Genomic DNA, 288,358 nt, shown 5'->3' with positions numbered 1-288,358 from the left:
AGTAAAAAACCCCTTTATTATTAGTTACTCTCAAAGCCACACCAGGTTCCCTTCTTTACAGACTGAAGGGAACCCACGCTCGCCAAGCGCCAGCAGCGCTGCGCGGGCAGCAGGAACCCGCCCCGCCGGCCCCGGGCACCCACCTCGCAGCCGCCAGGCCCCGGCGGCACCGGGGGTCACCGCACACCCAGGGCACACGCTTAACCAGCGGGGCTCGCAGCCCGGGCCGCACCCGGTCGCTGCCATCGGCCGTTCCGAGCCGCCGCTGAGCCCCCGGCGACCGTTGAGCCGCGACCGTTGGCCGCACGCGCAGCAGCCGCGCGTGCGGGCGGCGCGGGACGGGGCGCCCGCGCTGCTCCCCTGGCACCAGCACCTTCACGGCGGCCCCTTGAACACGGGGTCCCCAGCTGCAGCGCTGCCGGAGCCCGGGCTGGCTCTGCCCCTTGCAGCCCCAGCAGCCGCAGGGAACAGAGCTCGCTCCTCGGGGCCGGAGGGGAGCAGGAAGCAAAGAGAAGGTACCTTCAGCTCTTTCTCCCGCTCCCCCCGCTCTCCTCTTCATAGCGGCACGCGGCGGGAGCCGTCCTGCCCGCGCCGCACCGCACGCCGCTCCCGGGGCAACTACAACTCCCGGCGCGCCGCGCGGGGAGCGGGCGGCCGCGATCAGCCCGCGGTCCCGCTGCGCGCGGCGGGGGCGGCGCTGAGCCCCTCCCCGAACTACAACCCCCAGCAGGCAGCGCGGCGCCGCGCTCCCCGGAAGTGGAAGGGCCCGGTTAGCAACAGGGGCAGTTGCTAACGGAGCGCTGAAAGGAGACGTAGAGCAGGAGGGAACTGTGAGTATGGGGGGGAGCTGCTCCTCCTCTGGGAGGGCAGCGATGGAGCTGCTCAGTGGGACGTGCTGCCGTGGCCCGCGGCGGGGGTGTCGCTGAGGAGCGGGTCCGGCGGGGTTCGGGAGAGCTCGGCCCGGGGCTGCGCTCCCGGAGCGCTGCTGTCGGACCGCGGAGCTGCCGCGCTCTGTGCCCGTGGGACAGGGCAGGGTGCCCCGCCATGCTTTTAAAAGTAGCCCCAGAGCCCTCCTCAGCCTCCTCGGTGTGTGCAAAGTGGCTGCTGAGGGAAGCGGGAGTTGTGTCCCTGTGCCCGAGGGCGGGAAGAATTGGGGAATGGGGGCGTTCCCTGCGCCTCTGCCCCTCCAGAGCTGAGCAGAAATTCGGAAAGCCTTTCTAAAACACGTTGAAGGCAAGAAACGGTTGTTTTGATTTTTCTGTGTTGCGGTAGGACTTGCAGGTCCGAGAGGTGTTTCCTCCCTCAGACCACGGCAGGATGTGCTGCTCTTGTTTCCTAATATCTTCCATATTTTCTCGCTTTTTTTTTTCCTTTCAACCTCCTAAAAGTCGCAACACTGCAACAGATGGTGTTTGAAAGATGATATGTGTGTGTGCTCCTATCAAGTAATAAATGAGATTGTTTTATATGATAAGCCTAACAGAATGCAAACATTTATCTTTGAGGAATCAAAGAGGAAGAATGTAGGCTGGAAATACTTTGTGATAGGCTAAAATAGGGGGGTGGTCTATCCCTCCTTTTATATATATATATATTTACTTATATATATATATAAAAATATATATATATTTATATATATATATATATATGTTGGTTTTTTGGTTTTTTTTTTCCACTCTTCCATGTACAAGAGAAGCTGAGTCAGGTTTTATAAGAAAAGCATCATCATGGCCATGGCCAAGACTCATTAACTTCTAAATTCTTGTTAAAGCAATTAAGTCAGTGTTACAACTTTTAAGATTTCACTAGAAACCGCCCCTTCTAGACTCACTGGCTGAGAACTTTGGAATTTTGGGTAATCCCCCCTCAGTTTTGCTACATATAAATGGTGTTGGGAGAACGGTGTGCTTCTGGGAGTTATATAAGAATTTGAACATAAAGCATAAGCTTTGATACTTAGCTTTAAATATTTAATACTCGTTACTGTCTGGTCTTGCCAAACACTGCAAACTTGCATGCAGTTTTTTGTAGTGATAGCACCAGTTTCATAAGTAGTGTAGTATATAAGAAATTTGTGTTTTCTTTGGTTTCAATAGCTATATCTAAAATTCTTACTTATACCAAACTTGAAGTTTTTCCTCTCTTGGTACATGAAGTTATTTTTTCTCATTTTTTAAGGAACAAATGCTGAAGTGACTGTAGCATAACATTACTTGGAAATGAAAAGTGGTTTAAGTTGTTGAGGTTCAGCATGGCATATGTATCTGTCCAGATACAGCTACAAATTTATCTCTCTTTTGCTTTATTATGCTTTATTTTAGGCAATACTGGACTCTTAAGTGCAATCACTGTTGTAGCAGTGTTGCCTTACAATTTTGTCAGATTTAGTTGATTTGAAATTGCTTTCTAAAGACGTAATATGGAACTCTCCGGAGAAGTCTCATACTTGTAGAGGTAATGCTGGGACTGTTGACTGCAAGGAAAGTCATTTTGTTTAAGTGTTTGTGATTGACACTGAGGCAATGTTCAATAGTAACTAACATACGTAGCACATGATTTGCTGATTGAAGCATCCTCTCTGAGAAGCAGCATAAATTACGGTTGTGAGTGATTAGTAATGACATAGGTGGTTCTTATGTTACTAATGAGGCAAATAAATTGCCAGGCCAAATTCTAAAGCTGTAATTATATTTTGCCTCCTAAAACCAGGAGGCAGGTTTGTACTATTTCTATCTAAAAACACTCTTCTTCATAAAAACAGTTTATTTTTTACTTTTCCCGTGGCCCAATACAGAAAGCTGAATACTTAATTTTTGTCACTTTGTAATTAAAATGAAACAACTAATTCTTCCTTTTACTTTTGAAAATTTCAACTTTCTAAGTTTTGGGGGACTTTAATTTTATATCGGCTTTACTTTGTCCCTTTTCTGCAAGTCATGTCCTGTTACTGGTCAAAAGTGACTTTTGTGTACAGCCCTGCTATGTTTGTTTGATTCTAACTTAAATATTTCTGTGTTTATTTTGCTGCTACTGACAAGAGGATTTTTGTTTGTTTATTTGAGGGACAAGCATGTGTTGTTTTTTCTTTGTTTTATAAATGAATGGATTTCTTTCACACTGAAAATAACAAGGTGGTTTATCCATAGCAAAGTTTCTTTAGTAAGTGATAAATAGTGAAAAACAGTAACATTTGTCTGTCCTTGTTATTGTGCTGGAGTTTTGAAGATTGATTTTAATAGATCACAAACGTTGTGGAGTCGTGCTGATTAAAATATTTGTTTATTTCTTCACCTCTCTAAAATTTGCCAAAAACCCCTGACATTTTTGATTAGTGAAGACTAAGACAACTACATCCTAGAAGACATAATGGTAGCATCTTCTCCTTACTACCATCATGAACCAAATTAGGATTGATCATCTAGAGGTAAAGGTTTTTGTTTCACTTTAATCTCAGTTCCTGTAGTGATACTGATACAGTGGCATATAATAATGACCACAACAATGAACCTACAGCTGAGTGAAGTCAACGACTGCAGGTAGCGCTAATTTAACAAATTACAAAAATGCTTTGAGGGATTTGTATGAATAACACAAAAATAGCTGAGAACACTGAGGAGCTGGATTCCACTTCATACATATCTGTCATCAGAATTGTTCCATCTCTCACAAGGCCTGCATGCCATGGACCTCAACATCATGGAACAGTATTCTTTGGTTCAGTGCCTGACGGCATTGAAACTGTCGCCTTATTGCTAATCTGCAAGTGTAGATCAGTTCGGGCATTTCAACAGTCATGACACAGAAACATTTGTTCCACATGAAAGAAAAATGTGGTCAGGTTGTTGGAAACAGTGAAAGCTGGAAATAATACTTTATCCTAAATTTTAATGATTTAAAAAAAAAAAAAAAAAAGAAGATTGACTTGTTAGAAACTAAACTTCCATTAATCCTTTTCATTCCTTTTGGACAAAGCCATAAGGAGACTTGTTTGGTAAAAGTCTTTACTGGTAGAAGAAAGGCAGCTCTTTAGCAGCAGTTTTGGTTATGACAGACTTAACAGGTAGTTCAAGAAATGTCTGTGGGTTGTGCGGTGTCACTTTTGTCCTCTTAGTAACATCACTGTTAATTTCCCAATGCTTTCCTGGATGTTTTTAGATTCACAAAGGATTTGTACCACCTGAAGAGTGTAACAATAGAGGGAAAAAGACTGCACAAAGGACTTCATGTCTCTCTTTCCGTGCTGTTTCAGCCTTACTTGACTCTATGGCCGGCATGTAATTTTCTGCAATAGAAGAGAAGAAACAGTAGTTGTTAACAAGTATCTTCATATGTTACGCTGAAACAAATGGACTACTTTCTCACATTAATACTTTCCTAATCTCACTTTGTCATTTAGCTAAGCTTTCTATTGCCTCGAGAAAGAAATATGTTCAGATTTATGAGAATCATTCATAGGAGAGTGTCTGTCTTAGGAAGTAATTTCTCTTATGACAGTGATTGAAAGAAGACTAAGAGAATGGTAGGCAACACTGAAATGACTTTATAACCCCCAGCTCCTCTGTTCCAAAGAGTCCCATCCAAAATGTGGAAGATGGCATTACTCACAAGTTGATGCCTTAAGCTTTGACCTGTCTTAAAATGAACAAACAAACAATTAAAAACAAAACAAAAACAATAAGAACCCACAGGTCCCCCTCCCACATACACTTAGAAATATAGCCTTAGCCCGAAGATTGCTGAAGACAACCGAACTAGAGCTTAAAAAAGCTAGTTCCACATACATTGAATCGAATTGGAGCTATTGCGTAACAAAGAAGCCGTATTTTGTTAATAGGTTAAAACTGGTGTAACATTGAACTTGAAAGTTTAGATTGTCTTCTGAGCGATACAGTTGAGATAGGAGCATTCACAGTAATGTAGGACTCATTTCAGTGAATCTGTCATTACTTTTTTGCTTCATTTTAGATGATGTATTGTAGTTGATTTTAGTCTCACAGTTTACGTTCCAGATAGAGAAGAATTTCTTTTGAATTTTGTTATCCGTAGATAAGCCATGTCTGTTCCAGCTGATGAAACTGTGGGGGACCTGCCTGTGAGAGACGTGGGTCTAACTCTAGCTGGAATCGGAAGATTACAAGGTTTGTACCAGCTGCTATTTATTACAGTTACAGACTTTGATCAGTGGCTTCTTTAGTTTCTTTCTAAAAATGTTTCTGACATTCCCACTCACAAAATGAAGTTCAAATACCATTCAAAATCTGGGTTGAATTCTGAAAGATACTATGACCTGTTCTGTGCTCATGTTGCTTGTTAAAAGAGGCGAGTTGCTGTGAGATTCTAGAAACTGGAAATCTCATTGAGCTATAACCTTCATCCTTCGAGAAAAAAAGAGAACTTGCTTGGTGAATTGAGGACAAGTCCAGACCTGCTTAACAAAATGGGAGCCAAAAGTACCATGCAATTCTGATATGTTACTCAGCTGCTATTAGAATGGAACTGCTGGACTTGGTCTTGTATCTGAGTAAATTTACAGAATTGTGAGTTAATCTTTTCAAGCTTTGAGAGAGTATGTTAACTTTGAAACAGATTAGAAAGTATCTTTGTGGTAATGCTCGTCTTATTTCAGTATGTTTGACAGTACCTTGTTACTTGCTAAACTATTTTCTTTATGTTGTCTAGCAGGTAATCAGTTTGATGTATCATTTGAAATACTTTTTTTGTGTGAAAAGTAGGAAAAAGGCAGTGATTAATATGTCAATAAACCTGAAAAAAAATAATCAACAGACTCATACAAGTGTAAAATATCAAATTACTTTAAAACTTTCATTTTTTTTTTTTTTTTTCCGGTATTTCAAAATGAGTTAGACTTTGGTTACATGTTATTGAATGTATTGAAGGTAATTTAAAGTTGTCTTGGTTTGGGTAGAATCATCGAATACACAGAATGTAAAAGCTCGACAAGCTGTATCACAAATCAGTCGAAAGGAACTAGAAGACAAACTTCTTTGTTTACGTGATGAGAACATCTTACTCAAACAGCATGCAAATAAGCAAGAGGAGAAAATTAAAAGGTATGGATTTTAATGTTTTTATTTTAGCTCACAATAATGGTTTTGCCCTCTAAAGTATTATCAACAAATGAAAAATCATGCTGATTCCTCTCGGAGCACTTTTTAAAGCAGTAGCAAAAAATCATTCATTGGAATTCATTTTTTTATTGATTTCTGGTTGTCTTGATCATGTGTGGGGTATTTTTTTGCAGAGGACAGTATTACTTCTCCATGTAGAGATGCAGTACTTAGGAGTGGGTACCTTGGGTTCATAGCTGTGCTTAGTACAAATACAACAGCTATTTTGGGAACTGAAAAAGAGCCTATATAAGCCTCATTATTCATCAGGATTTTCATCCTAGAATCAAAATGGCCTATACAGACAGATTCTGCCCCTTTTTGTGTCCTTCTCTGTCCTCCAAGAAGTTGACTAGTATCTAGCCTTTTATTGTCTAGTTAAACCTAAAATATCTTTATAATTATGTTCAGCCCTCCTTTATTCACGGTAATAGGTAACTTCATTGAAGGAGTCCCAAGTATCCTGGGGAACACAGTACCCAGCGTACCCAAACATAGGCAAGCAACTTTAGGGTTATTACTAAACTTAGTGCTGTGCTGGCAAAACAATCTGGACCCAGCAGAATTGTTCATGGTGTTACTGTATTCCAGGAGGGCTAATTAATCTGAAAGCACCAGGGACTCTGTGTTCACATGGTGCTGTACTTAAGCTAATAAAATCATGCTGCATCTAAGCTAGCTTCTGGTCAGGAACTAACCAATTCATAAAAGGGCATCTGAAGATACTGCCTCTGTAATGGGGCTATTTAATACTTTTATAAAGTCCGAAACATTCTTTCTTTCTGACTCAGAACCCAGTGAGTCGGGTTCAAATGGACCAGTGTGGCATAACTTCCGTCTTTTGTCAGGCTACTGTCAAATACAAGATAGTGGAACAACTTAACTGTTTGCTTCTTCCAAATGGCACTTCTGTGTTGCTATTAGATAACTGATCAAATGTATTCATCATCCCCTTAGGGAAAATTACACAGAATGTCCAAATTGGAGTACCTATTTTGAGGCACAGAAAATAAAAAGTACCGTGTTTGTCTAGATTGCCAGAGAAAAATCTCAACTCCTCAAGCTAAGTTTCTTTCCCAGCATCCCTCCTGCTAAAACCCTTGTTACTGAAAGATCGGAATGAATTTGCGGTAGAAGTACATTGAAAAAAAAAAAGCAGCCAAACATAAAGCCTGCTTACAGGCAAGTAACATTCTGTGACATCCTAAAGCTATTATGGAGGTTTTTTTGTTTCACTTTTGTTCTTTTAAGTAGAAGCTTCTGTCCACAAGTATACAAAAATAAAACAAGCCCCTTTAAACAAATTGTGTCCTTATTTTCAATTTTCTTTCTGTGCCTGCAAAAATAGATTTCCTGTTAACTAGATACAGGTCTTGAAGATGTGCGACCGATTTTGTAAAGTCTTGAACTTGTCTCTCTCATCAAAGCCACCTTTTCTTTCTTTATATGCCAAGTTTTTTCCTTTCACTGCTGGGTATGTTTTCTGTTCTTGTATATTACATCACCCCCGTGTGCCCTCTCTGCCTTTTGTTCTAGCTTACCAATGTTTATCAAAACTAAAGGAAATCAGAGGTATAATTCTTGAGATGCCAAAAGCAAAATTTGTATCCTTTCAAAGACAGATGAAAACCATACCCTCTGTATCTAATTCTATTCTTCAGCTAACCGTTCCTGCTCCGAAGCACATTGTTAATATTTACCAAGTATAAAATTGAGTATGATAATGAGAACGATTAAGTCTTTCTTTTTCTGGAGTGCCTTCTTAAATATCTCCATCTCTAGATGTTAGACATTTTAGAACTGAAATATATATTCAAATCCTAAAATACTAGAAATTATACATCATTGGTACGTTGTGTATTATAGACATTCTTTCAATAGTTGAATGTTTTGTGGAATTTTAGCTTTTATAATTTGCCTCTCCACATCCCAAATCTGTAACTTTACTTAACAGCATGCAGAGGTTCCTTTATAAGGTCATGCGTTAAAAATTACATTTAAGCAGCATATGGAGTAAATATGTGTCCTCTCTTTACTAACCTTAAATGATAAGCCTTAGGAAACTGTTATTTGTCAGTGCTATAAAGCAGATTGCTGCACAGTGGTTTCAATTATCTTCAAAGAGTTCTTCACAGGCAGTAATAGTTATATCAAAACCTGAAATTTATTATTCAGGTTCGATGCTGAAGTCTTCACAGTGATTATGTTCCTTTCAACAGAATGCTTTTTATGCTGACTTTTCACATTCTTTTTCATCTTTTTTTATTATTTTCCCCAGAATGGCCACCAAGTTAATACGGCTGGTTAATGATAAAAAAAGGTCTGAACAGGTTGGTGGCGGCCCCAAGCGGCTGGGTCAGGCTGTGGAGCTGGAAGAAATGATTGAGCATTTGCAAGAGAGAGTTCGGGAGCTCGAGAAACAAAACGAGAGCCTCCGCAGCAAACTCATCTCCACTAAACAGCAGCTGCAGATCCAAGGCCACAGGCCTTGTCCATATAGCTACGTTCAACCACGTGTTAACACTGGTCTCAGAAAAGTGAGCGAGGCTGCCGGCATGCTGGAGCACGCAAAGAAAGGTATAATTCACCTTCATTTAAAAGAGTGGTTTGTATACATATCACTAATTATTGCTTCACTGTAGTAAGTACGTACCCTTTTCTGTTGGTCAGTGGGCAATGGTGCCTGGAGGCAGAACAATGGTTCTTCCTCATTTTTCTTGTATTTACTTATAGCAGTCATGATAACTCGTTTGCCTTTGAAGTCCTTATTTTGAGAGTCCGCAGTGGTAGAGGTAAAACAAACATACACATTTGAAAACAAAGTAGTTATCAAGCAAGCTATCTAACAGTTAAAATCACAGGACTTTCTTAGTATATAACTTCTCTACATGTTAAAGGCTTATAAAAGAAGTATATGAAAAAGTTTAGTGTTACCATGTTATAACAAAGTTTTACATCTGTAGTTTGTTTGCACATGTTTTTCCTTTTTTAATATCAAGGTTTGTTCTGGTCTTTGATACACGTGTGGACAACAGTGCAGACTTGAAAAATCTGTTACATGTGTGGACTTTTGAAAGCAAATACCACAATGCAGCCATCTTTAATGATGCCTTTTGCTGTTAAGACCTAGTGCTTAAGGCAGTCTCTGTCCTTTATTTATGGTAACTACATTTGGAAATTACACTTTTAAACCTTTCTATTTTCATGTGAACATTTGTAAAAGTAGTTGTACTCAGTTGACTTGTACACTGTACAGATGAAAAGTTGAAAAAAGGTGACTGTGTCGGCACTGATTCAAAACTGAGTCAGCAGAATTGTCTCCTTAACTTCTACAAGTTATGGATCAGGCTGGTAGGCAGTTCTGTCATGTTTTTTCTCCATCTCACCCTTCCACCAGTCTTTATTTTGGTTACATTGTTTTTTTCTGAAGTATGAAAGCAGAAACAATTCTCCTGTTTTCAGACAGGCAATAAAAAGCAATTGACTCTACCACTTTACTTCTTAAATTTGAATACAATGCAAGTTTTGACATTTTAAGTACACCTACATTTTCACACTTATGCCATGAATTGTTTTATTCCCAAATTGTGGTTTTTTCAGTTTTATTCCCAAAATCTTCTTTGTTGTTGTTGATTTTAACAATGCGAAAATAGGCTAGAAATATAATAAATGTATTCAGGCCCAGTGCTAGCAGAGGAGAAAAAAGCAATTTGGTTCAAGGATTAGAGAGCCATGTTGATATGGCATGTGGTGAGGACTGCTCTTGACATAAGAACAGATCCAGATCAAAGATGTCCTGTGCAGAACTGGGATTGGTACCATGTTGATTGACGCATTGGTTCTTAAACTGAAGAGAACATGAGGAAAGGAAGGAAAAAAGAGATCACAGAATGTCACGGGTTGGAAGGGACCTCAAAAGCTCATCCAGTGCAATCCCCCCATGGAGCAGGAACACCCAGATGAGGTTACACACGAAGGTGTCCAGGCGGGTTGGAATGTCTGCAGAGAAGGAGACTCCACAACCTCCCTGGGCAGCCTGGGCCAGTGTTCTGTTACCCTCACTGGGAACAAGTTTCTTCTCAAATTTAAGTGGAACCTCTTGAGTTCCAGTTTGAACCCATTACCCCTTGTCCTACCATTGGTTGTCACCGAGAAGAGCCTGGCTCCATCCTCCTGACACTCACCCTTTGTATATTTGTAAACATGAATGAGGTCACTCCTCAGTTTCCTCTTGTCCAGCTCCAGAGCCCCAGCTCCCTCAGCCTTTCCTCACATGGGAGATGCTCCACTCCCTTCAGCATCTTTGTTGCCCTGCGCTGGACTCTCTCCAGCAGTTCCCTGTCCTGGAACTGAGGGGCCAGAACAGGACACAAGATTCCAGGTGTGGTCTCCCCAGGGCAGAGCAGAGGGGCAGGAGAACCTCTCTGACCTACTGACCACCCCCTTCTAATCCACCCCGGGTACCATTGGCTTCCTGGCCAGAAGGGCCCGGTGCTGGCTCATTGTCATCCTGCTGCCCCCAGGACCCCCAGGTCCCTCAGGTCCCTTTCCCCTATGCTGTTCTCTAATAGGTCATTCCCCAACTTATACTGGAACCTGGAGTTGTTCCTGCCCAGATGCAAGACTCTGCACTTGCCTTTGTTATATTTCATTAAGTTTTTCCCCGCCCAACTCTCCAGCCTGTCCAGGTCTCTGATGGCAGCACAGCTTCCAGTGCCAGCCACTCCTCCCAGCTTGGTGCCGTCAGCAAACTTGCTGATAGTCACTCTGTTCCCTCATCCAAATTGTTGATGAATATATTGAGTAATTGTCCACAGGACATCCAGTTCAGATAATAACATTCAGAAATTTCATGGAAGTTCTAGTATGACTGTCTCAGTTCCTAGACTGTGTCCAAACTAGAAGGGATTCAGATCAGTTGAATGCTATGAATATGCAGTTTCTTGAACACACTTTCCAAAATCTAGTAACCTATATTCAGAACTTGGGCACAGTAGTGTTGTCTTCCAGATGGTCAGGTAATGTTTTCTATAGTATTCATTAGCACAGGATGATTCATGTTTTTCTCATGTATGCTTTCTCATCCTGTCCTTTTGATTAGTGATAATAAACCTTGCAGTCTACTGTCAGGTATGTGCCTCCTGTCTTTAAAGGCTACTGGGTTCTCAGATTGCTCTGTGGAACCATGAGACTGAATCTCAAAACATTTTTGGTGCAGATTAGAAGATATTTAGAGCAATTCTCCAAAAATAAAGTGAGTGCCTGGAAAAATTCAGTAGAGCTTACCTGTCTCCAGGGCATGAAGAGGCAAGAAGAAATCACAAATAATAAATACACCTTTCCGTATCTGCTTTGTGTTTGGCTGGTTTACAAATACTGTAGCAAGTAGATCCAAAAGATGTGGTCAAGTATGTATGTGCACTAAATACTCACTGGTTTCTACTTTCTTTATTGAGTACAACTCCCTAAGATACATCATGATTCGAATGAAAAATATATATACACTCTTCTGGTATTGTTGTACCTTGAACCCAAGTGACTCGTTTTGGGGGACTGAGGGATGGCAGCCTTAATGCTGTATTTGAAATTGAATGCATAGTTTGGTCCCTCCTCAAAACTGCATTAGTTTCTTCTTGCTGAAGAAAGATAAATATTTGGAGAAACTATTACTTTTGCTCCTAAACTAACAATTGTTCCTGAAGTAATTTCTCACTTTTCTTCTTCTCCAAGGACTTAGTATGCTCTAAAGAATGTAAGGAAATTATTTGTGCTGCTGCTAAAATGGTCCTGTCATTGCTTGTCTAGGTAAATGACACTTGTGACTTTGTGCTATCAGAGAAAAAGTGATTACAAGTTTGTGTTTAGTAATATTGATACTGTTTGAAGATACCATCTCTGTTCTCTGTCTTTAAAAGTAAAATCTTCTAAGGAAAACATTTCAAGACACCTTTTTAACACTTCTATTGAACAGTACATGCTGTATTGCCCATAGCTCAAATTTTACAGCAACGTTGCAGATACTCTGATTATCTCTTTTCATGCAAATTTTATATAAAAGTACTTTTTATGGCATCTATATGTGAGTTGCAAGTGTTTGTACTGGATAGAGTTTGTTTTGCTTTTTCATTCAGCGTGGCAAAAATTTATCTTTTCTTTGTTTTCAGGGATGAAATTTCCAGATTTAGAAGTGAGATCACCTAGTCTTATACTCCCCAGAGATGGGCAGGGGCTGCTGGAGGATTCAAGGGCTGAAATAAGAAATTTGTATGATTCTCATGTTTCCAACACTGGTAACAATGCAGAAGTGGTTTATGATAAGGAAGACATAGAATCAGGAATTTAGGCTGCAAAATGTAGGTACATAAGAATTTGGCTGGAAGTTAAAATGGATATTCAGTGGTGAGCCTCTCTTTTTGCCTGGACAGAACTGACAAAAGCAGAAGGAATCTTAGCTACCCAGTTACCACGAGCATAGCTTGTCAAGAAAAAAAGTTGTGGCCCACTGAAAGATATTCAGACTCTGATCCCTATAGCTTTCTACCTTTCTTTTTTAATTGCGTTTAGTGGATAAATTCCACTTTTACAGACACATCGTCTGATTTTATTGTGTAAAGTTACCTAATTCAGGATAAAATCTTAAAGATTTCTCTCATTTCTCCGTACATTGAAGATCTCCTATTGTTTTGATAGCTCGTAATGGTGTCTTCCTTTTCAGAAAACACTTGGTACTAATGGATTTGGGGGAGGGTATGTTTAATATAGAGTATAAGAAACCATAAATGATATTTTCAGCTAGGTTCTGCTAAACGTTGTTAAGTCCACATAAACATTTATTTTAAGAGTATTAACTTGCTTGTGATGTGTTGGATAATGTGGTTGCATTAGTTACCGATGGTACTATTCACAGCTTTTCCTGTGGTGACCTCTATTTTAATAGTAAGTTGCACTCTCTCATTAGAAATACAAATTTAGCTGAACACTTTTAATTTTGTTTTCTTTCCTGAGTATTCATTTAGTTGTTTTCTTTTATTAAATACTTACCTGGTTTTGAAACATAAGATGTTTGTACTTGCAGGGAGACAGTTATTGAATCACAAAAGGAGCACATTGAGAAATTGGAACGTTCCAGAGAGATACTTGTGAGTCAGCTGAGAAGGACAGAAAAGGAGATTGAAGAATCTGTTCTACGGCTGAAAGAGCAAGAAACCACAAGCCAAAGGTATTGTGAAACATAGAAATCTCCATGGTGGAAGCATTAACAGAGCTATGTCATAATGTTTATATATAACTGTGAAAATTACTTGTTCTGTTAAGAAATACGTGCTTTATTAATGTTTTTCCTTTGGTGAAACCAAGTCATAAAATGTTTTACCAAATAGCCATGGATAATTCTAAGCAAGGAGATTGTTATGATAATAGGTTATTATGGTTTTTCACAAATAAACAAAGAGGTTCATAATTACCATTTTAGATAATTCATTTCCAGCTGGTTCAGATTCAATTGAAGTTCAACTCATTAAATTTTAATCATTTCTTGTTTCCTCAACATAGTTCTTAGCAAATTCTAGATATAGGTTCATAGTGGATAATGTAATGTTCATTAATACTCACTGATAATTTGGAGTCTACAAATAGTAGAAAAATAATGGCCCTGCAAGGGTAGATTAGCAAATTTTTGAAGGAATATGGTATAGCTGTGCTGTGAAATAAAGCTGGGCAAACATGCCTGCAGAATGTGTTTCGCAGTAACTAAGTCTCTTAGTTTTAATCTTTTTTTCTTTCACTTCTGCAAAAATATATGCAAAATGATATAACTTTGCATACATTTTCCCCTCTTTTGACTTTTTCAATTGCAGTATGTTACTTTTAGTTGTATTGAGAGTCTAATATGGCGTGATCACGTGTTCCGTACTCATTTGATTTCAATGGACGTTCTGCTTGGATGAGAAATATGTGGTCAGTTCTTTGACTGCCTTTCAAGAGAGGGACCTCGTTATTATGGGACCATTCTTTTGTGCATCAGTGGTGCTGCATAAATAATACATCATAATGTTTGCTATTAAATAATTCACAAAGTCGTAAGTCTCCCCTATTCAGAATTTCCTTTATATAGTTTAAATATGTTAAAGAAGTTGCTATCATAAATAATTACTTAGTCTGTGCCTACAATGAATTCAGAAAGTATTTAGACCATTTTTTTCATTATTTGAAAATAATCCAATACAAATCTCAAAGAACAACTGTGCTTAATTTTTCCATAGATAAACACGGTTCTTTAAGTACAGCAGTCAGAAACTGAACATAACTTCTGAATTTGATGTCAGCTACCATGTTTCTGTGAAATTTTTTAGGAGTTTTCAAGTAAAGATCCACTTCAAATTCAGCTAAAAATCCTTCAATAAAGTCAGGCTATAAAGGTAGTGCAGATCCTTATTTATGTATGTTTATCAAATTACTTGTGTACAGTCCATAATACTGGACCTCAGCTGCAATCTGTGAATTCATGTTTGAAGTTCTGGAATTATTTCCATTTCTTTCTTGTTCGAAACCAGGTAAAATATACATTCTGTATGTAAGAATTAGTGGGTTTGGCTGAAGACAATAGGGAAGAAATGGAAAAATGTCCACTGGTGCATATCTCGAATAATGCAAGTTCTGTAATTTTGCCACTAGAACACTTTATGGAAGGCTTTTAATCCCCATGTTTTTCAAGCTATATTTTTTTGTATGCCGAATGAAACAGAACCAGAACTTGGAGAGATACTGTTCTCTCCAGGTTTAACTGTGACCATAGGTACCTATACATATTATCTTTAGGAGATTTTAATTAGCTTGCTTTCTTGGAAGCCTCATAGCTGCTATCTAGAACAGTCTATATTAGTTGTTTGCTGACACAAATAGATTTATAGGTTCTATTTAATTCTTATTTTTAATCTTCAGAGGAGAAACTGTCAATACTGCAATATTAAAGGAAATATTGGAAATCTGGGTGACTGATGTAATCTTATTTAATCTTTGCAACTCATGTCTTTGAATTCTGGTAAAATCAACAGCATTTTCGTATGTTTTGTAAGGGTACGCTTGGCTGCCGTCTAGTTACAGTACTACCCAAAGACAGTTAATCTGTTGAAATTCTTTAGGAAGTATATGGTACCAGAAGGATATAATAAATGTGCTTCTACCAGTCTTCATACTAGGATACCATTTGACCTCAGCCTGGTGTTAACAAAATTTAGGTTACTTTCAAACTTGAGGAAAACATCCTTTCTTCTGCTACATGATTAAGAAATTCTTATGATTGATATAACTATGGATTCCAGGTAGTGAAGCAGCCATGCTTGTTAATCATTGATCCCTCAGTGGTAATGGAAATAGTAATTATCCTGAGTCCTATACCCACAAGAAATCCAGTAATATTTTAAATCTGCCTTTGCAGCTTCACTACAGTTTCTGTCTAACAACACAAGAGCTATGTAACAGAGCTGAGTTCATGTGCAGTGTAGTCCTTGAGATGATTGTTGTAACATGGCTGAAATATTTTCAATATTTCATTAGAGATTGTTTCAGGAGTATATAATTCTGACTTAAGGGAAAAGCTTGGCCTGTGGGTTGTTAGACTAAACATGTTTTCTTATGTACAAAATTTAACTGCATTTAGCGTGGCTGTTTTTAATTTAAATATGGCCAAAACCATAATAACCTCATGGTTTGATGTCTATGATACGCAGTGCACAAGTTAAAATATTACATCTAAACAATCACGTTTTGCAAGCAGCTAGCTTGAAATAATTTAATTGCTCATTTTTAAAGCCACCCCAAAATGCATTTTTGAAATGGGTACTTGGTATTTGCATATTTGAGGGGACAGAGGGGAGCTCGTTCGATTGATTTTAATTAAAAAACTTATTTTCCAGTCAGTTTTGAATTCCTTTCGCTTTTTATGCTGCAGCATGACTTTGGAGCCAGACCATTAAATGTGTGGGTTTTTGGACAAAAGTATCATATTTGATGCACTCTGTGTTGTAGACCTGGATTAAAACGTAAAACATGTTAGTCACAATGCATTATGTAAAGGATTTGGAGAGACTAGACGAATTTGCTAAATCATCATTAATTTTAAACAGACCTTTGTATTTGCATTTCCATATCTGATTTTACATATTTAACCAGTTTGCATAAAGATCATGACTTTCATTTGTAGAAAGTTCTTTAGCCAGGCAAACAAACTTAGAATTTCATATTGGTATTTAAATAATCTTAATAACTTAGATGTGAAAGCGATTGATACAATCTGAATGCTTTGCTTATTGCAAATATAATATCGATTGCAACATAAAGGTATTACTAGAAGGTAAATATTGTTGTTTTCTTTCTCTTTTCCCCTTTATATTTGACTTCCTGTAAGGAATAAGAGGTAAGGGAAACAACATAATGTATAATCCTGTTAGTTTCTAAGCATTGTGAAATTAAGCATAGTACTGCACACTGATGTTCTGTTCTTTACTTCTCTGCTTGGGAGTCTATGTGTCTATCTTGGCCACTTGTGCTTGAGAACTATTAGCCTAGAAACCTTTTGCTTGTTTTACCAGCCAGAGGGTAAGTGATCCTGAGCCGTACAGTGGTGATATTTCTATACTTGCTTGTTTTTCGTGTTCTGAATGTGAATGGGGAAAGTTGGTGAGCTACTGGTCCAGTTGATACAATAGTCAGGCCTCTCTAAGACTGATCTCAGTTTTGTATCCATGTCCTGCTCATATGGAAGTAAAGACAAGATGCAAGGGATGTGGTTTAATTAGACCTCAATTTTATTAGCTTAGCCATCTGGGATTTACTGGCATAAATTTGTACAGTGCAGGTCAAGATCCTTTCTTTAATCATTTCCTTCTGGTGTAGGTTGCTATCAGTCCCCATTCCCACACAGCTGGTCCCCAGCCTGTTATGGGGACCCTACTCTAAACACTTTTAATCCAAATGATAAGAGGTCTGAGAAAGAGACTCTCCATGGTATATTCAGGCATTAACCCCAAACACAATGCTTAGCTTTTTAAAGAGTTACTTACTCCTAACTTTATTTCCAATTTCAGACATTTTAATCTGGCTTTAAGATGAGATTTAGAGTGGCAGGATAGTTTTCATGTTCCTGATTCCTGTGCTTGTGGCAGAAGGTGTGTGAGAGCTAAATCAGTCTGCCTGTTAATTCAGGTTACTGCCTCAAAAGGATATTGGCTCTTTCTGTTTCTAATTTCTGCTCCTGGTCTACCTTCAGGTTCTGTGGCAGAATTTTTAGCTTTTTTGGCAATAAGAGAAAATATTGAATGAGCTATCTTAGTACATCTTTATTCTTATATGTGATTTTGTTATTATTTGAACAAAGTATTATAAGTGGAAGGTAGCACTGACTTTGATATCGAATCTGTACATAACCCCTTTTTTTAAGTTCTATCAGAATACCTGGATGGGTATTCTTGGAGCAGAATACATCAATGATGTGGAAGGAAGAAAGCTGTGTAGATAATCAATTTCTGTTCTATTCTACTGGTTTGTGACCATTTATAGGAAAAATAATCCTCCCAGCAGAATCTTCGTCAATTAAGTTTGCCTTGCCCATGAAATCTGAAGTGATTTTGTTCTTCAAAAGCAAACTCCTTGTCATATACCTAGATGCTGGACATTTATTGAAATAAAAATGTCTAAGAAATATTGTAGAAGAGCTGTAGATAACTAATTTTGTTGCTGTAGCCTATAAGGAGAGCTGAGATTGTGATCAATGTAATGCACTAATAAGAAATCAGTGGCACATGCTTTCAGTAGCTAGTAACTTCATGAGAGAAATACTCTTATAAGAATTGAAATGATCCCATAAAAAGTAATTTTTCACTTCCAAATTTGAAGAATTTACTTAGTATCAGTACTCCAAACCTGTTTAAATCAAATGCTGTTTCATTCACTGTTGAAAAAATAGTTAATGTTGATTGTCAGGAGCCATGGGGTTTACATCTGTACATCATAAATTTCACTATCATCTGCTCCTTTTTCTACTTAAAGAGAAAAAAAAAAAGCTCCCTGCTTAAAAAAAAAAAATATTAAAAAGCCCCCTGCTTAAAAAAGGAGGAAAAAAAAAAGAACAAGAGCCTTTGAAGGCATCAGAGCCTTTTGTTTGATGTGTGGAACAAGATTAATAAAAACGTGCCACTACATTAGCTTTTAAATAGCTAGCATGAGACAGCGCTGCTGTCTATACTCACCACAACTTTAATTCATGTAGATAACATGTTTTAGACACATGAGAGTTTAAGCGTCGCGTTAGGGCTGTTTCTCGTGGAAGATCTCAGGTTTGTGAGTGTGTTTATCTTCTGTGTAAGGACAATTAACTGGGCAATGCCAAAACACAATAGGCTTTGATACTGTACAGAATAAAAGGAAAGTATTTCACATACTCAGCTGGTTTACAGATGTGTAAGCTTTCTAGTGCGTTTTCTTGCTCCAGCATGGCATTGTGACAATTCCCCCGATATGTCTAAAATAGATAAATATTGGAAGAGAAATTACCTTTTCAAATACTAAAGATTTAGTTTGATTTTATTATATTTTATATTAATGCTAATCAGAATTGTTTTCTCTTCCCGTACTTGAAGAAGCTGTGAAAATAATGAGGTTTAGTTTCACTCTTTGAAGTAAGGAAGAACATCAGGAATAAATTTTTGTTTTAATTTTGAATTATTTTAAACATCCTTTCTATTAAACAGTACATTCACAAATTAATCTTCGAACTGTAACAATCTGGAACATCTACATGGATATTAGGTGATTTTCCTGTAGTTAAGACACAACACACCTGCAGCTTGTTTGAATGCCAGCTTTAAGGTGTTATAGTCTAAATTACTAAGTCACTTTTTCTTAGCAGTTCAAACTCTAAGAGGAAACTCCATAAAATGGTAATCTACTGGCACCAAATACTTTGGGGGGTGGAAAAGAAGTGAATGGAAAACAAATAATCCCTTTATGTATAAGGATGGTTTTCTTTTCCTATAATATGTAGTTAGATACGATAAGCAGAAGTATGTATGTATTGATTGAAGCTGCTCTGTCTTCATTCGGTATTACTTTATTTACTTAAATTGTGTAATACGGATCATAGAAGAAGAAAATAATTTGCATATTACATGCTAAATCTTCTCCCAGATGTGTTGTAGAAAGCTGAGTTGCCAAGGATTTCAACTTTTCAAGACAAAAATAATAAGATAATTCATTTTTTATCTTTAAGCTCACCATGCATTTGTTTTTAATACTATTTTGAAGGCTAAACATTCGGGACAATGTGGAAATGATCAAGGTCCGTAAGCAGCTGGTTGAGAAAAGCAATGCTCTTACAGCAATGGAAGGAAAACTTCTCCAGCTTCAAGAGGTAATTGCAATTTGGTCAGTAACATTCCTTTACTCTTGTCACATAAGCATGCGTAAATGGAAAATAAATATACACGGTTCTTGATTCTGAGTCAACGCTGGGTACATGAAAATGAACCACATAATACGTTGCACCCAAACTACTCCAAATGTGCAGGGTTTTTTAGCCTTACAGTTTATTTGTTTTCTTTTGGAGGAGTCTAGTAGGTCGCAAAGATTGTATTTGCAAAGCCATCCAGAGCAGATTGTGGAGAATGAGCCGAGTTATCTGGCTATCTAAAAGAGATTCCTTATTATTTAAAAAGAGAGCTTTGACATAAATGTCCTGATTTATTAAAGAAGGGGTACCAGAGCCCCTCACTTTATTGGTCTTTGATCAAGTTGGGGAGGTTTGGCTGTTTAGAGTTCTGACGTTAGGACTTAACTCGTGTTCATAAGTTCATGGAAATTCTTTTAGAGGGCTACTGTAAATGATAGATTTTCTTTATAAAAAGACCAGCTTTATGAAAATATAACCACAATATGCATCTGCACGGTAGATTCCAAATAGATTTCAGTTATACAGCATTTTTCTGCTGCTTCCCATATGTATTTGGAGAACCACATGTGTATACAGACAGTGGTAGTGTGATAATAGCACAGAAACAAGAGAGTTCCTGTGAGTAGGAATCCTACATGCAATAGAACTTTATAAAATATCCTTATGAGGTGGAAGCACTAGATATCATTGTCAACTCTTCCTGCTGCCTGCTTCTTGTTATTTTAGCATGCTAAATAGCACTTGTGCATTAGATTTTTGTTCCGTTCCTTTTTTCCTCTGTTTTTCTGCTTCTATTTCTGCTTTGCTTCCCTCCCCCAGCTCAGTGTAATACTTGTATCTTCTCTGCCAAAGCAGCTCTTCTGTTAGTAGCTCAAATCTAATTTTTCACGGAGTAAACTATGTAGATTGTAAATTCCAGGGGAGACAGGTTTCACAAGGCTTTTTGTGTTCTTAAATAGAAAGCGATAAGTAAACTGTTCTATTTTAAATCATATGTGACTTTTTGGTAATTTACAGCAAACATCAAGTACTTATGCCTCTTCCTTGGCAGCAGCTGAATAGAAACACATGCCTGGGATTCAAACTGGTATTTGAAGACATTGTTTCTAATATTCACAGTGAAAGCTGCATTTTTTAAAAGGTTGAGTGTGTTTTGTCTTTTTTCTTTTTTTTTTCCAAGATAATGGATATAAATGTTTTTCCCATTTCCGTTTGAATGTTTAAAACATGTCTAATAAATGTGAATAACTGTAAACTCCAAAATTTCTTATTTAGAAAGCATGTACTTATCAACAGAACAGTTTTTAGTATTTTTTAGGTTTATCATGATAATTTTTATGACTATTGAGTTCATTACAATTTACTTTTAACTTCTACCAGTTAAAAGTTGTATCATTGCTCCATGTTCATCTTTGAACTTGAGTCAGGCCAAAGTGTGAAACCATGGAATTGTAAGAGCCTCTAGTCCTGCTCTGTCTGATGTTATTGAACCTGAGCTTGCTACGAAACATTTACAGGACAGGTTTTTTGATAAAGAATTCTAATACAACCAGTTAGAGAAAGGAATTGTGAAATCTGCTCAGAAGGACCCTGAAACTGTTTGGATTATATATTATCCCATTGGCATATTTATTTGCTTTAATTACAGACTTCACAACTGTAATTGAGAGCAGTTTATCATAGAATCATAGAATGGTTTGGGTTGGAAGGGACCTTAAAGCTCATCCAGTTCCACCACCCTGCCATGGGCAGGGACACCTTCCACTAGACCAGATTGCTCAAAGCCTCATACATGTTCATTCATGTCGTTTTTCTAGGAGGGTGTATATCCATTTTCTTTAAATGAGTAGAGTACCTCAGGGGTCAGTACTGGGGCCTATATTGTTCAATATATTCAACAGTGATTTGGATGAGTGAGCAGAGTGTACTGTCAGCAAGTTTGCTGATGACACCAGGCTGGGAGGAGTGGTGACACTGGAAGCTGTGCTGCCATCAGAGACCTGGACAGGCTGGTGAGTTGGGCGGGGAGAAATTTAATGAAATAGAACAAGGGCAAGTCTTGTATTTGGGCAGGAACAACCCCAGGTTCCAGTATAAGCTGGGAATGACCTATTAGAGAGCAGCATAGGGGAAAGGGACCTGGGTGTCCTGGGGACAGCAGGATGACCATGAGCCAGCACTGGGCCCTTGTGGCCAGGAAGCCAGTGGTACCTGGGGTGGATTAGAAGGGTGTGGTCAGTAGGTCAGAGGGGTTCTCCTGCCTCTCTACTCTGCCCTGGGGAGACCACACCTGGAATATTGTGTCCAGTTTTGGGCCCCTCAGTTCCAGCAGGACAGGGAACTGCTGGAGAGAGTCCAGCGCAGCCACCAAGATGCTGCAGGGAGTGGAGCATCTCCCGTGTGAGGAAAGGCTGAGGGAGCTGGGGCTCTGGAGCTGGACAAGAGGACACTGAGGGGTGAGCTTATTAATGTTTACAAATACATACAGGGTGAGTGTCAGGAGGATGGAGCCAGGCTCTTCTCGGTGACAGCCAATGGTAGGACAAGGAGTAATGGGTTCAAACTGGAACTCAAGAGGTTCCACTTAAATTTGAGAAGAACCTTCTCAGTGAGGGTGGCGGAGCCTGGCCCAGGCTGCCCAGGGAGGTTGTGGAGTCTCCTTCTGTGCAGACATTCCAACCCGCCTGGACACCTTCCTGTGTAACCTCATCTGGGTGTTCCTGCTCCATGGGGGGATTGCACTGGATGAGCTTTTGAGGTCCCTTCCAACCCCTGACATTCTGTGATTCTGTGAGTTATTTCTAATTGATGCCAATATCAAGGGATGTTTCCCAAAGAAATAAAATTCCAGACTAGAAATGTTGAACTAAAATAATCATCTCAATTGTTGCTGTGAACCGAGTCTTGGGGTGCTGCAGGGAGAGCAGGATAGAAAACAGGTTGGGCATAATGGAAAAAAAAAGTGCTGAGAGAACACTCAGATATGGGAGAATGTCCAGGTAAAGAACGCATTTTGGAAAAACAAAATAACAATGAGGGTGAAGTTACGGTCCCCTTAAAGTTAATGAGGAAAATTAATCGAAAATTATAATGACAGTAATGGAGACACTGAAGGATTAGAGTGAAGTTGAATCAAGGAGATTTTTCCGGAGGAAATTATTGTACTTTTAATTAGATGTGTCAGTAGAATAAATGTGGTGGAATTTGTTTTCAGCTGTTTTGGAAATTTGGGGAAGATAAGGGTGGAACGATCTATGAAAGGCAGCTTTGCCGAGGTGTGGGGCTGGTTTTGGTCCCATCTCGTGGGTTAGAGTGACACAAGCTATTGAAATGGAAAAGAACTTCAGGATAAAAAAATGGAACTGAGAGATGGGGGAAGAAAAGATGAGCTCACATGGACAGTTTGAAGGGTTAGAAACAGTAAGGATTCTGATTTTGAGGAGAAAGGAAGAATTTGTAGAGAAATTAGAAGAGTACAAAGGAATGATTTTTAAGGTGTAATTTTGAAGTTATTGAAATACAGTTCACAGATATAGAGCACTCAAAGACTCTGAAATAATGATTAGTAATATACTTCAGTTTCTCTCTGAAATAAGACTAATTGCTAATATTATTTATTCTCCGTGATATTTTTCTTGTGGAGAAATGAGATATGAGAGGCTGAGGATCAGATTTGGGATTGTTTTTTCTGTGGGATTTTTCTTTGTTTCTGGGATATTCAGGCCGCATGTGAACCTAAACAATTTGTACAGGATTCACATTCAGCTTCTCATTTAACTGCTTTTAGAAATATTGTGTGGAAAAAAATGAAGCTAACTTTTTTCTGTCTACAATCATTAAACATTATCTCTACTCACACATATATTTGACATAAATTTTCATATCATCATTTTATTAAACAGGAGATTGGTTTGGGGGCTGTTTTGTTTCAAGTCATACTTGGAGTGTAATTTACATTAAAGTTCTTAACGAATGAGGCTTTATTAAAGCCTTGTGGAATGTAGGCGGTATAATATTAACTAATATTCTGGAAATAGACATTCTATCAGCATTCTCCATTTGATATTAAAATTGGTTAAATGTTCCTTGATGTAATGCATTGAAATAAATTAAATTGTAAAAGAAATCGTAAGTCCCTTGTTAAATCTAGCACAGAAGTAGAACTGAGTGCATTAAGACTATGAAACAATTACATATCTACAATTAAGGGTTAACAGATCTGCGGCAAGTTTTGTGATTAGCATAACTGTGGTCAACATTCATTTTTGCCTGCTACTGCAGTGTTTCTGGTCAGCATGTCTAACCGCTGGAACCACAGCAAAATCTTTTAATTGCTTAACAGATGTATTTCTTGGTCATTTCCATCATGACTGAACTGAGGGTTTAATGTTCATGAGAGCAACAAGAATGCCACCTTCTCCTGGCCACGTGGAGGAAAGTTGCTTTCAGTTATGTAGTTCAAGAGTGTCTCCTGTTGACCACATTGAGAATATATATTAAATACTGCCAGGACAGACCACTGTTTGCATATGCGGAGTGTTGTAACATTTTACTAAATGTGATTTATTTTATGTTTATCTGGATTTTCCTTCCTTTTCATAGAACCAGGGGAACTTGAAGATGAACCATGATGCTTTAATAGCAAAAAGTGATGAACTGAATCTGCAGCTTAAAGAGGAACAGTTAAAGTGCCTCCGTCTGGAAAAAGAATTGCAGTCAGTGACTATTTCAAACCAAAGGACAGAGGAGGTGAGATGGTGTTCACAAGACCTAGAATCTGCTTTGGGTTGTACACATTGATAAGGGAAAAGTTAATGATGGAATATCTTTTAGTTCCAGAGATATGCATAGACCTTTCAAACATCACACTGCCCTGGTAATATGTATATATACTTTTCTCCTATTGAAAAGAAGGTCCTGTGGCTGCTGCTTGCATTTCAGAGAATCACAAACCATGCCTGGTCCCCACACCACGTAATCACTGCACCAGTGTTTGGACAATATTTGAGGGACAGGATTTCATGTCATTTCTGATACTAAACAAGCGATTTGTTAACCAGAAAAAAAAAAAAATCCTAATACTTGATTTCTTGATCACATATCACTAGATTTTTAGTATGAATTCAACCTGATTTAATGACAGTGCAGTGCAGTATTACATCTCACACAGCAGTTGAAAGCAGTCACTTCTATTTCTTTGTCTAGCAGCTCTCAGAGACAAGAATCATTGCTAACACTCACACAGATATAGAGCTAAAAATCTAGTGGTTTACTCCTCATTCTTTTCAACATATGAGGAGTAGGAATCTACAAACTTATTTGTTTTTTTTCTTACATTTTGTTGCACTTTAGTTTTACCACCTGGTTTACCTGTTTTGAATGTATTTTACCTTAACCAAGTTCACTAGAGTTACCTGATAGATACTTTAAACTACTGTAATGCATGTAGGGTCTGTCTTCTGAGTTAAAACATCATCATATCTTAAAAACCACATCCTGCTTCCATGAGTGTTTTGAAAGCAAGGACTTATTGTTTCTATAAGGTCAATTAAAAATATTTACTGAATAGGAGCCATTAAGTAACTAATACTCACCAAAATGGGAATACAAATTTGTAATACTATAGTTTGGTGTGAGGTGGTTTTTTTTTTTGCATAAGGCAAAATGTGATTAGATGGTGTTGTTCGACTGTGACATGTTAGTCTCAGCTTCATATAAACAACAGGAAAAAGGCTGGAAGTCCATGTGGTGAAAAAAAGTTTTATTTTGAAGCTTCTAAGACACTGTTGGGAAATAAGAACAAATAAAAGCCTGACAATGGCTACAGATTGGTAACTAATTGACTTTACACACTCATTGTCATTTCCTTTTGTGCTGTGCCTTGCTTGAAACTTCCTTCTTCATTTTAGTTACAGGAAAGAATAAATGATCTAGAAAAAGAGAAGGAGCTCCTGAAGGAAAACTATGATAAGCTGTATAGCAGGTAAGTTATAGCTTCTCTATATAGAAGACTTGATTCCTCTCCTGTTCAGTAGGTCTTCATATACTGTGTGCTTGCATGTGCATATGTGTACTATGTGTTTGTGCCCATGTGTAAATATATTCATGCTATAATTCATTATATGAGTAAGTATATAGGGAAACTTTGATGGTGTTCTGTCTGTATTTCATCTGTTCCGTTGAAACGGGGCAGCTTCCGTACCTGTTCAAATACTCTAATAGTAGATTACTTCTTTTAAAAAAATCTAATTAAAAAAACCCTCACTTTATTTTGAACATAAACACAAAACGTTCTCATTTGAATTTCTAATATTTTTTTAGGTTTATTGGTGAAAGAATAATACATCTAGGTGGACATATATTCTTTGGGGGTTTTTTTGTTGGTTTTTGTTTTGTTTCTTAATATATTATATTTGGGGAAAAAGGATGTTGGAAGTGTTCTGTAAGTTTTTCCAGCCCTTCTGAATGAACCTATAGAAAGTCTGATCCTGGACAGCCTCTCCAATGTTGATTTTTGAGGGGTGGATTGTTTGTTTTGATAACAGCTGCCATTTCACTCCTACTGGTTTGGCCTGAAGTTTTTGTATAGGCTTATGTAAGTTTTTACAAAGGTTTCCATACCTCAGAAGTTGTATCAATTCTATCAGCAGTGCTTACAATGCAAATGAAAATCCATTTCCAGATATGATTCAGAATTTCTCTGGTAGAGAAAAGAACTGATTATAGTCAATTGCCACAAGCAATTACCTCCAAATGAACTTTTCCTTTATTGTGAAGCCATGTGTAGCAAAAGAAATGGATTGTTTCATTAAAACTACTGTTTAATGGCCATCTTCTTCTGTTGCCTATTTGAAAAATGCAACTTTACTACAGTTTACCTGTTGCTAGCAGTGGATAGGCCACTGTCCACAGGGGCCAGGTGATTAGTAAATACTACTTTCTTTTTTTAATGGAGGAAAAGAGATGTAAACCCATTCTTTGCTAATGTTATATTTTCGGAAATTCATTTGAAGTTGACGGCAATTTGCCGAAGCCAAGAGTGCAGGACTGCATCTGAAAAGTTTACAGAGAACAAGTATGAATTTGTCAGTTGATTCTTATTATTTAATCAGTATCCAAGAAAACAATTCGTTTGGATAAAAGATTTGGAGGAATTGTTTTCATATGACCTTGTAATGCAAATCTAGCAATGCTTAAACTCCCTCCAAAGGAAACGATGCCAGATGTGGTTGACCATTTATAGTTACCCAGATGGCTCCAGCTCCAGTGAAATACAGTAAATGTGAAAGAAATTCCACATGAATTCAAGTAAAAGTAATCTTAAAATTCAAAGGAAGAAAGCAACAGAAGGGGAATCAATTCAGACTGACATAAACATTAGCATTATATAGGTTTGGATAAAACGTGTCTTCCATAATGCCCTTCATTTAAACATCTGAATTCTGAATTACTGTCGTAATAACTGTTAATGGTTTTTCTGCCAGCATAGTCTTTTGAAAAACTGAAATAATGTTTATCTACATCTTTGTGTGTGGCAATTGTGCCTAAGTATAAATAATGCACATGTAACCAGATAATCATGGTCGTTAAAAGTTGAAACATGTTTATAAGTGTGAAAACTAAGGGTATTTGATATCTTTTCTTGCAAAGATTTATTCTTTCTTTATGGGAGCTAATCAAACTTTGAAGTGTGTTAAGTCTAAGCAATTACAGAACACACTGTGTCTCTTCTGTACCTGTGCTGTGTTATGGAAATATTGTGAGCTCAGTGCATTATTTTCACTGCATATTATCTTCAAAATTATAGCAAAGTGAAGTATATATTACTGTAGGACTTAGAAACGTTGCTTAAGTTCTTTCTACTCCTCTGTGTATTTATGTCTGAGGCTTTTGTTATGTGTATCTTTGGGAAATACAGATAAATAGATAACAGATTTTTTTTTTTTATATACATTTATATATGTAAAAAATAACATTTTTAACTGGTGAGCTTCACAAAAGCGAAGAGTTGAGGAACTGGCTCTTGTTTAAAAAAATCCCACACAATACCAAAGTGGATAAACTGGTTTACGATTGGTTAAGATGAAAGTCATTTTTCTAGTCAATAAGAATGCAAGTATTGATTAATAATAATAATAATATGAAGACCATAGTACTCACTGCCTATCTGTATGAAAGCTCATTGCATTACCTTGTCTTTTTAGCTACTGGGAATTATACTGTAAATTATACAATGTACTTAATTTGGTTTCAATCTGAGTGGCACTTTCTGTTGTGGTTTCAGCAGTTGTGATTCTGTGTCCATGCAATCCTTACTGCACAGAGAGTGGTAGTTTGCGAGTAAATGATGTGTTACAGGCAAAACAGTTATTCTAATTCCGTTGTCCACCTCTGGTTTTTATTTCTTAAAGTGGAAGAAAGATTACTTTATATGTGCTTCTTAATCAGTATCAGAATTGTTGTTTTATAGTATGAGAAAACTGTTGTCACTTTGTGGTCAACATTTCTTTGAACGGGCAACTGACTTTAGGCTCTGCGTGTTTCACAGATTTAAAAGAAATCAGGTGGGTGATCCCAGTTCTCTCCATTAAGAGGTTTTGTATGCGGAAAGAATGGTTTTGTCAGTTGTCAGTTGCTGAGGTTTGGAGTTGTGGATTACTCTGGATATGCATCTGAATTCCTTTTCTAGGCCCACAAGTGTTGCAAGCTGCCAACTTCTCTGACTTTGGAGCTCTAAATTAAGGCCAGTTCCTGCGCTCATCCCACAACTCTTTCATGTTCTTTAACCGCAGCCTGAGAAAGGCGCCTTGGTTTCAACAGCAGCAGACCAGCATATGTTTACTTAATTCCTAAGACATGATGACAGTGGTCTCTGTGCCACTAAAGGCTTTTTCCTTTATTATTTTCTGTTGAAGCTGATTTTTTTCACATGCCACATGTTTTATTGCAGTGTCTTCAGTATGACCCATGAACAGCAATGGAAATTAAAGGAACAGCAACTGAAACTGCAAATTACTGAACTAGAGGCTGCTATCCAATCTGATTTAGCTGACAAAAATGAAATCCTTAACATGATCAAAGTAGAAAGAGGTATATTTCTGAAATAACTATTGTTTTCTCATGATGTGAGACTCTCTTTTGTTAGAGTTTCAGGTATATTGCCCAGACAAGTGTAGTTCCTGATGTTGGTGATTTCAGAGCTGCCTTTCAAGTGTACATTTCCACAATAGGCTTAAGTTATGACTAGCTATTACGTACAAAAATTGACCCAGTGCAGGTTATGCACTGAATGACGATGATATAACTCCAACTGCATTCATTCTTTATCTGTTGGCTTAATCTTTACTCTTTATTCTGTGTTTCTTCTCCATACTGAAAATTCTTATGGAAAAGAGGACCGTCTGACAGTCCCTCTCAAATTATAAACCACTATTCTAATTTTGTTTACTGTACGAAGTTACATGAAGCCTTTATAGGCCCCTGGTTAATTGTCTTTCAACTTTGTGAATTCAAAGTTTTTAAACATTTTCAGTATACACTTAATTTTCATTTACGGCTACGTTTATTTGCAATAATACAGTTTTCTGATCTACTGAACTGATTGATTCATATGTGGTTTGCCTAAGCTGTAGGGCAACTTCTCAGTGAATCTTTAAGACCTTACAGTATGTAATTTTTTTTTGTCTCAACATTGTGATATACTGTGGCGACACAAAGCTTACAAAGCAAGAGCACAGGCAGGAAGTAAACTAGATATTTTTAGAGTTAATTCTTCAAATGTATATTTTTAAAAGGTGTATTTCTGTGAGTCATTTGATGGAATGAAGTGCACCAACTTGTTGTGAATAATTCTCATGATTACAGCTCGAGTTCAGCATGTGCTTACCATTAAGATTGAGTGGCTCTACTGACTTCAAATACCGCATTAAATATTTAAGCATTTTATTTGACCACAGCGAGTGCTTGCAAAATTAGCCTTAAGTGATCCTAAAATAAATAAGATGCCTTAAGCTACAATGATATGAAGTTATGACAGATTGACAGTTAGAGACAGTTGTTAATGACAGCTCGCTTGTGCAATGCAAAATTTAAAGTGATGTTAAGAGCATGAAAATGATACAGACCATACTGTTATTTAGTTGAGTTGCATGTGGAAAATCAGGCAACACCTTCCATCATCTGTCCTTCCTATGGGCATCATGCAGAATGGCAACGCTTTACCGCCTCTTCCCTAGCCCAGCACTGAACAGCTTGTTGGGCTCTTCAGCTGGATGGCCAGGTTACTACACTTGTTGTTTCCATTGAATTGAGCTCCCTGCAGCTTGAGTAGCTGTTGTAGTAACCTTTCCAGGTCTGTGTATCTAGGATCTGATTACACCTACTTGTCTTTGACAAAACTGGGGCAGTATCAATTGCTCCAGTTACATACTTGAGAGCGTCTGCCTTTGCTGCATATCCCTCTTTAAGTTCAGCAGGAGAAGTGAAATACTGTTTGTCTTAACCTACTGCCTGGAGCTAGTGTAGAAGGAGCATCTTGTCTAACTTCTGTAGTTTGGCACATTAATTTTTTTTTTAAAACAACTTTTCCAGGACTAAGACAGATCTTTAAATGAAGTATGGAAAATTCTTAACGCTACAGCAGACTAACATCATCTTGCTTTTTTCAACATCCTCTTCCAGTGTTTCTCTTTAGACTGATGGTGTAATTTGGATCTGGATCTTTTTAGTAGGATTTTTCTGTCTGTAACTTCATAATGTCCTTTGCAATACTTTAAAGAAATACATTTAGAAAACAGAATAACTCATTTCACACTGGAACTGCGTTTGCCCTTTTTTCTTTTTCTGAATATGATATTTGCAGACACTTTATCACCCTTCTCCTTGCCTTAGTCATTTATTCTTGTGTTTCTTGTCTTTTTGATATCTCCCAGATTCTCAGCCATAAATTGCAGTAACTGTCTGGATCATGTTCAGCTGAGGAGAGTATTGCCCAGTCCCTTAGGTGCCTGCGAGACCCCTATCGACACAGAGGGCTCTCTGCACCTCTGCGTTCTGTTTCCACTCCTGGCTCTGTGGCCTTTCACACAAGCTGCTGGGACAGTGTTTACCAAAGCCTCTGGGACAGTGTTTTTCCCTTTTACTGTCATAACCTTGCTGCTGAAAACCCTGATATTGTGATGCTGTGTTCTTGCGGGCCATGGTCACCAATGGTGTGAGAATCACCTGTTCTCTCTCCTCTTCCCTTCAGCTGCAGCTTTTGGGTTAAATTAGGGCAAGCAAGCTTAAGCAGCAGCCAGCATGCAGCACCAGCTCTAATCCAAACAAGCTCAGATCAGTGCTGATAGTATTATAAGTGGAAGCAACCAACAGAGTTTGAGCAGCTCCTGATGAAAAATGGCATCATTATATGGGAAAACTAAATGGCAGGACCTTCCTGTCACTTTGGTACCCTACAGGCTACTGCAGAAGTGTTCCTTTTCCTCCTGCCTCTTATCCTGCACGCCTTGCATTTTGTTTTAGGCTGGGATCACAGAAGCGCAGCCTGTAAAGAGTCTTGAGATGCAACACAGGCTGTACTAAGGTAGACTGAGCCGTGCTGTCAACAGATTGGCCCATTTTGGTTCAACAAGCTGTTGAAATTCTGCAATTTGAACAACAGCTAGTTTCCTTTCTACATGCCATTTAGAGTTTTGAAGTTAACTTTTTAAGCAGCAAGTGTGTATCGATATTACAAATGTGTGCAAAAGCTTCTCTGAGGTTTCATGTTGAAAAAGAGTGGACTGAGCTTGCTGCTCGCGTCAGAAAATTCATGACAATGAGACAGAAGTACTTGAGGAGGGATATCTTTTCTCCTTATCCCTGGAAAAAAGTTCCAGTTCAGACCTCAGTTTGTATCATAGAGAAAAAAACATCAGCACAAGGTGCCCTTTTTCTCTGTGGGAGACGTTCTAACAGATACACATCTTTTGGAGACTCAATTTCTGATGAGCATTTCACCATCTTTTCGGAAGGCCTGCCTTCTCCGCCCATTCACAAGCCTTAGTTTGTTTTCTTATTTGCTTTCTAATTTTTAGCCGCTAGTGTTTCTAATTATATTTTCTTCTCAGTTGAACAAATGCATTACATTTTCCTTATAACTGCAGAGAATTAAAACCTTACTGGTGATTGTGTTTGAATTGGAAGTGACTCTTGTGGAGTTCTAATGTGTGAATAAGGCTACTGTATGTAGGAGCAGTGGCTTTACAAATGATTCATTTTTAGTGAAGGTGTTGTTTGATCTATAAACTCTGTAAAATTACAACTAACCTGGTGTTAATCTCAGAAACATTTCAAAACCCTTGGGACTTGCATGTCAGCCACCTGTTGTGTGTGGTGTTCAAGCCTCTAAACTGAGAAGCTGTTGTGTAGAAATAACTGAGTTGCACAACATGCCCTGGGGGTCAACAGGAAAGATTCTGACATTAAGAAGATGCTGTGGACTTTTTTGTTGAAAGCAGTAGAATATATTCTAAATTAAGTATGTAATGTTTTACCAATAAACTCCAATGAGTGCAGATAGGAATTAGAAAGGCTGATACTTGCATGTCAGGTTGACAGTTAACATCTATAACATTCTGACCTAAAGTATGAATTGGTGTTATTGAAGTACATGGTATGAGGATATAACTTTGGAACTTAAAAAGAAAACAACACAGGAAAAAATAGGGGAAAAACTATTGTTATCAGGAGAATAAGGAGTTTGGCCAGGGGAAGAGAGTGCGAGTACTTTTGTTCCTTAGAAGCCTCAGTGATTTTTGAGGAAAGCCTGCTTTTAAAACTTTTCCACGTGAAAGAAGGTATGTTGTTAGAGCTAAATTATTTTGTCTGATCCTTAAGGTTTTCCTCACATCTTATTAAGAAGTCATTGTGGATGTAGCTATGAATTAGTGGGTATTTGTGTCAAATTGATGTAACTTTCTGCTGATGAATTTAATGGTGTTTAGTAATTCAGACTGAGTTTTATATCTTCTCTATTCCCCTCTTCCCTTCCTCCCCCAAAACAGAAGCTGTACTTGATTGGGCATATCTTTCTATTTAGAAATACAAAAAGTGTAGATTTTTAATGCCGTAGGTTCCCTTTTAATGAAAGTAAGACTGTTCTGCTTAATTTCATCCATACACCTATATCAGATTAAAGAGGAGTTTTCTATTCCTCTCTGTTTTCTCATAGCAAAGATTTCCCTATACAAAATAAATTCTGCATTTTACAATTAACTTTCCATGCATAAGTTAATATGAAAAAACGAGTTTATAGTTTTTATAATTATGTTCAATTAAGCAGACTATTTTGTTCTTTTTCTGTTAAGAGCAAAAGGAAAAGCTGATGCAAGAGAACAAAGAGCTGCAGTTACGCCATCTGCAACATCAGCAACAACTAGATGAACTGAAAAATCATATGAAGTTTTTGACCAAGGTGAACCCAATTTCTGGCTAGACTACAAGCCCCATTCTATTTTTTATGCATAGTGCAAATACTTCTTGAAAGTAGAAGAATACAGAAATATAACAGTGTTTATTTATTCATGATATTAAGCAAAATGTCATGTCTGGTGAGAATGCATCTTGTTATTCTGAATGTATTTCTTCGAATATTCGTTCACGTCTGATAACACCTTTTCATTAAGTATTTCTGTTTCAGGAAAGTGATATTGATGTGGCAGAACTCAGTGAAGCCGTCTTGCTTATAAAGGTAATTTGCAAAGAAAGAGCATATGGAGGGTTGGAACTGGATGACCTTTAAGGTCGCTTCCAACCCAAACCATTCTATAATTCCATGTATTTTGCATTTATTCTTTTATTTCTTTATTTCTAAAAAAAACAACAACCTTGGTTGACCATTAGATGTTTTCTACACAGTGCCTGGGATTTTCAAGGGCTGAATTATTTGTGCATTTTTGAGTAGTTAATGCTTCAAGCTAATATGCGTGCTTTTGTTGTTTTTTCAGTTACACTGAAGCAGAAGGGAAGATGAAAAAATAGCCAGGATGAAGCCTGGAGTTATGTAGATAATTCATTATAACATCAAAAGTGAATTAAACCAGATTCACAGACATTTTTTTTTTAAAGAAAAACTTACTTTTTCTCAGTTAAATGAGTTCTCATGCCATCTTGTTGTTCCTATAATCTTTATTTTAGAAAATTTTGTTTGTTCTGTAATTTATGGGAGTGTCGTATAAGCATGGAAGTTCTAAAATGCGATACAGTAGTGCTTAGCAACTTCTTTGTCCATTAAACAGAAAACCAGAAATATCTATAAAATGTTTGGGTTTTTATGTTTTCCCCTCTGGCACAGAAGTTATTTTATTGTTTACAGCAAAATGAAGTGGGCATGGGAGGAAGAAACCAGTGAAAAGAATAAGCTTCCACTGTTTTGGTGACTTAGTGTTTTCTGTTCTTGAGGAAGCATTTGCTGTAAATAGAATCTTTTTCTGCTACCAAAATGCAAATGATAATTCTGTAATGATAATGAAAAAAGCCAGATGAAAATTAAAACCCCCCAGTATTAATATCAGAAGCAATGTAGACTTGAGAATAATAACTCAGGTCTTGTGCAGTCACTGAAGCAGGATAATTAATTATATAAAGGGCTGATATATTAAGGGTTTTGTATTTCATTGGCTAGACAAGAGTGATCACTTCTATATCTCATTCATTTTAATTGGTTCCTGATAATCATGAGGTGACATAACTGAATACAATCCTGACACTTACTGGCCTCTACCTCATTCGTATTTTTTGTGTCACCACATGCTCAAAATTTACAAAGTTATGCCGACTGTCTTATTGCTGTTCCAGAGTTATATCCCAGTGTTACATTTAACCAGACACAAGTACATGAAAATATTTTGCTAGTAATTTTTCTAGTAATTTTTCAAATTTCCTCCAGGGTCGAAAGCAGCAGAAGAACGGGGACCTGACGTTTTTGGAAAAAGTAGATGATGATACCCATAAAGATTTAAAACACTCCATGCGGGAGCTGCAATTAATGCATGCGGAAACAGTGCAAGAACTTGAAAAGACAAGGAATATGCTAATTGTGCAGCACAAAATTAACAAAGATTACCAGGTACTATACTTTGCTCACAGTGGAAAATAACCTGATAAAAACACTTTGTGTCTCTAGAACTTGCTGTAATTCTGACTTGCAAATTCAGCAACAAAGCCAGTCTGTCTACATAAGATTATCTGTTGTTTAAAGTATGCTTTAAAACGCATGAGGTCCAAATGACTATAACTTGAGTCTTTTAACTCACGCTGATCAGAGCCCTCAGAACATCCCACCTTGGCATTATCTCTGAGCTCTTATCAGGTGCTCGCAGGAAAAAGTAGTGAGTGTACTTATCAAGTAAGTCTCCTTTTCCACAACATTCCACTTTTAGTCTCATGTGCTAGGTTGTTGCAGATAATATTTTGACTTTTCATTCAATCTGTGTTTAAGTAACAAAATCATTAAAGAAACTATTAGGAACATTGGTCTGAAAGAACTAATCTGTGTTGCTTAATAATGTTTTTAGATTTTGCTGAAATTCAAACTGATCGCTGTATTGCTGAATTAAAAATCGCTGCTATTTTTGTGTACTCTAAATGTTCTTTCCTTAAAAAACCTGTATTTTAATTTGTAGCCGAAAGCATGTGCAGAACCAGTGCAGACAAGCCCCAAAACTCCTTTTTACATGCTTTTTTCTTTTTAGACTGAAGTAGAAGCAGTGACACAAAAGATGGAAAGTCTACAGAAAGACTATGACTTAAAACTGCAACAGTATGTCCATCTTCTTGATATTAGAGCTGCGCGCATCAGAAAACTAGAAGGTATATTTAAAGTATAGTCTTCTCTAATATATTTTTTTATATTTTATCTTGCAAATTACTGTTGTAAATTCGTTCTTCAGTTGAAATATTTTTCCATTCCTAACGCTAGTAAAAAAGTCAGTTCTTTCATGGAAAAGCATCTGTGTGCTATTTTATTGACTTAAATGATAAAGGTATTAACCAGGCAAAATTCAACAAAGCAGTTTGTGCTGCAGCATGTGTTTGGATTTGTTCACTATTTACAACCTGTGAGGCCGGGCAACATGTAAAGAAAGGTCTTTGCTGTTAGTTCTGTCCACTCAAGATATTACAGAGGTTAAAAGTCAGATCTTTCCCTGGCAAATGTTGTCCAAGCCCACAAAGATGTGTCTAAGTCTCTGCCACATTTGTATAGTGATACTTATTTTGATCATTGAATAATTTCCTTGGTAATTCCCTTGTAATGTGTTATTAATTGTTAGGGGCCCATGTCTATTTTTGTATATATTGGAGCAGCTCTGTTGTGGTGTCTTGGTTTTTGTCAGTGTGCTAAATGAGCAGTAGATCTATGATTTTACATATGTGAGTTCTTTTTTAGTAATGCATTTAAGAAAGTAACATTGTTAATATAACCGAATTATGCTTTTTCCTCTCTACTGAGTCGTTAATTATATTTGAGTTTTAAACAAGACTGTCATGTTGTAGCTCTATTTTACCTCTATTTTATTTTCTTGTTGCAGCCCAACTAAGAGATGTTGCCTATGGTACAAAATCACATAAATCCAGACCAGAAATATTACCAGGGGATATAGTGGATGAATTTGCTGAAACTTTGCATTTAGAAAGAGGAGAGAACCTTTTTGAAATTCATATCAGCAGAGTGATCTTCTCTTCTGGAGCTATGCACGCTTTTGGTGACCATGAACCTGCAACGTTTTGTACTTACGCATTCTATGACTTTGAACTTCAGATCACGCCGGTGGTTTATGGGCTCAGCCCCTCGTATGACTTCACCTCTCAGCACCTCGTGCAGGCCGACGACTGCTTCTTGCACTACATACAGCACAGCAGCGTCATGCTCGAGGTTCATCAGGCGTATGGCACAGAATATGAAACGGTTGCTACATGTCAGCTCAAGTTCCATGAAGTCTTGGAAAACAATGGGAAGATCTACAGCAAAGCCAATGTAGTTGGTAATTAACACATTAAAATATATTCTGTTTAAGTGAGGTGTATCTGGCCAACAATGAGTTAGTGTGTTACTATTTCAAAAACATAAGAAAGGACTTTACACAACATGGTATTTCTTATTGGATGTGTGGTGTGTTTTCGGGATTCTACCGAGAGCTGTGGGAAAGCTCTGACAGGTGCAATTTTGCCCATAATGGCTGAGCACAAAGATGGTGTTAATATAGTGATCCCGAAGTGCGTGACATTAGAAGTATGATATGCTGGAACTGGCATTAGAGAATCTTATCTGAAAATAACATGTGGTTTTTTGCCTTACATAAAGGTTACTTGCGAAGTGTTACTGCTATACATGTATACTTTGAATTACTAATGAAAGATAATATCACCTTACCCAACATAATTACACAAAAACATGGAGAAAAGTAGTTAGTAGAGTGGTGTACTTGATTGCATTGTAGCACTGTGTGTATGTCAGAATTTCTTTAACTTTAGAGAAAGACTTTAAAATAAGATAGATACTCTTCTTCATTTTGATTTACTGGTTTATATACAAATTGATGTTTTAGTTATTTAATGCAAGTTTCTGTCATACTCTAAGACTGTTACTGATACAGAGGGTTCCTACGTACTTTGGTTTTGGATTGTACATGTAGAGCCAGAGGAGTTGTTTCTGTTTCTATAATAACGTCGACTCCTCATGTCACGCACACTGTCATAATGCGTAGTCACAAGATTACTAATCTTTAATTTGTTTCCTAGCTTTTGGCATAAGTACTTTAATGTTGAGAAGAAAATTAATGCAATCCCGTGCTTATTTATTCCTTAGGAATCAAAAAAACCATTCAAAATTACGGTACTCTAGAATACTGGATCAGGTTACGAGTTCCTATGGATCAAGCTATTATTCTGTACAAAGAGAGGTCAAAGGCTCTTGGGTATATAACGTCCAGTTTTAAGGAATGTGAACAACCATCCCAGGTATGTGCGAGTTTTTACTTCATAGTTTTGTTAGAATAAACTGTGCAAAATTACTTTTCCAGTTCAAATAGTTTATTTCAAGTCTCAATATGTTCAAGGTTAACAAAGTTAAAGGTTCTTGAACTGGAAAATATCTTTAGCAGTTGAATGACATGCTTTTCATATAAAGAGATAAAGAATCAGATGAATTGCAGCTTTCCTGAAGAGACCAATTCTTAAACTTCAGTCACTTATTTTTACTGAAATTGTCATAAGAATATTTGAAATTATTATATTTAGTTTTCCAAACCTGTAATACCAGGTTTTGTTAACATTTTGTTTTAGTACAATAGTCAGGAATGTTAAACCAACTGGTTGTCAGAGCAGTAGAACAGGCAAAGCAGCTCTTCAGAAGCGTCTCGAAGAACTTAATGCTTGAATATTATGAGATAGTGATTTCACTTTTTTTTTCTGGATAATGAAGAGCATTCTGATAATATAATGCACTGGATAATCATATCTAAATAATGGTCACAGGAAAAGAAGGGACTTCCAGGCATCTTTAACAATTGCTTAAGAAATAAAATCAATCAGGTTGAAATATATAAATTAAAACTTTTTGGAGTTTCTAACAGGCATTTTTTATCGATAGCTGTGTAAATTACTGTAAGTCTGAAGTAACTTTAATGTTTTATATTATACCATAATGTAAAATCATATTATACTAGAATCTCAATGGATACCATGTTGTAATCTGAGAAGTATGTTTAGTGTATGAATTCTATTACAGGTCAGTGCAGGCATTTGCAGAATAACTTCATGTTTGATAACATTGTAACATTTGCTTTAAATCAAACTATTTTAAACTAACTCACAAAATCTGTCCATTGATAAATGCCAAAATCTGTTACTTAGTTTCCCCTATTCTCGATTATGTTATTTCTAGCTGGGTTAGCAATCCAAACATAGTGGAAAGGTAAAGCATGTGGAACAGAGCATGTTGGTGTAATTGTACAGTTGCAAATTCAAACATGGCAGCTGAAATATTCTGATTGTACAGGAGAAAATAGGAAAAATGGCAGAAATGAAGAACAGCTTCTACAGAGCTGTTAGAAGCAATGCAGTTTTCAGAAATGTCTTATGGCAGAAACTAAAAGTCATATAGATATAGCAGATGGTTACATTATGTTAAGGGTTCTGTCAATCTGCAGCTGCAAAAGTAGCTGCAGTTGTGCGTTCCAAAATTTAAGCTTGCACTAGTTAAACATACATATAAAATTTTCTGTCCTGTATAGCAGCAGAAATGATGGAAACATGAACTGTACATAAACTGCTATAAATTTCCAGTTCTGATGTAGCCAGAAGTAGTCATCTTAAGTCTGCATATTAAGGACTTAAACTGTCACGTTTGGTTTTCTCATTAACTATCAACGTGGATTATTTAATGAAAATATTTAACATTTTATCACACTAAATCAAATTGTTACATGTTTCTCCATATACCACAAGAAAGAACTCTGGCTCCCACAAGCAAGATAATTATGTACAATTAATGAAAATGGCTGTGACATGTTACAGTAACAAGGGAAAGCCTTTTGAGATCAATGTAGATGAAGATTACTTATTTTTGATAGTCATGTTATTTGTTTTCTTTTTATTCTTTAATTCCATTGAAATGAATTTCCCAGTTTTCCAACTGCCATTTCCATAGAACATACAAGCCATGCTGATAGGTGATTAAAAAAACTTGTGATATCATGGAGTTTACTTCAGACATTTATTATTACTCTTCACATGCTGATTTCTAATTTTTGTAAATTATTTATGTGGACAAGGGCTTTGGAGGAAGAAAAAAAAAACAACAGAGGAATCTGCAGCCCACTTTTAATTATTGAAAAGTACATATATAAAAGGGACTAGGGTTAGAAAAATTTCTTGACACAGAATAGCTGTCAAGATCAGAATCCTTAACTTGAAACTAGCACTAGATATGAATCACTCTTAAAACTGTGATCTTCACTGCTTTGTAGATAATCAAATGACAAGCAGATCATAAAACTTTAGAACAATAAAGCAAACAACCACAGACCTGAAAGGATTAACCTCTTATTTCCTTATACTAACAACACAAGAGAGATGTCGTTGAATTTACAGAACAAGTAATATTTTGACAAATAAGATTAAACAGTAGTTAGTGTCATTGAAATAATTGGTTATTTGTTCTATTTATGTAGTTCTTAGAGTTCACCAACATTCTAATGTTTTTAATTTAACTTCTTTTTCATTTAAAGCAGCAGATACACAGAACTGCCCAAGTCAGCACTTCAACAGATGGCAATTTAAATGAACTCCACATTACAATAAAATGTTGTAACAATCTACAATCCCGAAAAAAACATCTTCAGCCAAATCCTTATGTTGTCTACAAGTTCTTTGATTTTGCAGACTATGATACTCCCATCATTCCTAGCAGCAACAACCCACAAATAGATGACCATATGTGTTTCCAAGTGCCAATGAATGCAGATTTAGACCGATACCTAAAATCAGAATCCTTAACCTTTTATGTATTTGATGATGGTGAAACGGAAGAAGGTGCTTATGTAGGGAAAGCCAATGTGCCTCTTATTTCTTTAGCACATGACAGATCTATCTCAGGTAAGAATTAGACCTCTTTGAACTTTACAAAATCTTCACTTCCTGTATTATATATCTTTAAATCTCTTTAAGAACCAACCAGAGTAAAGTGTCTTCAGAGAGATCTGGTCCAGCTGGATTGTTGGGCTGAGGCCAGTAGTCTGTGGTCCAGCAAGGCCAAGTGCCGGGTCCTACATGTGGATCACAACAACCCTGGGCAGCGCTACAGGCTCAGAGAAGAGCGGCTGGAAAGTGCCCTGGGGGAAAAGGCCTTGGGGGTGTTGGTGACACCAGCTGAACATGAGCCAGCGTGTGCCCAGGTAGCCAAGAGGCCACCAGCATCCTGGCTGGTATCAGCAGTGGTGTGGCCAGCAGGACCAGGGCAGTGACCGTCCCTGTGCTGGGACCTGGGAAAGCCAAACTGCAAATCCCAAGGTCAGTTTTGGGCCCCTCACACCAGCCTTGAGGTGCTGGAGTGAGTGGAGAGAAGGGAACAGAGCTGGGGAAGGGGCTGGAGCACAAGTGTGATGGAGCGGCTGAGGGACCTGGGGGTTTCAGCTGGAGAACAGGAGCTGAGGGGAGACCTTCTGATCTCTGAACTGCCTGAAAGGAGCTTGGAGCCAGGGGAGTCGGGCTCTGCTCCCCAGGAACAAGTGCCAGGAGCAGAGGAAACGGCCTCAAGTTGCACTAGAGGAAGTTCCGATTGGCTATTAGGGAAAATTCTTCACAGAAGGGGCTGTGGGGCATTGGAACAGGCTGCCCAGGGCAGTGGTGGAGTCACCGTCCCTGGAGGGTTTGAATGATGTGTAGATGAGGTTCTTAGGGACAGGGGTTAGTGCTAGAGTTAGGTTGGATCATGGTTGGACTCAAAGGTCTGGACACAGCATTCCAGATGCTGTCTCAGAGGTTTCAAACAGAGAAAGCACGAAACTTCCCTGGGCCTGCTTGAGTCCATTCTTGCTCGTACAGGCCAGGGTACAGTTGCCATTCTTTGCTGCAAAGACACAGCTTGGCTGGCTTCAATTATTTTTGTCAAGCAGGACCAGCTCTTGTTGTGCAAGGCTGCTTGTGGCCAGTCAGCCCCCGCCTGGGCCATTGCCTCGGGCTGTTCCTGGGCTGATGTGGGACTTTGCGTTTGCTCTTGTGGAACTTCATGAGGTTTCCATCAGCCCATTTTTCTACTGTGTGAACAGCAGCGCTGTCTTCAGTGCATCAGCTGCTCCCCACAAGCTGATATCAGTTACAAATTTACTTTGGTGGCTATAATATAAAAGCTGCTTAATGATTATTTCATTGTTAACTGTAAGGCATTAATGAAACTTTACAATATGATTCTATAGTTATCCCATATAGATGGATAATAGGAGAAAATTTGCAAGTGAATTTAGAGTGTTTCTTTTATAAAGATTTAGCAGCTCAGAGATTTTTTTTTTGTTAGTAAAACATGGAAATATTGTAGTTGGATCTTTTGAAAGATGTCTGTAAGAAATAGTTATCTGGTAGTGGATTATCTGAGAAATCTACAAGACTATGAACACAGTAATCCAGTCCCTTCTATATCCTATAGTTTTGAATACCCACAGTGTTATATGGGATATTTTTTGATCTAAAAAATAGAATATTTTGACACTATTTAGCTTATTGCATTTTATTGTATATGTATGGAATAAGATAACTGAAGACAAGATTTGCATTTTGCTTTCAGGTACTTTTGAACTAACAGATTCTGAAAGACGTGCTACTGGTACCATCACAGTTGAATTAAAATGGAAGTTCGTCTACTTACCACCAAGTGGATCAACAATGGCTGCAGACTTAGTGAATTACATTCAAAATGAGAAATCAATAGCAACTAAATTACCAGCAGAGGAAAAAACGCAGACTCCAGCCCTGCCTCTTCCTTTTACTCCATCAGTGACAGTAAGTAATTTAACAAACTCACAGAAGTTAAGAGATATAAAAGACCTATTACAGCAGTTCATTTACTTCTTCCCTGATGACCAGGTTTGTCCTTACTGTGAAATAATGCATAGTACAAATACTCTGTATAACCACCATCTTCAACATCCTTTGGGAAGTGAAATCTTTCCTGTGTCCAAAACTTTTTAAAGTCTTTTATAATGGTAGATAACTGGTTAGCAAAAGACCGGGGAGAAGAGGGAGGAGAAATAACAAACAATAAATGTTTTCCCTATAAACTTGATGCTTATCAATTCTCTTTCCAACGTATGTGTCCCACATAATATGTAGTCATAACTTGTGCCACTTTAGGGCTGCTGTTGAAACTTGTGACAGTCATTAAATCAGCAATTATTTCTGTGGTCTCTTAGAAATTGAGACAGAACTTGATCAGTTGGGGTAGCTTTGAGCCAAAAGGATTCTCAAGCAGCCAGACCCAAGCCATATGTACATAGCTGTAGGGGTGTCTGCACCACACTCTTTAATATTCTGGTCCCTGGAACTTGGTGCTGAGATACACAATAGCTTCTTAAAAATAATTCATAAGTTAAAGGTAGTGCAAGGATCTTTTGTGTATAAAAATCAGTGGAAATGGAGGGTAATTTCTACCTTCATCAAGAGAGCAAAGCATGCAAAGTAAAAACCACTTTTTCTCTATTGTTTTTTGTCTTTTGTATTATAACAGCATGACAGAAATATTTCTTCATCATTTAGTTAATTTTGCTACCATTACCCGTCTCTTCTCTGTGTTGTTATAAAATTCTCCAGAGCGAGTGAGGTGAGGAAAGGTGTCAAAGATATGGTACACCTACAGAACAAGAAAAGGATTCAAGTGCTCCGTAAATGATGATAATAAATCATTATGCCACATATATGATACCACTGACTCCAGTCCTACACTTGTGTCTCACCTGGAACTCACGCTGCATTCCGTAGATGTTCTGTACAGTTTTATACCACTTTGTGGCTGAATTTGGAAAGGATTTTCAATTTGCAACAGGTTGTTTGTTCAAACAACATCTCCATCGTCTTGCCTGTTAAGAATTTAGTTTAGTGCAGTTAGGTTTGGCTTTGAGAAAAATCAGCATCCCTCAAAATTTACTGTAAAATAAGACGGTTACAAAATGGCAATAAGTTGTCTTTAACTCTGTTTTATTACAGAAACCAACACCCAAACCAAGGCAGCGTGCCGCTCAAGCAGACAAGAAAGTATCTTTCCAGGATCTTAGTGCAAAACAGATGGCAGTAAGTTTTAAGTGTTTTGCTCGTGCATGTTGAAGCAAGAAAGAGTACTTATGTCCCAGTGTGGTCAATTTGTAGAGCTAATAATGAAGAACACTCAATTATTTTAGCAACGGCTGTGGAAAACTGAACTGTTAGCTAACCGTTTACTAACACTAGTAACTGATGCTTCTGTGGTGTCTAAATCTTGTGGTGAAATGGCAAGAGGGTGTCCATGCAAGGCAAGTAGAAGCTCAACAGATTAGAACTGAACAAGAACAGTCTGTTTCATTTTTCTGATCATTTTTGGAATAGCAGAATCTAGTTCTTGGATAACAGTGTGATACAGAGCAAAGCAAATAGTTGTTTTGGGAAAAGAAAACTCACTAAAAGGTGGGAGGAATAGTTTGAGTCACCCAAAGCATTTGTGAGAATTGTCCAGCCTTATAGGCAGAAGCTTTAGCAGAGGACAGAAGCAGTAATGCCAATGCACGGAAGCAAAGGACATGGCAATTTCCTGTCCAAATGCTTCTCCACCACTGAATTCATACTTATTTACATTGTGTTTTACACACATACATACATACCTACTTTGTGTGTTATTTTTCTACTATGTATTAAAGGCTTCCTCTTATTTTTCCCATCATTTAGGACTCTGTTTTTGAAAATGACATGGAACTTGCACAGAAGATGAAGGCTTCGAGAGTTCCAGGTGTTTCAGAGGTATGAGATTGTTCAGGTTTTGCATTTGAATTCCGTGTGTATGTTATTTCTTCAGAGTCATGCATCAGAAGTAAAACTACAATGAATTAAGATCTCAAAAAAATCACTAAAACATGAAATAAATGATTGTGATAACAATCTTTTTTGCTCATTGGAAAGTGAGGAATATCTCTACTGATTGTCTCCAACGTTTGGATGAAGTTTGTTTTGTCTTCCCTCTAAAAGTTACCATTATATAGCAGGGGGAAATGAAGGGAAGTGGTGGAGTAACTGGAATATTGCTAAATACATAGCGTTCCAAGGAGCAGAAAGGAATTAAATATTATAAAGGTCCAATTGATTGTGAAAGTAAATGGTGGCAGATTGGCAAACTGTAGTTTTTAGTGATGTAACACATTTAATCACTGGCTCTTATCTTCATTTTTCTGCTTTAAAGCTCTTCTGGGGCTTTGCTTGAGAAGTTAAGTCTCTTTTCCACCACATCAGTGGTCAAGTAGAATATAATCACTTCAGAGTAAATGATGCACTATTTTATCTAAGATAACATTTGTATTTTGTAGTAAAGCTGATTCTTTTTTATATTATTTTAGCTTGCTTTTGAAACAGAAAATATCGTCTAATGGGAGTTATAAGGTTGTGAACTGGATAATGTAGTGGTGGGTTGATTGGTTTTTTTAATAAAACTGAGTCTTGTAGAACTGAAACAGGTGAAATATAAATGAATCTGGAAATCTAACAGGCTGTATCTATCTTGACAGGTACCAAATGATTATAATAGTTATGTTTTCACAAATACACATCGTTAGAGAATCGTCTTTCTACTGTATCAATTGTTTGTTACCACAGTTGACAACTTATTGTTTCTTGCACTGCATGAGTAATATAATTGTTTAAAAGCTGCGTGTAACGAATGTGAGCCATAATTCTTCAAGTTTTGAACTTCAGTAACTTTTACTATTCGAGGACTGTTATAAAGACTGTAAGTTTATCTATTTTTATCCAGCACGTGGTACACGAGGTTGAAGAAGAAAAGCTAGCAGATGATAAGGCGAAGGAGGTGGCCGAAGAGATTCAACAAGACAAGACTGACCTGTCAGCGCTGTCAGAGGGGCAGCTGGCTGAGCAAAGCTCTGCTACCTCTGCAGATGAGACAGAAATCAGCGAAGAATTGGAACCAGAAGGTAGAATTCATTTTTATGAATAAGAAACAGTATTTTCTTAATAAATCTGTCTCTTTCCATTTTCTTAAGCGTTTTTTCCTAGCAGTGGGAGCTGCCTCATTATGAGAAGCTTCATGACAGAAATTATATTCTGGTGCACTGTATCGCTGAAGCTGGGTGGTGGATATGGTGGTGTTATTTTCTTCCCAAATGGAAACAGTATTGTAATTGAATGCAAAAATCTGGTATCTGACCTAGATTCATAAAATATTAAAGGAAACCTGGCTTCTATTTTAAGTGCCTTTATATTGTCCTGTAGAACTATGACTGTTATAATGAATATACTCCTTTTGTCTGCAGATAACAGCCAATGCTGATATTGGAAATACTTTCAGACAGTGAGAGGGGTAGTATGTCTTATCACATCTGTGACATAAAGTTGTTAGAGACAGATATAGTTAAAGTTTATAAAAGCTGGGTCATTCTGTTTCACCTCTGAGCTTCAACTGTGTATCATTGAAATAAACCAGGTCTGTGACACCAAGTTGAAGTAAAAGCACAAGCAGGATGCTAAAAATTTATGTGCAATTTTTTGCAGCTTCTGTATAAGAATTCATTAGAAAAAATGAAAAATCATTATATTGAATCCTTGTGTTTCTAAGTACTTTACTCCAGAGGAAAAAGACCTGAATGCTTTAGGAAATATCTCCCTGCAAACAGAACTACGTTGCAGAAAAGAAAAATAACGTATACTCTTCTTTATATGTGCACGGTGTTAAATATGGTCTGAGGCAATCCGCAAATTCAGACCACATTCTTATAGAATGTTACAGAATTCTTATAGAATGTTCATACTTCAGTTAATGACAGGAATTAGATTGTTCCACTCATCAACTTTAATCTGGGAAACATTACTATTTGTTTTTAGCAAATCAGACAAAAAATACAGTTTAAACACCTTTACAGGTCATTGGTTTGCCAGTGTTAATCTGTGAGGAAGAGAAGATTTACCTGGCACCAGTACTTTATTTATTAGAAAAGAAAATATATCACACTCAGGTTTGTCAGCAAGTCTCAGATGGTCAACAAATACAGAGCTTTTAACTACACTGGTGGGTTTTTACTTTTTTCCTTTTTAGATCAAGATGATAGACAAGAAAATGATGCAATTGAATCAATAATAACTGACAGTGATGACTGTATAGTTTCAAGTCCACTATCCAAGACTATTAAACAGGTGAGTCACAGTATTTATGGCAATTATTTGGTAAGTCTAAGAAAAATATTTAGGCAAAAGTATTTAAGCCTAATATCTAAGAGTAGCTTTATTATATCAAAGGTCAGATTCTAAGACATTTTCAACAACTGTGTGTTTTCCTGTTTCCAGTTCAAATAGACACTTTTTCATAGAAAAAAGAGAAAAGAAAAATTAACCTGATCATATTGTTGTAATCTTTTCCATTATTGTTTTGCGCACTTAGAAGCACACATTTCCAGTTAGTTTCGATATGAATTCAAATTTCATTCCTTTCCATAATCTCTCTGAAGAAAGGTAACTATTGTAACGCAAATGTCTAAAGAAATTAGTCTTGTTATTCAGTGTTACCTGTTGCCTTTATATGGCAAATGTGCTTTTCTGCTGCTTCCAGTGATTTCTGAGGAAGGGGGGCATAATTTTAAGGCCTGTAGTAGATCTACAATGCTTAGCTACCTACTGTGTCCCATCCCAGTATGTTGATCTGACTGAATGTTGTTGAAATGGCAATTGCATAAGCTTGAGGCTGTTAAGAACATGCAAACCTTGCATATATTTTTCTAGTTTATCCACACAGATTTATTTTTTTCCTGACTTCCCAACAGTTTTAGAACTGAAGATCAGTTTGCCGTGAAGTTTGTACATGTACAGTGTCTCATCAGTTCGATGTATTTCTATTATCATTTGTGGGCATGTACAGTAGTGATACCCTCTTAACTTGTTCTTAAAACCAGCAATTAATGGGCATATGTACAAAATGACACAGCATAATACAAATCTGCAAGATTGACTTTGAGCACTATTTCAGTAGTTTACTTCTCTAAAAAAATAAACATATTTCATAGTTTTACATCTAACATTGACTGCACAATCTTAAAATAAAACTAGCACTTAAAATTGATAATAGTACTTCTAACAATTAATGTTTTTCTGGTCTGTGTTAGCCTTTTTTTAAGGGCATGGGGTATCCTGTTATATTGTACCAGTGGAAGAGTTTTAGAAATGCCAGCACTTACATATGTTGCAGAAATATACAGAAGGTACTTTTGAAGATGAAATTGCATTGTTTACATGTAAAATGCTAAAAAATGGTTTCACTTGTAATTTTGAGAACTGCAATGGCTGCTACTCATCACCTTCAAGTCAAACTATAATACAGTTCACCTATATACCTCTAGTCATCCTGTATTTTATCAAAATTAAGAACACTTCTGAGAGGATTTTTACTGTAGTTTCATTTCGGGTTCATTAATTTCTACCTGTCTCCATTGATCTGTTCCTGTGGTAACAAAGTGCATGTTCAAGAAGGGTAGATAAGGCAACAAAAGCTATAAACTACTAAGGCAACATGTTTGATACAAATTGGATTTTAAAAGTAGGCATTGGTATATGTGAAATCTGGGGTTAATTGTAGAATACAGCATGTGAAAATTGTGATTGGATTTGTATTTTTTTATGATTAAAAATCAGCGCCTTTTATCTTTTGAGATAAATATCCTGCTGGTAATCAAACACTGTAAATAAGACTTGTGATTTTTAGAGATCGTTATGCTAATTATCCTATAAATCTGAGTTGTATGCCAAACTGTTTCAGCCATTTAAGATCATACTGTTTCTTTTTTGCATGTTGCAAATTAGAGAGTTCATGGTTATTTCTTAGATATGTTGATCATAAAGGGTATCTAAAAGATTTTCCAGTACTTAGCTGTACCACTTGCTTCTTTCTCTTTTTCTTCTTGGCTATGATGTATAATTAATCATAGATTACTTCATTTTGTTTCATTTCATTTACAACATTTATGAGCTTCACTTTGTCGGTATGAAATGCTTGTCCCCTTCTTTCCTTTCCAAAGTGGCGTAATTAGTGTTAGCATCTTTTTTAACAGGCTACATAAAGTTTAGTGGCTGGATTAAATCAAGTCATTAACATAATGTGCTATACAATTTGCCCCTATCTCTTTGCGTTTCCAGTACATCAAAGTGCCACAGAGTGCCAGTGTAATTGGGCCTTGCTAGCTTGTCAGGTTCAGTCAGGCTGATGGCTGCTGCTTTTACTAAAAAGCTTCCAGGCATGATAATTAATAGAGAAAAGAAGTCTGAGAAATGTAAAAGTTTGGACAGTTCTCTATGAATATTTCATACATTTGAATAATCAGAAGTTAACATTATCAATTTGATGTATAATACATTGATTAAAAGCCTTGTTTCAGATCCTCAAAATAGACATCAAAACTGGGAATTTGCATTTTCTTTGGCATGGTCTTTATATTAAAAAAAAAAAAAAATCATCTTTTCTATTCCCTCCTCCCTTTCAGCCCATGTCTACATTTATCCTTATAGGAGGCAATATAGCATTCGACTACCACAATAAAATTTACTGCTGTCCGCTGCCAAGTTGTGCTAAAATGCACCCACAAGGCAATTACTGGCCAAACCAGTTTATTTGGTGGTGGTCTCATTTTTTTTCTATACATGTGTTTACATCTGTCTTTTTTTTGCTGCAGAAACCGTGAATGCATCATCTTGCACTAATAGCAGTTTATAGGACAGTTTGCAATAAACTAAGATCTCAGAGTCTAATTAATTTTGACATGAAAATCTCTCTTTAACACCATTAAAAAGCAATACGAGTTGCTTATGGTTCTGCGGGGCAATGAAACAGGTTTGTGCAAAGGTGGGAGTATGTAAAGCATAAAGCTTATGCACAGCAAAGCAAGAAATACTTTTCCTTTGATTATACATTTTTTGGTACAATTACTTGAATGGTGCTTTTCCTCCTATGAGATCTGCATTTGAGGAAGCAAAAGTGCTGCACCAGCATAATTAATAAAACAAGAAATAATATACATGAGTAAGATAAAAGTAACTTATTAAAGCTTTATAATCAATATTTTCAAAGACTACCGATGGGTCTACGGTTAAAAAAAAAACATTTGCCGTTCTCCATCTGTAAGGTGATTGTTTGCTATTGTGGTCACTATTAGACAGAAACTGAAGTAAAAGAATAATCCAGGTAAAACCTAAATTGTCTTTTGCCACTGGTAAGGTTTGAGGTGATGGCAACTTCAACAGACATTGCACTGAAATTATGGATTTACAACTTCTAGCACTTGTCAAATATGCTTTAATGTAATAATTAGGAGCATGTCCTACAAGTCATTCTTCTTGAGGGAAGAACTGAAAAAAGAGGGAGAAATAATTCCAAAAAAAAACCCAAACACCAGTTTTTCAAATTATTCCAAACAACAGAATCTAAGTCATTAGGTAACCTATTGCTCTTTAGGTAACAAATAAAACTAATTAGACAGAATATGAAGTAGAAAGATTTAAGGCTGAGTGCATAAGCCCACAGGAATATCAACAGGAGCCATTTTTAACGACGTTGGTTATGAATATGAACGTTCCTCGTTTGCGTACGGGAGAGGCTGCATTTGTCACAGCACATTGACACGGGAGTCACTTGTGGTGACTTCATAAGTAGAGCGGACTGTTTTTCTAATAGGAGGTCTGAAAAACAAAGGATGGCACTTGAGACTAAATCTGAGTTTAGATTAGCTACAGTATGTATCATCGAGCAGAATCTTTTTTTCACACTGTGGGTAATAGGAGAAAGAATTAAATTCCATTATTTTGAACGTCTGTATTGCCCACAATATTATAATAGCATGATGGAGCAGAGGGGGGAACGGTGACAAATATTAAGCATTAAAGCTATAAATAAAAAGAACAGCTGTATTAAATATGTGCGATTCTATATTTTTTTTCACTACAGATGAACTCTTAGCAAATGCAAATGCTATACTGATATTTCTGCTTTCTTCCCATACTAAGGGTTTGGGTTTTGTTTTCTAATAGGATTAATTTTCAAATAGAGATTTTAAGAATTTGATTTATTTTTTAAATCAAATCAGAAGTCTGTGATCTACATATAGAAGAATACATGCATAGATACATAGGCAGAAATCCGATTATGTTTGGGTTTGTTTAGTTTTTTTGCATATTATTGCTACTTATTTCATCTCATTTCTGTAGCCTAAATGTTGACATATATTAGCATGCCAAAAATGTATGGACTTAAGACCTGTTTTTATTGAGAAATGTTCTGTCTTTCATTCTTATTTACCTAAGGATCATGCTTTCTTTTGAAATGAAATGTAATTGTAAGTTTATAGACCATTTGAATTACTTAATTCTGTGAGTAGTTGGCACTGATGTAGCGAACTGGCTTTGAGATTTGATAGAGTTGTATTTGTTTTTTATTTGGTGGTATAATCAGTGGTATTTAAACACTAAAAAAAAATGAAGTCTTCTCTTTGAAATAACCTGCAGTAGGGATGGATGTAACAGTTTTGCTTATTTAGCCTTTCCCGCTTCTTGGGGGGAAAATAAAACTAGTTAGTATAGTTCGTACAATGTCTCACCAGTCAAACAGCTCCAAATATCTCTGGGGTTTTTGTATCTCTTCACCACTAGAAACCATTTATGCCAGAAGCAAGTTGCAAAACCAAATCTTTAAAAATCTTTAAAAACAATTCAACTTCAGGAGAAACGTAGAACAGTTTTAGGTTTATTCTTCAGAAAGGCTGGAGGAGGCAAGCCGTTTGAAGGGAAGAAAGTGTATTCTTCAGGTGATCAAAAGTTGTATCATGAGCAAAGTGCAAATGTGACTTTAATTTCAGATGCATAGTTGTCACAGTCGTGGTGGGAAGGCTTCAGATCCTTCAAGAACTAAATATTTTCTAAAATGTTTGGTGTTTTATACTGAATTAGAAATTGGCTTTTCTGAAAACATCAGTGCATTGATGGGTGTGTTTCAGATTTGGATAGAAGAGGTAATATTGAATTTTCTCAAGCCGTAGCAAGGAATTCATGACTTTGAACATATTAAATATGAATTCATGCTCTGAAAAGGATGAAATTGGACTCTGCGCTAGGTACAATGGCAGCAACCAGAGATGTACTTGCTGTCACAAATAGGTTTTTTTGTTTAGAGTGTTCTTAATTCCTGGCAGAACTGAAGGGGTTGCATCGAACCGTATCATGGTGCTCACCTTGCGCCAGCATGTACTCCTCCTAGCACGCATGGAGAACAGTGTTGCTGGGGGGGATCACCCATGCCTTGCCCTCCTTCCCAGGCAATCCACCTCCCAAAGAGCCCTTGGACAAGGGGACATCTCTTTGCCCTGGGTCTTAGGCTGAGTCTAAAGCGCATGCACTTCTGGAAGTGCCATCTCTTTGGAGAAGGAACAGGGAGCATTGCTGTATCCCTCTTTCTGTTCTCACATCTACACCATTAGGGCAAAAATAGAAAAACAGGTGTTTTTCCTAACATGCGAAGTCACTGCATACAGTTAAGGACTAGAGTAATTCTTTTGTAATATGTATTTTTATGTGTATATGTAAGACGCTGCCGTATTAATCACAATTACTTAACAAGTAACGTTTGTCTCTGACCAGTTAAATTAGATTGCCGTTGGTGTGATCGCATTTCTTTGCAGCTTTTCCTGACCTCGTTCATAGAATGGTCACAGGGATTCAGCACTTTTTAGAGGAAGAGGATAATTTCTCATACGATCAAGACATTGGGTCATACTGATAGTGATTGAAGTCTTGATAGCAAATGGATGATTACCTGTGATTACTGGACAATAGCTTATATTTTATCTGATGTGCTCTCTACTTGAAATAGCAGGAAACAAGTGAATAAGTAGACTGTGGAAATAAATACATAAAATATTAAGGAGGAAGGCATAAACATTTTTGAGCATTGGTCAAGGTAGGATTCCAGTGGATGTTACAAGTAAGATGTTTCCTTAATTTTGAGTTTTTCAAGGGTGGTATATTAGTTAAAACTGTAGATGTAAAAAGTAAGAACACTGTGTACATTGTTTCTGCAAGCAAGGCACCATCAATGCTGCTGTTCTCTGTAGAAAGCACAAACTTTGTTTGTAAAGCACTTAATTCTGTGTGATACTATTGTGGACCATGGGATGCACCCATGGGTGCTGAGGGAGCTGGCTGAGGTCACTGCTGGACTGCTCTCCATCATCTTTGCCAAGTCTTGGGAAACGGGAGAGGTGCCTGAGGACTGGAGGAAAGCAAATGTCACTCCAGTCTTCAAAAAGGGCAAGAAGGAGGACCCAAGTAACTATAGACTGGTCAGCCTCACCTCCATCCCTGGGAAACTGATGGAACAACTTATCCTTGGTGCCATCTCAAGGCATATCAGGGATAAGAGGGTCATTAGGGGCAGTCAACATGGCTTCACCAAGGGGAAGTCATGCTTGACCAACCTCATTGACTTTTATGAGGACATAACAAGATGGATGGATGATGGCAGAGCAGTGGACGTGATCTACCTTGACTTGAGTAAGGCATTTGACACTGTCTCCCACAGCATCCTCACAGCTGAACTGAGGGAGTGTGGTCTGGATGACCGAGTAGTGAGGTGACTGTGAACTGGCTGAAGGGAAGAAGCCAGAAAGTCGTGGTCAATGGGGCAGAGTCCAGTTGAGGCCTGGATCTAGTGCAGTGCCTCAGGGGGCAGTGCTGGGACCAGCATTATTCAATATATTCATCAATGTTTTGGACGAGGGAATAGAGTGACTGTCAGCAGGTTTGCTGACGGCACCAAGCTGGGAGGAGTGGCTGACACTGGAAGCTCTGCTGCCATCAGAGACCTGGACAGGCTGGAGAGCTGGGTGGGGAAAAATTTAATGAAATATAACAAGGAAAAGTGTAGAGTCTTGAATCTGGGCAGGAACAACCCCAGGTTCCAGTATAAGTTGGGGAATGACCTATTAGAGAGCAGTGTAGGGGAAAGGGACCTGGGGGTCCTGGTGGACACCAGGACAACCATGAGCCAGCACTGGGCCCTTCTGGCCAAGAAGGCCAATGGTACCTGGGGTGTATTACAAGGGGAAAGGCTGAAGGAGCTGGGACTCTGGAGCTTGGAGAAGAGGAGACTGAGGGGTGACCTTATTAATGTTTACAAATATATAAAGGGTGAGTGTCAGGAGGATGGAGCCAGGCTCTTCTCAGTGACAACCAATGGTAGGACAAGGGGTAATGGGTTCAAACTGGAACACAAGACGTTACACTTAAATTCTTCTCAGTGAGGGTGGCAGAGCCTGGCCCAGGCTGCCCAGGGAGGGTGTGGAGTCTCCTCCTGTGCAGACATTCCAACCCGCCTGGACACCTTCCTGTGTAACCTCATCTGGGTGTTCCTGCTCCATGGGGGGATTGCACTGGATGAGCTTTCCAGGGCCCTTCAACCCCTGATATTCTGGGATTCTGTGATTTGAGTCAATTGGAATTTCATTATCCACATCGTAGTCTTAGCATTTTATTGTGGCCAAAAAGGAAATAAAAACATGGAATATGCAACTTCTTGAAGATGGCAGTCAAGATTTTGAAAACATTTAGTACTCTTTAATACGTGTGTCCAGTCTCTCTGGTAGAGGAAATTTCATATTATATTTTGTTTAAAATATAAAATTTAAAGACTAATTTTATTTGCATCGAAGTAGGATGATTTGTGGGAAGTAATTGCTCATGACAAACTCTCCATTTTTCACTCGAATAGTACCTAATAAATGAAACTAAGGCTTAAAAAAAAAATCACTCCGCATCGTAGAAATATGAATGGTTGTTTAAAAATTAATTCCTATCGTATATTGGATGCTACGTATATTTTCAGCATGGCTACATAGTATGAGCGTTCTTGTATTAACAGTGAAATATGTCATGCTGGCTACCCTGTTCTTAACCAGTTCTATTTTTATTTGTATTTTTTTTTTAGGAGCTTGTGTTCTCTTTTGTATATGCTCTATTCATGTTTAATATTAATAAAAGCCGGCCTTGAGGTATTATTGACTGTTAAGCTCAAAATTAATTTAGTTTTTCTTACAATTTTCAGATAGTATGACTCGTTAGCTTCCTTATGAGTTAGAAAGCAGAATACCTGGATTTACCCTACTATCCTTGAAAAACTGTGAGATTCTTTGCCTACAGTATGCAATTACAAGTGTTAAATATGTCAAACAAATTTTAAGAGGTGTAAAAGGAATACTTTATAGTACAGGATATTGTATTTGGACTTAATTCGTAAACTACTGCCTGTTTACAAACTAGTTTGACGTGGCTGCTAAATACTTTGGGGCAAACAAACCCACTCAGCATATCACTTTAAATACAGATGCTAATACATCTGTTCAGTGCCAGAAGAAAAGAGTCGTTTCTGAAGTAAAATTAGACAATAGAGCCAATTTCATTTTTTATGCATGTGAATGTAGAGTGCTTGAGGTTATTAGTTGAAACTGAGTAACCTTTCCAGGCTTTCATCTCTCTCTTTTCAAATTTGAATATGAAAAGCATATTCAAGTCAAAGACCATCACTTTAATGACATTTGGCAGTCATTTGATTTATTAGATTTTAGAAAAAAAAAAATTCCTTTAAATATTTCATCATTCTATGCTAATCCCAGTAATATTGCCAGCTGAAGCCATGTACCTGTATTAGTGGAGACAGAATGGTGTGGAATTTTCTGTCATCCTAGTAAAATTTCCATGAATCTACTGAATAATAAAACAGCCTTATTGAAATATTCAGATTTGGGTTTTTAGTTAAAGTGTCTTAGGATACATAATAAAAGGAAATGTCTTTTGAAAGGAGGGGGTAAAATTACTTCATCAAATATTGAAAGGGCTTGACAGCAATGGAAATTGTTCTATATGATGGATATTTTTACAATAGGATACACCTGCTTTTCAGTTTGATTAATTATATCATTTACTTGGAAAAATATAAGCTATCTCCATAATAAATTACAATATCGACTTAGAGTTCTAACGCTGAATCTAGAAAGCTAATCTTTTGAATATAATTTATTGCATCAAATGATTTAAGTTTACAATCAAAATTTGTCATGATATTTCCATGTAGGGGAATATTTTTAATAAAGTTCTGAACTTGGATAGAAGTAAAAAAATATGTTTTGACATTTCTGAACTCCAGCGTGTTCTGTTTGCTCTTTGAAGAATCTCAGCCTTGAATGCTCGCCTATGTACGCCAGTTTGGAAACCATAGTGGCTTTTCTTGCTTTGAATTACAGAGTTACCGAGGAAAAGATTCGTGACTCTATCTCTCGAGTCTGACATTCTCCCTTAAATACATAAATCTTATTAGAATTTATCTGTATGCAAATAATATAGACTTTGCCGAACCATATGAAACAATTTCATATAAGCAACAGGAAAAAGTCATTTTAGTTAAAGATAATAAGAAAAAGCTTTTGTGAAGAGCAATTACTTTTACTATGATTATTGTTAATTTTAACTTTTAAATGTATATTTGTTTTAACTAGAAAGTTTGGGAGACAAAGTTGAATTCCATATAAATGAAGTGTTATTTTACATGCCTAACTAACTACTTTGTGATCGGATGAGTTTTTATTGAACTATTTGTAGTGTAGGTTGCAGCAGGCACTGCATCTAACAATCCGCTTTCCATTGGAAGACTTCGGTACCTGGTATAACTGAGTCTATTTCAAGCAGTTACATGAGCAAGATACAAATCACTTTGCTGCGTAGCTAAAAATAATGGCATCTGAAATTTGTGATTAAGATAACCTGAACATCATCTTTTCCAGCAGAGTATGACTATTTCAAAAATATTTTCAATGCCAAATGTGAATCAGTATCTGTTGCAACAATATTCTTGACTACAAACCCTGGGGCTTTAGGATCTCATTCTGTCCTTGTCAAAATGGATCAGTGTTGATGATACAAAATAGCCAATGATTTACATGTACATGTGCTTTGTGTCAACCCTTCTAGAAACACAAAATAATTTGTATTATGTTTGTGCTTTGTTTTTTAAATAGGCAACTGAAAAAATCCGGATTGAAATCATATCACTCAGTCTTACTGACTCAGGAATTATATCAGATGAGACGATACAGCAGCTGTTTGTAGAATGCAGATTATGCAATTTCCTCGCAGAGGAGACCCCGCTGTCCCTTCCAAAACCAACGAGTGGGCAGAGGATTCACTACAACTATAGCAGTGGTAAGTACAATGTGTTCCTGAGCAGCCTGGTGTTTTCTCTTAAATTCTGCCTTAGGAAAATGCCTCCCAATAAAGCCTCCTTGCTCCTCATATTGTATTTGCATTTGTCTGTGTACTGATTCTATTTGTATATTTCCCAAATATTTTGGGAAATACTTAAGGGTGCTTTTTGGCAATGGGGTAAGGATGTGACTATCAAGTATAACATGAATTATTGCAGTAGGCTTGTGTATGAAATGCTAACGTTACAATATTTTTAAATATGCTGCTAGCACATAAACTTTAAAATTTGGCTACACATAACTGAAACTCATATAATCTTTTTAAAAGAACATGAAGAACTGATTTCTCTATTGGTACAACAAAAGAAAAACATTCCATGTAACCATGTACAACTGAAAAACAGCTGAGAAGAGAAAATATGTAATTGGACTTGATTATCACTTGGGAATACTTGGTGTTCCTTTAATAAGAACTTTTTGAAACAGGAAATTATTCAGCCATATTTAATACTAATACATTGCTATTTACTTCATAATACTTAATCCTGCATGTTCCATATTCTATTCTCTAATAAATGAACGTTTGAAAATACTTTAAGACCCAATGTAAGTTACACTAATAGCACACGCAGAACTATTGTAATAATTGATAATTCTCTTGTTAATTATTTTCCCAGCTATTTCATTATATTTCAATTATTCATTAATTTTTTTTTTTCCTGTTGAAGTCTATTTCATTTAAGGTTTGATCTGAGTGCTTCATGTTGTCTTGGGCTTTAAGTATTGAATATTTAGCTGAGAGAGTATCCTGGAGCATGCAAATCAGTCTGCTATTTGTGAGACACCTCTAGTACAGCCATTCAAATTAAACGTTCTTTTAAAAATAGTTTTGTAGAAGTGGCTTTGCAGAAGTGATGTCACAGTCAGATCTTTAAAGCTGCTGCCATCTAGAAACCATCTGATTTTAGCAGGAGACTTGCCCAAGAATTTACTCCTTTATATCCCCCTAGTACTCATTAACCCCATAGCTGAAGCCTGAAGTCTCTCGTAGATGTCACATCAACCATCACTGTAGTGGGACTGCCCATTTGAGAGAGAATATAGAAGACAGGGCACAACGTGTTGACTTCTATGAGCGTGGTCTTTGTAAGGCTTTAGCAAAAACCCCCAAACCACAGAACCTAATAGCACTGCAACCTCTGTTGCATTCATTCAGGCTTACTTCCATTCACACAAATGGGATTTCTGGCATTATATCCTAAATGAGACATCAGATAAGTAATAAATCTTTTTATGAGCTGAACAATATTCATCTTGCTAGCTGCTGTAAACACTTTTCCAAATGTTCTAGATAGGCAGACGTAATTGAAATCATTTTTTAAAACCTCATAGAAATAACACCATAAGCCAATAAAAGCTATTTAACACTTTTAATTTCTCTTGCTTCTTGAAATTGTCATTGAATTTAAGAAGCATTCAGAAGGCATAAAAATTCTTACACAATATTCTGATTCCTGTGTATATAGGACATGGCCTAAGCATAATATTAGTTTTTTAAGTATTGACTCGGAAAAGTTAAAGTAAGAAAACACGGCAAAATTATGATGGATACAGAATAACATTTTAGACTCTTAAGACAATTGTGAAACTTTAATATATTTCAAGCTGTGATACTTGAAAATAGTATCGTGCTTTGTAGAGACTGTAATTCATCAGACTTTCCAGTCTGGTAGTCCTGTATCATATTACTTCTGCTAGTCAAAACCTGGCCTCAAAACTTTGATTTTTGTATTTGCTGCTTAAGTTTCAAATATAGAACTGTTTAAACTTTAGCATACCCTAGTGAAACAATATCAAAAGGTGGGTTTGGTCTTAATTGCTTCAGGATTGTATTCTGCAGCATAATACTAATATGGTTATTATTTGCAGAGTTTTGCTTAGATAATTGGTCATCTAATTTCTACTCAAGATTAGCTTTGCATAAAGAAGAAAAAATCTAATGAGTCTGCTGTTTGATTAATGTCAGTTGGAAAGCCAGTAAGATAATAGTAATGAAATCTGCATGTGTGTTTACTATAGCTTTACTGCATCTCGTATTCATGTCTAATTAGATTGGAGTGTCTTGAATATTTGAGGTTAATTGAATATTTTCTTTAATAAAAATGAGATTTGCATGGATAGAAAGAAATTTACTTTGAGCTTAGAAGGAAACTAATAGTCTTCCAGATTTTTGCATGGAGAAAATCAGGGAAAGTCCATAAGAAATCTAAAAAATCATAATTCTGATAAATAAAACGTTTTATATTATTTATAACTGGAATAGCTTGACTGTTTTAAAAGCATCTTAACTGATACAGGAGGCTTCATAATAATCCTTTGCTTAAAAAAATGTTTTAAGTTTTTCCATACCTTTTCACATCATTTGCTGTCGTTGCTTGGGATATCAGAAGATTAATGGAATCTTGTTGGAAAACTGTACAGTAGAACTCCATGGATCTGGACATACAAGATCCTAAGAATTTCCCTTTTCACAAATGGTTAGAGCATGTAAGTCGACATTAATTGTTTATGTTGACTGTGACTTTTTGACTAGGAATGGTTAGAAGATCATCTTCTTTCTTCCAGGGTCTTGGAACTGAATCTTGACTGGGAGGTTTATAGACGCCAGGGCTGTACTGCATAACTGGGGATTTGATTTCCCATGGCATCAATTGCTCTGTCTCCTGATAGCTGTACTGACTGAGGAGAGGAGCTGTTGTGCTCGTTAGTGGTGGAAAACAGTATTAGAATACCCAAGAATACTTCCAAACACCACAATCCCATCAATTCAAAGAAAAGTGCATTTGCCAGTTTGTGCTCACACCGCGACTCTGTCCTGTAATTTGGTAAAAAGGAAGGATTCTGGTTTTTTGATGGGGTTTGTTTTGGCGTGGTTTGGTTTTGGTGTTAGGGTGTGGTACAGATCATAACAGGCAACTAATTCATATTTTAACTAATGCAGTTTAAAGCTGTGTGCCAGAAATGGTTTCTTTCCAGTCATGTCACAATATGTACTTTTAAGTCAATGTGATGGCAGTTTCACTGTGAGGAAAACATGGGGAACATGTTGCTCTGAGCAAACGAAACCCAGTCTCCCTCACATATAAATGCATGTGTTGATATTTGACTCTTAATTACAGTTAAATAAACATTTTTCTTGTCAAGGCCACAATTACAGACATTACAAAGATAAGGTTAGTTCATAAATGTTGTTAGCAAAAAGCATTCATGTTCTATTAGATATGAAAACTGAACTATGAAAATGCTCAGATGGCAGCAAAGTTACTAGAAAGTAAGAATGATAGATGGTCTGAAGTGTGTCCTTAATGCTGCATGCAGTGGTTCCAGAGAACAGGCAGCAGGAGAAGACTTAGGAAATTGTGCAAAGATTTTATATGGTATCTAATTGGGAAGCTCTTTCTCTTGAGTGAACAGGTGCTTACTTGAACAACTTGAAGTACCAAACCAAAAACAGACTGAGAGAAGAGAAGGTGGGGGAAAAATGATGGGGTTTATTTTTAGTAAAAATAAACTGAAGATCCATATCCTAACAGGTGGATCCCTCAGGATAACTGAAGCAAAAACATTAAGGCCCTGCATCGGAAAACACTGTTACACTTCTTTACATTTATTCCTTTTCTCCATTAAGGCTCAATGCTGTATGAGGCATTTTTTGATTCATCATTGTGGTGAAGCTGCTTCATTCCATAATCATTGCATTTTCACAGAATCCCAGAATATGAGGGGTTGGAAGGGCCCTGGGAAGCTCATCCAGTGCAATCCCCCCATGGAGCAGGAACACCCAGATGAGGTTACACAGGAAGGTGTCCAGGCGGGTTGGAATATCTGCAGAGAAGGAGACTCCACAACCTCCCTGGGCAGCCTGGGCCAGGCTCTGCCACCCTCACTGAGAAGAAGTTTCTTCTCAAATTCAAGTGGAACCTTTTGTGTTCCAGTTTGCACCCATTGCCCCTTGTCCTATCATTGGTTGTCACCAAGAAGAGCCTGGCTCCATCCTCCTGACATTCACCCTTTATATATCTGTAAACATTAATGAGGTCACCCCTCAGTCTCCTCTTGTCCAGCTCCAGAGCCCCAGCTCCCTCAGCCTTTCCCCATAAGGGAGATGCTCCACTCCATTTTGTTAGAAAGTGAACTGTGAAAAAAATATGCTTTGACAGAACCAACTATGTTAATGCTCGGAACTGCAGTGATTTTTAACGAGGTTCCAGGGTCATTGTAATCTCCACATTTTAGTGCTTCTTTAGGACTGACTTTAAAATTAGAATTTTAGATGCAAATTGTCAAAGGTTAATTTTGAATGATTTTTGCAATTAATTGGATAGAAATATGAGATCTTCCATGCCTTAGAGCAATGTTAGAATTGTAAGTCCAAGCAGTACTAAGGGGTTATATGAAAGTATGTTGTTCATCAGGATCTAAAAATACTTTTTGCTCTGGTTAATCATTTTCCCCTGACTCGAATGGAGTTCTTATGCCGAATGTTCTACTTTCTAGTCAAAATTTTTCCATTGAGTGAAATGAATTTGAACTCTTTAGGTTTGTCAAAAATTTCCATTTAAAATTGTTTTAGATACAGAATTAGGAAAGGTAGGAAATTCCATTTGGGATGCTCATGGGGAAGGGAGGAATCTGTTGATGTGGCAGCTCCTTTGAAGTTGTCTGACTGTCCATCTGTGTCCCTGCTGCCTCCTCGGCGCTTCCTGCAGTGGCCCCGGGAACACTTGGCCATGAGAGCAGCACATGTGCAAAGTCGTCCATGTGCCCAAAAGAAGAGCAGCCGACAGGAACAGCTTCTTGTAACCTGGCTGGGAAAGGAGGGGTGTCGGGGATGGAAACTAAGGATTCCAAGACAGAGCACCCACGCTTTGCTTTCTGTTAGAAGAGATAAAAGGTGGTAAATTGCAGATTCCTTTGGCTGAATGGTTCAGATACCAAATGTGCTGGCCGATTTCTCCAAGTCAGAAATTTCTAATAGTGATTCTGCTGGCCGGGTGAGAGCGGAGCAGCAGCTTTGGAGAAAACCAGAGAACCAGTAGCTCTGGAAAAGTTGGCTTTCTATAAGGGCTTTTATAGAGAGGTGCCCTTCAATAAATGCCTCTGCGAGGAATTAATTTGAGCCTTCTTATCACTCTTGTGTGCTCCTATATTCCAATACTCTCTGCTCCTTGGTAGAATTAATAATTCCTGTTTATACAAATAAGTTTATTTGGGGTAGTAGAAAAGATTACAAAATACGTGAAATATTCTGGTCGGTACGTAGGAAAACTTAATGTGTGGAGAGTGGAAAAGAGCGTTTTTGAGTACAGAGGTGGAGTAACCAGAAGGGAGTGAGGCACGGGAATATTGAAGATGGTGGAATTTAAAGACAGACAAATTTCTAGCTCCTCCTCCTTCCCTCAAAAACAAATGAAAAATGTTCCCTAGAGCTATGTTTGTTTCTCAGAGGGTAATACTCGTTCTAATACTGTCCTAGCAAATTTTTTTCAGGTGCATTTCTTGCTTCTTTTTTTTTTTTAAAAAAAAGGTGATTCCTTTAATACTATTTTTCAGCATTTACATCCTGAATTTTTATAGTATTTCACAGTAGTTTACTGATACTTGTAGGCTCATGCCATGTGCAAGAAAGAAGCTTCTTTCTTAATATAAGATGCCCAAAAACTTCTGAAAGAACTTCTTAAACTCTGTTTCTCCTTCTTCTATTGTTTATTTCCAAACTGAGGTTCTTTTTCACTGTGGGTCATATTAAGAGTACAAAAAATTAAAAGCTGGTCCTTATGTTTGTATTTGAAATTAAAGGGCTTTTAGAGCACTCTCACGTGCTCCCCAGGCCGTGGATTTTCCCCAGTCTATTGGTCTAGATGTTTCTCTGACTGTAATATTATGGCAGGAGAGGAGGATTAAATTACTGAGGCTGTCAAAAAGGATGAGCACTCTGCCATACATTATCATTATCACTGGCTGCCTCAGTGGAAGAAAATGCAGTAAATCACTTTAAATACAAAGCAATAAAGACCACTGGCTTTTAAAATCCTGAGTGCTCTTGCCGCCAACAGCAGGTGACAGCTGTGTGGCCGCATAGGTGCTGCTCAAGTGTCTTGTAACAGTGTGCACGTCAACCTGCCGGTGACACCAGCGGATCAGGTGCCCTTTCCAATTGGATTCTAACATGGTTGCTTTTCCCTAGGAAGACAAGGGGAAGAAATGGTTCGTTTTCTTGGTTCCTCATACACTTTCTTCTCAAACAATGGATAACTAATGATGCTAATTCCTATTTGCTTTGCAGTGATACATGTGGATAAGGCAAATAATCGTGCAAGAAGAGAGTATCTCAAGTCTATGCTTCTAAAGCCGGATCTACATAGTGGCAGGTACGTATTAGTGCTGAAAAACTCTATAAAAGGTCTTTGTAAGTAATATTTATGGTTTGTCTTGTTGTTTGAGTTTATTGAGAAGGTATCCCTGAGAAGTTAATACATGACTAATTCATTAGAGAAAATCTTGCTTTAGCTAGGAATGATACCTACATTGTGATGTGGCGATTGATCCGCATTTGTTCCCTGGGTAGGTTTGTGCAGCATGGAATATTGCAGCCTCTCTTAATGTTGTTTTAGTGCTGTGTATTGGGTTAATTTTTTTTTTTTTTAACAAACTCATTTTGCAAAAGAAAGATTCTGCTATCAGCATTCTATCAATAATGAATTTGAAAAGCACATATGTACCTGATGGTAGAGTAATACATCTGTTGCTTTCTGAATTCAGAGTACTAAAAGGAGTGTAAAAGCTTCAGAAAGTGTTCCTTGGTCCTAGAATTCCAAAAACTTTATATATATATATACATAGCAGGCAAATCTTATATGTATACATGTGAGAAAGAGTAGAAATTATGGCTGTCCAAGCTCATGATAATGAATTTGTTCTTATTCAATTTTTTTTTGATTGAGATAGCATGTGCATTGCTTTGAGAGAATGAATGACATCCTTTGATTCTGTTTCCTCTTGAAGGTCAACCTTCATTAAAATGGAACAACTGTTAATGTAAACATTAATTTAATTTGCAGAAGCATAGAATAGCTGCTGATTGTATTTGAAGTGTAGGAGTTACTTTTAAATCTTTTAAATACATAATTGTTCACAAATCACAGATTCACCCTGCAATAAGAGAGTCATCTCCATTCTGTTTCCCTTCTAAAGCTGAGTTTCGCGTCTTGGCCAGAAAACAGGTTTTACTGGAATGGAGCAAGGAACACCATGAAATGATTACTTGTTGGGATGGGAATATCATACCGAAACATTCTTAGGTTTGGAGATTTAATTAAAAAAAAAAAAATCTTAATAAGCAAGCAGAAAGACTTATTTTACCATATAGTTGGGAAAGCAGGTCACATGTTCTAGTAAAAATGTAATAATACTGAGGAAAAAAGGAAAATAGCTAATGTCTGGACTGCTATTTCACCCATAAATACTTAGATATCTGTACTAGATATTTGACAAACCTAAGATTTGAGCTTTTTCCTCGCCACAGAAGCATTATTCATCTTTTACATATGCCACCATGGTACTGTCCTCTGTGTTACCAGGTAGGTTTTCTGCAAGTATCAGTATGTCTGTTTGGTCTGTGGGGAGATTTCACTTATGCATTGACTAAATACCAAGGCAGGGAGTTCATCGCTAGTCCAGTTCCCCACTTTATCTTAGCAAGAGGACCACCAAGAAACAAAATTTATGGAAAGATTCTACCTCTACACCAAATGTTTTCAGCTCTTTGCATTTTAAACCTGGCCTAGTTATATCTTCAACACATGTTTTCTATCACCAGCCTTACAAACTAATATCAGAGCTTTTTCAGCTGAAACAGGAACTGAACTAAACTAATGCTTTAAAGCTCAGGAAACCAAATTATCAAGGATATAAATATCATTGAAAATTGCCTGCACATGGTTTAGCCTGATACTTTATTGGTGTTTGTGCTATGCCAGGTTATAGGATGGATAGTGTATTATGTATATTAAGTGATGTATTAAGTTCTTAGGTGAACTTTCTCCCTGTCACAATGAATGCTATTAGAAATGATACTTGTAATGATTTGGTTCGTATTGGAACATAAATAAATAGATGCATCATGTGCTATTTTTTTCTTCCTAAAGGAGAGCCACTTGAATGAATGTACCTTAAAAAAGATAAACATTCTCAGGTGTTAAAAGAGATATTAATATAATACATAAAATTACTGCTAAGCCAAAGTTGCAACTGTAGCTTAATCCTATAGTTGACACAGGAGCAAACTTTGCCCTGAAAATAATGCATTTCACAGCTTTATACTCTACTTACAAAGAAATAAATGTAGATTGACGTGGCATTTATATGGGAAAGTGTGTTTATTTCATAGAATCGTGTAGGTTGGAAAAGACCTTTAAGGTCATGAAGTCCAACCATTAAGGTCACACAGCCAAGTCCACCACTACCCGTGTCCCTGAGAACCTCATCTTCACATCTGTTCAACCCCTCCAGGGATGGTGATGCCACCACTGCCCTGGGCAGCCTGTTCTCGTGGTTGACAACCTTTTCTGGGAACACATTTTTCCTAATATCCAATCTAAAATTTATTGGGAGTGGGGTTTACTGTTCATTAAAAGATAAGATTTCAAAACAAAGTTGATCTTTCTCTTCTTTCCATTTCATTTCTTTATATGGAATCACTGTGTTTATTAGAAATGTTGATTTTGCTTCCACACAAGCGTGAGGTAGTAGGAGACCAGAAGACTGTTTGAAATCCTGTGTAGCTTAGTAGTTGTTGCACACCCCAAGGATAGTTCTTCTCTTTTGAGAAGCATCTTTGTCTTTATGTTTTCAGACAATGTCTCTGTCATTAATATGGAAATTTTGTCAGAACACTTGCTGCTTCCTAGAGCTGTATTGTGTTACATGGGTAGCCTTTTTGGTTTGTTTCTTTTTCTGTGTAATAGGGATTCAAATTACATTCCTTATTTACGGTAGGAAGCTATGCTTACTAACATTTGTAGAACTTTGGAGAAAAAATATACAAAATAATTATTTTATTATCTGAACCCCAGAGTTATTCACCTATATGTTCAAGTCTTTAAATCAGTTAATAACAGGTGGCATTTCTGTCAGCCCATTTAACTTACTGTCACTTCGTCACAGTTGGCTTTTATTTTTCAAAGTGTTTGTGTTCCCCTGTTGCCTTTCAGAATTTTAAGAGTGTAGAAATTTGGGTTATATAGAGAAATGTACCTGATTTCTCAAGCCAGGTTGTACCTGCAGTGCTTGCAGACCTGGGGTAGAGTATATGCTCTTCTGACAAGTGTCAAAAGCGACATATGTGATGAATGGAGGAATCCATTCTTCTAACAGTCACCCCGCTGGGATAACAAGGATGAACAGGTTTATGCAGGAGGTTCCTGACAGGTGCATCATTTCATGGTAGGAAATGATTGTTACTCTGAGAAATTGACTGTATGAAGTCGTCGTTCTCCAAAGTAACAAAATCTATGCATCCATGTCATGGGAATATAGAGCACGTGTATGGTGTTAGCTTCACATTAATATGCTCAATTACCACACAAAGTTTTCTCCTTGTTGCTTAAGAATTACTGATCTCTGGAATAAAGAGTTAGAATCAAATCTGCCTACATGACAGCTTTGTCCACGCACTCTAAATTCGCTGCTGGTGATAACACCTTTAAATCTTATCATAACAATGATAAATATTTGTCCGGGTTCTTCTGCTTCATTTTAAAGCACATTTTCAGCTTAAGGCAATTGTTATTTTTGTCTTTCCTTTTGGCCCTTGATTACCAGGCAAGTTTCATTTAGTTTTCTAGTCTTTCTTGCAGTGGCTAGCAAATATCTTCCCATATAGTACTTTTAAGAGGATGTCAGGATTTCTTCTTATTCTGTCATGGCATTCCTGCAAGGGCTGAGCTCTGATACCTGGTGTTACAGAAAGGTGGAAGTGAGCTAGAGACAAAGTCTAGGATCCTACAGAGATATATGGGAGAGGAACGCTATAGATAGCTTGATGTAAGAGATCCTAGCAGGAATTTGATATTCCAACTTCCATCAAAGTTTCTTACAGCAACGTTAAGGTAAGATGGGACAGCAGCCGCACATTGTGCACTCTGTGCCGAAGCAGCGTGAGGAGTCTGTTCAGGTGCACTATGTTCCAAGGTGAGGTAAACCGTGTCTTTTTAGCCAGTTCAACCTGAAAACAAAACTCTTGCCATTTTTGGCAAATGAAGAAGACAAGTTAAAGCATATGTAAAGTACAAGTAAAGCACTTGTAATATTTTAATAAATAGAGAAGTCCCAGTGATTGTGGTACCATTCTTGCAGTCTCCTGGTTGGAGTATTCTCATGGGATCCAGAGTTCAAAGCTCCTCCTTCCTGATTAGCAGCAAAGATTTAATCCAATGTTATGATCCTTTAGGCATATTGGAACTGTGAGGAGTTAGAGGTGCTGTTCTGTTGTTCTGAGCAGCCTGCTGTATTCATGTGAAATACTTGCATGTGATTTGAACCACAAGGAGGACCAGTAAGAGCAACTCTCTGTTTTGGCTGTAAGGAACTGGTCAAGTGTTACTAGACCTGCTTTTAGTTCATGCTTTAGTGAAAATTTTAGTAGTAGTTGGTACCTTTAGGTGATAAAAATTAATGCAGCACTAGTCTTCTCCTCTTTTGTCAGTGTCTTAACTGCTAAGCTTGTTTCTCCAGTTGATTTTGTTAAACATTGACGCTGAATCACAACAAAACAGATCTGCTCCCAATGCCCAGCAGTTTTATAAGTTATTTATCTCGCACATCCAAGTATTTATTTCTTTTTGTTTGAGTTTGGCAGTTGTGTTGCTGCTTAACTCTGTGCCACAATCTGAAGTTAGATCCGTTACACTCCATCAAGCCACCTGCTCTTGGAAATAGCTGTGATAGTTTTCCTTTTCTGCTTCCGGAGAGTATTTTTTTAACGGCATATTTTCAATAGGTGTCTGGTTTTAATTACAAACAAATGTTTGTGTATATATTTTCTACCCTAAATATTAGTAAGGGTCAAGCACAAAAATAACTTAGCAACAACTGCAGTATGTTTTTATACACTTAACATCTTTTAGAAAGATTTTATGTGTTGTCTAAGATACCCTTTCATGTAGACTTGGATTTTACACAGCCTGATTCTTACTTATTTGGAATTACGCTTATTGTAACATTTTAGGCTGTAAAGCTCGTGAGTATTCACAGTTTAAACAACATAGCGAAGTCATACCGAAGAGCAGTTAGCTCTGAATTCCTGTCATTTTGTCGTCTCGATGTTTTTGGCCGCAGCACAAGCCACTAACTTGAGTCAGCTCCAGCACAATACTGGAATTATGTGCTTAAAAGAAAAGCCATACTTGGATCCAATGACTAATTTAAGTTCACAGAAGAAATGCAAATATTTTGTATAGTTGTTGTGCTTAGATGTCTGGGATGGACAAACAGTCTGTGATTAGGCAGCACAGTAAACACCCAAAGGCCTTTGTATCCAGGCTGTACTCACAGGTAGTTTTCTTATGTGTAAACTAGATACAGATTAATGAAGGTAAGAGACAAGATGTATTGGTCTGAGAGAACAAGCACAGGACAAGTTTCTGTGTAAGGTCCAACTTTAAATAATGAGTACACAAGACAACATTAGAAAGATACTGTTTAGAGAGCTGCCTTGAAGTTCCTGTTCTTTCTGTGGAATGTGTTCTTGGCTAGAATATGCTCTTCAATTATCTAAATGAGCTGTAAAAATTCTCAGTAACTTCCAGCTAAATATTTTACAGTTGGTGTTTGAAAATACTTGCTTCTTTGAATATGGCTAGTATTTCTGATATCAGGAAAAGGTTTGATATGGTTTGTCTTGCTCAATTATTTATCTCACATCTCCCATACCACCCAGTGTGAAGCCAAGAAAATACATGGCTTAAAATTTACTAAGGCTAGAACTAAATTATCAAGTGGTGCAGAACAGAGAATCTCTACTGCAAAGTAGTTGTTGCTAATGGTCTGGTATTCACTGTACATAGATTTTTAGGATGATTTTGAGAATTCAGAGTAGTAGTTGATCCTGCTGACTTAATGTCTGTTGCAGTGGGGGGTGCATTAGGGACAAGTTCTCCTGGGGCACGTCTTCAGTTTAGTTTAGCCCGGACAGACAGGGATCGAGTTCACGTGTTCCAAGACTACTATGCAAATAAAGCACCAGAACTGGGGACAACTGAGAAGTTTTATTTCATAAGTATGTTCCACACCAAAGCTGAAATAATCATACATGGATCTTATGTGGCCTGTCTAAATTAAAGTGATTGAACTTTTAAAAAAGAAGCTTATGGTATTAAAGGGTTTTAAACAACAAAATATTACTATATTTAATCTAAACCTTCCCTGCATGGATGAGGTTCTTGGGAACATGGTTTAGAGGTGGACTTGGCAGTGCTAGGTTAATGGTTGGTCTTGATGATATTAAAGGTCCTTTCCGACCAAAACGGTTCAGCCATTTTATTGCTTGTGATATTATTGCTTAGGAATTGTTTTTCCTTCACATCAAACAATTAATATAGTATAGTCAAGAAAGTAAAAAAAATAAAATAAAAATACCCCAGCTATGTTTTGAGATATTTTATACAAATGAGTTTTCATGTAAAAGCTTCAAAGTACATAGATACAATCTTGATTTTTACCTATGGAAGGTAAATCTAAAGAAATTAAGTGATTTTAACAGATCATTCAGCAGCTGAACTAAACAAACTTACAATTTTCAAATGTGAACAAGTCTTTAATCCTTAGACTATGTTGCCTGTCACTGGCATATGAACAAGAATTGAGCCCCAGGGTGGTGGGGAAAGGGGGATAAATGAAAAAATCTGCAAGTCTCAAGAACTGTGGTTACAACCTTTCTGTCCTTCATGATTTAGAAGAAAGGTAAGAGTCTCAGGCTATTCTTGTTATGGAAAATGTTGAATGTGATTGATAAAGAGTTTTGGTTTATGCTTAACTGGTAAAACAGAGCATGGTTTTTGCTTTATTTTCTGTTTAAGTTAATTTTCCACCCTTTTAGAAGGTAAAATATCTATCTTTTTTTTTTTTTTTTTTTAATGCTCAGCCTACGATTTACAGTGGTCAGTGATCCCCCAGAAGATGAACAGGATCTTGAATGTGAAGATATTGGTTTTGCTTATGTCAGTTTGAGGGACATATTCCAGAAGCAAAGAGATGTCATTGAGCAAGATATTGATGGTAAGTTTCAGAGATAACTGTCTTGTAACCTTTTGTAACCTAAAAATTATTTGTTGAATTTCTGCTTTGTTCTGCAAGCTTTACTCTGCAAATAATTGTTTGACACTGTTTCAGTAATAAATTCTTTAATATTAATTAATGGCAAAAGCCTTTAAGATCCGTGTACTATTGTTGACCCTTCAAATCTGTTTAAAAACAATCCAAACCAAACAGCATTGCCCACTTAAAGTAATTAGTTTATAAAACCTAAGAACTTTCAGGACGTGTACGTTTGTTAGTTTGTACAACATGCTTCATTCTAGTAAGACTATAAATATATGTTTTGTTATTAAAATTTATGTCTGTAATGTTGTATTGCTCATGTCCATGTCTTGTTTGAAGTTATGTTATATCCCCAAGAGCACCCCAAGCTTGTGTCCTCCATATGAAACCTGTATGTGAGACAATAGGAGAGACTGCTGGCTTTGTTAGGTACCAGTTGAGTGAGCATCCTTCTGTCACAGCCCGTGACCGGGTTCACGTGGGAAGGTGGGGTGAGCAGGAGCGGTGGAAACTTCCCTTTCCTGGCTCTTACAGCAGTGTTTTTATGACACCAATAAGACTCAAGAACCTTCTCGGTCCTTTCATAGACGCTGAAGGAAAACATTCTCCTTGTGTAGACTTTCCCGTTCCCCATGGTTGTTAGCAGTGGTGCTTTTTTGTCCTTACTTGTTCCTCGCCATCCTCCTTCCCAATTGTGGTAAAGAATCATGTCCCCTGACTTCTGCCCTTTAAGTTGACAGTTCACCGAGTGCTTTGCCCAAGGATGTACAAAGTGGTTGGATCTCTGAGAACAGTGTCCAATCTGCCCCAGAACAGCTCTAGCAAGGAAGGAAATTATGGAAGGTTTATCCCATGTTGTTCCTTATCCAAACCCCTTCTGAGCTGTCCCAGCAGCCCAGAAATTGTAGCGTTACAGTATCACTGCATGTCCCAGAGTGCTTGTCCCGATTTATAGAGTAAATACATAACCTTGCCTTTTGTCTGCTATATAATTTGCTTTGAAAAGAAGTTCTGTCAAGATTAGTTGTTTTTATTCAAATTCTTTGTAGAGTCATGTTAGGCAGGCTTGTTGCTTTTACTGCAGGATGGGGAAAGAGCCTCATTTTTGGCTGTTAGCAGCATGGTTTGAATCACAGCAGCAGAGATTGTGGCCCTCTGGGCTTGCTTAGGTACTGTAAAACAGAGCACTTTTAAATCACGTTAGCTAATTTCTCTAAAACATAAGTTTTAAATACTATTTTAAAACCCACATACACAAAGATGAAGGTAGTTAAATAGTTCAGTCCAGGGGAAATATCATCTTTGCCTGCGCTTTGCTATTTTACAACATATAGAAGCCGAAAATTGAAATAATTTTGCATTGCAACAACTGGAAAAAGCTATTTGCTGTTTAAATACTAATAACTTTCCAGGCTGATTTGGACCATTCAGACATGCAGTGTAGAAAGTGCATTAATCAGTATATTATTTACTTTAAAGTATTAATAAGTATGTGTGTATGTCTTTTAACAGAGTTTGGAACATCTATATTTATGTGTTGTGAAAAATAGTTTATATAGGCAATTATCCTGCAGATAGTTTCTTTTGAAGTCAACTCTGACAGTGGTAATTTTATTGATGTACTTTCCAGTTCTTATAGCGCTCAGTTTCCAGTAGGCTCAGTGCCTGAACTGGAAGACTTCTTGTTGATTTATTTACCTGTCTCTTTTGTTCACATGTGCTAGGTGCCTTTTAATCTATCCAAACACTAAGGAAAATTATCAGAACAAAACCCAAACCTTAATGAAATTGCTAACGCTGTTTTTCTGCTGTTTCCTTTCTAGTTTTCAACGCTCAGGATGCTGGTGCGGTAATTGGGAAGCTCCAAGTCACAGTGGAAGCTCTCCATGCGCTGCGCTCCATCAACGAGGAGCGGGAGGACGACGCGGAGGCATGAAAGGGAAGTTCGCCCCCAGAAGTTCCTTCTCGCACTGTAAATACACACTTGATAGCACTTCAAGATGAGATCTGTGTAATTCTTACAGTATATTTAATGTATAATTTATAGGAAAAGGATGCTTGATTTGTAGTTGTAAAGTTTTGTATACTTTTCAGTCTGTTTGTTTTGATATTTTCCCCCTAAGGCTAAGAATCTCTCCACAATGGACAACGTCTTCTAAATAATTAATACCTACATGATTGAATGATGTGCTTTATTTGCATTTTCAAGATTTTTTCCTACATAAAACAGTAATAAAAATGCAAGTCAAATTTTTAATTTTTAATAAAAAAACCATACGCCTTAGAAAACTGATTAAAAATACTTTTATGTTATCCCTAATCACCCCACTAAATGGAATGCCTGTGATTAGCCTCATTAAGAATTTTATACTGTGAAGATTTTATTAAAAGCAATATATGAAAATTACTTGGATTAATGTGTTAATCTGCCTCTTTAAAATGCTAATATCCATTTTATGCACATTAAATCTCAGTATGTGTTTTCTTTGATGCATGCAGTTCCTATCAATTAAATATAAAAAATGAGGCTAGTCGCAGGACTTATTAAATTACTGCAACCTTTTTTTAAATAAGTTTAACCCTTCTCCTAACATTCTAATCAGCTGTTTATGATTATCATGATTTGAGATAGGAGGAGGGCAGGCACAGTACAGTAGAAGGTTTACTTTCAGCCGACATCTGTCAAAACACAAAAAGGAGCCCTACGGTATCAGATTTTGCTTCACCTCGTGTGCGCTCTGGGGACAGGCAAGTGTGTTTTCATTTGCTTTTTGTCACTTTCAGAACTTACATCAAACATATACAGCGAATTGCTGTATCTGAACAACCAGCGTCTAGCTCGGAAAGTTAATTTTCCAGCTTTTAACCAATCTCAGTGAAGGATTTAATTGATATTTTTAATGGAGCTGTGAATCAATGCTGCAAAAGGATTGTCTCTTGAGAAGAAGGATATAATACATTTCATTTTTTAATTTGCTTTTTTATTTGTCGTTTTCTTCAAAGGATTTTATAGGCTGTGGATTTCCACTGTTTGCAAACAGGCTATGTTTCTTCATAAGCATATGTAAAGTATTCAGAGAGATAAGTAATTTATTAAAATCTACCTAATTTGCCGTGATATATTAAATCTCTGCTTCAGTGATCACAGACCATTTCATTTAGAGAATTAGGCATTCCCTCTTTGTGTGATTAAAGCTCTGGAAAATGAGTTCTTTGCTCCTATTTGTGAACATTCAAAGCCTGCTAATGGCAAGAAGATGGAATAGATTATGAGACAATTCATTACAGTTCAACAGAAAAAAAAAACACAGCTATAATGCAAAAATGCAAGTATGAATATCTGCATATAGTTTGAACCATCTGTGCTCTAATGGCTTCAATAATGGCTCTTCGTCTTCAGTAGGCTTTGAAATGACATCCATACAATATTAATTTGTTGATGTACATTATGAGGCCAATAGAATGAATATATTCTGACCACAGAAATCTCTGAATTCCAGCATGAACCGAGGGCTAACTCCATTTTAGGACACACCGTCTCCAGTAGTTGTTCTCCTCCAGACTTTGCCGGTCCTCGCAGCGTTTCATTCCTCTGGAACTCTGTGCCGACCACAGCCAGCTGCCTTCCTAAACCCCTCCATTCTTCACTTAATGGCCAGATGGCTGTTGTCCTTTGGGCTGGTGCTTAGTTCATCGTTTTGGCCCCCATTTCTAGCTTTTTTTGGCTCTGTGCATCTATATTGTCAGTAAGACTGTTATTATACATTACAATAATTCGAAACAGCTAGATTCAACACTGAGATTAACTGAGTGGCTTTTCAGAAATTTAGTTGCGGTATTCTGGCAGGAGGTTCTTATTATTCTACTAATACTTTGCAAACCAAACTAAATATCCTGCGCATAAACAAAGAAGCAAATTGCATTGAGTTATTTTTGTGTGACTGTTTACTGACTTGCAGGAGAGCTATGTAACTGGTGCTTGTTTTCTTCTGAAATAAACCATGTGGTAAAATTAGAAAATCAGTGATGTTCATCTCACTTAAACGTTTACAGTAACACCCTTAGCACTTAATCTTCGCCATCTGAAGTTGAAAACTTAGAAACCAAGCATTCATCTATTCATTAAACACAGACCTCTTCGGTAAGTTACTGCAAAGTATTCCAGTTGACATTTGGTTACATCGTGTTAACTGTTCTCAGTGACTCCAACATTAACATGTCTAATTTGCCCCAGGTTCCTAAAGCCATTTGTTTGTAAGGCTGTTACTCAGGGTTGGATTAAAAACAAACAAACAAAAAACCAAACAGCATAACCAAACCAAAACAAAAACCCACACCTTGATTTCTCTTTGTATTTATTACTAAGATATAATATTCAGTGAGGGTTTTTCCAACAGATGGATTGTCTAAGTACTGACTGTGCAGGGAAAGTGGAAGATGTAATCTAGCACTATTTTGTCCTGATTTTAGCTCTGAATAGCTCAAAGAAAACCTAAAGCAAAAAGTATTCTCTTTTATGTGTGCAATATGTTATTAAGCACATTCCTTTTTGTATCTAATAAAAAAAAAAAAGAGCTTTATCAATGCTTGGTACTACCATGTTTTGAAATGTTACTTTTGTTTAAATTAATTTTCGTGAATAGATAATTTTTGTCTATGGTGTAAATTGGGTGCAATAATAGTCCTGCACAAGGTGAATTGTGTGGGGTCAGATGGTCAGTTTTGTTATTTTAAATCTTTTCCCTTTAATTGTTACATCTTATAGCTTTGTTGTGATATCATCTTATGTAACATAATAGCTGATATCCTCCAGGTGTCCCAGGTATGTTTGTCAAGATGGAAACTTAAGTTCAGCTCAGAAAAGAATTATTTATTAAATGTTGCTTTTGACCTGTTATAACAGCCTAGGGATTGAAGATCATCGTGAACCAAGGTAATATCCATGTGAACTTGCTCATTTTGTTACACACTGTCTCAGCTTATCTCATTATAGGCTTATAAGAGTAGATATAATATGACCAAAAAATTATAATAACTTGTCTCATAGAACATCTACAATTGAGGATCAGTATTTATGTCAATAGTAATATTGGTTTAAAATGCTTTTTGTTATTTAAAGGCATAATAAGACATTATGATAACTGAAGGAGTCACCAAAGATATCAAGACTTGATATTAGCTCTTAAATTTTGTTTTCTTGTTTTGTATTAGAACTGAGAAATAAATTCAAATACAGACTTAAAATGGTACAACAAACTTTTTTGCATGCTTGGGAGCCAGAGAAGCATTTTCTATTGCAGTTAGGTTGACAGGTCTTCTTGCAGGTGGTGACAATGATTTATCCATCAGCTTTTCCAGATACTCCACAAGTGACTTCCTTAGCATGACTGCTTGATACGGGTCTTGGTAATTGAACTAGATCCTGCAACTAATAATGAATTGAATGCATTATGTTGCCTGTATGAAAATAATTGCAGAACGTAAGTTCAAGTTGATACTTTTGTATGCATGTGATAAAAATGTGCTTTTGGCACAGTATGCTACAGGTGTACTGCTGTGTGCTGGTTGTTAGTTCCTTTCTGCTATTGATGGCAAATTTTAATTCTCTTTGCATCTTTTAAAATGGGTTGAGGTAGCTTTTGAAGAACTTGATTTCCTCAGAATAATTTATCAAGGGAAGAGTTTGACCTCTGTTTTATTTTTTGTTATAATATAATCTTAGCATTCACAGGATGTGACCTTGAAAGTCACATTAACATAGAGACTTCAGACTTCATTCATAAGCACCAAACTCCTTCTAAATGTGTGCGTCTGTGGGCTTTAGAGGTATTTAAAAGCTTTTCTTATGCTGAAGTCCTTGCCGAATCAGTCCAATTTCCATCCAGTTTTGTGAAGCAATTGACAAAAAATAGCTATGTTATTGTTAACAGTGCGACTTGCTCAGATAATTTTTCTATATATTTCAGTAGTAAAATGTTTTCCAATTTGCTGTGGTTTATTCCCGGTTTTGTTATATTAGGCTTAGATTACTTTAAGAGTAAGGAAAGCAGATAAATCAAACAAGACCAGGTTCCCATTGAAACTATATTCTTCATGACTTTCATTCATGAATACTTAACACATTTTAGATTTACAAAGAAACTGTATTCCCTGAGCTGTGAAAAACAAGGATGTAAAACCTGGCACCTCTGTCCACACCCATTCTCTGTATCAAAATATTCCTTACTTGGGTAGTCCAACATTAATAGCTGCAACAGTGCAAGACACGTCTTGCACATGACTGAAGATTTTGGGGATTTGGAAAATAATATATTTCCTATTTAGACAAACTGTCATTCTTGTTGAATGCAAAATTATTTCCACGTGCATTAAAGCTGCAAGAGCTGAACTTGCCCTGAAGAACTATTGGAAAAATGCGGTCCTTCTACTACCAAAAAATTAAAATCAATAAAGTGAAGTTTCTTTTGCTTGAAGAACTATCATGCAATGAGTGACTCTTCTGACTACCTGCTTGTAAGTATAAATAACTACAGTTGCTGATAGCATTTGACTTCAATGATAATGAAAAATTGAAAGTGTGTTACCATATACAGGGCAATTTTCCCAGAGAAATGAAAGAAGGAAACTCCAAACAGCACCTGACTCCAAACACACAGTACACTGATAGTAATAAAACACAGCAAACTTAAGAAGAGAACATACAGAAAGTCTTTCTACATTTAGGAAACATTCTTTGAGCTTCTTTCCTCTGTAATCAGCATTTATTGCTGTATACCCAAACCACACCTATTTGGAAACTTTCCAATAGGTTGGTAATATCAATGGTATAATTTACATCTTAGATGAAATACACAAAAATGGAACTGTTTATAAAGCAATACTGGTTGTGTATCAGCATGCAGTAAATATAACCTGAGCAAGAATGCATGTGGGATTTCCGTAGCCTATCTATATTTAAGTCAAACAAGTTAGTGTAACTTGTAATTTATTTTGGAATGGAATTTACAGTTATCTGCTCAGAGTAACAGAGCTTTTTGCCAAAGTTTTTGAGAATAATAAGGGATTACATTTCCACCCACAAATCAGAGAGATAGGACAGGGGCCTGTAGCACAGCCCCTGTGCAGCCATCACTGGATCCAACAGCAGCAAACGTGTTGTGGGAAGCGCTGTTACTGTAGCTGTGTTAAATGTCTCTTGTTGAGTTGGCCTGTTCAGGGAGAGCACAGAAGTTGACTATTAGCAAGTCTGTAGGGTGCAACACTTGCTATTTCTCCATTTTTGTCATTCCCTGGGGAACAGTCTTTCTACAGCAGGTAAGTGGAAGGAAGACTTTTCTACTAAAGGTGAGGGTTGTTTTTAAATCAATGTGTAGAAAAGCTTTGGGAAAAATTGACAAGAACTCCTTAGATGCTCTAAATCAAAACACTTTTTGTGTTTGACTTGCACTTCACTAAGTGGGAAGTCCCCATCATATCAGGTCCATGGCCTTAATTCTTGCACCTGGTTGGTTGTAAACTTTAATGATCTTCGGGCAAGTTGCAATGGTGACACAAAAAAAACAGCACAGAAGGGTGTAGAACAAAGAGATTAAGCTCTTGGGATATAGAGTTCATTTATAGTTAAGAGGGCAGTGATCTGGATATTTCCATATGTGGATACTGTCTCTTAAAATTTCTTTCCTGTTGGAAGTTCCTTAGTGAACTTCAGGTATCTCCTTTGTAACCAGAGAGCTCTGCCTCCAAAATCCTGGGACCACAGAAGGGTTGAGGCTGGAGAGGACCTCTGGAGGTCACCTCGTCCAGCCCCACCATGTCCCCAAAGGTTTCCTCCCAGCAGAAGGAATCCTTGGAAAGGTGCCAGATAAGAGCATTTGGGATATTGGTGAAATAGAGGCTTTTATTGGAACAAGACATGAAATTGAACATGAGAGGGAAATCTTTCACAATGAGAACAAGCAGCCATTGGAATAATCTCCCCAGGGAAATGGTGGATTCCCCAACATTGGACACTTTTAAGATTCAGCTGGACCAAGTACTGGGACAGCTTGTCTAGACTGGGCTTTTGCCAAGAAAGGTTGGACCAGAGGATCCTTGTGGTCCTTTCCAGCCTGATATTCTATGAATTAATTAGCCTTTTCTAGAAGCTTCCCTGCTATCTTTATGCATGCCACATGAGGAAATGAGGCTTTAGAATTGAGAAGAAACATAACTACTTGTGGCTGTTCTGTTGTATTTAAACTGATTGTACACATCAGTGCCCATCACCTGGGGTGTTTCGGAAACCGCCCAGCTTCCCCTCAGGCTGTGAGAGAAGCCCTGGAAGCACAGCGCAGCCCCTGGGGCTGAGGCAAGGCCGCCGTTGCCCGGCGCTGCCCTCACCCTCTCAGCTCAGGAGACAGCGGGAGCGGGTCTGGCTGCTGGTGTAGCAGGTAGCAAAGACAAAAGTGTAAGTAGGACCTGTAAGATTTAAGAGTTATGTCTACTTAGAGTAAGTTAAGCGGCCGTGAAGGATGTGGTAATTTTTTAATATGCCTGAGGAATACGGGCTCCTTGGGTTCGCTGTGAGGAAATGGAGGGAAAAGGTGGGTCTGAGGTAGTCACACAGGAAAGATCCTTGGAGACAAGCAAGGAGGAAAAATAAGATGAGAAAATGAAAAAGAAAATGGAAAAAGAAGCAAACATAGTAAAGCAGTCTGTGTCTTGTACAATGTGAGTTTCTTAGTGAATTTCTCCGCAGCAGGTGTGTGCAGGGCTGGTGGCAGAGCCGCGCAGAGGGACAGGGGATGGTGTGACTCTGCTTTTCTCTTTGTTCATTTGCCTTTTTTAGTATTGAGCCTGTTCTCTTGAAGCTTTTTATTAGGATAAAGGAGGTTTTCATAAATCTCTGTGGGTTTTTTTTGCCTTTGGGGCACACTTAACCAGGGTTTTGACAGAAACAAGTCTGTCACGTGTAGGTTATTTTATACCATGGGAAGACAAAGGACACAACTAAACTTCACAGTCCATTTGGCTGTCCCTCCAGGATGACCCTCCTCAGCATGAGGAACCATATTTCCTACTGTCCATTTGCAGTCAAACCCTGGATACAAGTGAGGATGCAAATGGACTGGAAGCTCAGTCCTGGCGCATCAACTCAGAGGGAAAATCACCAGGGAGCAGGTATCGACTGCTGGGTTTCACCTGGAGTTCAGTCCTGTCAGAACACAGCAATAAGACAGCAAGATGCTTCTCAGCCATAGGTTAAAAGACCAAAAAAAACCACCAAACATAAAAAAAAATGCACCCAGTAATTTGTAAAACAGCACAAATTACAGGATCAAGAGGTAATCTCAAGTAATCTCTTGTGGTAAAATGTCCGCTCTGCTCTTTTTCTATCCTTTTTATGATTAGTTTTGTTTGTAAAGCAGTACTGTTGATAGCAGTTACACATGTGCATTAACATGAAAGTGTAAGTTCATTCCAGGAACTGCTGGAGGGTGGATGTTTTTCACATCTTAAAGTCCTTGTTTATGTTATGCTCTGTCTATTAAGTAAAACACAGTTTGAGTGCACTAACTGAAACTGGAGATTTGTATTTTAAGGTGGGTTTATGTTTAGAGAAATAATTGTTAGCTACATCACTGGGAAACAAATACATCGTGCATTTTCTTTTGGGTTTAAAGCCAGACAAGACATTAATAATTACTTATTGTGACCCCCTAATAAAGAGGTTGCGTTAAGTTACCTACCTGAGTTACTGAAGGATCTCAGGACACTTTAGAAGACACATCTGCAGCCAGTTTCTCGCTTTTTTACTTCAGTTTGACATCCAGTGTATTTTACTCTTAAGTTTGAAGCTTAAATATACCATGAAGTTTTGTATGATTTGATTCCCAGTAGTTGACATCCTTCACTTGAAGTCATGGTTCTGCTTAAATCTGCTGAAAACCCACCATAAGCCTGACCACTTTATTCTATGGATGTAAGAGCAGCCCTGATTTTATGGGTTTATTACAAGTATCATTATTCTACTTGACTAGATTTGGTGTGAAAATACTTTTGGTGCTACCCTACTTCTTTACTTTCAACAATCTGATAACTTTTACAATGAAATACGGATTTCAAAGAGAAATCGGTTAGTTGCATATTAAATTCCATAAGTAATATAATTTTTTAACCCACCAATCATAGTTCTACAGTATGGTTAAGTACACTTGGAAAAAATACTACTTTGTTTGACTGATTTTATTCTTCAATGCTATGCCTGTTTTTAGCATTTGCTGTCAGGGGAAATCCATGGCAAAACTTTCATTTTTCAAGTGATACAAAATTTGACACACAATAGAGAACACCAATTTATTCTTAAATATGGATTTATTGTTAAACATAGTCTAACTATGCCTGTAAATATCATTTAATTAATATTTTGCTATTTACATCAACTTTTCTATTCATCCTTGCTCTGGTTTTTAGGGTGTTAAATAACTGCTTATATAAATTGCTTATTCAAGGAAGAATTATTTATCAAAAAGTGCAGAAAAATAATCTTTTTGAGATTGGTTTCTCACAAATCGTGTGACAGTAGACTAAAGGAATATAACTGTCCTCCTCTTGAGTTTTTCAACAGCTTTGAGATCATAGTTTGTTATTTTAGCTTGCAGCATTTTTCTAGTATATGAACAAGATGTTTCCTCAGCACACTGCCTCAAATACAAAATGGGAGTTTAAAAGCGAAACATTCCATTTTACAAAATTGATACAGACCACAAAATAAAGTTAGGTAAGTATTGAAGGTACCCCCTTCATGTCACTGGATAGGACATCAGAATGCGTAAAGTGTGACTTGTGGGGGAAAGTTGCCCCCTACTGTCTGATGTGACTTTTACTCACAGAACAGTAATCACGAAATTTGAGATTAGTTTCTCTACTGTTTCTTTAAAGAACATATTTTAATTTTAAATTTTTGAATTTCATATGGGTGTACGGTACATAAAAGGTCAGTTGTTGCAGGAAGAAAATGAGCTCAAAGAGTACACCAGTGAAAGTCAACAGGTAGCACTGAACAGATTAAATACTCAAATCAAGTGATCTGTTTACTTTTATTTAGACCTGTACATGAGTGTGAAGCAGTTTTGGCACTTAATATACATAAAATATTGGAGTAATTAAATTGAAATGACCATATTGTTTTTCCTATTTGTTTATTGCAATAGAAATTTATTTGGTTTCTATGCAGTGTGACTCTACCGTTTAATGAAAGGTGAAAAGCCAATTTAGGAGGAGAAAACAGAGACTGCAGATACAAGGAGATAAATGCATAACTAAAAAAAAAATGTTAGTGAGATATTGATCAATGTTTCACTCCATATATAAGACTTTGAGTTTAAAAAAAAAAAAAAATAATGTGATTTTGAGGAAATTTGTATCCATGCTGGATGTTACAAACCTTTAAAGGAATTTAGTTTAAAATGTTCTATTTCAGTGCCTAGTTAGTTGCTGCAGACTACCCCTTTCTGACTTCTTATTTCGATTATACAATAATCACAGAGTATCCTCCTATGATATACCAACCACACATGGTTGAGTCATTTTTTTGGTTGTTCACATTTTTGTGGGCATTTAAATATATGCAAGCTTTTAAAATACACCTTTTCAGAATCCTGTAAATTAACTTTTTGTTTAACCCTTAAATAGTAGTTCAGCTTAACTTCCTATGGCGGGTGCTTACTGAGAATTTGTTGACAATGCAAGTTAGCATTTCAAAATCATTACATGCATAAATAATGTAAAAGCTGAGGAGAAATTAATCACAAATGCCAGACCTCTGGGAAGCTTGTAAAGCATTGTCCTACTCACAATGTGAGTGTGTGTTCTCATTTATACTGCACAAACAGAACTTGAAAACAGCTACAGTGGTAACAAAGCAATTGCCAATGTTTATGCTTTCAAATTATGTCTGGCAAAACAATTTGCATGTAAAGACCTTAAATGATTCCATAATAAATTCCAAACATCACATTTTAGCAGATGACAACTGATATCACATTGATATTGTTAAGATTCATTGCGTTCTTATTATTAAGATTTAGATACCATTTTGGTGGATTTTTTAATGAAATAATAGCTTTTTCAAATCCGGTCTTTGATTTGCACCTTCCAGGAAGGAATGCTTAAAGCATTTCAGATAGAATCTGTGTAGCAACATGTAAACTATTTTGAAAAGAGAAAACCTAGGGGGGGAAGAACACTTGGAGGCAGTTGGTGCAAGTTGAGGATATGTCAGTGGGGGAGTGGCAACACAACTGTGCAAGAACTGAGACTGCAGGGATAATGGCGTGGGTTTGAAGGCAACACATTCTTGTCCTCTCAGTCCTAGTACCTGTTGCTCTTGTCTCTATTGCTTAGTTCTGTGAAAGTCCTATTTTTCTTTTTGAGGGCTCACTGGCACTCTTAGTGGGGATATCAACTGGGAGTGGAAAGAAGGTATAGGGTGAGAGAATGTAAGGAGGAATTGTTACATAGTCTTCCCCTGCTTTTATTATTTAGGCACTCTAAACATTGCAGCAATCAGGGTAATCAGCTAGATGAACCTTTGATCTGACTCCACAATATAAATGTTAAGTCATTTCTATAGGAACATGAAATTAAACCTTATATGTTAGCCTCTTGGTTTTTAGGCTTTCTACTTTGTTGCTCACAGAGCTCTTCAGCAGTGTACTGCATTCAGCGTAGACCCACTTGGGACAACAATATAGCACATGCTTTTAAACTGGAAAAAAGGACAAAGCAATTGGGCACTGATATTATGAAAGCTGAAGCACAAGATAGGTCTTGTATTCTAATTGTTCAGGTTATTTTTTCTTGAATTCCTTGCATGCCAGAGGCTGTGAGCTGTACACAGTTTTAAGTTTGGGGTCACAGTGGAACTTAACTATTCTGTAACCCAGTAATCAAATTATCACTCTGTGGTTTGCTGACTTGCCACTGTCTCTGTTCTTTCAGCCACTATTATTGTTTCAAGAATTTGGAGTTTAGTACATATACTTTGAAGTCATTAGTATATGTGAAAATACATACTTAAACAAGCAACCACTGTGTTGCACAAGTTTGAACTTCCTCTCATCTGAACTGTGATGTGGTCCTAAAATGCTCAGTTCAACAAGGTTTCACTGTAACCCAAGCGTATACTGTAAATTTATCTGCATCAAATTAAAAACAAAAAGAACAGCATAGCAATTGTATTTGTAAGCATTCAGACAGGGTCAGACCAACTAAGAGATCTGATTCAGTATTTCTGAAAGCATGTATAATGATAAACTTAAAAAGCAGGCATCTGGCAATATTACAGATATCTTTCTCAGAAGAAGAAGAAAAAAAATGAGTCAAGTATTTTAATCCTAGAAATTTACAGGAAGGTTGACCAGATATTGGAGAAGAGACTTTTTCCAAAGTTTTGGGGTTTTGCTTTTTGACGTTTACTATTGTAGTTCGGATTTTATCATATGTTTGAATGTTCAGTCACTCCTTAATTTCACTTTTGTATTGTCACCTTTACATCAAATGTTATTGAGTTAGTTGCTCTTCTTGTGGCACAAGCATCATTACCAGCATGTTTTGTCTTGTCCTTATCTACCATCTTCCTGCTGATCAGTGGCCAGAAGTGAAACCCTATCATTACCTGTGTATATAGTGGTGTATATGTGAGAGTATATGCTCTATAAATTTAAAAGCATGTACTGGTATTTAGTATAAATTCAAATGTGATACAGAATATTGACTTTTTTGTATTTTGCTCTGTATTTTCACCCTATAGATTATTGATTATATTCCTTAGCTGGTATAGCACAGAAGGTCCCTAAATTCTTCTGCTGATTGTGCCTTAGATCAGCATAAAAGCAGCAACAGAGAGAGATACTGCACTGGGCAAGCCGAAGTAGGACAAAGCTCAGTTTTCGCTTTGTTTTCAAATGGATAGCAAGCCAAAAATCCGTCTGTCAAATTAATAGCAAGGTCCTTTTTAAAGAAACAAATTTCTACTTGTGTCAATACATTTACTGTAGTTTCCCATTAAACTTTCTTGCAATTTATTTCCTCCTAAATGCAACATATTTGACTGAAAAGTGGTTGCAATAATGTGAAGTTTTCTGGAAAGTCATGAATACCTTATGTGAGTGGAAATGTGTTCAGTTGCCTGTTGCTGCACAGCCATTAATCTGTTGAATAGAGTTTGCACATGAGTTCACTCAGAGAGTTAACATCTGATTTTACATGGAAATATTTGAAAGAAAAAGTACAGCACAGCCTGAAGCCTGTTAGAAAGATTTTGAGAGATTTATTTAATGCAGTTTCTTGCCTTGGTTCCCATTGTCTGCTTAGAAAAGTATGTTGTTTTGAAATGTAAAATGAAATAAGGAGAAACAATTCAAACAATGTTTCTCCTGGATAAAAAGAAAATATCCCTCACCTCGAACACATACAAAACCTGTCGGTTTTCATTACTCATCTGTTGTTCTACTATTTCATTATCATCTACATTAAATCAGATGATTCCCCACCTCTACACTGGTGCTTTGAAGATAAAATAAAGGGGCAGGAACTACCTTCATTTATCAACATGAAATAACATCAGAATTTGTACTGGGATATTATTTATGTCAACAATACATTTCCAGAACAAAGAATGAAAGAAATTAGTAGTTATTGTTTCTCTCTGTGGAGACAAATGTTTGATGCGGGAGCTACTAGTCAGCTGAACATCTCAGGTCAGAGGGCAGAACAGAATCTCAGCTGCATCTCAACAGGGATTCTGGTTTCCTCCTGAACTCAGGCAATGTCCAAATGTAAGTTGTGTCCCTGTTTGCATTTCTTGACTCTGAAACATTGTCACTTAGAGTTGGAGAGGATTTGAAATAGGTGGGCCTTCTGTATTAATTACCTGAATATATTGAATGAGCTATTATTAGTAAGATTGTAAATACTCAGCCTCTGACAGTTACTTCACTGTTTCCTTATTACAGTGCGCTGGATGTGGATGACTGGAATAATATCTGATTGGAATTTCCCTTGTTTCTTCCTATAATGTTTTTTAATGACACTGTAGAGACCTAAACTTGAAGCTAACTCGCATGCAATTAGCAATTGCATTGCTTTGACAAAGAATATTATTATGTTGAGTTCATATTGTGTACTTGGCTTTAACAGCAAGACTGTTATAGATGCACCACTATTATAGATGCATTGCTATTTAAGAATGCTCTTTGCCTCACATTTTTTAAAATCTAATTTTAGAATCTTTTCTAACCTGAATGGGTAAATTAAACAAGCTCATTTTGATACACAAGAACGCATGAAATAATCTGTTCTATCTCTACTATCTTTGGCCTAAAATCAGATGCTTGCTTATCTCTGAGTGAATTCAGTTCCTTAGTATGGTTGTTCATACAAAGTTTTGGGTTGAGTGGTGTGTTTTTTTAGAGTTATATCTGCAGACTTCTCCAGATTTTCTAATTACAAGGAGCTGTGAACTATACTCAAATGGCAGTGTAGTCTCCTTAGGTATTTATCTAATATATATCATATTGTGACCTGAGTCCCATTGCATGTGTGGTGTTGCCCATAGAGACCGGCTGGCCGAGGTGCCTGCAGGATAAGCCGGGGCTGTTCAAATAGTTCATGACCAAATGTGGAGAGCCCAAGGCAGGGAAATGGAAGCTCATTCCTTCACTTTCAGCTGTAGATTGCAAACATTGACTATGCACAAAACTCTCTGATCCTTCAGATACCACTTGGAATGTTTGACTGTGACTTGTCTTCTAAGTGGCTTGTTTAAGAGCCGGCTTTGCCTTCATTTAGCTTGGTTATTAATTCTGGAAGATTATAAAAAGATACAGATACAAACTGTGCAAGAAAGAGGCTTTGTTGGCCTGCTGAAGGGTGAAAAAAAAAACAAAACCACAGATTGAATAAGACTGGAGAGTAAAATAATTCTGTGAAACGAAATGTTAGTGGGGGAAAGGTGTTTAACGCTGAGCTGCAGACCTGTGTTGTAGTGTTATAAGGTGATGTCTCCAAAAGTGTGTTATACCAAATGGGCTGTCATTGAATTGAGATGAAATTATGCCCATTATTTTTCTCTGCCTGGTGTCTGAGAGATACAACAATAGGTACTTATACTTAGGGTATGTTTTTTAAATGGGATACTGACACCTATCAGCTGCTTGTGAAAACTTACATCTGGGCTCCCTTGATTGATAAGAAAATGTGCTGTTCGCAGATCATATCCTGTTGTTCTATTATGAAACTGAATTTACTTAAACTTGGCTTTCCAGAAGAAGTCAAATGCTCTTGAATGGATAAAAACACTGTATTTTGAGTCAGTAAGTTCTCGTACATCTTAATGTATATTGTCCAGAACAAGAGAGGCACGTATGCCCCAGAGTTAATACATGGGTGTGTGTGGCAGATGCAAGGCCTGCATATGGATTTTCAAATCCACATCAAGGCTTGTATCAGCTCAGCGTGAGACAGCAGTTGAGAATGGCTGTTTGTAGAGCTCTGGCCAGCATTAGCAAAAAAGAATAAAAAGGAGGAAAAAAAAAACAGGGTTTGCATTCCACAGCGGTGTTGTAAGTCAGGCTCTGTAAAGCTTCCTTCATGTGGGTGCACATCATTCTTGAGGCACATCCTTGCTTTAGACTATGACTCACATGGATAATGTGTTAATCTGACAGCTAATCTTGCTAAAAAATGGATTAACTACTATGTACACATGACAGCAAATATCTAGCAAAAGGCATGATTTTGCTTTTCAAATACTCTGTTCCAGTGGATTCTGTCTCCTTTTGTTCAGGGGGACCATCTGCTCATCCAAAACGGTTTATACATGTTTCTACTTCTTGAAGAAAGATGGCTCTTTATTGCCATTTAACCTCAGAAAACTTTTTGAGTTTTTTCTCCCTGATAATTCTTCTTGACATTTTCATATCATCAAAGTTAACTGTCTTGCCCATAAAGCTATTGAGGATGCAAAAACATCTGTGAACCGTGCCCTGCAGTTAAATACTTCCCAAATTGGGATTAGTGGTCACTGTTTTGTTGGGTTTCTTTCCCAAATTAAAACAAAACACTTGAGTCTTTTAACAGAAGATGGATTTCTGATTAACTGAAGTGACACTTTTTAATTATTAGCTTAGTCTGTAATAAAATGTGAAAAATAATTAAATCTTTAAGAAGACACTAATTTCTGCGGTGTATTGTTTCTAATGGGCTCTGAAATAACTTGGCAGGAGTTTCACAAAACACCTTGTAAAATAAGAATGAGGTAAAGGTCATTCCACCTGCTGTGGTGACAGTAAAACTGGCCTTGTTGGCTGAACTTACATTTGAAAAAATACTGAGGGCGAGTATTCATCTTTTTATTCTTGGAAGCAACAGTACGGATAACTGCAAATTGTGACCCAAAGAATGAATGGAATTAAAAATATCTAACCGATAACCAAAGATTCACCTTCATGACTAACATTCAAACTTGCCATCTTCTAGAGTTATTAAAAATAAGAAAACGTTCCAGGGTGTTGTTATGTAGATAAATTATAAAAAGCCAATCCTATTATACAAGGTGTCGGAGATAGATACTGCAATATTTTGATTTGATTTGATTGCAGTTGTTTCAGTTGCAGTGTTTTCTGAAGTGAAAATTTATCCCGTTTTAATTTTTCCATTATCTTTTCCCAGCAAATGCTGCAGTGTGTTGGTTTGTATTTTGACGATCAGAGGCTTTCTTGCACAAGGCTGCAAATGTCCACGTGTTTGGAAATTTGCTTATGTATTCACTGCCAAGCAGGGGTTTGCTTCTTCAATAGTGATCAGATATTAGTTTGACTGTGTGTGGAAATGTGCAGTAAATCAGTGATGAATTTTTCCATATGTCTTGCATAAAATCCAAAAATGGTTATCTAATGCAAGCCAGAACACCAGAAAACAAAACCTACTGTCATATTAAAAAAGGCCTTAGCATAGTTATAAAATAAATAACGTAACATGTTGATCTTAATAAAATGAATTGCTATAACTGTTTTAGTTAAAGGATTCTGTTATTCGGGTAATGAATTTCTAGAAATGTGAGATTATCTTCCTACACCTAATTACGTGACATAATTGCTGCAGGGTTTAGAAGCTGCAGATCCACGAGTCAGTCTGTGGGTCAACAGGTACCCAAAGACGCTGCAGGTAAATCCAGTTCCCTGGCTTTTCAGATGTGATCCAAGTCACGAAGGAGAAGCTTGGTTAAGTGCTTTCAAACACTGGAGCTCTAAGAGAAGTTCTCTGAACTATGTTGTGCTGGTTTAAATACATTGATTCTGTCACCAGAGGACAGAACTGACCTATTTTCTTCTTTTTCTCTTTTCTCGTTTCTTTATAAAGAGAGAGAGTTAAAGAGATCTCTTGATGTTAAACATTATCTACCTCTCTCAGACAGTATTGTATAAGTGATTACAGATTAAAACAATAAATATCACACACAGGAATTTATTTGGCGTCTTTTGGGCAGTTTAGCTTTTAAAAGCAACTTAATTTTATTTTAATTTGGTAGAATCCGAAAAATTGTATTTAAATAGAACATCTATGATATTTCATACAATATAAGTTGGAGCACATTTCAGCATCTGGACAGACTAAATTTAATGTCCTTCATCTGTACAGACTGTCTTTCCTTGAGTTAAAAAAATGGTGTGTAAAAGTTACCAGATATATCTGGCTTATAACTGAATAAATTAGTTAAAGTACCTGAAGAGGATTATTATCAGTCATTTAGGGAAATTTTCTGAGTGATGAGAAGATAATTGTTGCCTCATTAGTTTAAAAAAAATCTTCTCCCTATAGACAATTTTGTATTTTATAAATGACTACAAAGTAATTAATTCAAAAATGAGGTAAATTAATGAAATCAAGCTGCAAATCAGTACAGTATATTCTTAACCTTAAGTACCTTTATAGTCCAGCTGAAAGAAATAATTTATAATAAATAGAATACATCATATTTCTCTTCTGAGAATCCATTACCTTGCAATAAACCTAGATATTCCCAAGTGCTTTTATTATTAACATAACATGTTAATTGAATCAGCAAATAATTATCAATCTGAAAATCATCTTCATGGCAATTACTGATATTAAATATACAGTTTATACGAAATGCATAGGGTGTGTAATTGACCCAACTAAACGGCAGTTTAACTTCTAGTTTATATTCAACTTCTGTGCCCATGTTCAGCGTAAATGCATTGAAGTACCGGGCAGCTCAAATTGAGATGCCTGTCCCGTCATTAAGTAATGTAATGTGAACTGATAATTGTACAACTTCACTGTACAATCAGAAATTCACTTGCATGAACACGCACTAAAAAAAAGAAATACTATTTTTCCACTATTAGTGCATATTAAACTGTGAGTTTCACAGATTTGTACCAGAAGTTAACCTCAGTCTCAAAATAAACTCTAGTACCTGTTCATTTCACATAAATTAAGGGATATAAAGCATTTGCAATCGATTGCTATCTTTTAGATCACCTGTGGTTCACATGTACCTGAGTGTTGGTCAAGAAGCTTTGTCGTGTGAATATAGAAGGCAATATATGGCTTCTATATATGTTAAACTGCAGACTTTGAGAGGGAGCGAAGTGACCCACACAGGGGCCCAGTTGCTGCTTTGTGCATGTGAGCCGTGCGTGTCCTTCCTTCCATCCCTATCTCTTGAGGGTCAGCTTTGGCCAGCTGGACTTCTGGGAATGCAGCTTTTAGAACCAGAGCGATTGGTCAACTATGATATAAAATCAGAGTATTATCTGATATTATTACTATTCAAGTGTTCTTGGGTGTTGCGGCTCTCCATGTTCAGGCCCTGGTTCCAAATACCAACCCTTTACCAACAGTCCTTGCACGTATTTTTTGACTTAGTGACATTAGTTGTTTCTTAGAGTTCAAAACATGCAAAGTATTTTGAGAAGAATGAAACAATGTATTCTTTTGATATTTCTGCTTGTTTGTTTTGTGGATATTTGTGTTCGTTTTGCTACAAGGTTCAGTAAATTCGTTGGGTTTTGAACTAGTGAGCTATAGGAAGGAAAGGACTAATTTTACTGATGAACCCTATATTCTTAGCCAGTGATAACTGTAGACATATTCTGTTCCTATAAATAGCTCCTCTTTTATCTAACATCTTTCAGTCAGACGGTGCTGAGATCCTTCCTTCTTCACTAAGATTCCTACAATCCATTTTTCAGCAGTATGTTTTATATTTAATACAATAAAATCCACAAAAGGTGCAGTTGCCTTGCCTTTTACTACAGTAGCTGAAAATTATGAAAGGAGTAATGGGTGTAGGGGAGGAATAAGAATAGTGAGGTTTGGATTTAATTTTCTAACTGAATTCAGCTGGACTGACAGCCCTAGAGGTGCCCTTAAGCAGAGAAATTGTTAGAGAAGGTTCGATTAGGTGATAATTGCAGGACAGAAGTTGAACAGCAGTTTTTCTTTCTTTCTGGATTTTTGAGGAGAACTGGATCAGTTCAGCATATTGAAAAACCAAGAAAACAGTGGCTTTCTCACGTTGTTTGTCCTGAAAATCAAAACCTCAATAATGTAAACCTGCTGAAAAGCCTCCAAATAGATTCTACAAAATTCCGAACTTGCATTGCCAAGAGGGTATTTACTTATGTTAGGGCTCCATCTACAGTCACCAGGAAGAAAATCTTACCATTGATGGCATCTATGCTGCTGTGGCTTCACGGGTTCACCATGTCTAACATAATAAACTCTCTCTTTCTATTTTGGTCAGCATGCTTCAAGCTGATTTCCAGCCACAGTTAAGTGTCTGATCTCTAATTATTTCCATTTAAGCAGCAAATAAGTTTATATTGACCATGTATTTATATGCCAGTATTCTGGTAAGGTTGGCTTAAATTTCAAGTAGTTTTACTATTCAAAGACTAACAAGCAGAGCGAATCTGATCATGTAATCTCACACATTAATCAAGTTCCATTTTTAAAATTTTTAGGGTTTTTGCCCCCTCATTATTTCAGTTTGAGAGGCTCTTCAAGAACATCGTTCCTCAGACGATGAGCACCATTCCAGTACACTCAATCTGAATGTATTAATGAGGTTCTCCTAGCCTCTTGATTTTAAGCCACTATGGACCTTGAGTTATGGTAGATTAGATGTTATCCTCGCTCTCAGTTTAAGATAACATTTAGAAACAGCTATAGTACTTGACATAACTAAATAACTGAAATAGGGCTCTTTTATTTGGTACTTTTTGCCATAGACATATGAATTGGAATTTGACTTAGGTCTCCATTTCTCTGGAACAGCCAACCAGAAGAGAAAACAGCTGCTTGTGAAGAGAATTGGAAGCTGAGCAATACGTAAGTGTGAGTGTCTTTATTTCTCTACTACTGTCTGTATTCTAATCTATTGGATAATTAATCCTATATAAGTAAAAACATGCAAACAAAAAATAGCCAAATCTTGTCCTTCCCTTATAAAGTGGGGACAGGCTACCATCAGAGAATGCACACCTGATTGCTGGGGGGCAAACAATAGTGGTACCCTCTGGTAACATGCATGTCAGAATTATTATTTGCTCTTATTCTTGTGGATCTGAAACTGGAATGGGTGTTTGTCTGTTTCCTGAATGTTTGTGAAGAGTAAGGAAAGAAATGAGAGTTGGAAAATGAGAACAGGCAGCTCTAGAAGACGCTGAGGTAGGAAAGTAAAAGCGAGTTGGATGTGGGCACAAAAAGTCTCTCTCTACACTAGTTTCATTGTAGTGCTCTCCACTTAACTGAGGAACAGCAAAATTATGAGAGAAACTATCTGGTTGAAAATCAGGAATAGTTCTCCAAAGCAACAAGACTGAGCTAATGCAAGTGTGCAAATATGGGAGGAACAGTTGTTAGTGCCGTTATCTCACTGTTTGCCAGCAGGGGGAAGGGAAATTTCTTTACTATTCTTAGAGACACAAAAAGCGCTTGCAGCACTTGTAGAAAAAGCTGGCAGGATTTAGATATTGGGTGACCTATAGGAAATCCAGTAAAATAATTTAGAAGGAGTTGGGTGTTGAGTTTTGTTTTGTGGCTTGTTTGGTTTGGGTTTGGTGTTTATTTGTTTTAAATCACAAATAGATAATAACCTTAACACCATGGCAGGTTTCTGCTGTTCTTCAAGGATTTTTTTAAAATATATGAGCAAATAGAAGAAAATGCAAAAGACAAGAAAGAGCTCGCTTACAGAGAAGGACAAGGTGTGTGGTCATTTTAAGTGACAGCTTTTTGTCTTGTGGTGTTGTGTCACCAAGCTTTATGGGCTTACAGAACATTGTCGCACTTTTTGTTCAGCCTACCTAAATTGTGTTTGGATGCATACAAGATTTTGGTGAGCAGGAACCAACACATTGATAAATACAGTAACCTTACAGTATGAATTTACAATTTAATCCAAATACATGTTAAAACAAGTAAATTATACAGTCAGTGAGGAGAAATGTTCACAATGAAAACTGAGGCTGTCCAAAACTTGCCACCTCCATGGATATTCACATATCTGCAGAGGTTTTAGGCCTCTTATTACAAAAAGTTCATTTGTAGGTTGGTCAGGAGAGCAAAACCACTACATAAGTTGGGTAAAGAAAGGAAACCATTTCAGTGATCAGCAGTGTGTGATTTAGCATTTTGAGAGTCAAAGAGGCTCTTGTGATTGCTCCTGTTTTAGTCTCCCTGCGTTTCAAACCCCCTTTCATATTGAGCACAGCTGCGAACACTTAGAGGTTGGGGGTAGTGTTGACACAGGAACACAAAGGGGTTGAGATATTGCCAGCTTATTGCCAGGGTGGGAGGTCAGGGGGAGGACGTGTGGGGGTAGGAGTTTTCCAAAGACAAACTATTGCAAAAGTAACTCGTGATTCTGGTTAAAGGCTATTTTCTTAGTTGGAAATTTATGAACAGGATAGACCATGCATCTCGTTCAAAGATTCTGTAGAGTCAGGTATTCTGAGGGAAACATGCTGAGTAGTTACAGATCTACCACACCGTGCTGCAGACTTGAACACAGCCATGGAAATGCTGCTATTGCGTTCACTCAGTATTTTGATTGCTAGTATAGTTGCAGGTATGTCCATAAACAGGAAGGAATGAACTTGGTAAAAAATTTAAAAAGGCGTTTCTATTCTAGACCTGTGACTTGCTGGAACTTGAAACTAGAATCTTAAGATTCGTGCTATATATGAATGAGCAGTTGATAAACTGCTTCCTTGAGAAAGTACCTTTTTGAGCTATCACAATAAAAGCTTGTTGTTCACAATGTGAACTATGAACTATTCTACAGGAGATGAAAAGGAGTTGATGATGGCAAGGATGGGGCATTAGTGTGCACATATCCATGTGGTGGGTATATCAGATCTCAGGAGACAGAGAAAGATGAACAGAATCTGGCCCCTCTGCCTCATTTTAATGGTCAGGCCATTCTAGCGATGGGTACCTGTAATATCAGACTGCACTTGATTTTTTGAGAAAAAGGAGATAACATTGTGATTTTTAAACTGCTGGACTGCAGGAACCATGGCATTTTGCACGTTATGCTTGGACCTGAGTGAGGTTCTCGCAGTCTAGCAACTCTAGACATTTTCACAAAGTGTCTTATAAGAAACCATAGAGAATCTGGTTAAACATTTAAATTGTTTTAGTGCATTTGTCAAGCTCTCTAGTCTGTAGAGAAGGACAAGTTGTTTGCAAAGTGTCTCAGAACAGCAATTTAACCAAACCCTGATAGACCACCTTTTGGGAGGAAGCATTTCTTGCCAGAGAGAAGAAATCAAGAGAGCTTAGACCACTAGGTTAAGCATAACTTTTGTAAAAACCCTCAAGGGATTTCATACAGGGTTTGGTAGTGAACTGAAAAAAATACTGTTCTCATGGATGAGGTTCCCAAAGAGAAAAAAAATGTAGAAAACATAGAAAACCTGTAGATAAAATCATGTTTTTTTCTGCAAAATTTAAAACATTCTAGCAGGTAAGGACACTTAGTTGTACTTTTTATAATGTCTCCAAGCATGTTTTTACAATCCTAGGAGAAAGAAAAGCAGGGCTCCTTTTTGGGGTCCAATAAAATACTGATATATATATAAGAAGTAATGAATAGGATATGTTGGATCCCAAGACTTTATTCAGAGTTGTTCATAAGGAATAGATGATGTGATAACAAGGATTTCAGTAAAATTGCCTCAATATAATGACTGTATGATGTGCTGACTAACAAAGACTTTGAAGCAAGAAGCAAAGAAACAATTTCCATCTGTTCAAATTGTTGTGCATTCTTTATAAATACACAGGATTAAAGGAAAAAAACACCTGATTTCAGCATCTGGTTCTTTTCAAATGGAAACAAATGAAGGTTACTAAGCTTATGGCTGTTGGAGTGGGTTTGGTGGGGTTTTTTTGTTTGTTTTTTCAAAACTCAGGTGAAAAAGAATGGGGTAATAGGATGTCCAGTAACAACAACTTGGTGTTGCGTTCATAGAGAAAGAATTTGGATTCCGATCCAAAACATATGTTTTTCTGTACAAGGCAGAAGGGGTGAAGAAAAGCCTCAAAACTTTGAAGCTGAAGCAATTTTGTACAAAATGACCGTGTCAGGATGCTTCAGCTGGCAGTGAGTTCCCTGTCCCCTCCAGGCTGCTCTCACACTGCGTGACAATCACTGCACAGAGCTGCAGTTTCACCTGGTCACTGTGACACAGGTGAGATCTTTACAATTCCTTTCTCCTCCAGCTTTATGACTGTGAAAATTCTACACGCCCTAAACTGTTGTCAGTATTCTACTTGTGTTTACTTGGATTTTAATGCTAGGCTGTGCCACCAGATTAGTTAATTTTAAGGCTTGCTGAAAATAGAGGGGTTGGAGCTGAAAAAGTAGGAAAACTTCTATTCCTTGAGGTATCTTGCTGAATTTCATCACCATCAAAATTCACACTTTAACCAGCGTGATTCAAATCAGTCTACCTTGTCACCATCAGAGTGCAAAGCGTCCATCTGAAGAGAATGCATAAAGCCCTGAGCGGTCAGGTGTTTGACTGGACCTTCGCTCCACAAAGCATCCAGTGAACTCCTGCTGTACGAGGAGATTGAGAAATGTCTCAGGAGCAAGGTCAGTCCTCGACTTTGTCTCTTCTTTCCTCTGCTCTCATGTCCTGTTGCCTAAAAGTGCTGACATGTCAAGCTCAATTAGTTGTTTGCATCTTTCTAGATGTTTACTAGGTAAGATGTATGTGCCCTTACTGGCTTTGGTCCTCTGAAAGGAAATAAAACACTCAAAAGACAAAGATGGGGAAAACGTTTATAACTTTAAAATGTTACGTTATGATATACAGACTTCAATAAGAATTAAAGTAGTTGCATGCTTGGGCTTGGTATTTTTACTTTGAATTTCTATTGATACCATAATGGAAGGATTATTTTAGTATTGCATATGTGCTTATCACTCTTTTCCAGTCAAATGTATTACAGACAGAAGTCCTATTGTCACTTTTCTGGTTAAATACATATACAAAAGATTAAGAGAACAAAACGCAGGTTTATTATGGTTGAGACAATGGGACATTAGTACCTGCAGCAGGCAGACATTCCATGTAAAATCTGAACATTTTCAACCTTGCTTATCAGGAATCAGAAGAAAGTTCTGCTTCTAAACAAAACCAGATAGAACACATATTGTTATGGCTGGTTTGAATGTATTAGCCAGCACAACTTGCATAATGATATGGCTGTATGTGGTAGAGTAGAAAGAAGCTAATATCTTAATTATGTAAACATCAAAGTTGATGTTTATTTACATTGCTATGAAGTGATGAGACTGACAGAAAGTAGATCACAATTACAAAAGACAATGAACTTTATAATGGTGAGATTTGTGAAGCTGTAGCTTAACTTCACAAATGGAGTTAGGGAAACCACACTGCTTGAGTTTTCAAAACTATTCCAAATATGATGCCTGTTCTCAAGCACAATCTAAGACAGAAGGGCTGAACTATGAGACACAAAGGCTTCTACCCCATCTCAGTACTTAATATTTCACAGTATGACCCATAATAATCAGAGATATGAGTAATTTTGAGCAATTTCACTAGTGACAATTACTTCTTAAAAATTCCTGTTGTGATTATAATAATATGACCTAGTTGCTTCTTGTGCTGGAAGAATCAATGGGTATTGCTACAATACTCCCTTAACTTTCTAAAGGTTCCATTGTGTTCTCTGACAGAACTTCAGCATTAACAGAGTGGGCTTAGGGCAGGGACGTGCCAATAGATGCTACTCCACACCAAGGAGCTGTGAGTTGCTCTCAGCTCTAGGTAAATAGAAGCCACTTGCTATTTACCAAAAGACATTTAGACATAGATCTGTCAGTCACCTTCCTTCGCAGCCCGTGTTCTTGTATAGTGCTCTCTTTTTGCTTCAAACTCTGCATGCAAGATTCTTTGCCACCCACTGGTGAGGCCGAGCTGTCCTGCGTGGGGCTGGCTGTGTGTGTGGGTCTGCGGCAAGACGTGCAGCCTTGTCCAGAGGAGCCCTTTCCAACCATGGATGCTACCATGGCTGCTTCGTGCCCCTCATGGGGCTGTGTTTACATGGAGTGCAAGTATTTGTGTAGGGAGCCAGCTCTGGATCATGTTCACCCGAGATCTGAAGCAGCCACTTGCTCCATGGATTTTGCACCCTGGGAGAGCACCGTGCCCTAGTGAGGCCTTGTGGAGATGGAGTGGGTGACTACACTTTTGTAAGCTCACACCCAGGTTTACTGAGGACTGATTTTCTTGTGCAACAGATAATTTTCCTTGTCGTAGTCCATCTAAGTAGGCGATTAGTTGTATTAAATAGGTTTTTTTTGTCAATTGTTATTTTTAAACTTGGAATAACTTGATTTTTAAAAGCACAAATATTTTGCTCAGTAGTAAAATTTTACCATTGTACTTATGGTGTAAAGGTTTTGGCATAGGTTTTGAAAAATTACATTGTGTGCTATAAAGCACTTACGTTGCCATTGAGGAGAATGATCGCTTCACAGGTATTCGACTTTTTTACAGTTGCATGTTTAATGAGGTTTGACATTGTCTATCCGACCATGTTGCATCTTCATTTTTTAAATGATAGTGCAATTCGTAAGGTCCCGTGATACTCCCAATGAAGTTGTACTAAGCTGTAACTGCCATTTTACTTGAGAAAGCTTAGCTATAAAACAACGTGACTTGCCTGAAGCCATACAGCAAATCTTTAAGAAAGCCAGAGTGGTTTGGATTTATTCTTTCTATCTTTTGTTTTAAATATAATATATATTTCTTCTTCCAGATAAGGTAAGACGTGTAGAGAGAAATTATCATGGTTGCATATCCCAGAGAAGAAATAGATTTTGCAGCAGTATCCATTAGCATATATGTTTGCACTTGCAAGTTTAAGATAAGTCATTGAAAATTTCATCTTAAATGAAAATTTTAATAAGTATGTGCACTTGAACAACTATACAGCTTTATTATCTGAACTCTGGCTTTCTCTAAAAATGCATAAATATGCATCTACTTGAAAGATTTCTAATATTGCTATATTAAAATTCTTATTATCAATAAAAAAAAATCTGTGGAATAACAAATGTTTTTTCCATATGCAAAAATCTTTAGAACTGTGTGGTCTAAAAATGAGACATTTCCAAATAAAATTGAGCTATGCAGAAGAAATTGAGGGAAAAGTCCTTAAGGTGACTTTTAAATGAAAATGAAATGTCTTTTAGTAAGTTTCAGAGGTACAATATTACAGACTAGTAGAGTTGTATCTCATTAATTTCAAACATAGATTTTATGTGAGGCTATTTGATTATAATTTGATTATCTGACCCTGTAATTAAAGTTTATTGCCAATTTCAAAGCTTATGTGTAAAATGAACTGGTTTTCTTCAAAGCAATATACAATCCATTGGACTCATTGACTTCTAGTTTTGCATTTAAATCGAAAAGTCTGTTATAACATGACAAACAGGTTCAGTTTTTGATCATTAATCCTGCTAAGCAATATTCATAAATTCAATTTTGAATCAGTTGGAATACTTTTCTTTTATTAGTTTCTGTGTTATTAAATGAGATTGTTTCTGACTAATATATTTCTGGACTCAAACTGTAGCTCCAAGCTGTTATTCAAATCAAATAACATGCCCCTTACTTGTGCCTAGCACTAATAAATGCCAACTTGTGATACATTTGCTGGAGACTGTCACGAATATTAAAGGAGGCAATAATGCCACTAATGTCTCATAAGTAAGCTTATTTTTCTAAAGGGCTGACATCAGTCATCCTACTGAGGGGAGCAAAGGGGGAAGAACCTTTAAGACTTAAAGCCTAAAGCATTATTTTACTCAGCTAAACATTATTATTGAGGAGGTAAATGACCAAGAAATTACCATTGGAGAGAATGAAAAATATAACATGTAACTTCTGGTGCCACCCTGAGCAACAGAAGTGCATCCACTGGCTAAACATAGGCTGGGTTTAGTAGAATTGCATGTTCCGTGGTTTGGAGGCATGTTTTTCTCCCTCTGAGTGTTCGAATTAAAGGGGGAAAAAAAAATTCCCTGTTGCTGTTCTTGTCAGCCACCTACTTCAGATCTTTTGCGCTATTACTGGTAACAGGTAGGGGTTTTGGTACAGAACACAAGTTTAACATGGTTACATGAAATTATCTAATGTATAAATAGGATTAACTTTCTGAAGAGGTCACTCCAGTGTGGGCAGCTTGAGCAGGTGTCAGGTGGGGCAGGGGGATGCCTGGGACTGCGAGACGTGGCAGGGACCCTACCTGTGACCCGGGGGGTACACGGGCAACGCTGGGATATAGACACAGTCACTTTACCTCTTTTCCTTTCTCATATCTCAGCATATTCCCCCCTTTTTGTTGGAGGTAGAATATTGATAATGAATGTCCATTCTGTGACTCTATGTACTTTTTTATGCCACTTTGAGGCCACATATTTATCCCGTTGTTTCTCTAGCTTTCCCCAAAATGTTTAAAACTTAAATTAAAAAAGAGGTAGTTATGTTTTGTGCAGTATGACTTCTTAGCTTTCCTACTTTCTCGAATGTTCTGTGTGATAACCTTGCATTTTCTTTTCTAAATAATAAAAAAAACCCTCTTATCTCTATTGCAGTTCATTAGCGTCAGTATCACAGAATGTACAGAAATAACTGATAGATTCTATTAGAGCGACTAATGTATTTGGGTTTGGTTCACCTTTTAGATTTTTTATTTTTATGATTCCTCCAATTATGTGTTTCAGAAAGGTGCCGTTTCTTACAGACATCACCGAGGGTTCCGTAGTGTAGCTGGGACGCCAGCACCGTGCACACGTCCTGTTCTGGCCTCCAGCCATAGCGACTCACCTTGGACACAGGTCTCGTGGTTTTCTGGTTTTTATTGTTCTAAAATACTGCCTAGTGTAACAAATGCTATGATCCTCCCCAAAGAGGGACTGGTATCAGTGCTTCCTCTATCTGTAATACCCCATTATTTCTGAAGCGCAGTGACAGCATTTGGTTTGAACGCTTCTATGTTATGTTTTTTAAATGGCAATTTTTTATTTGGCACTTGCTGTGATACACATAATACTTAGTTCTTACAATGAATATAGTAAGGTGACAGATTGTCACATATAAACTGATAGCATGTGATCCTAAGCTTGGATGTTATGATGCAAAAGTCACTTGAAATGTACTTAGACTTCTGTCTTTTTGTAACCGGGAAGGGTCATCAAATTGTGAATTAGAAGAGCCTCAGCCTGCAGGGTAAGACAGAAGCCCATTCAAAAATGCCCTTGGTATCTACCTGGCTTAACTACATAACAGTGGTTAACTTTGCCCACTGTTAATACTACATGTACTATATATACTGCACTGCTGTTGATACTACCAAAGAAACTCAATCCAGGACAGGATTTAGTAGCCAGGTCCATTTCAATGTGTAGTTTTCTCTGACAGCAATTGAATACCTCTTTTCTCACTACACTCAGATTTTTTTGATTAAAAGTAAGTTATTTTGGATGCAACCTATTTAGCTGAACAGGCATTTGATACCTGGATTTAAGAACTCACAAAATGTGTCTTGTTGTAACAAAATAAGTTATCCAATGCAGTGATATCTTTAGGGTAGATGAAGAATTATTGTTTGACGTTAAAGGTAGACTGCTCCTCATAACACGTTCATCCTAAGCTAAATATCTAATATCAATATCAATTGTGTGGTGTACCAAAACACTCTTAATAATTACCTTTAATATTTTTGGTTTTAAGAGTAAAGTCGCTGACTTCAGTTCACATCTAATTATCATTGTTTCTTTTTCAAAGATAGTAGAATAAATAAGTGTGGTAAGACCCATATCGTGCACAGTCAGTTATATTAACAGCAACAAAAAAGGCCAAGAATGGTGCATTGATTGCTGGGGCCTCTCAATGAGCTCTGTGAGAACTCCAGAGCAATGAGAGTGTTTGCCTGAGGAAAAGACTAAGAATCTGGGGCCAGATGCATGGGCAAGTTGGGTTTGTTTTTTGCTGTGTGTTTATGGAGGTGTGCAGCGATACATGCTTGTTATCTCTGTTGCCATCAATTAATTCATACGAACCTATAGCCCATAACATGACTTGGTTTAGCCTTCAATCGCTCATATCCTTCAGGTTTCCCAGAAGAGCAGAAGCTTGCAGTAACACTTAGCTGGTGCTCACTCTTCAACATGCACTTAAATATTTCACTGAATAAAGATCGGAATGCTGAATGTCAAAAATAACACCAATGTTAGTGCTATTATTACTTCTTAAGCAAGTCAGTTTAGTTTTTCAGAAAAAAAATGGAGCATCTGAAGATGCTTATTGTTTGACATTCAATAAAAAATTAATTAGGGTTGGCATAGAATCATAGAATCATTTTGCTTGGAAGAGACCCTCAGGATCATCAAGTCCACCCACAACCTAACTCTAGCACTCTAGCTGGATTGTTTAAACATTGCTTAGGTTGCAATTCTGCTTTGTAGTAGTATTCTAGAGAAACATTATGGTAGTGGCTACCATAACATTTGGTCTGGACCATAATTTCAACACAAAAAGGTTGATTTTTCCTTTTCTTTCTATTTTTTTTTCTTTTTTTTTTCTTCAGTGATTGGCAAAGTCTTGAAACTGTTTTGTACTCCAGCTTAATCTCTCTCCACATTGTCATGGCAATTGGAGAATGTATGATGTTTTAATAAATTGCCATACTTCTTTAATTTCCTATAATAACTTTGTTTTTTGGCATGCAGTTAACAGCAGCTCAGTTAAATGGACAGACTAACACTATTTTCTCAAATCCACTCTTTGTAGCCTCAGAAAACATCATTGTGTCAGTTAGCTTTGAGTATGTAATTAATATTTTTATTTCTAATGGTTATATGTTCTAAATTGTCTCTTAAAGGAAATTTTGCGTTTTAGATCATAACATGCACTATTTTTATAGCAACAGTAATTATGTGATTGTAATTTACACAGGAAGGCTCACAAGGACTTTAAGAAAACTCATAAGACTGTTTTAAGTAGTTAATACAAATATCAAATAGTTTATTTCATATTTAAATCTTCGAATCTAAAAAATTAATTTAATTGTTAAATTTCAGAGTTTCTCATAGAGGAAAATAAATTATTTTAAAATCAGATGGTTTGGACTTCAATTGACTTTTTTACCACAAAGCAGTTAAATATAAATGCTGCCTATCAGTAATTAGGTTTTAAAGATGATCAAAATCTGGTAACCAGAGTATTTACTTTCATGTTTAATGACCAGAGTGCATTGACTTGGATACACTCTGAAGAATATTAGGCACTCTAAATTTGTCTAGGTGGTACTATTTCTTAAACCTGTTTACCAAAAAAAAGGAAAAAAAAAAAAAACAACAAATAAAAACCCCCCAAAAACCAACAAATTCAAAGTATTAAAAACCCAAGCCCATAAACAGCAATTTTAAAGCACAGGAAATTCTTATGCTGAGAGTTTTTTCCTGGTCTGTAGGTGATGTTTTCTATACTTTTGCTACATTTTACTCCAAAACAGTGAAAAACCTGCCTTAAATGAAGCCTGCATGAAATGAAAACCTGTATGAATATGAAATCTCATTCTGATTTTAATTTAAACAACAAATTACTTATTAATATCCAACGATTGGCACAGGTTAGTACAGTAACTTACTTTACTGAATACTCTAGTTCCATTTTGTGGAACTAATGTCATCTCGTGCTTTTAAATGATAAATTATAATATTTGCATAAGTACCATTTTTATTATAACAATTAGATTATACAACAAATTATAACAAATGGATTTTGTACTAAATATTCTATTGTGTTGGGCTTTTTTTCTGAGTTCCTTGGACTGTTCATTCAAGTTTGGAGGGCTCACGTTGTGGAAAATGTCTGTAATATCTTTTCTGTAGGTAAGTCATAGAGGGATTAAGTATCTTTTTCCAACCTTCAGTTATTCTGAGCATGTCAGCTCTCAAATGCCTCTGCTGAAATTTAGTTGCATAGTTGAAGTTAAGCACTAAATTTGTAGGAATCAGCTCAAGGTGTGCAGAACCTTGCAAAGCTGGTCTCTTTGACATATGTCCAAATAGATATTCAAATCAGTATTGCAACATAAATCAGAAATGGTTTTCACATTTTACAGTGTACTTCATGCGACAAGAACATTTCCTCTCAGATATAGTTCTTTTTCAAAGAGAGAAAATCTTCAAGTTGATGATACTTGATGGCAAAAGAACGTCAACTGAAGTGTGGCATAATGCTGTTGCTTGTTCACATTCAAATTTAAAATAATTTTTAAAAATGCAGGAGTGGAGGAAAGAGAACTATTTATCACATGGCTTATCCACTGAAACAATTCCAACTTGTAAGCCCAAATTTATTCAAGATGTTGGTGCCATTACAGCACAGGTGATTTTATCCCCGCTGCTTTTCTTCCGTGGGCGTTGCTGTCAAAGCTTCCCAGTCACCTTGGTTAACTCATTCCATGTGCCAAAAGTAATTATCCCAAGGTCCACACTGACTGCAACGATGTGAAACTTTGGGATCTGCAGCTATGATGTCATAAGGGAGTCATTAATGTAAGAGTGGCTTATATGGAGGCCTGAAGGCCTAGGCCAATTAATCACATTCTCATGTGAAAGGTATGGATTTAATCATTCCGATGGCAGGCCTGTCAGAAATGTAATTGTCCAGTGAAAGTACAAATGTGTAAACGGACATCCCAGCAAAAGGCAGCAATCTTTCAAAGTAACATTTTACATTATTCAGATCATTCCGCTTGTTTTCCTCCTCCTCCTCGGGCTCCAGCCCGCGTCTGTTATTGATATAAAGGTTGAAGCTCAGGCAGCTTAACTGTTATGTGGAATGACCTTTACTTTTAATATTAATATATTATTGTAAAGTCTATGAGCCTCATAAATGCGATTTTAGAATTCATATGAAATGCCATGTGCTGAACCTACTGCAACTTTTCCTCTAGTCCTGTGGCAGGTTGCAAACTATGCGAATTAATATGCATCATATTCTTTCCCCTTTATTTACTTAGAGAGGTTTGCCAAGCAACTTTATCGAGAGTAACATTATCAAGAGCTTTCCTGCAAGCTTCTTTATCATATTCACATCCGTGTCTGCTCGACACTTGTCACTGTCAATCAAATCGCAATAATACGCAGATGATTTGCTCATTTGGTTTAATAAAATCTCTCTGCTTATTTGCACTGCAGTCATTACGCCACATAATTGCTCTGCCGCTGAGGTGAAAGGCAGCCAGTTGCCTGGGGGATAAGAAGAGACTATTGCTATATGAAGGATTTGTTTCTTTGCCTCTGTCTCTCCCTAGTCACTCATATCCCTAAAATTAATATTGTATTTGAATCCAGTCCTGCTATTCTTATGCAGGCTAACATTGTTATTACTTATTATTTGGATGTGAAGTCATTTATTTTTAGTTTTGATGTCCAAGCTGTCAAGCTAAATTTCATTGTGTACTGCCACATACAATTTTTAACTGCCATTTAAACTCGATTCAAAATCCAAATTATGAAGAGAACATGTTCAAAGGAATGGGCTGACAGGAAGTATAGCTACAATTTTTATTTCCCAGGAAATCAAAGCATAGATCTTGTTATTGTTCTGTGGTGGAGATATGCGCGGTTTTCATACTTCATAATCTTTTTTGTATTGGCTGGACACTGCGATTCAGAAACAGAAAAAAGGGGGCTATTTATGCATATGAGCAGCCCTTAGGGCGCAAAACAAAGGCATTCGCTTCCAGAAATGATATAGCACAGAAGTAGCTCAACTTACTGTTGTAAATTTGTGAATGATTTGTACTCCGTTTTCCAGTAGATTCTACTATGACGGATGGTGGAAGTAAAAATGAGGAATCTGTCCCTGTAACACAAACCTTAGCTCCTTCACTGCACGCTTAATGTAGCAGGCGCTGCAATGTGATAATAATCATGATCCCATATTTTGGGACTGATTCTGTCTCAGTGCTGTACTCATTAGGAGCCTAAAATATGTGTATTTTAAATGTATTCCAAACAGCAAGTACTTAGTGGTTTATTTGAAAGAAAATGAAAAACCAGACTAAAACTGCATTTGAGAGAATATGTCTATGTTCAGCTCCCTTCTTTTTATTCAAAGGTCCTGCATTGAGCTCAACTGGGACTCTGTTGGTAGGTCAGAGGAAGTACTAATATTTTAAGGCAGTTGAACTTGAGGACATCTTTTCTATTGGTATAAACTCAATCTAATTGTATTCAGCTAGAGAAAGAGAGAGTGATTAGTCATAATATTAACACGGGGACAGTTTCTTTAGCTGCCTGAATACAGAAAGTCCCCATTTAAACAGAAGAGCCCGTTAACTCACACAAGTCCAAGGAAGGACTAATAAGTCACCTCCAGCCTGTGTGGCGGGCGTTGTGTTTCATCCAGTCAATGTGGTATTGAACCCAGGAGCCAGATAAAACAAATTTAAACGGTGAGATTTTCAAACTCAGCTTGAAGAAATCAAGTGATATAAAAGAACTCCTTTCAGGAGTTAGATTAAGTGGTTAATCACTCTTGCTATTAAAATATCTACTGAATGTCTTGTTTGAAATTGGTTCCTGTTATGGCTTTCCACTAGATTAAAAAGATAGTTATCTCCCCGCATTTTCTCTCTGTTTTCTTTCACCTTGTAATTGAGTTCTTTCTCAGTAGTTTTTAGCAAAATTAACATATCCCTTAACGTGGCATTTCACCAGCTTTTTATGTGTACATGGCTCTTTGTCTGTTTTTATCACAAGTAAGTAATGATTTCAGATATCTAAGCAGTGTTTGGTATAACATTAATCTTTATTTTGAGGGGCAGGGAGGCATAGCAGTTGGAATGGGCAGCTAATAATGAGCTTTTTTCATTCTATTTTTTTTAAATATAAGAAAGGACTGCAATTATTTTTTTCTTTGCTGTATCATTTAGTATTTGGTTTCTATTTTTGTTTAAACGAGCATACTTACAAAGCAGTTGTGACCACCCTTTGACTACACATATTGATCATTATTTACCTCTGTGGAATGAAGCGAACATTTGTTTTATCCAAGTGTGCTTGTAACTTTTATTTCCTAGGCAAAAATGTATTAGATCTGTTATCACTCCAGCACACAGGTCTCTTGTACTAAGACAGATCATGATATAAAACATTCTCCATCTGACAGTCTGCAAACTGAACTATGTGCTGCAGTGTAGCATAGAGATACCCAAACATGAGAGGTGGGGTGTAGGTATCAAAACCACACTCAGATGCTATGACATTACTTGCCCAGGATGTTTCTACTTTGTGAATGATCTTGGACACTCTCCTTCTATATTACATGTAGCAGCGTAGATTTATTCTAACTTGCAGCTCTCATTATCCTTCCTGAATAATAAAATGTTCATCAAAGGAAATTGGGAAAAGTGTATAAATTTCCTTCAGGTAGTTAAACACCCATAAATGGAGATGTGGTGAACAGGAAAGGCAGATGAGAGGTTTTTCTCTGAAATTTGAGACTAATAAAGATCTTTTCACCACCCTGTATGCCTGTTAGAGTTTGCGTGGCATTTTTGTTCTGTAGAATACAGTTCCTCATCCTATCCGCTTCCAGAATTTACCTTTGCTTTCATATCGTGTTCTGACCCAAATAGCTGCTCACTACAGACCAGCTGTGGCCTCATCACGAACCTAATGGTCTTGTGGGGCTGGTCAAGTCATGGAACAGGTTGCCCAGAAAGGCCGTGGTGTCTCCATCTTTGGAGATATTCCAAACCCAGCTGGATGTGGTTCCTCAGCACTCTGCTCCAGCTGAGCCTTCCCACCTCCTCCTTTCTCTCATTCACGGATGCAGAAGTGCCATGTGACTTGTGAAAGTTCTTTCTGTAAAGGATATAAAGTTACAATATTATTTATTGTCATAGTTTGGTAAGAAATAATTTTATAGTGAGATCAAAACATTAATCTGCATTACCAGTTGTAAAGAACTTTCTTTTGCCTGATTGTTTGTTTTTCTTTGTTTCTGGGTTGTTTTGGTTTGGTTCTTTGTTTTATGAGGTTTTGTTGGTTTTGTTTGTTTTAAGGGCATTTTGTTTTTAAGAAATACAGATCTACTTAGCTGATTTTAGGCCCAAACAATTCCATGCCATTTTAGTCAATAGGAGCTCATTCAAAATATTTTTAGCTAATTAAATGGTATGTAGGTTTTCTGAAGATTTGTGACGTGTCCAGCCACAGAAAACCTCAACACCAAACCCCAAAGATTGTTTTGAAACAATACTTCGTATTAATACTTCGTATTAATCACAAAAACACTCAGAGAGGAAGGGGGAGAGTTTAGTTTTTCTTTTCTTATGGTGGTTGTTGATCCTTTGTAATCTCTAATATTAAAAAGATCTCAATTCTAAATATGCTTATTTTGTCATGGTGGCTGATTTGGCTTTATTAATGTAATGAGTGGAAGAAATGTTCACTATTGTATGGTAATAGTTTTCGCACACGGAGGGACAGCTGGTGAGTGACTTTTGCTTTATCGTTGGCTGGCTTTCTCGTTTCTGTACACAATCCATTGCGTGTTCCTTTTTAAGAGCATACTTACGCAATTTACAACAGGAAGTAGCAACAGTCTTAAAAATTATCTGTTGCCTATATTCTTTTTTGTAGTGATATCTTAGTTTCAGACAAATTGTGTTTAGAAGTTGATAGGAAATTGAATTGTGCATTAGAGAAAATGAAAATACTGTGAGATTTTCTGAAAATACGGAGCTTAGCTTGATGTGCAGCTGCTGCAATTACTTAAATAAGGTGTTAGTGTGTTTAGATTAGCACTCTATGCATTTGTATACACAGAGTTGTGCATACACATCCATACAGGGTGAGGCCATCATATATTGCAGAAGACGGGGAATTTCCCTCCAGCTCAAATACCCAAAGCACCCATCTGTTGTTCGAAACTGTGGTGGGTGGGATTTTCAGAGGTACAGAAAAGAAAAATTAATTTATAGTTACACACTCAGTGCAGAAATAATGACAAGTAATTCAATTGTGACAGCAGCTATTTGCTTGGCTGTTGAATAAGCTACTTGACATTTTTTAGCAATATGCTCTGCTATAAATTGGAAGCAATATATAAAATAACACAGAAAATACTGCATCAGGGAACATTCTATCCAGGATTTTCATAAGAGAGAGAAATCTAATATTATGCCCTGCTATTAATTAACATTAGATTTACTATCTCAAAGAAGGTGTTTAAAATTCTGCAAAATGAGACATGATTATCTTCATACAGCCTCTTTCTCATAATCTTCATTTTCCAAAGGCATTAAGGGACCTTATATTTGCAAAGTGGAAATTATTAAGGATAATTAAGATGAAAGTTTTATTTGATAGAGGGATTCTCATGATGTTTGGAAATACTCAGTTTAAATCTAATCTCAGTTCACACTCTTGCTTTTTAGACTGAAACGCTGTGTAATGAAGGGAAACCACAAACAGCCAAGTCATGTTTGGAAACTGCAGAGGTACTACTTGTGTCCCTTAAAAAAGAAGAAAAACTCCCCCACATCTTGTGGTTTTGGTAACTGTCGAACGGATAGAAGATAGGACTGAATGGAATGAAAACTACAGTGCCTTGAGGGAACAGAAAAAACTGAGTGGGAGTTATGAACTTACACTAACTTACAAAGAAAAGGTTGCAGGTGGCATAGAAAAGCTACCAAAATTCAGCTAAAAAATAAAAATCTGAGACATGGACAGAAATGTTCTGTTGAAGATTTTCTTGCCAACACAGGTTTTTATTCAAAGACGACATGTCTCAACTGAAATCTTGTTGGAGTTAACAGGAATTTTGTCAATACTCTTAATTAGTCTGTAATGTCCCTAAAACATTCATTTATGACTTGTCAGATTGGTTGTGAACAGTCAGAACTGGGAGGCAGACTGTATCTTGGTCACAATGCGGTAGAAGATAATTATTCACATTAAGCCGCTTCCTATTGAGCAGATATTTGATGTTCCATCTAGCGGTGTTTGTTTTTCTGAGGCTCTTCAGCTGGAACTGGAGACAGCCCCATCCTGAACCCAACGGCACTTCCAGACAGTCGGTCACCTGAGTCAGTGTTCTCGCTTCTCTCCCACTATATAGTATTTCTGTTCATTTTAAGCCAGAAATATATAGACAGAATATAGAACCCTTCAAAAATTATGGGTTGAGAAGGGTGTTTCTCGCCTCTGATGGTGTGGTCAGGAGCGTGGGACGTAAGGTGCTGCTACGTGGCATGCCATTTACTTAAGCACATTTCTTTTTGCGTCGGGCTTGCTAGATGACGTGTTTATATCCTGCTTTATCTTTCTGCCTTTGAAGCGCAGAGCCCAGAACTCTTTCATATGGTTGAGATGTGCTTGGGTGTTGTAGCTGAAGAGAGAAAGAGGGTGTAAACTTTGCAAGCCTCACATTTGAGCTGTGAGGTTTAACTGGTCTGACATGAGACTCCTTCTCCCATAGAGACGACATTCTGCGTTATTTCTCCAAGTATCAGATTTTGCCAATTCTTCCTGGTGTGTCCTGGACTAAAGAGCCCTAAATCATCTCTTTGGAGCTGTATTAGTTGAGCTAGGCTGACACAGTCTTTGGAAGCTTTTCATGGCTGTTTCCCACTGAATGTTATAGCTTCCTTTGCATATTCACCCTCTCCAGTCTTTACTCTTCATATTCAGTTCTTTGATCAGTCACACACTAAGTTTTTTTTTAAATATGCAGCTTTTTAAAATTACCAACCACTTACATACCTGCTTAATATGTCACTTTACCAGGAAAGTAATAAGAAGATGAAAGGAGGAAAGTGACTTCAGTGTAGAAATCTGGCTCAAGGTGTGAGCGGAGAAAAAAATAGTCCTACTTTATTATGTCTTTGCATCTCTGAAATTATGTAGGTATTTTTCAGTCAACAAATTAATTTTCAGATGGGAAATCACAGTTATGAATTGGGTTTGGTCTGCCTTTCACTCATCATACGATTACAGCAAAACTGGAATTCATAATGGTATTGTGGAAACTGCTGATCAAAGGTTGTTTACACAGACTCTGTTCACTGATTTGCAAAGTTGTCTCATATAGATGCACTTAATTGACTATTCTCTGCAAAACCGATTTTTCAAAAAGAGTCTTTAATCTGATTACTCTGTAATCTTAGTTATTTTTGAGGCTGTGAGATTAGATACATATTTGTTTGAAAGTACATTTTACATGTTTATGAATCAAAATGTTGCATGAATGGAAGGTATTTCAAACAAAAACAAACAAACAAAACACATAAGAAAATAGTAATTACAGCTGTAAGTCTGATTATCAGCTTATGAAAAATCATCAGAGAATGCCTGTAAAAAATCTAAAATGAGGAATTTTAATTCATTAGTGAACATATGTAGGCAAGAGTTAAATATACTCTTACTCTGAAAATGCCTATATATAAATAAGTTGTATGGATTTGTAGTTTTTAGATTAATTTTACTTGTTAGCATTTACAAGACAGAGGATTCATATGATTTTGATACCTATGGAACACATTTTCAAAATGCATGGCAAACAAACTGAGCGCCTCTCAACCACTTATCTTTTCTGGGATATTTTACCCTAGAACCGAGTATTCCCATAAGTAGAAAAACAGTGCAATTGGGATCTTAGTCTTCTTTAATGGGATTTATGCTGACATTATGAGCCTATACTCAGCCCCAAGTACACAATTAAAAAAAATCGATTAAATAGTCCTTCCTCTCCTCAAAATGAGGAATTACTTCCAAAATAGTGTGCAGAATCAAAACTCATCTTAGAACTTTAATTCTCACCATTCAAATAAGAGCTACCAGGTAAGCAAATTAAAAAAAGAATTACAAGGTACTGCAAGTCGGTTTTAAAAGTTTTATGGCTCTGAATTCTGTACAGTTGGACTTAGAATAGTTAAGACTTCTAGCTCATAAATTAAAGAATCTGAAGTACTTTCAGAATTAATGTAGTTTTTCCACAATGTGAGACACATTGGAGAAAGTGTAGTTTGAAGGCTATGACATGATCTTTAATTAGCCATTGATAGCTTTTGCTATTCAGGAGCCATTAATACAGCCAGTCTTGCTTGTTCTTAAATACACTGATGGTGTATGAATATTATATACTTACATATTCTTTTTTTATATGAAGTAGCCTAGGAAGATAGGCAGCTTCCTATGGGGAATAAATAAATTTCATGTTTCTGACCATTTGTTATAACAGTGAGTTTGCAGCTGAAGATTTACCCTTTTGCTGCTGATTGAACAGGCACCAACAGCAGATCTTGCGATTCCACCCTAAGAACTAAACAGCAAAGTTCACTGATGCACTTAGCGGGTTTGTCTTATCGTGTCCTCAGAGAAAATAAATATGCAGTCGAAAGCATTTTGATGTTGGTGCATCTGTAGCTGCATCCATTCCAGCAATTTCATTGTAACAAAAGCACTAGGAAAAATAAATACAACATCTTTAACTGGCAGTAATGTAAGAAAAACTTTCCAGCTTACGCTTGCTTTTAAGAAACCAGCGAAATACCACACTGTTAAGGGTAAGCTAGAAGGGGATGTTGTATTTTATTTGCTTTGATTTGATTTGTTTCCAATCTAGTTCCTAAAATAACTGAACTTCTCATTAATCTTTACTAATTTTGATCTTTGTTTTCTTACGCTTCGTTAACAGACTTGTCTTGTGCTACGGTAAATCTGGCTGAAACGGAGAACAACAGCTCGAGAGAAACGGGAACCACAGATCTGGGCAGCAAGCCACCAAGCTGTGAAGGTCTGTATGGGAACTGGCATTTTGGGTAATGAGTTTTGGGCAGACCTTCCCAAATGAAAAACTTTTCTGGCATCTACCTGGCATTATTAAGCGAGAAGGGCCAGTGACATTCAGTAGCTCCAGCCTTACCAGAAAATATCAGTTCCAAAGAGTTTACCCAGATACTGCTTGTACTTCTGTCCTTTAGAATGATGAGAGAGCTGTGACATGATGAATTCCTCCTTATGGACAACTTCTGGTGTTGTGCACTGTGAAATAACTTCTTCCCACTCACTGCTTCACAGATGCATTTAAAATGAAAACACCCATTTTTAAATATTCTTATATGTTTATCAACATATTCTAAGGATCTGATAATTTTTTCTCTTGGTTTACTTAAGGAATATGTCCCATTATCAGCAACTCTACATTCACCATTCAGTAATTATGCAAAGAGAGACCAGCACAGAGAAATTTAAAATAATCCCTGCATCAGAGACAACACCATTTTCATAAAGGTAAAAAAAAAAGCATCTAAATTGACTACTTGACTGCTTTTATTTTTACTCATTAATAGATAGTAATAGAAAGTGTTCATAGTATGTTCTTGTAGTATACAAATCACAAAGGAATTGCACTTGGAAGTACGAAAGAGATGTTCAAGGGTTCAGGTTTTTAACCATGTTTCTAATTCTGCTTTTTAGCTTTGAAAAGGAGAAAATAACATGTTTCATGTTTCCATTTTGAGAGAGAAAGAGTCACATTAATTTTGATAGTTACCAAGTCAGGTTTGTGTAGTTATACATGTTATTTTTCAGACATCTTTTAGTAGTCTCCCTATAGAACTACAGGGCACTTCAGTGGGAGATAAGCACAGGGAGCATGTGTGGTGTCTCAGTCAACAGCGCGACTTTGCCGTTTCTCTGCCCACAGGTTCCGCCCGGGACTGGAACAGCTGCAGACCACCACCTAGTGGTGCCGAGCCTTCTGCTAGCAAACTAAAAACCGAGTTTAACTTCTCTCCTCTCTCCCTAGTTCAGATGATTTCTCAGACACAGGTATTGCGAAAAATCTTGGCCAACACTTTTTTCCTGTGCTAAGCTAAAAACATGGTTTTAAATGAAATTCTATGTGGCCAAGAGGCCACCAGCATCCTGGCTGGTATCAGCACCAGTGTGGCCAGCAGGACCAGGGCAGTGACCGTCCCTGTGCTGGGACCTGGGGAGGCCAGACCTCGAATCCTGGGGGCAGTTTTGGGCCCCTCGTGACAAGAAATCCCTTGAGGTGCTGGAGCGAGTTGAGAGAAGGGAACGGAGCTGGTGAGGGGCTGGAGCACAAGTGTGATGGGAGCGGCTGAGGGACCTGGGGGGTTCAGCTGGAGAACAGGAGCTGAGGGGAGACCTTCTGATCTCTGAACTGCCTGAAAGGAGCTTGGAGCCAGGGGGGTCGGGCTCTGCTCCCCAGGAACAAGTGCCAGGAGCAGAGGAAACGGCCTCAAGTTGCGCCAGGGGAGGTTGAGGTTGGATCTGGGGAACAATTTCTTCCCCAAAGGGCTGTGGAGCATTGGAACAGGCTGCCCAAGGCAGTGCTGGAGTCACCATCCCTGGAGGTTTTTAAAAGACACATAGATGTGGTGCTCAGGGACATGGGGTAGTGGTGGATTCAGCAGTGCTGGGTTAACAGTTGGACTCGATGATCTTAAATCCAAAATGATTCTGTAATTTATACTTCTGGGCAAAACAGATATAAAGTATCTAAAGGTAGGAAAAAAAGTGTCTAAAGGTTATTTAAATTTGTACTAATCTTCTCATATTTTCTACAGGTACCAATCCACAGGGAAAGAAACCTTTTATAAGGTAAGCAATATACAAAAAGCATTCTAGGACAGATTATTCTCTTATGTTGGTTAAAATACAAAGATTTTGTTCAGTAGAATTCATTCGTATCTGGTATGATTAAGAAGGTGATTTAGTCTACCACATTATTTTCTTGAGGGTTCTGCATTTTAGCTCATGTTGCAGGTCAACTTTCTGCATTCCTCTTCAAAGTCATTCTATGTAAGTGTAGCTATTCTGCCGTTATTGATTTACTAGTGTGTAAACTAGGCACTTGTTTAACTTTCCTGATGTGTCAAGCTCACCTGAGGACATCTGTTTGGATGGGCTTTGAGCCTCAGAAACAAAAGAGGGAATAAAGTTTATTACACTGCGGTTGTACGATCAGTGCTGCTCGTTGAGGTTTACACAGGCACCCAAAGGTTTATTATTGCATTTTATTAAGAGCCATGTTTTCGGATTTCCTCATGTGATCACAGGACAGAAGGATACCACAAATTCAGGAACCTAAACCAGAGTGCTTTGATATTTTAGGAATACATTTAGCATCATTTGGGCGCAGAAACACTATTCAAAGTGATGTCATTGCATCCAGATTGCAAACAGATACTGTTTCTGGATTCATACAAATGATGGTGGTGTAGATCTGTACATTAATTACAGGTGGTTCTAGTAAAAATGATGGAGAAGATGTTTTCCTTATCAGTGGCTCAGAAAAAAGCATTTAAGAAAATGTGTTAGACAAAAATTAGTTCTTTCTTTCTGTAGTTGGCAAAATAGGAAACTTCAGACTATAGAGGGGTTTGGAAGATTAACAGTGTTTTGTTCAGTGCCTTGATAAAGTATCAATCCATGGTATCAGTGCTAAAATATTATTCACATTATGATTGTGATATTGTTTTGCAACATTCTGCACATGTTCACTCAACACTAAAATGTTGTTTGAGCTACAGAGTTTTGCTGTGTAAGATTTATGACATCTGCGTGACATGCAGATGCAATAGATGTGTGTGTACATAAATAATTTATGTATATAATTTTTATATATATTACGTATATATAAAGAAGGAGGTGAAGAAGAAGCAGGAGGTACCAGGCACCTGTTCCTGCCCTTGACAGGGAAGGGAGGGGATTTAGTCCATTGTGCAGCTGAAACACCCAGAACAGAAATTGCCAAAGGGTTTTAGAAACTAGGGCGGTGATTTGGCCAGAAAAAAAGTTATAGACTGACTGGATATTTTAAAATGGCCTTTCGAGGACAGGACGACAGGAGAAGGTTACGGTAATTGAGACAAAGCGATTGCCTTTGCGTGGTATTTTGGCTTGTGGCCTAGAAACAAAAAGAATCCATCCTGTACTCATTGATTTTTGAATTTTCTCTGTAATTTTTATCCTGGAGATAGCATGGATTTTGTCATCATCTCCCAAACCTTGACAAATCACTGCAGTTTTGGTACAGCGTTTTTTGCAGTTGTTCTCCTGGGCTCAGAAAAAGTCTAATTGCAAATCAAAACAAATAAAAATAAATTTTGGACTTATTTTGCTGCTTCTCATCAGCAGCTTTTTAGAGATAAATTTTGTTTGTATACATATGCGTGTATGTATGCGTGTGTCTATATCTATACGCATAAGTGTATATATATATACATATATACACACACACGTGTATATATACACACACACGTGTATATATACACATATATCACTATACACACGTATACTTAGCTGTAACTTAATACTGTGTGTATCCATGTACGCCTGCTCAGCCACAGTGGCGAACCTGATGTGTATTTTGAACTTCAATAAGGTAAAATACGTGTTCCGTATAACTGACGGCGCTAATTCCCGCCCCCTCTCCCAGCCCCCAATCGCACGCCTCCCCGCTCCCCACGCCGGCCAATGAGAGAGGTTCACTTATCTGAACTCCAGCTCCAGCGCTTTCTTCCTGCTGGGAGAGTGACAAGTGCGTCAGCCCTGCCCATTGGTCCACCCGCCCCCAGACGGACAGGCACTCTTGCCAATCCCGCTCCCAGGGCCGTTCCCTCCCCTGTCGCCCGCCCCGCCCCCTCCCTGGAGAGGAATCGGCGTTCTGTATCAAGGCGGCTGTGATTGGCTGGCTTTGTGGCCACCGCCCCGCCCTGCCGAGCCTTCCCGGAAGAACCGAGCGGCGATTGGCCGAAGGGAAGGCTGGGTCCGGATGTGCGCTGCCGAGGGGCGGGCTGTCAATGGGGCAGCGGCGGGGCTAGCGGGGAGCGGCGGGGCCTGGGCCGCGCCGGGCGCAGCGGAGGGAGCGGGGAGCGGGTGAGCGAGCACCGGAGCGCGGCGGCACCGCGGGCCCGGCCCGGCCTGCGCGGGCGGGAGGCCGGCGGGAGGCGGGGAGACAGTCCTGGTGGGGCGGGAGGGTGGCGGGTGTTCCGGGAGGCGCACCCGAGGGGCCGACACCTGTCTCCGGAGGGGGCCGGGCGGCGCCCACCGCTGTCCCCATGAGGAGCTGGCCCCGGCCCGGCCACAGGCGGGGTGAGCGCCACCTCGGGGCGGCCGCTCGGGGCGGCTCCGGTCCCCCGGGGCTCCGTCCCTCCGCGCCCTCGAGCGGCGGGGCCGGGCCTGGCGGGGCGCAGCGCCGGGCGGGCCGGAGCGGGTTCCCCCGCTCGGCCTCTGCAGAACTATTTGTTGTTCTGCAGCTGTCAGTCCCGTCCGAGCCCAGCTGTCCTGCGCACCCGGGCGGGTCACTCCCCTGGAGGCTCTTGAACTGTTCGCTCCTCTGTGAACTCGTTTCTGGGCACAGACTGCGGTTCCGTGCAGAAGGGTGTCACAGGCGGGCGGTGCGAGCCGCCCGTGAGGAGGAGCTGGCGAACAGGCCCGGCGGGTCAGCGCTGTGCTCAGCGCTGCCGTGTCCGGGAGGCTCAGGTGTGGGCTGGCGAGGCCCTGAGGAGCTGAGGAGCAGGTGTGCTGGAGGAACGTGCTCTGGTGGAAACTGACACACACAGCTGCTGGACAAATGTGTAGCATGTAACGTGCTTCCCCAGTGCCCTGCCTGCTGAGCGTTGTTCATTCTCAGGTGTAGGAGTGGTCCTTTTCACTTTTAGGTAGGGAATAAAATGCATATAAACATATATATACTTTTATATATGTTTGTCTAGATTTTCTTAATCTTCTTCTTGAATCCTTTATATTTCCAGAAAATATTTAGAAAAGCACTCTATTCCAGACGGGTGAAGTTTTTGTCAAATTGGTTTGGTGTTGTATTTAATGACTAATGAAGACAGGGGAAAAATTATAGAATCATAGAATTATTTTGGTTGGAAGAGACCCTCAGGGTCATCGAGTCCAACCATAACCCATCCTAACTCTGGCACTAACCCATGTCCCTAAGAACCTCATCTAAAAGCCTTTTAAACCCTCCAGGGATGGTGACTCTACCACTGCCCTGGGCAGCCCGTTCCAATGTCTGACAGCCTTATGACATCTGATATGACAGTAGGTATGAATAATAGAAGTAATCTGTAATGAGAATAGCTAGAGTAGAGAATGCAAAGGTGCAAGAGCAAAGTACTTAAAACTTTGGTTTATGTCAGTGATAACATGTTTTTTGAAGTACTTTATAGCAATGATGAAGTACCACATGAGTTTATGCTTGCTCAGACTGCTCTCCGCTTAGGACAGTCGCTGTTACTTTCTAGTTTTGAGATAGCAGACATCAGTAGAATGTATTACTGAGCAGCACATTATTAAGCCGTGAATGATGACCTGTGAAAGGAGACAGGGTGATGATTTTGAGTGTATTTATTTCATTTTCATAAAATGAAGAGAGTGTATTGAATTCTTTTGGGACGCTGATAGCTTCAGTAGCCACAGCTCGTAGCTGCTGTAGCGGTAGGTAACTTGTCGCAGATGCTGTAGCCCATGTAAACCTGAGTGACTAAACTGCCCAGAAAGTCCATTTAATGATATCAGGGCTTGTCTCTCCTTGTTTGCTGCAGACCTTCTGCCTAGTGAGTAGTAGGATAAACAGTCTTGCTTAAATGTGCTGTTACTTTTTTTTTAAATCGTTCTTGTGATTAATATGGGGTAGTAGATTGTGAGGTGAAGGCACTAGAGAGTGTAAGCAGTTGCAGATACATTTCCTGTACAGAAACAATTTTCTATTCTCATGTAGCATAGCTAAGAGGAGTGAACATGATTTGAAATAAACTCTAAAATACCTTTGAAGGCTTTTTAAATGACCCTCCTCTGGGAAGCTGGTACTCTGAGGTTTTTAGTTTTCTATCATAAACAGTATTTTAACAGCTGAATGAGACTGGAGACAGTTTGACAACAAGTTGAGGCCAATACTATGTATTGCTTATTACTGGCAGGCAACTGGATAAAAGATCTCCAAGCAGCGGAATCTCTGTAGTACAACTAGAGCTAAAATAATGTTTTATCTGGAGATGTAAACTGTTCTTAATAGCTTGTAAGTAGGCATCTATATAATTAAAAGCTTTTCAAAAAGCTGGGAGGGTACTGAGAAGCATAGCTGCTTTCTGAAAGGTGGAGTCAGTGAGTGAACTCACTGCGCCAGTTATCGAACTTCTGGATCAGTTCCCTGTTTCACTGGAAGCAGGTTAGGCTGTTTTTTACATACACACCTCATTCTTTTTCCTGCTCATCTCCTGTATCTCTGTCTCTGGAATAATGCAATTTACATTACCTAGTCTCAAAAAAACACCAGCCCAAACCAAACAAATGAAGAAAAAAAACATCCCACCCCAAACCCATAATTACTCCAGATTGCAGCTGATTGTGTCTAGACCCGTCGTACCTCAGCTTCCAGCGCTTTTCTCTCTTGTCAAAGCCATGGCACACAGGTGCTCCCTGTGTGTCAGTTCCTCTGATTACACCAGAGTTTCCCGAGGAAGCGTCTTGTACCTTGTTAGCCAAGCATCTTGCTGCCTTGCTTATTATGGCTGAGTTTCATGGACAAGAGAGGGGAAAAGTGAAAACCCCTCCCTGCCATCGCAGGACATGCCCCAGCACAGTAGCTCTGGGGCTTTGACTCTGTTTTCAGTGGCTCAGAATGATGTGAAACTCTCTGGCTGCTGAAGAGGAAAAATATCTGGAGGAATAATGTGTACTGGAATGCTTGAGATTGTTTTGGGGTGAGGAAATTATTCAGTTTTCATCACTTTTCTGAATAATGCTTGCGTTTTTCGAATGCTTGGCTGCTTTATAGTCTAGGATACCTATGCTTTGATATCAATGTTTCTTTTAAAAACTTGCTATTGCTAGACTTCCTTGGAATAAATTGTCTTTTTTTTTTTTCTTTTGACAAAATTGGCATTTATTTTCCTTTTAGGAAAATTTCTGATCATAACGTAACCATTTTCTCTATAAACTAACTGAAGCAATGGATGAACGGGTGGTGCCTTGCTTACTGTAGAAAATCTTAGTGGTGAACCCAATAGAGTCCTGTGCCGTTCTCTCTGTTTTGCATCCCGTGAATTGCCTCAGTCAGTGTTGAACTATTGCCTGTTAAAGAAACTGAGTAAAGTGAATTGCCTGAAAACTCAGTTAATGTAGCCAGAAACTGAGGAGTGGAAGGGAAACTAGGAGAACTAGGCAAAAAAAGAGAGTAGAGGAAATAGACTGTGCCAGACAAGAGGTGCGATGGATGGTTCTTGTACAAACAATAGCAATATTTCAAAAAAAAAAAGAGCAGAGAAAGCCAAGGACATAGACAGTAGATGACACAGTGAAACTCTAAATGCTACTAAGGTCCTTATTACTGAACTGCTGATCAAAAGAGCACTAAGCCTCGGAGTCATAATGAAACCATTAAATAAGCTTCAGCAAAACTATAGTGTTCTGTGGCTTTGTCAGTTCCTGGTGGTGTTCCAGTGCGGATGAAACCAGAGTGACACACGCCTGGTGCAGACTCAGTGGGAGGATCATCTCTTTCACCAGGAATGCCGGAGGTTTTTTCTAGCTGGAGTGCTCCAGAAACGCGCAGAGTGAGCAGCGTGTGCGAGGGGCAGCGCTTCGCCACGCGAGAAGAGCCACCGGCACTGTGCGGCGGGGCTGAAGTGGTGCAGGCATAACTTCTTCATATCTACACCTGCAGAGGATTTTTCTTGACTGTGCTGAGCCAATGGATGTTTTTTATTTTGGTTTGTTTTTTTTCCAGTTGGCAAGACACAAAATGGAATGCAGAACCTAGAGTGTCTTTCCAGCAGAAAGAAGGCAGGGATTCACACGCAAAAATTATTTCGTAGACAGCTATATTATTGTCCTGGAGTCTAATATATAATAGAGCTTTTGCAATTTTAACTATTGTTAGTCTTAACTACAAGAAGTTTTCTTCTGAAGTTACAGAAATATAAAGCTGGCTGCAGAATTAGAATCCTATTTATTTATAGAGTCCTGTTTATCTGCTAGAATGCGTGTTCATTCTGTGTATTTTTAGGATATAAACCAGAGAGGCCTGAGGACACTCTGAAGACACTGAGAAGCTGCAGTCCTTTATTTGGAATACACGTTATGAACCCTTTCTGGAGCATGTCTACAGGTTCTGTGCGCAAGGTGGGTGTTGAATGAGTGGGTGCCGTAAGGTGCTAACGTGCACCGAGGGGTGGTGGCGCTTCTGGAAAAGCCCGTCAGACAACCTGTGAATACAGTCGGAGCGTATGTTTTATCCCAAGGATCGTGATCATCTTCAAGAAAAGCGTAAGCGAGTTGTATTACCTGGAACGTGCCTGTGGATGGAGTCTGCCCCAGAATTGGTTGACTTTTCTTTTCTGAAGCATCTTTAAGTAGGGAAAATGAAACAAACTTGTTCAAATGGTTGAAACACTTGTTTCTTAGGACATTTGCTTACTGGCTTATATAGAGCTTGACCAGATATTGCATGTGCAATGAGTGTTGACCAAACTGCGCCTCTATCATGCTGTTGCTGCTTTAGATGGCAGCGATGATGAAAGCACAGTAGTTCAAGGGTTAATCACTTCTTGGGTGTTCAGTGCCAGGGCAAATTATATAACCATGTTGTTGATGCTTGTGACATAAGTGTTGTTACTAGTCTGAGTCTCAAGCGCTTCAAAACACTGTAATCTAATTCATGCCTTCAGTCACTGCGACTAGCCTAAATCAGGTCTATAGCCTGCAGGTTTCTCTTGGCAATCTATAGGCTCATTTTGGGGTCTGTAAATAGTGCAGTGTTCTCTAGCAGTGTAGCAGTGACCAATTAAGTAGAAAGGGTTGGTTTTATTTTTTCTTTTTTTCAGTAAAAGACAGCATAGGCATAAAAGGTTGATATAGCAAAACTGTTTAAACTGGGCTTGATATTGCTGTCAAACAGTGATTCTCTCACAGTGGGAATGGGCTACATGATCAGCTCCAAGTGAGATGTTGGTGTCTTAAGCACAGGCAGGAAGTGAAATACATAACATTTTCTGTGGAAAGTTCTTAATTCATCTCAGCTTTACTAAACTACTTTTAAAGACTCTTTGAAGTCTAGAGTGTGAGGATGCCTGTCAGTGGAAATGATTTATCTTGAATGTGCTGTATGCTAGAAATAGATTGACTTCTAAGCTGATGTTCTACACTGTCTGGTTCCAGTTTCTAAATAAACGTAAGCCTCCTTAAGCATTTGTCCTAATCTGCAGATTTCCTATCCAGCATTGATGACTTCTGTACATGTAGGCTAGGTTTGATTGAATCAAAGTCTATTTAAAAACAAAACATAAGGAGACACCACCCCCACCTCCCTGCCCCCAAGCAATAGAACGCCAAACCCAGGATATGCTTCATTGGCCAAACTTGTAATTAGCAAGGCTGGGTTTAAATCTGTGTTAAAATATGTTCAGATATGAAATGCCTATGGCCTGTAATCTCATGGTTCTCTTTTAATCTAACAGAGACCTGAAGCTGAAGAGAAAACTTTGAGTGGAGAGCTGCGAACCAGTCCCCTACGAGCCTCTACAAAGAAACAGTTGCCTTCTATTCCAAAGAATGCTGTGCCAATAACCAAGCCTGCTTCACCTGCCACCTCGTCCCAGTCCACAAATGGAACACATGCTTCTTATGGGCCTTTTTACTTGGAGTATTCCCTCCTTGCAGAATTGTAGGTTTTCACTTTATTTTTTGTCCTTTTTGGGTTGCTGGGCTTATGCTTCAGTGGGGAAAAAAACCATGTAGGGATCTAGTTCTTCCGTGGTGTCTCTGCCTTAGTCTTTGAATAAGGCAATAAAACTTAAGTTTCACAAAGTTTGTTTTCTGAAGCAGCAGTCTCAATCTCTTGAGGTAGCAGGGGAGAGGAAAATGAGATTAGCTTTTAAAGGGTATGTTTAAATGCGGTTATCTGAGTTATTACATTTCTAAGTTGTCAGGTAGATGCCTTTTAGGTTTAGCAGTCCTAATAGCTTTTTAGTCAGAACTACTCAGTTTTTGGAACAAGTATTAAAACAGAAGCAAGCAGCTGTCAAGTGGCGAGGTGATTATGAATGTAGGGTGCTGTCTGATGGGGTTAGGATGTGGGAGCTTCCTTCAGTTGTTGGGTGGAACACTTGAACACCACCTGATATGGCTGATTAAACGGATATTAAGAGACTCCATTCTTTCCTGTCTTTCAGTGATGCTGAATGTGAAACTTAGGGAGGAGTTAGTGTGATTTAAATAGCTTATTTTGGATCTGTTGTGTTTGATCCAATCTAGTGGCTTGTAGGCTGCTGTGGGAGCACACAAATCTCTACTTGTCTGTACAACTTTCTAGTTCTATCAAGTTACATAAACTATTTTGTGCTACAAAGCTGAAGGGACTTCCTCTGTAACAGACATTCTGGATTCTCAAGTATGTCGTGCCTTTTGGAATGGAATCCCTGGAGCCCTTATGCAACATTGAGTTTCATTCCTTGCGTTTAACCATTTAATTGAAAGTGAGAACTCTCAAAACATTAATCTCTCTTTTTTCGGGGAACTGACCCCGACTTCTTAATTCAAGAAAGGTCTTTTTCTTCTGCAGCATGCAAAAATGTATTGGTATCACAATGTTAACTCCTCTAGCTTAACAAACCATTATTAGGGAAATAATGAAAATTTTGGAGATCATAAGCAGAGAATTGTGTTCATATTTTGCTTTAATATTATTGAGTTTTGTGCAAGCATGAGGAGTTTAATTTAATGGGCCTATATGCCAAGTAACTGGAAAACCTATGAAGTGAATAATTTGGTTTATCATTTAGCGTTCAGTAGAATTTGCCTACCATACAACTCCAGCTGCTTAAACTTACTAGCAACTTCTTGCATTCATTGATTTGAAAAATAGTAAAAATGGCACATTTTGCCCCTATCGTGCTGTTGATTGTCAAGTGGAGTTTCCTAAAAGGCAAAGGGAGAGGGAGAAGCTCTTTTTGTAATGCTCTGCTCATTGGGGACTGAAGATCATCACAAGAAAGACAGCAAATAAGGGAAAATTTGGGAAAATGACTTGGTCCATGTTGTTAATGAGATGCCTCTGATCACTCGATGCAGGTCTCTAGTACACCCTGCTGCTGCTTCTTATTTTGTTATGTTTGTTTTGTCAGCTGCCAGTGCAACTTCTGTTTGACATGCAGCATAGTCTTACCTAAAACCGATTAACTACAATTGATGGCAAGTCAAAAAGTGGACATTTCAGTACTGACGTGCATTAAATGCATTTACTGGGGGAAGAATTTATTTCTGCTTTAATGTACTTGTGGAGCTGTCCTAAATACCGATTCTGTTTGCAGTACCTTGGTTGTAAAGCAGAAATTGCCAGGCGTCTATGTGCAGCCATCTTACCAATCAGCATTAAGTAAGTTTAAATGTAACTTTTAATTTTTTATCTATACAGATATATTTAAATTCTTTCACTCAAGCAAAATTTCTCACTTGCAGTGTGGTTTGGTGTAATATTCATAAGACATGGGCTCTACCAGGACGGTGTGTTTAAATTTACTGTCAATATTCCTGATAATTACCCCGATGGAGACTGCCCGGTAAGTAGTTGTGTGTGTCTTGTTTTCTGATGTACTAGTTGTGTGTATCTTGTTTTCGGATGTACTAAGTATGACATTTTGTTAACACTAATATACTGATTAGCTTCTCATTTCCTTGAGCTAGTTTTGTTCAGTTGCTTGGGCTCATTTGTGATGTCTTGTACGTATTTCCTAATACCTGTGGAAGAATGATGTTACTCTGATTACTGAGGCTGGCATACAGTGAATTTCATGGGTTAGGTGCATTAGAGTATTAAGTAATCAACAAGGTCTTTGCCTCACCTATTGATCTGCTACTTCCTTGGCAAGGAAGTTAATGTTTAAATGCTTAGAGAAGTATCTCAGTTCTGAGGAGTGATATAATGGAGCATAAACTCCAAGCACCTGTGCTGTGCTTGCTGAAGTACTGCAGGGTTTCTTGCCTCTCTTCTAAATTAAATGGAAACAAAGAACTAAAAGAACTTGAGAAGAAAGTTGATGAAACAAAGGGAGAGGGAGACACTATGGTGTTACCTTCCAACTCTTTTCTCTCTTTTTATATTTAGGAAAAAATATCCAAGTTATTTTATCACTCAAAAATGTTTTAAAATGGTGGCAATGTGACTCCTGAGCAGAGCAGCTGGCTGCCTTGGCCACATTCTTGAGGAGGAAGACTGGGGGACAGGTGTATGTGACTGCTGCAGCTGGGAGTGAGTTGTTAGGTCACGAAGCTGTCTGCTTGGTGTCAGGCTTTGTGTAAAGCTATTAGCTTTCAAAGGACAGAACTGCTACAAAGCAGTTTCTTTCAAAAATTGGACTTAGTACCTCCCATACAGCCAGTACTTTTTTGCTAGCATAGGGCTTTGAAACCTTCCTGTTGTAACTTAAGTTTTCTTTGGAAGAAAGCACGAACACCAGAGGAATGTGGCTGTACAGAACTGAAGGCACTGCGGTGTTGCTGCACAGTGTAGGGTGAAAAAAGTATTGGTTGTAGCTCCAGTGTGTGAAAAGCTTCCAGTCACAAATAGCTAAACAAGAAAAACTCCTTTAATTGTATCTTATCCGGTATTATTACCTGTGTAGACACTAGAGCTTGTGCAGTTGGCTGGATTAGTTTCCTGATTTGATAATAAGCATGTGAGAGAGGACAGGACCCTACACGTGACGTGAGTGTTGGGTTACGTTTTCACAGCCAGTGTAAGTCACTTCGGGATGTTTTCTCTTAATACTGTAACAATTAATTAGTACTTGGAAGCAACACGTAGTTGACCTTCACCCACTGGATTTAACATTAGGATTGAAGCTGTTATAACTAATTCATTTTTTCTAATGCAGCGCTTGGTTTTTGATCTGCCTGTCTTCCACCCGCTAGTAGATCCTGTATCTGGTGAACTGGATGTGAAAAGAGCATTTGCAAAGTGGAGGTTAGTTTATGTTAAATATGTTTATTGATGTATAATCTGAAAGAAGTTTGTTCCTTCCTTCATTGTGTTTTGTTCTTTTTAGGCGAAACCATAATCACATATGGCAAGTATTAATGTATGCTCGCAGAGTCTTCTACAAGATTGATACGACGAGTCCTCTGAACCCCGAGGCTGCAGTGCTGTGAGTATCTTTCCTGTGTACAGACGTGGTCTCATAAGAGGTTTGTTTTTCCATAGACCAGCAGAAGCAAGAGGTTTGTGGAATTATTTATCAGTTCATGGTCTCTGCCTCTAGAGCAGGTTGCACTAGGAACTAAAGTTGAGGCTTTGCTAGGTGGCTCTAGAGCAAACCTTTGCCATCTTGCAATTACTTAATGTTACTTCTCTTCTGCAGGTATGAAAAAGATATTCAGCTGTTCAAAAGTAAAGTGGTAGACAGTGTCAAACTATGCAGCAGTCATTTATTTGATCAGCCCAAAATAGAGGATCCCTATGCAATCATGTAAGTACCACGAGCAAATTCACCATGTTGTAACGTTTCAAGAACAAGTTTTGTTACAGTTGTTGATTGGAAGGCTTGCCCTGCCAAGTTGACTGACCTGTTTTTTCTTGGATTCATAGCAACACTTTGGGTATTCTGAATATTCCTACCCTTATTTCCTTCTGTTCAGTTTTGAGTGAATCTTGAATATAATCAGACTTGTGTGTTTACTGTTTTTTTCACTAAGCAACCAAGACTTAAAAGAAATTCAGCAAAACCACAAACAAACCAACCCCAAAACAAAGAAACAAATTGTCCCAAAACACCCTACCTCCAGTAGAGATCCATGGAGTAAATATTGCTTTTGGGCTTTCCTGAACGCAGTTTGCGTGATTGTCACTTGGGTCATGCTTTTGTAGTAACTTTAAGCTTGACTTCATAGGGGCTGGAGCAGTCAGCTCAGTAGTGAGTATGAGTAGAGCTTCATTTAGCACCTGCTGAATTGCCAGTTTTCATGGCAAGTGAAAATTAAAGCCTAAATATTTCTTGTTGAAAAGATCCATGGCAGTGGATTAATGGATTTAGTTCTTAACTGTATGTTTTAACACTGAAAACTCAGACTTGTAGTTTACTTGAAATTCAGTAAAGTAAACCAAGGAAAATTGCTGCTTTCTGCACTGTTTATGATGTAGTTTGTAAAAATCCAAAGTAAGAGAGAACTGTACTTTCTCCATAGTTTTTCCCCGTGGAATCCAGCTATACATGATGAAGCTAGAGAGAAGATGTTGACTCAGAAGGTATGTGCAAAGTCCAGATTCTCACCTGTAGCGAGGATTTATTGCCTGATAAGGGAGAGAAGTTTCTCTTCCTCCTTGTGATGAACATGTACCAGACAGACCTTATTCCAGCCCTCTTTTGGATCAGTGGGCGTGCTGAAGCTGATTTGCTCTCCTAACTAAGCGCTTATGTCACTGTTCTAACTCCAGTGTGTTAAGCAATTAATCATTTAGCCAGCTACAAAGCTTTGTTTGTACAATTGTTGGCAGCGTGGCAGATTTTTTTTCTTTTGTTTAGAAATGGAAGGGAAAGAAGGAGAGATTTGCGAGCTGCCTGTTTGCTTGTCATGAGCTTGACTACTTCTGCATAACCTGACAGTCCCCAAATTCGTTCTCTTCTGTTTTGAGACCTTTCATTACTGAATCAAAGCTTCAAGGCTTTCTTTCTATTCCAAACTTTCTGATGCAGCACAGAGTTGAGTACCTTGCGCACATCTGTAATGCTACCATTAATTGAAGGGTTCTTGGAGTGACTTCTATCACAAAACACTCTTACTGATATAGCAAGAGTGTGTTGGTTCAGGTGGCTTTCACACGAACAACACCTTTGGTTTTGTGGCAGGGGAATGGGTGTCTTTGGTTTTTTTGGTTTTGGGGCTGGTTGGTTTGTTTGTTTGGATTGTTTCTTTGCGCTTGACAAGAGCAGCACACAGCACTTCTGGGTCTGCACTGAGTGGCATGAGAGGCCCATCCACTGGCAGTGCCTCAGGTTCTGGAATGGTGGCTGGTGTCTTTGGTGCAATGGCAAGGAAATGCGCTCTGAATGTCTTACTGACTTGGGCTCCTTGCACTAGAGCTGTGCTGTGGTTTGCTGCTTTTTTTGTAGTTGGTAAAAAAAAATTGTCAGTCCGAACTTCAGTCTTCCTCACTGCAAGATTTACATCGTGTTCTCGCATGTCTTCTGGCAGGAATGAGATTTTTCTGGTGTTGTTAATATAATATGCTGCCTGTGAGCTCAGTGTAGCAATGTTCCCAACTGCCAGAGTCACCGCAGGGCTTGAGGTGAGGTGGCCTTTCTCCAGCCTTAGAACACACAGGAAAATATTTTGATCAGATTCTGACTTGCTGATGTTCTTATAAGAACTTAAGAAATACTTTTGACTTTTTTTTCCCCCCTTCTCCTCCATTTTCCAACTCCTTTTTTCTTATCCTTCAAATGAAAGACAGGTGGTGGTGCTTGAAATGGAATGGATATGATGTCTCAGAAGATGATAGCAAACCTAATGCCAGTGATGACTCTTCTTTTGCCCTTTTTCTTTGGAGATGCACATTAACTTCTGAAGTGAGAACTGGCATCTTCAGTGACTGTTGCACGTGTGGTGCTTTAGTTGCTGGAGTAGTTTGTTGATAGCAGGAACAGGCAGACTTCTGTGCCTTTTGAGATTTGTTCCCAGGTGCCATTGTAGCTGAGAATGTTCTTTTCCATCCTTGTAAAAGGAAGTTCCCTAATCCTGTCTCCTGCCTTTCCGTTCTTGTGTGGCCCTGGATCCTTGTTTATTACCTGTGCAATTCCTGGGCCCTGGCGAACAGCTGTTCTAGAGCTGTACCAGGCGATGCCGCAGTTCCCTGCCCAGCCCGTGTCTTCTGCTGGATGATGTTCTGTGTGCACCATGCGATAGGCAGGTGCTGTTCCGCCAGCCTAGAGCTGAACTGATCCCTCTGGTTTGCTGTTCGCTGGTGTGTTCTGGCAATTCTGCCGCGCAGTGCCGCCTTTTACACAAAACGGGGAGGGACAGAAGAAGTGCATGTTCAGTTTTCTTGCTAACTTAGTTTATTTTGTCAGGGAAAAGGCCTCCCATCGTATGACAAGAGTCTACTCATGTAATTATCCCTTTCTGGAACGTGGTGCATCATTCCAGGTTTGATGTAGTTGGCCTACAGGTGATCTGGTGAGCCTGTGGCAGAGTGGAGGCAGGGCTAGTTCCTGCTATGCAAAAAACCTGCGAGCTGCTCTGTTCCTTTGACCTGCTAGAGTAGGTATCTAATTTACTAATCTTCTTAAACTACTCTGCAGATGCTTGACATTGCACCTCTCTTCCTCAACATGAAGCTGTTTTTCTGTCTTCAAAATTGCAATAGTCAGTCTCAAACGTTTGTTGTGTTGAGTACGAAGAGTTCCTGTTTAAGCATTTAACTGTGAGAAGTGCTCAGGGAGGGGAAGGACCATGCTTTGCTATGCTCCATGGGATAGCAAAGGTATCGGTTGCTTCTTTGCCTTGTTAACTTGCTCTGAGGAGCCGTCAGTGGGGTGCAGTGCTCCTCAGCACACCCAGCATCGCAAGGTCTGTGCTGCACTTACAATATCAGGTTAATGACAGAAAGGTTTCCGTTTGGATTGATGCTGCTTTCTCTAGAACCAAAAAAATTGGCAAAGAACCGTGCAGGGATGCTGGGCCATGGCCTTCAAGCAAAAGACACTGTTGGAAGAGTATCTTTACATTGTTATGGTGGGGCAGCAGTGCATGAACTAAGTCACTGAACCTCTCCTGTAACATCAGAGTAGTTCTGCTGATGCCACACAGGTTCACAGAGATCAAATCAAGAGCCGTTTTGCTGTTTCTCTTTGAGGAGAATGAGCTATGATAGCCTCTTTTGTGCTTGTATTTGCCAAAGGCAAAATGGATGGGGAGGGACTGAGGAGGGTTTGAGATATCCAATAATTGTGACTTCAACTTTCTTCTACCTAGAAGAAGCCAGAAGATCAGCACTGCAAAAGCACACACGTGTCTGGCCTGTCCTGGGTAAAGCCTGGCTCAGTTCAGCCTTTCAGCAAAGAAGAGAAGACGATGCCCACTTAGCTCTTCTGGACCATGGTGCACAAAACACTTTCTGTGGGTGGAGGGAATGTAATGGAGGGAGAAAAGGCAACGCGGCAGTTTCCTTCTTGACTACGGATTAGTAAAACCTGAATGGTAGCAGTGACTCCAGTAAACCTGTTCAACGGATTGCTAGCTCATAATGTGTTACATATGCATTAGGTTTTAAAGGCTTGCCTGGAGTTTGGAAGTCTCTCTTGAACACTGCAGTACTTCTACCTGAAGACTGTGTAGGGTGGGTAGTTCCTCAGGGCTTTGAAATGCCTGGAGGTCTTGGGTTGGTTTTTAAGCTTTTATTTTTTTCCCTCCAGGAAAAGCAATTTTTAAAAAAAAAAAATCTTAAATTACTGGCAGAAATATTAGCATTGGAAATATGATGCCAGAGGTAAGCTGTGTTCATGTAAACTAATATAGCAGAATTAAACACTATATTTAATGGTTTTAAATACTTTTGGTTTCTATTGTAAATACATTAGGATTTGAAATTGTAAATAGACGGTTGACTCCATTTAGCACTTTCCAGAGGTAAAACTGGGGATGATGTATGATGTATTATTGATTTGTAAATGGATATTGTCACTAAAGCACACATTAGTCTGACGGGATGAAAGCAGAATGTCAGTCTTGTTAGACTTTTATTACATAAACACTAAAAATCAAAGCTTTTAATGGTGGTCTCTTGAGGTAATAATATTGTAGAGGATTTTAGATTCCCTAGGTGTCTAGGGGATTACTTAGGGTAGCTTGACTAATGTGTGTTAATAGTGACATCTTAAAATAAAAAGAAACTGTGATCTCGCTTTGGTCGCTGTCTTTGTCCATGTCGTGTAGCAGAGGCTGGCGGCGCGTGGGAGCCCCCGCCGCACGGTGTCCGGGCTGCAATGGGGTAACGGGTGCTGCAGAGACGCTTAAACACAGCTTCGTTCTACCCGCAGGAGAAACCCGTAAAGCACGTGGGAGCTCAGGACCGAATCTTTACTTCTCACAAGAGTCTTCCCAGTGTCAGAGCCTGGCAGAAGGCCTTGTTCTTGCCTGACGGGATTTTCCTGTCGAAGCTTGGATGCTTTTCCTTTGGCTCCTCGTACTTGTGCTGATGGCATGAACACAAACTCTACTGTTTAGTAACAAGTAGCAATGACTTCATGCATGTGGTGTTTGCAGAGGGGTAGTGGTGTGGTGTGTGGCTTGGGCTTGGTTTCTTATTTTTGTCCTTTGTTTTTAACTGACAAGCTAAATCCACTTGTCATATAGAAACCTTTCTCTGTTCCATCTGAGAACTCTGCTCTTAAGGAAATAGACAAAGACTTCACAAGTAATACGCTATTCATATACCAAATGATTAATCTGTTAAGGATGACCTCAGGGGTTTCTATGCAGCACTTAACACTGTATAAGTTAAGTATTTAATCAGTTTTGGGTAAAGTTGAAATGTTAATGCATGATGTTGCTTTAAACCTTTTAAAGCTTCTGCCTTTGAGATGCAGCGGTTTCCTGGGGCGCCTGGAGTGTCTCTGGCAGTGCTGGATTCCGTGGTAGACTGAAGAATGCAGAGAGGACGTGGAGAGCAAGGATACTCTTTTAGGCAGAGGAGGAAAAGTGTATCCACAGGTGCATTTCTTGGGGCTGCTCTGTCCTCTTTAACTCCCTGATTTTATAAAGTGTCTGTTACAGGACCAGGATTCTTGACTAAAAGCTAAAATGTTCTTTCTAAACCTTAGTATATCCACTTAGTGTAATGAGAAATATAATTTAGACTAGCTCCTTCCTAAACAAAGTCAAGGTTGAAGTAAGAGGGATTCTAGGCATAAGTTACTAAGCAGGTGTGTCTGGACAAAGTATTTGCAACTGAACTATTGCCTTCAGCTTTCTGAAAGCTCTTGCTAATTCCGTATATGTGAGGTGTGGGTCTATGTAAACTGAAGGCTCTGGCAGGCTCTGGTTGCGTGAATTAGTGCAGCAGATTTAAACATATTTAATGGCTTGAACTGCACTAGTTTTTAATTGTGAACTGTACTGAAAGCGGTGGTTGAGTGTAGGTGTTCCAAGAGGATATTTTTGCCAAGGTGAGTCAATCACTGGGACGATGTCTGTGACTTGGGGTGATTTTGTAGGGCAGTTAACTTGGAGTAAACTCAGTTTCTGCTGTTGTCAATGCAAATCTGTCCCCTCTGGCTCAGAGCTCAGTCCAGCTTTGATATGAGGCTGAGAAGGTGATGTGTCGAGGCTGTGATATTTCAAAATGGGTAGGGAAACCTAGAGCCAGTCTGCAGGGGCTCTTTGCAGGTTGCTGCTGATACACTTTCAGACAATTTCAGTGTCATTACTAGAATAATTCGGTGGGTTCCCACTGACGTTGCTATTGCTGTGTCATCCCCAGAGAAGCTCATTATAATCTCGTGCTTTGATACATCGGTAACCAGAGTAAAACTGACAGACTTGGTGCGGGATGTTTGCTGTTTGAGTCTCGCAGCGGTGGCTGCTGTGCCGAGCACCTTCAGATCACAAACGTTGAGGAGAGCACAAAATTCTGGATTGGCACTTTGGTCGGTGTGCTCTTTGCTGTAGCAGGAACTTTAAATAAAGAGGTAGAAAGAAGTGTTTTCTAACATTGTTTTGGGGTTATTTATCTTGTATGCTGAACCTAGATATTCTGTGAGAACGGGGCTTGCATGGCAGATTGCTGTAACTTTTGTGGTTTTTTACCATGTGTCAGTATAGAAAAGAAGGAAAAACCTGTGGATCTTGGAAGAAGGCAAGTGATTCTCTCTGCTGTTCCTGTTGTCAGGATGACACGTATAGAAAGACTGTCTTTCCCTCTCTTCCTTACCCACCATGGGAAAGCAAGAGGAAGCAGAAACCAGGAGCAGTCGCTTCATGCCACAGCTGTTTCTTGAGAAGCTCGTGAGTAACAGCGCTAGAGAGCGAGCATGCCTCTGTGTGTGTGCATGGTTTTCCTGCTGCGTGAGCAAAGGAGCGAGTAACTGGGCACACAGCACTTCTGTGCTGCAGTTCCAATTCGGAAACGCCAGCCAGCGTCAAATTAGTGGCTTTAAACTTAATTTTTCAGCCTTTCCAAAGCAAAGAATGTCATTCTTGCCCCGTATTGCCAGGCCCAGGAGCTGCCTGGCCCACGTCCGCGGATGAGAGGGGAGCCCTGTGCCCAGAGGTGGTGGGTGCCGCTCTCGGCACGGTGTGTTCCTGGTGCTGGCAGGTTTGGTGGTGTCTCCCGGGCCAGCGCATTTGAAAAAGGTAGTCGGGAGGCGCCGGACAGAGACTCGAACTCTTGTGGGTTACTCTGAGCAGTATTTATTGTAGAAGATTCGCAGGAACAGCAGCGTTGGGTCACCTCCTCAGAGAGTGACAATCATACAGCAATACAGCTAGTCATTATATAGGGTTCTAACAGGTATCATGCAACTAAGCAAAATTTATCACTGTCTAGTGGAAATTCTCTGAATATTCACGTCTTCAGGTTCCTTCCGTCCCAGTGGTCTGCGGGTTCCACTTCTTCCTTCATGCTTCACTACGGCAAGTACCGAACGAAAGGTCCTCGGGCTGCAGGTCTAGCTTTGAAGTTCTACCTGTCTCATTTGTTATCCATAGTTCATCAGTCTAGCACGGAAATCAGCAAACCTAAGAATAGCACTTGTCAATGTCTTAACTAAAGGTACAAAGCAAGCATAAGGTAACCACGCTCGTGGTTCTGGGTAAGGGCTATACAGGGGACAAGCTGAGACTTTCAGCCTTAGCAGCACAGCTTATAACACTGATATAGGCCTAAAATCCTGATTTCCTATTTTCCTATAACAGCAGTGACTGCAGCTCTGCAGAGAGCTCCCGGCGCAGTGTGCTCACCGCTCCCTGGGATCTTTGCTGAGGAGCCCGAAGGCCACGTGGAGAAGGGTGAGTGACCGCGTGCGCCTTCGGGAGAGCGGGAGGCGGAGGTGTTGGAGCTGGTGTCTGGCTCAGCCTCCCCACTCTGGTACCAGAAACAACTCCTGTAGGCGGTGCAGGGCAGTGCTGTGACAGTGCCTGTGTTTTGGGACTCGAACTGTTTTCTGCTGTCAGTACTTCTGAAACACTCGGTGGAAGCGACGGCTGCTGACCTGCAGTGTTGGGGAGTGCTTGAGTGCTTCTGCACGTAGATTGTGGTTTATGTGGGAACTGTCCTGTTGTCAAGGGTGCGCTTGAGCTGTCAGGCACAATTTGCTTTTATTTATGAGTGTGTTTTTGCAGACCCGAAGGCAGCGATGCTTGAGGAGGCTCCTTGTGGATGTCTTGCTTAGCATCCCTTATTTAACGCTGTGCCCTACAGTTTGTATCGTTAGGAAGGTACGTGTGGGGAGCCGCTCACATCCAGCTTCACCTTCCCAGCACTTTGGTGCCCGTGGAAGGGGTGGGTGTGTGGCACAGCTCACAGGAGCGTTTGCAGCGGCCACAGCTGCTGTCTTGTGTTTAAATCAACCTGCGGGCAGTGGGGTGGCTGGCAGCTGCTTGACAGGTAGCTTAGTATTTGGAAAATGCTTCTCTTGTTGCTCTCTTACCTTTCTCGCGTTTTTTGTGCAACTGATTTGCTACTTAACAAAACAAACCACCCTTCTTAGTGTTTCTGGCTTTTGTTATTGGCATTCTATGGAGCAGATTTCTGATAACTGTAAATATGCATGGCTTCAATTTCAGTCCACCCTCCATGTCATGAGCCACCGGTCGTTAACCTTTCTAAAAATACGTGGTTTTAGTCAAGTATGACCGTGCTGTTGAGCAGCTTGTTTGGGTGCTCCTGGCGTGCTGGGGAAGCCTCTGGAATGGGGTTCAGCATTTAACAGGGTGTTGCACTTGTAAAGACTTGAGAGAGAAATATCCAGTGCCTTGTGACCCTGCACAAGGGGTGAAGAGCTGGGTCTGTGTCCCTTTGGTTGGGTTTCTCATCTGATGCCCCTTTGGCCGGGGTGTTCGGGGCAGCTGGTGGGTTTGGAGGTGCCTTGGAATTGTCACAAGCGCGTTGTGAGTTTGCAGCAGAACACGGGAACGGAGGAGCCGAGCGGACAGCGGAGCTTGGGCGCTGCAGGGAGCGGTGCCGTGGGTCTGCTTTTCTTTAAGGAAAGCACGTGGGAAAGGTTTTTGAGGCCTAGTGTTCTGGCCTGGAGTGTAGCTACTAAAATACTGTGAGTGTTAATTGTGTTGCTGCTGTTATTTCTCGTGCACTTCTCTTGAGAATGCTGAAATGGAAATGTCAGCGCTGCAGATTTAGTGTTCAGAGTTCAGGCACAGGGCGCTGGTGTGAGGCAGAACACAGGCCGAGCAGTGCGACTGCGCACAGCGTGCCAGCCGGGCACCGGGGCAGGCTCGAGCGGCATTGGAAAGGGATCATTGCTCTGTTTATTTCTATGATTATTCAGAAGCCTTTGTGATAAATAACTGACTTGCACATTTCCTAAGCTGCCTGGGGGAAGGGCCGGGGTAGAAGTTTAATCCCTTCTGGTCCTGGGCTGCTCTTTCCCCGCAGCTGCAGCCAGGGGGACACAGGGCTGAGCTGTGGGGAGCAGGGGAGTGACCCTGTCCCCACTTACTGCTGGGGGGGAACGGGGAGCAAATCCTGGCCCGTGTCACCACGAGTCCGTGCGCAGAGGCGGCTGCTGCTGCTGTTGGTGTCTGGTTGTTGCTGGGAGTCAGAACCCACCGCAGGTAAAGATCAGTAAAGCAATGACAAGAATGATAGAAGGATGCAATAAAAGTGGTGGTTATATCATCTGGGTTTTGTGTTTGAGCTGTCTGGACCTCTGCAGGTCTGGCGAGCAGGCTGGATTGCTCTCAATCCACACTAGTTGTAGAGTCTGCTGAAAAGAAAATAGATTTTTAAAGAATGCTGAATGTTTTTAGTTTAGAGTGGATAACCTGCAGCAGCATGTTTTTTCTAGATGGAGAAAGGGCAGAACACTGACTGCGTCTTCTGCGGTGGGATCCGTGTGTGGAAGGGAGCGCCGACACAGCGCCGCAGGAATCCCGGCCTCGCCACAGCTGCCCCAACACAGGTACTGCACTTAGTGAAAAATTAACTGAGAATCTTGTCCCTGCCAATACGTTGATAAAGGGGCATTTTCTATTATCATCTCTGCAATTCTGAATTCTATAAAGAATATTACAGAAACACAAGTTACGCTGTAGTAGCTTCAACAGTGAAGCTTGCAGTTGGACAAGATGAGCCTTGTAGGTCCCTTCCAGCCAAACTGTTCTATGTCTTGAAACAAATGTTCCAAAACTTGGAATGTTTTTAGAAAAAGTAGTGTTTAAATACACATTTGTATTTTTTCCCCTTTAGAACAAGTCTGTAGTAGCTTTTTTAGCATTTGTTTCAAAGCGCACACTACAAATTGTACCTCTGTTATTATTTGCAGGTTACTAAACAACTTAGTTTCAGAAAGGGATAGAAACAACCGAAGCTGAGGAAACTTGGTGCTGTGTTTGTTGTGTGACTGATAGGTGTGATTCTTTTATTAGTTTTAAACCAGTAATCGCAGTGTTCGACTGCAGTTCTTGCGCTCCCGGGTACATCGCGTGCCTGTGGATTGCAGCTAAGGGATCCTTTTATTTCCATCATCAAACCCAGCACGTGAGCGCTGCAGACTCATTGTAGCTTTGCACGTATGGTGCTTTTTCCACACAGGAACGTAAAATTGTGAGTTTATAAATTCTTTATTGAAAAATACACTTGCGATATTTTCATACAAAGTAAATGTTAATGGTACAGAGTAACAGGAATTGTCTGACAATTTCATAAATATTTTTACAGAAACATCTACACAGTTTCTCAACATCAGCCTTCTCATTACACAGGTAAGAATGAAAGATGTTTTTATCTTACTTTAATTGAATTTACAGTGAGTGGCATTAAGTCCTAAACGTTCCGATTATTCAGAGGAGCAGGAATGACTGAAAACACAGAGCTTTTAGCTTTTGTTTTCTTAGAAAAACGTGGAGAATCCGAGTGTGCTGCATTTCACACTAACACTGCCAGTGTCCCCAGTTATGCCATTGAAAGGGAGCAAACTGGTCTACTGCACCAGCTGTTAGTGTTTAATTGCTTTCTTAGTAAGACTGGTATTTTGCAAGTATTTTAAAAATGAAAACAACTAGTAAGTCTCATACATGCACCACTTTCTCATCCTGTTAGTCGGGGAGCAATTTCCCCCGGGCAGCCTGATTTAATACATTTAAAAACCAAAAACCAACCCAAACCCCGTCCTTTAAAAACAAACAGAAAAGCCGAGTCTATGTGGTTGCCGTTCCTGACTCTCTGGAAAAGCGATCCGGAGAAACGTTACAAGGGTATAAAGTTCCTTTTAGAAAGCAAACGTCCCCAGCTTCCCGCATGCATTGCTGCCTATACATCAGTTTAACAGCAACTCTTAATGCCGTTTGCTGAAGAGGGGAGCTATGGGCTGTCAATTTGGAAATAAATACAAAAGTCTAATTGCTTTGAATACAGAAAGATATCTGAAAAAAAATATTCACATTTAGAAAGTGCCATTGCAAATATACAGCAAAACTAATCTGCCTTAAAAATGATGCTTCACAGCCCTATCAAAAGTGCCACCTTTTGAACGTGAGTTCACTTTAAAACATTGCACAGCTAAAAACAATGCACAGACAGAATTCCCTACCTTTGTACAGCAAGGTGCCCAAACTCTGAAGCAAAATAACATGATGGTGTTCAGGGGCACATGGAAGATCCTGAATATAGACAGGATCCACTAGACAGTGTCCTTCAGGGCTTAAAAAGGTGCTTCCCACCTTCCCTTCCCAAGTAGATCCAGACTCTGCTGGAATATTACTTGTCAGTCACCATTTTAGTGAAGGTTTTTCTTGTAATATAGTTGTCTTGGTGCGATGCTCCCGTGTCTGACACACGTACAACTTTCTACTCCAAAGACAGAAACGGTAAAGCGCTGGTAAAACCAGTACGAGGGGACTGGTGAGAGCAGTTGGGTGTAAGTACCGGTTGCAAACGGAAGGTAGCGAGCGGGGTTCGGGGTGTGCTCTCTGCACCGAAAAGCGCCTCAGCTGCTGTGGGACACGCCCCAGGAGCTGCCTGGCCTGCCCGGGCTCGGCTGAGCGCGGGGTGGGATGTGTCTCCTCGCTGTCCCCGCGGGACTGTCCTTCTGTTCCTGCCCTTCCCCACAGGCCAGGGGCTCCGCGCGGGCTGGCGGGACGGCACGGGGACGGCACGGGGGCGGAGGGGACGGGGGCCCTTGGCAGGGCCTGCGAGTCCGTGTGACGTGCTGAGAGGGCGATGCCGTCTCAGTGAGAGCCCCTGTCGTTCGCCACGTCTTGCAGTCGGCGCAACAGGGCAGTGTGATTCTCCTGGCAGATTCGCTTCGCTGGCGCTTCAGTGCCGTCTTCTAGGAGAATGCCTCTCTTCTTTGTTGGCGTCTCTCCAGTTCTGACCATGCTGTTTATTTCCTTTAGCCTCTGGAGAAAGGAGGGGGAAAAAATAGAATTGTCTCCCAGTATTGTGGCTACCAAAATACAAAGTGAACTTTTGGTAACTGCATTACAGTGGGATGACGTGTGCTTTATCTCTGGAGATCTGTACTGTACAAAGTGCTTCTGGTGACACACTGTTTCAGTCACTGTCCTGCTCTTCCTCTTCCTGGTGTCAGCGTTACTCAGACTCACGCTAACTCCTTGTTTCAGGGCACGTGCAGCTGCAAGGCCGTCCATCCTCAGCTACGACTGCCTGATGGCAGAGATGCAGCAGTTCCTGCAGTGACGATGCCTCTCTAGGAGGATTTCACCTGCACTCTCTGGGACCAGAGCTCACAGGGTTCAGCCTGTTGCACATTCCCCTGGTAAGTCTGTGCATGTTAACAGCCGTTTGTTGGGTTTTCCCTGAACTGGGCAGATGAGAGCGTGTGATTGTACTTTGTGTTCTGTTCCCCCAACAGTCTCTGTACCGAGTGACCCACCCGTTACCTGAAAGCAGAGGGTCCTGTCGCTGCACCCCCAAGTCTTTCATGTGTACCAGTGCAAAGAGTAACTTTTAAAAGTACACAAGCAGCTTGGACACCTAATAGTTTTACAGCTGCTTAGATACCTGAACTGACAGTTGGAAGAGTGTTAGTTGAAAAAATACATGGTAAACAACATGAACAGAAAGGTGTGTTGCACAGTCTCTAATTCCACTACCAAAAAGAAAAGGTAGAATTAAGGACTTAAGAAAGCAAATGAAAACCCTTTAGTCTCACCTTAGATGGGCTGCTGCTGAAATAATAGAATATCTTCTCCCGAGGAGAGAGAGCAGACTCGTTTTTGTGCGGCGAGATGTAGACGGGGTGGTTCTGGGATAGCTGCACTCTGCGCGGGGAGCCCAGCCGGACAAACGGGTACGGCGAGAGCGGCGGGGAGTCCGTCTGCGCGGGACACACGGGAAGGGCTCAGTACCACTACAGGGCGCTTTGGTGAGTCGGTCACCTTAAACACAGCTTAGTATTTTCTTGCCAATGTCATATCTATGTATTTAGCACAGATGCGAGTTTTGTCGTGTTATTAGGCTAGACAAGTATTTTTTTAATTGATTTCCCTAACCCTGGCTGAGGCTGGTGGATGACATTGGTCAGCACTGTGTATTTTGTACTGGAGGAAACAGCAAATAAGCATCGACAGTATTTGGTATTTCAGCAGCAGAGTATGTCCTTGAAGTGAAATTGTCGTTAAAAATATATAATCCTTTGAATTTGCTAAGAGGGAGGTTAGCCAAGAATACTGTGCGCATAGCAAAACAAGATGTATTTACTAATGAAAGGCAGAGAATGTAACTTACGGCATTTGAAGTATACTTGAGGGCGAACTCTTTAATCTGCTCGATGTAGACGTTGTTGTAGAACTGGATGAGGTCCCCCCGCTCCTCCTCCTCCGTGTCGCTGTTGGGGCCGGTGAGGCGGGTGGGCGTGGGGGGCGCGGAGCCGGGGTGCGGCACGGGCAGGGTGCTGCTGGAGCGCATCACGGGGCTGCCGTCCCGGCTGCCTGCGGGACACAGCGGCACCAGCACCGTCACAGCGCGGCCGCTCCAGCCGCTCCAGCCCTGACATTGGCTGCAGCAGCGCGGCCGTGCAGCCCGCGCCAGCCGTGCCGACCGTGTCCCGCAGCATCTCGCGTTACAAAAAAGCAGGATGTTGTTGTCAAACACCCACAAACTGCTGAGTGCGTGTATGGAAACACGTTTGCTTTCTAACTTCTTAGTGGATATACTGCAAATGCCTTTTCTGTATAGGCTCATCGCTATATAAGCAGAGCTAAAGCTCCATTTTTCAGGCATTCACACTAAACTTTTAACAGTAGCTCGCTCCTGTTGCCAGCTGGCGCAATTTCAAATAAGGAACAGCAGTCTTTTTCAGCTGGTAGTAGAAATATTTGGCTTGGTAATACTTCTCCTGGTTTAATGTGGGAAGCTGCAAAATATATATAATTGTTTTCATCCCCTTCCTGCCGCCTCTGTGTGACAGAAAACATTAATACCTACAGTTCATACTCCCAGCTATTACATATCTTGAAAACTGGTGCTAGGAGTACACAGCATCACAGATTTGATTTGCTTTCCTTTATAAAATAATTCAAGGAAAGTGTATTAGTTCAAATATCAAGGAAAGAATCTCCAGAGATGCACTGAAATAGATGCTGTGGGCGGTTTGATCTTACCTCTGGAGGCTGCTGAGGTTCAAGACTCAAAGTGGGTGTAATATTAAGTTTGAGTTACAGCAACTCTTAAGTGTTATCAATATATTCTTAATTGTGTCCAGGTTTACCAAAGAAGGAGCAGTTTGGAGTGGTTTGACACAAAATCCAGCTCTTACTTTACGCGCACTGTTTTGGAAATGGAGTTAACCCCAAGTGCCTGGGATAGGGGCTCACTCACTTCTCTCTTTGTTCCTGTCTTTGCCCCGGTCCGTCGGTGAGTTCTGCTGGCTGCTGCTGTCGCTGCTGCCAGAGCGGCGGCGTCTCCGGCCTCGGATCAGGACGCTCCGATAGACCTGCAGGGAGAGCCAGGAGCATCACCAGGGCAGGACGCGCGGTTACGGAGCTGGGAAACAACAGTCTGCGTGACGAAACTCCACTGGGGTATCACATTGCTTCGTGCACATACAGCCTCCCACGAGGAGTATTGACCAATAGGTGCTGCCTCCTTAGCTTTTAAATGAAGGTATTTTCTCTTTTAGGTACAGTTTAGCATTAAAAGCTTTTAGTAGCGCAGGATTGTGACTGTTGTCTTTTGAGGAGAATGGCTCACAGGTGGCATTCCTTTAATACTAAACATTACTTCAAAAAGCCATTCCTTCCTGAAATAGAACTGCGGCGTTTAATGAACCAGATCCCGCATTAACACCAGCTGTACTTACATGACTCTTGGCTTGTGGTTGTGTCCGGTAGCAGCGCATGATGTTCTGAAATGATCTGTCTTCCTTAGTAACCTGAGAGGAGATGGACAGAAAGGGTTAATAGTTTTCCTGTGGATTTTTTATTAGTTTGGGGGTTGTTGTGTGTGTTTTGTTGGGTTTGGGTTATTTGAGGAATTTTAATCTTTGGAATAAGTCCTAAAGAAGTTGTTTGTTTGTTTTTCCTTCATTCAGGCCTCACCTTAGCCATCACATAGATGGCACACATCAGCAGCTGATCCAGGTGTCTGTCCATCATGATTTCGGGGCAGTGCACCAAGGAATGCTCAAAACACGTCCAGATCCTTTTCCGCAGCTCCTCGGATATATCGAGTTTGGCGCAAAGGTCTCGCAGACGGACACTGGCCAAATGATAGACCTGTGGGAACAGAGGCTGTGCTGGGGGCCACCGCAACACGGCTTTTCTTACCCAGCTAAAGGGGGTTCAGACTTGTGTGCCCCACAGAACTTGCACAAACGATAAGCCAAGAATAATTAACTTTTTTGCTTACAAGACATCAGTGTTTCCCGTACTGCTGTTGCTGCTAAGAACACATCTGAGTTACCCTGAGCGCAGGAAGGACGCTGCACAGCCCACAGCAAGCACTGTGCTGAATAAACCAGCCTGTCCAGGGGGAATTTCTTTCTTTCAGATAACCTTAGAGCACATGGACACCTGGGAGTACTTCACAACTCCTGCTGCCTGTGGTGATAGTGAGAAGTTGTTTTGCTTTGTGAGTGAGCAGTTGCCTGCATCAGAACGCTACTCTTCAGGTATGTCCATGAATAGACAAAGAGTACAGATTAACTTTGAAATTGTATATTCTCTTAGTATTACTAAGACTAAGTACAGATGTTAAAAATCACTGAAGACTTGCCAAATGCAAAGTAAGCAAAGCACAAGTTAGACTGAGCAGTACCTTTCTGAAGAAGAGCGACAGCGAGCCCATCCTGCGAGGCCTGAGTGCCGCGGCGCTGGGGAGCTGCTGGGTTTGCCTGTGCTCCCCCACGGGGACCTGCTGCACCGTCACCTGCCCCGGCAGCTGCAGCGCGGCCCCGGGCAGCGGCGCGGCCAGAGCCTGCGCGCTCAGCGGCTGCATGGGCGCCGGGACGGCCGGGGGCTGCGCACCCACGTTCACTTGCACCGGGAAGAAAGTGATCCCTCCGTTTTCATTGGCTATACCTGTAATGTAAGGAAAAAAGTCTGAAATAAGAGCAAGTGCTTGGGGGCGGTGTTTGTGGTTGCTTGTTGGACGAGGATTTTTAAGAATTAAGTAATTATTTTATCAGTTACTCGTAAGTATGTATTTAGTATAGTATATATGGAATTGTTTCATCAAAATACTTTGCATTTTCATCATAAGGAGACAAGAAGATACTGAAATAACTGTTTTATAACACAGGTGCTGGCAGTCCCAACAACCTGGTGCTGTACGTGTCCTGTCTCTAGATTCTGCTCATCTGTTCATACAGTTCTTCCCAGTTATGAAGCTGTAAACAGACTTTTCTCTCCACTGGGCTGCTGCTCCCTTTCCCCCGTGCTGCATACTAATGCTCTGACAGAACGAGCTTCGCAACTGCACAGTGGCTTTTCTCTCACCTTGTACGGGTATGGTAACGGTTTGCCCGTTATTGGCTGTCACGGTGGCAGTTGCCACTGTCACCAGTGTCTGGCCGGGCACCGGTGTCACTGACATGGCCTCGGGATTCACGTTCTGCACCGGCACCGTGTTCACCACCGGCTGCTGGGGGACACGTACGGGAGTTCCAGGCTCAGAGGCATTGTCGTTGTCCACAAACAGCCGCCTCCTCGTGGGGTTGGCTGTGGGGGAGCTGTATCTGTCGTACAGGGTGGTGGGAGAGGAGGAGAGGCCTGCGGGTTAAAAGAACACACACGGATATACAACTCCTGTTGTAGGATCCCTTACTCCACAAATAGTTGAAAGAATCTAATGAGAACCAAAATACGTCATGCAAGGCTCTTCGGGAAATGTTAACAATTCCTTATGTGGCTAACAGATTGCTTTGAGACATGACTTAATCTCATATAATGCTGTGTTCAATCATTTGCTAAGCTGATGTGTTATGTTGTATTTTTCCAGAGAACAAGTTTGAGCCGTGCACTGACAAGAACCCCACCGAGAGTTCAAAGTTAAAGCCACGGCCTAAGTGGACGCGTGTTATGCTGAAAAGAAGTCTCACCTTTGCCCAGCCCTCCAGTTTCGGCACGAACCTCGTTTATTCTTCTTGGTGTCAACGGTGAACCCACAACGCTGTTCCCAGCAGACCTCTCAAAGTACTGAGGTGGCATTACCTGAAATGTTTATACTTTTATTAGGGTGTCTGTATCACAGACCGACTACACAACAAATTTTTAAAAGCTTCTGCACTACAAACAGCAAAACTGTGTGGAAGAAATAAAAACAAAGAGCACTGAAGAACTTACCATAAGCCTAACTAAGACTTTGTAGTAATTGTACCACTTGAGAAAATATGAACTGTAATAATCCCTTTGTGACTACAATTAAAAGTCTGTACTTTTTACCACATTTCTTCTTGTCTAGTCATATTTTCAAGTGTGACTGGTCCAAACCTTCCCTGCTTGTCACGTTGGTCCTTGTGCTGGGTGACAGTCACCTCAGTCTGGGTTGGGCTGTCCCTACAGAGCTGTCGTGAACAGAGCAGAACACGCTACTCTGTGTTCTCTGCACTCATGAGCTGCTCCCTGCCATCCTGTCCAATGGGGAAAACAAAACTAGGTAAAAGGTGTCAAGTGCTCACCTCTTCACAGGTGGGAACTTTGTTTTCATTGTCTCTGATCCTGTCCCACAGAATGGATTCCTGTTTCCATGCCATACTTTCCAAGATCTGTTCTTCAATATGATTAAGGTGTTTCACTACTTCCCGACAAAGGCCGTCCTCTGCTCTAATAAAAACCTCAATCACCTGTAAGGTGGATAATTATAATCAATATAATCTACTTGTTTCATATGTTTTTTTTTTCTTACAGAAAAATCTAATTCTAATTTTCAAGGAAAAGACTGTTAGAAATATTACGGCTGCGTTACTATGGCTCAATCATATCTTGTCTTGCGGTTTTATCACAAGACAAACATATTTATCTTTCCAAACACACAAACATGTCAAGCACTGTTGCAAAACAGGCGCAAGAACAGCTCATGATAAAACGGTAACCCGTTAGTTCCTGTACAGATACATGGACACTGCTCTTGTGTTTAATTGCTAGCAGTATTTTCAGTATTTTGATTAAATGCCTAAATACACCCTGGGATGACACATGATTAGGTAACATTTTTTCAATTAAAAAAGAAGCAAAGCTGAGAATGAGGGGTTAACGTGTAAGTTAACGTGCAGGTAAGGAGATGACTTAGTGTAAGTCAACAGAGCACTTGTGATCACTACTTCTAGCTATTAAATTCTTTACCTTATAAAAATGATAAACTGGAATGTCGAATATCTCGGTGATGAAGGGGAAGTTTCCAGGCGGGTTGTAGGTGAAGATAATGATCTCGAGGCAACACGCCAGCAGAGACCTGTGGAACACATCCTGCTCCAGAATTGCCTGCAAGAGAGTCGCACATTTTAATACTTAATGTACAGTGTAACTATAGAATAGTAAAATGCTTTCGATTCTGCCTCAACAGCAAGATCATCAGGCTTATAAAAAGATCTTTTTTTATAAAAGACAGAACAGAATCCAAACAAGACATCTTTAATCATTAAAGGTTTCATACATCATTGTGTTTGCAAACACAGATGAGTTCCTGTACTGTTTTTTTTTTCTCCCATTGAGGTGTGTGTACAGGCTACTTTTTAGAGATGTTTTTTTCCCCCCCTTATTTTAAATACCTGTCTGCTCTATAACTGGGTATTTTTTTGTAGATCCAACTTTAAAATCAAGGTAAAATTGGATTAGTTTTCCTTACAGATAAATCGGTGTCCCCCAGTCTCTTCTTCTCTTGCTCGATGACCAACTCCAAGACCTTGTAGTACAGCACCTCAGCACGACGGAAATGTTTGCTGGCAACATCTGCAGGAATTGGACACAGAAACAATATTGTCAAACGCGATCAAAGAATTCTGTTCTTGATCTTAAGAGGTACAACAGTTCAGTAGCTTGTGTGGATTTGTGTGCTGCCGTGGCTACAGCACTTGTGCAAGTAAATCAGTTCAAGTTAACTTAGGAATCCCTCTCCTGCTGCACCGCCTGGTGAATGCAGAGCAGGGTAACTTCTTACTGAACCCAGGAGCGATGGAAACACCATATATAAGAACAAACTTTAAATTGCTATAATCTAATAAACACATTTCAAGTTCAGAAAATAGATTGTTTGGAAAGTATTCCTATATGGATCCCACTTGCACTGTGCAACAGAGAACACTGAAGCGACTGTGTTGACTAGAACAACCACAAAGCAACTAAGTCTCTATTAACAAACAAAAAGGACAAGAGCATCTTCCTAATTTTTAATCCGTCTTCATGTGCTTCACAAATCTTGACAGCTTTGCAAATAATACTTTGTGTTTATACTGGCAGGGTTTTAATAATATCTGTACTAACCCTTCTTTCTGTGTCAGCCAAAACCGCTGGAGGACTTGTAACGACTACAGTTGGGCAGATTTTGCGTGGCTGACAAATGCTGTAGTTGAGAGAAAAGCAGTGCCCTTCAGGGTGCTTTTCTTTGCCCTTCTGTAGAACCAAAAGTATCCTCACATTCCAGTACTTTAAGCTAAGCCTGGTTATAAAATGGTATGCATGGTTAGAATTTGCCCTGCCTTAGGAACAGCAGGAAAAGACAAAAGTCATGGAAAATACTCTTGTCCTAAAGCATAACCCGTAAATAAAACTGTAAGTTACTTAAAAGTGATAAACGTGTTTACAGGTATTTTAATTCTTATCTGTAGAAGTAAGATGCTTCTCACCTTTGGAAAAATGACTGAATTCTCCTTCAGCCTGCGTGCTCTGGCAGTATATTTCATGCATTTCTTTCACTCTGTTTGCAATGGACTGAGAAGGATCTCTGGAACATGACCTGAAAATAAAAACTACAGATTTTCAACAGTCTATTCCTACTAAGATCAAAAAATTTAAAAATCTACAACTATTCTTATCCTATGATTAGAGCATGAAATTATAACTCTCTTGGACAGCAATACGAGCACACCCATATGTGCCTGTGTATGGACTGTAAAATGTCCTCAGCATATTCTTGTTATTATTATTATTATTCCTGTATATATTGTAGTAAACATGCACATCTTTTCATGGTCAGGGATAAACAACATTTTCCACATGATTCAAAAGTTGTTTGAAAAACACATTGTACCTGAGGCAACAGTTTATCTTACATAGAGAATAGATTTTATTTTTAATTTCCTACAGCATAATATGTCTTGCTGGGTAGGGAAATTTGCTAAGTAGGAAGAAGGAAATGATTTAAAATGTTATATTAGCGGTTTGCTGTTAGAGAAGCTCAGAACTGTTTGGTTTAAAATGCTGTATGTTCTTACAGCCATCAATCTCTTACGGATAAAGGTGTCTAAATAAAGAGAACAGAGTCTTTTGAAATGTAAATGTCTCTCTGGGTCTGATTTTACTCCATTTTCCTCACATTTGAAATGACACTGTTTAGCATTAACAGTTTTGATTAAAACTATTTTAAAAATAGAATTATTTGCTCACCTGAATACCAAACTTACCTGAGTATTTGCTCCAGGTTTTCACTGGGGGCATTTTTCAGTCCTGCCAGCATCGTATGAAGGCGGCTCAGACTGTACGTTGCTATGGAAACAGGTGTCACGTATGGGTTGCTCTCTTTAATATACTTGCGGCCAGTAAGTGGGGTTGTAATCCTAAGTGATTTGGACTGAAAAGACAAAAAATAAGCATATATGACTGTACATTATTATGAAAATTTTAACCAGCAGAATTCTTACCCGGTGTTACGATACATGCCTGGAAATAATGGCTAAGAATCAAACAGCCCAAAGGAGCTTGTGTCTCAGATAGGAGCCAGCAATGAAAGATTTCTCTGTGCCACTGGGATATCTGTATGAAATTGCGCTATACAAACACAGAGAGGATGTGACCTTGCACCAAAAGGCAGAGACTGGCACACAAGTGTGAACCTACCAGGCCTGTCTAAAACAAACCAAACCCAAACCCCCCAGCAGCGCCGTCCCTCACGTACCAAGGGCAGCTGGAGCTCGCCAGAGCGTGCGCTGAGCCAGGCTTTCCTAGGACCAAGTTTAACACCACAAAAAGTTCCCTTGAATCTAACAGCCACCATTTTAATTTGTTTGCATCAGGTTACATCATCACATCAAAATAATTTAACATCAAAGATGCTCTTTCAACCAGGGTACAACAAAACCAGTGCATCTCCTCAGTGCCCGGCCCAGCTCCCAGCACTCCTCCCATTTTTCACACACACTTCCCCCGTGTTTTGTTTGTCTCTGTACTGGACAGGAGCGATGGTTCCCCCAGCCCTGCTGCTTCATCCCAAAAAGAAAACCTGCAATTTACACACCCAGGCCTACGCCAGCAAAACATGGTGGTTGATTAATGCTCTAAGCAGATCAGAAGCAAAGAATTAACAATTTGCACTGATTTTGCAGATAAAGTTATTTTGATCTTTCCTCTGAAGAACATTGAAGGCCATTAACCAGCTCACTCTAGAAAAAGATCACATCGCTGTTCTAGGGATCTAGACTGTTCCACCCTTCCGCTCTCTGTAATCTAATTGTACTAATGCAGCTTATATCCTCCTTTCTTTGCCTGTCTTGTGCCCTTCCTCCTTTAAGACAGCTTTTCCATCTTCAGGAACATTTTGTTGCTCTACAATCACAGGTATATATGTCTGCATTCAAAGCCAATGCCTGTTTTTGAAAAGCTCCTCTAGACACTTTATGATTCTGAACCGCGTAGTGTTCTTTATCCTCTCAAAGACCATATTCTGTGCTATTTTATTGGCCATATAAAAAGACATATCTACGTATCATGCTTTTAGGCAAGCAAGGTGAAAACCATTACCTGGTGATTTAACTGAAACTCTAACCAGATGTAATATTAACACCTGGAGCACATCTGTTAAAAGGAAACAATAAACCACACAGAGCAAAGTGCTGAGTGGCTCTGAATACGTTAAACACAAAACTCTGCGTGTGGGGCAGAGCTGTGAGGGGCGGGGAAGCCACACGGGTGGGCCCAGAGGCCCCAGCAGCTGCAGAACTGCCCGTTCTGCTGCGCTTGGAAACCCTCACAGAAACCTTTACCCAAAGGTACCTCTTTAGGTAACTACCAAAATAGCGTCTATTCTGAATTTAAACAATGAAAACCCAAATATTCGGAGAAATATCGGAGGAAAAAGCCAAAACAACAACAACAAAAACCCCCACAAAAACAAACACACACAGAAAACCCAACAAAGTAAACAATATCAATTCTCAATCAGTTACAAGCTGTAACTCAGCTGTGCTGTGCACACTCCCAGATCACCTGGAGAAATCAAGACAGCAATATTTTAGTAGCCGCTTCTCTTCATCAGCCACAGACTAACTCTGTATAAAACCAGCAGCACAGACGACGTCACACCCACCTTGTCAAAGTGCTGCTGCAGATTGTGCTTCACTTGTACGCGTTCGGCTGTTTCCATTCCTGAAGTTGTATTTAAGCACCGCGTGAGAGTCCCAATTTCTTCATCTGCGTCCTCCCCGAGAAATATTCGCTCATCGAGGTTTCCTACTGACAAGACGTACTCCTCGTAGGCCTTGTTGATGGCTTTGCTGCAGCAGAAAAGACAAATGTAAACCCCTCTTTATTTAGACAGTGCTCTGTTCACCTGCCATCTAAATGAACACAGTTCTGGCCTCTTGGAGTCCCCAGTTTATTTTAACCTTGCCTGAAGCACTGGAGCTGCTTTAAAATCTACAATATCTCAAAACACGGCAGTGCCGAGGACACTATTTTTCCATTATATCTGATGGGTTGCTATTTAGTATAACTGCAGGAAGAACATAACACTAAGAACTCATTTTTGGCTGGAAACTCCTCAAAACTTACACAGCATCACATCATCTCAAGCTAAGTTTACCATTTTCGAACCATTTAAAGGAAAATAAGTCCTACTCTAAGCATCTCTAGGTTTATAAAGAAAAAAATACCATAAAGCCTGGTTTTTCTCTCCCACTTCCCACTCAGTGTGCTCCCACACCTTTTTCATGCTGACACTTGAGTTATATACAAGAGAAATATACAAAAAAATTAAAGTAGGCACCAAAGAACACCATCCTGGGGAATCATTCCTCTTTCATACGTATCTCAGACTGCACCACCTCAAAGAGCAGGAATTGAAAGGCAATGTAAAATATGAATATTAATAAATACATAAGCCAGCCAGCCCGTATTCCCAGTAAGATGCAGATAACAAGGCAAGTGCCATTATGCCACACTTCAGAGGGCCACTAGTGCAAAGCAAACCACGAGCATTGTGACTCACAAGCTGTCTCCAAAGTTCCCAGGATCCAGAAAGCCAGTCAGATTTTCATCTTTTCCTTTCAAAAGCTGCAAGACAGACAGTTAAAAACAAAGTTAAGAACACAGGACAGATATTTCAGGCCTTACAAAAGCTTTGGAAATAACAAGTAAGGAGAAATTTTTCTACATTACAGATTTCTTGACCAACCTTTTTGTCGAAAAGTTTCCGAATGTACGGCTTCCAAAAATGTTCCTTTATGCCTTTTGCTTCTAAAACTAATCCATAATGTAATGAACACAGTTTTTCAATGATGCAGGGAGGATCAGATGATACTTTGTAATCCTTACTATGGAAGTCTTCAGGTAAGCCTACAATTAAGAACACAATATTATTTACTTTTGCAAATCCGTATCCTGTCTTCTTATTAAATTCTATTCTGTGTTGTCTAGGTAGTGTGAAGTTAAAATGGTGAAATAATTAGTTCTCTTGAAAGAATTATTAATTATACAACACCCACTCAATCTGCCAATGTTATCAAAACTCAATCTTGAGTAGAGACTTAAAAAAATATTTAGTGATAAATATTTAAAAAACAGTTCTAATAGAAAACCAATCAAATGCTCGTGAACTATAAAATTTATTGAAGTAAATTTGAGACAATTGTCCCAGTTCTCATCTGAACCACTATGAAGTAAATGCGAATGCTGCACAGCACTGAAAATGAAGTGCGAGCCTGGAAAGCATGGTGTCGGAAATGCGATGGAAACTTCTCCCAAGTCATTTGTATTTGTGGTTATCAAGTCCATTACACGTGTCCATTCTCTTCAGAGAGAGAACAGCAACAATCCAGAAAGGAGAGAGAAAGCACCCAGTTGTCGCTCTCGGATCTGAGCAGAGGATCTTTCCAAACTGGTGCCCCTCGGGCACCCTCCGGTCTGATGTGGCCAGAGATGACTGTGCCATCAGGTGCTCTTCCACTCACATTAAAATGTATTTAACTGAAATTTTTACTTGGAAATTCCTTCAATGGTATTTCCATAGTAAATTACATTCTTGACTTACTATATTACTGACAAAATTCAGCAGTCTGTTATTATACATTAATAGAAACCTGACTCTGTAGTCTGACATAGAAAATATTGATTCCCACATATTTGAAATCAATACTATTAAATTTATTCTCTTCCACATAGATTCATCCTAATTTCAGTAGTCTTAGAAGTCCTTGCAGGCTTTGGATAAAAGTAGATAGTTTTTTACAATGTACCTTTAAAATTCGGATTCAGAAGTTCTTTACGGTTCGGACACTGGAGAGCGTTTCCATACACCAGATCCAAAGCACATAACAAGAGATGGTAGGAATTGACCAAGTCATCGCTGATCATAGGAAAATTACCTATTGGAAAGACATAAGAGATTAATTGAAATTAGCATTGATTTAAAATCATTTTAACCAATAAACTGTTGAGATTTGTATTACAATAAACAATGGAGCCTTGGAAACACAGACTCTGGTAACTACAAATATCTGGATAGAAACACAGGTAGTAAAACACACACACTAAAATGTGGAGAATGTAACAGTAAAATATGTTTTCAGGAACAGCAGCAGCTGTGTAGGAACTCAAATACATTGTGCTGTTCTGAAAAGAAACCCTACAAAAGGCTGATAAAGGGGTGCTGCAGACTCCCTCATCCACAGCGGTCGGGTTACTCAGCACATCGATCACTTGGAGCAGCACCAAGTGCACAGTGCAAACGCCCTCAAGGAGGGTTTATTACCGCGGCTCTGGCAGCACAGGTCCCTGTCTGCCCCTTACATCCTCACTCCATCTGCCAGAGGCACAACTTTGTTCTAAGGTCATGAAGAAGAAGGGGTGTGAAGGGAAGAGCGGGTTCCGACGGACCCTCCCTTCCCCGTTCTGCATCCCTGTGAGGTGTTGCAAAGAACTTGAAGTTTTGCTCGGCCAGGCCCAAGTGCTCAGATGCCCCAGAAAACACAAGCGCTGCTCTCTGCTCCAGCTCCCCCGTTCTCCAGGACGGATCTATGTGCAACTCAGAGTCCGGAGATCCTTTTTCTTTTCCAATCTGTTCTCTTTACAAAACTCTTGTTGTAGGCATGATCATCACAAACAGTAATAAATTTAACTCTTTTGTAAAGCACAAGAGAAATAAAGTTAAAATGTGTCTCTCTGATCTGGTTTACAATGTAGCTTTAGTTCATACACTTCTAAAGTGTTTTTAGTTACCACCTTCCTGTACAAAAGAATCCCTGTAACCTCTTTTATCACCTTTCACAAAGATGATATTCAGATTAATTACTCTTTACTGAACTCATTTAGGTTTATGACATACATTTAAAGGAATAGCCATAGCTAAAAGCAGTCTTGTAAACTAAACTATACCGTTAATACCATAAATAACAATTCCATGAATTTATATGCACAGTGTGATTTTCTATCACTCTATTTTTTTTTCCAGATAAGCTCCAAATCACTCAGCCGAGCCCATTCTAAAGAACAGGTTTGTCTCCTTGAAGAAAACTGTCATATAGTAATAAACTCACTCAGAGCACATCAAAATGTAGATATTATTAACATTTTTTTCTAAATCATGCTGTTACTTTTCTACCAGTAACATACCAGCTTGTTCAAGTTTATATTCAATTTCCTGATTCCATGTTTGTTAAAAGAAGAATAATTTCAATGCAGATAATTGGAACAAATAAAGAAGCCTACATTAAGTGTGTATTAACTGTACACATTTATCAGTTATTTCGAAATCATTAAAGGTTCGCAGCAATGAAAGTGCTGAATACAATAGCAAAATGTTAATCAATACAAATCTTAAAGAAGTAACTCTCGTAACGTAAGTTTACTTTCACACCCATGAAGTCTAGCACGGCAATCGTTACTGTCAGCACAGTCAAAACTAAATCTAATTTTCAGTACCAGTAGTCCCATACAAATGATTTGTCAATAGCATTTCAAACAGTAGCTTATTGCTCCCATTCACCGCCTAGTAGCAGACAATAAAAATCAGTTATCTCAGTGTGGTAGAAGGATATTTTTTCCTTTCCATTTTAAAGAAATAAAGTCAAGCTAGAGGGTTTAAAGATAAATTCTTACAAGCGCTATGCAAGAACTGCAGTGTCGCCAGACAAAGCCGCTGTCTTTGCAGCGCACACTGAGGCTACGAGCACGAGCTGCCCCGGCAGTGATGTCAGCGACAAGCTCCAACCTGCCACTGCTGTGCGGTTGCCATGATGAGGATTACTTGCCACCCTCAAAACACAGTGAACACAGCTTCACAGGAATATTTAATGCCTTAAATGGCCAACATTATCTTACATTTTTGTGCTGCCACACTTTAATAAATCTACCACTAGTCACGTCCTAATTTTCGGTTTACAATTACTGAAAATCTTCCTTTTTCCTGTAAAACTAAATTGGCTATGGTATCACCTTGGTAATTTCTGCAAATTTAACTTGTATATCTGAAACTACTCACCAATTAACATGTAGTTAATTTATGATGTAGTTACTCAAACGTATTAACCAATAACTTAGCAATAGGAAGATTCGTAAAGTTCCTTTGCACGATGCCAACTGTCCAATCTACCTATAGAGGTGAGGATTTTATAGAAAGAAAAATGTATGATTTGTTCAGACTGACCTATTTACTCTCTGGGCTGCCTGACTGTGCTAGAGAAGCAGAGTACTGACTGCCTGGAGATAAAGTTCAGTACTAACTCTCCTCAGTGGAACATAAATCCTGCTGAAATCCTCTACTATTGCTATGAACTTTAAGGCTGCACTTACAAAAAAGATCATATACACATTGGAATATACTGTCTGTCGATTGCATTATTTCTACAGAAGTGTATTAAGAGAGGAACCCCTTATGTGTTCTAAAGGAATATGAGTCTTCAAGATAGTCAGCCATTCATATATATATGAACACACATGCTACGTACGCAATGCAGGACAAACTGCAGATGGTTATTTGATGCAGTTGCCTTGTGCTCATTATTTAACGAGGTTGGAGGCACAAAGGCTGTCAAAAGAATCAGAACACTATCTGTGATACTAGCGCAAAAGTATTCACACCTAGGGTTTTATGATAGATTTTTACTAGATTATAGGATCAAATTTATTAAACATTTTCAGCGTTGCTGGAAACTTACACCTTATGTTAACTACAATAACGTCTAAATATGAATTCACTAAAATTCTAAGCTGCTTTTTCCCTTGGAATTTCAGCATAAATCTCCACGATACTGGAAACTTTATAAAACTATTCCACATAAAAGCTACCAAAGTATTTGGGCATACAGCTTACCTTAGAAGTGTGGCAAGACACACAGCTGGGGAAACCCTGCAGCTATTCAGCATTAGGGACTGACATAACACAAACCCAAGTTTGCAGTATTGAATCCCTTTCAAATCTCTTACCTTTTGCATGAACAAACAGCACCCAACAAAACTGGAAAACTTCAGTCACAGTGCACGGTTGCCGTCTTTTGGGGAAAAACAGCAGGAAGGCACACGATAAGCTCAATGAATTAATATTGATAGAACATCATACAACATTCAATCATTCTAAAAGAAAATGAAGATTTACTGCAGTGCAGCCAAAGCTGTCCATACTCAATGGTTTTCCTAAATCTCTTTCCTACTTTGAAGTTTCTGGCTAGTAAGTTTGGTCTCTGTTCTTGGTAACAGAAAAATCCATTGCATAGAACACAGCTCATCCTTCATCAGGTTATGTGAAGAATGGTTTCAAATGTCAAAATTGATATAGATTTGACACAAAAAATAGGAAGTATCATCTTCCAACTTAACCTTCAAAATGATTTCACACCTTGCCATCCAAGCTAATCAACTAGCAGGGTTTGCTCTTCTTAACAAAGAAATGTATTTGCAGTACATATTTATTTCCACATTATATGCAAATATTAATCTCAGTACGTAATTCTATCTATAGTCCAATTCCAATTTACTCACCATTTGCATTATCCAACAAAATAATTTAGGTACAACCCTCTCTTTTACTATAGATTCAAATAGATTTGGTTACAAATGTCACCAAGTTATGGTAGCAAGAACATAGAGAGGGGAAAAAAATAGAAAAATGAAAAAGCCAAAAATCTCACAAAGAAATAGCCTGTAAATATTAGAAAAAGTAAAATATAATCATAATATTAATAATAATAATAATAAAGCAAACAAACCACAACAGCAACCAAAAATGACACCTCATAGTAGTGTCAATTAAAGAAATAATGAGTGGGAATAAATCAATCTCTGCTAACTGCCATGAGAAATCACAAGCCACGTTTCTTAGTGCTGGCACAGACAAAATCTTGTTGAGACCAGTATAACCAGAAAAGGCCAGCACATAATTTTCCTAGCATTCCTAATAAGAACAATAACAATGAAATAAAGCTTTTACTGTAAAGTAAAATATCCAGAACTGTGTCTACGAATCGAATGATGGGATTAAAAAATTACTGCAGGTAAAGACAGACAAACCAACCCTGATCCTATAATGAACTACCAGGAAAATACAGTCAAAATTACAACTAAACCAGCTGAGCAACTTCATTCTATTTTTGTGAACAGTCATACTCTAAAATCACTCCATTAATAACAGAAAGGTACCTCTGTTTTCTTCCTCTCTGTTGCCGAGGTTGATCTTCTTGAGGATATCTGAAAATGTCCTGAAAAATGGGCTCATACTTCTTAAAAATGACTGCAGAAACAGTAAAGTTTCTCTCTAATCTCTCAGTTCTTTCTCTGAATTGTGAGGGTAGATTTGCCATGTCTTCCCATTTTTTCATCTTGTTAAAAAACTCAATCAAGCTGAAAAAAAAATGAACAGGTTAGATCGGAAAAGTGGTGGGTTGTGGGGGTTTTGTGTCTATGTGTGTGTGGGTTTGTTGTTGTGTGTCTTCTTGTTTTTTCTGGAGGGAGGTTTATGTGGCTCTTCTTGTTGTTTGTCTTCTATTTTTTTTTCCCTGTGAAATATACCATGTATTTTACTTATTTACAACAAAAGTGCAATTTCTGCTTCCCAATCCACAGATAAAATAGTGGCATGGCAAATATGACAAGGTACTCACAGCCACTCCTTCACCCATAAAAAGGATGAGCTCAGACAGCTCACAGAGTATTTTTATATCCTTGGTTGATGACCCTGTTAACTACAGGTTCTTAATTCTAGGCTTTTCCTCCCAGAGACACGATCAGCTCCAACATTTAGATTACATTAAAATCAGATTTCCTTCATTTTTTTTTTTTTGCATAATTTATTAACTTAAATAAAACAAACTCTGAGTTCTACAATGCTAAGATTCTCCAAAGTATGAGAACGCCCTAAGTTTCACTAAATTTTGCTTCATGAATTTGGTTTTAATTTATTTTTCACTCCTTTATCTACACTCACTTTTTCAATGTTACTTATCTTTGATAGCACAGACAACAGAAACTATTTATCCACATTCTGTTCCCTGAATTTCTGATCTGGGAAAAAACAAACCCATAGGTTTAAAAGGAACACTTTTGTATTGTTGAAACCAATAGCAATGCTCCAACAGTAAAGGAGATGGGGAGAAAAACCGCAGAAGAACTTTTTTCTTCCCCCCAGCCTATGAAATTGTTACAAAACAATCAGATTGCTAACAAATAAAGTCAAGATTTTCAGGAAGCTTTTCTTCATGACTTTATGGACATAAACATTTGACACAAATTTGTTTATCAGATTATGAAACTAAAGTAATGACACAAAGAACATGGGAAAAGCTAAGTTCCCTTACAAACAAAACAAAACACTGTATTTTCACAGACAAATAAAAATGGTTTCTCATGTGAGAAGTTCACACTTTGCACACTCTTCAAAACCAGACAGTTATTCAGCGACTGGTTTCTTTCTCTTTTGAGAAGAAAGGCAATCTCTGACTTTCGAAAACCAGTGTTTTACACCATAGTAATGACCAAATGGAACTGTCCTACTTCTGTGGCAATGAGCTATAACACAGATACTGATGATACAAATTCTGTCTTTAAAAGCAGGAAACAAGACATTTAGCCTTTGTGCTCAATTTCTAAATTTCACAGGCTGATATGCAGTTTCTCAGATTTTGCAAGCCTTGACAAATTAGCAAAAAGAAAAGTTACCTTTGTTCAGAACAACGCAAAATTCTTGTTAAGGACACATAATTTCCCTCAGTTGTCCCTTTGCTCACAGTTGGAACTGATTTTCTGCAAGCCACGTACAAGGCACACGCCAGCCAGTGCAGATCATTGCCCTGTGAAGTAAAACATCCGGCATCTGAAGGACTTCATGGAAAACAAAAGCACACTTTTTCAGCCATGCGCCCAACACCAAGAAACAGGATAGAACTGGGCCCTAAACTCACCAAGTCCAACTGGTGACAAAGTCGATTCCTTGTTTCAAAGTTCTGCTGAGCTACTTTGTGTTTTTAATTACAAGAAAACCAGGTGTTAAACAGATACTTCACAGCAAACTGTGTCAAGGCTGAAATTACAGTTACCTGTATGAATTTAATGTTTGACCCAAAGTTTAACAATATATTTTTAGTGTTACTCTTTGCAATAACATTTTGTACTGACTTGGTGTTACAAGAAAAAAAAAAACCCAAACATACAGGTTGTTGCTATCAGAACATTCTCCTGCCCTCAACAGTGAGAGCAGAAAAAACATAGTTTCCATTTTTCTCTGTTTTATGGAACAGCACAATTACTTAATGTGAAACCTGAAGAAAATCTTTCAAATCTTATTACCCCTCTTTCATTAAAACACAGAATATCAGGGGTTGGAAGGGCCCTGGAAAGCTCATCCAGTGCAATCCCCGCATGGAGCAGGAACACCCAGATGAGGTTACACAGGAAGGTGTCCAGGCGGGTTGGAATGTCTGCACAGAAGGAGACTCCACAACCCCCTGGGCAGCCTGGGCCAGGCTCTGCCACCCTCACCCCCAACAAGTTTCTTCTCGTATTCAAGTGGAACCTCCTGTGTTCCAGTTTGGACCCATTGCCCCTTGTCCCGTCACTGGTTGTCACTAGAAGAGCCTGGCTCCATCCTGCTGACACTCCCCCTTTCCATATCGATAAACATTAATGAGGTCACCCCTCAGTCTCCTCTTCTCCAAGCTAAAAACATTTGAGTTTTGTTGTGTTTTGTGTGGGTTTGTTGTTGCTGTTGTTGTTTAATAGGAAGAAAATAGCACAAAACGGGGGCCCAGCACACTGGACCGGGTTCTGTGCACCGGCGCACCTGTGCGGGTGCGGGCAGGGCGCCCCCGCAGCGCTCCGGGCCCGGCGGGACCAGCCGCCCGTATCTCCGCACGGCTGTGGAACAGGAAACCCCGAATAACCCGATAACTCCAGACACACAAACGGGCGTTTCCATAAGCGCCGCCTTCGTCTTCTAAAAAGCCACCGGTAAAAGACACCGTTCAAAACAAGGCGAGTGCGTCATTTTATGTCACCGCTTTAAAGAAGGACGGTACAAAGCCCACAACGCCTTTAAACACCCGCGAAGTTCTGTGCCACGTTCACGCAAACCCCTATTTATTATAATTTATTATAAATGCGCTGAAGGCACCTACGAGGGCAACTCGGTGTGACCCGGGGGTGACGATCTGACGGCTGCAGCCGGACGGGCGGGAGCAGAAAGACCGCGGCGACACGGCCGCTTTTATTTTTATTATAGTTTTATTTTTGCGGCCGCCGGCACCGGGGGTCACGGTTCCGGGCCGCCCTGGAGCCGCGCGGCCCCGCGGGCCAAGGCCGCGGTCGAGGGGGGGGCTGGGGAGCGTCCCTCGCGGTGCCCCCGCGGCTGAGGCGCCGGCCCGGGCCGGGCGGGGCGAGGGCGGCCGGGCCCAACGTGCCCCCGCTCGGCTGCAGCTGCCGCCCGGCGTGAGGGAGAGGCCGCCGCGCCCCAAGGGCCGTCCCCTTCCCTCCCCCAGCTTAACCCTCCCCGTCCCGCCGCGCTGCCCGCCCGGGGCCGCCGCCTCAGCGCGGCCGCTCCCCCGGCCCCGCCGCCCCTCCCTCCCTCCCTCACCTCCAGGGTGTAGTTGCGCTTCATGCTCTGGTAGCTGAGCCAGGCCTCGGAGCGGGCGCGCTCGTCCATGTTCAGGCTGCTGCAGAGCTCCTCGTAGCGCTGCCGGGTGTCCCCGTCCTCAGGCGGCGGGGAGGGCGCGGGGGGCGCGGCGCCCCCGGCCCCCGGCTCGGCGGGCTCGTCCTCCTCCTCGCCCGGCATCCCGCACCCCGGCGCTAGGGGGCAGCGCCGCCCGCCGCTCACTGCGCCTGCGCCGCCGCCCCTCGCCGGACGCGCGTTCGAATCCAAACACCCCGGCGCCGGGCGCCGCCCCCGCGACCTCTCATTGGTTGACACGGCAAGGCTGCGCGCAGGCGCACCGCAGCCTCCCCTCCCGCCATGCACCGCGGCGGCGCCCCCGGAGGGCGGCGGGGGACACGTCACGGGCCGGGAAAGCGCCTGTCACAGGCGTCAGAGGCTTTGCCAAGAGCTTGATGGACGCTGCCGTAAGTTATTACAGCAGGGTACTTGCTACTGAAAAAAACATTGATCTACTCTTTCAAAATCCGTTAGATAAAAGCCCAAAGTAACAGAGCCCACCCTGTTCACCAGGGGGCTGTGATGACACCCACAGCCTCAACGCTTCGGTGCTTCGGGCCATGAATTGAAATGGTTTAACGTGACTGCTCCTGTACAAAACTGAAAATAACGTCATGTTGCATGTAATGGTCTAAGTGAAAACTTTGACATGTTTAGATACACTGAAATCTTTCTCATCCCTCAGGACAAGAGCAATGCTCAACTCAAACAGTGAAATAAAGAGATATCCTCATCTAGTATTTTATCTTAAACCTCAGCTGATGAAGACCAATGATCACAAAGATTTCACCTTTTTGTTTTTTTATTCCCTCTAATGACTCTGAGAACTTTCATTACACTGAAAAGCAAAAAGAAAACCCATTTCTTTAGGTTATAATTGCTGCTGCATTAATAATAATAATAAAAAAATGCAGTGGTGTATACTTATTTAAGGACCAGGAATTAGAACCTCTGCTGTAAAAAAGCCAAGCTCCTACCACTTGCTCCCAGAAGCTGAGCAGAGATCAAACCGCGTGATGTTGAGGAGCTGATGGGGTTGTTCCCAAATAAAAACCTTTCTCCTCTGAGAACAGAAAACACACCATCGGTCTGGGTGAGCACTGGTGAAATAGACGATGATACCACATCTGACATTACGATCACAAGAATTTCCCAAACCAACCTCACTCAGGCACAGAAGAGTCTGTAAAGGGCTCTTCTGAACGGCACTGTCCTTCCTTCCATGTGCGAGAAGGCCTGACATAAGTCAAAGTATTTTGGGGTCATAACCTTGTGAATGGAGATACTTACCTCTACGTACCCCTCCATTTCCAAACTTTAGCCCATCCTGTTTTATTGGAAATCTTAGTTCTTTGTATTCTCAGTGAACAGTGTCCCTAAAATGCTGGGTTAAAAACTGAAACAATCGAAATCTGTTTACCATTTCTGGCAGGCTGGAACTTCTGGCAGTAACGGATGACGCGAGTTACTGACACCACAAGAGTTAAAATGCACTTCAACACCCTTCCTCTGTGTATCCTGTCAGTACTTTAAAAGACCTCTTTCACATTCTTAATTACTAAAAGCTAAAAACCCATTTTCTCCTAAAAGAATAGCTTTCCTCAGGGAAATGTTAACCGATACTTACCTCTGTCATCGGAGACACGCAGCCATCAAAAGTCCTTGCTGTGTCTTTTAACAGAAAAAAACCTCATTTTACAAACCATTAGTTAAAAAAAAAAAAGTGATAAAGCTTTTCTTACGGAAAGCTATTATTTTTATTTCCTTTTCCTCTACAAATGACAAAGAAACGATACCACCCATGAGTGTAACATTAGGGCCATTCAGATAAGCCAGGAGAGTTATTTTGTAAATTCCTGTAGCTCCACAAGTCTAATTAATCAGACACCTGTGTAACCCTGGTGTCCCAGCCACGTATAGAAGTAAAATTTGAAGTGCTGGTCGACCACAGCAGTGTCATCCCACGTTACTAAATAACACCGCAGAGTGATTTACTCTGAGACAAAATACAGGACACAATTTGCCTGGGACACCTTCCTAATAGTCTTATCATCATGTCCAGATACTGTTTCAAATAAGTTCAAAGGAGTGCAAGAAATTAAACACCAATACTGTGTCCTGAATCATGTGTTCCTGGTTTCATTGAAAAATAGATCTAATTATATTTTAATTTACAGACTGAAGACAAAATTCACACTGGAAGAAATAAGGAGGATATGACCGAACCATTCAAGTGCAATGACAGGTTAAAACAAGAAGGCACCTGATAACCAGGAGACAACTCACCTTCAGGAGAAATGTCTGGGCCCTGCATGAAACAGATGAAAAATAACGATAGTAAGTGCTGTGTACATAATTAAAACATTTAGTAAACATGCAGAAAGTAACGGAGAGTTAAAAAGATTCCAAAGGTACTTCACTGCCAATGTACTTACCCTGGAACATTAGATGCATCATTATTTCAAATTAACTTTTGGACCAGAAGCTGGACTGCATACTCCTTTCTAACCCTAACTAGTGAAGGGCTGGAACAACAGCTTGTTTTGTTAGAAAACAGAATTAGAGGAAACTGATTCCCAGAAAAACTATGCAGTAAAGCATGGTCTTGGGCGGGGGGTGGAGTGCAACATCCTTCACTTGGATTTTAAATGTTTTAAGAATAATTTCAGTTTTAGAGTTTAACACTGAAACTGAACTTTTGCTGCTGAAAGATACAGGCTTAATTCTTACACAGCATCATTTTCACATATTGAGGCCAACATCATGGGTAGTCAAAGAATATGTTTAATAAAAAATAATTAAACTTCCATTTGCTCTATAGAACATCATAGAAAGTAATTCAATAAATTACAAATGACTTTTTAAGACGCTTGTTCAACTACAGAAAGCAAATTCAGACTACACAGAACACAACTGGCAATATTGCAAATGTCCAAAAAAAACCTGGACTAAGACTTGGATCATGAAGCCTGAAACAAGGGATAGAAATACAAGGCAATAACAGCTAAGGTTCTTTTAGTAACTACCAACACACACTTTATCATCACCTTGGATATCCTTTTAACTTCAGCATTAGTGTAATTCTACTGAGGTTTCCTTATAACCCTTAACTTTATACAACTGTATTTGCATATAGTTTAGCTGATAGTGGGACATTTTTTTCCCCTTCTGGTTCAAACTGATTAAAAATAAACCAAATATATTATGTTCAAGTCTACACCAGCCTTCATTACTTGGAACTGTAATTGCCTTATTACATAGAAGGAATCACTAGAATGGTAACCAAACTCACTTGACCATAATTAGGAAAATACTTTATTTCATAAATCTGATATAAATTAGGTTTTAGCCACAAGATTTAGGATTTGTTTTGTAGGGTAAGGGCGGGAAGTGATGGTATTGTTGATAGACTCCATCAGCGAGCTAAGTTAATACCTGTTTGTAAAACTTTGGCTATTTCATAGATGCATCCTAGTTAAATAAAAGTGCTATATTACAAAGGGCAAAATATTAAATATGAAATACTTTTTTTTCATGATGAAGAATTGCTACCCCCTTCTCTTGGCAGTTTTCAATTTTCACTATTGCTAAGACACTGCATGAAGGGCCAAAAATCAGAATACTATTTGGAAAAAGACGTAACCAGCACAATCCAAATGGTACTTGTGTAATTGTGTCATTACATGTAATACTGCTTCTAATCATGGGGCTATTTATTTTGCACATAGAAACATATTTCATTGGTAAAGTTCTTGATAAAAAACAACACAGTTGTTTTACTGTACAAGCAAGCAACAGAACTATATCAAAATATACAGTTTGTTTTTTATTTTTTAAAATTTATCCCTTTGTAAAGCTTTTTCAATGACTTCTACTAGTACCTGTATCTATTTTCTCTTAACACTTGCCTATTCTTGGACCGCAAACGATGTAACTAAGGTCAACTGAAGTCCGTAAATGTGGATCTGGGCCTCGACTGTGTCAGAGTAATAGCAGCTTCAGAGGAAGGAGGAATCATATCACACATCAAATATCAGACAGATTTTATATAGTAAAGGGTTCTAAGGATTTGGACTCAAACAGATGCCTTATGCCCTGTTATTGTGGTTTCTAGGAATAAATTGTCTTCCTTACTATTCAAAGTGCTTTTTCTTTAGTGGGTAACTCAGCATAACATATGAAGTGATAGCCCAATAAGGATTTTAGGTAATATTTAATATTTAGTCAGATTTAAATCTGCAGAGAAGTTCAAAACTATCTATGCTTTATTTACCATTTTGAACTGGTAACTCCAGGAGGTTTTATGACATAAAACACAAATAGAAATCTACACAAACAAAGCAAACAAACGGTTTTTACATGAAGTATGCAGTGTTGAAAGGTCTTTTCAGTGGCACTTTATGACAGTTTGCCTCTTCTGAGTCTTGGGGAAACTACTCCTCATTTTGGGACTTTGAATTCTGCAGAGGGAGCCCAAAACTTTGCAAGGTGTAAACTAAATAGATCTACATGGTGCCAAGTAGCATGAGATAGGACAGTTTTTGCTTTAATCTCCCCTCACTGCCGTCAAAGAGAACAGCTGTAATAAGGGGGAGAAGAAACCCAAAAACCAGTCGTATCTCAAAGAACTCAGATTTGAACATGATATACAGGATGTCTTGAAAAAAAAACCAAAATAAAACCTGAAAACAAGTAATAGAAACCAATGTAAACGTCCTAAACTAACTCAGCTGAGGTAACAGGTAGCCAGTTTAATTGGCTGACTGGGAAAAATTTTCTTTTTTTAAACACACTTGTACCTGAATTGGAAACAGCAGTGCATCACAACACTAGAGCATTTTCATGTAATTAAAGCAATGGATGGTGATGTAGATTCTACAGCTTTCATGACATTCATTAGCTGCCCAAATTATTGCTGAGTTTTGATCTGTAAATTATAAGTGTCAAGGAGGCTGTAAAACTATATTCAAATTAAATCAATAATATGCATAAAGTATTCTGTGTTCACTGCAAATATATTAAATATACAGCTCTTACTTGAGCATTATTTTCATAAAATTAACCCCCCAACAAAATTATAATGCCTTTTGTTGTAATTTTACACCATTGTGTATTTGATAGTACATACAAGTTCAGAAACTTATGAACTTCAAGAAATATTACATGCAAAACGTCTCTGAAAGCAGTTTGCACTTCTAAACAAATACTGAAATGTTCGGTCAGTAAATCATTGATGCACTCAACACTGGGTTATTTACAATGAAATAATTAAAGAATAAATTCAAAATCAGTTTATAATTTAAGTGCAGAGTCTGGGGTCAGTCTTCATCACTAGAATCTGAATCCTCGGATGAAGACGATGTACTATCAGATCCAGATGAAGCATCTGCTTTCTCTGAACCCTCATCTGTGCTGTTTTCGTTGTGAGAGCTTGGCTCTGTTCCCCCTTTGTCTTTCTGATCTCTAACCCTGGAATTTTCCTCCTTTTCTTCTGTGGGCTTGGCTGAGCCTGTGTCATTGCTTTCACTGTTCTGTACATCAAAAATATTAGACTGAGACAAAGCTGGGATATGAAGATTAAGGCCTGAAGTGAGAAGCATCCCTGGGTAAAGTATGTTGGACAAAAGTAATGGGTTAAGAGAGAGAGGATTTGCAGCCGCAGCAGCAGAGGATGTCGAAGGAGAACTTGAAACAGAGTTTTCACCGCCAGTATCCGTATTTTGGTCTTCTGTCCTTTCTTTCTTTATATCTGCCTCCTTTGAATCGCTTCCCTTTTTTTCCTCCGAAATAGGTTCTGTAGACTTGGCCAGAAGTCCTCCCATGCCCAGCAGGTTTGGTAACCCAGCCATCCCCGACAGCAGCATGGGGAACATGGCAGCCACGTTCTTCGCTTCTCCTCCGGCCGCTAAGCCGGCCGGCATTCCCATTAATCCCGCCGTCACCTGCAGCGACTGCAGGCTCTGCAGGTTTTGCTGTAGGGCCTGCAGGCTGGGCAGATCCACGCCCGGGATTAAGCCGTTGGCCAGCAGAGGGTTCACCGACACGCTGGCGGCCGTGGCCGCCGCCGCAGCCGCCTTGGCAATCTCACTTTTGGGGCGCCTGCCCCGCCGGCTGACTTCTTCCCGCACCACGGGGCCCGTGAGAATACGGTCAAACATACCTTCAGGAAGATACCCCTGCAAGAGACACAGCGCCTGTTTTTAGGATTTTGAGATGGGTAAGTAAAAGTAAATGGCAAGCCAAGCGTACACTAACAGTGCCAGAGAATCCTCTGGTACACTCACACCACAGCTGGATGTCCAGACAACGCACCGGGATTTGTGGTGACTTTGTGCATCTCAAAGGTCTCAAGGCCCATTTCCACAGCCAGGTCTGCACAGGCTTCTCCTCCCACCCTCCACTAACTCATCCCTACAGGTTTTTTTGCAGATCAAGCCAAATACAGCTAATGAGAGGAGCAACCTCAATTTAAGATCTAACCCAGCGTTGCTTTGCAATATTACCACATCCCAATCGTTTGACAGTTTAATTTAAAAAAACTACTCAATTTAAAGCTAAATGCAAATGTGTGATTGCACACAGACCAATCATCTCAGAGCCCTTTTTATTACTGTTAGTGTCTGTTTAATGTCCTCATATTTCACCTCATCTATAAAATTAAGAAAAAACAGTAAAAACCTCAAGCCAAATTAAAATGAAATTCAGTGCACTTTTCTTTTCAGGGCTTGCACAGTAATACTTCACCTGTGTAAGCCCTCCTGCCTAGTGATGAAGAAAGAACTGTAACAGACACTCATATTATTCTCTTTGAAATGCACTGTCTCAAAAATTCATCTTAAAAATGGCAATAATAAGATCAACTATTACACACCCCCACATTACAACATCCTCTTCTTTCTCCAGCAAATATCTCTAATTTAAACTAGCCTAATACAATTAGAGAAATTCAGAACTCATGCCCTGTTCTTCTCTCCTGCAGATTAATTCTAGCATAATTCTGCTATTATTTATACCTTGCTTCACTGCACTCTAATCTTGTTCCTAGTCACTCGTTTTGGTACCAGAATGTCCCACAAGGGTACTGGAGACACTGGCATTTAGGACTTCGCAGAAAGATTACAAGTTCTGGGGACAGTCAACTAGAAGAAATTAACATTGTAATTTGTCAGAGGCTGAAGGTGTAGTGTAAATAAAATACTTCTGATACAATCTAGTAGGTGAGGAAATAGACTTCACAAGAATGTTCTGTGGGCTACTACTCCTAAAAACCTCCAAGGCTACATTTATGAGATGAGAAAGTCAGAGTATTAAAGCACCTTCAACCACATCTCTAATTCGGGGTTGTCAGGCGCTGTCCCCCCTTCCCTCTCACTCACGGCTGTGCCAGCAAACCAGCCCAGGGAACCCAGCTGGCAGAAAAACAGTAACGCTGACTCACGTTCCACATTTAATATAGTACCAGAAATGCAAAGCCTGCCTTTTGGCATGCCTTGTTTTTAAGATACATTTCATATCACAATTATGTCACTCTGCAAATACTCACAGACTGTTTCACAACTTCTCCCCATTCAGGAGCCACTCCGTATTCTGGATTTTCTTTCAAGAACCTGCACAAATCCTTCAGAGGTGGAGCAAAAGCACCCCCCACCTGAGAAGCAGAAGATAGAATTCCATCAGGAAATACTTCTCATTCGATAAAGGCAACATTCCTACCTGACACTGCTTCATTCTTGCCTTTTATAGAAAATGATATAAATAAACTCTCACTCTGAATTATCAATGAGAATGATACAGTTTTTGACTGTTTCCTGGTGCTATATGTGAGATACTCTCCATTTGTTTTAAATCTGATAAAGCTGAACTCATCTATTAAAACAGTAGTCTGCAAATTCAGTACTTGACGTTCCTATCAATGTTTAATATCAGAGTTTATTTAGACATAGAACGAATGGAAGAGCAACCACATGAGCAAGACAACAACAGTGGTACAAGTATTATCAAGAAGGTTGTAACGACAATCTTGTTAAACTCTTCCTTTATCCACTAAATCATTTCTATTCTATCATTTCAGTCGAGTTCTGAAAATACTTCCATTAAGAGAATACTGCTCTTGTGAAATTATTTCTTGCATATTTTTCATGCGAAAAAGGGCAAGTTAAGATTGCTAGACAGCATGTCCTAATAAAATCTTCTAAGTGGGAAAGTAAGCTTGCTAATTAATCAGAACAATTTAACAGATTCAGAAAAGAAAGGTGAAATAGTTAAAAGATGAAAAAAGAATTCCAGTTTCTCAGCTTTCTCTATAAACTGCAACTTAAACTCACATTCTCTAGGCTACTTTTGGTGTGTCCCGCCCCAGCTACTAAACGTATAACTGAACTAAAAAAGAAAATGAGATAAAATGCGTTTGGTAATTCAGAGAAGTTGGGGACAGGTTATAAATGGGAAAACTGAGGTTACCAAAGTAACAGAGTCTAACTATGGTGTGGAAACTCATTAGAGAAAAAAGCCATCATGAAACCAGGCTGCTACAGCAAGCACAGATCCAACCTCTCGCTCCTTGATCACGGACTCTGAGATTCCTCTGCAGAGCTGCTGTCTCTATGCATTGAGTAAAGGCTCAAATTCTGCTTCACTCTTCTCTACAGATGCAAAAAGCTTCTGACCTCAACACAGCAGCATAAAACCATGTCCTGCTTTCCTTGCACCTGCTCTCTAACTTTGATCCCCTGTCCAAAAAACAGAATTCAACACCTGATCTCCCATCTTCCACTGCTGGGATTTTATACAAGAATCCCCCTTCTCCCGTTCCCCTACTGCACTCCTGTTTAAGCCAGCAACACGATTCGCAACAGATATTTTACTGGTGAACCATAACGGCCAAATGCCAGAGATAACTGGAAAAAGCAAAATAACCCAGTACACAGGATTTAAGCAATTCCAGTGGACAAAAGTTTCTATCAAGGATGCACTACCAACATAATTTGTCAGAAGTAGTAAAGCGAAGACGTACACAACATTTGCAGGTTGTGAGAATGTTGCTACTTTGATCAGAATAGCATATATTTTGGTGGCCACACCTCTATATTAGTCAATGGCACGAATATTGCAATATAGTGTTGAATTCTATCTATAGCGTCCAATTCTATCTGAACATAAACCACATGGAAGTTTCTAGCCATATCTTAGATATTTTCATAGTTGCAAAACACTTACTAGAAGATTGTCATTGACTTTCTTGCTCTATGCCAAAGCCTTAAACCAAAAACCCCTCGTTTGCACACAGTATTTTAGCAAGTGTAATATTACAGAGTTCTTCTTTTCAGGTAACTTTTCATTTGAGGAACATTGGAATGGGAACAGTAATGCAAGTACCTTTCTGGCGTTTCTTCTATTTATGAGCTGAACACGTTCTTCACCAGTCAAACTATTAACGTCCAGTTTATTAGGATTTCGGCAACGGTGTCTTTTTTGTTTGGGCCTCCCATCGTGCAGCTGCATCCTCTATTATAAAGGAATTAAAAACCCCACAATTATCTTCCTGATAAAACTGTTTTAAAAAATGTAAGATATCTGTGCATTCTCTTGAGTCAGACATTCATTTGAAGTCCTCTTCAATTTCAGAAATATTTTAGTAACAAAAGTAACTCACTGATCATAATCATATAATAAGCAGTCCAGCAGACAGCACTAAATCCTCTCTCTGATACCTCTACCCATTGCTTTGTTTTAATATTTATTTAGTTTTCGACAATGCTTTAACTGCCAGGAACGTTGCTACTATTTCATATAATAACATCTTTATGGAAAAAAATAAGCTTGTTATTCCAGACATCATAAATATGATTTTCTTACATTCTGTTCAACGTTAACAAATCTGAGACTCAGAGGTAAAATGAGAACATCATACCCACACAAACATCACCACCACAGCACTGTACGTAGGTATGACATACATCCTACACATCACTAAACATGCTGCTACACATTTTCAGCTCCCATCATGAGGATCATGGTAACATGAGTTTCATTATCTGAGATTTTTTTTTTAATCCTAGGTGAGATTAGACAAAGATCAAATGTCTTTAGTATTTCTTTTCTTGGCAATTCCATTTGTGAATGACAAGGAAGGCTTGCAGAGCTCAAATTATGTAAAAAGAAACCAGCATTTTCCTTTTCCTAAACAAAATATCGAAATACAGAAAAAATAATTCCATGTAGTACAGAATACACATTGAAATACATTTTATGAGTAGTGTTCTAGTATTTAGCTGAAACAGATCTGAAAAGAATACTCACAGGAATACAAGCTCCTGAATCTTCAACATATCCAGGATGTTCTTTAAGCCACCTTTCTAAATCTTTTCTTTTTGGGGCATCATCCCCTGCAAGCCTCGTGCCATCTTTCAGGTTAATAACGGGCACTGGGCTCTCAGCATCCAGCACGCCCTGGGACTGCGCGTACGGGAGCACCGGATTCATTCCTGCAGCCACGGGGCACGAGTTGATACCTGGATTAACCTGGAGAAATTCCAAACATGCAACTGAGTTCTCCACACAAAACAAACCACCACAATTACTTCACATATGATACAATGAAGGCCACAGTCCGGTGGATCATTGTGCAGACACCAAGACAGGTCCCTTTCCATCACTGTACCATCAGGTCCTGTGACAGATGTTACAGGAAAGGATGCCAGAAAGCACTGCTAGGTCAAATATCAAGTTTTTAACATTATGTTGTTAATTACAGTTCACCAAAACTAGAATTAAACTTACTTTTTGAAAACAGTTATCAATATTTAAAATACCTAATATTTAAGAAAACTGTACCAGCTCCCACGCGTGTAGACATAAACCGTCCGTGAACCATTTCAGAAAAAAAAACACCTAATAGCTTTGAGCAATAAAGTTTTTGTTTTATGTTTACAGCTGGTTGTGCTCAGTGAAGGCACTGACAGTAATGTGGACCTTATTTTTGGATATAAAATCAAGTTTACTTACATGATTAGGCTGTTTATTTCTGTTCATAAAGAGGACATCAACTCCCTCCACATTCTTCCTTCTCCCTCTTCTCTTCTTGACTGCAGGCTGACTGTCAGCTACGACTCCATTGGCACTGGCTGTTAAGTGACTGGAAGTACCTAATTAATGATGCAACAGAATTAGTGTCAGTTGTGTGAGTCATTTTACAACAAGAAACACATCTGAATAAAAAAAGGGAATAAAATTACTTGAAACAGTGCCAGTACATATAATTTCTACATGTAATATCTAACAGAAATTGCCTGTTTTATGACTGTTTGAAACACCATTAATATCAGGCTCTGAAAAGCCACTCTGCTGTGGAAGTTGCCTATTACTGCCTCCTACCCCCTCCAAATAAATCTGTACAGGCAGGAAAGCTGTTAAAAACTGCTGATACCACACACGTGCTCAGAGGAAGACATCCCGAAATACATATTTATAACAAGATCTTAGTGGTATGTTGCAAAAGAACAATTAAATACAAAATGCAATTGAAGGGTAGTATATTTTTACAGGAAATGCTCTCATCCACCTATGTATGCGATGTCAACAAACTGCAGTAATTTGATCAGAAACTGGCTTAAACCAAGCACCCAATTTAATAATTTCAAATATTTATTCCGTATTTTAATTGCTCACTTTAGGCTCATTTGTATTTGTCAGTGTACACCTTAGCTACAAGCCAGAAATTGGTTCTAGACTATTGTCCTCCATTGTTTCCTTACAAGAGGGACCAAAAAGAATGTGGGAAGTGCAAATTGACACAGGCATAAATCTGGAACTCTACATCCTTACTTACAAACTAGCCACAGTAAGTTCTGATTTAAACTGATTCCCATCAGTGTAGAGTGATGCACTTCAGAATTATTAAAACCTTCTCGGGAGGGTGTTCATAATGGCATCCTTCTAATAAATGAACATTACAGAACTGACAAGCTCATACATCAGCTGAGGTGCCGTTTCACTAACACACTGCACAGAATGCCCCCAAACTGCAGTGTAGCACAGAAAACACCACAAACATCTCTCTCCACCACCTGTGCATGAAGACCAACAGAAGACGACATTTTATCCTGACCCTTATGGCCCCTGACGTTTCACGTACCTGATTCGGGAAGCGATTTGGGGAAGGTGACAAGGCTGGTTTCTGAAGCGTTCTGGAGTTCACGCAGCCGAGCCAGGTATTGCTGCTGTCCCAACGCACCTTCCTCGCTTTCAAACGGCCTTTTCTGAGACAGTCCCTGCTTCTGAAAAGTCAATTTCAAACCACCTTCCTGTTAAATAAATGCCAGGGTTAGAAGAGTCTCTTCTGAAGCAGAAATGACTACTACACAATCAGGATACTCGCATACAAACAGTTATTCCAGAAGAGTTGAGGAAGAATGAAAACATCGTATTAGACCTTAAAATAAGCCTTGGGTCTCCTCCATGTGAAGAAGAAATCTGAATAGAAATTTTGTGGAGTTGCTTCTATGAATATAAACTTTAAATTATCTACTATCTTAACTGAAAAGTTCAGACACTGAACAGCTGTCTAGCACTCTAATCTAGTCCTAAATAAATGCCAAACCCAGTTACAAGAGGAAGTTTTCATACATTTTTATGTGCTACTAACAGGTCTCAAACTATAGATAAGAAAAATGTTTAAAGCTTCCAGCTTGCACTTAAACTGGGCAATTCACCTATAGCCCTCTAAAAGGCCATGTAATAATCAAGTGTTTGCTGGATAGGCCATGCTGAAATGTTTAAAAAAAGCCAAAGAGAAATACCTTTTTTGCTAACCAGATTTCTTAGAAACAGCATAAAACATGCTGAGAAGCACCAGAACGGCAAAATTTCAATCCAGAGAAATAAAAATGATTCCGTCCAGGGACTTATGCAAATAAAATAAAACAATAAAACCCAAAACAAACCCAAAAAAACAAACCCAAACCCCAAACACTCAATGCCCAGAAGCAGCAGACCCAAATACCCACAAACAAGTGTGTGAAGGGAGTGAGAGTGAGAGCAGGCAGCCACTTGCAGGTAAAGCATGCCGCAACACCGCAATCGCAACCAGGTCCTAGGGCAATAAAAATAAACATACGTCATTGATTTTCACTGTAAACTCCTTTTCTCGTACATGCTTCTTCACCTTTGACATCTGCGGTGACTGATCGTACTCTTCTTTCAGCCCCGCGAGGTTGGGAGGGGGTGCGCTGGGCTCGCTGTAATCGGCGGCTGCCCCGGGGCTGTCCAGCAGTTTGGTTGTGTAGAACGAGGCCACCGTGTTGCTGTCGTAGCTCCGTCTGGCTGAAGGCCATTTACCTTTCAACACCGTTTGACAAATACTGTCAAGGCGGTTAATCATAACTCGATCCTAAAACAACAGAGGAAATATGAGAGTAATGCTTACCAACACTGCACACATTGCTTTTATGTTTTATCTTCCAATTCTAGAAAGAAGAGAAATCATAATATTTTTAATCACTGGACTTGGACTTAAGATTTTAAGTTCCTGGGTTTGTACCAATGTAGAAGTTTGTAAAAGCCACCTCTGTACTTAATTTCACCACCTGTAAAAAATATACAATCAACTATACAGGGCCTGAAAATGCTTGAAACATGTTATTTCACTGATTTTTAAAGGAGAGATACAGAAACTACCAAAGTAGTATGTGTAGGTCTGGTTTTGACTCACTAGTAGCACGGTCTCAACCTGTGAGCAGCACCAGATTTTGTGTGTCAAACAGCGTTCATAAAACTACACCTACAGACTTTTATTCCCATCTTACTTCAGCTTTTGAAACCATTTTATTCCTCAGTCATGGTCTTTAGACACCGGACACAGATTTGACTTCACACACCTGTATAACACACAGATTGAGTTCCAGTAAACTCAGCTAAGTACATGTAGACTCCAAAAACTACCGGATGTTCTGATAATTTCAGAGTGCAGTTATATGGCAAATAAAAAATGTGAACACTAAAATAACCTGTTCTGTAAGTAAGCATGTTTCTGCCAAGCTCAAGGCCCTCCCCTCTATTTAGATAAGTTTGATTTTGTACACTCTGAACACCATTACACCTCACAAATTATCTCATCTTCATCTTAAATATGCTTCCTTTACAGTTTTTTTTCCTATGTAAACATTCTCTTTTACAGATGCAGCTATACAACAGACTTATAAAATGCTTTGTCATAACTTTACTATAACTTACTATGAACAAAATTCTTTTTTTTCCAAGATCTCCCCACAACTTGGTGATACGGTTTTAACGTATTTAATTTAATAGTCACATCACAACCCAGCGTTGCCTACAACTTTGGTTTTCAAAGTATCATAAACTTGCCTTTGGCCAGTAGGATGCAGCCAACATGTATCCGCCTTGCAGGAGGTAACTGGAATTCGGTGTCCCGTTGTTCATCTGGAAACTGTCCTGCGTCTCGTCTTGTGTTGTACTCAGAGAGGCCACACTCTCTTCATCATACGCTTTTATATGTGGGGTTCCTCCTGCTAAATAAAAACACCAGCATCATTTGATGTAATAAACAATTTGAAACATCACTGTAAAAGCTTCAGGTGAAGAAAACAAAGAACAATGTTCAGAGGAAGCCCGAATGCAAAGTTAAACCAAAGAATTACTCTGTTTGTTTTTTCAGGATGATTGCAGATCTTTTTCTAGGCATGCAAATTCCACATATATTTCTGATAATGTTTCAAGAGCGTAATGTATCAAACACCTAGCTATTCGAAAACAGACAGGCTTCAGACTAATCTGATTGTCCTCACTTTAATATATTTCCTTTGTAAGCCAACATACACTAAAATATTGAATTAAATTGAAACTAAAAGTGTCACCAGAACATAGCAAATCTATTGGGATAATACTTCAAAAAAACACCCCATTTTATTTACTGGATGGAATGCTGGATGTTCCACATCTTAACACACGTGTCTGCATCATCTAATTTCTAACGTTTTAATCACAGAGTATTTGTGCCTAGTATCTTTCCATCATGTCCTCTGACTTCTCTTTACTTCTCATTATTATTTTACTTTGGCCCCCATCCAGACAACAACATAGGTTTCACTATGACATGAGGAAACAGCATGAAACTAAAAGAGAGAAAAAAAAGTGCTGCCTGAAAAGGTAAATACTACATCAGCACAATGAGTAAGAGTATTGAAGGACAATCCTACAGAACTCAAATTTGTCCTAAACAATAGCGACGCATTGACTCATCTGACACAATTTAGCTCTCCTTTAAAAGACGTTTCAAAGGACAGAGGCATGGCAATGCTCCACGATCACTGCACAATATATGAAATAAAAACTGGGCTTAAAATGACTATGCAGAGAAAGTCAGAAGAACTTTTCAGTGTTTATCAACCTCTTCAACGCCAAGCTACAGCAAACCAGCCACTAACAGAAAGGCTGAGTGATGTACGAGACTCTGTAATCTGAGGATGGCACAATTACTCACCTAAACAGACTGGGCTGGCACAAAGCGAGCCTAATATTTGGATGTGTAGCACATGTTACAGGATCTACCATCTAGATCTAAATATTTATGTCATATAAGCATTCTTCTTCTCTCACTGTTTTAATGTTTGCACACAACTGTTTCCTCTGAAATATCCTTCCACTACTACAGGCAGCAGCATCTCAATCACATCATTTCACTTCACTTGCCCAGTAATCATTTTCCCAGTAAATACATCCTATGGTTTCCATTTGCCATTTCCACAGACTAAAAGATCCATCTGATCAGCAAAACACCTTTTTCTCTAAGGTACTGGGAAAAAAATAGCTTATTTACTTCCGCTGTGATCCCACATCTTTTGTTATTCCACAGCAGAGAGTTGCACATTCTGAGTTTCAATGGGGCAAGAGTAGAGGACACTTTATTAGGAATGCATCAAACAGGGATTGGTTGGTTTATTAAAAATTTTATATCACTTCACTGAAGTTTTTGCTGTTATGTTGAACCATCCAAAAGTGTCTCTGTGTTATTTGGTCCTATGCTCTATAATCGCCTCAGTTTTTCCTAGGCAGGTACATATTTTGAAGTGTTTAACTGTTCTAAGTTTTCAGCGCAAGTGCACTGCTTGGCCACCTCCAGTTTCCAAAATAAGTAGCTTATATCACTTGGACAGAAGAAAGCTTACAGATTTCATGAAAACACAATAAGGAAGCTACAAAGACAGGTGAGCAGAAGTGGAAAAAACAAACAGGGAAACCAAAAGATTCTCTAGGAAGAAAAGGGAACAGTAGTAGGGAATTCACTGTATATATATATATATATATATATATATATATATATATATATATATTCTATTTCCAGAACACATCAGCCATTCAGCTCTTGTCCCACACGTGAACCACACGCACAGTGACCTGTCCTAGTGAATCAGTCAGCAAATCCCTCATCCAAGGCACTGTATGAAACAAAGAAAATAGTGTATCCCTGCAATCCTTCCCAGTCACTTGAAGAATCAAGCAAATATGTTTAAGTTTATTTTCGTCAGATTTAACATCCTTTTTTAAATTTTTTTCCATTAAGAATAAATTTGTTCAGCTTAAGAGCATACGGCAGAAATACGACTACACACATACCACGCTTCTGTGTCTCCTCTTCATCGCTATCACTCTCTTCAGATGAAGACGATGACGACGATGATGAGGAGGAGGATGATGACGAGGAGGATGAAGATGCTGAAGAACAAGATGAAGACGATGAAGAGCTAGAGCCTGATCGAGAGTGTGAACAAGATGAGGAAGATGAAGAGGATGAAGAAGATGACCTGGAAGAACACGATGATCTATCTGAGTCAGAGTCTGAGTCAGAGCTGGAGTCAGACCCCCTTTTGCTGACCCTCTGTTTTTTGGAAGCCGCGTTTGGAGTTAGCGGCTCTGTCCTTGCAGCCACCATGCGCCTGTCTGTCTCTGTCCTCATGCTGGGTTTGTGGTCGGCATTTTGCATTGGTGTGCCGTTTCTTGGACTCAAAGGTTCAGATTTCATTACTGTCTGTGTCTCCTCTGTAGACATAGATTCCTCTTCAGAAGACTGAAGGTCCTCTTTCAGGTTTTCGTTTTTAGCTTTTGTGTCCTCAAAAGCATTCACTTTAGCATCCGACAATCTTGACTGAGGTGTCAGAGGAGAAGCAGATAATGCCATCTGGTACTGATGCAGGAGTGGAGTAGAAGTCCTTGAAAGTGCCACTTTATTTTGATTATAGTTCCTCTGGGCAGACATAAACGAGAGTTCAGGGTCACGAAGAATATGATAATCCGTCCTACTAACTCCATGTTTAGCAGCTCCAATAAGTAAATCCCTGTCATGAGTCCCACACTCCCACCAGACAGGTAAGTCTGGGTTTGGCTGGCATAGTTTTAGCCGTTCGAACAACTGTGGGTGTCTAAGAGCCTGTTCTCGCACCTTCCTTAGGAGCTCAATGCGATACAAAGTCCGAGAAGCACGTTCCTCTGTAATTGGTTGGATAAAAATGTTTGGGTCTACGAGTTCTGTAGTAAAACAAAACAAAGGTGAGAATCTGGCAAAAAAAACCCACTGCACATCAATACTAGAAGTAGATGGCTTTAATCCGTTCATATATGTCTCCCCATTATGAGCCCTCGATTTCACACTTACCATGTTTCCTTTTTGCCTTCTGCCCCATTTTTATTTTGCAACACATGAAAGTAAACTCTTTTCAAGATAAGCACTGGCAACAGAAATTAAAGATAAAACCGAAGTAAAAACATATACACCCACCTTCTTTTGAGGGGAGACGACAGACTCTCCGGCACATGGACATAAACGCATACAAGTACTTCTCCAGGCTCTCGTCGGTTTTCTTGTGCAGCCGAGCCATCGCTCGAAATTTGGTCCAGTCAAACCGTCCCCTTTCAGGATCAAACACCACACCAAACGTGGACACAACTCTGTAGAAGTCGGCTTCTTCTCTTCTTGTCCATCTTGATCACCAAGAGAAAAAAAGAATCGAAATCCTGTCATTTTCTTCACTTATTTCACACAGCTAGCAATTATTATTTCTTTGATATATTTTATATCGGGATGTATTAAAAATGTGTATTTGCACACTGCAGGTACCTTTGCTGTCTTTCAATCTTAGCAGCCATCTTTGGATTCAGAGCAGCTTCTTCATATGGAGGCTGCATCATACTGGTTTGTATTGGGAAAGCAGGCTGGATCTGCTGGGCCTGCCGATTTTTACTCGTTCGTTGATAAGCTGTTATTAGGCGGCGAAGACGTGTTGTTAAGGCAGACTGAGTGGGCCAATAGATTTTGTCTCCTTCCATCATTTGTCCATCTATATTAAAACAAAGTCACAGGAAATACAAGTTAATAATTGCTGGTGCCTGTGGTTCTACACTAGGCACTCTAAATACATTTCAGCTGAGGGTCAGGAGAAGGAAATAATTCAAACCAGATTGAATGGGCTCAGACTTGAATATGTATATATTTACCTCCATCTGCTATTACTAGATCACCCGGGGATGAAACATCATCCTGTCGAAAAACAGAAGGGAAGCAAAATTAAAAACGTAACCCCTCTCCAAAAACTCAGGTTCAACTTAAGTCTTATAGACAACTCATAAATATGACAAAGAGTGAGAGTAACATGTATTTTAGACAAATGGTTACCAAGGCATACAACAGCACTATACAATAACTCCCTCCCATTCCCCCAGCTGCAGAAAGACATGGAATAAGTTCTCGCAATGTAGAAAAATATAGAAAAACTCAGTAATTTGCTCAAAGAAAAGGTGGAAGTATTACATTCTAGGTGTGTTAAAAGGAGCTATTCATAGGTGCCTACTATACCTCTATGTCATCTTTAAACAATGCTGGTGCTGGTTTATATTCTGGATCTTCTACATCCCTGTTAAAATTTCAACACAAAGGAACCCATCTTAGTAACAGTTTAGAAGTCATTACACTCTTTTCAATTAAGCAAAATTCATTTAGATTTAATTAGATATACTGTATTTAATTTTCTACAAGAAACAACAAAAACATTTCAAGGCAGCTTTGGCTCGAATCTCATCCCCCCGAGTTCGCTCTCTCATTCAAAGATGTTCGTTATGACCGCAGCTGCCGACCCCACTGATGAAGTGATGAATAGAAGCATTCCTCATGCCGGCAGTTACCAGTAATACTCTAACTGGTCTCCTGGTGTCACTGGTTAGCTACACAAGACTCATAGGCCACGCTGACACACCTGCAATAGAGCTAAACAGGCCTATAGCACTTTGCCTCTGCAGGATTTTGCACTTGAGTGTCTAAGTAATATTTCCGACACAGCAACACACAGTAGAGCCCTGGTTAACAACAGGTTGCCGCACTTCTCTTTTAACTGTGAAATCCCACACTTCAATGGTTGTTACACCGTTCCTAACTGTTTTCCACTCTGTGGGAGTAAAATCCAAGTAGTGTTCTTCACAACAATGACACCAAATAGTATAAAACCAGTTAAGAAGAAAACAAAGTACAAGAGATAAATTCAGTCTTTAAGGCCCCAAAACATTCCTGCTCAGTTTTAAGCGCTCATACCCATCCATATAATCATTTGCTCTCTGTTCGGCAGCAACTGCTTTTTCATCTGGCTTGCCAACCCTTTCCAAGAAGCACAGTGCTGGGTCTGCCCTGATAGTGTTGTATTTTTCATAACCTATAAAGGAAAAAAAAGCGGCACAAATTCACTTTCAGAGGGAGCTATAAAAAACTGACTGTAGGCTGTTCATTCTGAGGAGTGGGGAAGTGCATGTGTAGTCATCCGTATTACTCACCGTGTTTAAAAACTCCAATGAGAAGGGATTTATCTGCTTCTGCGTCCCACCACTCGGCAGGAACTTCAGAGTGATCAGGCTCAGGGACCCAAACATCAATTTCACTGCGGAGAATCACCAACAGCACAGCAACATCAGTAACATTCAGAGGAAGAAATACATCTTTATTTTCTCTTTGTACATTCCTACTTTCTGCTGGATTTTTAGACTTCTCTCTTCAAGCTTTCTGAATCAAATTAAAACTTTCCATCTAACACAAGCTCCCGTAGCAGTGAGTTATGAATTTCCAAATGGCAATACTTCCATTAAAAAAAATGGAATGTGCAACACATGACTAAAAGCGTGCATAAAGGGACAGGAAAACCCCGTCAATTAGAAAGCAAAGCATATAATTCTTTCACTCATTTTTTAAGCCTATTTGACTTAGATTATTTTACTTTATATAGCCAGACTCATAAATAGGAACTAGAACTTCCTCATGACAAGTTGATCCAAAGCATTTGGTAAACAGAGAGTAACCAAAACACACTTCTCATAGGCTAAGCATAAAAATATTTGGTTTTAACATTTCTTATTTAGGTCTAGGAAGTTTTCTGAATTTTCGTTTGATAGTTTACATTTAAAGTAAACAAGCAAAAAACCTCTTTATAGTTCACCTGGCATCAATTCCATTAAACACCTTTTGGCACTCATTACCAATGACTTCTTGTTTTAAGTAATACAGCATTCTTACTCGAAGCAAGACCCTAAACAAAGAAGAAAAAATACAAATATTAGAACTCCACAAGCTTTCAATAGTTGCGGTTGGTTTTGTTTTGTCTTTTGTAGTATCACAAAGCTTTCAAATCATTTTCCTAAAACATCCATCAGTTATAAGGAGACAAACTTCCAATTTAGGTCACCTAACACTTGATATTGTGATCACTTTCACAAATAATTTCATTGCAAACACACTTTCAAATCCCAGACAAAGACCAGAGCCAGCAGAACACTCCTCACTTGCTTCATAAAATACTGCTAGGAACAAACCACTCCTTGCATTCTCCTCCGAGATGATTCCTCTCAGAAGAACCGAGCGGGCTGACAAGGAGCAGCTTTCACACGACCTTCTCATTCCTGCTCACTTAGAATTTGGCGCACGACCGCGATGGCTCCTCCACGCTTTATCTCAATTCTTCACTACAGCTGTGTGACGTTTTCAAGTAGAATGTGACAAGTTTTGCTACAGAAAAATGATTTATCTAAAACAAGCTCATTCATAGCTACGAACGAGCTTTAAGCAAGCTCGTAGCTCTGATTCTCAGAGCCCAGAAAACACACCAGGTTTCTGTTCCTTTGCCAGGTGCTCCCAAACTCCTCAGTTTTCTGGCTGCTACAAGGCCTCTCACGCCTTTAAAGTCTTCTGGGACAATGAGGAATTCAAAGAAAAAGGAATCTTTACATGAACATTGAAAGACATTCACACTTCAGCTACTGCTTACTTGTTGCAATGGTGTTTTATGTGCTTTTTGTATCCTTCGTCTTGCAACAGATGTTCTGGATTGTATTTTCGAAGCCATTCTGCTTTGTGTATATCGAAAGTGCTAGCCTGGGTCTTCACTTTTTTTCCTTTTCTTCCTCTAGGCACAGGGGCTGATAAGCCTATATAATTTAAAATATAATACAGTAACAGCAACAGGTAGGTATAGATCCTCGTGACACTTAACAGTTCCTATACGCTACAGCAGCATTGTGACGTGCGGTGCAGAAAAACTACCAGCATCACAGCCTCTGGAGACGAGGGTGTTTTCTCTTTTGTCTCTTAGAGCACCTCTGGGGTACATTTCACCAGCTAAGGACACAGCACAAGGGGAGAGAAAGGAGCGTGTGTTGTCACCGACCATGAAACAGAAGAGGTTCTTATGAACAGAGATGAAAGGCAAGCTCACGCAGGGAACAGCAGGCCATTCAGGTGAGCCATCAAACACAAAGCAAAGCAGAAATGACACTTCTTTTCCCACCAGTTGAACTGTGTATCTGGAATAAATTCTATTTGTTTCAAGTAGGAGGCATTCAGAGAGAATTTTCAGCTGTTTTTATCCCAGCACCACAGGCATGCATATACAAAGCTATGTAACTACAGAAACACACGAGCCCTTACCAAGGTGATTCTGTAACTCTCGTGTTCGCCCATCCTCCGTCGGGGTAATGAGATCCCATATAAAACTTTTGATTTTCTCATCCCCTCTGTAGTGAACAAGACAATAGGCCAACAGAGCTCGGCAAATGATCTCCACGTCGTGTTCATTCAGTTGCCTCTTGAAGCGACCATGGGACAAAATCTCTCTCCATCGGCCCCACCTGGTCCAGAGTGAAACACTAATGAGCACTTGGAAGTGAAACCCTCGGGAAGCCCGTATATTTCTGGTACAAAAGGGAAATTCTCTGTAAAATACAGTCAGCTTTCTACTTGTTTCCTTCAGCTGAAATTATGGAGTGGAAATACAACAGCAACACTTGCAACAGAACTCCATCTGTTTAAAACAGGCTTTTAAACAAAACTTGCCTGTTTAAAAAAAGCGCAGATGATTACTTAAGGCTTTTAAGACACAAAACTGGTGGAAACTCATATCGATAAAAAAACATTGTCATTTATCTCACAAGGTGGGTGAGAGAAAACCTAAGATTTTATTTCCAAATCAATTTTAGTATGCTTGAAATAACTGGTTAGATTTTCAGTTCCTCTTTGCACCTCCTGGAAGTGCCAGATGTTCTGCAATGATGAACATCAAGTCACCTACCAGGCCTTTATTTCAGATATTTATTTCTTTACAGAGTTTTGGGCCTGCCTGCAGCACTTACTATAACGATTTTCAGTGAGACGACTGCAGAGCCCATGTTAAATGCCTTTGAAGAAAGGTTTTCACCTCTCTTCTTTAATGTTTCTTCAACTGCAAATTGTGAGACGGATTTATACAAGGTGCATGATAAATTCACATCAATTCATACTCTAAATTAATTCTCTATATACAAACACACCAGGTTATGGCCAATATAGCTGAAAGTTATTCCATAAATCCAATTTAGTGCATGGAAAAAGACTAGTTTTTTAAAAACTTCCTAGAATGAAGAAGGACGTGTACAATACCCATAGACCAGCAAGTTTTTTTCCACCCGAAAGCATTCTGTTCTTCCATAGCCATTGGAACGGTCACAAGGCCGGCGGAGTTTCGGCTTCTCATCACCCTCACTCTCCACTTCGGACAACTCTGCCAGCTCGTCCTTCGTGGCGCTGAAGGGCCGGGTTTGCTTCCTAATTCTTGGTGTATCAATAACCAGGCTGTTCTGCAAAATTTCCAACAAACCTTATCAGAGTTGCTAAGTTTTTCTGAAGTAGATGGCTTCAGTTCAGAAACATCCATTTCTAGCTAATGTCATTAATAGGTATTTTGTAGAGACATCACAGGAAACGGCCATAAAGCAAGTAAAACATTTTGTGGTATTTAACGCAAAAAAAAAGGGTTTTATACCATGATACCAGTACATTAGTTATAAACCACACTGAATATCTCATCCAAACGGAATACTTAGACTACAGTGCAGTCTCTGAGTAAAAAGGGGCACTGAAACATTTTTAAAAAAGGAATGTCTTCAAGTATAGGACACAACTTTCGGTTTTAGCTGAGTAAGAACTACATTCATTTTCTATTTTGCAGGTTCCAGCCCAGGATTTACAGACAGAAACAGGGCATTCAGAAAAATTACACACTTTCAACCATTTGCAGGCCTTTAACAAAAATCAAAGACGCCAAACTCTTTTGGGACAGCAGGGAGCTAGGAAATACTCAAGCTATCAGCAGGCTGATTATCCACGTGCCAACTATAGTAACAAGCACAAAACCTCTGATTTATTGAAGTATTAATCAAAAAAGTACAAAAGTCCTACACCTGCTATTTCAGAATTCAACAGCAAGCACACACTTGAAAAAACATGCATTAAAAAAGAGAAGTACTTACTCTACCACTGATAGCATCTATATCTATTTCTGCTTTTTTGGCCCATTTCTGCCAGAAGTTGGGATCATCTAGGGAAATATCAGTCCTGTTTCCAGAGGCAACAAAACTGGCCTGTAATAAACAAACAAAAATCTTACTAACATCACACTTCAAAAGTTTGTGGAGTTCGAACGCCTATGTGCTGTGACAACCGCATCACTTCATTTCATCAACATCTCCCAAGCAGCTGTTAAGACTTCAGAAGTTACTTACAGTGCAAAGCAACTCAAAAGTTCTCCTCCCCCTTAATTTTTTAAAATCAGATCCATAATATATCAGAAAAATGTAATGAACTTTTATGCACCATCAGGAGAGAAGAACATTAAGCAGCAAGATCCTTCTGCTTCGAAGCCTGAATCTAAATTACTTGAATGGAAGAAAATAGAATCTTTTGAAGAGGCTTATCAGCATTTGGGGATTTCATCTCATGCAAAAGTACTCGCTTGAGGGAAATTTCAAAGGAGTGTTTAAACTACCAACAATCAAAGCTTGAGAGCATGGAATAAGCTTAATTTCAGAAGGCATTTAAAAAAATCCTGATACACTGCTTTTGGGAAAAGAGTAAATACGTATAAAAATTTTTAACTCTTCTGATAAAAAGACAGTGATGATCATGTTCCCTAATTGGTTTCCTCGCTCTCCTTTAGAAGACTATTCCTTATTTAAGCCACAATCAGCGAGATGTAAGAGAGCCTAAATATATGTATATTCATAAAAAATAAATATACATTTATATTCTTAAAAGTCTGCTGATGTTTTTGGGGTTTGTTTTGTTTTTTAAATCGCCCCAACTGTATTTGTGAAGTACTCACGTTCCAAGCTCAGTTATACTGCTTGGATTTTTAAAAAATTATTTACTTAGGTATTTTTTTATTTACCTGAATTTGTACTTGTTCAGATCCATATTGGCACATGCTTTGGAAATTAAGGAGTCCAAGCTTACTTTTTGTTCTGTTCATCCAGTTTTCCAGCGTAAGTTTTTGGATGCTACGGTATTACTGTTTTTCTCTTACCCACCACAAATTAGGAAGTGTTGGTCCAATTTTCTTCTAGACTATTACTCCTAAAACCGTATGGTCTCAGCCTCCCTCTCCACCATAAACATATATAGACTCTCCACTCCCTGCTATTTTAGAAGAATGCCCCACAAATCAAGTAAAAGCAAGCAACTTTTTTTAAAAAATAATAAGCTTCACAACATTCAATTACGTTTGCAGCTCTACGCTGTCAAAGAACAACCTGCGGCTTCCACACCTTGGCAAACGTGGAGCCCCTTCCTTCCGACTCAATCGTGATAGTTTTAGTCCGACGCTGCAAAATTTGGTCAATGTCTTCCTCACAGAATTTAGAGCCTTCATCTTCTTCATCCATTATGGCACCATATGCACCTCTTCGAAGCAAGTCTTCTATTTCTTTTTTGGAGAGTTGTTGGATCTGAGCAAATAAAATAGGTTTTAGACAGCTGAGAAAAAATATCCCCTAAAGTAATTTCTATTTCTCTTTCTCTTTCCAATATTACTACAACCTAACTGTGCCTTATAATTTATAAATTTGAAATCTAGGTTATTAAAAGCTAAGGGAAAAGCCTAGTTGACAGCTGAAATGCTTTGTTATGTAGTTAGAGTACACTCTTTTACAGGTATGTGTCTTCATTGTTATGGCTGTTCTCAACACTGTGATGAACAGAAGTTACAAAAATCACCTGTTAATATCAGATTTATATCTCATATTCAAGTAAGACCTAATACTAATATGAGACGATACAAGGAAACACAGGGAAACTTTTAACTTTGACATTATCTACCTTAGACTTTAAAGGCAAGAAAAAGTGCAAGACTTATCAGAGTAACTGACTACATTTTACGCTATATCAAATGCATTGTTAGCCCACATTAGGAAAAAAAGAGATGCAAACAACGGAAAAACGGGAGTTTCTGTAATTTAAAATAGTTCCCATGAGATTACAAGAGGAAAGTTATCTCAACATACACCACCGACACTGTTTTCTCTTCCGCTCATACTCTGTAGAACAGCCTTATCCAGCCCCAGTTTCAGACTTGCTCTGTCAAACATCTCTCGCTCGTAGGAGTTGCGCGTTATCAGCCTGTAGACCTTCACTGCTTTGTTCTGACCGATCCGGTGACAACGGGCCTGAGCCTTTCAAAGGGAGAACGACAGTGAGAATTTAGACTTATCTAGAATAGGATACCATTCTTTTAAGAAATTGCTTCTGCTGTAGTACAATCTGAAAAACAACAGCATGAACTCAAAAGAGAATCAATACACATCTAAGCAGATGGAGGCTACTGGACATTTTCCACATTTTGAAGTTTTCTAAAAACAGTGTAGTAAATAAAATGCAGACGAATGATCTGTGCTGAAGGCTACTGAATGGTAAATAAAACAGCATGCTAGCTCCTTAGTTATCTGATCTCCAGAAGCAAGCAGTAAAGGAGTTGCAACCTGAGAATGGATTGCATTTCAGCATCCAGTTCCTATATTTGATTAATTCACTGCTTCTGAACACATATTAATCCTCTTCCATACATTATGTTTTAGCAGAATAGCTCTATTTCCATGAACTGTGTCAGTATACGCAGAATCTAACCCCTGCTTTCGTAGTGTCATCAAAATCTGAAGGGTTTTATCAACTGACTTAGTTACCTGTGTTGTGTTTTTAAAGAGTAATCAATTTGAAAGAAAAAGTTAGAACCCAGACAACCCCATATGACCTCTCCTATTCAAGTGGAAAGTATTAATCAAAAAATACTAAAAATATGTCTGAAAAACCCCCTGAACATTTAAAAATTAAGTTTGTTCAAAACAGAGACAATATTCAAAGTGACTCATTTTATAACAACCAGGTTTGACTTCTAAGGCCTCACTGTTAAAGGAATTTACCTGCAGATCATTTTGAGGATTCCAGTCAGAATCAAAAATGATACATGTATCTGCTGCAGTCAAATTAATGCCCAGACCACCAGCCCTGGTGCAGAGGAGGAAGACAAAGCGATCGGAATCTGGTTTGCTGAACCGGTCAATGGCAGCTTGTCTGAGATTCCCTCGCACTCGCCCATCAATTCGTTCATACAAGTATCTGGAAATTACCACAGATACACATACACATCAATACAATATTTTTCGTAATTCAAACGGGGATTAGAACAGATCTCCTGCTTGTGTATTTATTCTTTACAGTGAACAGAAGTGATGCAAAGTAACTTTGGTTATCAGTGGGTAACACAAGCAGGAATCACGACAGAACTCGTGTCTCTGTAGTACTAATACGCATTAGCAGGTCCACACACTGAGCATTTTAAGACAAGTTCTTCTGAATTTTGTCCATTAAAGCAAGTACCTGATTATACATACCAGGAAACACATACTACCACAGCACTTCTACGCATTAAAACACATCATAACCTCAAGTTCTATGTGGACTTTTACAGGTTTTTTCACACACTACTCTGCTTGGGTCCCTGCCCAGGGGCTCAGACACAGAACAGCGTATTTTCCGTTATATACCGAATTGTCTGAATGTGTTGGGGGCAACCAAGTAACCAGCAGAAACCAGTATGTGGTGAGCTGTCACTGGACAAACTGCATCTTGGTTCTGTCAAGATTAAGAGAAATAGAACAGAAGCGACATGACAGCACCTCTAACAGTCTTCATCAAGGCAGCAGTGACTCCAGGCCTTCCTAAACTAAAACCAGCACACTGAAAAGCCTGAAGTAAAACCATCATTTCTGTTATGTTTGATAATGACAAGGACTCCTCTGAAACTTCTGAAATCAAATGAAATGCTTAGAAAGGGAGCAAATACTTCTGTACACTGCAAATGGAGCAAAATGCTGGATGTGTATCTATTAGTCAAAAGCCTCACAACCGTTTTTCTTCTAATCAGCTCTAAACTGTCACAGCAGCTAATCCGCAGGACCACAGGCGTTCTGGCAGGCGGCCATCGCCCACAGCCACCAATGCTGTTCAGCGTTCAGTCTCATCATGTGTGCACTCTACCATTTCTCATCAAACCGTTGCACAGAGTAGGTTTCAGCCTCCACGGACTTCAGAAGATTCTACCCGCAGCTATGATGCTCTGGTCTAGATGTTACATCCTTACAGAAAAAGGAATATTTTCTATACTGCACCATAAGTATTACGGTGAAGTTAAAATTAGTCTATTAAAATAAAATGTGCAAACTGTTGAGCTCTCAGTTCAAACAGCTTTATGAAACAAAAACACAGCAGCACAGAAGTGATCTAAAATTATCAAAGAAGGTATTAATATAATCCACTAATGATTTTCAGTATACATTCCAGCATCCACTGCAGGAAGGCTTGACATTATTACTAGTTTTTATGTTTTCACACGTTAACTCTGTATTACTAGGTAGTGCACTGACAAATACACACTTCAAAGTAGTATGTACATTCCAACAAATGGACTATTAAAACAACCAGAACGATGCCTTTTTATAGCTTTTCCAGGTTGATACAGCAACTGCTGATTGTAACCAAGTTTAAGGTCAGGTTTTAAGTGCTAAGGCTTTATGCACAGTATTCAGTCAGGTGCTTAAATAAGCTCTTAGTTTCCATGGAGTCAACAGTATAATCAAAGGGTGCTATTAATGTGACAGCAAAAGGCGATCTAAGGAGCTGCTGTATGGCTGGGCTGGCACTTCAGTTCTGCTGCACATTCCGAGCAGTAATCGTTTAGGAAAGATAGGAAGCACATTTTTATTTTTACATAAATAACAAACCTTCAGTTGTTTACTATTTTGTACTTGCACTCTGTTGGGAGTAAGGAGCTGCATCACCCTATCCGGGCCAAGTTCAATACCATGCAAATAAAGAGCATGTTCTAGGCTTCCTGAGGTTTGGATGAGCAACTCTGAACTTGAACTTGGTTTCTAACCAGCAATGTATAAACAGTACATACATACAAGAACGTTTAATAAAAGAAGCAATAAACTGAAGGCACATGGTTTACTCAAGCACCTCTCTTTAGCCGTTCTCTGAAATTTTTCATTTGATGGTGAATAAACGCTAAGCCATCACAGAACACAGCAAATGAGATACGCTGTAATCATTAACCCTGTACTAGCATTCGAAGATACACCCACTGAGATCAAGGAGAGACAGAACATGCAGCATCTTACCTTTTATGTATAAGGTAATCCTCCAAAATATCCAGGCAGCGCACCATTTGAGAGAAGATAAGGACCTTGTGGCCTCCAGCTTTCATTTTTGGAAGAAGTTTATCAATAAGAACCAATTTCCCAGCAGACTGGATCATTGCTTGCAGATGGAAGTCAGGAGCACTTGGGCTGTATGTTTCTTTAAACTCTCCAAGGATTTTCTCCTCAGCACCTATCAAAGAATAGATTTCTGTATCTATAGTATAGGTGTTGCTACAAATACCTCTAAATACATACCAGACCAAGTTACTAAAATCAGTGCTTGTATTGCAAATATCTCCCATTAGCCACTGCTGGAGACAGAATAAAGTTCTGGATGGGTCTCAAGCCTTGTAGGAACACCTATTTCTATGCTCTTTGAAAACAAGTCTTAAGTTTTTAAGCAGAATGCCACAGAAAAAACACCTGGACTGAGGTGAAACTCCCCTTCAAAACAGCACTTTGGAGTCCCACTATGGCTGAAATAATAGCAAAAACTTTAAGAGCTTAATGTGTCTTTTCTTCCAAACAGGAAAAACCTCCAAGTTAGTTACAAATAAGCGATAAAAGCCATGAAGATGGACACAGACCACATCTCTCGTCAGAAGTTAGTTTTTAGTTAGTCCTTATCATGTATTTACCTTTGATGAGATAAGGGTGATTACAACACTTTCTGAGTTCCATCATAGTGTTAACCAGGTTGGGCACATTTGCTTGCCCTGCTCCTTTGGATAAGAAAGCAAAATTTTTCTCCAAAATGGCTCGATAATATTTCTTCTGAATGTTAGTTAGTTCTACTTCAATTATAGTCTCCTCCTTTGGAGCCAGTTTTTTTTCTACATCTTCCTTCAATCGTCTGAGCATCATGGGTTTCAGGATAGCTTGCAGTTTCTGAACCTAAATTAAACACAACACTTTGTTGGAACATGAAAAAGTAACAGTGCAGTTTAATGAAGAAAAAAAAATTCATTCCATATCACTTTTTCCAACACTTCTATAAAATATGTTCCATACGGGATATGCCTTTATTTTTAACCCCTAATTACTAAATAATTTTTAATGTGCTCCAAAAGCAATAAATTACTATCTTTTTAGCACCTGTCTGCAAAGGTGCTGCCAATGAAGCCGGTAAATTTCAATTTTTATTCTTTTTATTCTCACTACTTATTTGCCCAATCTATAAAACCGACCCCAAAAAATAACATCAATTCTTTAACATAAAATATCACACTTCACTGATTTCTACTGACAAAGGAACTCACAGGTGCTCCGTGAGGAGAGAAGGGGAGGGTGGGAAGCGACAACAGTTACCATCCAAAATAGTTTTTCCTTCAAGGAAGCCACTTCTACACACTGAAGCTCAACATGAACTTAATTCAACATGTAATACCTGTTCCTCTGTTTTAAGGTCTCCAAATTCTTGCATGAATGTAGATTCAGCAGGAAACCGCAAAGGTTCAAGAAAATGAAGGAGGCTGAATAATTCTTCTACTGTGTTCTGCAGGGGGGTACCCGTCAACAGCACTTTATGCTCCTATAAGAGAGAACAAAACTCACATGACCTCATGTGCACACATCTGCACATTCTTCTATGTTAAGTCTGAGTGTCACAACCCGAAAATACCAGTTCTGTGTACCACAATACAGGTAAACAGATTTATAAAACAACAAGTATCTTCTACCAGCTTTACTTTAAATTCTATCTTCCTGTGTCTTTAATGGAGAAATGACTGAACACGTCAACTTTTGCCTGTAACATTCACACATGTATCATCCTCTCTCTCCGCAGTGGGGAAAATACACACTGAGCATGGATCAGAAAGCAAACACCATGACTTCTGAGAACATGGAGCAACAAGGGTATCAAAGTTAATAATGAAGTCAAAACCCAATGCCAAACTAGTCATGGTACATCTTGTAGTAATGCACCAGAAGCCTCCAGATCTGTGTAACAGCTTTTTAAGAACCTTGCACTACATAAAATAAAACCTTAACTACAGGACTAGATAATAATTCTGTTTTAAACACTACTTGCTGGCTTCTATTGTTAAATAACCTGTTTAAAATACTTCCTAGGTTTTTAAACATTAATTACTGCACAAAACCTCTAATTTAATTACAAAGCAAATTAAAAATGAAATCTTCTTCATAAGCAAAACTACAGAATAGTATCGTTGGAAATGTATTCTGCTTACAGTTAGAACTTGCCACATTTTGTTTGATGAAAAACACACCAGCATCAGCTACAAAAACTACATTACATTTGAAAAGCATATTGGGAAGAGACATCTCCTGAGAAAACGCTGCTTGAGAGGTGTTTTTTGGTCAAACACCTTTGCGATTTATTATCATACTGTACTTAAATAGAATCAACCCCCAAAGTGAAATATAATTACTCACAAGGTTCATTAATTTCAGTCCTTCCAAGAGTTTGCAATTTTTGTTCTTCAGTCTGTGAGCTTCATCAATAATAACACACCGCCATTCAATTGCATTTAACTCTGGACACCCACCAAGAATCATTTCAAAAGTTGTGATAATGGCTTGGAATCTGTAGGTACCTCGAACGATACGTCCCTAGAGATTCATCAACACACAGCATTCGTTACATTACCTGGAATCTATTCAAGGTAAAGATTTTGTCGCTGAAATTTTACTCAAGAGCTAGCTAGACATCAGATTTTACATTATTAATTGTTTTATCATCCCATTCACATTTATTGCATCTCTATAACTCTCTAATATTAATGAGTAATTATCGATAGCTACAAACCCAATATTGTCTAACCAACACTAAAATTTTAATGACTTAAAATTACAGATAAAACCATCTAATAAACTTGCTTCAGAAGGTGCCTGTGGATATCACATTTTTAACCCTGCGAAAATCTGAAAGACTGACTGGAGAAACTCTACAGTCAGTCAATCAATCCAAATATATGATGGCAATACATTTAGCACTCGTACAGTAACTAATTAAAATATCACTTGCGAACTAAATGCACACTTTTTAATGAGCTTACTCTACTCCATTTGTCTGACAAAGATCATATGTAATGTAAGGCCCTCAATAAGCCAGTATACAATAACTCGCTAGAGAAACAACATGTAATTTTCATGTTTAGCACTACTTTAAAAAATTTTCAGCCTTCTCCATTTTGTAGAAATACCACGATAAATTAAAAATTGTTTATTTACGCAGAATATATACAAAAGGCAAAAATCTCCTCTTTTAAAATAGTCAGATTTCAAGTTTTTTTCATGCCATTTAATGTGAAGTATTTCAGACGGAAAAGCAAACTGTACACAGACAATGCTGGTTCACACTGGGAAAAGGAAATCAACAGCTACTTAAAGGTAACACAGAGCTTCATCGGCTGTATTTTTGTTCTCCCTGCTCTTCAGATTCAGGACTCAACTGCCACCATCTGTGTACACTTTCATCTCCACATGAGTACCAGCGTCACCACCATTCAACTGCAAAATTACTCAGCGTGCTGAAACAACATCCATCCTGCTGCAATCACCCTCACCAAATTCACTCAGTAAGCATATGTTAAAGATTCTGATGTGCAAAAAAAGCTTAAAAACCACGTCATCGGATGTAAAATTACTTCCACTAAGACAGAGGCATGGATAATGTAAAGTCAGGTTTTCATTACTACGGGGAAGTTATTGCACAGAAGTGACCTTACGCTACCTGGGAGTCCCTGAAGTACATCTCATACTGCTGGATCATCTGCCTGCTGATCATGCTGCCGTGATACACCACGACGTTCAGGTCGGTCCACGTGCGGAATTCTCTTTCCCAGTTTGCGATAGTGGAAAGCGGAGCTATGATCAGGAAAGGGCCCCTTATCCCAGCCAGGAGGATCTCGTAGAGGAACGTAATCGACTGAATGGTTTTGCCGAGACCCATTTCATCTGCTAAAATGCAATTTCGCCTGAAAGTAAAATGTATTTATTTGTTATTGGCATCGAAGAGAGTATGCCAAAGGTATTGCTCAAATAGACAATTTATAAAAACAATGCTCAAATATACCAGTTTAAAACAAGAGGCAAAAATTGAGGCACTGTAAAAGATGCCTGTAAATGTTCCTCGGTTATGGTGGAAGAATGAACTCAGTACACAAAACCACAAGCTTTCAATCATGCTTAGCACTGGTAAAGCCGGAGAATGGAATGTTCTGTGAAGCTCTCCTAGACAAATATTCCAGAAGTATTATTTTGGGACTATATCTGCCCTAATTAAGGCAATTCAAATTAGTCAGATTTCCTACATGTACACTCACCTTGACAAAACTGCTGGAAATTAACCATGATTCCCTAAAAGCCACAGAAGGAAAGTAGCCCAGCTACACCCAGGTACAAGGAGTGCATCACAGTATCACTGATTTCCCCTCGTTTCCAAAACTGAGAACAGATGCATGTAACCAAATCAGTGCATGAAGCACCACCAGTGCTCACCCTCAGCCACACGCTCCAGCCTTTCGCTGTTCGCAAAGACTGTTACAGGCTTGGCTGAGAATTCAAACAAAATGTTCTTTTGCACATCATGAAACTGGACAGTAAAATGGTGTGTGTGCTCGTGCTGTGCTCGCTGACATGACCTCTATAAAGGATGGGCAACTGGTATTTTGGAAATCAGCCAGCAGGAAGATTTGGGAACAGAAATCCAACTTGGATACAGAGAAAATTTATTCTTCTGGAAAAAATTCTTGAAAGTGATTTACATTCCCATTCATACACCATAGCATTAGTGAAAAGTTAACTTTAGCTTACAATATAGAAAAGTGAATTATTTACTGGCCTTATTTTTGAACAGAGGTAACTTCATCTGAAATACATACTAATTCTAGAACTCATTTTGAAAGACACAAGTGTTTCCTGGTTGTTCCAAAAGTTCAGAAAGCTTGTTCTCTGGTAGAAGTTGCTTTTTCATTTCCTCATAGCCATGGAAAATTTATTTTTAGTTATGTTAGTTTTATTCTTCTAAGATTTGTTTTTTTGGTATTCGTTTGGATAAAAACATATTTGTACACCCAACTGGAGATAATTTTTGTTTTACAGTTACACCCTTCTTGCTATAAGCAGAGGAATTTGATTAAAACTGTATTCATCTCCAGTAACAGTGATTCCATCCATATGGTTTAAAATTTACATTAAAAAAAAGCATTCCATGCATATACCTATTGTACCAGTTGAACAGGAGCCAGTTAAGTCCCTCCAGTTGGTATTCCCTGAGCTGATTGCCATTTTTGTATTCCCTGGATTGTTCTATCTTCTTCCAGGCGTTTGGAGGCGGTCGGTCCTTTAAGGGAAAGATTAATATGTGTGCAAGGTGGTATACACTTTATGTTTCCCAAGCATTTTAACCCACTATTTCCTGAGTGTCATTATTCAACCTTAAAACTAGGAAGGTGTCATTTTTAACATTACTAGCTAATTACTAGTCTGTGGAAACCTGAAATTTGTGTTTATTTGTCTATATAAATTAACACCTTCCCCTTTCCCTTCAGCTCCTGCGCTGGCCACTGCTGATGGCTCCACTGCACGAGTAGCCAGCTCAGGAATACAAAAAAGATTTGTGAGAGGTTTAGTTCCCTGAATCCATTTCAACAATGGATCAAAGGTGGTATCAGTATACACGAGACCATGATACAAAGGACTTTAGAAAACAGACTGTAACAGCATCAAGGTCTATCATCTTCATGTCCCTAGCAACCTAAAAGAAAGCTGAGAGGCTCTGTGTGTGTGTGTGTGTATATATAGATATATATATAGATATAGATATATACACACATACATACACACTAGTTCCCAAACCTGGAGACTCAAGAGGTTGGCCATCAGCTTAGCAGGCAACTTAGTGCCGAAATCTTGAAGTTTTTGACTGATGCTAGGTAGGATTCCAGTAAAAAACACTCTCTCTGGAGAGCGTCTGGATCTCAATGTGAACTAACACATTCAATCCAAATATTTTTAGTCACAGCTTTTCTGATCAGCTGTACATTTTTTTTTTGAACATTTTTCAGTATTTCTAAAAGCTGACATTCACTCCAGACTCATGTGCTCTTATCTGGCAGCTCTGGATTTTAGATTTTGATTTGCTCCCTCTTTATTGCCACCTGGCAGCAGGTCTCGGTCCCACAGCAGCCATCTGGCCACCCCCACACCCGCCACGCTCCTCTCATTTAAATAAATACTACAGAAATGAACTAAATATAATATGAAGACGTTAATCGTGACTACCGTCATTATCGGTAGATGGAAAAACCATTACAACAAAACAAAGCTTACAAATTAATACACTGTGCGTATTCAGTTACGTAAGGTAACTAAGTTAAAACAAGCGTTATATTACACCACACAGGACACGTCTTCCTCTGACAATGACATACAGGACTTCGAACAGAACTATTTTGTTTCCTCCTGGCTCTATGAGACACAAGACTGATAATTTAAATATATAACACACTTCCTTATTACATGTATTTTTCTTCCTTTCAGCGAGCCCTTTATGACTAGAAGAAAAATCAAAGCAGGAAGTAATTAGGGAATCTGCCTGACAGATCTCTGTTTGCCCATTTCCTCCACTGCTGCAGCACGAGACTTAAATCTGTTTGCTCTAAATGGATGTTTATTCTGTTTTCTCATCTTAACGGTGTTTCGATTCTATGATAGCCAGTTTAAATGTGTTGCTCATCACTCAGTCAAAAGCTCAGAAAGTTCTTCATCTTTTTCCCTAAATATTTTTTTTCTTTTTTAACCAAGTAACCAATTACATGAGACTATTTATCTAAGTCTACTCCAAAATATTATTCTTCGCTAACAAGGCTCACAGGTCCTTTCCACAGAGTGTCAATAAACCTTATGTTTTAACACAACTTTTAAGTTGGGAAAATCAAACCCAATTTGCCAAGACGGACAAGTAAATTAGGTATAATTTTACCAATCTCCTTGAGTCAGGCCTGGAAGCTTGCAATTGTTCAAATTCTTCTATTTTTGCTTGATCTACGTCTTCTTTCAGCTCCCACGTACTGTCTTCGTATGGCAACGAACACCATTTTACTAAATAGTAAATAACAGGCTGCAGAAGAAAATTCTGAATGTTATCAGCTTTTAATTCAGTGTACAGACTGCTAACATGCCTTACTATTTGAGCAGCTAACTTACACGACAGCTGGAAACAAACCCCACATTTTTTATACCCTTTTAAAGATTATCTGTTTAGGTTCTTGTTATCTACCTTCTTATCCTTGGCTTCTCATACTCTGCCACTTGTTGTATAGCCGCTGGAGTACCTTCCAATCCACTGACCCATAAATTCAGTCTTATATAAGATAAATTACTACATTGGTGGAAATGACGTGAGGAGAATCATTTAAACACAGATGTGCTACCCAACATCTCCACTCTCCAAACCAGGCCTCCTAAGCCTAAAACAGCTTGAGAAAGTTCCTAAAACTGAGGTTTTACGAACAAAATAGAAAGTTTTATGGGTCTGCTGGGTGACGCACATAAGAATTTACGAGAGGTCTCAAAAAGATGGACCCAAAGCAGGTTATTTCATTCAGGTTTGTTTAGATAAATAAAGAAACTGGGGGAAAGAAATACTTATCACAACACCACATTTTTTTCTAGAAGTGTAATAATTCTGCTACATACAATAAGAAGTAATTTTAACCCCCAACCCTGCTTTAGGAAGACTGAAAAATCACTGGGTGGAAGCCTGTTCCTTTTGTTCTCTAGAAGCACCGAATAAGAATCACAGCTATTCCAACAGCCCTAATCAACAACTTTTTCAGTCTTTCTTCTCATCTCATGGTTTTGTTCTGCAAGAGCTTTCCAGGAAAGGTACTTAAAAAAAGAGTTTTGATAAACACAGGCAGCCAGTGGACCTTGCCCTCTAAAGCCGAGACAGAATTAGAACACAGGGAACCTCCGCACTCTGACTTCTTGTGCTTTTTGCAGCATTTACCTCGTCACTTCCAGAGACAAGACACGGCATCAGCCTTTTGTCAGAACTCACAAGGCAAATGTCTAACCTCTGGTTTATATCAGTAACTAGCTAAGTTTTGTCTACTACGACTTACTAATACTAATCAATATATATGCCTTTGCACTCTGATTTCTATTTCAAAATACATGGCTAGCATAGGAAAGTATAAGATTGTCATGACATAAGTATTATTGAAGCTTAAAATCATTAAGGTGTTACTTTGAAATGTCCTAAAATTGCAATCATCAAACACTACATGGAGGTGCATCTTCTTGACTTGCTTTAAGATATATTTACCTCACCAGTGTCCTTGTCTTCACAAAGTGATACTTCTAATACCCGGTCTACTTCGACATAGTCAGGATTAAAAGGTTCTTCTTCCATCTGCAATGAAAGATAAAAGAGATTGGTAAAGAGACAAAAAAACCTAGGCTAAGATTTGCTCTCATCATACACAAAATTAATTTAGCAGCTGGAAACTACTGTGGCTTTTGCGAACACCTAACATAATCCTTCCCTCCTTACCACTTTAAGGCAGTTATCCAAACATTTCCAGTTTTAAAGCAGGCCAAGTCAGGTTAGTTCAGCAGCTCCAGAAGACTTGCTCTTCAAATTACATTAAACAACCAACTTGCTGCTGCAACCAAAAACCCAGCCCTAATGGGAAAGTTGTACTTCTCCACATTCAGCTGTTCTATTTAAACGCAAACTATTAATCCCAATTTGACAAGGAAAAAAAAAAGGCTTTTTTAATGGTGTATTTCATACTCACATCTGCAAAAAAGTGAGCTCTTTGTGCTTGCCTTAGTTTGAATCGTTTTATTTTCTGCTGGATTCTTTTATCCTTTAAAAGCTGTTGTTCTGTGGCCCACTCACAGTGGAGATATGAGCTAAAATAACAGAGATTAACACATTAGTGAAAGTAAAAGCAGTTAAAATGATGTTTTACAAACCAAAAATTCACTCAAAACCAGAACATTTCATCATTTAAGACAGAATTCACTGTGAAGATCAAAGATTTATTCCTCCAAATCATATTATTGCATCTAGTTAAGGCAATGATTTTGGGCTAGAATGCATAGAACTCTATGGATTCAGAAATTGCTTTCACGTGCCCTAAGAGCAGAAACAAGTGCATTTAAAAGGAGCTTAAATACATCAAGTTTAAAATCTGACACCTCTATCAGCAAGTTTCAAGAGACATAAAGTATTGAATACACTGGATGTAACTTTTTCATGTACTTTACATGAATCCCTCTGCAGGGGAACGCTGACCCATCCAGCTGAGCCCATCTAAAAGCTCACTGAGGAGCATCAGAGCCCACGGCAAAAGGAACACGTCATCAGATGAGGCTGGGAGGGAAGCAGGAAGAGCAGAGCCAGAGGAAGCAGGAGCCGCAGTGCCCACACCATCTAACTGTGCCCCAGGGAGCCCTTCTCCAGTTAGATCACTCTGACAAGTGCACACATTTCTTCCTCACACCCCTTTTTCATCCATTCTCATCACTTTTGAAGCTTTCTAAAGATAACATCAAGCTGTGTGGTGCAGTTGACACACTGGAGGGAAGGGATGCCATCCAGAGGGGCCGTGACAGACCCAAGAGATAGGCCAAGTGCAAGGTCCTGCACATGGGTTGGGGCAATCCCAGGCACAGACACAGACTGGGTAAGGAGCAGATTGAGAAAAGCCCTGAGGAGGAGCACCTGGGGGTGCTGGTAGATGAGAAGCTCAACACAACCTGGCAACATGCACCTGCAGCCCAGAAAGCCAACCATGTCCCAGGCTGCCTCAGAAGTGTGGGCAGCAGGCGGAGGGAGGGGATTCTTCTGCTCTGGTGAGCCCCCCCTGCAGGGCTGCATCCAGCTCTAGGGACCCCAACATAAGAGGGACGTGCCCCTACTGGAGCAATTCCACAGGAGGCCATGAAGATGCTCAGAGGCTGGAGCACCACTGCTCTGAAGGTGGGCTGAGAGTTGAGGTTTTCAGCCTGAAGGAGAAAAGCTCTGGGGAGACCTTATAGCAGCCTCCAGTACCTAAAGGGACCTACCAGAAAGCTGGAGAGGGACTTTTTACAAGGGCATGTAGTGACAGGACAAGGGGTGATGGCTTTAAACCAGAAAAGGGGAAATTCGGATTAAATAAGGAAGAAATTCCTGCCCATGAGGGTGGTGAGTTCTGGCCCAGGCTGCCCAGAGCAGCTGTGGATGCCCCATCCCTGGAGTGGTCAAGGGCACGTTGGACGGGGCTCTGAGCAACCTGGGCTGCTGGAAGGTGTCCCTGCCCATGGCAGGGGTGGAACTGGGTGAGCTTTAAGGTCCCTTCCAACCCAAACCATCCTCTGATATGCTAAGAAATAAAGAGCAGCTATTGTTGGGTATTACTGATTCTAAAATGAAAAAAAAAAAGCTGAACAGTCTTGAGAAACATGTGAATCCAGAGTCTCAAAAAATCACAGTTAGGAGCAAGAATGTAAAGGAAAATACTCAAATATGTAAAATGAAAAATGTGCTTGCCTTTTCAACATAAAGAACTGAGTAATGACAAGACATGAATGCAATTTAAAGTCAGAAAATATGGAAAATAATATCGTTCTTCTTCGTTTTTATCTCCTGCTTGTGATCTAAAACCGTTTCTATTACTAGAAGTGTTTTTCTTCTTAAAACAGCAAGACCGACTCCTACATCAACTTCTCCTACATGTATGACACTGTAAATCTCATCTGGGTTCACAAAATAGCTCTGATTTAAATTCATGAAATTAAAATCAGCCTCAGACATGTAGCCCCTGCTGAATTTAATAAACACATCTTCCCTAAAAATTCTGTTCTTTTGGCAATAATGGCTATCAGCTTATTCATCAGTGCTGGTTTCACAACACTGATAATTTTACAATTATTACTAACAATATAATGCAGATTCACAGTATCACAGTATGTTTGGGACTGGAAGGGACCTCAAAAGATCATCTAGTCCAATCCCCCTGCTGGAGCAGGAACGCCCAGGTGAGGTCACACAGGAACATGTCCAGGCAGGTTTTGAATGTCTCCAGCGAAGGAGACTCCACAACCTCCCTGGGCAGCCTGGGCCAGTGCTCTGTCACCCTTACTGAGAAGAAGCAATTTTAAGATCAGATTCATAAAGAAAAATCTCAAAAGATGACAGTATCTGGCTATAAGTAATCTTCAAACAATACAAAACTTCAGTACATGAATATGATATTTACAATTTCAGTCAACACATTCAAAGAAACAACTTTAACACTTACTAGTTTTTATATTTCACAAAAAACTCCTCTGTTTCCACAGTTATCCCAGCAGATATCTAGAAAAGGAAATTAAGGGGAAATGTAAAATGATGGATAAAACCCCTTTGTTCAGATAAACAACTTTATTCCATGACAATCACTTACTTCTTTCTTTGTTACTCTGGAGGATAAGATTTTGTCTACAATCGCTGCATCTTCTTCACTTGGGTTTTCCTATAAATGCAAGAAAACAACATTACATATTGCAGTAAATGCCCTCTTTTCAAACTCACCAGGCTTAAAACCTTCAAACACCAGTTGCTTGTTAAAAGATCAACAATAAAGGCAAATTTGCCCTCTAACTGTAGCAACCTCTTTAACAGTCCGGGAGTAAAATTTAAAATCCAGGTTAATAATTGGAGTGAAACACAAGCAAAAGTACAGTAGAGTCTGGCACTTCCCAAGAGCATCAGATGCAACGCTCACCTGCCAAAGACACTTATTCTGCAAGCAATGGTGATACTGATGCTTTCCAGACACAGACTCACTGAGAATGCCCTCGGGTAGATCTGACCAGTGGACATACCCAGAATTTCATGATATGGATATGGAGAAATAAGAACTCTGGCACACAGATTAAAAAAAAAAAAAGAAAACAAAAGCAACGCAGCATGTGTCAAGCTCAGTTTAATAGATTTTCTCTCAACACAGATAAGAACCACACTGTGGAATGAGGCAGACAAGGTCGTGCCTGGGAATTCCAGCAGGGCTGAGGTGTGACACAGATCTGGGATTACTCAGCTCTCCAAGGCTGATGCTGGAGTTCCAGAGATAAAGAGCCAATCTTTAAAGGTCAGTTCCGATAAAAAGTCATCTTCCCTCTTGTCTGATTTGTTCCCAATCACACTATTACTCTCCCTCCCTTACAACCCTGGCATTCCTTCAAACAGCTCACAAACACATTTTTTCCTGTTTCTTTCCTGACACTATTTACCCAGAAGGGCTCAACAGTTTGAGCAGCAGAGCTGGCACAAGTTAAGCAGTGAAGTGTAAACCTGAGGGGAGGGAGGAGTCCCCTCTTGAAAAATCTCAGTAAGCAGAAAACCCTACAGGCTCAAATAATTTTATACTTCTGAAAGTCATGATAATATTAGCACACAGCTTCTTCACATGCCTACGCCGCATAACAAATTATTAGAGATATACCCACCCTATTCTTGTCTATAACTTCAGTTAAGTTGATGAATGTTTATAATAGAAAAAAAAAAAAGGGTAACAAGCCATTTCTTCCAGTTTTCAAGATCCTAGCAAGACATCACATTAAATAAGCTATGGCTTAGAAATAATAGTGTATGCCTTCCAAGTTATGAGTTTTATTTACTGAACCACTTGAGACAACTAGGAAGTTTCTTATACAGACCAAGCAGGTTTTTACTCACCACAAATAACTGCAAAGGCTGCTCAGCAGGTAAAGGGGCAGAATTCTTTTTGATTTTCACAGAAACTTTTGCTTCTTCTTCCGATTGTTTCCCTTCTCCTTCTTCAGCGTATTTTTTCCTTTTAACTTGACGATTTGATCTTCTCTTCTGCATGCATGAGAATAAAAACAAAGGTTTGACCAAAAACTTCCTTTAACATGAATTGCAAGTTTTGGGGCATTCACTAATTCTTTAGCTATATGTAAAACCAAAGGCCAATACTTGATAGAAAACATGAAGCATGTAAATCACAGAGGGATGGAAGTAGCCATACACTGTTTTTGACCAATTAAATTACTTTTTCTATTTCATATAAACATTTGATACTTTTATTTTTAGAGTTCAAAAGCAAACATGGGGAACAAATCTGCTACATAACAGATCTCCCATAAGCATCAGTATTTCAACAGCAATTTCATAACACAATATCACAGCCATGTGATACAGTCCAATTCAGGAAGCTGAGTAAAAGACACAAAATACACTGAAGTGTCTCTATTGAACAGCGCTACACAAAAAATTATGAAGATTTCCATTAGCTCAGATTGCTGATGATGTCTGATTTCATGGCTAATAAAGTTCGTTGCTTTGGTACTGTTTTTGTTTCCTCCTCCACCTTCATCAAGCTTGTATAACAGCAGCATTTTGCTTACTTTGTATGTTCTCTCTCTAATCTTCCGCTCTTGCTTCTGCAAGAATCTGAGGACAACAAGCTCCCGCCAGAAAAACAGTGTTCAGCCTAAGAAAATAATTGCTTCTCACTCACTGTTTAAGTTCCAAATCCTTAGATTATCAGGATATAGCACATCCTTTCCACCCCTCAGTACCAATATGAGACACTGCACATTCAACCATAAGATTAATTTGTAAATCCACAGGATAAAGAAAGATTGAAAGAATCAAACTAGCCAGGTAACACTTGAAAACACTGCAGCCTGCTTTTGAGAATGGAGCATCACAAAAATAACACCTGCAAAGTAAAACTGTTGCTATAAAATAAGTTAATTATATTATATTGAGCTACACAGCGAAGCATATTTTTGTTCAGGAAAAGCCACTGTTGGTTGCAATACACTGAAGTCATCAGCTGGGAGAAGAACAACTTGCAAATAGAGCAAAAACCAAAATTCTGCAGTCATAACCGGCTTTTGCAGAGCAGACAGTAAGTAACAGCACAACTGCAGTACGGGAACTTTCCTCCTGACTTACATTCAGCCCTTGGCTTGGCTGGTATCTGGTGAAAGACCCAGCTACGCTTGAACAACTAATTTGAGTAAGGCAGAGCACTAACACTACACACACCATAAAAATCAAAGAACGAGCATCACCATTGTTCTGGATGAAGATGGGACAGCACAGATCTGAAACTGCTCCCTCAGTTTTCCACAATAATGGAGACAGACGGGGTATTTTTCAATAAAAAGTGAGCGCATGTGGGGTAGGGTGGCAGCACGAAAAGAAACTTCAAATTCAAACATGCACATTAATGTGACAGAAAATATCACATTAAAGTTAAATCAACAATAGATTGCTGACAGAAGCAGAAATTTATTTTTCAAAAATGCCAGCTAATAGGAGCAATGCAAAACGATGTGAGAGTTAGGAAAAGAAGTATTAAGAACCAGGTTCAAGTTTTACTCATTAAGTATTTGTTAGACTTCTGAAAACCTATTACGGTACTAACTAGCATTTTCAATCCTCCTCAACTACGTCTTTTCTTGAAGTATGAAGGGACCAACAAAACATCAACACACATATGTTCTCCAACATATTAATATATAATTTAAGTTGTTAAAACAAACCTGAGCATTTCCCTGAGCTATGAAGCACAGTGATAAACTAATGCTCTAATGCACAAAATAAAGTAGTACCACACATTTTGCCAAGAAATAAATCAACCTATTTAGGGAACACACTTAGTGTGAAACCAAGCATACAAAATGAATGAGGGGAAAAAAACCAAAAAGACCTAAAATTGCCCCCCAGAGCTTAGAAAGAGACAGTTACTTCCAATAGCAAGAGAAAATAATGAAGATGTCTGAAACCTAAATGGAGAATGAATTAATCAAGGAAAGCAACTTATGTCTTTCCTGTGATGCTTTTCCCAAACTCCTTCAGAGACAGCAGTGCTGTGACATTGTGCAGGGTCAGTTTTCTATCCCATGCCACCATGCCTTCTCTCTCCCCTCTGCTCTCTTCACACCAGTATCATGCGATTTGATGATCCTCCCTGTCTACCTGCACTAGAATTGAAGATGACCCTTGTGCTTAAAATCAAATACCCAAGAAAACAAAAACAGTGAGAAAAAATAAATTATCTTCAGCCTTTTGTATTATATTGGTCAGCCTACAAATTTATCCCGCAGTACAGAGCACTGTTGATAAGTTACGGTAGTTCAGAACTACCAAACCTGCCTTCACCTCCTTCACTGTACTGAATGGACTTTCTGTACCAGGACAAACTCCCTGACAAATATATAATTTCATGCTCCCTTCCATGTAACCTTTACCTAAGACAAACTATCCCTTAAATTAATAAAAAGTCATCCTGTGAAATGGCTTCTGATCTTTTTCCCCTCCCAGAGTTGTTATCTGTGAAATACTGAAGGTCAATTCAGTCTCACATAATTGTTTTCTGATACTATTATCAAATAACAATTAGTTTTTACGCAACAAAGCCTTATTTTGAATATTGATTTAATCTCTGCAGATGAAATTGCCACAGGATAAAAACCTGTGCATTTCCAGCATATAACCTTACTTTTAATGGAGTCTGCCCTAAAGCAAGAAAGTTATAGTTCTGTTACTAACATAGCCATAAATAGGATATAAACTCTTACCAACAGCTCATACTTCTTCATGCTTAAGTTTTATAAATTATGACCCTATGCTACTATAATACCAGGGCAATCTATTGGGAAAAGCTCAGAAAGTCCGTCCCATGGGAGGTTTTCCCGCAGGGAGTGACTCCAGCACTGCAATTCTTTCTTGAGCCTGTCCGCGTATTGATCGATTGACCGATTCCTGCGGGTCCAACGCTGCCATAAACCAACTCTTCCCATTTCCACGGCAGCACAGCTCCGAAAAAACAATAAAGTTTGAAACAAGCCTCGAAGAGCGAGTTGCACTGATCGACGTCCTGTCTGGTGGGCAAACCGTGCATTTCCCCCACAAAGTCAGCCCCAATCAGGACAAGGTCCAGCTGCCAGCTCAAGTGATGGGTACTTACAGTCTCAAATCTATGGATTCCTGTACTGAAATGCAACAGATACAAGCAGGGCACTGATGTCCCAGCACAGAAAAGAGACTCCAACCTGCAGGATTTTCTCATTTTCAAATGGGAAAAGCAGCTGTCAAGGTAAGGATTCCAGCTGTAAAACAGTCACTGTCACTGGGTCAAAAGGAGAACAGCTTTTTGGAAAGAGGGAGAAAAAGACCCGTAGGAATAGCAACACATACTGCTTACCTGTGAGTCTTCATCTTTCAGTGGCCGCTGTGGAGTCTGCTTAGCATCAGATAATTCATCTGAAGACTCGTTTTTTCTCTTCTGCTTCTTACCCAGTGTGATGATTAGCTTTCTGCTTGATAAAAAAAACAACCAACACCTAAGGGAATGTCATATACTAGACTACTTAACTTCAAGATTAAAAGTAACACCACATCCACTAGCAATTCCCATATTCTTCTCAATATGAAACTCCGGAAGAATCACTGCCTGAAAAATGAAAAATATGTCTCAAAAAGCTATACATTTACAGTAGATAATATTTTCTACTACTCTTACTGAGCTTCTTTACAGGCAAACAGTTACCTTACTATTGCTAACACCTCTGTGTCATACATATTTTTAAACCTATACATGCAAAATCCAACATTGAAACTAATCAACAATGGCAAACTACGCAAAGTTTGCATAAATACCATCTGCAGATGATGACAGTAAATGATTTATCACAAACCATTTATCACTGTAGAATACATCTTATTTTTATAATACTAAAAATATTAGCTGTGGACAACAATCTAAAATCATTCAAAGCTGTCTGACATGCAAAACTGTGATGTTTAAATAAGTCTTGCAATGACAAAAATGAGGGAATTGCACAAATACTTTTTGCCTTTTTAAAAAGAAAAGTAAAAAAGAGAAGCTGTATTCACAATCCAATAATCTGGAAGAGATCTTAGAGCCTCTCAGAATATGTTAAAAACCAACACTGCGCTGACTAAATTAGTTACATTCTAATGAAAAAGCACCAATTATTTCTTTGTTCAGATTTAAAGGTTACGTTGTAAATCACAATATCAATTCATCTGATTTGTTTTTAACTAAAGTGTGTCAAAACATTTATTTTTTCATATTTGAAATGTGCCTAATAGTCCTCTTCAAATATGTTTTCAGTGGCATAATTGCAGAATGATGACAAACTATCCAATAAAATCACAAAGAGCTGTCCTAAAATATGTTTTTTTTCTGTAGTATCTCATCACCAGATCCATGTTAAAAGAAAATGAAGTAACTGCTCCAGTGCACGAGCCTCTTGCGTGACTTACAGAGCAAGTTTTCTCTTTGATTTGGAGCAAAGGCTTTAAAGGGCTGATGCTGCATGTACAGCACACAGAGGTGATCGTGAACGTGACACACATATGATTTTTAAATGAACAAGACTACTCACGATGAAGAAAATGGTTACGAAATGTTCTTTCATCAAATAAGCATTGAGATCTAAGTCAAGCTGGAAGGTGCCTCTGGAGGAAACCTGGGCCCTGCTCAACGCCAACTTCAGAGCTGGTTTATGTTGCTCAGCCCAGTCAAGTCCTGCTTATCTCCGAGGCTGACGCTTCCCTGGGCAATCCAGTCCCAATTTTGATCTACCACGTTGTGACATGGTAGATTAAATTGCTTCATAACGATTAAAATGCTTCTGCCCAGGGCAGTGGTGGACTCACCATCACTGGAGGGGTTTAAAAGGTGTTTAGATGAGGTTCCTAGGGTCATAGTTTAGTGTCAGAGTTAGATTATGGTTAGACTTGATGATCCTGAGTGTCTCTTCCAACTGAAATGATTCCATGATTCTATAAATGCACATTGCTATGTTAAGCATCCGTGTAACCATAGTTCATCCTCATTTCATGCGCTACTGCCCAATAATTACGCTCAGGTTCCTTTTGGGTTCAAGCAGCAAAACATGAAGGCCATAACTATCTTACTATGGGTTGTAGTGGCACCCAGCGAACAGCGGAGGATTTTAAGGACCTTCTGGTTTAGAACATGGGCTTATTTTGTGATGAGGCTGCTCTAACTGCATCTTTCCTTGCACAGTTTCCTCCCTGCAGTTGCAGTTGCCCTGTGTTCCCCTCCTGCTCGCCCCTGCAGTCTGACACATCTTGTTCCATTTCTCTGACAGCTTTTGTCTTATCTTGATCTTGTAATTCCCTACCCCCAGTACTTCTCTTCACAAGCACCTCCCTGAAATTTTACCATCTCTCCATGTCGCAGATCAGAATGTTTCCTCCTCTATTTCAAGACAGTGCCAATGAGAGGAAGAAACGCACGGGTTCACTTTTCTGATCCAGTGCCCAGAACCACAACGCTCCTTGCTATCAGAACTTGCTGAACGACAGTATGGTGCTAAAGTCATGCATTTCTATTAGTAAAAATGCAATCTGCTCATATTTTGGCCAAGAACTTCTAAAAAAGTCTGCTATGTGAAAACAATGATTTTCAGAAGCTTGTAAACTGCATCACTTCTGTGAAAATTTTCCTTCAGATAACAAGTTCTCTTGCCAGTTTATAAATTTCTGCATGAAAGCATAAAGATCCTTGGCTAAAATCCCTTTTTTCACCCCGAAACAAACTGTTCTGAACAGAAACTATCTATTCTGTTTCTATGAAAAGGAAACAGCACACTGTAGACACAGAATAAATAATCTCACTAGACCCCATTCCAATTTCACCTTCTCTTGCCTTTTCAAATTTAAAAATCTATCTTATTACATGACATCTAGAAATACTCTAACAATTAGACAATGTGCATTTCTTCAACATCAATTTCCTTTTTCTCTAACCACAACCTGAAGATTTTAAGAAACTTATACCAACGGAAACATTTTTTAAAAAGCCATCTCACGAGCCATTAGTACTTCTGATTCTTAGCACAAGAATCTGAACGTGGTTTAGATCCACAGAACGAAAAGAACAAGTACCAGCAAGATCACCAGGACCCACTATTTGAGGAATGTTGTAACTTCATTGTAATAAATGAAGCACCAGTAAGAATGTTCCATCCCCCTTCTGTTTGACAGCAGAGAATGTGAGGGAAGAGTTGTCAGACCTCTGAACAGCTTTAAAGCTGCAAAGAACAGTTTCCAAAGCCTTCCAAACAGTGAACATGAGAAGTATTAAAGAGGAAAAGAAAGATAGCAAATATGTATTAAGCATGTAAGAAATAGTAAGTATTGTTGGCCTTCAATTCTCACCTTTAATACATCATTTTACTTGTTTTCCCAATACAGAGAAACAACTAGGTAACTAATTATTAGTGTCCAAAGCCACCTCCCAAATAAAACAAGCAATAAAACGCTTATGTTATGAACAGTATTAGTATTTATCACTAAAACCTTCACTAAAAATCTTACCTATTAGCAAAATACAAAGCAGATATTTCCTTGACATGACAGCATATCCACTTTGGAATGAGAGTTATATTAACGGCACAAAACCAGTTGCTCTTATTCTTTTAGCATATGCTTAATAAATAATACTAACTGCTAACATCAACCACTGTCTCCTTCTCCTGTTATATTTCAAATTAATAATTTCAGGATTGTGTGCAGATTTTTAAAACCCTCCCGTAGTCTTATTGGAAGCAACGACCATTCCAAGCTCATACAACGTTGGAATAATAATGTAAAGGAACAAGTAAGTGTTTAGTTATTTATTCGATAAGACCACACTACTTTGCACGCACACAATTTGCAGTAGAAACTCACTATTGCATCCTTTAGACCCAACTTGGGTGTCAAAACTAGAATGTGGGAGCAGAGAAACCTTCCCTGAGGAGTCACAGCTCAGTGCATGCAGAGGCATCCCAGAAGGATGATCAAATTTGGAATTTGTGACCCATTTCTCATCATGGCAGAAGGAGCTGATGATCTAACAGATTCGGGGAGATCTCTTCCCTTCGAGCATCGATCTGTTAACCAACATTTGCCCAACTGACATGAAACACAACAACCAACTCACAGTGTCTGTGCCACTTCCAGTTCTAACCGAGACTACAAAGGCTTCAAACCGCCTGACCAGGGTCATGTCAACAAGGAATCATAGAAAGATTGCCTGTCAGGGTCTTGGGTCCTAAAAATGCTCCGTATTGTAAACAGTACACGTGAGACCTACTTCAAGGCAACAAGGAAATTTACTCATTGGATTCATTGCAACATAATTCAAGGGTTAATTTAAAAAAAAAAACAACCCACTATTGTTCTTTTAGCACATGAACCGATACAGCCATTGCTGATAACAGCAGTTTTGAACTGAAGGGCTACCCCCTGAATCAAACTTCTACAAATCAAATTCTTAGGATTTAGGGGATTTATTTATTTAAATTATATAATGATTAAAAAAAAAAAAAAAATCCCCAATGTACTCTAATGATATTGTCCTTTACATCACAAATGCAGAGCTGCTGCTTTTCACAAGGGCCATGATATTTAATTTTATGTTTGAGTAGGTGGGAATACATTGAGTACTATAAAACCTAATGCCAATCTACTTTTTTGAACAACAGAATGCTCAGAAATTCATAATTTTTCTGCCCTTCATATCAAGTGCTAAGAAGCAGACTTTTTACCTTAAATATTCATCACCTTAAATGGAAGTAGAACTGTAATCAGTTAGAAAAAGCTTATAAATGGAAACCAGTTCTATGCAATAATATTAAAGGTTTAAATAGATTCCTAAACATCAATGCACCTTGGTAAATAGCCAGGATATAAAAAGTGGTTCTGCAGGTCTCAGAAAAATTGTAAAGTAAGTTAATTTTAAAGAATTAACTTGATCGGTAATCAATACATAAAGCAAACTGGTTGCTTAATTTGGTAACGCTAAATATATTATACATGCATTCTTCTAGTTCAAATAATTCCTGTCCTACGCTTACAATGTTCTTGGTAATAAATTTACTCATTTCTCTTCACCAATGCTTATGGCACAGCAACTTTACTAATTACTGAAAACACTTCTAAACCATTTGACTGAAATTAACAGCATTATAGCTTTGACTTCAACAGGTCAGCATTAAAAACCTTAATTCTCACCTTTACAAAGAAACTACAGCCTGCCTGGAAAGTAACTGCTAGTAATTTAAAACTAGCAGTGGTAAATGGGAAGGAACCGTGCTGTATTTTTTTCTGTACACGTAGATCTCAGAGGAATCACTACGGAAAATGTAAACAGTTAACACCAAGCCCCAAAGATACATCAGTTGTGTTTAACCAGCAAGGAGAAGACTGTTTAAAAAATCATCCTATCCCCTCAATTAAGACACAGTAGTTAAAACTCATTTCGATCCTACATGAGGGGTACTCGATTTCTGTAGAAGCCGTATGGTGTTACATCCAAAAGCACACATTTTTTTCCAACCTGATTGCTACTGGGCAGGTCAACCGAGGTCTGTTGAGGAACCAGCGTTCCAGCTCTGCCAGACCAGCAATGCAGAATTTATCAAACTGCAAATCCTCCCCAAGAGCGACACAGGACACGGGCTACACAGACGCGTAAGATCCTTGTAAGATCCCAGCAAAGTTTCGGATCACAATCTAAGAGGTTGCTGTTCGAGTGCTGGACTAGAGAAGGTACAATTGTGCTCATTTTGGATGGGTTGTGTTTGATGCCAGCAGAGATGTGAAAGATCATATTAAAACCAAACAGTTGTTATATATATATAAATATATATATATATATGTGTGTGTGTGTGTGTGTCTATATGTATGTGTATATATGTATATACATATATACACATACATATAGACACACACACACACACACATATATATATACACACACACATATATATACATGTATATATATTTGTTGATAATTTCTACTCTTTCAGCTCTATACTTGTCTGCAAATCCAACAGGAGTCACCTGAAACATGAGTCTGACTTATAAGATGATAACAGTTTATAATCGTTGGAAATTGTTGCTTTATCTTTTTAATCATGAGGGAACTTCTTACTGTCTTTGGGTTTTCTTTCCTGCTTAAACGCAAGCAATATTATATATACAATTTTGCTATTTTTAAAGTTTTTCTCCTTACTGGGGTAAAAAAGAAAAAAAACCAAACAATATTTTTCTCTTCCAAATTTCAACATCTCAAAAATCCTTATTTCCAAGAGAAAACCAAAATTTTTCATAGAACTGAGGTCCTCTCTTCCCCTTCTTGCCCAATAAGGCACTTGTCTTCTAAATGTATTACTTTAGCATGGCTAAATTTTCTCCCAAGATTCAGTCAGAGGTTTTTTTTATTTTAAGATAAATGACAAAAATCAAGGTAGCAAGCCACACATTTAAAACCCCAATCCTATTCTGGCATAACAGTAATTTCCAGGATGAGGTCAGATTCATTAAGAAGTATTTTCTTAAGAATGTAAGATAGGAGGAAACCATTAGAAGGGTTGCTTAGTCTTCTAGAATCTTTATTGGTTATTGGACTTAATTCTGTTCCTCTCTAATAAAACAATTTTATTAATCACACAATTTCTTTAACCACCCATGAAATGACATGTATAGTGATTCTATTCTTCTCACGTAAGATCAATAGTTACATTAGCACAGAAAACAGTCTGACAGGATTATTTATTAAAAAAAAAAAATAACCAAGGCTGCCTCGCAATTACTGCTCTTCAAAACCACTCTAGTATATTCCTGGCTAAACAGCTAATATTGTATTTATATAAACACATAAAATAGTGCTAACACAACATAACGCATGAAGCTGTCTGGATACCAAAATGAAGTATGTGGATGCCTCAAAGCATTTGATCTACTGCTGTCCATCAAAATCCATAAATGCTGTAAAATCTGTAATATGTGCCCCTAAAAGACTCTCTTCACCACCCTTTAACAGGATCTGACTGCTACATCTTTAGCTGTGTGTGCTACGTAGTTAAATTAATACCTGGCAGCATGATTAAGTTAATGAGGGTGCTACTGGGGCATTAGTTGATTAAACTGGTAAATAACGGGGAAACAAACATCCACAGCTCAATGTAAAATTATGAAAAGCTGATCATACGTAATTAAATGGGAGTCTTTCTGCCAGCTTCACTGTAGATGAAACACAAATATCATACTTAAAAACAGTTCGAAAAATGTGTATTTCTCAACTGATGGTGCCTCACAAGATGCTGAAAACTGCTCCTGCTGTGCACAGCTGAGCGTTGCGTGACGACACAAAACTGAATTCGGAAGTATAAACCAATAATTATAACTATAAAATAATAGCTTATTTCCCTTGTCTGATTAAAAATACTAAAAAATATTATGAGAATTATGTAGTACATCATGAGGATGATATTTTGGTAGGGTTGGTTAACTATCCAAAACCATTGATAAAAAGCACACTCATGGCAATTCACATAAAGCTGCAGAAACTGACAGCAGCTAAACAACAGTGTGTAAGTCTTCTGGTTAGACAGACCCACAAAATGTCTATTATATAACATAAATAAATTCAGAAACACGAAAGTGAAATCAACTTTGGAAGCACATATCCAAATTCCCTCTTTAAACAAGCTGGAGAAAAAATAACAGGAAGCACCAGGCAGTGCTCTATGGAGTACTATGAGAGGCATCCATACGCCATCCCATAACCAGAAGAGAAAGAAATTAAGGCCATGAAAGTTCGGGTTAGAAATCAAGGTGAGTTTAGAGTAGTAACCTTTATAATATGGGATAACTTCTCAAGGAAGCTGTTGACTTTGAACATGTAAGAAAAGCACTGATTTCAAGGGAAAAAAAAAAGAAAATGCAGAGAAATGGGCTGATTAAAAGAGCATTCATTTCTGCTCCATATACATGAGAATATGTATATGAGACATTTCAATCTGGAGAGAGATGCCAGTTAATATTTCCGTTACTGCAAAAAAGAGCATGGATTTAAAAAATAAAGATTAGACTGTAGCTAAGATTCCATTTCAGGTCCCAAGTGACACGGTTAATGCTGGAAATTCCAGCCTTCCCTTTAAAAGCAGCCCCGTGCGCCAGGTCAGCGCTGGAGTCAGAGCTGCCACCTGCTCCATCCTTGGAGCTTTGTGACACCAAATGCCTTTGAAAGCTCCTTACCCCGAGGTATCCACCCAGCTGAGTCCACACGATTTTCAAGAGGGCAGATTAAATTGATGTGACCGAGGACTACAAAGTGCTCACGATACCAATCTTCCAATATGCACTTTACTTTTGATACATGTGATATCTGTAAGAATATTAACTTGCTAACAAGTTCATTAAGCTTCCAGTTTCTCCCTGTGCAGTTTATCATACCCACTGTATTGAAGATACATGCCAAGATTGATAAAGATGGCATTTATAATATCAGATAAACTTAATTTGGAGTCGGAAGAGATTACAACACTAGATGAAAGATACTTTGGTCCCATCTATGCTTCAAAGTAAGTATAGAATATTTTAGGATATGAATTTAAAATAATTCCTTTCAAAAGGACAGTCCTACAATGATTTTATCTAAAGAGAAAACAGAGCATTCTTGTTCCTGAATGAGAGAGTCCACACACGGACTTCATCAGCAAGAATTCTGTGTAGGCAGTGGAGAGAACATTTTAATGTCAGTAAGCAGTTTTCATTTTAATCAAGGATTTACAGTCTGAAGAGAAGTAAGAAGACATTTTAATCTACTTACCCAATTTTTGTTTTCTCTTTAATTTTGGACGAGGAACCAGTTTTCGGCTTTTTGCTCTCCTTGTCCTTTGGTTTGGATTTAACTTTTCGACCCTTCTTTTCCTCCTTTCCTTCAGCTGAAACACTGGGGAAGTTTTCAGGACTCATTACCCGTGGAATGTTCCTCTCTCCTCTCTCTTTCGCTTTTGCAATCGCTTCAGATATTATGCGATTTGCCTTCTCTTGTTTACTTTCCAAATCTGCTTTCTTCTTCTGCTTCTTTTCAGACATTGCCCTCACCTGGGTATTCTGCAACTTAGTATATGATCCTGAACCATCAGTCTTCTTGGAGGAAGGAGGCTGCAGCAAGAGACAAAATGTGAAATCGCCTTATTTTAAAAATATATAAAGATTTATTGAACAAAAAAGTAACAACGTTTTTGATCCGTATATGCATTTAAAAAAAAATAAACTGGGAGGGACTCACGCAGACAGAAAAAAGGAGGAATTCTGTTTATACCCCGGAATGGTGTGGGTTTCAGAATAACTGCATCAATTGTGGGTTTACACAACCAATCCACATACTGAAAATCAGTAAAAAAAAATCCACCCTTCTAAAATTCTCTCAGCCTTCTTTCCACCTCTGCAGTTAGACACCCTGATTCTTAACCTTTCAAGCATTCCCATACATTTGCCACACACCTCCAGCATCCCCAATACATGTTCTCCCAAAATGTGACCAAGCTCAGCCCTCCCAAGGGAACAGCATCACGTTCGGCCTTTGGGAGCACACCCGGGCCAGGCACCTCAAAGCAGACGCGAGATCTACGAGACCAACTCAGTGCCGAACCGACGAGATGCTCCAACAAAATCAAGGTTAAAAAACAGACAAAAGATAGAACGAAAACAAAAATTACATAGATCTATATGAATTTAAGTAGCAGAAAAAAATATTTATGTTATTTATATCAACACAACGTCAGCGCCTTAGTTAGAAAAGGTAATCTGTTTGTATTTGCAGGTTTTTAATCACCGCTTGATCGACGCAGACTTGTTTACAGTGAACGCAATGTTCAGATGATCTCTTTAAAGCGGCCAGAAGACATGTTTTTGCTTCCCTCCCCCCTTGAGGAATGGAAAGAATTTCCTATTCAAACAGGCCGAAAAAAAAAAAAAACCAAAACCAACAAAAAACCACCACAGCAACAACCAGAAAACCCAGCAGCAGATAACAGTTGTGTTACGTCCTCACCCGTAACGCCTCTGCCTCCAGCCCTCAGAAGAGCCAGCGGGCATTTCCCGGCACATTGTGCGGCCGCATCCAGCGCCGGTCCCGGGCACCCGCTCCATGGAGCCGCAGCCGGGCCGGGCAGCGCCGGCGCTGACCCGCTCCGAGCGGGGGAAACAACAAACAAATAACACATAAATGACAACCCGGCCCCGGCCGGGACCGCAGCCGCCAGCTCAAGATGGCGATGCCGCGCGGCTCCCGCAGCAGCAGCCAGTAATAAGGAAGGTTATTCAATCCCATTAGCCTTTTAGCCCGAAGAACCCCTCCTCCTCCCACTCATTCAGCCTCCACTTACCCTTCCTCTTGGCCTCTTCACTGAAGACATTTTTGGCGGCAGACAAAGGCTTGCCCTCTGCTTTCCCAGGCGGTGCTCAAGAGAAAAGCATTGAGAGAAGATTTGCTAAATGGCCTATTTAGCGAGCCGCAGCCGAGAGATGCAGAAGGCTCCACAAACACACATAGTGATTGATCACCATGTTCCTCCCCGGGCAGCGCGGGGCCCGGCGCCCCCTGACCCCCGCGCCCCCTCAGCGCCGGCCGGCCGCCGATCGCCAGATCCCAACAAAGCGGGGACAGAAACGGACGCACAAAGCATCAAAATGCATCAGCGTGAATATTAGAGATGTCGTTAAAAACACGGGCTCCTTCCGCGGAAGTAGGCCGGCAGATGGTGCTACCCGTTATTATTCCAGCAGGCTCCGCAGTTTAACCCCCAACGGGCCGCTCTCCCCGCCGGGCGGCACCGGCGTTAACTCCTGCTCCTCCTGCCCCTCCTGCCCCTCCGCTCCCGCCGCTCCACAAAGCGGAAAATCAGGGAAACTCAGCGGTTTTCTGTCTCGGGCTTCAATTCATGGCGACTTTGCAGTTCTGGCTGCCTCATGGAAACAGGCCCGGGGGCGGCACAGAGGGCAGACCGACTGCTGCCTGTCACCTCCGCTCATCTCGCTCTCCAAAATACTTCATAACATTTTTTGGTTGACACCAAATTCATTACTGTAAGCCCTCAGCAGTGATCCTATAAGCATTTGCTGACAGACTTCCCTGCTTCCCACAGAAAATGGAAGAACTTAGGTTGATTTTATCGCGCTGCCCCCTGCCCAGACCTACGGGAGCTTCCCCGTCCCATGCGACGCAGCAAACTCGGCTCCCAGGTTGTTTTACAGTGATATTGTACAACAGGCAAGTTTAAAATATGTATTGTCAACCTATCAAACGAAACCAACAATAAGATATGATAGGGTTTCCTGAAAGGTTACTAAAAACCCAAGAAGCTTTTGACAGCATAGCTCCATCCTAGCAACACCCTTTATTCTCAGATGCCCATTAAAGAAAGATCAGGATTCAGTTTCTATTTTCTTAATATGTATGTTTCTTAATACCTTTATCTTGTGATACATATGTGCTTTTCCCTAGAAATTTTAAAATACTGCAAGGATTTTGACATTGTTAAGACTGGGCCTTACACTTCAGGTTAATTTCAAGATGTTCATTGCCTATGGAAAACACTAGTGGTCCCAGTACATTAAAATAATTCTTCTCTTAATAACAGCGCTCCAAAGATATTTTTGCAAACACGCAGCTTAATCACAAGGATTATTATTAGATTTTAATTTTACTTTTGAGAACTCTAGACAAGATGCTTCTACACTATAGTTACAGTATCTATAACAAATTGCAGTGATTTATCTTTTAGGGTTATTATTTCATAACTTAGCAAAAATGCTAAAAAATGTACTATTTTGCATTTTGAGATCAGCTAAACAAAAATATTTCTAATGTACTCTTGTTATAATATCAGTTCTGAGCCCAATGCTACTAAAGCCAGTACAGTTAGAGGATTTTAAAAACAAATTGGTAGGTTTTTAAATATTCCTGGGCCAGAAACAAACAAATAATGCCCAGTAATTAGGTGGGCAATATAGAAATGGTGGGTTTTCCATAACTCTTTTGGAATAATCTTCCTAGATTATTCCTTTAAAACAAAGTTTCTTAGGCTACATTTCCTCACAGATCAAAGCTGCCTCCCAAGTTCTTCCTCAACAACTACTGCTTTCTTACTGGAGAATTGTGAGTATGCTGGACGAGGCTACTCAATGTTTCAATTCCTCAGGCTGACCCTCTGCTTCTTGCTCCACACTATTGCTTTTAAGTTATGGCTCCTGCACTGCACAAACAGTAAGCTATGCGTTAGAAAACAGAGAATGTATTTTTAAAAAATTTTGCTATGAAATCTCTAACCATATGGAAATTACATTCATGGAGATGCAGGAAGGCACCAGCCAGCATGCAAAGCTAAATAAAGCTGTAATGAAACCTTCATCCAGGAAGTCACCATTGTCACAAAAAAAACAAAACTGGAAAGCAACACAAATGTTATGAGATTAGAAGAACGAGAAACACGCTTGCACTACACAAGACAATATCTGCATGTACTTAGCAACCAAAGCAACAAAAGTAATCTAATTCAGCAGAGGTCTTTTATTCTGATAAGCATGTCATGCCTCCAAAACAGTGTGGCTATAAAATAATTAAAAGGCTATAAATCATCATGCACACTGAAAACAAGCTCCTGTGACCCCGCGGGCAGGGGGGACATGGCAGGAACTGTGTCCCTTCCATGCCGCTGCCTGCAAGAGCCAGGAATGGCAGCAGGTAGAGGCCGTACCGCTGTGCACGTGGAAGAGCTGGCCCTAAAAAACGCTCAGGGTAGGACAGCAGTTGCAGACTTCCCCACATGTACCCCAATTCACAGCAGCCAGGGGAGCATCGTCCCTTCGGCTGTATTCAAAAGGATCTGATATACTGTCTTGCAGAAGCAAAACATACACTATGCATCTGAATGATATCTTAATTAAACTAGTGAAAAAGCAATCAAGTCACCAGACAATATCAATACACAGAATCATGCCAGCAGTCCTCCCAATAGCTAACAGTACTTTGCTGGGTAGGTTCTTCACAGAAAGGAATTTCTCCAACGTTGTGTTGTGGGTTGCATAGGACATGTCTTTGAAGACCTTCACTGGCATGACTACTTCCCACAGCAAGAACAAATCACTGTCCTCAAGGCTTGCAGACATTGTTGAGTTTTTTGTCCCCTTGAAGGCCTAACCCCATTTTAATTTGCTTCACAACAACCAATAGCTTAGTCACATCCTCTGCATATTACTACAAAGGAAGCCCCAAGAAGAAAGCAAGTTTAGCACAGAAAAAACTTCCATCTTCTAGAAAACCCTCCCAAACAGTGCCTTGTCTGTTCCATAAGTAAAATGTTGCTTCCACTGCAAGTATACCTTTCTTACAGTGGGTACGGCCATTCATGATAGAGGAGTATTACATTCAATTCTGTGCGTGCACAGAATATTTAAGACTAAATATCTCTCCTGAATTGCATCCATTCTTGGTACACTCGAACGACAAGTAATGCTTTTCCCTGGAATTTTAATGAGTCACACATTCCTGATTTAATTATATAAAGCACTTTTTAAAATAATGATTCTCATTTGTAGATCTCTTCACCCAAACACTCCCTACCACTAAGAAGTAAATTCTGACCCCAACTATTCCAACAGTAGAAAGCTAAAATTTCCATTTGCCATGCTCTGAATGATTATTTTACTTCCACTGAAAGTAGCACACACCTGCGGGAAGATGCACGTATTACCTTGAGAACATAACAAGGTCTTGCTGGTCTAACAGGTCCTTCGGAAAAATCAAGATGACCTTGACATCAACTGCACTGAAAGTCGCTAAAATTAACCTGGAAACCTGATCTTCATGCACTACGACATCATCTTTGTCCATGTTTGTTACTAAACAAGGAATCCCTTTGTGCATGTCAAATCACCAAAACAGTGTCAATATCACAACTGTAATACAAATAAATGAATCACATAACTAATAATAATCAATAGTTTGGGGTTTTTTTGGTCCAAATTAGCCTCTCAGTTTTTCACATTATAATCACATCAAAATTTGAAAACTGCCGTTGCTTTTATGCTACTACAATTATTAAGCCTTAAAGGATTATCCACTTATCCTTTGAATTATAAAACTGTATTCAAGAATACAAGTCTGAAAAAAATGCATGAACTCAATTCTCTGACTTCTGAATTCCATTCTAGTACCCAGAACTTTTTTCCTCTAGAATAGTTTGCATAAATAACTCTTGTAGTGATTTTTTTTTTAATAGTGGTTTTCTAATCAAGAAGTGTATCTATTAAAAATAAAACCTCACACCCTTGACAGAGTCCATCTGTAGAAGGTTCCTTACGATACAAATGCGTCACCCACATGCACACAGAACGGAATCTCCTTCGCAAAATGGCCATCCCAGCAAAAGAAGTGGTTTCCTTTAGATGATAGACTGAAATAAGATTTCCATGGTTAACTGAGCTACTTCTGCACAGCTGATGGGAGGATCACCTCAACATGCAACAGGGTTTCTGTTCTCCAGGAAAATGCCTTCTCTCCCCCCACCCCGCCTTCAGAGTTCCTTCTGAATTGCTGTTGATTTTCTTGTTCAACAGTTGCCCCACACCATCTGTTGGAATTGCTCTGCAATGCCAGAAGCACTGGCAAATGAAGATCCATGGGGTTCTATTATTTTTCCATTCTCTTTGGTGTGTATATGGAACTATTAAAAGAGCCAATGAAGCATTCCTAACTGCAGTTCTTTCAATATGCTGATAATACTCTTCCTTCTTTTTCTTGCTTATTATTGTAGCTAATGAACGTCTCAGAGTTTAAGGGATACAGAATCTCAAGTCATACTTAGGTGAAACCTAACCCAAATTAAAATAGACATGTTAACAAATAGATTGAAAAGAAGGAAAAAGATATAGGGGGAGGAACCCACATTTTCCATATTTGTCATCTGTGATGTTGATAAATGAACAGCTAACAACCATAAAACTGTAGCCCTGCCACATTTCTATCTCTGTAAGTCACTTCAGAATGTAAATCTGTTTACTGTGATTTGTACCTCACAAGGCATTTAGCACCAAACTTATGACCAAATGTCAAATTTACGTGGAAATGAAAACATTAATGTAAAGGTCAGCAACCTTAAATTAGTCATGTTGCACAGACGAAACACGCACCTGCTTTGCACATCACACTCTACACAGGGTGTTGGTTTCTCATCTAAACGCTACGGAACCCAGTAATAATATCGCTAAGATATCATAGTTGTGACTAGTAGCGACTTCTTAACCTGTAAGCTTCTGATTTGCCATATTATTAATTGGAAGAAGCATCCAGGCAGTGTGCAATGTGAGCAGATACTGGAGAATGACCTCACAGCACGCGGGAACTTCCATTTGGAAGGCTTGCTTTGAAGACAGCTTTTTGAGGCTCAGTGCCAAATACAGTCAGATTGTTCTTCTGAATATTTAATAGTGGTATAAAAACTGTGTGCAACTTTCACTGTGATACCTAAAGGAGGTACTAGGTATGGGAGTGTTTCAAATTGCCAGGGAATAAAAGAAATTCAGGACTTTGTCATGCTTGCTTTGCCGAGCTGAAGCACTGGATGTGTGACAGTTTGCAGCGGCTCGGTATTCCGAGCCCATCACGTACCCACTTCTCTTTGGTTCTAGCCTGTAACGGTGAATTTTTCTTTGGGAAATGGCACGTGATACCAACAAAACCTGCTGCCTCAGCAAAGCTTTTCGGGTCCTGTTTTTCACATGCAGAACTGGTAACACTGAGCACTTGTACTGATCTAAGCCCAATGCAGTGCTTATCTTTTTTTCCCCAGTAGAAGCACCGCTAAACATGAGAAAACTGTGGCCTATAATACTTTTAATGTAAAAATCATATCCAAGTCAAGTAGCATTGTGGATGCACAATAGATTTGAACTGCCAGGCTCAGACCAACGTCAGAGTCATGCCATACCTCTGCAGATTTTCTAAAGCCTTTAATACCCATCCTAAGGGTCAAAATGTTTGAACAAAAAAGCTCCACTACTCTCTTCCTTGTGCTCTTGACCAATCTCACCTTGCAATTTTCAGTATTATTTGGCTCCTTAAAAAAGAGCTGACCTAACTCAATACTCTATAAAAGGAAAGTCAGGTTTCAGTTCACAGTTTGAAACAAGTCCTGTGCAAGCAGCTGGAAATAAATCTGTACGATACTTCACCAAAGACTTGTAGGCAAGAAAATAATACACATCTTTCTGATTTAAAAAGACTAGTCATTAGGGTTCAAAACCCCCAGATAAAGCCCTACAAATACATTGGTCCACTGAGATCTCATATCATCAAAGACATTCTTAGAAGGGATAAATAAGTCAGCTTCTGCTGGAACACACTCTTGTTTTTGCAAGAAGAAAACCTGTATTTAACAGGTAACACCAGCTGGCTGCTCTGACAGTGGGGAGTGGAATCCTGCAAAGCAGCAGAAGAGAACAGTTCTCCCCAACACTTTTTTTAAATGACCTTTTAGAATCCAGAAAAATAGAACATTAACTGAAACGGCACTAATTTCTAGCCTTTTGTCACCAAACAGATGACAGTTAAAGTGATTTCTCACACCAGTAAGTGCTGCTTCAAGAACCTGTGGAGTAATGATACTGGAGAAACCCAGAATAAGCTGTACGTTTGTTCTCTTCTGTAGGAAACCTTGCATTCTCTCACAAGATTAAATTCTGTTTATTTTTGCATTATATTTTAAATCCAAAGTAAGGGGACTCCCTGAACAGATATTAAATGTAAATATAAAGTGCAGTGAGGGATGCTAAAAATAACTTTTACTGTAGTTAAAGATCTAAGCTTTCCTTTAGACCAAACTACTGATACATGTCTTTTTTTGGATGCCTCTCATTTCAAACAGAAACAAAACTTCTATTAAACTCATCTTTTCCCTTAAAAGAATACAATAATAAGATACTTTATCTCCTAACTTGAAGATTGAAAACAAAACCACTTCACTAAGTGGAAGCGAACAACAGGAAATCCCTAAATGACATTTCTCTGGAGTAATTTAGGTTTTCTTCTCCCCCTCCTCAAGGTAAATCATAATTTCAGACATTTTCCTGGGATTATGTTTTGAGGCTTTAGTAAAAAGAGAAACAAGATACAAATATTTATTATAAAACTGCAAGAACAAGCATCACGAAGAAAATTCACACACACACATCAATTATTCTAGAAGAGAAGGATTCAGTATTCCACTTTTCCAGTTTGCAGACATCAGGTATCTTGAAAATGTAACACACAGCAACAACATGTAGCCAGTATAAACTTACTGTGGGCAAGATTTTCTAGTCCTCCTGCTACTATCTGCCATCTTTTTGCAAAGCGGAGGTAGCAGCGATACGAGTAAAGATGGCAAATGCCAATGTTGTGACCCCCACCACTGTTCTTCTGTATTACAGAGCTCTGAAGGGAAAATCAGCAAAAAGAGTTGGGCAGACAACAGTGGCCTTTTCTCTCAATGCTCCTCAATCTAAACCATCCCCACGCCACCTAAACCCCCTGTCAGTCTAGCAAACGCCCCACATTTTGAAATTGAAAATGGCAGTGCAAAGTGGCAGCCCATTTCCACCCCATTGGGCGTTTCATCACTGGACACATCAGACGCCCTTGTGCAGTTATCACGCTGTGGATTAACCTCCCTAACAACACGGAGCTACGTTTGTTCACTGCAGTTTCATCAAACCCACTGGCTGTCTCAAGGAAAAACATCATTAATACCTTCACCTGACTGGCCTCTGTCCCAAGTTGCTTGGTCTAAAACAAAACAGCAAGATACACTAGATTGCCTCCCTGCCCCAAGGTGACAGAACAGTTGTCCCTCACAGAGCAGGGGAGACTTCTGGCCCCTATTACAAAGCCAGTCTTCGACAATCATACATTCTTTGACTAAAGACTTAGAAGAAAGATTTAACTAGGTTGTTTTTCAGCTCTCAGGTTACAGTTATACACGCACATTAAACTACAAGTGACTACTGTTCAATTTTTATCCCGCTTACTTTGAAAAGAAAACAAACCAACACAAATGAGGCTATACAAGCATGCCATACAAGTTTGTGCATTTATGATACCAAGAGCCTAGTAATTTATAAACCACTGATCAAATTTAGGCAAATTAGAAGAATGGAAATCTCAAAAGCAGACAGACAGGTAGAGAAGAGCTGTCTTATCCAGTGACATGAAACACGAGCTCAGTCCTTGCACCTTGGAGAATCTGCATAAGACATTACAATTCCAGTAGCTACAAGCTGCAAAATCCAACCCTTTGACACGCAGGATCTGCAAATTCTTTCTCTTCTCCCTGCTTCCATGTAGATTCTCATCTGACAAAAGTAAATTGGAATAAAAGTTCTGCTAAAGCAAATCTAAAGGGGCCTTCCTGCTCCTCGCCTCCTCTTCTCCATCCCCAAATACATTCACCTGCTTCAGAACCCTCTGGTTCAAAAGGTATTTTGACTAAATGGACAAACAATCAGTCTTTTACATCTCCTTTTTTGTTATTGTTGTTTTAAAATCATGCTTTGTAGTATCTAACATTGCCTTCTAACTTCTATTTTTTCCTTCCTCCCCATGCACCTGAGCATCTTAATTTTGTACCTACTGACAGGCCTACCATGGCAAATTAGTACATAATATAGATTAAAAAAATGGCTGAATAAATACTTTGAAAAAGGCAGATGCTCTGAGTATACCTGTGCATTTATGACCATACTTAAACTGTTGTTCCTCTACTGAAGTATTAACTTGTCTATGCATAATATCCTTCTCTAGTGTTAAATTATGATTGAAAAGGAACTTTTCAGTGTATAAATTAAAATGTATTCACTTGGAAGTTTTCGGGAAACTATGTATTCCTGAAATGCAGGGTTTATCACTCTTCCCAAGACTTTAATATAGGATCGAATAACCTATCCTGAAAAGACCCCACTTAATGTACTTCCATTCTGATTACTCAGGCCTGTTTCAATTCTCTATGCATAATAAAAACAAATAAGAAGACTGCTCTAATAATTTATCTTTCTAACCATCCATTTCAGAAACTACTCCTTACTCGCTATACTTTTTGTTCTTTTGATACTCTAAAGCTCCTGTCCTAAAAGCAGGCCAGTCAGAAGTCTGGTGGTCTGACAGTAAAACAATTCAGATGCTCAGGTTTACATGCAGAATCAAATCCTGCAACACGGTGGTCAAAGTCACACAACAGAAACAGCATGTTTGTTAGTGAGACAAAGGAAGTTCGGTTCTAATGGGAAAGATTATTTCAGAAACTACCTGGAAAGGAACAAGTTCTCTAATGAAACGGCAGCTGCCTTAGAGGCCTTGTGAGTCACAAAGGAAGTTAAACATGAGCAATTGCTAAAACCGAAAACATGATTAAAAAGCCAAACAAGAGGCCAAATAAAATCCAAGCCTGTATTTGCGTGGAAATACAGAACGTTAGAATTCTGTAATCACAGTGCTAAGAATTATAAATTCAAATCTGTAACAAAAAAAAAAGGTGAAAAAATACCTAAAATGAAATCTACTTCAACCACAAAAGAAAGAAATGCTGCACACAGAATTTACTGAACTTTTCACCACAACTTTTATTGCTGTTTTCTTAAAATATATCTTTTTTTATAGCAGCTTAAATGAATTTACACTAATCCACAGGAACTGTGTCGCTAACTTCAGCTCAGTACACAAATGCGACCAAGTGAAGCTGTACCAAGCAGATGCAGACCCAGATAATCCAAGTCCACACCACTTAGGAGAGCATCATACCCAATCTGGGTGAACAACAGAACAGCCCAAAGCGTCCAAGTGCTGCCATCCAGATCACAAAGCAATAATATCTGTGCCAACAACCCCCATATCGAAATAAATGCAAACTGCACCACACGCTTTGAAAATTAAAGACACAATTACATTTGCCCACTACAGCTTCATGCAGTCGAAAACAAACCGTAACTGTCATTTGCATGTATAAAATTACCTCATGTTAAAAATTGGAAAGGGATAGAAAGAGGTGCACAAACTCTATCTAATTAAAATTTTAAAAGCCACATTTTTTCTGCTTTACTAGACAGTTTTTCACACTCAGGAAAACCTAAAAACTGGCCTAAGAAGCCTGCAGGTTTGCCACCTGCCACTGCGGGCTCAGCTTTGAGCTCACTGGGAAACATCAAGACGCAGGACAAACTTTTCAACATGGTAGATATGGACATAGGATTCCAAATAAAGCTTCACTTTTAGAAGCTGCTACAGCTTTAAATTGTAAATAGCAGCCGAAATTTTGACTTTATTTATTTGTAAGGCAAAAAGAACATTTGAGTAGCCTATAGATGCCTTGCAAACTAGAGGGCATGAAGTTGAACGTTTTGAGATCACCTTTGAATCCAACCTCTTCGCTACACACACAAGAAATCAAATGACATAGGCACTATTCAGACTTACAGTCTTCGCTCTAAAAGTATTCAGGTTTTAGCTACTGTTTTCTGTTCAAGTAGTTTCAAATCAAGCAATTTTATTTACCTTTGGACAGAAATTATGATTTATACGACAATAAAAAAAATCTTTAAAAATACTGATTTCAATGTAAACAAAAAAAAGAATTGGCTGCAAAAGTGTGCAGAACACAAGATGACAAAAAGACTCAAAATTAAACTGAGAAAAGACCTTTCCTGCTTCCATTTTCCCAAGCTGCTACCTGCCCTCCCATGTCGTGATTGGTGGCCACACTTTTGTGTGCCATCAATAGTTTAGTTTTCTCATGCTTTCATTACCAACCAAAGAGGAAGACCAGAAGGCAAAACCCCACCCAAATCACCTCCAAAACGAAGAGCACGCAAGGAGCTCTTGTTAACCCAAACCCCAAGCTCAGCATCAATGTGACACTGAGAACCAGCCCGGGAGCTGAGCGGTACCTGGTTCATGTCAGAACTTAATTTCAGTTTAAGTGTTCCTTCTACACCTCTCATGGGAGTGGCCTTGTAAGAAAACCTTTTTATAATTAAAATCAAATCCCTTTTAATCCTTATGAAGTTTACTGCTGCCGCTGTTTCCTTACGCTCCCCCTCAAAACCTCTCTGCTTGTTTTTCTGTCCCGGAGTCACAAGTCATCACAGTTTTGAAGGGCTGTGAACTGCAGACCCGTCCATGGTCTATGTTTTTGTACTCCTCTGCTCCTTAAAGGAGTCACTGAACCTCCTGCAGTGCCAAGGGCAAGTGGGCAAGAACTGGGAGGACTCGCAGGAACCTGCCCAGCATTTGGCATTTGTCTCCGCAGCTCAGCTGCGCAGCTCCCAACAGGCCGGGCAGGGCTCAGACCCCACAGAACACAAAGCCTCTTCCACAACGTGCTGCAACAGCGTCACTTACCAAATTCCACTCTAATTCTGTACTACATCAGTGCAGCGGTAAAATAAAATTCCCAAGGAAGTGAAGGAGGTTACTGAGAGCACGAAGGCTCCCAGAACAATGTGTGGCACTGACCATTGCCTTGGGCAGGGTCTGGAAGGGATTCTGCAAAAATATTGGCAACCTCCTTCTGAATTTTTTACTTTTTAAAAACCTATGCATTTTCACTGCTTGTTCATGGCAGAAAAATGAAGCATGGTGAAAGGAGCATGAAAAGAAGAACATTATTTTATTCCATATTAATAGAGAAATACTGATCATGAACTATCTTTAAATGAGAACAGATTGCACATTCAGAAAGGCTGGCATGCAAGATCTCTATTTACAATAATGTTATTCACTAGAAGCAGTTAAGTTTAAAAGTTTCCTCAGTCTCTAAATGTGACATTTTTGGTAGCATTCCTCTATACCTAACAGAGCAACAGAAATGGTTTTTCAATGTTTGTAATTTCAGCGAGACAAAAAAAAAAAATCAGCTCTTAACATGCATTAAACAGGGACAGAAATTGGCAAAATAAATACATTTTAACATCAACAGCCAGGGAGTCACTAATATCATTTAAACCAGTACAGACTATGCAGCATATTTCCATTTAAATTAAAAGGGGGCATACTTCTTCCACTTCAATTCAAACCAACTTCAATATTTTTGTGTCACCTTCCATGAACTACTTCAACAGCTCGCTGTGCCAGAATCTCCAATACAAAAGAGCACTTGAGCATTTTGGCAAGCCTAATGAAACCACTCCTGTTGAATCTGGTTTTCTCAATTAAATACTCCTGAACAAAATCCTTCCCCCTGGTTGAGGAGGAAAACTAGATGCCTACAGAAAAGGAATTCATCAAAAAGAGGGGATGGTTTGGAAATGGTCACAGGTCAGAGGATGCTACTGGGGAGCAACAGGGTTTAATTTCAGGCAAAGAAAAAATGTAGAAGCAAAAAAAACACACCCCAAACTGTTTTTCCCCAGAAGTCTCCTAAAAGTTTCTAGAGAAAGAACATAGCACCAAGAGCTTTGCAGAGATAACCATCGCTACAAACCAGCAGGGAGCATGAACTTTTGGTAGGGGTCAAACATTACAAGTTGCAAGACCGGTCTCCAGCAACATCAGCACAGCAATAATTTTTTTATCTCAGCTGAGTCTGGCTGTTAGTAAAAGCGGCAGGACTAGACCCAGCCTGAAGGTCAGAAAAGGGGAAACTCTTAATTGTGTTTAACAGCAATAAAATCAGCAGAACCTGCTGTGGGCAGGGAGCAGGATGGGATCGCGTGAGCACCGCGGGGAGCACCAGCACCTTCTGTCCCCGGTGACCACAGCCAGGTCACTGTGTCTGAACACCTCCTGAGATCAGGCCAAAGCTCTACACATTGGCAATCCACTGGTTTTCCAGCCAAAAAGCACGCCGGGCTGGCACCATAAAACTTTTGTTTATGCAAGATTACATGTGGTCCTATGCCTTGTTTTTGTAAACGAAGTAGCTATGGTGCTTCCCTCAAAAGAAGCCTTGCAGCCACCAAGGTAGTTGTTGGAAAGGATTTGATGCTTTAGTGATTTGTGCAAAGCTGGAATGACACAGAACCAACCACAGATTTTCACTAAAAGATGGAAAATGGGTAGAAACACTCTTTCAGCAGCATGCTTGACCAAGCTAATATATAACGTTTAAGTAACAAGAAAATGATGGCTTAGTACAACCATTATATTTTTATGTAATTAATTTTTAACAAGTTCACCTAATCATAATTCCTGAGGATTAGGAGTATTTGGCAAAATTTGTCCAGTTTTGCAACACTTTTTGTCTGATTTGGCCTAAAAGAATAAATGGTAGAGACTGCAGCCACACACACAACCCTTTGCTTTGATCCATGTGTGCTGCACAGCTCTTTCAAAAAGGAAACACAAACAAAGAAGTACAGCCTGCTCTCATTTGCCTGCACTGCTTCAATTTCTGATATCACATGCCCTTTTGTCTCTTTTGTAGCACCTGGATTTGACCAGGTGCCATCATGTTCTACCACCTCATTGCACCTCAAGGAACCTCCACACAGTGATATAAACAGGAGCTATGACAGACACAGCAAAATAAATTCACCTGATCTTTTAAAAAGCTGTTCTTACCAAACTCAAAGATAGTCAGACACGTCTGATTTTGTCACTCATATGTTCCTTAAATTAATCCACCTGCCTTCCCTGTGACAACCGTGTGTGGAACAGCTGGTCGCTGCTTTGAAGAACCAAAGTTCCCGCTACAGCAACATTTCCACATGGAGCTGAGCTGTTCCTGGGCCTCAGGAGTGGCTGCTACAAACCTTTTGGAGAGAAGAAAACCAACCCAAATGCACTGCAGCTCCCAGCACTATTTCCTACCCTTCTGCAGTACAAACCCAGGCACTGTGAGACACAGCATGGTGCAAGTCACTAAAACCACAATAGCTGTGTTTATCTAGGAAGTTTGCTTAAAATACTGTTAAGAAAATGTCCTATATGAGTGGTACTCAGCAAAGGAGACACTACAGTGAAACAACCGTTTTTAAGATTACTCTTAAGATTATTTTAAAAACATGTCAGTCAGAATTCTCTTTCTGAAACAGTGTTTCAAATGATAACAAACAAAAGGCTCAGAACCAAAATATTTGTGATGTTTTCTTTAACACTAAGGTAAACTTCCCTTTTCTTTCCAACATACAAGCTAAATTGTGAAATCACAAATCATCTCTTATAAGAGGCCTTCCTATCAATCTATGAAACCAGTTCTGGTTTGCAATTCAATATGCTACTGAATAGCATTATGTGCACATATATGATACACCTCTAACATTGAAATGACTTTTGAATACAGACTAACTCCTGGAAAGGCAGTATGTAAAAGATGGGAACAATTTCCTGAGATATAAATTAAAATGCTGGCCTTCACAGGGAGACATCAAGGGAGCAAAAAACGCCAGTAAGTGCAAACACAAGCCAAATAACCCACACAAAAGAAAATCTGCCACATTTATGAGAGAAAAATCAATCTCTACTACAAATTACACAGCTTTCAAAAATGTAAGATGTGTCAACTGCTTCCAGCCTAGAGCTACACTCCTAGATACATTTATCAAACTTACTCAAGTCAACATAAGAACTCTGAGTCTCATAATCCCAGAAATCCATTCACTTAAGAGTCCCCAAATTGAATTCACTCAACAGCTGAAGACAGACACTGTCTTGGAAATCCACGTAACCAGCAGCTTGTGCAAACTTCTTAACCTGGTAATGAACAAAAAACCACCCAAACCTCTCCAGAGGTAGACGGCTGTTAGGTGGACAAAGCGCTGGAAATTCATTTGATCTCTCTATATATTGAAAATTAAAGTAACAGCAAAAAAGAAACTGTAAAACCCGAGTTCACACAGCACAGAGACATTTGGACAAAAGCAACATCCATTTCAAATGTACTTCAGAATCTTTGGCTCCAAAACCACGCTACTGGTTAACAAATCTACAAGTTCTACCTCAGTTCACTGACACTTTATAAAGTGTTAATTTTCCACAAAATGTCTCAAGTTGCAGCTCTGCTCTGGAAGTTTTAGAGGCAATGGTATGTTTGAAGGCACTCAGAAATTCAGATTTGAGCTGCAGCTCCACGTACAATTATTTTGCCTTTACTGCACAAAGTGAAGCTTCTCGCTCCCTCTCTCCCCACCACTGTTTCTACATTTCTTCCTGTGCAGAAGAACTACAGTTACCTGTTGCTGTCTTTACAAAACAATTTCAGATGGGGTTTGTCTTCTGTTTTCTCTGTAATTCAGTTCCACTTCTTCCCGACACCGCACGTGTGCAATTACATCAATACTCTCACATTACTGAATTACTTTCTGCTTGTTCAGTGTTAACAAGACATCTGCTTGCAAATAATTATTTAGATTATTCAATCACACTTATTCTGCAACATTATTAAAAAATAATATCTATTTTACTTATTTTTGTCAACTAGTCTCGCCTTGCTATCTCCAGGATTACTCCTGTAAGCTGACCCAGCCAAAAGCTTCCTTCCCATGCTTGCCATCTGTTAACTACTTTTTAGAAAAACGCTTCATTTTTGGCACATTTTAAAGACAGTTATTGCAGTCATTTAATGAACGTGCAGTTATCTGAGGAAAAAACTATATTCTTAAATTATAACAATCATTACAACAGCAAGTACTTTGTTTTCAAGGGGACACATATACAAAGAATGGGACGGCCTCATTATTTGACGGGTGATGAAGGTTGAGAGAGACTTAAGAAAAGCATCAGCGATAGCAAGAAAGATTCAAAACAAGAAGAACGATGAAACAATTTAGCTCTACCCAGAGATGGTAATTACTAACAAACTCATAAAACACTTAAAACAATAAATCAGATACCCTGGTGCATTTTCTCTGTTCTTAGAAGTCCAGCAGTTCTGGTCTTTCCCTTACTATACAGCTGTATTTTGAAAGGAAAACCAAGGGAAATGAAAAATGGATAAATTAAAAGTTATAATAAATATTCACCAGTAAATGTGTTACAGAGTAATCTCACAAACATGTACTTCCTTTCCCCAACATAGCCAATTTGTCATTTTCAAAAGAAATAAAATGTATTAAATGTTTATATAAAACTTAGATAAAATACATACAAAGGGAAATGCTTATACATTCAAGAATAATAAATAAATCTATCAAAATATCGCTATCTTCAGTGATGAATACACCACTGGCAAAAAGCCACAGATTAGTAAGGAAAACATACTATGTCCAGCTATAGTTTAAAAGACTTAGTTCACTGCAGGAATGTGCTCCTCGAGCTCAGAGCCGCTGTCCTGCTCCCCCCATTAACTGTGCTTTTGACACAGCTTCACTGCTCCCGTTCCCGCTATTTGTGCCTTTCTGAAAATAATAAAGCAAAAAAAGCTGCAAAAGACGGTACAAAGAAGGTCAGCAGAGGGATGACTTTCACAACTCGTACATGCACAATAAACCCATCAGGTGCTGGGAGATGACAACTGAGGAGCAAATTCATTGAGCTCCTAACAAGGCGAGTGAAAATTGCTCTTCAAGCACAGAGAACTAAATGCAGAGCATACAACTCCTACAAGTGTTTAAAAGGAAAGTTCAGGCAGAGATTTACTTTGGTTCATATGACCATGTCACCCCCCAAATTAACTGTAATTCAAGGAAGAAGAGCACTATAAATGCAGTGAATACGCATAGTGGGAGCTATACCAACATTATTAAACGTTTTAGGAGAAAGAATAAGTTTAAAGATTCTTTTGGTTTAGAGATTGGCTTTCTAGGGGGCGTGGGGTATGTTTTTTTACATTTCATCATTACAAGACATGATTTTTAGTGCCCTCACCCCAACACAAACACTTACTGAAACAGATGTTTCAATTTCAGTTTTCAGATGATGCAAAGCATGACACATTTTGATAGATGTGTTTTATTATGCCCTGTCCCACTGACAATTGTCATCCGCTGTTTCACAAGCAAAATATAGAGCAGCATCATAATTCTACAATCTGATATTGTAACAGAACTTCGGAGTCATAACCTATAGACGTACTATGCAAAATAGCCAGTCTCTTCTACAAAGAATTTACGTGTAGTGTGATCAGTTCATTACTTTAAAATATTTCTCATTACAAGCTCACTTAAAAGTAAACTATATAGAATGTGAGAAATACACTCTGACAAACAGCTCATCCTTGACTTCTATACATCTCCCTTAATTGCCTATATCATTGGCTTGTTGTACCTCTCTTATTAGCCACAAAAACATCACTGCTTACTATGTATTTCTTCCCCAAAAGTGCAAGATTTCCTCTACAAGTAGAACAGCAACCAATGGCAGAGTAAAAAGCTTACGAGTGCAATAATCATCTAAGAGGCTGTGCCATCCTGACACATAGAGATGTTGCAGGTACGACGCTGACCAAGCAATCACCTACAATGGTCAGACTTCTCTGCTCAACTTGCAACAAGGACAAGACAACTCTCTGAAAATCCAGTGTCAGCTGTTGCTCTAAAACAAGCGCAAGCATAAAAGCAGTTGCATGTTTCAAGTCAGTTTTTACAAAAGAGTGAGATGCAAGATACTGTAACTCATGAATATACTGAATTATCAAGTTATGTGCCAAACTTTCAGTCACAAAAGGGAAAAAACCCCATTCATCTGATTTAAGAACTAAGACTACCACCTTGTCCTATAGCACTTATTAATGGAAAACTATTTTCCAGTTTAATCTCAATTACTCTGCTTTCAGGTATGTAGCCAGAAGAGAGTAAAACGCCACAGTGAGATGATTGTAAACAGTTTATACTGCAGATTATCTTTCCAACTTCCTTTTTCTTCTAAACATGCAGAACTGAATGTCAAAACCTGTATTTTTGCCACCTTTTTTCAACTTTATTAAAAGCAAACAGATTAGGTATCGAAACAGTTTTAAGTGAAGTTCAAAAGATCAGAGGTGTTTTATTAGGCAGACTGAGACTCCATGAGTCTTCAGTTTACTTTCTGTTTTCCAACTCTGATGAAAAATGCATGATGTGAAATTAAAAGGAACAATTTATTTACAATTACAATCTAATTACAGCAGGCATGGAAAGTATAACAGCAGCATAAGACATTCTAGATTGTTTTTAGTTCTGCAGTATTATTATACTGAACAGATTGTACTAATTTTTAAATTAATTTCTTTCAAAAAAATATCTGTACAAGGAAAATTGTGATGAGCATGCTTGCTTTCAAATAATGAAGCAAGTATTTAACGTTCTTAACTTGAAATAACTTCAGCATAAGTGTAGTTAAAGATCTTTGGTTGTCTAATGTTGAGTCCATTCCAATAGCTACACTTTGTTAAGTATTTCATTAAAGAAAGGTTTCCTTTCTGAAATCATCTCGGTCATTATCAAACTAAAACTCATCAAAATAATTGAAGCCCTATGTAATTGTTTCCTCAACACGCACAAAAGCCAGTGTGAAACATTGTCTTGCTAAACAATAAACATTTCACCTTAACGATTACATATACAAGTAAAAAAAATAAATGCAAAATCCCTTCCCACTGACTCCTGGCCTAGAGACACCCAGTTTGTCAGACCCATATTCATATTCCCTCCCCAGCCCTCACCCCCCTTTTCCTCCCTAGTTAAACCACGCACCTTTGAAAAAAGCTCATGCTGAACAAACTCACCTTGAACTTGAAATTCCACAAAGGGATCAAAGAATAAGAGCGAGAATTAGAACTAAACGCCCTCTTGGAATTGTGATCGCACAGCAGACAGATCGGAAACGCTCTGCCACCCTTTGCTGTTGCTGCTGGTATTCCACACACTGCCAACGTAAAGAGGCTTCTCCATCGGCTGCTCTGTCGCTCCCTATCAATATGTTCCTCAAACAGCTTCACAGCTACCGCTTCACAACCGGCTGCTGAAGGAAACATTCAACTGCCGGCTGATTAGATAAACTTAAGGTCAGAATCCAATTTATGCAATTTATTGCGTACCCTGAAATAATAAAAACCAAACCACGCAGTTTCATAACTATCTGTTTTCTGTCTGTTTCATTTTGAAGTTCCGGGGGAAAAAGGCGAAGTTTTAATACTGTAATGTTGCTCTGTTTTCACACCACTATAAAAATTAAACCCAAGCCCCCAAAACCTTAAACACTCTCCATACGTCTCGGAACTTTCCCTGTATTCCTGGTCATAAACCAGAGCGCTACAACTGATGTCAGCAGGTTTGAAATATATCTTACAAAGACTGTGGTGTATACAATGGAAAAGTCACAACACTAAGAAGTTTTATTAGACTTTTTGCCGGCTGCCTTGTATGCCACGTGCTCCTCACAACTCATAGTGACCTCTCTGCTCCCCCTCCCCGACCTAAAAATGAGAATGTTTGCCAAAACCAAGAGAACACATCTCCTGCCATCATCCCGTTAATTGAGCCAATCTCGACCGCACAGCTCTATAGGTGTTCTACCAACATCACACCGCAATTCTACACAAAAAAATTCACTAGTAGCAATTAGAAATGATACGCTCCATAAAGACAAGCAGAAGTTGTAAGGGAGAAACAGTCTGCTTAACCAAGACTGAACATGAAATGTGTTAAACCCTTATCGCTACACTAATGACAAAAATTAAAGAGGGGGAAAAAAAGTGTTAGATTGGCTCTCCCACAGGCCTGTGTCCTGCAAACCAAGCAGAACCAAGAGTCAGTAGCAAAGTTCCTTTCTTTTCCTTCCTAGCATTTTTTTCCCAATAAGATACCATTCTATATTCTCAGGTAGGGGAAATATAGGGGACAAGAATATAAAGAAGTAAGACAGTCATTACCGCCTTTTTAAAGCTGCCGGCATGTACATATTTGATGTCAGAATTGCCTCTATTTTCAAAGGCACAGATTGAAAATTAGGAAACATTCCCAAATACAAGGCAAATTCCAACTAGAATTTAAAACAGGAGTTTAAAATAAAAATTCCCACTTTCACTGTTCACATGTACATGGATTTCAACAGACGGTCCCACAATTTTGGAAACCCCAGATAACCAGCGATGGCAGCTGAATATGTGCACTTATCACATGGAAGCTACAGCTCCCTCTGCCAAATTAGATACTGTTTTGGCATATAATGGAAGAAGTTTCAGTCACCCCTGCCAAACCTAATTGGGGCTCAAAGCTCCCGGGCAGAGCCAAACTGTGATCATGTTAAGGTGCGAACTTACAGGTAACGCTGTCACTGATACCGCTCTTCAAGCATTAACAAGGAAAGCCACCAAATCGGTCTCCAAAACCACAGCAATAGCTTTCAAGATTGACACATTTTAAAAGCGGAAAGAATAATTATTTGTGCCTTTGGTTATTAAGTGTCTTCTCTATTCAAGACGTATATTCTTTTGATTAAGGATTTTTTTTGAGCTGAAAAATGTGCAAGAATCTCACATATGCTGAGGTTTCTAACTTTACTTGGCCTATTTGTTTTTGAAAAGCTTAGCTACTTTGATGAGACCAAAGCAATCCAGAAACACCAGTCTGTAGTTGAATTTATTGACACTTATATGCTTCCTAGAAAAGATGATGACATAAATGAAGGTAAAGATCACCATTAAAAAAATGGACTTAATATCTCAATTAAAACCATCTGAAAATTCACTGTGTTATGAGAAACCACTTGCAAGGCTAAAGGAATTTCTTTCCCAACTCTTCAATGCTCATACCATTGTAATTTCTCTCAGATAATCTCAAAAACGCTGTCTGCAAAGTTTGTTTCTCTTGTATATCATTAAAAAAAGTACGATATCGTATTTATGCCACTTGTCCTCTGTGTGGAGGGCTTTCATACTTGCAGTAGATGTGCACATTACACTAAAACAACTGCAGAGTTTTTTGGTTTTGCCAAAAGTAACAAAATCAAACATAGGCACAGCCTTTTATATGTTTTCTATTATCACTAATCACACCAAAAACAACAAAAAAATTTTGTCTTTTTAGCCAATGAGCACGAGCACAAAGACACCAAGGAAAGGACCAAGGTGCAACACAACCAGCGCAATTCCCGCAGGAAATCAGCCACACAAACCTTATTAAAGCTCCTACAAATATCTCACTATAAGTACTTCAAAAGACAATAAGCCATTATATTCACACCAAAACCATAAAATTGTGTTTCTCTCCTCTACTTAAGAAACATAAGCATCAGAAGGATCGGCGCCATATTCTCAGGATAAATATTTCAGGTCATATAAACTGGTTTTCCGCAATGGTAAGAAATCAACAGGAGAAAGCAAGGGCTGCATCAACAGAGTGGGTTTATTTTGCCTAAACTAGCTGTTATTTAGACTTCTTCGGGGTCAAATAACAGCTCAGAGACATCAGCTACCGTGATTTAGCACAAGCTCCAGTCCATATTAATAATTTCACCAGCTCAACCAAATCCAACAGCTCACCCCCCAGCCCCCAAATCCCTCCATACCTGTCCCTGCAAGGTGACACGACCCCGGTCCTGCAGATGCTGATGGGAAACCGAAGAGTGCCAAGGATGGATCTGGCTTGGAGGCTGTGCCCGAACGAGGTCAGGCGAGGGCGTTACTGGCTGTGGGGTGATGTGGTGGTCCAGGTCATGCTCCAAAACATGGCTTGTGCTATCCTGAACAAACGCGGAATCGTCGAACTGTGGCAGAAGGTCCTCTTGGAGGAGGTCGTCTGGGTCAAGTCCCGTAAATGGTTCACTGTGAGTCTCGACTTGATGAAGTAAGTTGTCATCTAAAGATGTAAAACCATTGCTTTCTATAGGGTCGGTGAAATGGCTTATCTGAGAAGCAGAACCAGCAGAAGCTGGGAAACTAATATTCACAGGAGAGAGTTTTGAACTACTAAAGTTGCCCTGAGGATGCGCAGAATGCAACATTTGAAAACTATTTGAATTCAGCGGCGTACTAGGATTCAACATGTGCTCCGTCGTTTCTTGCTTGGTCCCTGTTTGAGATGTAAAGGCATCGCTTCCAGTGAAGTCGGAGATCGAGTGTGTCTGCTGGCTGGTAGAAAGAGCTGTCGTAGGCTGAAGAAGGCTGGTTGGAGAAATGTGGTTGTTAGAGTAAGAGTAGGGAGATGAAAATTGTTGGCTATTATTGACAGAACACGGAGTAATAGTTGGGGACTGTCCATCAAAATTTCCTTCTTGATTTCCACAGAAATGTATCGAAGCGCTCGCAGCTTGAGAAAACTGCTGAACGGACAGAGGCTGCTGTGAAGTGGATGGATTAGAAACCGCAGGCGGGTGGTTAACACTGACTCTGTGAGACGTGGACACGTTCACTTCCATGAAGTCTTTCGGCTGACTCAGAGCATCCTGCGCCGCGCCGCTCCTGCTCTGCGGCGGCCGTAGCGAGGCACACTGATGCTGCGGTTCGTTAGCCTGAAATAAGGCAAAGTCATGGTGTGCTACAAAGCTTTTGTTTTGCTGCATAGACTGAGAATGTCCTTGGTGAAAGGGGGACCCATTTTGATTGGAAACGGTTGTGGCAGTTTGATGACCCCACATAGGGCTCCCATCAGCCACGTCTGGAAACATCCCATTGGATTGGTTTTGCGGATGAATTGGTGAACAACTGAACTGAGAGTGCGGCGATAAGACGTTGTCAGCTGAGCTGTTAAAGGACTGATTTACTGAGTGAAGTTTCAGTGAATCGTACTGACTCAGCTGATCAAACTCACTCATCTTCTGTTGATTTTGAGCATCTTGCACATGGTTCAATGAGTCTATGTGCAAAGGTTCAAATTCTGCACCCAAATTCAATTCATCAACAAGTGAAACAGGTCCAGGTTGAACAAAGGCATCATCTGACAAACCTTCTAATGTCTCACTAAAAAGATTGGCATCATCAAAAAAATCCATCATAGGATCAGTCATCTTGATAGGTCTCTACTGCTTTTGCTCTCAACTCCAAATGGAGTCAATTTTGGCTCTCTGCAGTGAACAGAAACAAATGACATCCAGCGGTCACCACCTTATCCACGGCATGCCAACGTCCATTAGTGCTTCCGATGAAACGTTTGTCTTAAAGTGTTAAAGCATCCTATAGAAGAGAAAAAAAACAGAGAGAGAAAAATTACTTCCACGACTCTCCTCATCACTTGTTCACATCCCCAGCACTTTTACAGATTTTTGATATTTTGATCATGTCGTTACAGTTTAGTTAAAGCACGAATCAATTAAGTTATTTTTGCTTACACTCAATGCTCTGTGCAGCATTTATCACTTTTGTCTTTTATGTAATTAAAGCAATATTTGATGTTTTAAATGTAATGGTTTCATTTTTTCATTCAGTTTGCTCTATTACCTAAGCACAATCGTGGATTCTCCTTTACCATTTTCATAGAATTACCAAATTGTAACAGAATTGTGGTTTTAGTTTTCCGGAATTAAAATGTAAATGTAGAACAAAATCATGTAATACACAATATTTACACAATAATTCTGTCTGTTTAAGCAAGAAACTTGAGAGGTTATAAATGACATTTACAAACAAAGCTACCTTGACTTCAGTAGGAAAAGATTAGTTACTCTGGTTCTTCTATTTAAGTTGCATTAAGTAAGATTCTGAAAAACTAAGTTTTATCTCGCTTAAAGACATGATTGAGCTCTTATTTAAAGGAAGGGACAAGGGGACAAGTGCAGTGACACGGCCAAAGATAAGCAAATGAAAAGAATTACCTTTGGTTCAACAACAGAATTTACACACTTACATAGTCTTGAAACACAAGTCTTTTTTCTTTTTTATTTATTCATAGTATCGCTGAGTGATCACCAATTAATTAGCTTCCAATCAGGGATTTCAGACAGCTGAGAACGATGGTTCGTTTAACTTTAGCCTAAAAACTTGCACATTCCCAGTGTAATCAAACAGAATGGGAAATGAATGAAAATGTCTGCCTGGTATTTACCTCTCCAGGTAACCAGTAAGCCTCTAGAATAGAATAACAATCACTTAAAATGAGCATCTTCATGGAATAATCATTCCTTTGTCCTGTCAATCCATATATCTACTATGAAGAAAAAAGGGAAAGAAAATAGCCACAGCTTTTAATTCCTGCTCCTACTATTAATACTACTAATAGTAAAGCTTCCTTTCATGCTCTCCCTCTATTTCAATTGCAATTCTTCATTAACGAACTCTCCTAAGAATATGATGAGTAGAGAAGTCTTCCAGAAATGGACACCCTGGAAATGTGAAATGTTTTCTGATGGACAAGGCTTGGACTGAACCCATTAAGTACAAAGTGTCTTGGACACGCTGATGAAAACCTGTTCTGCTTATACTCCTAGTCTAATGATCGAGCATTGTGCCCATAGCCAGAATAAAGCCTAACCTAAATTAATCAACCTTATTGAGGGTTTGGGTGTATATATATATATGTGTGTATATATAAATAAAACTTCTGGTCTACACAGAAGAAGGACAGACGGATCCTGTATCACAGTGAAAGACACCAACTGGTGACATCTCCCAAGTACTGATTGGTATGAGTGTTAATTCCTATGAGTACAGAGAACAATCATGCTGTAAAAAAAGACAGAGAAACTTAGGAAGCAGACAGCTCAGCACAGCAAAGCAGTTGTAGATTCCAGATGATACATGTACAACTTATTGCTTAAATTACCATCCCAAGTCTAACATAAATTAGACCCCATTATCTTCCAACACTGATTAAGTTGTGGGCTTATGATTAAAAGCAACAGAATGATGACTTTCCTGGTATCACACACCTTCCAACAGAGGATAAACCACCATCAGGATTCAGGCAGATTATGTGCAGGATTCTAATACAGTTCTCTCTCATCTCGGGATATTTCAACTCAAAAGATAAGTCAGGGGAGAGCTATTTTAGCTAAGAGAAGACAACCAAGTCAGATTAAGTACAACGAAAGAATATCGTAGACACACAACAGATGATCTAATTAAAGAAACTTTCATCTGGGGAAAGATAGATGGAAATGGTGGCAACCATGTGTAAAATGTCATGTTCCAGGCTATCAAGGACTCCACTGCTAAAAACTCACATTTTGAAGCCTGTATCAATAAAAGTTCACATATTGAGACTGAGTATTAAGAGCTCAGCAGGCTGCATTCAGCTCCTCGGTTATCCCCAGACATAACCCGTATTGTGGCTTCTTTGCTCATAACCCAACAAACAATTTTCAGCTTAGTTTTTCCTACTTTCTTTCAGCATGAAGAAAACAAAGGAGGAAACAAGAGCCACATAACACAAACTCTCTTTTAAAATGCAAAGGCTTTATAAAACAAACGGTAGTAAGCATGAAAAGGAACCAAACCCTGAAGATGTCAGCTCCACTTCAAGGATCAAGATGCGTAGATGGGTGGATGGCACAGATGAATTTGCAAACTGAGAAATCTGAAGGTTAGATACATGAGAAACCTCTCTAATTAGACCTATGTAAATTTATTATGAAGAAAAGGAAGGTTCTCTGTAAAGAGAAGATCATGCAGTTAAAAAAAAAGAGACAGCTTGTTTTTTGACCACAGAAATACTTTAACCCCTCCCTAGCAATTTTCTTCAGTGTCTACAAAATTCATCACTTTTTTTTCCAAGTTACAGCAAAGCATAACTTGGCAATTGAAGGATATTTGATTTGGAGGAACTAGCCTGTCACACCAAGTCATCTTCCAAATTTATTAAGCAATTGTCCTTTTTGTTTCTCTCTGCTACACTTGAATCTGAGAACATCAGACGCTCATCTTGCAAACTGTGAGGGCATATGAAGACAAACTGTGATGCATTTCTGAACTTCACTGGTACACAAGTACCATTTTTTTGTCCCTTCCTTGAAAACAAAAACCAACCACACAAAAAACCCCAAACAAACAAACTAAAAAGCCACAAAACCCAACCCTATCTCCTCACATTCAACTGAATGGAACAAAAAAGCTCCGACAGGAAACTTTTTACCTGCTTTCTGTAAGTGATTCCTTCTCCATATCCTTACTCTCTCTTATACAGAATATGACGGCAGCTGCAATTACGTTTTAATGCACTTTTACCTGGGCTTCTCCTTCCCCAAACAGATCTGTGGTACCAATTCAAAATTTGGATTGGCTTTTACCTTCAGCTGCCGGAAAAGCATTCAAGGAAATCAACGTTTTTAAGATTTTCATCTATTGGACTGGACAACTACAAGTTTAACAATGCACTGGCAGCCAGTGCTTTATACTAACACTTCCAAAATATTTCTCATAGATAAGCTCCTACTGGAGCTGCATTTTAATCAGAATGGGGAAACTAGTTTTGAATCCCTACTCGATAAAGCAAACTACAGTAAAGAAGCAGAATGTGTTTAAAAAAAAAGAGAGAGGAATAAGAACTCTTCTGTCGTCCTCAAAGAGGAAAATCTTTGTTTTGTATAAACTAAACATTTCACCACAAATGATCACTGTTATTTTAAGTAATTCCATTGTATTCACTTTAGATTGCTGTGAAGTTTGCCATCTTTGTGCCCCCTTGCACTGAGATTTTGCGATGAAGTTACACTTCTTGTAGAAACTAAATTAATTCTAATACTTTAAATGTCTATATTCTCTACCATTATTGTACACTGATTTAATACTCATCTTCACCCAGCTTAACGTTTGCAAGATGCTTCTACAACATCCATGTCTAAGAACTGCTTGGACCATTCTAACCAATCAAATGAGCACCACAGAGGTACAACCTGAGGAAGCAACTGGAATACTATGGATGCGGTACCTGAATTGAAGAAGTTACTGCCCCATCAGCCAGAACGGTTTCCACAAAAATTTACCAACTGTAGAACATCTGGTAAATTTAGAATTTTCTTCAGTGGTATTTTGTTGTTATTGTTCTTTAAATATAATGGAATGTTTCTTCTTAGCACTGAGTTGCTCCCTTTGTATTTTCAACTCTCAGCTTTGTACCAACCAAGCTGAACTTATGTAGGAAACTAAGCAGCAGGAACTATGGCCACTACTACTACAGGGTAACTACTGTCTAACAGCTACCTGACAAAATCACACATCAGACTCACTATTCTGAAGAAAAAAAGGTTTGTTTTGGTTTTTGGTTTGTTTTGATTGGTCGAGTTTTTGTTATTTGGTTGCTTAAATAACATGACATTTTATAAAATTAATTACCAGGAAACATCAACAGTATCCCCCAAGTTAAGCTGAAACACATTTCAGGGTTTGCCGTCTTCAGATACGCTAAAGCATCTAAAATTTCAATAGCAAGTGGGTTTTTTTCAGATTGCCAACTGTATCATTCGGTGTCTTGCACAAAAGAGCATTTTCAGCAAGGAGTATTAAGTTATTCTGCAAACATCCTTGAGTTGGAACAGAAACATCTCCCAGGTGGTTTTGTTTGGTTTTGGTTTTTTCCTCAGGTCACTATTTATTAAACTGAACACCTATACTTTCTTTAATTTACCAGTTCTTAACGGTAAGACTTCAATTTTAAATTTAAGATCTAAAACAAAGTATTAGGACAAGTGAAATGGTACTTAGAAGAGATCTTACAAGTCCAAGTGTACGAAAAAATACTAATCTCGGCATAACCCGCGTTTTTCATCGAAAAACAATGTTGTGTTCTGTATGGTCTAAAACTGTCCTTTCACTTACAAACAGAATATAAACCAATGCACTACTGTTGTTCCTCAACCTGCAAAAGCAGCTTTCATGTACTGCTAACGTAATTCTAACTTTTCTTTAAGATATTTCTCAGATTTCACCTCTTATATTCAAAACGACATAGAAATGAAAGTGGCTCCACTAGGCCCAGTTTGGTTCCTTTCCTTGAGGGTGTGCAACAAGAACGAATCAAGACCAGAGCGCAGTTCAGAAACAGAGATTCCACATTAACATGGTTGATGCAACTACTTACAAAAAGGGAAAATAAATAAGTACAAAAAAGAAACTTTCTCCATTTTGATTGTCCATCAGAATTTCATAACAATCCTTCACTCCTGTTGAATGACTGACCAAGAAGAAACAGCACGAAAATCTCAAAGAGCTGATCCCCTTTTATACTAGCTTGGCGTGCGGTAGAGCTGGGTTGTAAAAAGACAAGCTATAGTTGGACAGAAAGAAGGAAAGATTTATTTTACGGAATACATTAAAAAAGAACAAACACCTAAGAAAACAGAATGGAAAAAAGACACCTGATTTTGCTTTCAACAAATGAAATGGGAGTAGCAGTAAAAGAAAAGATAATAAAAACTACTGAGGTGTTTTATTTCATTAATTGCATAGTTGGTTACTTTTGATGAAATGACAATGGAAAACAAGCTGCTCTAGGTGTAAGCAACTAGATCAGGTGAAGATTCCACATATTACCGTGACATGCACACTTATACACTTTGACAAACTGAGAAGGGGTGAGCACAGACAGTCGTATCTAGGGAAGAGTTTTAAATCACACGCTCACAAAATGAGCTGGGTTGGCTGGTTTTGGTTTGGTTGGGTTATATTTTTAGGAAAGCAACACAACCAGGTAGAACAGACTTTGCTTCCGAACAAGAGATCTGCCTAAGAGACTGAAACAATCCTCCTATTTACTAAATCCCACGTAGAATCCGACAGCGCGACAGGTTTGTGGCTTTGGTTGATGTGCCTGTCTATGAGCAGAGGGAACGCGGTGTCAGAAGAGGCGGAAATACAGGATGCTAAAAAACAGACACTGAATAAACCAATCACTTCTGCACAATATTCGAAATGATAGTGACACGCTCTCTCCATATTAAAACAAAAGATAATTACACTATCATTATTTGTCAGCTTGAACTACACATAAAGCTTTAGCCAAGTTCAAAAAGCTGCAGTAAATTAAACAATACAGAAGTTACTTCCCACTGACACGCCAATATAAATGATATTCTATTATAGATTTGAAGATCAATGTACACATTAAATTTAAAATGCACAGAGGGACAGCACAAATCGCTCAAAATCCCAGAAATGTAGTAAAAAACCCAGAACTTTCAGTAGAAATGAACTCTTTTCTTCCCTAACAGAAAGGAATAAGTCTTTGTACAAGAATGCCATGGTATCTGTAGCTAAATATGGACTGAAAAGGTGCATTTTCTCTTATTGGTATCACTAAAATTAGGAGAAAATTTGTTTGGGTATCTTGTTTCATTAAATTAAAAAAACCACATCCAATTATATATATAAATATGCATGATTTTATTTTAAAATTGCTTTTTATTGGTATGCATTTATAATTATTTTTGAGTAATGAGCCATCCCTTTAGTAAAGCCATACCCTCAACATACTGGTTTCGTTTAGAATTCTATTCTGCTGCAGAGTTCACAGATATAACGATAAATACCCAAAAGATAACCCAAGTACGTTGCATTTTGATTTGAAGATTGAGAAAAGAAAGATTTGAAACAGATGGTCTTCAATTAAAATTGTTATAGTTATCCATAAAAGTTCGAGTCAACCAACGTGACCAATGACACCTCGCTTGGAAAGAGAAACTGTCTTCCAATGCAACTACAGACACATTTCTACCATTCCCCAAGAGGTTTGTGTTCACTGCGAACGGGACAGACACCAAAGAGAAATTACATCACAGAACTCTCTGTATGAAGCAGTATGAGATCAGAAAGCCTCACAGCATATGTTTGGGCCACTTCATATATCCACTTTAACATTAATTTTTAACTCAAGGTAAATTTACAGAGTGTCTAAATTATATTTCAGCAAGCAGCGCTTAATATATAGAGAGAACACATGGCAAATTCTCTAACGTATGAAGCAATCATAGGGCCCCTACAAAAATTAAAAATACTAATAGCATTTAGAAAAACTCATTTTCTAGTGAGATTCTTGAGGTGGTTTTGTTTCTGCTGTTTTGAACTGTGGGTGTATAATAACACAAAGTTTCTTTGGATTAAATATGTTTCATATCATTGAAAAAAGTGTACAAAATTCAGATCCTTTCCTTTTATTGCTTTCCAGGATGGAGTCTCCTTCTTCCCAAAACTCCAAATTCAAAAGATGTATAGGGAGATGCACAATTATGGCCTGTTCAACTGCTATATATCGGAAAAGAAATCTCAAATCACAGACCAATTTTTACATTATTTACCTATATACCATGATGTTTCTCTATCTGTAATGCTAAGAGTTAGAGTGATTTAGTTAGAACACTGGTACTTAGATATATGAATTCCAAAGTTACTTCCGAGCTAGCACAGGCACCTAAAGAACCCTATACTATAAATGTGCCTGATTAACCTATAAGACATAAAAGTCAGTTGCTGAAATATTCTATATTAAAAATATATCACAAGATATTTAAGAAAGGGGGCCAAGTCAAGATAAAGAATATCCTTACCCATGAATATAGAACACATCTCTTTAATGAAGAATTAAGGAGCTCAAAGATGTGCTTTAAATCCAGATGGATACCTCATCATTAGAGACCTGAAAATGAAACATGGGAAAGTCACACAACAACTAACTTCAGGAGCGTACATTCAAATGCAATAATTTAAACTCAAAAGTGTAATAGACACCATCAAAATAAGAACACCGAGATTAATGTATGATAAATAGGCAATACCAAGTGCTCGTTTTGTAGGACCACTGGAAAACAACCCAACCCTACAAACCTCTAAAAGAGAAGGATCGTCTGCCAGAATACTGAGAGTTTTAGAGCAACTGTAAGACACAATATTAGGACCAAAAGAAAAAAGGTTCTGAGGTTAGATTTTGAACCTGCCAATGCAAAAAGCCCCGTAGATATTCTCTTTTAACAGCAATAAGCTGTTCCGCACTGACAGACGGACGTGCCGATCACAACTGACACGGCCCTCCAGGGTGTGACAGGTTTATCCCGTCCTGGCTCAACTCGAGGAGCTCTCAGTTCATCTGGAAGAGGCTTCAAAGCATTGCTCGGTTGGAGGGAAAACGTGCACGAGGGAAAAGCAAAGGCTTCTAGGGCCTGTGCATAAAAGCCTCAAAGCAAATAAAAACACTCTCTGACATTAAAAGACAAACAGTTAGTTTATGAACTCACATGCTGTACCAGTCTGCTTCTCCAAAAACAACGCAACCCTTTAAAAAGCACACCCATTCTCTCCAAGGCACAGAGCAGCCTCCAGTTCCAGCAAATACAGACTTCCCTTTCCCTAAATACAGTTTCTTGGTGACAAACTCTCAAACAGCTTTGCAAGAATATTAATACAGTTCAACCTTTAGTCTTTATTAAAAGATACAGTTAGAGAATAGACTGCCTTAGCTTATTGGATTACTTGGTATATTGCTTTTTGTTCTCTAACAACGATAGCATATATTGCTGCATTAAGAAGCAGACCTTCACACAAAGATTATTTCTTCTCCTCACATCTTTGAGACAATGTTGTAACATGTCAAAGACATAAATTGGTTATAACAGCTATCAAAAGCCTGCAATGTTCCAGTAAAAAAAAATTATTCAGTACTAATTTGGTACATAAATTATCAGATTTATCCTCCTTTTACTATTCAGTAACTTCAAGACTTATTCCAAGGTTGCTAAACCATCTCTGCTGTACATTAATAGAGTGACTTAAATAATATGCACAGATTTTTCGCTAACATTCATAAACAATAAGCATGTGCCCAAACACACACGTAGATGAAGGCTGCTAAAATATTTCCATATTTGCTTGCTGTGTATGTGAAATGACATGAGTTTTATATCAGAACAGCAAGAAAACTTCCTCCAGTTGTTCTGGTTTTCTGTACTGGAACTCCCATCATGCACAAGTCCCTCTCACATCCAGAAAGGACAATCCAGTTTGAAACTATTTAACTGTTCAGTTCTATGCAGCATTTTGACATTTTTTTAATTCCTAAACTTCTGTTTATTTAAATTTGTTGACTAAACAAAGTTATACTATAAAAGTTTTACAACATCTAAATTAACTGAATAGATGCATTCAAAAATTTCTTTTTAATTGAGAGTTCAACAGTATAAAAAAGAACCCTAATTCACCTGTAACTACCAAATAATACAAACACTATCTTAAGTTCTTGGTTATCCAAAACGTAACTGTTTTGGATCCTTCCTCAACTGGATTCTTCGTGAATCCTCAAAACAAAGAGAGAAAAAGATGTTTCTTACTCTTTAGGACAGTGTCCACTTGCTTGAACAGCTTCCAATATGGAGACAATTGTGAGTACTTAAAAGTTTGAAAAATCCTATGTTGAAAAGAAGAAAACAACATATATAACTAAATATACATTTATCAGATCTACAATACATTGCTCTAAATGTAAAATACAAAAAATACTTGACGCAGCAGAAGAATCCCTGATGTTACACTAAGTGCCAAAGAGAAATACACACAAAAGGAACTTAAGGGTTTCTTAAGAAGCAAAGTGGGAACTATCTCAACAGACTCTCAAATAAGCTTTATTGCCTGTGAACTTTTAATTATATATATATAAAAATACATATGTGTGTGTATATATATATCTGTTAAATGAGATATGGTAAAAAAATGTTCTGTAAAGTCTCCTTTGGAAGAGAGTCTTAATGTTTACTTTTGAATTGGGAAAATTTACTGATACACAACAAAGTTTATATGCTATTAAACAGAACCAGAACTAAATTTGTTATAAGCATTCCTAGATAAACATTAAGCCATCTTAAAAGTTTTATAAAAATTATCTTCCACAGCCCAACTAATACAGTTTCTTCATTAAATACCCATAGAAAAATACACATTTCCCTAAGTGCACATGGATTTCCTTAAGTTCTTGATGGCATCCTAAAGCATCACTATTACTAACAAAAACTTTTGAACAATAGTAATCTCAGCTTATACACTAAACCACAGACTTTTAGATACCTTAGCGTAACAGAAAATAAACTATTCATTTCAGTTAGTTTAGAATAACTACTTTGCCCCAATGGGTATTTTTTAAAACATCGCTTCATCATTTATATTTTGTGGGCATTAATCGCAATAAAGGGACAACAAAAATACAGAGAATGACATCTTCATTTGCTACAATTGATTGTGAGCTAGAAAGATGCCACAAGTTCGGAGAATCTTCTTAAAAATAATAAAGCTTATCCCCTAGTCAGTTTATTTTAGTGAAAATAACTGTTAGGAAGTCCAGGGCTTTGGCCACAATATTACTGAAGGAAGCCATACTAGTAATTAGTTTGGCTCTTTAAACATTATTGTCATTTTGCTTCTCCTAAGTGACTGTGAAGAGTTTCATAGATTTCAGGACTTGAGTGAGTTCCCACTTATTTTGCTAATACAGACAACAGAACTTCCTAACGTTCTTTCCTTCGGGTTTGAATACCACTGAACCAAACTTCAAGAGATCTGCCCACAATTCTTAGCGCATCTGTACAGAACACAAATGTCTCTTTTTGCTTTCTTGAGTTGTCAAAAGAGAACAACATATTTAGTGTAATGTATTTGTAATTTGCAGTTTACAGGTCACTAGAAAGACAGTTACTCAAGCTTCTTTGTAAGTTTAAAAAGAAAGTCCTATTGGTACTGTTCAGATTTTTGATGTAAGCATTAGGGTTTCTATAGTTTAGTCATAAATTTCAGCATGACACCTTAAATTAGACCTACAAACCATGCTTCTGAATTCCGGTCTCTTTACTAAGGAACTACATGTTGCCATTTTAAGATGTGCAGAAATATTTGCATTGAAAACCAGAAAAAAAAGAAAAAAGCCTTCTCATTTTCACATGTGGCCTAAACCAAGATTTCATTATAAAACATCAGAGAAGCCTTCACAGCACAGTCCCCTTTCAATTCGCTATCTGATAACGCACCAGCTTCCAATAATTCTCATGTTCTGGCCTGATAAGCATCTTTGTGAACTACCGCGAGTTTATAACCTGGGAAGTACCACCGAGAAGAACGTGAAGGATCCCGCCTGTTTTTCAGATGCCTGCAGATCACGACCCAGGAGCACAGGCTAATGGAGCTGAAGAGCTGACACTGACAGCTACAAATAAATGAACACAATTTCAAGTCTCGACAGAACCAGATTAGGATCCCGTGACAGTAGGCGACGGAACAGAACAGGTTCAGACTTCCCACTCCAAACTACATCAGCTGGCACAAACACCTCCATATATAACAGAAGCCCAGACCTTTCAGACAGGCTGTATACAATTCTTCTGCTTTTTAAGAAACTATTTCTAAGGAGATTCGATATGAAAGTCTCTCTCAAAAAAAAAGGTCCTCTCAAGCACATGCTAAACAAGACACTTGGAATGATTTGTTCAATATACCCCTCTTAAATTAGAAAATTAATTAAAACTGGTAATAACTTGAGCAAAACAACATTTTTTATCTTGTTTCATGGCTTCCAGCACACTCAGGATGTGTTCCTGAATCCACCTGCAATAGACAAGACACTCCAGATGACTTCTGCTATAACATCAATACTCTGCCACAAGAGCCTGACAAAATGGACTTTTTAAAAACTTCCCCGGTTCAATGGGACAACACTCATCTGTCCCTCAAGGGTATCTATGAATCGGTACTTCAAAACATACCTAAAAATTTGGCTCTGAGGCTAAATTTCAGTTTAGCTTCTGAAAACCAGCAAAAAATACTTCCAAAAACTATATGTTAATACCAGCAACATCACAATATATGGAATCAGGCTCATTGTCCTACTCAATGCTGTTTTTAATGCTGGAAGCCACTAACTACAATGGCTTTACTACAGGGTAACTGAAAACAGAAATAAATCCTATTGAATTCTCATATTTCTTCTAACATATGGAATATCAGATGGGTAGATATTCATGCCATTATACAGACATAATGCTTCCGAAGCTTAAAACCTTCTTCATTAAGGAGTTAAGTTTCAAACGTAATAAAAGCATTTAAAGCCATTTGCAGAACACATTTTGGAGGAATTTCTGAATTTTAGTGACCAACATAAAAGAGTAAACCAACCTTTTAATACTGCTCATGCAACACAAGGAGAAGTGCTGAAGAACACATTTCAGAAGGAAATAATTTGGTAACCAGAGTCTCTACATTTTGCAATATGACTCCGAGAAAGAGCAAGTTCAAAAATTACTATTTGTCTTCAGGAAAGGGATGGGAAACTTTTTCCCATCTTCCTGCAAATTTCAACTGTTGATTTAAAATTGAAAGAAACACATGTATCTTGAAAAGAGATACACATACACTGGTGGCCTAAAGACATTAATATCTGGTATCTCTTTGGTCATCTGTATGAATGAAGTCAAAGGTGGACACATTTGCTCACTCACAGATGCCACATCAGACCAATATATTTCTGCTGAATTCTGAGTTCAAAAAAATGCTTCCTCCCCTGTAACTTGCTTCTTACAGCTTCGAGAGTGAACATAATATAGAGGCAGCTCTGAAAGGGGAACTTGGTTCCAAGGTGCTGCCACAAATGGCCTTTTACTTGATCACCAAACCTCATTCTACGAGGTAGCTGTGCATCCATCTGAATACCGCTGTAGATACATTTTGAAACAACTACTACCATGCTCATGTTTCCGAAGTCAAGCTACAGCTTCACTAACCGCATTGTTAACAAGTGTTTGATTTAGAGCTGGGCTTCTGCAAGTTTTCAACACTGCAGTTACTCAAAAGCATGGTCATTGTAAACTGCATTATATTTTGTTCATGTCATACTTCAGAAAAAAAATACTGCTTAAAAAAAACCCTCTCTCCTCCCTGCACTATTGTAAATAAGTCACATGTTTGGCCTGTTTGACTTTTGGCCAGCTTACTCTCACATTTATGAATTGGCCAGACTGATAAAATATGAGAATCCTGCTGTTCCTTCAACCAAAGCAAGAGCTGCAAACTCTTCCCTGTGGTTGTTCTATCAGCAAAAGAATCACTTCTTAACATCATGATTTCTTCTGCTGAAGGGGAAAGAGAATACTTCAATATTATCCTAACATGTTTCCAATAATGCTTAGCTATCAACTCCTGAATGTTTGACTAAATAAACAAATGGCTTCTCCACGACCCATTTCTGTGTACACAGGTACCCACATTCCTGAAGCACCGTTTCTAACTACAGGAAGAACACCAGGAAATACGATAAGAGTAACTACACAAGCCTGAGTAAGTGTGAGTGTGAGATTTCTACGTGTTAAGTTCAGAGCTCCATAGCTCAATAGAAGCAGGACAATCAAAAGGACACATATAGACAGGTCAGTGGAAGAATATAAAGTATCCACAAAACTAGTTTGGTTAGAAAAGAAACTGAGCGCTAAGGGTTACCTGTTTTCAGTTAAACACAGCAGAATATTTCAGTAGGATGGTTTATGAACAGAAGTACCAAACATAACTGAGATTTTAGGTCCTGCACCTAGTGGTGCGAAGAAGTAGAGTACTGCAATCCAGTGATGAGTGGGATCGTGCCATTCAGCTCCACCACATCCAACTCATCCTCATCCTTAACTGCATGAAAACTATCCAAGAAAGACAATCATGCAGTGTTTGAAGACTTACGTCTACAAGACTGACAGAAAAGAAAAAAATGCACTGTAAGGAAACCAGACCCATAAAATATATAATTGTTCAGCTTACTGTGCTTTTGAAATGTTTGAAGGATACATATACTCTCTATATAGGGAAAACACGTATTGCAAAATTGAAGCATACACATACACACGAAAAACTTACAACTAGCTCTATAAAGCAAGTAAGAACAGAAGTGCTTTATTTACTTTATGCACAAACAAGGCAATTTTAAAGCAGCATGTCAATCTTTTTGTTTCAATCTGCCTGCATCACTAACTTGTCTCTCTCATAAAAGGAAACGAATGAACAATGCCTGGTTTAGTAGCCTGTAGTCTCTTGGTAGTGGTTCATGTCATCCATCTTTAAGATAACATCACTAAAAAGACTTTTTTAAAAAGCACACTGTGCTTTCATCAACATTTCTCCATGACTGAATTCTTGGCCTAATCTTCATGAGCACTTAGCACCAGCAGCTGATGTGAAATGAGTAGGTGCTGAGATTCCTCAAAATTCTTGAAAAATTTTAAGACTTAAAATTCTGGTTCTTTTTACAGCATAAATGCCAGCTTTGCTCAGCATGAGATAAGTTAATACATCTTCATCATGAAGAGCACCATCAATGCTTATAAGTAGAACTACTTGGTTAAGCACAAACAAGTTAGCACAAAGTAAACTGGCACAGATAGATTGTAACTAGTTATGTGTCTGCCCTTACCATCTTTTAAATGTAAAATAAATTGATGTAGGTTACCCACCAATGATGGGGGGAGGGGGGAACATGTGAATCAATTTTTGCTCTTTGGTTTACAAAAACTAGGCACTGAAGTCCATGGTGCTTTGGAAGCCTCATCTGCCAGATGCTGGAACAACAAAAAAGTCATTAGGAGGTGTGAGGGGCTGGGGATGTGTAGAAACTTTGTGAGTAGGTAAAACCAAAAGATACTAACTGCTACTCCTTCTTTAACAGTTACCAAAGGATAAGATAAGAATAATTATTAATTTTAAAATGCCTACCTTGCAAAAGAAACTAGCAAAAAGTTGACCTATGCACTAATAAATCAAAACTCAGAGCCAGGCTAAAAAAATCCATGTTGCTCAAAGATGATTGAATGTTAATATTCTGCCTTGAATGCAAAACATATTTATATTTGCATATAAATGATTACATGTAAAAAAAAAAAAAAGTGAAATAATCATTCTACCTCACACCTGCCAAATGAGAACTTGATGGTGTCAACTGACACACGTTTAAAAACAGATGCAGAGGGCTCTCAGGACTGATGGGCCTATTTTTCCTGAGAGGAGGATTACTTTTTACTGCTACTTCTTATGAAGTCTCAAAGAAGACACAAGAGGAGAACTAGAAACCTTATCCCTTCACACAGATTGTTATTTTGCCCCCTGTGAGCATGTATTATAAGACAAAAGGGTTCAGATCTCTTCTACATAAGGGTGGGAGACTGAGCTGTATTTTCTTACACTGATGAAGTTCAACAACTTTCATGAACTGAAGGAAGTTTTGAATTGCTAAAGATCCAAGGCATTTATGATACAAACACAGCGAGGAGTGCAAACCATTTCTCACGAACTGAAAGTCAATGTCAAAGCTGTACAGATAAATGAGATAATTCTTGACTCTTTTCACCTGATTTTCATCCCTGTTCACAAACAATTGCGTGTGAAGAGGGAATGTAGCGGTTTTAACATTTCGCTGTTTTAAGCCTCAGTAAGAAATAGCATAATTTCTCCACTTCACTAGAAGAAAGTGCTATACACATACAGTAACAAGCTAGCGTCAAAATCCTCTCCTTGCCATCTCTGAAGGAACTCAGTTTGTGGCCCTGCCTGGAAAATGCCAGTCCATAAATCCCAAGCTTGCCCTTTCACAGCCAAGTCCCTTTTGAAGCCTCCACCCATGCAGCGGGAACCTGCAGCCACATGTTCTCCTCACCTCAGAAACCCTCCAGCCCCGAAGGACAGCAGCAGCATGGCATCTCCATCCCTCCAAGACACACCTCACCCCGTGTCCACCCTCCCATACTCCCTTCCCCAGCTCCCATGTTCTCTGCTGTCATGGATCCAAGTCAGCAGGCTGCCAAACTCAGCTCCTCTTTTTCCCACCGCTTGGCTTTGCCTCACAAAATCACCTCAATTCCTCCCCTGCCCACCTCTATTGCCTTTTGTACAGAGAAACCAGGGCGAACATTCCCACGTCCCTCCCTGGGAAGGTGCCACATCCCCTCCCCGCCCCACAACCCCCCCCGTCCTCGGCCACACAAGGTGCTGGGGCTGTCCCTGCCCTGCGTCCCTCCACCCAGCCCTCCCCTCCTGCCGCCTTCTCGCTGAGCGACAGACGAACATGCAAGCTCCGGCTCCCCCGAGCAGGAGCCCAGCCCTCTTCCCTTGGCCCTGCCATCTTCCTACCTGCAAGAGGCCACGGGCAGGACACGCCGCGCTCTCCCCCACCCGCTACCTGGGGAAGGCCCAAATCCCTCCCCTCCAAACTTTACCCCCCCCGCCGGCCGCCCCTGGGCCCCGCGCCGCCTCCTCCGCCGCGCTGCGGGGCAGGGAGGCCGGGGCGGCGGGGACCGCATCCCGGGGCGCCCCCGGGAAGAGCTCGTCTCGCCGCCGCCCCCCTCTCTCCTCCCACCTCCGCCGGGGCCGGCGAGCCGGTGTGGGCGAGGGGCGGAAGCTGGGAGAGCCCGTGCGGCGAGCAGGCCGCGCCGCGCCGGCCCGAGGCGGGAGGAGGGGCGGGCAGGGCTGCCGGGGCCAGCCGGTGTCTCCGGCACCTGGAGCGCGGCCTGCTCCGGGGGCGGCGGGAGCAGCCCGGCGCTCCGCACGTACTCACCGCCGGGTTCGCCATTACGCGGCGGCGGCAGCGCCCGGAGCCGCCGGCGCTGCCCGGCAGGAGGCACACGGAGATGCCCCGCGCCTGACAGCTCCCGCCGGGGCGGCCTCGGGCAGACGCGGCGGCTCAGAGGCGGCGGCGGCGGCTTCCCCTCCCCCGCGCGGGGATTCCCCCGCCCCCCCCCGGGCGCCCAGGGAGCCGCTGGCCGAGGGCGGCACTCACCGGGTGGCAGGCTGGCTGGCGCAGGCCGGGAGAGGCGGGCGGCGGTGGAGCGGGGAGGGCGGCGCGGCGTGCCGGGCTCTCCTCCCCCCGCCGCCCACCGCGCAGGCAGGCAGGGCGGGAGGGGCGGCCGCGGCGGGGGGACAAGTTTCACTCGCTCCGCGCCGCGACCCCACCGGCCCCAGCGAACCCGCGGGGACGGGCTGGGGGGCGCATTTGCATATTTGTCACCCCCGCGCTGATTGGCCGCCCGCGCGGGGGCCGCTGACACGGCGCCTGGGGAAGGGAGGGAGCGGGGGGGGGGGCGACGGCGCGGCCGGCGGGGCCAGGAAGGGGCGGGCGGACAGAGGCCGCGGGCAGGGGAAGGGGCGTGCGCGGGGAGGAGAGAGCGCGGGGGCGGGCAGGGGAAGCGGGAGCGTGCGAATTTCCTTCCCGAGACACCTTCGCCTCACGCCACAGCCCCCGCGGGAGGGGGCAGCCCTGGGCGGGGGCGGCGGGGGGAGGCTGCTGCGGAGCCGATAAGATGGTGTGTGCGCGGCGGGGTGAGCCGATCCAATATGGCCCCCTTCGCTGGCAGAAGCCAATCCCGGGCGCGGTTACTCCGGAGGCTCCGGCGGAGGCCCCGCGAAGGAGAGGCCGCCGCGGCGCTGGCCGCATGGAGCGGGGCCGCCCGCAGCGCCCGCCGCGGGGCGCGGGGCTTCCCGGGAACGGGAAACGCGGAGCCCCCGCGCGTTTCCGCCAGCGCTGGCGGCAGTTCCTCCCGCGGAGGGCGCTGCAGCCCGGGAGCAAGCTCCGTTTCGTCAGTAAAACACTTGGGGCTCGTTTAACACCTCCCCTGGCGATACGGCTTGTCAGCTCGGTGAGCCTCTCCTCCCTCTCTCTAGGGAGAGCCCGTGCGGCCAGGATCTCCGCTCATGTCACCTCCGGCGGCAGCACCAGTCCGCACCGGAGCCCGGGTGCTGGATGCTCCCCCTTCACAGCTAAACACACCGGGCAGGGCCAGCACGGCCCCAGGTGCACCACAGCAAGCCCTTGTCAAATGCATCGCTTGAACACAGCACAGACATTCCTACAGCGTCAACTACAAGCCTTCCCGATGCTTTTCCCAAACATTTCTTTTTCAATCACATAACATAAAGTGCACTAAATGCCAAGTATTGATTCCAAGATCAGAATTTAGCAGTAGCAGTTGACAAAACACTTAACGTTCATATTATACCAAATAACTTTTGAAGAGCCTTGAGCTACAAGGCTGTTACAGGACTCATTTCCCCCTAGGAGATCAGAACTAAAAGCCAGAGGAGCGAGTTTCTAATGGGGTTGAAAGGAGAATCAGTGATAGGGTTTGCCTGTCTTTTTCTTTACAGTGGCATATAAACAGAAAAAGCTCTTCAGGTGAGCAGTTACGTAACTCTCGCAGATTTGACCGGAAGATTAAATTAAGAACTCCAGGAAAACTCCATAAAACTCCCAGAGTTATCTACACTTAGATATTGTGCCTGAGAGGACTATATGCACAGAAGTAATAAGAAATCTCATCCTAAGGCTTCTTTCTGTAGCTTGCCAGCAGGGACCTAGGGTTATGCTTCTAATTCTTTCCAACCTGTTGCTTCTATGTTTAGGATATAATTTAAAATACTGGTTTTTAATTATGCCAAATATCAGCCTTCTTGTGTACCTTACGTACATAATTATATATTGTAATATTTGATTTCAGGGTTTCTAAATAGCTTAACTGAGTTTCCATAGATGCATGCGTATGGTAGCCCCTTATTCAGCATTAGCTCAGAAAACAAGCCTTTAATTAATGTTTTAGCTTTGTATCACCTCTGTCTAGCTCCCTCTCAGTTCTTTCGTGGCTAAAACTTTAACCTTACTCTCAGACTGTTCAGAAAGACTACTGTTAACAGTTATGTTCAATTTTCTGTATTAACTTTCTCCTTTTAGTCAGCCCTATGGATTTTTTCCTCCCCAATTCCCTTTTCTCTTACTAACAATCGAGAACAGCTTCAAAAAATCAACAGCTCTGATTTTTTTTTAATACTAGTGGTTTCTAAACAAAAACACATATGTGCTCCTCTTACCTCCATAGAAAGAAGCAGCAAGTACTTTTATCAGAAAAAGGCAGCCTTCACCCTTTTATTAGAATTAGTCAGCCAATTGTAGTACTTCCTTAATAAAGCTATCAGCACTATTGTAATGCTGTGAAGGGCTCTCAGCTGTAGATGTGTGAATGGAAATGTCATAAGTTGAGAGCACAGGCTTAGAATGATAAATCACATGAATGACTGAAAATAGGATCATGTGACTGATTTTTCTGCTGCTCAAAAGGACACTGAATCTCATGAACACTTAATGTCTGGATGGATCTTCTTAGAATTAAAAAAAAAAAAACCAAAACAAAACACCAAAAAACCAAAACAAACAAAACAAAAACCCACAAGAAACAACATAAACAAAACAAGTTGAATTAAAAGTCAATTTTTGTTTTGGGCTTAATTTTCTTAAACGTGTCAATATCTCTTGAGTTTTGGAAATTGCTTTTGTGCAGTGTTAAATTTTCTTTCCATCAAAACTATTGCCACTTTATATCATCACCCTGAAGTTCTGCTGTTGTTTCAAACAATCATAATTTTAGCAGGTTTCATACATTTTATGAGATCTTTGTTTTCTCAGCACTACTACTTCACAGTGTAATTACACTGCCTTGATGCATCATAGCATACAGATGACTCTTCCAAAATATTTGGTTTGGTAAGAATGGGAGAATACTGTGTCTGTCCCCTGCTTTATTTTCCATAATTATTTTTCTTCAGACGTTCCATGTACAGCTGAGTTAGAACACACACATTTTTTGGGTTCTTGACTGCCACAGACCTTATAGCAGTTTATTCTGCCTTAGGATTTACCATGCGTGTGCCTTGCAACACCTTGTAGTCTATAGAGGAGATGTCCTGTGTACTCAAATCAAGGGTTCTCATCCTTTATCCTTCCATGAGTGTGGGATAAAATTTTCCAAAAAAAACCCAACCAGCAAAGGAAATCGCTTGCCGCACTCGCCTGGTTTCCTGTACTTTGATTATGCATGAAAGCTGCTGCAGGGGTATTGAGGTCAGGGCTGGAATGAAGTTCACATGCACTGAATCAGCTGCTGAGATTCCAGTGTTGCCACAGCGACTGCTTTGATCCTTCCCAGTAGCCGCTGTGTGACTCGGGAAGCGCAGAGCAGCTGTCTGCACAGATTGCTGCTGTTAGAGCCACTCTTCATACATCTTTGTATGGTGTTCTTAGTAATGTGAAAGTGGTGAGCACATACTATAGAAAAGTCAGGTATATCTTAAAGCTTCAAAGCCTCTGGTAAAAGTTCAGTAAGGAGTGGGAAGAAAGGGCAGCATCAGTGTGGAGCTTTATCTAGTTCCAAATACCAGGTAAGGAAACACTTCAGTTTAAAAGGAGGCTTAGAAACATTTCAAGTAGTTTGAATGTATGAAATAAAAGGTAAGTTACTAGTTTGTCAGCTGCTGTATTCTGTGACTGTAGTAGGGAAGGAACTCTCCTGAAGGAAAAATAAAGATCAAGTCTAGAACAGCTGCAATAGAACTAGCATTACTAATCATAATCAATAGGCTTGTGGGGATATCCCATGTAGCTCTACTGAACTTAGGGTTTTGGTTTCAGGCAGTTTTGCAGTCCAGACTTGCTGTAAAATCAGATGGCATTGTGGGCCCTTAACTTGTCTGAAAGCATAACAACTCATGAGTACTGGTATGATGTATGTACTGGGTATTTTCAGTTACCTCTGAAAATTCAGCTGGAAATACTGTTTTATGTAAAGTGGATGTCCATGTTAGCGTGCATAATTGTGTAGTGGCATACGCAGTAAATCCCAGAAATGTGAAGTTTTAATGTAGTACTTCAGTGCAAATTGCTGTTTGTCTCCCGACTCTGTATGAAGTGTACTGCCACAAAACAAGGAAAAACCCCCCTGTTAATACTTATCATATTATGCTTTACTCTTAATGCCTTTTTTTTTTCATGTACTACTAAGCCAGGGAAATAAACCCTGGAAATTGCCTTGTTTCCCATAGCACAGCATGTGTGTTACCTCAGGAGTGCCCTGTCATCATGGGCAGGTGTTTGAGGAGTTTGGAGTTGAGATCGTAGGTCTGTGTGAGGCATTTATTTATCTGACGTGACTTGCTAAAGCAGAGCATGACTGAGCAGTGCGAATGGATGCTCAAATCCAGCAGTACAAGACTGACCGGCTTGTCACCAAGTGTGGAAAGCTTCTGCTGCCCTCTTGAGGTCTTTGTGCAGATATATTCTTTGCTCTGAAGCTGTTACAATATTAATTTTCTATTAAAGCTGAATTTTTAGCTACCAATGAAGGTTAAAGATGTTCCTATTCTGGTAGGTAAGAGCTAATGTTACAGGATATGGAGTATTTTTCTATGGGAGAGCAGCGGGTGCCACTTACCTCAACTTCGGCAAAGCTTTCCACGCCATCTCCGGCAATACTCGTGTGCTCTGAGTGCGCAGACAACCAAATGAGTGGGAAACTGGTTGGATGACCGGCTGCGGAGAGTGTTTAATACTCTCTACAAATGCTGGTAACAGATGTAGAATACTGCAGGGATCTGTACTGAGGCTGGTTCTGTTCGGTATCTTCATCAGTTGCTCAGAGGAGGTTGCAGGTGACCCAGATACAGGGGGAAACCAGCTGACATGGTCGGTGACAAGACCACCATTCAGACATCTAGACAGCCGGGAGGGCTGGCAGGAATGTGCTCTCCTAGAGCTTGTTTTCTAATGCCAGATTCCTAAATTGTGCTCAGAAATTTCCTGTGCTATCTTAAACATGTTCAGAAATTTGTTTTGTGAAGCTAATGCAATATGCCAAACCAAGTAGTCAACTTCTTGGCTGATGAGAGACGTGGATTATCACTGGTTGCTTTACAGAACTTGAAATGAAACTCTGAAGCAGTGATTCAATCTATTGTCAGTGCTGGCTTCAGTAAGTAAACCTCAACTTTATACTGAGGTAATAGCCAAGTAATCATGAACCTGAAAGCAAGGGTGTGTGTTTTATAATTCTATATTGTTAACTTAGACTAAAACAGATCTGCTCCTAGACAGAAAAAAAAAAAAAATGATGTTAGTAATGCTCTTCATTTTTAAAGTGAACCATCTTCCCTTTGCTTTTAACTTGATACATGTAGAAGGAAGCTCTGCAGCTCAAGACCTGTGTTAAATAAATCTGATGCTATGTAAACTTCATCAGTACCCAATAGCTTGTGCAACTTGTTGTCTTGTGAGATCCTAAGGTATTATGGAGTAACTGTTGCGATTTCTGAATTCTGTAAACTGTGTAGTTGAGCACTTAAAATATATGCACTGCAGTAATCAGCTTGGATCTTCTGCTCTAGACCAGAAATCTGGTTGGTCTATATAATACACCTTTAGTGCGTGACTGTTACACCTGCCATACAATTTTCAGTAGGGGACTGTTTGTAGAACTTCTAAACCAAAGAAGTTTTGTATCTCTGTCCCCTGAAGTATCTTCTCCTGAGGCTGATGTGAGGTGAGCTGTGGGGCTCAGCAGTGGTTTGGTTAAAGCCGTCAGTACAATCCCAGTAAAGCTGCCCAAGCAGGTGCAGCCTCCCCGTATCTTTTGTTTCATGGGGGTTTTGCGGCAATTTGGATCCATGTGCCTAAATTCAGCTGCAATAATGCTTTGGATCTGGGCCTAAACAAAGGAAGTTCATTTGGACCTTGACTCTGTGGGCTGAAGTCAAATATTTAACATCTGCTTACAAGTGATTAGTTAAAATGGTAAGATGAGCTTTTAAAGACTGGCAAGTTTTCTGGCTTGTGTTTCTTCTGTTAAGCTTAATAGCTGTGAAACTTCTTTACCAATCACAAAGTGCAAGAACATGGTGAAATTAAACTTAAAAGACTTTTGAAGTGTTGCCTGTGGAAACCTCAATGAAACAGTAAAGTGCAGCTTAGCCTGCTGGTTGTTGTCTCTGTTCAATGGTTGACTATTATTCCATACGATAAACCAGATCTATACAAGCAAAATGAGAAATCTGTGTCTTTTAGCAACATATTTATTGGCAGGTAACACACAGTCACTTTTTTGAAAGTTAATTCTAATATATGCTTCCTAGTCAACAGAGTCAATTGTACTGTTTCTGGTCCTTCTGTGTTACTTGTTTGGTTTTCTATTTGTACCATAAAACTTCAGTAGATTTTCAAATATTATGACTGCTCTGGTACTTTGTAATGCTGTGGAATACAGAAATTTACCTTGGGATGACTATGAATTAAACTGCTGACTTTTAGCTAACTTCTAACTGTAGCTCACTAGAAAAGAGATCTTTAATATTTGTTCTATCTGACTAGCCATGCGTTGCCTGGACAGACTTTTATCACCGTCTTGTCATTGTTCCCCACAGACACCTAGGAATTAGGATTGTGTTTTGACTGTACTGGGTTTGATTGTTCAACTGCTTTATTGCTTTTACTCTCCCTACTATGAACTGGGGTTTGTTTGTTTCTGTTTTTTGGGGTTTTTTTTCAGCTTCCACCAATAGTTACCTTTCCAGTCCTTGTGAGTCCAGTATTTAATACTTAATTTGTAGAAAGGCTTCTTGTGTATGTGTGTACATGGATATAGTTTTGTGGATTTTTTTAGTAGCACTTGACAAAAGAGTATTGTGATCCATGATTATCGCCTCAGGAAACTGCTCTTTGATTTCTCCTGTTTGGAAGTTAGGGATAAAGAAATTAGTCTATTTCCCTTTTTATGAAGTTCAGTGCAATTTAACTATTTTAATTTGTGCATCTTTATCAGTTTCAGAATGATGTTGTGTTAATATATATATATATATATATATATATATATATATAAAATCTTTTAACAAGTGCCACGCTTCTACTTAAGAAAAGGCAGTTTGCAGCACAAATGCTGCTCAACATGCACCACATCAATGCTAAAACTACTTCTGCAAAAATGAGATTCGGTTGCTCACAAGAGGGCACTGCAGCTTTACTTTTGTGCGTGTTGTTGTGAGACGTAAGCCTTGCCATGAGATCTAGCAACAGAAAGGCAAAACATATTGTTATTCTCTAATGTAATTAATTTTAAACCAAGCTCTTATCAGTAATGATTGCCAACTCCTTTAAAAAAAATGGAAAGTAATGCAGAAATGGGAATTGAGAGCTTTGGAACGGAATGTCCTTCTGTCAGCTTCAGGTCAGAGCATTGTAGCTGGTGATGGCTGAGCAAGGCAAGCTACGTAAAGAAATCTGGTATCTTGTTTGAAAAAGAAGGCAAGGCTGACCGTAATGAACTAATTTATTTACTTATCAAAGCCTTAAGTGTCATTAGACAGCTCAGTAGGCAAGTCATTGTAAGATGAGTGTTCGTTTAGTAAAGATTAATTATAGCCTCCAGCATATCAAGTTTATTATGTCCAATAAGTACGGCAAACAGCTGGAGGAACACGCTTGTCTTCACACTTGATAGCATTCTCTTGCCTTGAGGTCTGACTTCTGAGAGAATAATTAATCGTTGCGGGCGAATTGTTCTTAATTCTGCAAATTCTTTTTTCGGTGTGTATTTCATTCTGTGCTTTAAGTAGAACAAAATTGAAAGTATTAGGTCTGATACCAAAGTTGTCAACAAATAACTTGAAATAGTGTCTGAATTCTAGAGTCCCTCTTTTTTTGGTATTGGTTAACTTTAATCCATGCATTCTTTGGATTTAAACTTCTGGTCTAGAATTGTTGTTCTCAGTGGAAATATGAAAGACTAGTAACCCACAAATGGTTGGACTTTCAGGGTCTACCTGCTGAAGAAATTAATTTTAACAGGCTGGGTTTACAATTTTCCATAATGGTTCACTTCTGAAATTACTTCCCATTGAATGACATAGAAACTCACGAACTCTAATTGACAAAAAAAGCATATATGACTGCATAGACAAGGCAAGTCTGGAACCAAATTATGTGAATAGCTAAAGGGATCATAAAAATCTACTGAGGAAAACCAGTACTTAACATAATATGTTTTATTATGTGCTTTTGAAAAGCATATATACTATAGGATTATGACTTGGGGCTGAGGGAGGCTGATAGAAGCAAACAGAGACATCCAAATACACAATGAGAAATAAGATTACTGAAGTGAATAAAAACTGGTGTAAGGTGCTTCAGAGTAAGGAAACGTGATAGAAAAATTAATTTAGGATCTCAAGAACAGGATTTAGCTGGAGAATTTAAATTTTCTTTTTATGGAGTGCTCTGAAAGTAATGTCAAAAAGGATAATTTTTGGTTTAAACAATAAGAACTTCAACAAAAAAAAATCAAAAAACACAAAACAAACAAAAACAACCCAACCCCCCCCCCCCCAACACGACAAACCAAACAAAAAATCCCCAAAGTAACCAAACAAAAATGACCTACCACACCTATTGTCAGTACATTTTTGCTTAATTCAGTTTGTCTTTAGGACCAGAACACCTATCCAAAGCTCAGTGTTAACAATATACTGCTGAGCTTTGTGGTTTTCTATTTTGAGCCATAAATGACCCCACAGGGCTCGGGAGCTGATGTATTTGGGAAGCTTGGGGGCAAATTAGTCAAATAGTCCAGGTGTCTGAACTGGTTCACATATGTTTAGATATTGTCATGTTAGTTTGATTCAATTAGCACCAAGTTGAAGGGCTAATGTGCATTTTGTACCTCCATATGCTCCTCATGCCTCTCCTTGGCAGACACCAGTCCAGTTCTCTCATTTTATGCATTGCTTCCAATTCTGTCTCTATCGATAATGTAATGTGGGTTTTTTCTGCGGAGAAATGGTCGCTCAGGTTGAATCTCTGTTACTGTATGAACAGCCCAGTGTTTAAGAGGGAGACCCCAAAGGATGGAGGAGACTCTGCTTCTTTGGGGTATACACAGACTCATTTGTATTCGTAAGGCATGGGTTGTGTTGTGCTCCAGTGCAAATTAATTGTCTGGAATGCCTGATCTCATGTCTGATTACTTGCTCTGATACCTGTTGCCCTGAAACTCCTCCTTTACCTGGTTCAGCATCTTCTCTTACCAGCTTACCTATTTTCTCCATTTTTGGTAGCTTTGCTTGTTTCCCTTTTGAGTTTTTTATTCACTTCTGTTTTGGGAGCACCTCCCCACCTCTTAAAAATGATTTAAAATTAATCGTGAGGTGCATTCTGCTTGGTTCAAGGAGCAAATAGCCATAAACAGACTGTGTGCCCAAGTCAGGTGCCAGTGCTTTGTAGGGAGAGCACTTTGGCCATGGTGTGTTTTCTTAGCATGTGTAGCACAGTTTCTACAGACGTATGAAGGGTACCTTTCCTCAGATGCTAGCTAGCTTATTAGATCTATAGTAGCTGCTAGCTAAACCCTAGAGAAAAGGATGAAGGACTTTCCAAGAAGGTGTTTAATTGAGAGCTGCATGCTGGGACTTAAATCTTTCAGTTTCTATTGACAGACTTGAGTAACTGGACTCCATCTCATCAAGAAATCAGTTAATTTGAATGCAACTGATGCAGTTGACTTTGTATCTAGGTTTTTCTGCAAAGTTAGGGTCTGGTTCTGTGCAGCTGAAAGGATTGATTGGCTGCATCAACAGTCCATTATGAAGCCTGTTGGTAACATTGTGTAAACTTGCTACCAGATGCAAAATAATAAAGAAGCTAATTCCCAATTGCCGATATCCTCTGTGGTTAAAGGAAAACTCCCTTTAACTTTCTGGTAATACCAAGAAATCACTACTATTGAAGTTCATAGGTCAACTGGAGCTCTCTTCCCCCAAATTGTTTCTAATGAAAGTACTGTAATCTCTGAAGTGGTTATCACAGTGTTGATAGAGCTTTTGTTCATTGTTGAAAAGTTGCTGTGGCCATATTGGTTTTGAACTAGTGGTTGAATTTCCTAGCATGATTTAGTTTTAAGCATTACTGATGCTTCATGGTAACTGAAGACCCTTCTGTCCCAGAATATACTGTTTATCACAGTCACAACCTGTCATACCGATAGAGGGCTTGGCAGGGGCATCACACTGTTTTTCTGTGTATTATCTGACACCTGGAGCACATCGCTAAAGTGCTGATTTCTCCTCTAACTTGTCATGGTCTCATACTAACAGCACGTCTTATTTGATCGTTGCCATCCAAATCGCAGACCTCTTTCAGTATCTTTATTTGCAAAATTTTGTCATATGCTGTCTATGTCTAGATTGTCTGTGTCATAAATCCTCCAGTAGAAAAAAAAATAGAATGACAGGACAGTTTTCTTTTAAACTTAGTGGTAAGATACTTCTTAGGCTGGTCTATCTTGTTTCTTGTGTTATTCTCCAATGTCAGAATGTTATTCGTGCAGAATTAGATCACCTATTTGGCAAAGCTTTATTTAATCTTCAAGAGAATGAGTTAATAAGTGCAAACTGACCAAACGTGCATGTATATACAGCCACCATGACGCCAATTACGTAATATCAAATTCTTTTGGTTTAATAGCACAAAGTTGAACACACTATCAAATATGAATAAAGGCACAGAAGTACTTCATGCCGTTTTTTATTCTTGTTCTTTCAAGTTACATTCTTTGTGTTCAATTTTGCATCAGTTTAAGTACACAAATTTGTTTTGTAGCTGCTCTAAATCTTCTCATCTGCAACTCTTGTAGAATCTCATTTGTATAATAGGACTCTATTTCCAATTGCTTTGTACTGATTCACAATCAATAGGTGTAACTTTCCTGGGCAGTTGAAGCTTTTTTAGCATGATATAACAAGAGGTAGAACATGGTTGTTACGAAAATAGCTACACTGTGCAGAGCACAGTGGAATGTTTTGTGAGGAAAAAACAGTGGAGAGAAGAGGTGACTGGATACATTAAATGGATGTTCAATCTCTGTTATTTATGAAGGGATCAAAAAAACACCCCCGTGATCAGAAGGGTGTTGTTGACTTCAATTTTTTTTTTTAACCTACAGCTCTTTCATTAGCGTGCTGAACTAAGCACTTTTCTAAAAGCCTAATGTATATCTGACCTATGTGTGTTTTTTTCTTTACCACTCTTAGTGTCAGGTTTGAGCCTGCTTGTTTATTCCTAGCTATGCAAGTTGACCCCTTTAATACAAAAGTTGCTCCTCTTAGAGTAAATTAGATTGAATACTACTCAGTTCTAGCTTTTCTATGAAAAAACAAACCCAAACAAACTGATGTTCCAAAGCATGCACACAAACTTAGAGTGATGTAGCTCACTTACGAATTCAAAAAGCTCAGTTCTTAAACTTAGTTTGGTGAAGTTGTCAAGCATGAGAACATACTTACTGGTTTGACAGACTATTTTTTTCAGGCAGCCAAACACAGCTTGTGTTTCTAAGGAGAGAACAGATTGTCGTGGTTCCTCCTCCTTAGTGTACAGAAACACAGACGAATCTGACAGTAACCGAACTGCACGCTAGGATTGAGACACAAAGGCCTATGTGTATGAGTGTTGAGCTATTTACCGTCTTACTCTTTTAGGTTAATAAATACCAAGTAGGCATTCCTTTGAGAGTATGCTGCTGAATTAATCCTGGATAACTACTAATGAAAAATAATTAGGAAGTAGTCTCTTTTAATATTGGTGTTTGGAGGTTAAATAGGAGTGACCGTACGTTAATTTCATAGCGAAATCTGTGAAGGTTACTTCTCAGAGGTAGGCAGACCGCTCCTCAAAGAACCATAATTAATGTAAGTACGGAGTGTTACCAGTGTAGTTTAGCCATTCAGATTTTAAAAACAAACAAAACCCAAACCAAACCGAATTGCAAAAAAAACAACCAAAAAAATCCCACAACAAAAACAAACAAAACACAATGAAACAAACCAAAAACCAAACACTTCCCCCTCCCAGCCAAACAGAAGAAAACCCCAAACCAAAAACCAACATCACCAAACCAAAACACACACAAAACCACCCCCCACAACTGGTAAATAAAGTACATACTGTCACCCCTCTATTTATTTGATGTGCCGATGAAAGTGATAACATTCTGTTGTATTTTCACTGGAAATGCAGAACACAGTAGTGGGGAAGGAAGTCAGATGAAATAGTACCCACAAAATTAAAATATCTTGATTGTGTACCTGCAAAGTAATTGCAGTTCATTCTTCTTGCTTGACAGTACCTGACTGGGTGGATTAAGCTGCTGGTGATCATGAAAGTACTAATTAAATACATGGCAGGAGATGATTCTCCTGAACATGTCACTGGTGGGCAGTGCTGAGTGACCGCTGTCACTGCCACATTTTGGTTATGGAACCATTTTTCAGGCATGCTGAAGAAACTGTGCTGAGCCTGCTTGCTGTGTGAAGATGCAGCTGCTTCTGATACAGAATTTGTCCACACAGGGATTCAAACTGCTTGAAGATTTCTGGCTTGCCTTTTAGAAGTGGTGTCTTCCTGCCCTAAACCAGTTGTAGGCCTAATATCTTGTTGTGTAACGTGGTTATAGCATGAAATAAAGCCATAATGTATTCCTGCGCAGTCCATTTAACTACTGAAATGTTTGAATAACAATTTTTGCTTTCCAGTAGACTTGTATTTTTAGGGGTAACATCTGCAAAAACTTCTAATTTGTTACCTGTAGTAATGCACAAGAACTCTTTCAGTTTAGCCATTTTAGTAGATGGGATAGAGGCTTTCCTTGCATATTAGATAATTCAGTTTTGACCAACAATTGTTTATCTTTTCGGTTACTGTAGCTGCCAAAGCAACTCAATGTTTGAGCTAGGTACAATGCTAAGTACTGGACTGAGGACACTGTATTATATGTGAGCAAATTCCCCCCTTTTTTTTTAATAAAGACTTTGGGGAATGTTCCTGTGCTACTCAAATGAATGTGTAATGAAGAAATATGAAGTCTTAAAGTTTGTGTTTCTTTTTTTTTTTTTCATTGGAGACTTGTAAAAACTAATATGATCCATTAGAACAAATTCCCTTGAGGAAAGCTGGGATGAAAAGCAATCCACATTCTCCAGAGGAAACACGACTGGGGCATATAGGTCACGGTAGCGTCTTTTAGAAATGGAATGTATGTAAAGCTGTGAAGAGTGGCAGAAGGGATGCGCTAGGTGAATGGAGATGCTCATGTTTGTATGTGTTATGTGACTTCTTAGGCTGGTGTCTCGTTTCATGTAACTTTCTCAGTCTATCCTGGGTAAATTTGGACCCCCAAATCTGTTTGTTAGTTCTCTATTGTCTTAGTAATAAAATTCTTCAGCTAGATTCAATGCATTGATTGTACAGTTATCACTTTAAAATTATGATTTTTTGGATTTTGGATGATTTTCAAAGGTCGTGATGGGAAGTGTTCTCAATCTGCCCTTCAAGAGCTTGGGATGTTTCTTCCGTCACTGGATTGTGTATCTCTAACTCATGTAGCTGACTCTTCTTATTTAAATGGCTTATTAGTCACTATTCCTAGACTTCTTAAAATACTAACATTTTAACACAGGAGTTAGTAAAATAAAAAGTCAGAAACTGACTGAGGAGCCTGTGTCTCGAAATGCAATTGAAGTGATTTAAAGCATTCAGCTCCTGAAGTCTTAGCTGCTTAGTTTTTCCTCAGCCAGAGTCATCTGCTGTGCTGGTGGCCCCCAGTGCCCAGACCGGCATGTTGGCTGTCAGCTCTACACTTGGCTTGGGACTTCCCACAGCAGCTTGGAGAGGAAGGTTTCTTCTGTTGGTAGGGGAGATGGAAGCCACTCAACTCAAATCTTTGGAGAAGCATGATGAATCTGAGACAGTTTTGTAAATGTGGTCTACGGGGCAGCCTTCAGACCTTGAAGATGATGGGCTCATTATGGAATGATTCAGGTGACCGCCCTTACTGTCATGGGAAATAACAGGTGCAAATACACTCAATTAAGACAGCACAGCATGTTCAATAATATGTTTCAATGTGGAGTTTGCTGCTTTTATGATGCTTCTATAAAACTAATAGGCAAGTAATAGCTTGTCTAATAAGCAGACAAAGGGAAGAAGTTGTCTTAGTTTATTTATAGAAGGTATCTTCTAGTTGGTTTATTCAAATATAGTGAAGTATTTTAAACTTAACCGTGCAGTAGACCTCATTTGTCTGGCTGTTATGCACTTCCAGTTTTGAAAAGGAAACATGGGATGGAAAAACTAGTGTTGTTGCTATGGGAATGATAACTTGCTGCAATTGAAGAGAAACTAACTGTTGCTGTGTTAGTTTGTAGGGTGTGGGCACATGGGCTGCTGCCCAGTACTAAACCAATGCACAGCCAGATGGGATGAGACTATGGTCAGAAACTCCGGGAATGGGATATGAGTATGATCAATAATACTTTAAGCCCTTTTCAAATACTCTTCTACAAAGTGTTTATGCTTTTATCGCCATTTCTAATAAATGGCATGTGCTGTTTGAATTGCACTGAATCTCAGGCTATTAATACAAGTAGGGTGACAGTACTTTTGCTGAATGGTTATTCATTTTGAAGAAACCTGTTTGAGATTTTTCAATATTTTTAGGGATATGATGAATAGCCTTACATATAAAGCATTGTCTTTCAACAGAAGTAGTAAATGTGTTAAATCAAGAGGTGCTCCAAAAACATACCTGACTGTAAAAGCTGGGAAATGTTTTTGCCCAGTATTGCAAACAAAACTGAACTAACGAAGCAGAATGCAGTGAGACCAAAATAGTCTTAAATAGCAGGATACTGTTGTTATGTAGTTACCTCTTATCCTTAAAAACATAAGAGAGTGTCAGCTGTGAACACATCTTATTTTTCAGATGTTGTGATTAATCCTGTAAAATTGTAAACTGATGCAGAACTTGTGGCTACTGTAGACTGTGCAGCATTGCACAATCAGTGTAGTATTCAGCTACCATCTAGTGGGAAATTCGGAGTAGTGTTCTGAAAATGCAGACCAGTAAACACTCCAGAATCATTACTACCTATACAGGCATTACACTTCAGGGAAGCGCTGAGATTTTTGTCTAATCGTAGTCCTTGCCAGGAAGCCTGTTCTGCCTTTTTAAAGGCAACCTGAATAAAAAGGAAGAAATACACTAAAGTAGACTAAATGTACAAATAATGAAATGCAGAAGTTTATGATTGTGTTCCTTCCAAAACAAACCCATGTCCTTTTAGAGTCTGAATGTACCTCCATCTTCCTCCCTTCTATTTTTAAAACAGACATGCTGGCTTAAGTCAGTCTGGCAGATGCAAATTCTGAAGTTCAGTAACTAGATCGCAGTTGCTTTGACATCTATACTGTACATGGAGTTAAATGCAAGAGTAAAGCAGTATGAATTAAACTTTCAAAATGGATATGTTGAATAAACCCTTACGTTCCTTGGCTATTTCTTAACAAAACGTGTTTTCCTGCTCTTTGTAGTTGCCAGTGCTTGTAGAGGTAACTGGTTCCTAATGTTAGTTGAAAAAAATGGAGGGTAGTAATGATGTAAACAAGAATAACTCTTCCTTGATGGCAGTTACCAAAACAAAGCAAACAAACAATGTGAGCCTCAAAATGGAAAGTGGTATTGCCTCTGGCAATAACTGGACAGAGGCCATAAGCCCAGAGAAGCATCTGGAGTCGTGGAGTTGAACTGGATGTGGTGCCGTTTTGACTTGCTTCAGGTTCACAAATGGCTGATTCTCTTGAATTTGGGGCAAAAAGAGTGCTTCCTTCACAAACCTTAAACATCTTGCAGCAAATTCGATAGTTTCTGCCTCAAAATAGCTGAAAATTAGTTTCCTTTTTTATTTCCATAGAGCATCTTCGAGGCACCCATTACCTTGTTCTTCTGTATTAACATCAGTCTGATTTTCATGTGAAGATGGTTCACCTTAGTGTACCTTTAATAAAGTTTTGAAGTGTATGTGGGGAAACATATGCAGTTTAGCATTTAGTGATGAAGTTTACTGCTGCAGCTTTTACTATATCTAGAAGGGCCAACTTATTCCCACACAGCCCACCTGTATCTGTCATTTACATTAAAGCAGTAGCTAGTCATTAAATTAGTGCATGTGTATGGCTCCATTTGTGATTGCATGGACCTCAGTCTGACAAACTAGATCCAACTTTAAGCAAGATAACTCCCAGAAGCTTAGTTAGATGTTCCCATGTTGCCAGAAATACGATCACTAAACTGAGGTGAAACTCAGCCTGACTTAGAGGGTTTGGTTGAAATGCACTGATTTTGTACTGGAAAGAGAAAATGTGTTTGAAAAGACTAAGGGAATAATTGCAAAATGTTCCAGTACAACTATAATTCTCCTCTGCTTCCTCGCCACACTCCAGTTTGGCTTTATATGTATTTATGTATTTATTTCTAAATCCTGGAGCTGCTGGGTGCCCCTTGATAAGCTCTAGCCTTGGAATGAAGTAATTCTAGAACTTCTCTCCTAAATTGTCTTGTCTGACTTGGTGGATTGGTCCAATACAACGATCACAGCTCTTCAGAGGCTCTTCTCTCTTGATCCCTGAGTGTGTTGTGGAGAATTGCTGCTTGACTTCAATGCTTTGGTGATCGAGTGCTGTGCAGGAGTGCAGATCTTCCTGTAGTCAAATACGTATTTCTAGAAACCCATAGCATGTGCATGTATGACTATTAGACCTAGTACTGTTGAGCACTTCTCTACTACATAGTTCTGTGAAATACTGGTGTATTTCGTTTAGCTAAATGCACCTCTGCAGCTGTTTAAGAAGTTGAGAGGGCAGTTGTTTTTCTTTTAACGGGGAAACAAACAATTGAAGTCTGTCTGTGCGTGAGGGTACTACTGGCTTGGAGCTGGTCTGTAGTGGATAGAGGATATGTTGAGCCAGTCATTGTGAACTCGTATATCACTTTATTAGAAAATTTTGTCTGCTGGGTTAGAACGTGAGTTGGTTGGTTTAGAGCCTGGTAGAGATGTGCTATTTGGCATGCTTCACTTTTGAGTATATGCTTTCAGTCTTACTTTTCAGCACGAAATTCAAACTACTCCAGTGCTGAGAGATCTTTGTGGTTACTTTTTGTTCTGTATTTCTTAGGTCCAAGATTCAAGCTGATACAATAAGAGTGTTTGAGCACATGGACTTAGTCACTTCTGAGACACTAGTGTCTTAAGTAAGGTGTTTCCCTGTTCTGGGGCTTTTTTCTTGTGGCTGGTAGTGACAAAACAAATATTTTATGAGTAAGCTTGAGAAAATGAAAAAGTCGTTACATGGTGCTAGAACATAAGCTCTATAAAATCGTCTGCTTAGTGATGGATTTAGTAATCACTGTGCTACTGTTACTTCACAGCTGTGTTGAAATGGAAGCTTAATTTGTCAACAGGAAAGACATGGGGTCATGCCAATAGCCCAGGTTTTTGTTACAGAAGTTGTCATGTTTAACATGAAATGATATTTTCATTACTTAAATGAGGAAACTGAATTATATAAATGAATTCAGCAAACTGTTTACACAGCAAGGATAGATTGAGGAGTTCTATTAAAACTAGTATTGGAACTTGAAAATTGAGGACTCAAATCCATTAAAGCAACGGGAACAAAACTATGGAGATGTTACTGTTTATTTAAAATGCCTGGTAGATACACAGTAGTATGGATTATCATCCTGAAGATGTTTACAAGGTTGTATAGACTTGCTAGTTTGAGGACATAGATTTTTCCCTGTAGTGAAACACCCTTTCTTAGTACTGAGCTTTAGGATATTTAGAAGTTAACATAAAGCAGACTTCCTTGGGCAAGGCAGTTGTGAGTTACTCTGCTAGGGAAAAAAAATATTAATGAAGAACAGTTTCCTAGTCTGAAACTTGCCTTCTGCTGGCTGCCGCAAAGCATGGCTCTTAATTAACAGTGCTTGATTGGCAGGATCAGTGGGTCGTCACAGAAACCAAACATGCTTGCTCTTAACAATACAACAGGGAAGGCTGTTTAGCTTAGAGTCCCTTTCCTGGTTCTTCATTCCAGCAATGTAGGGAGCCTTCTGTACACATCTACCAAATAAAAACAAATTCTTTTTGTTGACTGTTTAAGACCAAAATGGGCTGCAACACCACTAGGAGCGTAACAGTTGTGGAATCTGTCCAGAAGCCTGGAGGACAGCCTGAGGATGGAGAAAATGAAGACCCTGGCACAGAAACAACTGCTGATGCTATCCAGAATTCAGCTCTAAAAGACAGTGCCTGTGACAGAACAAGCTGAAATTGGGTATTGATGTCTGCAAATACAGACTGAACTATGAAGTAAGCAACTTGTTTATTGGCATTTTGTGCTTGAAGGGATTAATCTTTGTGTTACTGACAGACTGTGGAGTTAAAGGCGAGTTTCAAATTGGATCTTAAGGAAATCTGTGGTTACAGACACTGGTATGAGATTACCATCTAAGCTGATCAATTCCCTGCGTGAATACTTGAGGAAAACCACATATATGACATGAGAAGCCCTGCCATCAACATCGCCTCCTGGAAACTTGTGCTGAATCCCAAGTAATCTCACAGAAATCAAGCCCTAAATCATCTCATCATTAACTGTTTTTAAAACAACCCCCAAAAAACGTATGTCTATTTATTCATTTTAATTCTTTGACTCTGAAACAGTTTCTATTGTAATGACTTACGTATGAATAGCAATTATATTTGCTGAATAATCTGAAAATGTTATCTAAGAAACATCTTACACAAATCTAGTTTAGTATTTAAAAATTGAAGTACATGTGAAGTTCTGTATTCTTAACTGTAAAACTTGATCCATTGACCTATCTTCATATCTACTAGACAATTCCAATGTGTGTGACAATAATAAAGTCCATTGTATAATCTTAAAAATCCTGATTATAATTCATCTTGATTCCTCTTGATGCAGAGACTTGCAGTGATTTCTTTACTGTTCTGTGCTTAAAGACATATCTAAAGTAATTATTCATTAGGTTAAGTCAAATAACAAGTAAAATCCTGTAGATGACACTGTTGTGATTTGGTGTGTGTGTTTCTTTTAATAAAATAGCTTGGAAAAACTTGAACCATGTGTCACTGATTTGCGTTTACACCAAGTATTATTTCTGTCTCATATTCAAGTATCCAAACCTTATGCAATTAACTGTCGTGTTATACCTGTAAAGGACAAAATTAACCCTTGGGCAGAGAAGGAAGAGTAGAAGATACATTTCTCCACAGGATCTGTTTCTTGCTATGTTGGATGTCTCACTAACATGGAATTTTAAGGCCAGAAGCAGTCAGAGTTCAGTAAATGCCACTTTGTTTACAGCTACTGGACCTGCCGCAGTTTGTGTTGCAGGAGGGATGAGTGGGAAGGAGATCAGGTCTGTTACTACTTGCTGTGATTTTAATGTTTTTTCAATTGTACCCTCTAGACCCGGTGAAGAAAGCAAATGTTAAAGGTGGCTGGCACTTCCAAATGTTCAGCACTTGTCAGAATTAAAACATATTTAGCAGATTTACAGCCTCTCTTCAGCCAAATACATGTTGGTTGGTGATTTTGTCCATCTGCATTAGTGTCTCTTGTGTTATGTGCTGGCAATGTTCACCTGGGAGCATGAGACACAGCTGCTATCTATTTGTAAACTGAGAGTTTAACTGGAGCAACCTGTGCAGAATTTCATTGCTGGTGAGCAGGGGCAAAGACAGGAATGCGTGTGCTTCTGTAGACTTACCGACCTGAAGCTCTTTGGAGTCAAATCATGAATTATTGTGTTATTGAATGGCTGTCTAGCTGTTGGATTGGGTGGGGTGGCTGGTATCTTATTTTAAATTAGTATTGGACAATTAGTTTGAGAAACTAACCAAGTGGTGCAGGTGTTACTCCTCCAAGTGACTGTGTCACCCAGTATACATGGTATGTATGAATTCTTTCTTTTGTGAACTGGCTCATTAGTGGTAGTTCAGGACCTGAAGTATCTGTATTTGATCATATTAAAATAAAAAACGCAGGTGTATTTCTCTTTGGAGACCCAATGCAGGATTTCCTGGTGTATTTACAACTCTGCTCCCTTGGGGGAGGAGGAAGTTGCAGTTCTATGAAGAATTGTACTAGTTGCAGTTTTGCCTACCCGTTCTGTGTTTCACATCTGGCAGTTCTCACATGAGTTTTTAAAAAGGCATTTAGCTTACAACATTAACTTGATAGTTATTTAGCACTTCTTGATACAGACTTGAAATCGTAGAACTTACCAATAGTATTTATAGTAAGAAAATTTATATTGCTCTAAATTATTTTTTCTGATACTCTGTTCTCATATCTTGGGAATGATTTAGCTGATGGTTTAAGATTTTAAACTGGTGGTACCGAATGACCTGTAGTTTCATTTGGGCATTGCACATAGGTCCCTTGTTCCTTCTGTTTTTGCTAAGGGATAATCCTATGAGCTACATTTTGGCTTCCCTTAACTCAAAGCCTTCTGTGATTTTTCAACAGTCTTATTTTGGTGTTCTGCCCTACATCATTCTTCATGCCATCTTCCTCTGCGGTGCAGCTAATCTGTGCGCATACTGGACGTTTGGTTTATCTTTTTTCTTTCTTGTTTCGGTGTGTTTATTTTGTTCCTGTTCTCTCCAAAAAAATATGCTTTTGGCAACCACTAACATGTCTTAAACTACTTCTATTTTGAATGCCTGAGAGTGTGTGCCCATCTGTATGTGTGGAATTATGCATGAATAAATTAAAAAAAATACTATTTAATGCAAAAGCGCTCTATTCCATATCAAAATTTAATGCAACTGTTAAGGTAAGTTGCCAATGAAACTTCCTGTGTGTTTTGTGCGTCTCCTCCACTTCAGCAAAAGCATGGAGTGACAGAGAGGTAGATTGGTAGTCTGAGCTGGAATTTGTGATAGGATCTGCGTGTTAGGCTTCTTTGGAATTAACACTCCTTCCTACCTGCGATTGAGAACAGTTTTTGTAATTACCTGAAATGCTGAGAGGGTTTGCTTAGATGGAGACCTTATCTATGTATCCTTCTCAGCTCCCTGCTACACAACACTTATTGCCTACAGAAACACTTGGTGAGACACAGTAAATTTTCTCCAGAGGTGCTAAATCACTGAAGCAAAGAATTGTGCTGCTAAGAGAGTATTTGCAGGCCAAGCCCACGGGAGGGCAATGTTGTAAAAGGAATTAGGAGACTAAAAGCTGTTTTAAGGACTGTGGGTACAGTCTTTGCTGAGCAGTGGGGAAGAATGCAAGACGCTACCTGGGACAGCCCTCTTGAATCCACCATTCAGAAGGGCTGAGCGATGTTTTTAACCATCCAGGCTTTGATCTCATTTTTTGCTGTTATGAATTCAATACTTAAAATATTTTTTTGCTTAGTGCTTATATTCTAAAGTACTTTCTGTTGTTATTGCTGCTGTGTAACCAGTGCCTGTTGGGCATTGGTAGCACTAAGTTGGGGAGGCTGTTCTTAGGGGCAGACTATTTTTTGTGTGTGTGTTCCTCCACTCTGTTGAGCTCTTGGGCAAAGCTTTAAAACTGGTTTTGCAGTTTTGTCAAATGTGACTCCAAAAGGGTAAAAATTACTTCTAAAATTGAAGTGGTAGTGCAGGATAAGGTCAGTGGCTCAATGGAAGATCCTGTTGGGAGACCTCTGAGGAAATATTAATACATGCTGCCTCTAGACTCTGGTTATTTTGAAACCACTTTTTTTTATTCAGTGACTGAAAACCATAGTTTTGCTTTACAGAAATGTGATGGTAGCGCTCTTGGGAGAGTTCAGAATAATGCTGGACATGTAGGATTTTGAATATAGTGAATGTCTTGAATGCCAGGCTTCTGTCCTTAGTTTCTCCAAATACATAGCAATATTTATTCTTATATTTCTTTTCTACTGTATCCCATATTTTCATTTTTATCTTGGAACTGAAGCAAACAATCTGTACCCAGTTTTCCTGATCCCTACGCTGAGTCTGGTATTTGAAGACACGTTCAGAATCCAGCATTCTTTTCATTGTCCCTTAATCATTATCACTTCAAAGACAATAATTTTGAAGTTAAATCTAGTTGCTCTGTTAGTTCAAACATCTGTTAGAAGATTTCAAGAGATGATGTTATGTTGCAAGCTGGATTCTGTTACTGATGACTGGCAAAAGTCTTTAATGTATTAACTTTGGGGGATACATTGACTAACAGTAACAGTAACTAGTTTGTACAAATGGTTAAGTCCAAGAGGAATACTTGCCTAAAACTTGTTCTTATACTTTTTGGTGTCTTCACAGAAGTTCATTCTCTTGACTGGAAACTTTAAAGTTTGTTAGAAGTTCTTTGGAGGGTTTTTTAACTTTGCAAAGTTATATTAAAGCTAATCATCAATTGGAGCCAAATTCATATTGGAAAATCATTCCTTTACAAAGAGAAACTATTCAAATTTTAAAAGGTGCAAATGAAACCGTACTTTTTCAGGAAGAGATCAATGAAAAGCACTTTATTGGAAAATATAAATCACTTTTTAATTTTAGATGCAGTAAGGAGAAATACTTCTTTAGTTTCATTGAAATTGATTGGTACACCTGTGGAGAAAAGCTGCCTCATCATCTCATTATCAGTCAATTAATACTCAGGTCTAAATGTGAGCACTGTTGCAGTTAACTGTAAATGAATGATTTTATTGAAGACTTAATATACAAAGAAAAGCAGGTTCCTACTGTACTAAATGAGGTCAGGTGGGGAAAAAATAAAAATGAGTAATTCTGTTAGGGATTTGCTCTGGTTTCAACTGGGATAGGGTTAATTTTTTTTTCATAGTAGTTGGTATAGTGCTGTGTTTGGATTTAGTGTGAGAATCATGTTGATACCACACAGATGTTGCTCAGTAATGAAGGACTTTTCAGCTTCTCATACTGGGCTGCCAAGGAGAAGACAGAGAATGCACAAGAGGTTGGGAGGGGACACGGCTGGGACAGCTGACCCCAGCTCACCAAAGGGATATTCCGCACCAAATGATGTCATGCTCAGTATATATTTTGGGAAAAGAAAGGGGAAAAGGGGGATCTTTGGAGTGATGGAGTTTCTTTCCCAGTAACTTTTGCATGTGATGGAGCCCAGCTGTCCTGGAGGTGGCTGAACACCTGCTCATGGGAAGTGGTGAATGAATCCCTTGATTTGCTTTGCTTGTGTGCACAACTTTTGCTTTACCTTTATTAAACTGTCTTTATGTCAACCCACAAGTTTTCTCACTTGTACTCTTCTGATTCTCTCTCCCATCCCACCAGGGAGGAGTGAGCAAGTGCCTGTGTGGTGCTTAGTTGCCAGCTGGGGTTAACCCACGGCAAGAACAAAACATACTGACCGCATGCTCAAAACCCGTGGTCTTGTATGTACAGAAGAAACTCATTCACTGTTTCAGTTAACAAAAAGAATTTACAAGAAAACACTTTTGTGGCCCTATAAGCAACTTACTGTCTTAAGGAGAACAGGTTTTAGTGCGCAATGCGCTGGAGCTGTTACTATTTATAAGCGTGTGTGTCGGTATGACTACCTGTTTGCTTCTCCAGGGTGCTCTTATATTTAAGAAATGTAAGTACTTCTCTTGAAACATCAGTTTTATCGTGTGTTATTTGAGCAGATACTTGATATGCCACCATACCCTGCTTGGCAGATTAGTTGCTTTTCTCAGATATGAAAAAAAAAAGCTTAAAAGTGAAAAGAAGGCATATTGCTCATTGATATATGACGATTCACAAATGTGTAACTGCAGATCTAAATCAGGTAGAACTGAAATGTATGGAAGGGGAATAAATAGAAAGCTGGTTCAATGTCTGCTTTAATCATTAGCAAGCTTTTCGCCATGACCCTTAATTATCCCATTTATCTAATCTAGTGAGGCATAAGACACTAACTGCTGCGGAAGGACCAAACAATCATTAGTAGCCTACCCCTATGGATAGGATAGGTGGAGTAAGAGTGGAAACTCATTACAGTCCTTTCTAGACACAACCTCTGCAGGCGTCTGCTTGAGGAGACTGTTACTGCTGAGACTTTCCCCAGCGTCTTTATTTTTAAATTGCTAGAGCAAATCCAGTTATTGATCTCAAGTTCCCTACACTCTGTAGCTCTATTGAATGTTCATCAGAGGGAACTAAATCTTCCACAAAAGATTTCTCATCCTCTTCATTCAAAGCTGAAGCTTCATTATGTTTGTACTGCATTTGATCTGAATCTTGATACCTGAATTTTTTTTGAGCAAGACTGGAAAAAGCATCCTGTAGCTGATTGTGGCCCTTGTATAGCATGTTTGGGCCTCTTTATTCTGATTTCCTTTTCCTACCATGTGACTTAATATTACAGGGCTGAATCGAGTGTCTGTCACAGCTTTGTAATAGCTGAATACTGGATATTACAGTTAAATATTGCAAATTACTCCACAATTGTGAAAGCAAAGTGCATAGGATATTCTGTACAAGGGTATTTTTCTCTTATATAAGAATGTGAGATGTTTGAAATATTAAATGTTAGTATCTGATCATATTTAGTTTTGAACGTTTCAGTCTATAGATCTGTTTGTCTGTTCTATGCTATCCTACCTTCCCATCAAAACATTGGTTCTAAATTCCTTTATCTTAAGTGTATTAATATGTGATTATCAGTATAATTCTTTGGAATCTGACACAACAAAAACAAGAGGGGAGGGCAAGACAACGATTGTTATTTGTGTACTATTTAAAAGCTCTTTTTAATGAGGCAGCAGTGAATGAGATATTTGTACTTGTGTGATTCTAGAGTTCTTCTGTTGGTTTACACAATTTTCACTCAAATGCGAAGGGAATGTCCTTTATATTACTGAGCATATACTTGTAATTCATGTATAGAGATGTTGCAGTAATTTCAGAACTTTTGCTTGCAGAAGTAGTATTATAAATAATTTTTATTATAGAAGTTTTTCTTGACAACAGGAACTTGGGGACATAACAGCTATTTCCCCCCTCTCCCAGCTAATTTAATGCCTTGGTGACGTTGTGTAGCCACATCTGACTTCTTCCTTTTTGAGCATTTCCAGTACCTTTCAATAGGAAGGGGGAGGGTGGGAACCCTGAAACACAAACACTTTGAACACAAATCTAATCTTGCGGAAGCTGCAGTGGTTTCTCCCTTCTCTAGAAATGGTTTAGATTTATTTTTGCTGGTTTGGGGAGACAGAATTGTTTCCATTATTACTCATTTTCAGATGATGAGCAGCTTTCCTCTATGCACAACCTGAAGACATAATACAGGCACCCAAACTATATGAGGTCATTGGATCATCAAATAGATCAGTACAACATCTGTCTAGGTCAGTATTTACTGTTCAGCCCCACCTGTAATCAGCTAAAACCTTGGCAGCTGCCTGGAACTTTTGTTTAACCAGTATTGCCAGAAAACCCTTTACTCTGAGTCATATATATAAAGCTGTGAAAGTGAAACTTTATTAGCCCTTGTTCAAGTATTCTGAAACACCTTCTGTCTGTTCCATGCTGCCCCTTTCAGTGTGTTTCTCCAAAAGTACCTTTCTAGATGTACTGGTTGACAGTTTGTGTTGTGACACGTCACACCAGGGTCCATAAGCTACATCATGCTGTGTTGGGTAAGGTTAGTGTTGTCAAAAATCAACATTGTGTGTTAAAGGGGGGAAAAAAGAGCCTACCCATTCCCAAGAAATAGGCAAACAAACCCAAACCCACCCAACCAAAATAATAATAATAATCAAACAAACAAAAAAGGTGCAACATTATGGAAGTTTATCAGAGAAAATATTTCTATGAATCAGAATCTTCTTTCCTGTTTCTAACCAGTTTTGTAAGCAAACCTGATAGAAAGCCCATGTGCACCTTCTTTTTAGCCTTGCGTTCAATACCATACACGTACAGTGTTTCAGAATCGGGTTGGGTATAAAAACTGCTGCAGAATCAAGCTGTAGTGAGTATCACAGATTCCCAACCCACAGCAACCTGAAGATTTTTCCTAGATTTGACAAATTAGCTAATATGTCCATGGATCATTATTTTTTTTTGCTTTAACAGAGTAACCAATATTTTTTTTGAAGGTTAGTCCCTATTTTCCCCCTCTCTCCTAGAGCAATAAGCAGACCATGTCCCTCTGAGCTGTCAGAGGATGTAGCAGTGAGGATTCTCAATTTCCTGGCTTTTTTTCTTCTTTTCAGTGACTTTGATATTGCAGGTAACGCATGCCTATTGTATACATTGCACTAGATTACTAAGTAAATGGGAATCGTGACAAACCATTTGTTCACTAAGGTTCTGCTTTTAAAGAGCTCTGAACTTGCGGTTTCCTCTCTCAGTAGCTCCATGGAGGTGTCTGACAAGATCAGGCCCCAGGATTCAGGTTTTTAACGTGAGTAGATCAGAAACTGGTTTGGCTAAGAAACATGAGGATGATATCTCTCAGTGGATGACAACTCATTGGAGGTTTTTTCCATTTAAAATGCTTTTTATTTCTTCCTTTTAAGACCTGATCTGTGTGGGAAGTAAATAAGCAGTCTTCTAGCTCAATGAATGTAGAGAATGAGTATGAAGTACAATATAGCAAATATTCATTGTTACCTTCTCCTTTCATGTGAACTGCAGTGGAAAAATGTGCAGGTTGTCTGGTTTATGCTTTACTTATAGTGTCACTGAATGTTTTGGTTCAGCAATATTGCTATTTGTTGTGTTACTACAGAATGCAAACAAATGTAACTAACCCAGTGTTCCTCTGGTATGTGTGTGTACTTGTGTGTTTGTGCTGACATATAAACCAAATACAGTATTTATTTCATGCTTGAAAAGAACAGCTGGTAAGTCTTGGCAGCTGCTAAAGAATAAACTGTCAAAATAGGTAGTAACTTTCCTCCTCTGATTATCTGGCAATATCTGGATCCCCAACAACAAAGCAAATGGTCAGCTGGCCGCAGTTACACCTGACACTGGGATTTGACTGGGATCCTAAACAAGGTTTATTATATTGATTTTGCCCTTCTGTGTTAGATTAGCAACATATTTTGGGCATGAAGAAGGTGATAGTGCTCCTTTTTATGCAGTAGATTCTAATAGGACTCCTGTGTTTCAAGGAATTGGGTGTATGTTATCAAATCACATAGGAGCCCAGATAATACAGGAGCAGCAGTTACGGAAAAGCTGTTATGAAGACGGCTATGCCACTGCTGTTTCTGCAGACCTCTTTCTTTAAAAAAAAAAAAGTAGTGCCCTCCTATTTTTTTCTGCTTTTTAAGCAGAAACTTAGGGTGAAACAAAAAGATAGATACAGGTGATAAAAAAATCATCGTTTGGTTCTGAGAAAAGATGCTTTGTCAAACATCTAAGGAGGAAGTGAAATAAATATTTAGGAGTACAGAATGTTCCCAAGCTTTAGCGTAATAATATTACAGGAGCATGCAGAACAGATTGATTTGGACTTCTTGAGGAGTACCCTGATATAGGAACAGAAGTTTGGGATTTATGTTAACATTAAGGGACATTAAGAGGATTCAAAACCACATAGTTCTAAAATAACAAGAATTCATTTTTCTCCAATTGTGGTAGATACTAATGTAACGTTTTAACTGTGTATGGTTTACCTATAAGGGTTATTTCAAACTAGGATAGGTAGTATTTGAAATACATGTGAAAATAGAAACGAAAATGATCAAGTTGCTCTGTTTAGTACAAACACCTGTCTCATGATAAGGCACTGAATGTCAGATAAGACAGCATTTTCATATTTTTTTTTTTTTAAATGTATGTAATATTTTTTTTGGGTGAAATAGAGGATAAGATAACTTGAATCTAGTTGTATTTTTCTTCCCAGTGGATAAGACATCCATTGTTAAGTCACCTTAATTTTTTCATCCCAGATCATTGCCAAAGGGTTAAGCTTTTGAAGCATCAGATCTTTGTTGAATGGAATGCAAGTTGAAGGTGCTCAGAACGTGACAGCATGAGGCTGCTGTAGAGCAAAGCTGCTATGGACAGTTTGCAGCTTGAGTTCTGTGACTCCATACGTGGTTGGTTTTGGAAGAGAAAAATCTGACTTTGTGTTGGTGGTTTGCTGTGTTCACAGGTGACAATCAGAAGAAGCCAGGGATGATTTGGTTTAGTTGACAGGAGATGAAGCAAGTGTGCAGCAATAACATCATCTGAAATGTACATGTGGGAAATATCTTACATTTTGTATTCTGCTGATTATTTACTTCAGAGGACTTGACTTGTTAATAGATCTAATATACACTTTACAACAGATGTCAGATTACATCTCTTCAAGATTACAAGTAGAGTTTAGATGACAAAATCAGTCTGTTTCAGTCTTAATTAATTTTTATGATTTCAGAAAATATTTTTATTCCTCTTCTCTCATACAGTAGATAATGTGGTAGAAATGGAAGTTTTCTGTTATAGATTTACATAATACTTCCAAAAGCTCAATTATAATAATTAACTTCTTCCCCAGGAGCAAGATATTTCACCTTTTTCCTAAAATGGTGCCTTACTTAATTTACGTCTCCTTGGTAAAACTTATTTTAGTATCAAGCAAAACAAGAGGATGAGGTGAGACTTGGGAGCACGTGGTGGTTTTGAGTTGTATGGTAGATTTATAGCAGTGAAAAATGTAGCATGAATGTTTACAGATTTATCAACTACGCAAGGCTTCCATCTGTTTTCAGACCTGAAGGCAAGATATTAAACTGATGTGACTGAAGTATATTTAAACTTTAAGACAACTTGAGCTAAATGCGTCATATTAGACTCCATTTAAGCAATGTGAAAACAACGCTATTTCTCGGGACTTGCAGTTGTTGTTGTTGTATGGACATAATGAATCCGGATTCATGATGAGGAGGAAATCAGTTTTAACACTGTATGGTATTATAAGAACCTCTGTAGTGTGAATCATGGCTGTGATCTTTACTTTTGATAGTAATATAAAATTAATCTTAGCAGCTGAGTTAATTGGAAAGACAAATGACATCAAAACCAAAAATAAGCCTAATTGAAATCCATTAAGTAACTTCATGATTACATAATTACTTTCATTTAACTACAGAAATTTCACTCCAAAATTAATTTTTTGCTATCTTCATATACTTTAAATACATTTATGTATTGTTGAAGTGAGGGATCACTTTCATTTGATTGACATTTTGCCTTCTAATTGTTGTTATAAAAATAATGTTATGTTTTGAAGTTAACTTACGACTATTATTAACTTTTTAAGGGAAAGTCTATTCAGTAGGGAGATTACTGCAGTTCAGTGGACATAAAAATAGTGACATGACCAAAACTGAAAGTTGAATGAGCCAAAAATGTACGAATAAAAGGCATTAAAGTGTTTATATTTGAATAAATGAGGCCAGACTTTTGGCTGACCTCCACCTGTTCTCTCAAGTGTACAGATATTTTTTCTACTTATGTAATATCAGGCAACATCCTGAGATTCGCACCTTGATTATCATTCCGTTTCCATTCTGTGTATTTTCATTAGAACCATTTTTGTATTCCTTTACTACACTGAGGTGTGAAGGGAATCTTTAAAGTTTCTTTAATTGTACAGTTTATGAACTAGATGTAGGATCTGATTAGTGTCCAGTGTAACAATGAAGCAACTACCCAACCCAGTCCCCCCCTGCCAAAAAAAACAAACTCAAAGCCCAAAAAACTAACAAACCATAACCTTTAGAAGTTTTCTTTATTGGCCTCAAAAGCAGCTGTGCTGAGTGGAAACTCGCTGAAATCAGCTAGATAACAGAAAAGATACAGTTTTCCTTGTTGCACAGGGCTCTTAAATATTCCCTCAAACCTCACTTTACCAAATGAATGAGTTTTACAAGTCCAGAAGGGAGCAGAGAGAACATGCCTGAGTCAACTAGCAAGTTGAGTCAGGGAATATTTGAGTAGATCCTGGACTAGTTTAATTGGCAGGTGTCAGTCATCAGCTTTCTGACACTTTGTAAGAGCCCTGAAGTATTAACATGATTCTGTGAATCTGTTTCACATCACACAGAATCCCAGAGTGTCAGGGATTGGAAGGGCCCTGAAAAGCTCATCCAGTGCAATCCCCCCATGGAGCAGGAACACCCAGATGAGGTTACACAGGAAGGTGTCCAGGCGGGTTGGAATGTCTGCACAGAAGGAGACTCCACAACCCCCCTGGGCAGCCTGGGCCAGGCTCTGCCACCCTCACCATGAGAAGTTTCTTCTCAAATTTAAGTGGAACCTCTTGTGTTCCAGTTTGAACCCATTACCCCTTGTCCTACTATTGGTTGTCACCAAGAAGAGCCTGGCTCCATCCTCCTGACACTCACCCTTTATGTATTTGTAAACATTAATGAGGTCAGATCAGATTCTGATATCTGAATCAGATCAGATATTCTTTCACAATCTCGTCTTGTAGTTTGTATGTGCCAAAACAATTTCTGCTCACCTGCTTTTGTGCTCTTTACCAGAGCACTGACCACAGTTTTAGACAAAATAGATTTAGAGGATCTTGACATTGCTGTAGACTTGCAGTCTGTCTGTCCCTGTTGCTGATCAGGCAGCTTTTTTGCCGGAGGGATTTCTTAGCACAGGTGTAATTTAGTGCTAGCATGTCTCACCACCTTGGAGATCCAAGCTAGTATTGCTGCAAAATGCTGCAAACTTTGCCTTTTTTTTTTTTTTTTTTTTTAAAATTAACATTGCAACACTGTATTTTCTCAGTATCCTGTTTAGTATAGAGCATATATTCTTAATGTGTGGAAAAATGGTTCCATCTCATTTTAAGGGGGACTGTTCTGTAGGTGTATCATAATGCTATTCTGATGCAAAATGTTCATGGCAGGAGGATTTAAAGGTAGAACGGATGCTAAGGTGATTGATTCTATTACCACTCCATTCGTAGTTTGTATGTGCCAAAACAATTTCTGCTCACCTGCGTGGAGTGTTGAGCCCTTTGCTGTTTTGATTAATTACAGTTAGTTGATCATAATATTATACTGAAGTCATTTTAGAACTGTTAATGGCTATTGCCATGTCTTTGAAATTGTTAAATATGATCACGCTGACAAGTAGACTCAATTCAGATGTTACTGCCATTCTGATGCAAGCACATGGGAAGCATGTTGTGGTAGTACTGCAATTTATAATTTAAAAGATGACATACTATCCATAATAGAAAAGTCAAAATAATTCCTAATTTATTAGTCGTCTGAAGGAGTTAATTTAATATAGGAAATCAGAGTGCCAAATAAGGGTGACTCTTGGTGAGATTTTTTTTCATCTTGAAGTTGGTTTTGGAATCTCTACAACTTAATGGATTCCAATTGGGCTGTAGAAACTGTTAGTATTTTTGTTGTTCTCACCCAGCAGTAAGTATGTGATATGCTTTGATTCTTGGATAAGTAGCAAGGTTTAGAGAAATGTTGTAAAATGTTTGGAAGACCTTTTCTGTAGAATATATGGGAAGAATAATGTAAAGCTACATTTTACCTGTGACAGACCTTGGCTGCTTTTCTCTTCACTATCTGTGTAATTTTAGAGGAAAGTAGTAGGCTCTTAGAATAATTTCCTCTTACTAACTCTGTTCAGGAAAATTGCATATTACTATACATCACTTTTGCTGTTTATGCTGCATAAACTTTTAATTTTTAAGTAACTTGATAAGAATACTCTATGTCAAGGTTTTAAATAATTGACACTACAGAAAGCCTAAGCTACACGCAATGATACTTGTCTTCTCCTGCTTTGTCAGTGCCTCCCAGTGGAACATGAAGTAACCTACAAGTGAGTGAGATGTTTGAGATACCCAAGTTTATCTTAAGTTCAGGGAACTGGAATGCTGTTTTTTCCCTTATATTTCAGAGCTGTTGACTGAAACAGCGATGCCTTGTATTCGGGCAGAAAAGTCTGTGGAACAAAATTGTGCAGGAACTAAATAAAATTGTAAATCTTACTGTCTCATTTCCAGTGCAAGGAACAACTCGTTTCATCTTTTCACAAAGGCAACTATATATATCTGCAGTGTAGTAAACAAAGATAGAAAATATCACCGATCTTCAAACTGAATGTGTAGTTTTCTCCTTGAGAAGCAGATGAAACAAAACCAGCTCTTTTTCCTTCACAGAAACATGTTTGCATCATGTTTTCCTATGCATAACCATTATCTGCTCACAACAAATTTGGTATTTAATAATGCAGCAGGAGTTTGTTTTTGTGTACTGTGATTTTAGCTGATTGCTAGCCAAACGTTTGTAGTAGTGGTTGTTTCATTCTGCAATCAGTTCCCCCTGGATCTTCTGATTCCCAAATGTGACAATATTTATTTCTCATCCAAGCTATCAGTTTTCTTTTTTCTTTTCCACAAACCCTTTGTCAGATGTTTTGTTTGGAATATTGGCAGAAGATGGGGCTGAAATACTTGACTTTGGTGAAAGATAACTGGTTGAGGGAAGAATTCAAGGCAAGATGCTGCTTTTTTGTAATCTCTTCCCTCTATTCCTTTTCTCCCCAAATAATAAGAGTAAACATTGAAAAAAATGAGGCTATCTATACCTTTTTAGCTCCACAAACATTTCTATTCAAGCAAAGGAAACTAGCAGTAAAAGCAGTTTATCCACTGTTTAAACCATATACAATAGAAAGAAGCTGAAATGGCCAAAAGCAAGTAGTCACTATTCTGAAATCTTCTGCGGTTTTAAAAACAATCGGACTCCGTACATTTGTAAAAGCAGCACTAGTAATGAAGTTGTTCAGTTTTGTGAAGAATTTTAAGATGGAGTTGGCACTTCTCTGGCAACAGTGCTTAAGCATGTGAGTAGACAAAACTGTTTCACATCTGTATAAAAAAGGATAATTTCTTTGTTAAATTCAGATACTTAATAACTTCCTAAAACATAGTGATAGAGTGTGTGTATTTATAGAACCAAAAATGGAATAAACGGAACGTGTAATAAGTCAGAATAACAGCTCCAAGGTGAGGGCAGTAAAACTTGCACACGGGTTTGCTGTTTTGGAAAGCTGGTCAGCTGTGACAACACACCTAAGTAACCAGCCTCGCTTCACAAAACAGAAACAAACCAATGTCCAATATCAGCAAATGTCTTTTTGTATAGTCTGGAACATTGCTGAAATTGGCCTGATTCCAGGATAAAAAAACTTGCTAGAAGTTAGTGAGTGCCTGAGCTATTAAATTGAATGTACTCTGGATATTAATAGAAGGTAGAGGATGTAAGTAATGAATTAAATATGGATTGAAGTACAAGTGTCTCACAGTCATGCCTTGGGTCACCAGTGCCTTTCAATCTAGTCTGATTTTTATCGAATTGTACATTTGAATGTTTCCTTCAAATGTTCTTTTACATCAGTATATATTATTTTATGTAGCTTGCATGCCTTGAATCTTTAGCTTCCATGACAACAGGATCCAGGTAAATATATTTCCATAACAATTGTAGATGGTGTTTAGTGTTGCTGCTGCTTTCTGTTAGTGCTGCTTGCTGAGAGGGGAAAATAGCATCACTTTATGGGACTTGAAAGGAGCTTTTGTTGTAATAATTGAAGAAAAATGTGCACAAAGATGATCATTTGAGGAAAATTGAATGGCAGTAAAATGATACAGAGTGGGAGGAAAGTGCTGTTTAGTAGTGATTGCAAGTTGTTTCTGGCCAACTTTATCGGTGATGCTGTTTGGTAGACTTGAAGCTGCTTATTTAACTGAAATAATACTGGGCTCAGGTTGGTGTATAATTAAACATCTAAAATGGATGTAAGGTAACCTCCTAATAAACATCAGCCATTAGATTTTTGCTTTCTAGAGCTTTATTCATTTTCAAATTCAAGAGCCACAGCTTTCAGACACTTGAATGTTACATATGCTGATGTATATACAGTGGTGAGCTGTTCCATCTGCCATTCAAGCAGAAAATACAATAACATACTCAAACCAGTGTTTAGGAATACTTACATTTCATACATCTCAAACTGACACTTGGTAAACGTAATGCTGGTATAGTATTCTGCAACTGAGCATGTTTTAACAATATATAATATTCTGAAAGCATATTGTGCCTTGTCAGTCACTGCGTGTAAGTTCAATGTGTAGGAAGAATTAAAGGCCAGGCACTGAGCATTCACAGAACGAAATTTTAAGTTGTTACGTCTTCTTCTATATTACACAAACATATTCATAAACAGAGGATCCGATCTAGAATAACGTTGTTTCTCTATCTTTGAGACAGTCCTCATTTCACAGGTACTAGAAGCAAAGTATCAAAGCTGGGGATCCTGCGTTCCAGCCAGTCTTGATGGGCAGACAGAGGAAACTCTGTTCTTAATGGAAGGAGACACCAAAGCATTTCTATTTCTGGGTAAAATGCATCATTCTTGCTATTATATATAAGCAAGCTATGCTATTTATTTTCTTGAAGTATCTCAGTAAAATTGCGTGTAAAAGCAGAAATTCCATAAACCATTAGGCAGTTTTGCTTAGAATAGTAAATGCCTACTTGAATTGTTTTGTTGACAAGTTTTAATGGGGCTCTAAAATTCCAAGTCTGTTATTTTGCTTGTAGAAAGTCTTTCATTGTAGCTTTTGTTATGTTTTCTGTTTTGAAGAATAGATATTGATGTCAGCTTTGTGCCCAAATATTCAGAAATTTAATGACATGTAGATCTTGTTCTTGGGTTTCTGAAATTCAACAGGTTATTACTGTTTTGTGTAAGAACTCTTCTTCAATATCTATTTTCAAATTCCAGAATTTTATGTGATTTTTGCAAATAATTTGGCATTTTGAGTAAGTAATCTGGCCATTTGAGTTTCTCCAAGATTTTCTTAGGGGAGAGGTTTGTTTTTTTTTTTTTTCAAAACTGTGATGAATTAAATGTAATTAAGAAAGACTTCTGGATAGCTGAAACAAATCTGAATGCTCATGTAATGTTAAACAATCTTCTCAGTCAATATATTGAGGTCTTGGAAGTCTGGAAATGAGCTTTATTATGTGTAATGGACTTCACTCACTTTCTCCTCTGGTTTCTTCTTGTTGAAAGAAAAATAACATGAACAACATCTTTGACTTTAGAAAACTGCTTTAACTGTCACTGCCTTGCATTTAAGTTGTGTGCTCATGTTAACGGGAGAAAGAAATAATCCTTTTTTTCCTACATTTATATTTTCATATTGAGAGCAAATGAATCATTACTACGTATAAGCTAGTGCTTACAGAGAGGGTAGCCTTTGACTTTTAAGTATTTAATATCTAACTAGTAGTCACTACTTCCTAAAATGCAATATATTGTTGCTTCAGATGGTTTGACAATTTTATTCTTAACTTAAAGTACTCACATCCATATCTCTCAATGTTGGGCAACATTGGTGCTCGATGCACAGAATGTTACTTTGAAGAGTAATATGAAATAATGCACCTGTTCTTTTCTCCATGTTTCCCTTCCCAGGCTCTTTGATAATAACCTTGACCCTTTCTGATGCAAGTCAGATGTAGATTTGCAAGTTGCTTGAAGGTCTATACAATTTGCTGAGCATTCATGTGTAGCTCATAAATCTTCAGCACTTCAGAGTTTATCACGCACACATTTTTTTCTCAGCATTGGAAAATGAATTAAAAAATAATATAGATTTCAAATAACTTCAATTCTTGCTGTTAAACTGTTTTGAGACAATGTTTCAGTCTTTATATTGATAAAAATAAACATGTATTCTTGGCAGTAGTTAGCAGAATGATTCAGTAGTGCCTGTCAGGTTATCCTGTTGATCTGCCAGAGATACCTTAGACCACAGTTGGAAAATTCCAGTGATGGAAGCAAATGTCAGGATGTGAGGAGCTGGCTGAAGAACACTGTGTTTATCTTTTCAGAACAGAATGTATTGAATAGTTGAGTAAAAAGGCTCAAAATTGTAACTTTGGGAGTTTTAGTGATGTGAATGTGTTTCTATTTGATATAATGTTATCATTGTAGGATTATAGTACTTTGTGCTCTGCCCATATGCTTTTGATGCTTCAGCAGCTTCATGGAGAATGGTATCGCCAAACATGCCCATAAATAGATGATAAATATGGCTTGCAGTATAGAAAAACCATCTAT

The 288,358-nt window shown here is 39.0% G+C and overlaps 5 protein-coding genes and 1 long non-coding RNA gene across 18 annotated transcripts in view; 3 read left to right on the top strand and 3 right to left on the bottom strand.

Annotated features, from left to right (window-relative positions):
• Positions 1-559, bottom strand: part of FTO (FTO alpha-ketoglutarate dependent dioxygenase) — a gene marked incomplete at both ends in the record, with an annotated part of 230,320 nt that extends 229,761 nt beyond the window's left edge. Inside the window, 2 exon segments of the mRNA XM_080351785.1 lie at positions 520-543; positions 545-559. Of these exon segments, the coding sequence (XP_080207911.1) occupies positions 520-543; positions 545-559 (39 nt within the window).
• Positions 560-808: 249 nt separating this feature from the next.
• On the top strand, positions 809-73,601 carry RPGRIP1L (RPGRIP1 like). Of its 2 annotated transcripts, none has more exons than XM_080351739.1 (26): positions 809-830; positions 5,047-5,138; positions 5,927-6,071; positions 8,407-8,705; positions 12,293-12,392; positions 13,204-13,347; positions 19,428-19,533; positions 24,175-24,321; positions 25,482-25,555; positions 28,523-28,662; positions 32,919-33,025; positions 33,251-33,301; positions 34,499-34,678; positions 35,304-35,421; positions 36,141-36,593; positions 37,418-37,569; positions 39,843-40,206; positions 41,891-42,105; positions 43,306-43,389; positions 44,017-44,088; positions 45,092-45,269; positions 46,388-46,485; positions 56,388-56,571; positions 62,920-63,004; positions 69,775-69,908; positions 71,774-73,601. In XM_080351739.1, the coding sequence occupies exons 2-26, from the start codon at positions 5,054-5,056 to the stop codon at positions 71,884-71,886; spliced, it is 3,828 nt and encodes a 1,275-aa protein (XP_080207865.1). In that variant the 5' UTR covers positions 809-830; positions 5,047-5,053; the 3' UTR covers positions 71,887-73,601. The 2 variants fall into 2 exon arrangements, with proteins under 2 accessions (XP_080207865.1, XP_080207866.1); XM_080351740.1 differs by lacking the exon at positions 809-830 and adding an exon at positions 3,334-3,424.
• A 41,846-nt stretch (positions 73,602-115,447) lies between these two features.
• Positions 115,448-138,160, top strand: AKTIP (AKT interacting protein). 9 transcript variants are annotated; one of them, XR_013922673.1, is made up of 15 exons: positions 115,448-115,512; positions 119,654-119,769; positions 121,104-121,309; positions 122,955-123,019; positions 123,103-123,203; positions 124,518-124,606; positions 124,689-124,787; positions 125,001-125,108; positions 125,824-125,884; positions 128,611-129,867; positions 132,550-132,654; positions 134,668-134,771; positions 135,530-135,573; positions 137,434-137,588; positions 138,029-138,160. XR_013922673.1 is itself a non-coding variant. In XM_080351792.1 (10 exons), the coding sequence occupies exons 2-10, from the start codon at positions 119,728-119,730 to the stop codon at positions 128,719-128,721; spliced, it is 882 nt and encodes a 293-aa protein (XP_080207918.1). In that variant the 5' UTR covers positions 115,448-115,512; positions 119,654-119,727; the 3' UTR covers positions 128,722-131,311. The 9 variants fall into 9 exon arrangements, 1 of the variants encoding a protein (XP_080207918.1); XR_013922675.1 differs by lacking the exon at positions 138,029-138,160 and having other exon boundaries at positions 128,611-129,124; positions 129,675-129,867; positions 132,550-132,642; positions 134,658-134,771; positions 137,434-137,978; XR_013922674.1 differs by lacking the exon at positions 138,029-138,160 and having other exon boundaries at positions 128,614-129,867; positions 132,550-132,642; positions 134,658-134,771; positions 137,434-137,978.
• RBL2 (RB transcriptional corepressor like 2) lies at positions 135,420-157,993 on the bottom strand. Of its 2 annotated transcripts, XM_080351791.1 has the most exons (22): positions 157,754-157,993; positions 155,845-155,975; positions 154,330-154,530; positions 153,121-153,185; positions 149,934-150,062; positions 148,874-149,034; positions 148,688-148,752; positions 147,788-147,974; positions 145,890-146,056; positions 145,113-145,222; positions 144,116-144,219; positions 143,614-143,751; positions 142,950-143,114; positions 142,371-142,482; positions 141,769-142,041; positions 141,089-141,351; positions 140,371-140,547; positions 140,133-140,204; positions 139,652-139,766; positions 138,560-138,762; positions 137,985-138,149; positions 135,420-137,208 (listed from the first exon to the last, which is right to left on the bottom strand). In XM_080351791.1, exons 1-22 carry the CDS (start codon positions 157,949-157,951, stop codon positions 137,038-137,040), a joined length of 3,372 nt encoding a protein of 1,123 aa, XP_080207917.1. In that variant the 5' UTR covers positions 157,952-157,993; the 3' UTR covers positions 135,420-137,037. The 2 variants fall into 2 exon arrangements, 1 of the variants encoding a protein (XP_080207917.1); XR_013922672.1 differs by lacking the exons at positions 135,420-137,208; positions 137,985-138,149 and having other exon boundaries at positions 138,626-138,762; positions 139,652-139,816.
• Positions 140,485-142,404, top strand: LOC308044867. The gene is made up of 3 exons (XR_013922681.1): positions 140,485-140,942; positions 141,572-141,777; positions 142,271-142,404. It is a non-coding gene; the product is annotated as an uncharacterized lncRNA (long non-coding RNA).
• A 2,598-nt stretch (positions 157,994-160,591) lies between the features above and the next one.
• On the bottom strand, positions 160,592-243,127 carry CHD9 (chromodomain helicase DNA binding protein 9). 3 transcript variants are annotated; one of them, XM_080351784.1, is made up of 39 exons: positions 243,040-243,127; positions 234,139-235,741; positions 211,513-211,850; positions 203,059-203,170; positions 199,554-199,700; positions 198,280-198,348; positions 198,136-198,191; positions 195,643-195,760; positions 195,168-195,254; positions 193,821-193,958; positions 192,058-192,179; positions 190,569-190,812; positions 189,269-189,445; positions 188,259-188,402; positions 187,510-187,765; positions 186,851-187,061; positions 184,592-184,787; positions 183,680-183,847; positions 182,945-183,124; positions 181,652-181,762; positions 180,783-180,979; positions 179,796-179,995; positions 179,137-179,296; positions 178,312-178,401; positions 177,656-177,759; positions 177,420-177,537; positions 176,691-176,748; positions 176,333-176,375; positions 175,956-176,175; positions 175,617-175,819; positions 174,458-175,366; positions 172,190-172,353; positions 170,943-171,215; positions 169,962-170,130; positions 168,833-168,972; positions 168,128-168,349; positions 167,204-167,332; positions 165,372-165,476; positions 160,592-164,004 (listed from the first exon to the last, which is right to left on the bottom strand). In XM_080351784.1, exons 2-39 carry the CDS (start codon positions 235,573-235,575, stop codon positions 163,147-163,149), a joined length of 8,673 nt encoding a protein of 2,890 aa, XP_080207910.1. In that variant the 5' UTR covers positions 235,576-235,741; positions 243,040-243,127; the 3' UTR covers positions 160,592-163,146. The 3 variants fall into 3 exon arrangements, with proteins under 3 accessions (XP_080207910.1, XP_080207908.1, XP_080207909.1); XM_080351782.1 differs by lacking the exons at positions 234,139-235,741; positions 243,040-243,127 and having other exon boundaries at positions 211,513-211,794; XM_080351783.1 differs by lacking the exons at positions 168,128-168,349; positions 234,139-235,741; positions 243,040-243,127 and having other exon boundaries at positions 211,513-211,794.
• Positions 243,128-288,358: the final 45,231 nt, after the last annotated feature.

Source organism: Nesoenas mayeri (assembly GCF_963082525.1).
Source record: "Nesoenas mayeri genome assembly, chromosome: 12".
Lineage (NCBI taxonomy): Eukaryota > Metazoa > Chordata > Aves > Columbiformes > Columbidae > Nesoenas > Nesoenas mayeri.
This window is presented reverse-complemented; position numbering and strand designations above follow the sequence as displayed.

Bases quoted from the DNA above. Each gene is read 5' to 3' on its own strand.
- RPGRIP1L (XM_080351739.1), top strand. From the start codon at position 5,054: ATGTCTGTTCCAGCTGATGAAACTGTGGGGGACCTGCCTGTGAGAGAC. The intron at 24,322-25,481 runs GTGAGATGGTGT...TCTTCATTTTAG, and splicing joins CAAACCAAAGGACAGAGGAG to TTACAGGAAAGAATAAATGA. The intron at 43,390-44,016 runs GTAAGTTTTAAG...CCCATCATTTAG, and splicing joins TTAGTGCAAAACAGATGGCA to GACTCTGTTTTTGAAAATGA.
- CHD9 (XM_080351784.1), bottom strand. From the start codon at position 235,575: ATGACTGATCCTATGATGGATTTTTTTGATGATGCCAATCTTTTTAGT. The intron at 203,171-211,512 runs GTAAGTAGATTA...TTTATCAAGCAG, and splicing joins AAAGAGAAAACAAAAATTGG to AAAGCTAATCATCACACTGG. The intron at 188,403-189,268 runs GTGAGTAATTAT...TCTCTCTTATAG, and splicing joins GACTGAAATTAATGAACCTT to GAGCATAAAGTGCTGTTGAC.
- AKTIP (XM_080351792.1), top strand. From the start codon at position 119,728: ATGAACCCTTTCTGGAGCATGTCTACAGGTTCTGTGCGCAAG. The intron at 124,607-124,688 runs GTTAGTTTATGT...TGTTCTTTTTAG, and splicing joins AGAGCATTTGCAAAGTGGAG to GCGAAACCATAATCACATAT. The intron at 125,109-125,823 runs GTAAGTACCACG...CTTTCTCCATAG, and splicing joins GAGGATCCCTATGCAATCAT to TTTTTCCCCGTGGAATCCAG.
- RBL2 (XM_080351791.1), bottom strand. From the start codon at position 157,951: ATGCCGGGCGAGGAGGAGGACGAGCCCGCCGAGCCGGGGGCCGGGGGC. The intron at 143,752-144,115 runs GTAAGGAAAACT...ACTCTCTTGCAG, and splicing joins TGGGGGACACCGATTTATCT to GCAATTCTGGAGCAGGATGT. The intron at 143,115-143,613 runs GTAAAGAATTTA...TCCACCTTACAG, and splicing joins CAGTTTATCATTTTTATAAG to GTGATTGAGGTTTTTATTAG.